The sequence below is a fragment of the Delphinapterus leucas genome, chromosome 2, assembly GCF_059928025.1.
Source record: "Delphinapterus leucas isolate spDelLeu-1000000601 "Yukka" chromosome 2, BTC_Dleu_Yukka2, whole genome shotgun sequence".
NCBI classification, from domain to species: Eukaryota; Metazoa; Chordata; class Mammalia; order Artiodactyla; family Monodontidae; genus Delphinapterus; species Delphinapterus leucas.
The window spans coordinates 64,121,941-64,344,024 of NC_143130.1; the positions used below are offsets into that span (position 1 = coordinate 64,121,941).

The window sequence follows — 222,084 nt, forward strand, 5'->3', positions numbered from 1 at the left end:
GTACTTTCTTCTTCCTCTGTGCCAGCACTACCTTACATATAACTCTACCACACTCAGAATTTAGGATTGTTAACTGTTCTCATGTTTCTTCTCCTTGAAGACAAATAACAAACATGTCTGAAAGTGATGAGTTTTGAATATTTATTACCTTTGTTTTAACATAGTTGACTTCATTGTAAGGTAATATAATTAAATTTTTAATAATGGCTGTGTTTACCAAGCAGAACACAAAATTGAAATTTTAGCAATTGGCTCTCGTGAGCCAGTACGAGCTGCTTCCAGCACATAACTGGCCCCCCATTTCTCCTCCAGGCCCAATCTTGCTGCCAGTCTAGAAGACTTCTGAGTTCACTGGGTGACCCACCCAACACCCTGGGCTTATGACACCTCCTCACTCCAGTGACCTTTGTTTCTCCTTCAGCCATCACCCTGTTCCCATGGTCTCACTATGGGACTTGTCATCCATCACCAGGAACAGTTTTGCCCAGGAATCTCATTCTCCCCTCTTGTCTCTTGGACTATAGCCTGCTCTTCTTCCAGTCCTCTCGGCACTGCCAAACAGGTCCTTCAATCTTGAAGGACATTATTCCCTGAGCCCTGTTTATCAGCCTCTTCCTGATGCCTGAAACGTCCTCCCTTCTCTGCTCATCCTCCTGTAGCTATACTCAAGCCTTTCACCCTGGGCATATAATAATTGTGCAATAAAGCAAATCACATTTACTATCATTATTTCAGTAGAAGCCCTCTTATCTGATGCAATTGAAACCAGAAGTTGGTCAATTCAACAAAAAAGTCAGCTTAAAAGGAGTATCATAAAAAATCATATGTATTTGGACATGTTTTAACTTAAAACATATAAATGCGTATTAACTTGCCAATCTTTTGATGTAATACTAAGGCTTTTTTTTTTAATATGGATCTGCTGATTGGAATTCCTTATTTCTTGTAGAACATACCCATAACAAATTGTCTAGACTTCCAGATTCTATAACATGCATAAGAGTTTTAGGACAATTGCAAAGGAATTTGAGTGCAGACTCTTGAGTTTTTATAGTTCCCCAAATCTTTTATAGTGGTTTCCCCAAGCCAAACTCAAAAGCTATTTTTTTAATTTATTTTTCATTGTGGTAAAAAAAAAAAAACCCACACAAGATAAAATTTACCATCTTTAATTATATGTGTGAAACTTTTGAAAATTGTAAAGCGCTGTAGAATTTAAAGAATCTTTCACTCAATTTAAAAAATTTACTAACACAACATTGTAAATCAACTATACTTTGATTAAAAAATAAATTTACTATGTTAACCACTTTTAAGTATTCATTTAAGTATTCAGTGTTAAGCATATTCACATTGTTGTACAAAGAACAATTCATCTTGCAAAACTGAAACTTTTTACCCATTAAACAACAATTCCCCATTTCTCCCTCTGCCTCAGCCCTTGGTAACCACCATTCTACTTTCAAAACCAAAATGAATTTGATTACTTTAAATACCTCATACAAGTGGAATCATATAGTATTTGTCTTTTTGTGAACAGCTTTTTAAAAAAATGACTATCTTTTCCAAAAGTTTCCAAAGCAGTAAAGTTAGTTTTCATATAAATAATAACTCACTTTCCTTTTGCACTCATATTTCTTTGGTTTAGTTACACTTTATTAAATTATGTATTTACAATAATGAGTACAAAAGGCATAAACAGGTTTGGGAATGTGTTAGTCTGAGTTCCTAGAGACGCTGACACCAAGATGGGATTAAACACCCAAGGTATTTATTAGGGGAAATGATTTGTTAGAGAAAATGAAGAGGGAGCCAGGTGAGCCTAGGAGAACCATCAGACCATGTTACAAGTCTGAGCCTGAGTGAAGGAGAGAGGGAAGGAAGGTGGGTGGAAGCATTCTAGACTGCGGTGCAGGAAAGTTCAGCAATGTCACCGGGGAGTCCTCCAGCAAAAGCCACCCATCATCCACCTTTTCCCAGGAGTGGGCCTGCTTTAATATCCCATCTGTGCTCATTCATTAGCCAGAAGCAGCCCATGGGAAATTTGGCCTTGTAACAAATGCAGTGATGGATTTCAGAAAGCAGCAGCTGGGTCCCTTGGTCAATTGCGCTCCCTGTCATGAAAGATGTGAGAAGTCATTCTCATGGCCACAAACACAGATGATTCTTGGTGTATTATGTATGGATTTAGCTTGGCTACATGTAACAGAAAACTCAAATAACAGTGGCTTAAACAAGGTAAGTCTTTTTCTCACATAATGAGAAGTCCAGGAATAAGTGAGTTGGCTTGGTGACTTTAAGATTCAGGGTAGAATTCTCTGGAGGTCCAGTGGTTAGGACTCTATGCTTCCACTGCACTGGACACAGGTTCAATACCTGGTCAGGGAACTAAGGTCCTGCATGCTGTGCAGTGCACCCAAAAAAAAAAGATTCAGGGTAGACAAAGTGGATATAGAGGGAGCATATCTCAATGTAATAAAAGCTATTTATGACAAACCCACAGCCAATATAATACTCAATGGTGAAAAGCTAAAAGCCTTCCCGCTAAAATCTGGAACAAGACAAGGATGCCCACTCTCACCACTTCTATTCAACATAGTACTGAAAGTCCTAGCCATAGCTATCAGACAAGAAAAAGAATTAAAATGTATCCAAATTGGAAGATAAGAGGTAAAATTGTCATTATATGCAGATGACATGATATCATATACAGAAAACCCTAAAGACCACACAAAAACTACTAGAACTGATAAACAAATTCAACAAGGTAGCAGGATTCAAGTTTTTTTGGGGGGGGGGATTTAAGATTGACATACAGAAATCATTTGCATTTCTTTATACTAACAATGAAATATCAGAAAGGGAATGTAAAAAAAAACCAATCACATCCAAAAAAGTTAAAATACTTAGTAATAGACCTGACCAAGGAGGTGAAACACTTATATGCTGAGAACTATAAAACATTAATAAAGGAAATTGATTGCTCTTGGATTGGAAGAATTAATATTGTTAAAATGGCCATATTACCCAAAACAATCTACAAATTTAATGTGATCTCTATCAAATTACCCATGACATTTTTCACAGAACTAGAACAAATAATCCTAAGATTTATATGGAACCATAAAAGACCCAGAATTGCCAAAGCAATCCTGAGGAAAAAGAACAAAGCAGGAGGCATAATCTTCCCAGACTTCAGACAATACTACAAAGCTACAGTAATCAAAACAGTATGGTACTGGCACAAAAACAGACATATGTATCAATGGAACAGAATAGAGAGCCCAGAAATAAACCCTCACAACTACAGTCAATTAATCTTAGACAAAGGAGGCAAGAATATACAATGGGAAAAAGACAGTCTCTTTGGCAAGTGGTGTTGGGAAAGTTGGACAGCCACATGCAAATCAATGAAGTTAGAACACACCCTCACACCATTCACAAAAATAAACTCAAAATGGCTTAAAGACTTAAATATAAGACATGACACCATAAAATTCCTAGAAGAGATCACAGGCAAAACATTCCCTAACATAAATCATACCAGTGTTTTCTTAGGTCAGTCTCCCAAGGCAATAGAAATAAAAGCAAAAAAATAAGGGGACTTCCCTGGTGGTCCAGTGAGTAAGACTCCACACTCCCAATGCAGGGGGCCCAGGTTCGATCCTTGGTTGAGGAACTAGATCCCGCACGCATGTCACAACTAAGAGTTTGCATGCTGCGATTAAAAGATCCCGCATGCCGCAACTAAGGATCCCACATGCCACAGCGAAGATCCCGTATGCCACAATGAAGATCCCGCATGCCGCAACTAAGACCCAGCACAGCCAAAATAAAAATAAATAAATATATTTTTTAAATGGGACCTAATCAAACTTACAAGCTTTTGCATAGCAAAGGAAACCATAAACAAAATGAAAAAACAACCTACGGAACAGGAGAAAATATTTGCAAATGATGCAAATCCCTGACAAGGGATTAATTTCTGAAATATACAAACATCTCATACAACTCAACACAACAAATAACCCAATCAAAAATGGGCAGAAGACCTAAATAGACATTTCTCCAAAGAAGACATATAGATGGCCAACAGGCACATGAAAAGATGTTCAACATTGCTAATTATTAGAGAAATGCAAATCAAAACTACAATGAGATATCACCTCACACTGATCAGAATGGCTATCATCAAAATGTCTACAAATAACAAAGGCTGGAGAGGGTGTGTAGAGAAGGGAGCCCTCCTACACTGTTGGTGGGAACTTAAGTTGGTGTAGCCACTATGGAAAACAGTATGGAGGTTCCTCAAAAAAACTAAAAATAGAGTTGCCATATGATCCAGCAATTCCACCACTGGGCATACATCCAGACAAAACCATAATTCAAAATACATGCACCCCTATGTCTATAGCAGCACTATTTACAATAGCCAAGACAAGGAAACAACCTAAATGTCCGTCAACAGATGAATGGATAAAGAAGATGTGGTACATATATGCAATGGAATACTACTCAACCACAAAAAGGAACGAAATAGTGCCATTTGCAGCAACATCGATGGACCTAGAGATTATCATACTAAGTGAAGTAAGTCAGAAAGACAAATACCATATGATATCACTTATATGTGGAATCTAAAATATGACACAAATGAACTTATCTATGAAACAGAAACAGACTTACAGACATAGAGAACAGACTTGTGGTTGCCAAGGGGTAGGGGGGTGGGCAAGGGATGGAGGGGGAGTTTGGGATTAGCAGATGCAAACTAGTATATATAGAATGGGTAAACAACAGGGTCTTACTATATAGCACAGGGAACTATATTCAATATCCTGTATAAACCATAATGGAAAAGAATATAAAAAAGAATGTATAGGGAGTTCCCTGATGGCCTAGTGGTTAAGACTCCATGCTTTTACTGCCGTGGCCCGGGTTCAGTCCCTGATCGGGGAACTGAGATCCCTCAAGCTGCACGGTGCAGCCAAAAAAAAAAAAAAAAGAATGTATATACGTATAACTGAATCACTTTTCTGTTCAGCAGAAATTAACACAACACTATAAATCAACTATACTTCAATTTTAAAAAATGATTCAGGGTAGAAATCTCTGCAAATCTCTTGGCCTTTTCCTCAGACTTTTGAGATGGCTTCTCAACTGCAGCCACCATGGCTGCATTGCAGACAGCTGGAAGGAGGAAGGGCAAAGGGCCAAAGGGCATGCTACCTGAGTCTGCACCCCTATTTAATGAGCTTTCCATGAAGCCCTACCCAACAATTTCCATTTATCTCTCATTGTCCTGAACTGTCACATAGTCACTCCTATTTGGCAAGGAAGTGACTGTGTGGCACATTTTAACTTTTTAACTGGGAACAATTGTCTCTGCCAATAAAACCAGGGTTGTATTAGTAAGGAAGACGGGGAGAATGGATACTGAGGAGGGTACCAGCATTGTCTGCCACACTTGGTGAGCACCAGCTGGGCATATTCAGCGGGCCATGGGCTTCGTTCTGTGTGCTGACTGCAGAGGCAATCAGGAGTTCAGTTCATCTGACAATTCAGCGCCATGGAGGTGGTGATGAGCACATCTACTGGGCTATTTTTATTTCACTAGAATGTGAGCTCCACCGAGCAAGTACTGTTCTTGTGTTGTTCACTGCCGTATCCCCAGCACCTACATCAGTGCCTGTCACATAACAGAGACCCCATACATACTTGGAATGAATCAGTGATCAATAATAGTGTTGCTTTCTTCCCTGGGTATCCTTTCTATAAACTCCTATCAGCTGATGTCCTTGAATGTGGACATTGCAAAAGCCCATTGGGGATAATTCCTCCCAATAGTGCCCACTCCATTTAATCTCAGCAGGTAACCTCAACTCTTTCGGGGGAAAAGTTAACATGCCCCTATATCTGTTCCTCCTTCCTACTTGTCTCAAAGGAAGAGATGTTGCTATAGGCTGAATATTTGTGCCCCCTCCAAATTCATATGTTGAATCCTGACCCCCTAATGTGATGGTATTAGAAGGTGAGGTATTTGAGAAGAGACTAGGGATTAGTGTTCTTATAAAAGAGACCCCCAAAGAGCTCCCTAGCCCCTTCCACCATGTGAGAATACAACAAGAAGTCTACAGCCCAAAAGAAGACCCTCACCCCACCATGAGTGCATCCTGACCTTGGACTTCCAGCCTCCAGAACAGTGAGAAATAAATATCTGTTGTTTATAAGCCACCAAGTCTGTGGTATTTTGTTATAGCAGCCCAAACAGACTGAGACAGATGTCTCCCCATCTTCTCCCAGCCTAAGGACAGCCCCCCAACTTTGCTCTGATTTCCACCCCTCCTTAACTCCTCAGGGATTTTTTTTTTTTTTTTTTTTTTGGCTGTGCCTCACTGCATGCGGGATCTTAGTTCCCCGACCAGGGATCAAACCTATGCCCCCTGCAGTGGAAGCACAGAGTCTTAACCACTGGACCGCCAGTAAATTTCCTCTTCAGGGATTTTTTTCCTTTTTTTTTTTTAACATCTTTATTGGAGTATAATTGCTTTACAATGGTGTATTAGTTTCTGCTTTATAACAAAGTGAATCAGCCATACATATACATATATCTCCATATCTCCTCCCTCTTGCGTCTCCCTCCCACCCTCCCTATCCCACCCCTCTAGGTGGTCACAAAGCACCGAGCTGATCTCCCTGTGCTATGTGGCTGCTTCCCACTAGCTATCTATTTTACGTTTGGTAGTGTATATATGTCCATGCCATTCTCTTCGTTCCAGTTTACCCTTCCCACTCCCCGTGTCAAGTACATTCTCCATGTCTGCGTCTTTATTCCTGCATGCCCCTAGGTTCTTCAGAACGTTGGGTTTTTTTTAGATTCCATATATATATGTTAGCACACAGTATTTGTTTTTCTCTTTCTGACTTACTTCACTCTGTATGACAGACTCTAGGTCCATCCACCTCACTACAAATAACTCAATTTCGTTTCTTTTTATGGCTGAGTAATATTCCATTGTATATATGTGCAACATCTTCTTTATCCATTCGTCTGTCGATGGACACTTAGGTTGCTTCCATGTCCTGGCTATTGTAAATAAAGCTGCAATGAACATTGTTGTATATGACTCTTTTTGAATTATGGTTTTCTCGGGGTATATGTCCAGTAGTGGGATTGCTGGGTTGTATGGTAGTTCTATTTTTAATTTTTTAAGGAACCTCCATACTGTTCTTTATAGTGGCTGTATCAATTTACATTCCCACCAACAGTGCAAGAGGGGTCCCTTTTCTCCACACCCTCTCCAGCATTTATTGTTTGTAGATTTTTTGCTGATGGCCATTCTGACTGGTGTGAGGTGATACCTCATTGTAGTTTTGATTTGCATTTCTCTAATGATTAGTGATGTTGAGCATCCTTTCATATGTTTGTTGGCAATCTGTATATCTTCTTTGGAGAAATGTCTATTTAGATCTTCTGCCCATTTTTGGATTGGCTTGTTTGTTTTTTTGATATTGAGCTGTATGAGCTGCTTGTAAACTTTGGAGATTAATCCTTTGTCGTTTGCTTCATTTGCAAATATTTTCTCCCATTCTGATGGTTGTCTTTTTGTCTTGTTTATGTTTTCCTTTGCTGTGCAAAAGCTTTGAAGTTTCATTAGGTTCCATTTGTTTATTTTTGTTTTTATTTCCATTTCTCTATGAGGTGGGTCAAAAAGGATCTTGCTGTGCTTTATGTCATAGAGTGTTCTGCCTATGTTTTCCTCTAAGAGTTTTATAGTGTCTGGCCTTACATTTAGGTCTTTAATCCATGTCAAGTTTATTTTTGTGTATGGTGTTAGGGAGTGTTCTAATTTCATTCCTTTACATGTAGCTGTCCAGTTTTTCCAGCACCACTTATTGCCTCTTCAGGGATTTTAATCCATCAATTATCCTCTTCCTTCAGTGCCCTCAACTTCTTCTTTCTTCTATTTATCCTTCAAACATCTCCCAAAAGGAAAAGCAAAATTGTAATTCCTCTGTCCCTAGCGCACTCAAGCTATTGTTTAACTCATATCCCCCGGTGATTTCAGCCACTCCCAAGGCAGTAAGTATCCCATGTGTGTTGAAGATGCTCTGATCAACCAAGGGTTCTTGGCTGTAAATGTGAGGAAGCCAACTCTGGCTAATGTGAGCAGAAAAGGTATTTATTGGAAGGGTAACTGGTAAGGCATATGACAAACTCCCTTGCTCTGACTCAAGAGCCATCAGTCATAACTCTGGTCATTACCTGGCCTCCCATGGACCTTTCTTAGGGGTGTGATCAGTCAGAGGATGTGACTGCCAGACGCTTTGACAGTTCGTGTCTGGTTTATTCATCAGTCTCCTGAGAGCTAGTTTGCTATAAGTCAGCCTTCCTTTCATGAACTGATAATTTTATGGCCACCCATTATTTAATAAGAAATATATATATTACTTTCCTTGCTTGGCTTTTAATTTTAGAAACTGAAAATTTGCACCAGCGTTATGCTTTTCACTTGTGATTTCAAGGATCTGGTTGCTTTATTCTTTTGTTATTATATGTAAATTACTATGAAAATAACAATATTTTATGCATATTCCCCCAAACGAATTAAATCTTTTTGGATCAATTAAAACAATAAACAGTCAATAACATACCTGACTATCTCTAGAACATTTTTGGTCATTCCTGAACTCAGATCCTGATGCCCTGGCCTTGTTCCTCCATGGGTACATGGGCCACCGTGATGCTTGGCTCCTTTGCACACTTCAACTCTTCCATGGGTCGAGACCCCTCGGCCTCCTCCCAGCCCTCATCTCTCTGGAACTGCTGATGATCAGCTCCACGTTCCCCAATTCTGTAGTATGGAAAACAATTTAGCTTCTCTGCTTCCTACCCTCTCAAATATTTTAGTCTCAGAACCACTTTTCATTCTTAAAAATTATTAACCCCATAGAACTTTTTTTTTATCAGTGAATTTTATTTTATTTTTAATTTTCTTAAAATTTTTTTTATTTTTTATTTTTTTCACACACACACACACACACACACACACTGTATTTTATTTTTACAAGAGATAAATAAACTGACACCAAGCATTGTAAATGGATGACCACAACAAAAGCAACAAGGATTGCAACTACCAAACACGAAACACACTCATACTATGTCATAATATTGACATTCAGTCCAGGAATCCTCCACTATAACAGCGCCTCTACTTTGCAGTGAAAATTGATTTGTATACTTTTTGCCTCTGAGTCCTTGTGGGATTTTTTTTTATTAACCCCATAGAACTTTACAAATGTGGGTTATTTACCAATATTTACTGTATTATAACTTAAAACATTAAAAAAATTTATGTATTTGTCCATTCAAAATAATAATAATAAATTACATGTTAACATAATTTTATTTAAAATAATTATATTTTCCAAAACAAACACACATAAAAAAGTAGTGAGAAGAGTGGCATTGTGTTTTTGTTTGTTTGTTTTGTTTTGTTTTGGCTTAAACGAGAGATTTATTCCTCACAGTTTTGGAGACTGGAAAGTCTGAGATCAGGGTGCCAGCATGGTCAAGTTCTGATGAGGTCCCACTAGCAGAGCGCATTGTTTTGCAATTCTGAAGACATCTTTAGTGTCTGGCTTAATGGAAGACAGCTGGAGTCCCATATCTGCTTCTGCATTTAATTTGTTGCAATACCACATGTCATGCAACCTTTGGAAAATTCCACTGTACATTCATGAGAGAATAAGAATGAAAAAGGCAAATAATATCTTAGTGTTCCCAAAAATGTTTGCTCCCACAGATCCTCCCTCCCTCCATTTCCCCACCAAAATCCAGGGACCTCCAAAGATCCCTGGATCACACTTTAAGAACCACTCTTTTAGACCATGTCCTGGGAGTGAGTTGCTGATTTTTCATACCCAGTGAAGCCTATCATTCATTCACTCAACAAATATTGACCACCTTCTGAGTATCAGACACTGTTTTGGGTGCTGGAGATGCAGGTGAGAACCAAACAAAGTCCCTGCCCTCATGGAGCCTACATTCTAGTGGGAGGAGACAGGTAATAAACAATTTTTAAACTATAATTATGTTAGGCAATAAATGTCACCAAGAAAAATAAAACCAAAGAAGGGAATAGAGACTGAAGTAGGGGGATTTGTGTTTGTTTGTTTGTTTGTTTGTTTGTTTGTTATATTAGGGTGGTCAGGGAAGCCTCTCAGAGGTGACATTTGGGCAGAGACTGTAGAATATGAGGGAGAGAGCCAGGGGGATATCAGAGGGACAGCATTCCAGGCAGAAGGAGCAGCAAGTACAAAGGCCCTGACATGGAAGTGTGTTCATTGTGTTTGAGGGAAAGCAAGGGAGCTGGTGAGACTTCAATGGAATGAGTAAAGGGGAGAGTGGTGGGAGATGACGTCAGAGGAGGGAGGAGTGCAGATTTTGGATGTAATGGTGGTTTCACTGAATTAATGCCTCTTTAAGGCCATGGCAGATTATATTCTCTAAAAATGGCCACAGCAATATTTCTAGTCCTACATGCTCTTCCAGAACTTTGCCATTCCCCATCTAGAAATGGAGTCTACTTCCTTTGCCCACAAGCCTGGGCAAAGGCTTAGTGACTTCCTTGGTAAACAGAACGTGGCAGAAGTGACACTGTGTGACACTCAAGGCTAGGTCATAAAAAGCGATATGGTTTATGCCTGGCTCCCTCTGTCATTGGATGCTCACCCTGGAATCCAGCCGCCATGCTGTGAGGATGCTCAAACTACTCTAAGCAGAAAGACCACATGAAGAGGCACACATGGAGATCTGAGGCTTTCATCTGACAGCCAGCAAGAACCAACAGACACGCAAGTGAGAAAACTTTCAGATTATTCTGGCCCCCAGCCTTCACATGAGTCTTCTAGCTGAAACCACAGACACGGGCAAGAAAGAGACAAACCACCCTCGCTGCCCTGCCTAAATTCCTGTCCCACTGGATCTGTGAACATAATAAATTATTGCTTTACACAACTCAATTTTGGATAATTTGTCAAGCAGCAGTTGGTAGCTGGAACAGAGGCATCTTAGCATCCTAAGTGAGCATTTCAAAGTACTAACCTAATCAAGACAGGCCGGATTACAATCCTGCAATGATTTCTTAGGCAAAAGCGGATGTACCTGCCAGGGTATTTAAAGAAATCCTAACAATCATTTAGCCTTCTTCCCTCCAGGTTATAACTGGGGAGCTTTGGGATTCAGGCTCATGGATGGAAGTAGTCCCAAAGTAGGTTAATAAGAAGGAAGTAATAATAGTCAGACATGGGCAGTGCCTAGCTTCTGACTTCATCTCCTCCAATGAAAAAAGGCTTCATGAACACCAGAGAAAGCCCAGAGTATCCTTCTCCTGCTAATCCCCACCCTACCTCCTGTCATAAAATGCCCCTGGTCATGAAGGGTTTCCGGTGAATTTCTTAAAAGTTTCAAGTAGAAGTTACATCCGTGGACCACACTGACCTGCAGATATGTGTGTTTTAATGACAGGAGTTAGTTGATATGGTAGACTGTCCAGAGAGATGGCTCCCGTGCCTGTATATACATGTCAGACCTTCCACCAAGAGGTGGAATTTATTTTCCTGCACCTTGAATCTGGGCTAGATGTGCATCTTAGTTTGACCAATAGAATGCAAAGGAGGTAATAATGTGTGACTTCTGGGCATAGACCTTAAGAGTCTTTGAAGCCCCCATTTTCATCTTTTTGGGATCAAGCCACTTAAGAAATAAGCCTGGGCTAGAGATCATGTGGAGACAGGTGCAGCCAGCACCCCCAGCCATTCCAGCCACCCCGTCTGAGGCACCAGACGTGTGAATGAAACCATCTTGAGTGTTCCAGCCCTGGTCAAGCTCCCCGCTGAAGGTCTATGAGTGAGTGACCCAACTGACCCATATGGAGCAGAATGGCCAGCCTGAGCCCAGCCAAACCACAGAAGCATTAGAAACAAGAAATCATCGTTATTTTTAACCACCAGGTTTTAAGGTGATTTGGGGCTTCCCTGGTGGTGCAGTGGTTAAGAATCTGCCTGCCAATGCAAGGGACACAGGTTCGGGCCCTGGCCCGGGAAGATCCCACATGCCGCGGGGCAACTAAGCCCATGCGCCACAACCACTGAGCCTGCGCTCTAGAGCCCGCGAGCCACAACTACTGAGCCCACGTGCCACAACTACTGAAGCCTGCGCACCTAGAGCCTGTGCTCCTCAACAAGAGAAGCCACAACAATGAGAAGCCCACGCACTGCAACCAAGAGTAGCCCCCGCTCACCGCAACTAGAGAAAAGCCCACGCAAAGCAATGAAGACCCAACGCAGCCAAAAATAAATAAATAAAGTTATTAAAAAAAGAAAGTTTAAAGGTGATTTGTTAGCCAGCAACAGTTAACTGAAACATTTAAAAACCTAAACTCTTACACAAAAATATGAAATTTGGGCTTCTTTTTTGTTTGTGTTTTAATATTTATTTATTTGGCTGTGTTGGGTCTTTGCTGAGGCAAGCGGGATCTTCGTTGCAGCATGCAGGGTCTTTTTGTTGTGGCGCACTGGCTTCTCTCTAGTTGTGGTGCTCAGGCTCTCTAGTTGCGGCACACAGGCTCTCTAGTTGTGGGGTGCGGGCTCTAGAGCACACAGGCTCAGTAGCTGTGGCACAAGGGCTTAGTTGCCCCACAGTATGTGAGATCTTCCCCGACCAGGGATTGAACCCACATCCCCTGCATTGAAAGGCAGATTCTTAACCACTGGACCACCAGGGAAGTCCCTGGGCTTCTTTTTTGAAAACACTGGACCTGTGTTGCTCACTTGAACTTCAGGGAAGAATCTGAAAGGTGTGCCAATACCCAGAGTGAAGATCTGTGGATACAACAAGACAACTGCTTTAGAAAGGGGAGTTCTGCCGGTTCCCATGGCTTCCCTGGAGGCAGAAATGATGGGAGCTGGTGACACCCAATCACAACTATTATCTTTCCCAAAGAAGGTTCACTGAGCAGGTCATTCATCAGCAAGTATGCATGATTTCTGGGCAGAGAGAGGGTTCTCCTAGGAATTCTGCAAACAAAATATGCTCTTTTTTCTTGTTGAAATATGTAAAATTTACTTTCTGGGACAGTATGCACAAGGCACCTTGTGATTCAATTCAGAACAATAGAGGGCAAGCACACTTGGTTAACTTCATCTTTTACTCAAGAGAAGGGAAGACAATGAATTACCTGGTGGTGACAGGGGACCCTCATGGCCATAAAGTTGGATTTGACCAACTAGCTCGTTGAACTGGGATGAACCCCAGCTGGGATGAACCCTGGGATGGTGGTGACAGGAGTATTATGTGAAGAGAGCTGCTTCCATTCTCACCACCATGAGCAGGTTGGGAAGGGACAATTGCCAGGAAAAGAGGCGGTGCAGGGAAGAGGACACTATTTCCTGGCTTCTTCCCAGTGCTCCAAAACCTAGGGGCCTCTACAGCAACAAAATTACAGTTTATTATAAGCCTGACTCTGACAGGATGTGATGGGAGAAGGGATCTACGCATGTAACATTCCGAAAAGCTGATACAACCACTCCCCATTGAAATGAAGCAGAAAATGTCAAATCACACAGAAGCAAAACAAAACCACTGGGTCTGCATTCCTACCTGTCAACAAACAGCTGGGGCCCAGCAGCTCTGGCTGCCCCATGAGGGCTGACATTCTGCTCTGCCTCTCTCTCTCTTTTTTAATTTTTTTAACCCCACCCACCAGGTTTGCCTACAAGCTTTGCTGCTCAGTAGCTGAGTCTTTGGACAAGGGATTTAGCCTATATCTGCAAAGTGGGAGTGATGATCCCATGGAGGTACTGGGACATAACCTGAGACAATTCCAAGAAGTAAGTCCTATTATCATCCTCATAGGTTCCATTTTACAACAGAGGAAACTGAGGCCCAGAGAAGTCCCATAGCTTGACCAAGAGCACAGCTAGCAAACTGCAGAGCTGGGATTCAAACCCAGGCAGTCAGGCTCCAGAGTCCATGCTCTTAACCACCTCACCAGCTGCTCATGTGTGTTAGATAGGCAAGCATTTTGTAAGTTGTAGAAAAACTCAGTGCATCCCTGAAGGATAATTGTAATTCTGGGAAGGCATAAACCAAGCACCTTAGCTGTGGCCCAGGTCAGAGTGGGAGGAAGAAGAGCGGCCCTGGTGCCCCCCACCCCCCCATCCCAGGCAAGCACCTGGCAGAGCAGAATTCTACCCTGGAGTTCCAGGACCTTCGTTGTGGGTAGCTGCGGAGGCCTAGAGCTGGTGGTTTTCTGCCCTGCTTCCCCTTTCTCCTGCAGATGGTCTAATGCCATGATTAAGAGCAGGCTCAAGCCATACTGACTCTGGATCTGGCTCTACCTCACTTACGAAACGGGTAGTGGCTTCACTGTTGTATGAAATGAGTTAATATGTGTGAGTGTCCGGCACAAAGTAAGTGCTAAGTAAGTGTCCGCTAGAGTTGGTAACTATTCCCACACCTTATCAGCTCTATACTTGCCTCCCACCCCAAGGTTCTCAAACATGCTGATTCTTTTGTTTTTGATCAATTCCCACCTTGGAATTAGGAGTATAACCTTATCTTCAGAGGGCAAAACTGACCTAAAGGTGGAAGAAATAACGGGGGATTTCAGGCATCCCAGCAGGCTCTTGGGAAGTCTTTTGGGGACAAGCACTCTCCTGGGAACTCTAACTTTGCCCAGGTGAGTGGCTTTTTACTATACTTGCCTCTGGAATCTGGAAGGAAGGTGGACGACTAGCGGTAGCACCCACTCCTGAAGAGATGGAGAAGGAGCTCCAGTGGCTTCTTTTGCCTCTCCTTTCCCCATCCTACAGACCCCTCTCCTCACTCACTCTAGGTCTCACATACACCCTCTGACCCCAGGACTCAGGTGACTTGGCCTGTTGGCTAGAAAAGCAAGCGAATTTCATGCTAGGTTAATGGCTCTTGTCCGCAAAGGGAAGCACTCACTGGGTCTGCTATGCAAACCCCTGTTCCCCATCTGTGGGGCCACAGCCAGCACAGCAGGAGGAGTGGCCTGAAGGTAGAGGCTTTGGTGGTGTTGGGACTCCTGGGTCCTATCCTGGCTGGCCCAAGGGGAAAAGCATTGATGGAAGTGAAACATGGTGAGGAGGCTGGACTATGGCGGAGACAAGGATGGGGAGCTAGAATCAGAGCACTGGCCCAGGGCCCCGGACTCAGTCTAATGAGGGAGGTACCTGTCTGTTATAGCAGAACTCTCTCCCAGGCCACGCTCACCTCCAGGCATCATTGCCTAGCAGTGTTAAATTTACAAAGAGCTCTGATAGCCATAATCCTACTCAACCTCCAGGAGAGCCCTGTAGAGCGGTGACTGCTCTTATGCCCATGACCAAAAACAATCTCGGAGAAGTTGTCACTCTTACATCCATTTAACAATAAACAAATAAATCCAGCTCTCCTGATTCAAAGTCTTTCCACATATTTGCTTCGATATGTTGAGTCCTGATTCCCTCTCCTCCTGAATTTGCCTCCCAAATACTCCCCTTCTGTTGTGGTTTTGAAATGTCTACAAATTCTTTGATACTGCTCCCTTCAAGAATTGGAACCAGATTCCCCTTCAGAGGAGGTGGGGCCATAAAAGGCATTGTGGCTTCATGCTTGTTCCCTCTCTCTCCCTCCCTCCCTCCCTCCCTTTCTCTTTCCCCCTCTCTCTCAGCTCCAGGGGAAGCCAGCTGCTTGTCATGAGATCTATGGAGAGATACACGTGATAAGGAACAGAAGCCTCTGACCAACATGTGAGTAAGCTTGAGAGCAGATGCTCCAGACCCAGCTGACATCTTGGCTGCAACCTCATGAGAGACCCTGAGCTAGAACCACCACTATAAGCTGCTCTTGGATTTCTAGTCCTCAAAAACTGGGTAAGAGAATGAATGTTTTTGTTTTAAGCTACTGAGTTTTGGGGTAATTTTTAATGCAGCAATAGATAACCAATACATCTTCCCCACTGTAGGAACTGCCTCTCTCCCCAAAACCAACTCACACGTTTACTGGGGAGCTCAAATCATTAAGAAGTTTCTTTTTTTCTTAAACTCAGGTGAGGTAGAACACCTGCATTCAGGTATCTGTGATTGCTGCTTTCTAGCTGTGGTATATTGGGCCAGTTACTTAATCTCTCCATGCTTCAGTTTCCACATCTGTCAAACAATGATAGAAAGGAAGATTTCAAAGGTTAAATCAGGGAATAGATGTGAGGGTACCTGGCCCAATGCTGGGCACTTGGTGGGTGCCTAATAAATCTGACCTCCCTCTGGCCCTCTCTAACTTTCTAGTTTCTGACTCCTTTGCATCCCCCCAAGCCCCTGCCTGGACAAGCTGGGACTAGGACCAGGAGTTTTAGGGGATCCGCATCCTCTTCCTGCCACTGGAGACAGAGGAGGAAGAGACCTGCCCTGCACCAGGGATCTTCTCCCAGTATTGGGGTGACAGGCGATTTGTCCACGAGAGGCGGGATGTACTGCTGGAAAGGTCCCGTTGCAGATCAGGGGCTGGTGCTGCATTGGCGAGGCTTGGACTCCAGCCTAGTCACCCCTCCACCTCCTTGGAGGGTGAAAGGAGTCTACTTTGCCACTCACTAGTCCCCAACATATTAGGAAAACTGTTATTTCCAAGGCTTTGCCCATTTCTTTTCCTTTTCACCAGGTTTCTTCCTCCCCCTCTCTTTTTAAATTTTTAAAATTTATTTTAATCACAAATAATGTATGAAAAATAACATTAGCCAACATTTCCTGAGAACTTACCAGCCAAGGTTCTAATACTGTTATGTGTCTCACAACCACTTTATGAGGCAGGTTCCTGTATTAGCCCCATTTTACAGCTAAGAAAACCAAGGCATAAGGATTAAGCAAATTGCCCAAGGTCACAAAGAGGCAAAAAGAAACTAATGAAGCTCAGGCTTCAAGGTCAGGACCTCACTTACACAGACTGTTCTAAAACTCTGGGCTTAATTTTGTATTCATATTTAGTAGTTCTTTCCTTAGAGAGGCCCACAAAATGTGGCTTCAGAGGTAACAGATGCAGTGTGCTGTTTTTTTGCAGATATTTTAAAATTATTTGAAAACTACATTTACATCTATAAACATGCACACACGGAAACAGACTCCCAAACTTTAAAAAAACAATACTTGTGGTCCTACTGTGTGGATAGCTGCCACCCGACTTTTTTAACAGAAAGTCTTGACTGTCCACGTTTCTAACTGTCGCGGAGTGTGCGCCACAGATGCTCACATTTATTTACCCACGTTCCCAGATTTGAGCCCTCTACTCCCCTCCCAACCTCTTCCGCCCTGTCCTCCCGATTCCTCCCTGCCTCCCCCAGCGCATCCTGCCTTCGCCCCTCTCCTCATCCCGGTTTCTCTATCACAGCGCCCCCTTCCCCAGCTATCCTCGCTACCTCTCCTTCGCCTCCATTCCTAACTGCCTTGTGCATTTCTCCGCTCTCCCCGCCCTGCTCCCGCACGTCACCATCGAGCACACTGGCCACTTTCCCGCCCTCGCGTCCTCTCTGCCAACCTCGCTCCCCTCATTCACAGTTCCTGCCCCACCTCAAATCTTTCCGCTCCCCTCCTCGAGTCCCCCGCCCCCGCTCCCATCCCTCACTCGTTCCCCACCGGGCCCTGCCACTCCGCGGCCCGGCAGGAGCGCACAGCCGGCTGGCTACGACGCGCGCTGACAGTGTAATGAATGGCTTCAGCGGTAATTAGCGACCCGGCGGCTAATCACAGAGTACATTTACATTTTAAGTGCTGCAGGGGGAGCTGGGAAGGGGAGGGGAGGGACGGGAGGGGATGCGGGCCTTTTCCGCGGTCTCCCTTCACTGACTGGGGAGCGAAGTGAATCGAGACTTCCACAGCTGGCGGCAGTGGAGGGGGATGGCGGTGGGGCGCTTTCCAGGGCCAACTCAGGCGGACGCATAACGGCCTCACTCTCACCCGACGTAAACTGGGAGCTCCCAGGCCCCTTTCTCCAAACTGCAGACCCCCGCGTAATCCCCTCCAAGTGAACGTTCAGCCTAGGCTTGCATACCCGCGTGGATGGAGAGCTCGCTTCTTCCCTAACCAACCCGTTCGAACATAGATTCCAGCTGTTCGGGGACTTTTTCTCAGGCCTAGAGAAACTGATGCCCTTTAAGTCCCACAACTGCCCGAGTCTTACAAAGCTTGAGGTTCCCTGCGCCCCGCCACGCGCTGCAGACTCTTGTGTCTTCTCCGGACTGCTGTGCCTCCGACCCCTACGGCTGCTCCTTGTGGGGCCCGCGGGAGCTGGCGAGACGGAAATACAGGTTCCGAGGGGAACGCGACCTCGAGGGCCCCTGATCCCAGAATGCGAGCAGAAGATCCGAGAGGCGGTTGGTCATTCGTACGCTGGGGCTCAAAGGTCCAACCTGCTCCAGTCACTCCCAAGGGGCGGTAATGGGGTCAGCCCCGGGTTCCAAACAGGAAGGCTGGGAGATATAAGATGGGAGCTGGGAGATATAAGATGCTGAGGAGGACGCGAGGGGAGGGAGGGGGACCCCGGCAGCCCCGTCTCAAGACTGGGGCCCAGCTCCCCCGGGCACTGTCATGCCCGCAGCACTTCAAGGGCTTCCCGCCCGCCGCAGCTCTCTGCGCTCCTCCCCGCCAAGCCCCGTCGTAGTCACTCCCGCCGGATCAGGTCTGGCCCACTCTCGGTTCTGTGCGTGCGCGAGGGGTTGGAAGGATGAAGAGCGAGACGCTAGGGCAGTTCTAGGGAGGGTCCAGCTCCTTCTCAAACCCCCTCCCTCTCATCAGTAGTCCATCAACAACCCCAACTTCACCTCTCCCTTCACTGTTCATCTCTCCTGGCAGGAGATCCGGGGCCACTCCCTCAGTCCTGCGGAGTTCCCGGGGAGGGGCACCCAGTAGCTTCGTAATGCCCCCGGGGCTTCAACTTCCACCTACCTCCCTTCTCTCAAAACCTGCCCTCACCCAGTCTCCTTTCTGAAAAAGGACCCTGCTGGGTCTCAGCGAGCCAGGCTAACAACAAATTCCACTTGAGAAAAAGGGGGACCCACTTTAGCAGGGAACAATGCCTGGCTTACCCTAAAGCATGCAGCCCTAATACTCGACTTTCAGGCATGGATGGAGGGAGCTTAACTCCCTTTGAGAAACGGTCTCCTTGCTCTCTTCCCATTCATCTCAGGGAACAGCCTGGCCCAGAGCCTCAGTCCCCACACCCTAGGGGTGTGCGGGCGTCCAGGAGCCTCCAGCCCCAGTCAGGCACGGAGAGGCTGAGACCTCAGTCTCCGGCTGCTCTGCGAGGACCACGCCGCGACGTAGTCCTCGAAGGCAGGCGCGGAGCGGAGCCGGAGACAGCGCCTCCCGCAGTCTGCTGACGGTGCACAGGGCTGTCCTTGAGTGGAGAATAGCGGCTCGGGAGCCGAAGGGACGAAGGTGGGGGTGGGGGGTTCCACTGAGGAGTGGGAGAAAGAGGTGCAGCCCCCAGCAGGCCGCTTTGAAATCTCTCCTTGGGAGGAGACAAGGGGTGGCCTTCAGCTGAAACGCGGAAGGGCTCGGGCACCCGGGTCGAAGCGCCGTTTGCCCTGCAGACGCAGTTTTTATTTAGGTTGCCCGTTTATCAGGGTTGGCTCTGGGAGGGCTGATAGCGATTACAGGGAAGCTTCACCTGACAGGTCACCCCCTAGCGCTGCCACGGCGCCCCACGGTGCGCGCAGCTCTCACGCCCGTGTAGCTGACGACCGGACTGGATCCGAGAGGCTGGTGAGGCTGGGGCCCCAACTGGGCTGGCTGAGTTAGGGGCGGGGCCTGGCGGTAGGGGCGGGGCTCCTAGGCTCTCAGGCGGGGCCTCAGCCAAAGGCGCGGAGAGCGCGGAGTAGAGCAGCGCCCAGTGGAGAGAAGTGGAAGACGAGGATCGCACCGTCCTAGCCCGCCCGCCAGCGTCCACGCAGCTCCCTCACCCTTACCCCGGCCGGCCCTTGCCAGACGCGACCGGCCGCCATGCAGCCCCGGGGCTGAGGCGGCCCAATGGCGAAGCCTGCGTCCCCGCGGTCCCGGCAACGACGGCGCATGGAGAACTTCCGTAAGGTGCACTCAGAGGAGGCGCCGGTGGGGAGCGGGGACGAGGGAGGCGGCCCGGGCTCGGGCCCCTTCGCAGACCTGGCGCCGGGCGCCGTGCACATGCGGGTCAAGGAAGGCAGTAAGATCCGGAACCTGCTGGCCTTCGCCACCGCCAGCATGGCGCAGCCAGCCACGCGCACCATCGTCTTCAGCGGCTGCGGTCGGGCCACCACCAAGACCGTCACGTGCGCCGAGATCCTCAAGCGCCGCCTGGCGGGTCTGCATCAGGTCACGCGGCTGCGCTACCGGAGCGTGCGCGAAGTGTGGCAGAGCCTCCCTCCGGAGCCCACGCCTGGTCAGAAGCCTGGCGAGCCAGCCGCCAGTCTCAGTGTACTTAAGAACGTGCCCAGCCTCGCCATCCTACTTTCCAAGGATTCACTGGATCCGCGCCAACCCGGCTACCAGCCCCCGAGCCCCCATCCTGGCCCCTCGTCCCAGCCAGCTGCATCGACGTCCAAGAGGAGCCTAGGGGAACCCGCAGCTGGAGAAGGCTCTGCGAAGCGGTCACAACCTGAGCCAGGTGCTGCTGAAGAGGACCAGACCGCCTGAGAGCTCCGGCCTCTGGGCCACCTAGGTGGGCTGGATCTTACCTCCAGAGCTTCGACCTTGAGATGTACCTCCAGCCTTTCATGCTTTGGTACTCTGGAACCCACGACCTGGCAGCATGGACCCCAAGGCGACAAGAAGGGGACCCCAGGGAAGCTTCGTGGTGGGGTTGCTCCTTCACCTATGTGGACTGACGACACAGAACTGCACCTTCAGCTTTTCTGAACCATACGGGGACCTTCCTCAGGGAGGGAATGGTGGGCAGTGGGACTCTTGAGCCTTGCTCAGGACCCCCAAGGGTTAAAGGCACCTAGGATTCTTGAAGTGGGCCTGGACGGTGGAAGCTGAGGAAGGCTCTTGGTATCACCCCACCACTGTCAGCAGAGGGCAAGGGGTTGGAAACCACGCCTGAGGGCAGCGGATTATGAGTTGTGGGGGTGGCCTGTTGTGCCCTTCACCTAGGACACAGTTTCCTTTCTAGTTTCCCTTCCCCTGCTTTTAAGGAGCATCCTGAGATCATGCTGGCAGGAGCATCTCCATAGGTTCTAGCTCTTTTAACATCCCCCTTTCCCCATGCTGGCCCAGAGGGAGAGACCCAGGACAGAACTTCCCATGCTTCCTCCCCTGAGCCCCACAGCTGGAGTCTTGCTTCCAATAAAACAAGCACAAAAATGGCTCTGTCCCTGGGTTTTTTCCTAACCAGTTGCCTGTGCAGAGACTGCTCTGGTCTGCCCCCTTGTGTCAGTCCCCTCCAGCCTGGATCCTTAGCCTTTGGAGTCTTAGGGGTCAGGCACAGAAACTGGACAGCTTCAAAATGGTGCAGGGGGCACATTACCCAGTCCCTGGCTTCTCCCTCTTTCTCAGCCCTCCCTGGCTGGCTCTAGCTTAAGGGCTTGTGGCCAGAAGGGGACCATTTTCACCTTACACATTACTACTAAGGGAAAGGGAACAGCACATTGCTTTTCTGGATGGGGAAGGAAGGTGAGCATCGATGAACTCCTGTCACTGCCAAGGGTGGCAGATCCAACTGGGGTCCCTAAACCTGCAGCCTCCTGCCAATAGACAGCCTTATCCAGAAAGCTGGCACAGAGCCCCCCCCCCCATCCCCATGGATAGGGTCTACCCTTCACTGCTTTCTCTCTCTGAGAAAGGACAGCACACCCTTGGGAGAGGGGGAGGAGAGACGGAGCGCAAATCCACTGCTGGAAATTACTATTCAGCAGAGAAGCTGGGACTTGGGTTGTGAATCACTGCAGGCTCCCTGATAAGCTGCTGCCTCCAGCCCTGCACAGCTGTCTGTTGAGAGAGAATGGCCTTATAAGCCTTTCTGCCCAGCTCCAAGTAAGGTGGGAGGGTGGAGAGAGTGCTGTATGTACTGGAAGCACTCTAGCAGGTAGGGTGGCAGCAGCGGGGGGCACATAGCCCTGGGATCTCAGGGGACCTGCCCCCTTGCAACTTAACAGCATCCTTGCAAAGGAGGAGATGGGGAAGTATGTAAGTCACTGGGTAGGCAGAAACCTGAAATAAGTCCTGCTGGTAACAAGAGGTAGGTTTCTGCAGTTGACAGAAGGGGCTCTTTGGGGAGTCCACCCCCACGCCCCTATCTCGGCTTCAGCTTTGGATCAGAGAGCCCTGCCATACAGATTCTGACACTGGTTGCCCTCCCCAATTTCTTGTTCTTGATAAGTCCCTAGGAGGGCCAAGGGGTTTGGGTGTGCTTGTCTGACTCTCAGTGGTGGCCCAAGAAGTGTGGAGAGAACGTAAACTATCCTGACAACTAAGGTGCCCTGGGCTGGCACTGGGTGTCTGCATCTAAAGTACATGATAAAACTTGGAAGAGGTCCTGCATGGTAGGATCTTAAGAGAGACTGGTCTTGGTTCTGGAAAATGGCCAACTTTCCAAGACCACCAGTGTCTGAAGTCCTGATTGCCGGGTCACCAGGACTATGCAAGAAGAGACTTTCTCTTTTGATGCCTTGGGTCAGGTAAGTCCCCTTCATGTTATTTCCCAACCTTCAGAGCGTTAACCTGTTCACATGTGGACTGTTTCTGCCCCCATGCTAGAAAGCAGGTTATGAAACTGGCTTTCTTTTGTGCACCTCTACTCTACCCCAGCAGCTTCAGTTCCCAGGATTTTGATAGGTGCTCATGGGTGCCAATGGAACCCAGCACCTGTGAGCTCCCCACCCCTGCTTTACTGGACCCTCTGGCCCTGCTGACCCAGGAGCAGGCTCCAAAGGAAGGTGACAGATATCCCTATACATCCCCACGCCCAAGGCTAAGGTGGGAACCTGAGAAGTGCTGGAGTAAGGCAAGGAGTGGCAAGGGGAGCATCTCAAGAGATGCTCACTTTGAGAACTGACTAGTGGCAGAATGGGAGGGAGTGGGAAACCCCACTACCACCACCACAACCGTGAGACCTCATCTTTCCAATAGTGGCCTCTAACCAAGAGCTTCCTGGGCCCTGCCTTGGGGCACTTCCAGGCTAGGGGTGACAGTGAAAACTCACACCCACAAAACTGTCCCGTCACACAATCAAAATCCATTTGGGAACATAAATGTGTATCATCCAAGGCCAGAGCATGTGGTCAGATGGGCAGTGGACCACCAGCTGGACCTCGAGGGACTTCATTATTATGCCAAGTCTCAGTCTAGGCCCAGGGTGGGACTGGGGTGGAAGAATCAGAATAATCAGACATTGTTTCTGCCGCAACGATGTCCCAGTCTAGGAGAGAGAAAAAAGAAAGTTACAGCACAATGCAGTGATAATGGGAGAAGGGAGCTCTGAGAAGAGGCATTTAATTCACTCAGAGGTGTTGATGGAGCCGGCCAATGATCAGAAGGAATTAGCCAGCTGGACAGGACTGGACAGGGAATTCCAGGCAGAACACAGAGAGGTGATGCTTCTCTGGTGTTGAGGCAGCCACAAGTGTCTGAAGGAAGCATGACAAGAGGCAGGTGGGACTGGAATACCAGGTGGGAGCTAGGTCACAAGGAGCCTCCCTGAATGAAGGGGAGGGGGCAGGGAGTGGAAGCCAGGGAGTGCCCTGGTCTGACTGATGTTTGAGAAGGATCCCTCTGGCACCTGTGTAGGTGGTAGGTGGATTGGAAGGGGCCTGACTGCATTCCATATACTGCAGGGAGATAGGAGATGGGCCAGTGGGAGTGGGGACAGAGATGGGGACAGATATGAGAGCTACCCAGGCTAGGTAGGATTTCACTGCCATTACAGCCAGGATAGAGAAGGGTTTCTCCTTGTGGCTTTAACCCTAGCTTGGCCAGGACTTAGCCTGCCTTCCTGGCATCAAACAATAGATGGATTTTGGTGGGGAAGGGGAGTGAGGTAGGGGGGTCCACAGCTTTAAATTGGTAAAAGCTTTAGAAGCTCTTGCCCACTGCCCATGAATGTGCCAGGGCATGTTCACTGTACAGTTGGGGGAAGACCTGGGTCAGACACTCCCACCCTGCCACACCCATCTCCCCTACCAGCTCCCTTCATGTCCCTGCCCCCACTCCATAGTTCTGCAGTTTGGATCATTGCTATACCCATACTAGCCACTAGGGACTCTCTAGTCCCCTCTATTTCACTGAGATGTTGAAATACCTACAGGTCTCCCAGAGAGAAGGGCAATTGAAGAAAAAGAAGGAGGAAATATAGTCACAGGAAGGTCTCCTTGGTGACACCAGGTTTCTTCCTGTCAGAGCACAGACCTTAGTTTATAATTGTGCCCTCATTATTGTGAACCTCTGGTTGTCAGTCACCCCAGTAAACCATAAGCCATGATTGAATGGATCCTGCCTGCCTTGCTCCCTACCCAGATCTTGGAACACAGGAAGCCCACAGAGAGCTGTTGACTGAGTGAGTAAAGACTGGCTGAACCAGATTTCTGAACTGTTCTGATGCCACATCAAAGTCCTTAACTGTCCAGCCCCATAAACAGTGACCAAATGTTCCCCTTTTCCCCACCACTGCTTATCCCCTATCCCCACCGTCTAGGCCCTTGGGTTTTACCTTCTCTTTGAAGAAGCTAAGGGTCACCATGGTGATATCAAACTTGAGGATTCTGACATCTGCTGACGATTATAGATACTGTGAGTTGAACTGTGTCCTTCCGAAAGGTATTTTGAAGGCTTAACCCCTGATACCTGTTAATGTGACCTTATTTGGAAATAGGGTCTTTGCAGATGTAATTAATATGTAAGGTGAGGTCATTCTGAAGTAGGACGAGTCCTTAATCCAATATATCCTTATAAGAAGAGGAGAAGAGGGGGCTTCCCTGGTGGCTCAGTGGTTGGGAGTCCGCCTGCCGATGCAGGGGACGTGGGTTCGTGCCCCGGTCCGGCAGGATCCCACATGCCGCGGAGTGGCTGGACCCACGAGCCATGGCCGCTGAGCCTGCGCGTCCAGAGCCTGTGCTCTGCAACGGGAGAAGCCACAGCAGTGAGAGGCCCGCGTACCGCAAAAAAAAAAAGAGGAGAAGAAACAGAGACAGACACGTAGAGGGAAGAATGGCATGCGAAGATGGAGGCAGAGATTGGAGTTTATGCAGCTGCAAAACAAGGAATGCCAAAGGTCGCCAGCGAACAACAGAAGGTAAGAAAAAGGTACAGAATGGAGTCTTCCCTAGAGCCTTCAGAGAGAGCATGGTCCTGCAGACATCTTGATTTTGGACTTGTAGCTTCCAGAACTATGAGAGAATACATTTCTGTTGTTTTAAGTCACCCAGCCTGTGTTACTTTGCTAAAGCAGCCCTAAGAAACTAATACCATAGGTATTCCCACCACCTTCAGTGGGAATAGGGAAAAGGAATATGGGGTGTTTGCCAAGGTCCAGTCTTGCATGGACAGAGGGTCTCTGCAGGTTTCTGCTAGCAAATATGAAGCCTGGTGTCATATTGAACAGGCTTTGCAGGAAATGAGGCTGACTCTGATCTGGAGCAAGTTAATTCTTCTCTGAGCCTCAGCTTTCTCATCTACAAAATGGGACAGATCGCTGTGGGGACAATACCAGGCTTCCCAATCATTCATCATCAGAATCACCTAGGGCACTTGTTAAAAATATAGATTGCATGTTATATGTTAATTATACCTCAATTTTTAAAAAATACAGATTGCCGGGGTTGAACTCCAAAGCAACGGGATCAGAATATCCCAGGAAGGACCTGGAAACGGGCAGTTCAATTAGATCCTCAGGTGATTTTGATGATTAATCAAGGTTGCCTAGTCCCTGAGATACTATATAGAAGGAGCGGCACTCACACTGGTAAGAGACCCAAAGCTAAATCCCCTTCTCTTTCCCTTCCCATTCAGCCATGGAGAGAAACTCAACTATTCAAGAACTGTTGAGAGCTGCCCCCTACAGCTGGTGCTGGAAAAGAGAGTCTCTTGGCTCAAGGAGCTGGGGGACACAGGAAGAAACCTTTAGGAGAGCAGCTAATGAACTCAGAACACAAAGTACCCCTGCCCTGGGCTCTGTTTCCTGATTGGAAACTGGGGATGTGGGGCTCAGTTCAGACAGCTACAAAGACTCAGCTTTCTTTGTTTAAAAAAAAATTTATAAGGATGTGGAAAACATGGAACCTGCCTACATTGCTGGCAGGAATGTAAAATGATGTAGGCTGCTTTGGAGCAGCTTGGCAGGTCCTCAAAAAGTTAAACATAGACTTACCTTATAACCCATATAATACTCCTAGATATATATCCAAAATAATGGAACACGTGTCCACACAAAAACATGTCCGCAAATGTTCACAGCAGCCTTATTCATAATAGCCAAAAAGTGGAAATAGCTCAAATGTCCATAAACTGATAAATAGGCAAACAAAATGTGGAATATCCATATGATGGAGTATAATTCTGCCATAAAAAGGAATGAAGTACTGATTACAACATGGAGGAACCCTGAAAACATGCTAAGTGAAAGAAACCAGACGAAATAACATTCATGTTTATATGAAATGTACAGCATAGGCAAATCCATAGGGACAGAAAGTAGATTAGTGGTTGCCTAGGGCTGGTGGGGTAGGGGGAATGGGGAGTGACTGCCATCGGGTATGGAGTTTCTCTTTGGCGTGATGCAAATGTCCTGGAATTAGATAATGATAAAGCTTATACAACATAGTGAGTATACAAAAAAACACTGAATTATATACTTTAAAAGGATGAATTTTATGGTATGTGAGTTATATCTCAATCAAAAATGATATCCTTTAATGATGTTCCAATCATAAAAGAAATAATTTAGGAAATTACATAAGTATTAATTAATTAATTATGAAAAAGTACCATTAGAGCTCTCCTACCCATACTGTATGGTGGCCCCCCACAGGATCAACTTTGAAGGCTCCTGCCACCCTTTCTTCCTGATTCCCAGGTAATCTATATGGTGTGTTTGTCCCCCCCCACCTCCATGCCTTGTCCCTCGTCTCACAACCTGCCATGCCCTGGGAAAAGAACTTTCTATAATTTACAACAGAAGAATACAACACTCACCATTTATTGAGCTCCATTTATTGAGCTATGTCCAGCCAGGACATAGTATTTTACATGCATTATCTTATATAATCTTCCCAATAACCTATTAAGTAGGTTCTATCGTTAGTCTTTTTTTAATATAAATTTATTGGGACTTCCCTGGTGACACAGCGGTTAAGAATCCGCCTGTCAAAGCAGGGGACACAGGTTTGAGCCCTGGTCCGGGAAGATCCCACATGCCTCAGAGCAACTAAGCCCGTGTGCCACAACTACTGAGCCTGAGCTCTAGAGCCCGTGAGCCACAACTACTGAGTCTGCGTGCCGCAACTACTGAAGCCCGCGCGCCTACAGCCCGTGCTCCACAACGAGAGAAGCCACCGCAATGAGAAGCCCGCTCACAGCAACGAAGAGTAGCCCCCGCTTGCCACAACTAGAGAAAGCACAGGCTCTAGGAACACAGGCTTCAGTAGTTGTAGCTCGCGGGCTCTAGGTGCACAGGCTTCAGTAGTTGCGGCACACGGACCCAGTAATCCATTTACTTTGAATTAATCAAAAGAGAGAGAACGCTGGATGTGCCTGACCTGATCAGATGAGGTCTTTAAAGGAGGGTGAAGTGTCAGAGATACTCTCCTGCTGGTTTGAAGAAATAAATGGTGGTATTGTGAGAGGGTCTATGGAGGGTCCATGTGGTAAGGCCCTGAGAGTGATCCTTGGCTGACAGCAAGAAAAAAATGGGGACTCAGTCCTACCACTGTAAGGAACTGAATTCTGCCAACAACCTAAACAAGCTTGGAAGAGGACTCTGAGCTCCAGATGAGACTACAGTCCTGGCTGACATCTTGATTTCAGTCTTGTCAGAAGACCCTGAGCAGAAAACCAGTTATGCTATGAAGGCATAACTGACCTACAGAAACTGGGAAATAATAAATGGATATTGTTTTAAGCTGCTTAGTTTGTGGTAAATTGGTATGCAGCAACAAAAAAAAACCTAAAACAGGTGATGAGGGCTTAGAACTGCCCTCAAAGTGGCAGGGGATTCAGAATTTGCTGGGAAGCCAGCAAAGCTTACCTTTATGGGCGGTGGGGAAAGAAAATTTCTGGAGTCAGACAAAACTGGCCTCAAATCTAACTAAGCACTACTGTTTATCAGCTGTGTGATTCTTGGGCAATGTCCTCTGAGTCTATTTCTTCATCCATAAAATAGGGATAAATACTTATCTCACAACAATGTTATAAGGCTTAGATGGGATAATAAATAGTTTGTAGCATGCAGTGGCACATAATAAATTATGGTCATAATTGTTTCTGAAAACAACAACAACAAAAACACGCAACACTCCTGTAGCCAATCTAAGGTCCTGTAGGCCAAGTGGAGAGACTGACAGCAGAGACCAATTGGGATTCAGTTGCCATATACCCCAGTGGGTTTTTTGTTTTGTTTTGTTTTGTTTGGCTGCGCAAGGCTTCAGGGATCTTAGTTCCCCCACCAGGGACTGAACCCAGGCCATGGCAGTGAAAGCGCCGGGTCCCAACCACTGGACTGCTACGGAACTCCCAGCCCAGTGCTTTCTTTTTTTCTTTTTCAAGTTTTCATAGTTTTTTGTTTTGTTTTTTTAATTCTTATTGGAGTACAGTTGATTTACAGTGTTGTGTTAGCTTCTGCTGCACAGCAAAGTGAATCAGTTACACATATACATATACCCACTTCTTTCTAGATTCTTTTCCCAGTGCTTTCTTAATTATAGGAGTCCTGACCTCATCCTGAGCTTCCAGCTCTTGGAGATTTGATGAATATTAATTGAAATCAAAGAGGCGAAACCTTCCCCAGGTGTCCTTTCGTTAGGTTGGTGGGAGAAGTTGAGGACAGGTGCTTTGAAAAAAAGCTTTTTTATCATTTTCCCAGCCAGGTTCATACCCCCTAAAGCACTGCTAGGTAGGAAATAGAGAAGGGCCAATACTGACACCCTGGAGACAGGGCCTAGAGTCAGGAAGTGGAGAGTGAATGTCCATCTTTTCTTTCCTCAGACCCAGGGATAGAGAATGAGGGATAACAAGAGATAATGAGACTTGTCTCATTAACTCTTTGTGGCACCGAGATAATTCAGGCCTGGAGAATGTGGTCTCACTGCCCAGGAGCTCAAGGTCAGAATGCAGTTAGTGAAGCCAGATTAGACGTTAAGAGTCTTGGAATTTAATCAACCGCCTCCTGTAGGGACTGGGGGAGGGCCTTTCACCAGAAATATCCAGGTGAGTCCTGGGACTGGGGATTAGGTGAAAAGAGCCTCGATTGCCAGCAAGGAATCTAATTTCTGAGCCTGTTTCCTTCTCTGTAACGTCAAGTGGTTGGACTCATTTTTTGAATGCTTGCGGGTTTGTGGTATAAGAATAGTTACTAATAGGGTCCCTTATAGGTAAGCAGTCGTTCTGTCCCACTCGTTCTCTTATTTTAGGCTCAAACAGGGGGGTAAAGCAAAGAAGGTATTTTTATAATAATTTGTCGTTGTTATTGTTATTGTTCCCATGTTGAGGTGCTAGAGTCGCCTCCCGAGCCAGACTTGAACCACGCTACGGTCCACTGACAGCTCTTCGCCTTCTTCCTTCCATCCTAGCTCCACGATCGCCGCTGCAGTCCACGGGACCAGCGAGTCGGCGGAGAGCGGGGCCGAAATAAATTGTCCTGAGCGCGCCGCCGTAGCCCGCCCGAGGCCGCGTGGTGCCCCCTTCCGCCAAGGCGCGAACGCCGCAGTGGGCGGGCCCTCACGCTCCGCCCGCCGTGCGTCGGTGCGTGAGTCCGGCCCCCACGAGCTCGCGAGCGGTCTTGAGCTCACACCCGGCTTCTCCTCAGCCTTATCCTACGCGCCGCCATCACCGTCATGCTAGGCGCCGCTGTCCGCCGCTGCTCGGTAGCAGCAGCCGCAGTCGCCCGGACCAGCCCTCGAGGCCTCCTGCACCCCACTCCGGCCCCCGGCCCCGCCGCCGGTAAGGCCCCCGCCTGCCACTGTCCGCGCCCGCGTGTCCTTGCGGTGACCTGGGCCCCCGCTGCCACGCGAGGGCAGGCTCGCCCAGAGGCCTAGCTCCTGCCCTGCGGGCCGGCGGCCGAACCTGGTGACCGCTGGCCGTTCTCTCCGCCGCCTCGAGTTTTGGAGGACTCGAGGGCGCGCCCCCGGGGCCTCCCTCGGCGTGACTTCCTGGTGCGGGCACCGCGGACGGGTCAAGTGTGGACCTGCTGTGGGCGCCAAGGAGGGGGCGCAGCGCACCTCCAGCGCCCACCGAACCCCTTCGGTCCCCGGGCCGTGACCTTGCCCCGGCGCTGACCCCGCGGCCACCTGACTGGGAGTGGCCACCGCCGGCCTGCAGCGCTTCGGCGAAGGTGACATTGAGCTCAGGGTAGGGGCGGGGGGGGGTGGTCCCTCCGGGGACCCCGGCACCGCCGCCCCCAGCGTCTTCCGAGAATGAGTTATACTTCCCGTGTGGAACGCAGTATAGCCGTTTCATCCGACATTTCTCGGTTAGCGTTTTGTGTGTCACTTTCTCAGACCATTCTGTTCTTTTTAGAGACTGCTGTGCCACGTTCTAATTCTTCCATTTTTACGATAGATCGACGTGTGTGGTTGTTTCCTGAGGTCTGGAAGAAAGCCTGACTGTTGATAGGTCTTATGATAAGAATATTACTCTTTCGAAAATTGGGTACCACAGACCCAGGAATACTGGCTTCTACAAACATGGGGAAGCGTTATTTTTGGCTTCCGGTTAGAAACCTGATTGTTGGAGTATGAAATGGTCTGCTGATTGCTGTCTCTTATTTTGCCTTCCCCTTATATGTGTTCCGGGAAACTTTGTGTCCAGCACGGAACTTTTAATTATTGTAACTGCACTTTGCTTTTGGTCCATGATGGTAGTATATGCGACATTATGAAATTTGGCCCCTAAGCATGCATATTTAAACATGTGAACTCAAACTCTTAGTAAGTTTGGACATAGTGATTTATCTTCTAGGCACTCTAGTCACCCTCTTTAGTATAATTCATAAAAAGCTTTATTTTAGGTGTTGTCCTGTAAACCTAAATATTTGCCACAAGGAGGCAGTCTTGGTTACATTTGTGTCAGCTACTTTCTAGCTGTGTGACCAAGGACTTATTAATTAAACCTTAAGACTCAGTTGTCTCATCTGTAAAATTGGGATAATATTTAGTAGTTGTGAGGTTTAACTGAGATAATGTAACTCTTAGCACCTTTCCTGGCACAAATGCTTAATACATATTTGCTTTTTTATAGTGCATTTCATTTTTGCATATTATAGGTGAGGTTTGTTATCAATATGAGATGAAGAGGTTTTATGCAATTAAAAGTCAGAAAGGACTAAGATTCTTGGATGAGGCTATCCAAGGTCAAGTGAAAGAGCTCTGGAGGGGTTACCTGAGGGGCCTCAAGTTTGCTGTAGGTAAGTAGCAACCCAAATTCCATATTTGGTCCCAGGAGAAGTCTCCAACTTGTAACAGAATTGTTTTCCAATAACTGCTGAGTTACATAATTAAATGTTTTGAATAATGGTTAGATTCTCTAGTCAACCGTTAAAAGTTACACAATCCTGGCACTTGTCCTTACCCTGATAGCTCTGAAAAGGTGGGAGGAGTTTCCGCTTTTCCTTTCTTGGTGCAGGGCTAAATTTAAGTAGCACTTTCTATTACCTTCCAACCTTTTCTGCACCACTCCCACATTTATAGATTTCCAGCCTTTGGACCCCAAGGTTCATGACTGCTCTTAAGCCTTACACCTCTGCAACCCTGCCTTTGAGCTTGTTCATGTATCCTCTACATTATTCACTTCTTTCCATTATTCCTAGAATCACCACCACCAAAATGTCCATTCTCTGAGCCTTGTCTGAGCTGATTAGTTATTGAAGGGGATTAATGAGCCCTTAATTTTTCTAAATATATTGTTAACCCTTTTTTAAAAAAAGATTGCTTAACCGAATGCCAGAAAGCAGTGTTAGAAATAGATTTTTAGATTGTAGCCCTAGAAATGTCCCAGTTTTTTACAGCTGCTTCCTTTTCCCTACTCTGGAATCTTTAGTTTATATTAAAGCACTGAGTAATTGTTTTCCAAAATAATTTACCATACAAGCCTCAAAACTAGGTGGAAATGCTGTACTTAAGTAGGGGTGGTGTGGGGGAGGGAAAAGATGCCTATATAGTTTACCTAAAAATCAAAATGTTAAGCATGTTCATAATAACTACAAGAATAGATCCTGCTCTGCCCATTACTGGAATTAAGAATATAATTTAAACCATGTGGGAGAGTATGTTTTTCCCAACCTGGAAGCTATGTGTGTTCCCAGTGCTTGCTTGGTATTCTAAATACTTGTCTCATACAGGGTTTTTGTTTTTTGTTTTTGAATACAACCAGTTTGTAATTTGGGACTCTCAGAAGGAAAGTGAACAAATTGTCGAAGGTGATCCATTGATCTCTCTGTCTAGGATTTGTAGTTGCTAGCCATCTTTTTCATAGTTAGAAAACAAAACAAAGCCACGGTCATCCAGTGAAATCCATGCCCATGCCCAGCAGTGAGCAAAAATCATGAAATGCTTTTCTGGGTGGTTGGAGAGAATTATATACTTCATTTTTCTTGGGTAAATACTTAGAAGTGGAATTACTGGGTATGGTAGGTGTGTATTTAACTTGATAAGGAACTGGTAACAGTTTATACTTCGATTATATACTTACACTTTATTCTGCTAGGAATAAGTTTAGTTTTTAAAAAAAGTAGTTTACAAATTTTTGGTAACAGTGGGCTAAAGCGTTATTTTTGGTATGTTAAGCCTTTAAAAATAACTAGAAATTATACCAAGCTTGTCTAATTCATACAACAAGAAATGCAATTTGAAGAATGTTTTATTTCTATAAATTAGAACTTCCATAAATAGAAGATCAATTAAGACATTTCTAGATAAGGATTAATTTAAAGCTACCATTCATTGAGTACCTACATACAAGGTACTAAACCCTGGGCAAAGTGTTAGCTTGCTTTCATTTTTAATCATCATACTCTGCTAAGGTAGTAGTACCCTCATTTTATACATAAGGAGTATAAAACTTGAGTTAATTTTACCAGGGCCAAACAGTGGGAGAGTGAAGAGCCTAGAAGCATCTGACCACTAGGCTCGGCTGCCTCCTAAAACCCAAAGGTAAAAATGCCTTTTCCCACCTTCTGCTCCATTCAGAGGCTGTTTAGATAGAATTCAGATTTCTTAACTCCCAATTCACTGTCCATTTGATAGGCAGAAACTAAAAATGGGAAGGCTTTTCATATGGTACTAGAAGGGGTATATTGATTGAGAGCAGAATACTAAGTGTTTCCTATTTTCTTGATAGTGTTATATTAATAAATCTCACTTCTTAGAAATCTAGTAAAACTTTTTTCCATTGGTGTAAGTCACTTTTTAAATTAGAATTTTCAAGGAAGGGGCTGTAGTTTGATAAAACAATTTTTAAATTACCATTGCTTTGTCAGGATGTATAATTTATTTTGGGATATAATTTAATGGAGAGCATAAGTTTTTTTTTTAATTTATCAAGAAAGTGTATCTTATAAATTTGCTTAAGAACTAGAATGGACATTGTTTTATTTTATTTTTGGCCACACCGAGTGGCTTGTGGGATCTTCGTTCCCCGACCAGGGATTGAACCCGGGCCCTCGACAGTGAAAGCGCAGAGTCCTAAGCACTGGACCGCCAGGGAATTCCCAAGAATGGACATTATTTTAAATTAAGAATTAATAATTGCTTATCATAAAACTAAGTGTATAAAGAAATAAAGTTTTTCCTTCCAAAGATAACCTCTGTTAACAATTACATGCCAGCATTATACATTAGTGGGATAAAAGCATACATACATAATACTTTTTGTTCTACTTGCTTTAATGTGCTTAATTTTTAAGATTTTTTTCAAATCAGTACATAAGATTTGTTTCATTTGACCTGCTGAATAATTTTCCTACCATGACATACATAGCTGATTCAAAACTTCATGCATTGAGTGTATTTAATACCACTGAACTGTACATTTAGAAATGGTTAAGATGGTAAATTTTATGTTACGTGTATTTTAAGACACACCAAAAAAAGAAAAAAACAAAAAAACTTTATGTATTGGCAAGATATGTCAAGTACTACTTCTATATATTGAAGTTTTTGCTCTCTCTCCCCTATAGCTATCCAGTCAATTCGCTGCTACTCCCATGGGTCACATGAGACAGATGAGGAGTTTGATGCTCGCTGGGTGACATACTTCAATAGGCCAGATATTGATGCTTGGGAATTGCGTAAAGGTAATTGGAACATAGGCATATGTGTCTACTTTCGTATAGAGTTATGAACTGCTGTGTAGTCTTCCACTACTTTGTTGAGAGTAACTACAGTTAACCCTTGAAAAACTTGGGGGGTTAGGGACACCAACACACACCCCCACATAGAAAATCCACATATAACTTTACACTTCGTCCTCTTTATCCACAGTTCTGTGTCCAAGGTTCTCCATCTACGGATTCAGCCAACTTCGGATCATGTAGCACTGTAGTATTTATTGAAAAAAATCCACGTGTAAGTGGGCCTGTACAGTTCAAACCCATGTTGTTCAAGGGTCAACTGTATTTTGAAAACATGTATCATGCAAACTGGGGATTGTCATGCATCTTGCAATTAGGAAAGTTTATAGTTTCCAGAGTAAGTATTTCCTGTAATGCAGGGTTTTGAAGGAGGCACAGTTGACATTTTGGGCCAGACAGTTCTTTGTTGCAAGGGCTGTCCTTTGCATTGTAGGATATTTAGCAGCATCCTTGGTTTCTACACACTAGATGCCAACACCCTCACACACCCCCAGTTGTGACAACTAAAAATGTCTCCTGGGGGACAAAATCATCACTGCTATAATGATAGGCCGGGGTGAGCAAGATTTAACAGTTGTGTAATTTTTAGATAATTAGTCATTTGGTTCTCTTCCCTTCTTGGTAATAGTTTGGGATTTTTGTTATTTTTCTTCTCAGTTATGATTTGTCTTGCCCTGAATAAGAGTCCGATCTGAATAAGCTAGAACTTGTTTATCCTAAATTTGTAAGTACACATTTAACATAAGTAAGTAGCATTAATAATAACCAGGCTAGTAGACTGGTAGATAACTAATTCTAAGTGTAAGAAGTTTATCTCAGACCAGGAGTTCATTCTCTATGACTATATTCTAGCATTGCAGTCACTGGTGTCCTTTGTTTAAATATTTTTAAATAAATAAAAGCAAGAAACCTAAGTGCTTCATACTTTTCTGCAGGAATGTAATGACACCATTTTGCTGCAGCTGGGGAAATTCTTATTGGATAATCTTGAGTAGAAGTAATAAAAAGAACAGCAGTTCTGCATTCCCATTAAGAGAATCTTAAATTTTATGATGTATCATTTTGTGCTGAGCCAAAAGGAATCATGCCCAGTCATTTTCTGGTTGAGTGTTTGTGACTATGTGCTAATGGCTCTCTGTATCTCCTTAATGTCCTCATTTGGGCTTCATTACCTCTCCTTAAGCATTTCTGTGGTTGTTTTTAGATTATTTTCTAATCAGATCTATTTTAAAGCAATCAAAGTACATACATCATACTAAGAGTTAAAGATATAAGTTGAAAATGGCCCTCTTGTTTGAAAAGAAACCAGCTACTTTTGAAAACAGGGTTTGCATTTAAGAAAACTCTTGAGGTTTTTTTCCTTCCGTCTGCATGCTACTGCATAGTTCTTTTCACTAACTCACTGTGGAAGATCCACTGTGATCTCATTATCTAGAATATTTTATTTTTGGCTGCACCATGCAGCTTACAGGATCTTAGTTCCCTGACCAGGGATCGAACCCAGGACCCTGGCAGTGGACCCGCTGAGTGCTAACCAGTCCTCCCTAGCCAGGGAATTCCCAGTTATCTCAATTTAGAGATAAGAGAATAGAGGCTCAAACAGACAAGATCACATGTCTATGGTTCAATAAAAATACAGATAACTTAACTCATAGTTTAAGTGAGGATATACCAGGTTGATATGACCCCTCTTTTTAATTTGACAGGGATGAACACCCTTGTTGGCTATGATCTGGTTCCAGAACCCAAAATCATTGATGCTGCTTTGCGGGCATGCAGACGCTTAAATGATTTTGCTAGTGCAGTCCGCATCCTAGAGGTTGTTAAGGTCAGTAAAATAACAATGTTTTGGAAGTAGGTGGACTGTTGATTAGGTATTAGCATATTCTGTGTTTCTGAGTTTGTTAAAATACCTAAAATTAGTTTATATAGCTAGAGGGAATGTACACTGCGGTTACAGTCTTTTCGGAGGGTGGTTTGGTAGAATTTATTCAGAGACTTAAAAATTATGCTTGATACCCATTTGTTCAGCAATCCCATTTGAGAATTTACCTTAAGGAAATAATTAAGAGTGTACAGTTTATCTTTGTGCTGTTTGTGATATGAAATTAAATGTTGCTAGTGGTTTCTTAAGGTGGGACTTCCCAGAAGAGGTTATTATTCATGTTGTAGAAATGTGTTTAACACTAAAGATATTCATAGTATATTAACTGAGAGAAATTATGAAATAATTTTTGCAGTGTATGACCCCATTTTATTAAAAAGTATAGAGAGAATGATCAAAATGTAAGAGGGTATATACTTATTCTCCTCCCTCTTATTTGATTATAGTTTCTAATTTTTCTGTAATGAACAAGTTAATGCATGGAATTTTAAATAAGAATTTTATAATTTAGCAAATACAGCTAAGGGACCTAGAGTTTGTTAAAGACAGAAGAGTAATAGCTTGGCATTGTCTTAGTCCATTTGACTTTTTTAATATTTGTCCCTGAGGAACAAATATTATGACAATATAGGTGTGATTGTATGTTATGGCGAGTATTCATCAAAACTCTCTTGCCTTGGAAATAAGTATCCTCTAAGTGTGGCTCTCCGTGAAAAGACATTGTGTTCTATAAGAAAGAAATTCAAGGTCTGTAAGAGGGAAAGTATGATATTACTTTATCTAAAATGGGTAAGATAATTAAGGGTTCTGTAGGCTATCAATCCATTCAGCACCAGTAGTTAATTCAGTTAGGGTCTCAAATTGAGGCAAATCAAAAAACTTTTTTCTGTGATAATTTAATTATTACTGTTGCCTGCTAGGCATGTTTAATTGCCTTCACAAAATTCTGTCATCACCACCTTCTTTTCCAGTAACTCAAGGCTTTAAAATGTTTTTTCCCTTGGGTTTAGTCCAGTTTTCTTAGTTAGTCTCCAGGTGTCTTAAAAACCTACCTTTGTTTTGTTTTTTATTTTTGGCTGCGTCGGGTCTTCGTTGCTGCGTGCGGGTTTTCTCTAGTTGCAGCGAGTGGGGGCTACTCTTCGTCGAGGTGCGCGGGCTTCTCATTGCAGTGGCTTCTGTTGTTGCAGAGCACGGGCTCTAGGCGCACGGGCTTCAGTAGTTGTGACATTCAGGCTCATCAGTTGTGGCTTGCGGGCTCTAGAGCACAGCCTCAGTTGTTGTGGCACACAGGCTTAGTTGCTCCACGGCATGTGAGATCTTCCTGGACCAGGGCTCAAACCCGTGTGTCCCCTGCATTAGCAGGCGGATTCTTAACCACTGCACCACCAGGGAAGTCCCAAGTTGCTGTCTTTTTTGAACAGATATGTTAACTTAAAAGTAGGTGACTTGTATTCTCTGCTACTAGCCTCTGCATATTGTGATTAAAAGCATTTTCAAGTTCATTTTGTTAATAGAGACAGCTTTTCAGAGCTAAATGTGACTGTTTTCTTTGCCATCAGGACAAAGCAGGACCTCATAAGGAAATCTACCCCTATGTCATCCAGGAACTTAGACCAACTTTAAATGAACTGGGAATCTCCACTCCAGAGGAACTGGGCCTTGACAAAGTGTAAACCCCATGGGTAAGCTACATACCTGAAAAAGGCAGGAAAGAATCCAGGGAGGGGTGAGTGAGTGGCATTTCAGTATTCTCAGAGTAAGACCTTTTCGTGGCCTTTTTAGAGGCTATGAGCTTAGAGATTGAGAGAGTACCTATGATGATTAATTTAAGGAGCTAGAATTGTTGTTTCTAGTTGTCATAATTATTCTTTTACTGGCGTAAAGGCAAGTAAAAGCCTTATTTTAAAATCTATATAAAATATTTCAAGCATAATGAATAGCATAAGGAATAAGTGTAACCACACCCAGATTTTGAGATATTATTATTTTTGCCATGTGTGCTTTAGTTTTCCCCCTCCCCCAAGAAATGACATGTTTCACATAGAGTTGAAGCCCTCTCTGTACCTCTTCCCTAATTCCAGCCCTTTAACCTCCCCCAGCTAAAGGTAATCTACATAGAAGGTGTTCGTCATGCATGCTTTTATACATCTGTTTATTTTTAATAGGGTTTTATTGATTTGATGATTCTGTTTTTGTGTGCTCATGTTGGAATATGATAGTTAAGTAATATTCATTGATAATAAAAGCTTATTTGATACCTTGTCCTCTATGGAAAGACAGATTAGGTAATAAAACGAGCCACAGGATTGCCTGGGTGGTGAGCAGTACGCAGAAAATCCTTTGTAAAACAGAAAATATATAAGTAAAAAGTCATATATTTATTTTATTTAACAAACACACATAGTGTATATAACTCTTACTACGTGTCAGGTACTGTTTTATGAGCTTTATAAGTATTAACTCGTTTAATCCTCAAACAGTCCTGTGAGGTACTTACTATTATTATAATTATTCCCATTTTACTATTTTACTGATGAGGAAACTGAGGCACATTGTCCAAGGTCATACAACTAGTAGAGGAACCCACATTTAAACCCAGGCAGTCTGGCTCCAGAGTCCATTGCTTTTACTATGCCACACATCCTTTGCATTGCAGTACTGAGGCATTTACTAAGGCCATACTCTTACTTCTCAGAGGTAAATGATGAGGCTTAAGTAGAGGATTCGCTTCCTAAGAGTAAGAAGAAGTTTATTTTTAAAAGATGGAACTAAACTATCTTATAAAAGTTTTAATAAAAGTGGACCCCAAATTATTTAAAGAGCTAGTATCAGACTCCTCACAAGATAAAGAGCCAGGTTAGGATACCATTAGTCAACATCTAATTTCACACCTAATAAACACTTATTTAAAAATCAGGGCTTCCCTGGTGGCGCACTGATTAAGAATCCACCTGCCAATGCAGGGGACATGGGTTTGAGCCCTGGTTCGGGAAGATGCCACATGCCGTGGAGCAACTAAGCCCGTGCACCACAACTAATGAGCCTGCGCTCTAGAGCCCGCGAGCCACAACTACTGAAGCCCGCTCACCTAGAGCCCATGCTCTGCAACAAGGGAAGCCACCGCAGAGAGGAGTGTGCACCATAATGAAGAGTGGCCCCTGCTCGCTGCAGCTAGAGAAAGCCCATGCACAGCAACGAAGACCCAACACAAATGGATGAAGATGTGGCACCTGTATACAATGGAGTATTACTCAGCCATAAAAAGAAACGAAATTGAGTTATTTGTAGTGAGGTGGATGGACCTAGAGTCTGTCATACAGAGTGAAGTAAGTCAGAAAGAGAAAAACAAATACCGTATGCTAACACATATATATGGAATCTAACAAAAAAAAACAAAGGCAACGCAGCCAATAAATAAATAAATTAAATTAAATTAAATTTTTAAAAACTCTTAGAAGTCAAAAAGAATCCCTGTATTCAGTCTTCCTGCTGACAAAGTGAGCAGAAAATGCCTGAGGTTTTGTTTTTGTTTTTTTAAAGGAGCTTTTTTTTTTTTTTTTTTTTTTTTTTTTTTATTTTTGGCTGTGTTGGGTCTTCATTTCTGTGCGAGGGCTTTCTCTAGTTGTGGCAAGCGGGGGCCGCTCTTCATCGCGGTGCGCGGGCCTCTCACTATCGCGGCCTCTCTTGTTGCGGAGCGCAGGCTCAGTAGTTGTGGCTCACGGGCTTAGTTGCTCCGCGGCATGTGGGATCTTCCCAGACCAGGGCTCAAACCCATGTCCCCTGCATCGGTAGGCAGACTCTCAACCACAGCGCCACCAGGGAAGGCCCTGCCTGAGGTTTTGTAATCCAATTTTGAGGTCTCTTTTCACAGCTTGCTTTGGAGCAGGAGTCTTAATTTTATCTTTGTCCACCCCTATGCCACTACCACCTCCTCCTCCTCCCTGAAGCCAGATAGCACATCTTTGTAAAACGTGGAAAGGCTTTCATTTATCAAGTATTATTCCAAGGAGTCCAGAAGATCTTTGTTATGTAGGATATTTTGTAGCAGCAGTAACACTGTACTCTTTTACTTAAAATTTTTTTAAAAGGGCAACTCCCCAACACTTTTCTGATTGGAAAAGAAGACTACCCCAATAATTACCGGGTGTATGACAACAAAAAACTAAGCAGTACCTGGTGTGTTGATTGCAGGCAGGATTAAGTAAGAGCAGAAGAGACTACACAGAGACAGTGATTTTCTTGGGCTGTTGCTCTAAAGGTTATTTTTAGTAAGGTTTCTACCTTTTCTTTATTTCCTAGCTAATTTTTCATGTTTTCTCTTACAGATGGGCTTCCTAAGGATTTATTGATAATGCTACTTGATTGTAAACAATCACCTGGAAATACTGATGAAAACATATTACCTTATTTGAACAAGTTTTCCTTTGTTGAGTACCAAACCATGTAATGAAACTTGGACTTTAATAAAAGGGAAATGAGTTTGAACTGAAATTAGGTATTGTTTCATGTGTTTGCATTGAAAAGCAAAAAAAAAGAACTATTATAGGGTCGTTGGTTTCATTGGTTTCCGTGTTATATGCTGAGAGAACTGCTTCAATTCTCTGGAAACCACCCAACATGAAAGTCAGCTGCATAAACATATTTGGGTGCACTGGCTGGTAAATTAGCTAAAAATTAAAAGTCATTTATATAGAATTTTCTTGCTGACAGGCCAGCAAGTACCCTGGACTTAGGGGATTGGATGTCCTTGGGGATAGATCAAATTGTATACCTTCCCAAAAATGGGTGAAATAAAGTTTTAAAGTGGTCATTAAGATAGTCTTGAGGATGTGCTGATAATAGCCAGCCCCTTAGTGCCTCTTTTTTTCCCTACATGTTCTTCCCTCGCAGTACAGTATTAGCCTTGGACATCGAAGACTTTGCTGGGGTAGATTTGGAGGCTTTCTGCTTAAAGAACTGAGTAAATGAGGTTTGGTTTTTTTTTTAAGTAATTTTATTTATTTATTTATTTATTTTTGGCTGCATTGGGTCTTTGTTGCTGCATGCAGGCTTTCTGTCTAGTTGCGGCCAGCGGGGGCTACTCTTCATTGCGGTGCACAGGCTTCTTATTGCTGTGGAGCGCAGGCTCTAGGCGCACGGGCTTCAGTAGTTGCAGCACACAGGCTCAGTAGTTGTGGCTCGAGGGCTCTGGCGCACGGGCTCTGCAGCATGTGGGATCTTCCTGGACCAGGGCTCGAACCCGTGACCCCCGCGTTGGCAGGCGGATTCTTAACCACTGCGCCACCAGGGAAGTCCAAGTTTACTTGAGAGAATAAAATACACAAATCCTGTCTTACTTTAGAAGCCCCGTAATAGTAGAAACCAGCTGCTGGATAAAGAGGTTTTAGGTTTGAGTGACTTATAATACAGCCAGTTCAGACTGCAGCCTCAGGCGAATTGGATTAATAGTAGGTTGAAATTTAGATGTCTTCTCTCCTAAAGCCATGTAAGGAAATGTTAGTAAAATCAGTTTTCGGGGACTTCCCTGGGGGTCCAGTGGTTTAGACTTCGTGCTTCCACTGCAGGGGACATGGGTTCGATTCCTGGTCGGGGAAATAAGATCGTGCATGCCACGTGATGTGGCCAAAAAAAAAGGAAAAAAAAATCAGTTTTGGTAAGATTTAACACAAATGACGTTTTATAAAAGGCTGATTCCCTACCAAAACGTCCCCCTTTCCCCCTTTTTAAGAAGTAGGGATGTGAAACTAACAATATGGTCTACTTTTAGGTAGAGCTAGAACAGTCATAGCTTGATGATAGGTAGGGCTTCTACCCTAACAGAATGGGGTCTCTAGCTTTTTCTTTCCCTACTCTGTTTTGAAAAATTTCAAACCAATTAATGGTTTGCTACATTTGTTTCGTTCTAGTATATACACACACTTTTTTCCCTCAATCAGTTGAAAGTGAGTTCCAGACGTGACACTTTACCCCTAAATACTTTTTTTTTTTTTTTGCGGTACGCAGGCCTCTAACTGTTGTGGCCTCTCCCGTTGCGGAGCACAGGCTCTGGACGCGCAGGCTCAGCGGCCATGGCTCACGGGCCCAGCCGCTCCGTGGCATGTGGGATCCTCCCAGACCGGGGCACGAACCTGTGTCCCCTGCATCGGCAGGCGGACTCTCAACCACTGCGCCACCAGGGAAGCCCCCTAAATACTTTTTTAAAAATAAATTTATTTTATTTATTTTTGTCTGTGTCAGGTCTTCGTTGCTGCACTTGGGCTTTTCTGTAGTTGTGGCGAGCGGGGGCTACTCTTCGTTGGGGTGCGCAGGCTTCTCATTGTGGTGGCTTCTCTTGTTGCAGAGCATGGGCTCTAGGCATGTGGGCTTCAGTAGTTGTGACACGTGGGCTCAGTAGTTGTGGCTCATGGGCCCTAGAGCACAGGCTCAGTAGTTGTGGCACACGAACTTAGTTGCTCCACAGCACGTGGGATCTTCCCGGACCAGGGCTTAAACCCGTGTCCCCTGCATTGGCAGGCGGATTCTTAACCATTGTGCCACCAGGGAAGCCCCTACCCCTAAATACTTAAGCAACGTTTAAGAGAGAGGCCTTTTCCTCCTAAATAACCACAGTACCATTAACATGCTTCAAGAAGTTCGGCATAAAATATATACAATTGATTTTTCTGAAGAGGCCAGGCCAGTGGTGTAGAATGTCCTGCATCTGCATCTTCCTGATTGTTTCCTCATATTAAAATCCAGTTAAACGTTTCTGGCAAGGATATAGTAGTCCCCTCCCTTATCTGCAGTTTTGCTTTCTGCAATTTGTTACCCGTAGTAAACTGAGGTACAAAAATATTAAATGGAAAACTCCAGAAATAAACATGTTTTAAATTGAGCACCGTTCTGAGTAGCATAATGAAATCTTTCGCTTTCCCTCTCCATCCCATCCATCCCATTAGTCACTTAGTAGCTGTCTTAGTTATCAGGTTGACTATCGTGATATCACAGTGATTGTGTTCAAATAACTTTACTTAATAATATCCCCAAAGTGCAAGAGTAGTAATGCTGGCAATTTGCATGTGCTAAAGAGAACCTGAAAAGTGCTTCCTTTAAGTGAAAAGGTGAAAGTTCTTAATAAGGAAAGAAAAAAAAAGTCCTATGCTGAGGGTGCTAAGGTCTAAGAACAACTCCAGTCTGTTTTATCGTGAAGAAGGAAAAAAATTTGTGCTAGTTTTGCTGTTGAACCTTGAACTGCAAAAGTTACAGCCACAGTGAGATAAGCGCTTAGTTAAGATGGAAGGACATTAAATTCGTACAATAAGATATTCTGAGGGAGAGAGAGAGACCACATTCACATAACTTTTATTACACTGCATTTTTATTAGTTATTGTTAATCTCTTACTGTGCCTAATTTATAAATTAAACTTTATCATAGGTATGTATAGGAAAAAACATAGTCTTTACAGGGTTCGTTCTGTACTATCCCCAGTTTCAGGCATCCACTGGGGGTCCTGGAATGTATCCTGCATGGGTAAGGGGGTACTACAGTACTACACAGATGATGTGAAATTCCAATTATATCGCCTCAAGAGGGACATGATGTGAGTATGTCCAGCATTTTTTTTTTTTTACATCTACCCATCAACCAACGGAAGGCAACACAATGTAGAAATAGGGTGAGAAAATGGTTTGTATTTAGACCTATGTTCAAATCCCAGTCTATATAGCAGTTATATGACTATGGATAAGTTAGCCAACCTTCCTGTGCTTCTGTTTTATGATCTGAAAATGGGAGCTACTTTGCAGGCTTATAATGAGAATGGAAGATTAATAAGATTAGGTCTTATTCATTATAATCATTTTTATAATCATGGCGCTTAGGAAAATGGTTTAAGCGCTTTGCTAGCTGCCAATGCAGTTTCTCCTGTTTGTACAGATGCCAGGGCACTTGTCCTTAGCAGCACGTGGAGTCCATCTTCCATGTTTTGCAAAGGCAAGTTCATTTGGCCCAATTTTGCATAATTTTCCTATGTTGGGGAGGTTTGTTCAAAACAAAGAAAAGTGGGAGGGGGGAGGGTAAGCTGGGACGAAATGAGAGAGTGGCATGGACTTATCTATACCAACAAATGTAAAATAGAGAGCTAGTGGGAAGCAGCCACATAGCACAGGGAGATCAGCTTGGTGCTTTGTGACCACCTAGAGGGGTGGGGTAGGGAGGGTGGGAGGGAGACGCAAGAGGGAGGAGATATGGGGATATATGTATGTGTATAGCTGATTCACTTTGTTATACAGCAGAAACTAATACACCATTGTAAAGCAATTATACTCCAATAAAGATGTTAAAAAAAAAAAAAGTGATGTGATTCTGTGGTAGCCTTGGCTCACCACAGCTGTGGTCATGCTTTTATTTATGATTAGTGTTCTACCCAGCATTTTAATTCTAAAAGTATCATGTTAGAGCAAGTATTAAGCTCTGGAAGTAAATTCTGAAAATTTGGAGAATGTCATTTGTATTAGTGTACTAGGGCTGCCATAACAATACCACAGGCTTAAAGAACAGAAATTTAAGAGTTCCCTGATGGTCTAGTGGTTAGGATTTGGCACTTTCACTGCCGTGGCCCAGGTTCCATCCCTGGTTGGGAAACTGAGATCCCACAAGCTGTGCGGCCAAAAAAAAGAAAAAAAAAACACACAAAAAAACAAATTTATTTCTCACAATTCCAGAGGCTGGAAGTCCAAGATCAAGGTGCCAGCAGGGTTGGTTTCTGATAAGACTGTCTGCCTTGCTTGCAGAGAGCTGCCTTCTCTGTGTCCTCACAAGGCCTTTTTCTCTGTGTGCACACATCTTTGGTGTCTCTTTTTTTGGCCACACTGCACGGCATGCAGGATCATAGTTCCCCGACCAGGGATTGAACCATGTCCCCTTCAGTGGAAGTGCAGAGTCCTAACCACTGGACTGCCAGGGAATTCCCTGGTGTCTCTTTTCTTAAAAGGACACCAATTCTATTGGATTACAGCTCCACCCTTATGACCTCATTTAACCTTAATCACCCCCTTAAAGGCTTTAGCTCTGAATAAAGGCACATTGGGGATTAGGGCTTCAACATATGAATTTGGGTGGGTGGGGGCACAATTAAGTCCATAACATTAAAGACATACACCTGACTGGTATAAAAAGAGGTCAGGCCTTTGAGGCAGATAAGGATTCAACTCTTACCTATACAACTTTGTGGCCTTCGGCAAATCAATCCCTGTGACTGTCACTTTCCTTGTATATATGTGAAGTAGGTATGACAGTACCATATGAGGATGGGGAAATATCTCTTCCCTAGAGGGAGATGACATGAATTAAGGTGGGGATTAAGGTGGGGCTGGTGACCTGGAAACCCAGAAAGACCCGCAGATTCATAGGCTCCATTTGTCAGTTATCTGTGCTCTACCAGTAATAGGAAAAGTCAAAAGGTAAAATCTGAAACCTGGTGAGATGGGAAAAGAGAACCTCAGAAGTAGCAGGATAAAAAATTCACCCCTGATGAACACAGATGCAAAGATCCTCAACAAAATAGTAGGAAACAGAATTCAACAATATATTTAAAGTATCATACAACATTATCAAGTGGAATTTATTCCAGGAATGCAAGGATGGTTCAATATCCACAAATCAATCAACATGATACAGTAAGTCCCCTACATACGAACCTTCAAGTTGTGAACTTTCAAAGGCGCGAACGTGTGTTCGTATGTCCAATCACTTGAGTTAGTTCACGTGTCCGGCATACTTTTCAAGGTACTTACTTGTAAGATTTTAAATGTTTTCTTTATATTTGTGTTTGTTTTTTATGTATTATTTGTGTGAAAAATACTATAAACCTATTACAGTACAGTACTATATAGCCAATTGTGTTAGTTGGCTACCTAGGCTAACTTTGTTGGACTTATGAACAAATTGGACTTACAAACGCGTTCTCAGAACAGAACTTGGTTGTATGTAGGGGACTTAATGAACATCACATTAACAAAATAAAAGGATGAAAACTGTATGATCATCTCAATAGATGCAGATGTGATGAATTTGGAGATTGGGATTGACATATACACTAATATGTATAAAATGGATAACTAATAACCTGCTGTATAAAAAATAAAATATATAAAAACATAATAAATAACAAACTCCAGGTTTACCACTTAACTGGTGAATTTGACCAAATCTAAGCCTCATTTGCTTAATGGAAGTAACAGTGCTTCATTGGGAGGTCAGGAGGATTAAATATTAAGTTGAGCCACATGAAATTGCTGTCTGGAGGTCAAAAACAGCGGTGGAATCTACCCAAATAGTTAGCATTCCTTTGCGATTCTGATTTTTCAAAAAATTTAGTCCTTTCCTCTTATCCTGTCTGCGGCATACCCCTGCCCAACTCTCTGGGTGGCCCTGGGGGTTCATAAGTTGCACACTGTTGACTTACCCTGTGGAAGGTAATAAATTCACCTTGGGACAGCCTTGTGAGATTTGGCAATTACTACAAGGATCTGGAGCTACTTTCCAGCCAGCCACAAGCACATCCCTTGGGGTCCAGAAACGTCAAGAGCCATGACAGCTCCATGCCCCGACGCACACAAACACAGCACACTTTCTTTCTTAATATTTAGTTATTATTTATTTGGCTGCGCCGGATCGTCGTTGCTGCCCGTGGGATCTTTAGTTGCCTGGCATGCATGGGGGATCTAGTTCCCTGACCAGGGATGGAACCCGGGTCCCTTGCATTGGGAGCGTGGAGTCTTAACCACTGCACCACTAGGGAAGTCCCAAACACAGCGCACTTTTGCTCTTCTTTCCAAGTACTATTTTGTCCTTGTTTATCACTGTAAGACAGGTAGTGACGTTGGTTTCATTTTAAAATGTGGAAACTGAGGCCTGGAGCAGGTCAGGTCTCATCCAAGGTCTCGGGCACAGCGTGGTGTTGGAAATAACGAAGGTTTGGCGTTACCAAGGCACTGCCTCTAGTTTGTGCGACCTCCACAAGGTCCTTGAACCTTTCTCTCTAGCCTGTTTCCTTTTGTAGAGACGGGAGTTAATACCTCCCTTTGTCATACCGCTCTTTTCGGTTCAATCCAGCCTCTCCCAGGTCCGCCCTTGGGGAGCTCCAGCTGTGGCGAGAGGACCTGTGCGGAAACACTGCGGGGAGCGCGTGCGCGCCAGGGTCTAACGGGCTCTGAGTCTGAGGGCGCGCACCCGCAGCCCCCCGGAAATACCGATATTTAATTTCGACTAGAGACATAACTTGGCTTGACATCCCCAGGGTCAGGCCGACTACGAGCACCGCAGGGTGCTAGAAAGGAGGGACTGAACCAATCCAGCCCCCGGAAGGGCGGAACAGTTGAGCCAACCCTGCAGCAGGCGCGACCAGAAAGCTCGGGCGCTTACGGCCCTCACCTGCGCGCCGCCATCTTGCTTGAGGAGGGACCGCCTCTCTCCCGGCTGACAGCTGGTTAGTCAGGAGGCGGGGCTCCGCGACTCGGCGGGGCGTGGCCAGGCGATGGCGACCGCGGAGCCCAGCGAACCTGCGGCGAGGGCGTCTCTCCCGGCACCCCGGCCCAGCGGGACCGGAGCTGCAGGGCCGCCCACCGGGCGAAGCGGCATTGGAGTCCCATGGCTGGGGAAGCGGACCCCGGCGGCTGTGGAGAAGCGGGGGCCGTACATGGTGGCGCGCGCGCCTTCCAGTCAGGCCAAGCTGCGTGAGTGCGGCCCGATGAGGGGTCTCTGCTTGGGCGGGCTGCCGCGTCCCGGGCGGGCTCCGGAACGCCGCTGGGTCGACCCCGGAGGGGCTCCTACAGCCCGCTCCCGCACCCGGAAGTCTGTTCGGAGAGCGGGCTCCTGGCGTTTGGGAGGCACGGCGGAGTGGGGAACACCCCGCTGACCGGGTCCCTTTGACTTCCAGAGAAGCACCGGGACCTGGCTAAGGCAGTTCTGCGGAGAAAAGGCATGCTGGGGGCCGCGCCGAACCGCCCCGACTCTTCAGGGAAAAGGTCTCAGCAGGCGCCACCTCCTCTGTGCAAGCGTTTCCAGAGAAGGCCTTAGTGTAGTCTGGGAGACAGAGTACCCACGCTTAAGGCCCAGCTAGTGATGCCCCTAAGGCCAACCTGTCCGGTTCACTGTTTTAAAACGGGAAGAGGAACGACCTTGTCTTTCCCTTCCAGGATGTGATGACGTCAGGGAAGGAGCTTTGGAATAAGAGTTTTCGTCAGTGCCTAGGATCATTCACTGTCTAAATTAGGCGGGAGCATAGTGGCTGGGATCCCCAGAAGTGAGGATGGAGAGCAGTGTGGAAACAGCCAGGGCTGTATTTTCTTCTTAACAGACGGTAAACCCTGAGGGCTGGATGGGACCTTATCCAGGGCCTCTTTTACAAAGAAGAGCTAAAGCAGGTGAAGGAATTTGTCTAAGGACTTTGGATTTTCTGTTCTCTGGTTAAATAAGGTGGGGAGATGGGGCTTTTCCTGATTCATGAAAGAGGTGTGCTTTTGCTCAGGAGCAGCAGGGGGAGTGGTGTGGGGAAGTGCACATTCTGAGGAGCTGTGCCCAGATACATGGCAGGCAGTGGTGGCTGTCCAGTCAGAAGGCAAGTCAGGAGTAGTGCAGTTTTGTTTTTTTTTTCCATAAGGGCGAGGACTCTGGCTTTCCCTGTGAAATGCTGGCGTTTCATCTATGCTTGGTCTGTCCCCCCATCTCCCCTCAGGTCAGTGAAGTTTAACAAGGGCTATACTGCTCTTAGTCAGAGTCCAGATGAAAACCTGGTGTCCCTCGACTCTGACAGGTGAGTGCCCTCCTTGAAAATACCCCTTGGGGAGTGACTTGGATAAAATTTCAGATCACTTGCTTCGCTTATTCCCTGTCTCTTCCAAGACCTTTTGTGCATGTTCCAGGGCTGCTGCTTCAGAGCACTATCTCTTCCCAGGATGGCTTGCTTAGAGGACTCATAGGTGATCTTGCTGCTCTTGGATTTGAAGCACCAACCTTGTCTGGGGGAATCATCCTGCCCTATTATGTCTGCACTGTTAGTGACAGTGACCCTGTCCCTGCTGGAGCCAATGGAAGGAGCCATTTATACTCATGGCAGATTATGGGTTTGAGTTCTATGGTGTGTGGTCTTTGCTTCACAAGTCCTCCAGACTCCTTTGCATGCTGTGCACCTTGCCATTTGTAGCTGTGCTCCACGGGCATCTCCCCGAACTGACTGTCTTCCTTTTCTCCTAGTGATGGGGAGCTGGAATCCAGATACTCCTCCGGGTATTCCTCTGCAGAGGCAAGTCCAGAGCACCTTTCTGTGGTGGGGCCAGGCTGCAGGCAGTGTCACTGCCGCTGCCAAATGCTTGTCTGGTTCCTGCTGTATGCATGGCACTGTGCTAGACTTCCAGTCTGTTCTCCAATCTTCTACTCTGCCCTCTTCCTCCAGCAGAAGTTTAGGTGTCTGAGGAGTGCTGTTGAAAGTCCAGGAGACCATAGACCCTTAGGGATGGAAATGACCTCACTAGTCTTCTAATCCAGGCCACCACTTAGAAAAGGAATCCTCTTGATAAATCCCAGCTAAGTGTTTACCATCCTCTGCTTGTTTGAATGCTTCTTGTAATTGGGTAGTGAGTAGTGAGCACTACCTTCAAGAAACCTTGCTGCCTGTCTTCCCCCACCGGCACACACAATTCAGGTAGCTCGTAGAGAAGTCTTCCTTGTTAATTGGAAGTGTCTCCTGCAGCTTGGACTTAGTGGTCCTAGTCCTGCCTCCAGCATCACACAGTAATTCTAGTCTCCCTTCTTTTGATTGTCTTTGATATATCTGAGATTAGCATTTCTGTCCCTCCCCTGGCCATCCTCCACCAAGCTTGCTTTCTTCCAGGCCGACTTCTGTTCCTTCAGTTGTTCCATCTATGGGAACTGAGACAGAGATAGATACTCCTGGGCTGGCCTTTTGGACAGTTTCCAGAGTGACTGGCCCAGACAGAAACACGGGGACGTAAAGTTCTGGCACGTGCGGCTTACTGCCTTTGACAGAGATGAAGTGCTGGGGACCTGACTGTATACCACTGGTATTTCTTCCTTATTCTCCTGGAAACCCTTGGCCGCCCCCTGAGTTTCTGCCAGAGAATACAGGCAGTTTGAAAATTGTATCCTCCTTGAACCTCTGGGTGCCTAAGATTGTTAAAAAAAAGAAAAGAAAAATTAGCCAAGAACCAGAGAAAGTCCTACACTCTGCAGTCTCATTTTCCTTCTGCTCAGTGGAATTGGTGAAGCCGGGCTGACAGGTGCCACTTTGCAAGGAATGAGCTCTGTTGGCATCAGAGGATGACATGGCTAACTGGCAGTGCAGAATAAGCTATTCCCCACCCCGTTCAACTCTAACCCATATTCCTCTACCCTTCTACCCGATTATTCTGTTATCATTGTTCCATATTCTTCAGCCTTCACAGGGACCAGTCTGGGTTCCCAGTGGGAATGGTCAGGTCTTGACTTTCAAACATAATCTGTAATCTGATATTTATATCAGCTTTCTCAGGATTCTTTAGTGAGGGCAGCTTCCCTGGCAGCTAGTGACAATGCAGCCTGGATAGTACTGGCTCAGGCCCCTGGGTGTCCCTCCCTGCTGGGTGAGGCACTTCTTCCTGTAATCCCGGGTTATGTGGGCTTGGCCTGAGGGTGGAGCATGCATAGTAAGGAAATGCGGGTCTGCCTTTTGGGCAGCAGTTATTTCTGCCTTGTAGCCTGGCTTATAGTTCTCTCCTCTCCTGCTCTTAGCAGGTGAACCAGGATGTGAGCCGGCAGCTGCTCCAGGATGGGTACCACCTGGATGAGATTCCAGATGATGAGGACTTGGACCTCATTCCCCCCAAGCCTATGACCTCCTCCACATGCTCCTGCTGCTGGTGCTGTCTTAGGGATGCTTCCTCCTGTACCCTCCAGTAGACATAACCCCCTAAGATGGGCCCTGCTCACCATGACTGCAGAGTCCTGTTGGCCCTTCATCGGTCACAGAGTGCAGTGGGAACTGCTGTCAACCCCAGAATCACTGGAGACACTGACCCTCTGGGAAAGTCAGTGACCGCAGTTACCCCATACCTGGTGCTTCTCAGGCCAGAGGCCCCCATCTGGGCCACAGGGGATAGGTGGAATTCTGCAGTTTTCCTCTGCTGTTGGAATGGTTGGAGAAACCACTTTAATAAGGGAAGGAACAGAGGAATTCTGGTTCTTACGGTGAGTGACAAAGTTGGCTAAGAGAAAAACTTGCAGACATCTTTGTCACCATGCCGTATGGAGGGGAAAGGAGAGCTCCTGCGCCAGGTTGTGCTGGATATGTTGTGTGGAGGCAGAGGACAGCACTTTATGGCTTGCAGCTGGGAGTCTTTGAAAAAGAATTTAACTATTTGGGACCAATCCAGTTCAAGAAATTCCATATGCTCTCCTCCTCTTCCTAGCTCCAAGATGGGTTACCTATTTGACCTTCAAGAGAACATAAAGCAGGGCCCTTTGAAGGCCCTCTTCCAGTTGTTCCTGTTTGACTGTACAGCAGGTTGCTTAATGGCACAACCTGATCAAGGCTTCCAGAATCCCTGGAAGCACAGCATTCCCATCTGGTCCAACTGTCTGGGTGAGCTTAGTAACTTGGTCCGTCCATCCTTAGAGAAAAACTGCTCTACTGTGTAGACAAAATTTGTCTTTCCTTGGTTGCCATTCTTCACCTTGGTCTTAGCTAGTATCTTCACCCAGTCCTTGAGCTAAGGTTGGGTGAAGGTTCTGGAGCTCGCCCCGGAAGCCTGCACTTTTTGCTTACCAGCAGAGGGAGCTGCAGGAGTAGTTAGGTGCCTTCCCATTTGTTGAACTTTATATTTTCCCCCACCCCCGCCGCACTGCGGCTTGTGGCAGTGTTGGTTCCCTGTCCAGGGAGGGATGAAACCCAGGCCCCTGCAGTGGAAGCGCGGAGTCCTAACCACTGGACCGCCAGGGAATTCCCCTATTTAACTTTTTACACTTGAGTAGCAGCAATGGGTGAAAAGTATACTGGTGCAGATATGTGGGCTTTGACAGAGACAGAGGCTCACAGACAGGATGAGGAGGAGGGACCTGTGAAAGCTCCCACACCCCCCCGCCCCGAGGAAATAATCTTGCCATTGCAGAGGGCCTCCCTTCACCCTAGGGAAAGCCATTCTGTTGCATCCAGATTCCTCTGACCACAGCATGGGCCTCACAGTGGATACTCAGGATTGGGCTTTACAGTAAACCTCTGGGTTCAGTACAGCCTTTCAGTCCCCAGTGTGAAAACACCAAAAGGCCGGCATCATCTCCCGTGACCCCCAGTAGATAGCATCTCTTGCTATACCAGACCTCTCTCTGGAATTTAATTTTTTAGTGGTTCTTTTTTTTTTTGGCCTTACCTAAAACCAAATGGGACTGAATGGAAGTGGACAGGGTTCCCAGCCTAAGGGGTAGGGTAGTCAGGATTGAGGTGTGGCCCCAACTTGGGAACTTGCCCAGTCTGTTGCTTCATTTGGTTAGGACAGAGTAGCCTGAGTGTTTGACAGCTGCTGGGGGTGAGGATGGCAGCAGGACCCCAAGAACCAGGCCCTCCGGTGGTTGCTGTCATAAAGCCACACTGGTGTATTTGACCACACCTCTCCCCCGGAATGTTTCAGAGCTGGTTGACCCTGTGTGGAAGGCATTACCTTCGTAGGAAAAGTTGCAGGAACATTGTACAGCAAGGAAGGGTAGAAATGGTCAATTGCTTGGGGCTAGAAGCCACAAATGTCACGAATAAAGGCACCAAGGTGTCTAGAACCAGACTGCCTTAATTAAAAGTGCTGGGTGTGTTGCAGGTGACAGCACTCTGAGCAGACAGGGAGGTATTCGGGCTTAGCTCACGGATGGGAGTGGTACTGTATGGTGTTTACTCTGCAGAACTCTTGGCTTAGGCTTCTATAGCTCTGTAAGTTTGTAAGAATAAATACAATCATGCTAGTTGAGCCTGAGTCTCTGTGTTGCAATAGGATTTTTAACAAAGGCCTAGACCATGGTCATTGCCCCTTCTGAATTCTGAAATGAAGAAATAGCCTAATAGCCCCGACCGTTCTTCTGAGGACTGCCTCTCCTTTCTCCTGTTTCCAATAGGCGTAGTTTTCAGGCCTGCTCGTTGGAGACCACGGATGGAATAGGCCTTTGCATATCACTTTTCATTAGAATGAATTCCCTTTGGCAGACCCTTTCTTCCCAGGTTCTGTTTTGTTTTTCAGGTTTTTTTTTTTTTCAGCTGAAGAAAATTTACTGGAAGCCAAAAAAAGCCGAACAGATTGGCTAGAACTTTTTTGAAGGTAGTTTCCTGGAATTCCATTGTACAGGTCTAGTGTGGGCAGCAGCCCATAAAGATTCTTTTGTGTGAGATTAATCCCTTACCTACAGGAAGGAGCTACTAGCCTAGGTCTCTGCTTAGTCTGGGGTGATAGCATCTAAGACTGCTAGTCAGAAACTTCAGTGGCAAAACACACAGCTGTGCAACCTCCTGGGTGTGTCCCACCTCTAGAGGGCAGGCACAGGGAGAGTAGATGCCCTCATAGGTACTTCCTGCCATTGTAGGAAAAAAGTAGCTTGATTTCTCTTCACAACACTAATTAGATTGTCCTGTCCTTTAGTCCCTGTATCTACAGTGACTTAATGTGCTCTAGAGAAGTGATTGACAACCTTTGTGAAGGGCCAGTCAGTACATTTGGCTTTGCAGGCCATACAGTTCGGTGCACCTACTCAACTTTGCCATTGTAGCCTGAATGGAGCTGGACAGTATGTAAATGAAAGGGCGTGGCCAGATCCAGCCTGCTGGCCTTAGCCTGATGATCCCTGCCCTAAAGCCAACTAAAGCACTGGAGAGAAGAACCTCTGCACTGACAATGCCTTTCTTTAGACCCATCTTCCACTGTGTGCAGGGCTGGAGGGCCCAAGGTTTGCCTGCAAGCTCTGCAGCTGAAGCTACAGCAGGCTATCTCTCCCACACCTTCCTTTAAAAGGCCTCTGGAGTCTAGCCTGCCTACCTCAGGAAGCTGTCTGAAACAGGAATAAAGCAAAAACTGGACAACATCCAGGGAGGGCTCTTTCAGCCCGCTTCAGGGACTGGAATGGCAAAGGCTGAGTACTCTTTAGCCCACAGGCCTCAACACAGGTGATCTTTAATTGCTTTGACACAGCAACATTAGTCCACAGGCCTACCCTTTTCCCTCCTTCTCTGCACTGAGGAAATGGGCAGTCCCGGGGCCAGAACCCTGTTCTTCCAAATTAATTACCTATCTTGCCGTGACTGATACCGAGCTAATCATAGATTTCGCCACCCTGCCTAATGCTATAGGCTGGAACGGCTGCAGCTTCGTGCATCGAGGAGAGCCCGACTCAGTGGTGGCAAGAATACAAGGGGAGTATCAGCCCTCAGTTCTCACGTGGGCCCCTCCTACCAGGAAGAAGACGGTTCAGCCTAGGCCTGCTCAGGAGTCACTGACTTCAAGCTCTTCTACCCCAGCTCTTTCAGGGTATACCCAAAGAGCCTGGAACAGGGAAGGGATTTGGGCTGGGCCTGAGGAGGTGAGGCTGGCCAGGATGTAGGGTGACTGGCAGAGAAGAGCCAGGAAGTCTGTGGCCTCTACAGCAGGCAGCAGGCACGGAACATCAGCAGGTCCTTAGGCAGTGTGAGCTTCAGTGAGACACTCTCATTGGCCCCAATGAAGAGCACCCCGCCACGCTTCAGGGAGATTGTGGCCTGGGCTGTGCGGGTGCTGGCTGTCACTGTCCCCTGCACCATCAGGAGGATACTTGCAGAGTCCAGCGCCAAGACCCTATATTCAGTGACGGAGCCAGGCACCTGGGCAGAAAGAAACAGCAAGATGGAGCAGGGTTTGAGCTGCTGTTAGCTCACAGGGGTCCCGGGACAACCCCAAGGACAGCGAGAGGGAGAGCTCTGCTACCTTCTCCCCCACGGCTCGGGCTTTTGTCAGCACGGAGGCCCTTGTCTGGTCCCTGGTGCAGAGAGCCACAGACAGGCCCTGTGCCCATTCTCCCATCACGCAAGCTTGGCAGAAAGGAAACCCAGCCCCAGGTATACTCCACATTGTGGCCCCTGCCATCTTCATGCCACACAAAAAACACCCACCACAAAAACAAAACAAAACAAACAAAAAAAACACCCACCACAGCCCTCACTCACCTCCATCTTCATAACGGTGAAGTCTGGCACAGGGGGATCATAGATAGAGAGGTAGGGGTCTTCCTGACTCCATGCTGGAGGAAAAAGCCTGTCCTGGCTGGGGCTGGGGATATAGCTGAGCATTTCACACAAAGTTGGCACATCGATGAACTTGGGTGTCAGGCCAGCACGCACCGTGTTGTCCGAACATGCCATGCACTCCACGCAGTCTGGGGACAGACAGTTGTCATGTGGTAAGCTAATGAAGGATGCCTTGGAATTTGGCTCTCCAGGGCAGGGCCTTCTAACTTGAGTGCCATGAGCTCTCTGTAGAATTAGATAAAAATATGTGAATTGCATCTTCTGTGAGAATGGGCTAAGATAACAAATACCAAAACAGGTGACACGTCACCCACCATTGTCAAGGGGAGTCATGTTTATCCCCTGGAGGAGCCCCAACTCTCTGGAGACTTTATATTTTCCCCTTCTACCACAGAATCCTGTCCACGAGTAGATAAACGGCCAACAGTCAAAATGTGACACCGTTCTGTGACAATGTGTTTTTTTGGGTTTTTTGGTTTTTTTGCGGTACGCGGGCCTCTCACTGTTGTGGCCTCTCCCGTTGCGGAGCACAGGCTCCGGACGCGCAGGCTCAGCGGCCATGGCTCACGGGCTCAGCCGCTCCACGGCATGTGGGATCTTCCCGGACCGGGGCACAAACCCGTGTCCCCTGCATCAGCAGGCGGACTCTCAACCACTGCGCCACCAGGGAAGCCCGGCAATGTGTTTTTTAACATAAAATCTCTGCAAAGACAGGACAGACATGTGAAGGCAGGGAAGAGAACAATGGCCTTGATCCAATATAGCCTGGATTCAAACTGTGGTTCCCACACATATTGACAGGTCTTAACATGAGAGCATCATGACCTCACAGGGGTGGTGTGAGGATCCAAGCAGTTGTCCAACTCAAGCTGGCACTCATCATCCCTATTGGTCACTTCCCTGCTGACCCTAGGAACGCTGGGAGGTCAGAGCTGGATGGGACTTTAAAAGTGGTCTCCTCGACCACCCCCTCCTGTTTTGTCCAGATGGTGAAACAAGGCCTGAGGCGGATGGCAGTGGGGTTCACTGCTGAAATGCGGCTCACCTCCTTTCAGGTAGGCATGGGGCACGTTGGCCTCCAGAAACATGGCCTCCCCCGGCTTCAGGGTAAGCAGGTTCAGGAAGTAGATGGCAAAGCATCCGATATCACCTGGGTACTGCTGGTGCAGCTGCAGCAAGAGTTCCCCATAGATGTCCTCCATGTTGTTTGCAGCAGCCACTGAGGGTCACAGAGCAGCCCAAGGCCACTTAGGAACCCTCAGTGGTGTTCACAGCCCCACCCTGGCCAAAGAGAGTCCTGGAGAAGACCCCACCCAAGGAATCCAGAAGCTGGTGGGCATATTCTCCTCGTCACATCCCCCACCCTTTGGGGGCCAGCCTTCCTTGATATTCCAGCCTACACAGATGGCCGTTTTCCCCATTTTGACTATCTATATGCCCACCACTCTACTAGGCACTAAAAGGGCTAGAGTGTAGTCCTTTTAGACAGTGTTTCTCAACCTCAGCATTATTGACATTTGGGGACAGGTAATTCTTTGTTGTGGGGACTGTCCTGTGCATTGCAGAATGTTCAGTAGCATCCCTGGCCTCCACCCACGAGATACCACTGGCACCCCAAACCTGGGTTTGACAACCAAAAATGTCTCCAGACTGTCAGTGTCCCCTGGTTGATAACCTCTGCTCCAGGAGTTTAAAATCTAGTTAGGAGATAACCCAAGGGTTCCATGTGGGGTGACCAACTGTCCCAGTTAGCCCAGGCCTTTCCCTTAACACTGAAAATCACTCAGTCCCAGGCAAACTGACATGGTTGGTCACCCCAGACAGCATGAGGCAGGATGCAACCAAGGGCTAAAATGTGTCCTGGAGGCTGAGCAGGGGAGATGAGCTCAGCCTGATCAAGAGTGGTGGCAGAAGGCTTCTTGGGAACTGGGGGGAGGAGGGGAGGGTGGTGAGCTGGGCTTCCTTGACTGTGGAGAGAAGGGGGAGGGTGTCTCTACGTAAAAGCAGAGTGTGTCAGTGCCACAATGAAGAGACCAGTTGGTCTGGATTGGAGGGTTGTTTTGAGTCTTCATACAGACACATGCTGAATGCCTACTCTGTGCTAAGCACTGTGGGGACCCACGAAGGTCAAGGAGACAGGTCCCTGGCCTAGAGAAAACTCCAGTTTTAACAGGTGTGCATGTGATGATATCTACACACAGCTGTTAAGGGCTATACCTGACGTATGAACGGGGTGCTATGGGAGCTCTGAGCAGAAGTAATCAGCTCTACTGTGAGTGCAAGAAGCCCTAAAGGGAGAGGCATGCAAGCAGAGAAGACAGCAAAAAACAAAACAAAACAAAACGTAGGATATGCTTGGGTAAAATAAATAGTTCCCTGTGGGTCAAAGGTAGTAGGGGAAATGGGTAGAAACAGAACCAGAAGAGCTCTGGGCTTGCCTGGAAAAGGAGCTGGGGCCTCAGCACGTGTGCCAAATAAGCTCCCAGCAGAAGAGTCCATTCTGCCTTGTTTTTCACTGCTTGTATTGACTCTCCAACCCAAAGGTGACACAACCATACCCATCACAGTCATTTCCTGAACTCTCCTTAGTTAGCACAAGGTTGGGCACAGAGCAGGTATTTAAGGAAAGATCTACTGGTTGAGAGCTCTGGACTTCAGGCCTTTGGAGGAGAGAGAGGATCCCTTCATCTCCTTCCTGCTCTCTAGCCCCAAAGTATAAAACACTCCATGGAGAGCAGCACTCAACCTAGGGCCTTGTTCCACAAAGACTGGGAAAGAAATGCTAAGTCACTAACAGGCCATCTAAGTCAGGCCCATTTTGGTGCTGTACTTGAACAAAGGGGTTGAGAACCCTATCCCCACAGCCTAGTGTCTGTGCCAGAGGCCCAGGACGGGGCATTGCACCCAGGCCTGAGACACCTACCTTGCTGGGAGATCCGCTTCACCAACAGGTTGAGCTGCTCCACCACTACCTTCTTCTCGCTCTTCATCAGGTGGGAGAAACAGCTCTGCAGAGCAGAGGCCACAGCCTGGGAGTCACAGCTCAGGCTCTGCTTCAGCTGTGTTGCTGCATTATCTCCAATTAGAAACTGGAACTCGGGCACCTCTGCAGGAAGGTCAGGCCGGGGCCCATATCAGGAATGGTAAAGATGGAACGGGCAAAAGTGGGAAGCTGGAGGAGGCCTCCCCATCTCATCCCTAACCAAGGAGCCAGGCAATGCTAGGCAAGCTTTGCAGTGAAAAGCGACTGCTCACCACCAACCCTCAGCAATCACACCTGAGCCTGGTCTCATGGGCCTGCCCTCGGAGTGTCAAGAATTCATGAGGCCAACCAGCCCCTCAGTTCCTGTGACATTCAGCCTCTGTTCTCTGCCACTGTTCCATCTCTGTCCTGGGCTGCCCATGCATCCTAGGCCAATATGCATGCTCTCAGCATTTTGCCCAACCTTACTTGTCAGAAAGGTCACAATCTCCTCAACTGGCCGGAAGCCACATAAGCCCTGGAAGGGGGTGAGGGCAATGGCCATCTCTGGCTTATGGTTGGCATCGGGGTAGTGCTGTGGAGCCTGGAGGTGCAGCTTCTCTGCCAGCTCCTGTGGGATGGCCAGGGAAGAGGAGAATGGTTAAGGTGCAGCCATCATCTAGCAAGACACCAGTCTCACCCAGACCTTGCTCTCGACACTCCCCAGTCAGCTTCCTACCTCTGGCACTGAGCCCAGTCAAGGCATAATTCAGAAACTCAGGGCTCAGCCAACCCAAGGCAGGCACATGGACCAACTGTGGGGGAGAGGTGGGGCAGGCTTTAAGAGGACTGCGAATCAGGAAATCCAAACACCAAGCCAAGCTCTGACACTAACAAGCTGTGTGACTTTGGGTAAATCCCTCTCTTCTCTGGGTCTTACTTTGCTCATCTAGAATGAGGAGTTTGGACACACAAATGCTTAGGCTGTGACTCATGGGCTTGTGCAGAAAGACATGGGAGTGGAGCTGAGGCAATGACTAGGGTACTTGCCCTGCCTTGGAAGGTAAACTCTGAGAGAGCCAGGTGGAAAAATGGCAGATATGAATAGTCCTGGGTTAGCTGAGGGGAGCCCAGGAACAAGTGTGGAGAAGCTCTCCTGGCACAGGCTGGTCAGCTGTCCACTTAAACTTAGCTGCCACATGTGTCACCAGCAATTGGCTTGGCAGAGCTAAATTGGGAGTTGAAGGCTTGGATTTAATTTGGGGCTGGAGCCTGGCATGGGCAGGGTAAAAGCAGCAGTAAACGTTGTGGGAGGGCCTTGACATAAGTTCTTCTCTACCCTGACCTCTGTGCCCTACCCTGATCCTGTACCTTGTTAGGGTGTGCCTGGATAGACAGGGCCGTTTCGACTGAGAGCACTTTGAAGAGAAAGGGCAGCTTGCCATTAAAGGTGTCCTTGACCTTCGAACCCAAGCAGTCCTGGTTCTCAGCAATCCACTGGCCTAGGGTCTTCTGCAAGATGCTGTTGTCAAGGATCTTGGCATCTCCCCGGGGGTGGGTCCCCATCCACAGCTGTAAAAACAGGAAACTTGGGAGGGAAAAAGGAAGAAGCTGGCACCACCCACTGGCCTGCCCCAATCCGTTACCCTGTGCTACCCACAGGGCAGCCAAGTTCTCAAATGGGACTCCCAAGGCCGGGTATAAATGCTCATACCATCACACACATACATGAGGGCAGCAGACCCAGAACACCAGGAGTCAGGAGACCCAAGCTCTAGTGCAGGCTCTGCCTCCAACCAGCTGTGGAGGCTTGGGCTAGTTATTTCCTGTCTCTGGGTATCAGTTTCTTCATCTGTCCAGTGAGGAGAATGAAACCTGCATTGTCAAGGTCACTGAAAAGCTCTGACTCTCAGGTGGCTCTGTGAGGGGTTAACATTCATTTATTCTAGTCTCAGAAGTAGAGGCTAAGCCTTCCTGTGCTTTGGCTTTTTCTCTACTAAATGGGCAGGAAAAAAATATATTTTAGGTTATTAAAAATGTCAAACTTGGGCTTCCCTGGTGGCGCAGTGGTTGAGAGTCCACCTGCCGATGCAGGGGACACGGGTTCGTGCCCAGGTCCGGGAAGATCCCGCATGCCGGGGAGCGGCTGGGCCCGTGAGCCATGGCTGCTCAGCCTGCGCGTCCAGAGCCTGTGCTCCGCAACGGGAGAGGCCACAACAGTGAGAGGCCCGCGTACCACAAAAAAAAAAAAAAAAATGTCAAACTTAGTCAAAGTAAATTGTCAAGGAGGGCTGAATTAAAATTCAGTAAGTGCTGGGACTTCCCTGGTGGTGCAGTGGTTAAGAATCCGTCTCTAAAGCAGGAAATGTGGGTTCGATCCGTGGTCCGGGAAGATCCCACATGCCACGGAGCAACTAAGCCTGTGCGCCACAACTACTGAGCCTGCGCTCTAGAGCCTGCGAGCTACAACTACTGAAGCCCATGTGCCACAACTACTGAAGCCCGCGTGCCTAGAGCCCGTGCTCCGCAACAAGAGAAGCCACCGAAATGAGAAGCCCGTGCACCACAACGAAGAGTAGCCCCCGCTCACTGCAACTAGAGAAAGCCCGCGCAGCAACGAAGACCCAATGTAGCCATAAATAAATAAATAAAATAAAATAAAAGTCAGTAAGTGCTGACAGTTCTTGGGAAATTCCAGTCTATTATGACAAAACCTCACTTCTTCTAGTGCTACCATGTGGGTTCATCAACCTGCACAGATCTCAAAAGCCAAGGAGGCCTCCTCTCTCTTTTCCTGTCTTCCCTTCCCAGCTGATTCACATGACTTGCCTGGGGCCCCTTGAGTGGAGGAGTACCTTGGTCCCACCTGCTGGTAAAGTAGGCTAAAATACAGCCCGGGTCTCACCTCTGCATATGGTTTGTCCTCTGAGATCTGGGCCAGTGGGTCACTGCTAGCCAGCAGCCGAGCCACTTCACTGTTGGAACCCATCTTCCCCCAGGCATACTGCTGCACCACACAGGAAAGTGGGAATACTGGGGGTACAGACAGAGCGTCAGTTTCCACTCCACTCCTGAGGCCTGACCCTCCTGTCCCGGGGAAACTACACCCTAGCTGAGGGTTCTCTCTGGGGGATAGAGTCAAATAAGGGGTTTGTAGGTTGTTAGTTGAGGCCCTTCTGCAGACCTCGATGTTCCCATCTCTAAGACTGGCAGTAGTAAAGATCTTCTGCTGACGTGAGGCACATAGTTGCATTAAGGTGACGGGGAGAGGGTGGCAGGAATCTATTTCCACCGCACCGGGTCTCGAAGTAACCCACGCGCAGCCCTCTCCCCTCAAGACCCTCCTTCGAGGGCTGCAATTACGGCTCAATTCCCATCGCAGGTGCCCCCTCCTCTGCCCGGCGCCCATCCATCTTTCCGCACAGCCCCGCGGGTGGGTTCTACCTGGTATATCAAGTCGGGAAGGGTCCGAGGACGCGACCCACCCCCACGCTCGCTGGCACCCCAGCCAACAGCCCACCTCTCTGAGCGGCCATCTTCGCGGCACCAGCCCTGGCTTCTAGCACGTATACTTTTCCCGGCAGCACCCTCGGCCCCTCTGCCCCCAGACCTTCATGGGAAATGTAGTTTCTCGAGCGCCTTTTCGGAGACCCGTTCGCCCGTTGTGGCCACTCCCCGCACTCTGAATCCCTCTCCCACCCTCCAGCTCTCAGAACGAATACCCTCCAGTCCAGAGGCTTCCAGCCCGCAATCTTAGGTCTCAGTATTCATTTATTCATTCATTCACCAGGCACACATTTATTGAGAACCTGGTAAATGCCACGGACTGTTCTGAGGGCTGGAGATACATCCGAGAACAAGATGACGATTACCTTGCCTTTGTAGAGCTTACATTCTTGTGAAGGAAAAACAAAGGCCCTAAGGTGGGAACGTGGAAATGTGCCTGTCATTTTACGGAGTAAATAGCAAAGAGGCCAGAGTGGCTGGAGCAGAGTGAGCAGGAAGGGTGGAAGTGAGGTGGTTAGAGAGGAAAGGCAATGGGCAGAACTTTGTAGGCTATTGTCACGACTTCAGTTTTTCATTAACCGGTTTGAGCAAAGAATTGTTATGATCTAATCCGGAACTCTCTAATGTTTGATGATGACGGCAAATGTCACGTGCAAGGCCCTTAATCTGAGTTTCAGTTTCTTCCTCTGTAAAATGGGGATAATAATGCTGGACTGACAGGCTTGTTGGAGGGTGAGATGGGATGATGTGGGACTCAGGAAGGCAGTCAGTGCTTGGTGCTCCTCTGATTCTTCCTGCCCTAAGTACTGCAGGACTCAGAACCCTAGCTTCTCCTCCAGGCTGAGCTGTTCACAAGTCACACAGAAGTCAAGGGAAGTCACCAGGAGTCCTGCATTGTGAAGGCTGGGCTTGGCCTTGGCTGTGGAGTAATCTTGCTATATCCTGGACAGAAAGGCTCTGACATACGGATTTCCTCAGCCAACAGCCCAGGAAGAGGGCAGCCAGCTGGAGGGGCCCAGGAGCATAGCAGCCAAAGCTCCAGGGAACCTGGAGTAAGGGCCTATAATCCTGACTCTGCCTCCTCTTTCCTCCCACACTGATTCCCATGGCCTCTACCACACATGTCCAGGGGAAAGAGGGGTACTGTTTTCTCTGCAATGTTCTGCCCAGCTATGGACATCGACCTCCCTAACGGTCCCCTGGCTCAGATAAATCAGCCTGCATTTCAAAGGAAGCTTCACCATACACTAAGGAATAAGAAAATGAACCATACAAACAGCACATCTCACATACCTCCTAACTTTGAATACCCCTCCTTCCTCTCATCCCCACTTCTCCAGCAATATGAACCTTCTGGGAGAAGAATGAGGGATCAGTCTAGGCATAGGGAGTTCTTAGAGCACCTCCCACTATCACCATCACTGAAGTCAAGTTAGAGTCCCTTCCTCACAGTACCTCTGCACAGGGAAGGAAGAGCTTAGATTGTTGGGACAGAGCCCCCACCCCTTACCACCCTCCCTACACACAGAAAAATATATCTAGAAGGGAAACTAGGGTGTTTGGAGAACCTAGAACCTTTCACCCTTAACTCTTGCTTGTCTACGTCTAATAGAACTGATCACACTTTGTTATCTAGCGATGATCTGCTTTCCTCTCTCTCCTTCTAGACCATACGTCTAATTCAGCTTCACATTTCTGCCAGTGCCCAGCTGATGCTCAAGCAATAATAGCAGCTAACATTTATTTGTTATGTACTAACGATTATGCTAGCCCTTTTCAAGAATTCTCAGGACAACTCTATGAGATAGGTACTGTCATTAGCCCCATTTTCGAGATGAGAAAAATGGGTCTTGGAGAGTTAACAGGTCCAAGAGCATAGAGTTCCAATCTGCTATACCTCCTCCCTTGTTGAACAAGTTAATGACTGAATAGATGTATGATGTCTCTCTCAGAGGGAAGTAGACAGATCCCAGGAGTCTTCAGAGATAGACGGGTGGACAAGCTTCATGTTGGTGATATGAAATTCCATTCTTTCTTCAACAGTCCAGCAATGTACGAGGCTGGGCAGACAAGGAGGAGGCAGGACAGCCTCATGTTGTGTGGACTGCTCTCCTCTCAGGCTGCAGACAGCAAAGATCTCTGTGTGCTGCCTGTGGTACTGTGATAGAATAACTGGCTCCTGGTGAGAGTTCCTAAAACCTTTATAATTTCCTAAGCAGTAAGAGTACTAGGGGCATCTTTTGTTCTAATACTTGGTCTTTGACCCTGGTTCCTGACACGGAGCTCCTAAATCCCTTGGAATTTCCTGGGTGATCAGAGCATCTTTTATCCTAATGAGACAACTGTTGGCGGCCTCCTGGATAGCATCAGGATGGGGGCTGGTCACTAGAAAGACTAAGCCACAATTAGAAGCTTGGAACTTTCAGCCACACCTCCCATCTTACAGGGAAGGGAGAGATCGAATTAACAGTTGATCACGCCTACATGATGATGCCTCCATAAAAATACCTGAGGGCTTCCCTGGTGACGCAGTGGTTGAGAGTCCGCCTGCCGATGCAGGGGACATGGGTTCGTGCCCCGGTCTGGGAAGATTCCACATGCCGCGGAGTGGCTAAGCCCGTGAGCCATGGCCGCTGAGCCTGCGCGTCCGGAGCCTGTGCTCCACAACGAGAGAGGCCACAACAGTGAGATGCCCGCGTACCGCAAAAAAACCCAAAAAAAAACAAAAAACAAAAAAAACAAAAAAACCTGAACTACTGGTTTAGAGAGCTTCCCCGTTGAACACATCTCCTTACCAGAAGGGTGGCAAACCCCAGCTCTACAAGGACAGAAGCTCCTGCGCTCAGAACCCAGACCTCACCCTATGTATCTCTTCAACTGGCCATTCATCTGAATTCTTTATCATCTCCTTTATTACATAATAAGCCAGTAAATGTGTTTCTCTGAGTTCTGGAAGCCGTTCTAGCAAATTATTGAACCTAAGGAGGGGGTAGTGGGAACCCAGGTTTATAGAGGTACAGGTGATGACATGACACCCGGACTTGTAATTGGCCTCTGAAGTGGAGGCAATCTTGTGAGACTGAGTGCTTACTTAACTTGTGGGATCTGACCTTAACTCCAGGTAGATAGTGTCAGACTAAATTGAATGACACCCAGCTGGTATCAGAAAATTGATTAGTGTGGGGAAGAAAACTCCACATGTCTGGTCACAGAAATGTCCTGTGTGACTAGTAAAGGAGAAACATGAGAGGTTTTCCTTATACTGCCTTAAAAGGGGTAGCCATGGTGGTGGTGGGGGGTTACGGGTAAGTAGTTTCTAAGGGGACACAAACACAGATCCCTACCATTCCCCCACTTCAGGACATTTCCTGAAAAAATCTTGAGCTGGACCCTAAGAAAAGTGGATGAGGGAAATAGTAAAATATTTACTAAATGCTTATCACCTGCTTGGTACTATGTTAGTGCCAGAAATACAACAGTGAGCAAAACAGATGCTGCTTCTGCGCTTGTGGAGATTACAATCTGGTGGGAGGGACAGACATAAATAACCACCTTTACAAGCATGTAATTACAACCTGCAAGAGGTATTATGAGGGAAAAGCACGGGGTAATAGAAGAGCTTATGTTGTGGGGGAAGAGTGCTCTAATCTATGGTGGAGAGAGACCACTCCTGAGCAAGGGGGCTGTATGCCTAGATTTGAAAGATAAGCAGGGGTTAACTAGGGGTTGAGGAGGGCATGGGCTAGGAGCATACCAGGAAGAGGGAAAGGCCAGTACAAAGGCCCTGAGGCAGGGAGGAACAAGGGAAGTTTGAGGAACTGAAAAGCAGGGCTAGAATGCACAGCGGTGTGGGATGTGGTGGTGGGGTAGGCACAAGAAGGAATGGGAAGGATTGATAGGTGGAGCACAGATCTTGCAAGTCCTAGAGGCCAAACGAGGAATTTGGGCCTTCATGGAAAATAACTGAAGGATTTTAAACAGAAAGTTCCGTAGTAATTTTGCCCCCTTTGAATGGATCTCTAGTTACAACATGAACAACAATAGACCAATTAGCAGCCCTGCACTTGTCCAGGGTAAGGGATGACAGTGGCTGGATTCAGAGGCCGCAGAAATATACAAAGATATGAATAAATAACATGGGTTTGCAGAGGGTGAATCAGCCATCTCCCCCATGCTTGATGGCTCTACTGCTGAACTCCCTCATTCACTTAATAAATGCTTGATGCCCAGGTTAATCCCAGCTCAGGCCCTAAACCTGTCTGGGCTCAGGGATCCTCATCCCTAAAACGATAAAACTTGACATCCGGGGACAAGGCCTAAGAGAGGCAGGGCTCAGCTAGTGTGGGGGACAGCTGCACGGTCGGTTCTTCCGAAAAGAACCTCTCTGCTCGGCCCCTACCACCAGAACCGTTTCCTAGCTTGGCAAAGTCCTCTCGAGTCAGGAATTCCATTCCCCGCTCCCGTCGTTGGCTCGAACTTCTGTCCCCTGCCTGAACCAGTGCGCGCTTCCCAAACTTGCCCTCCAAGAAAGCAAAGGGGTTAAGTTTCCAACCCCACTTAGGTAGTTCCCAATACCATGTTGGAACCTATCTGACCGAGAGGCAGTTGGGAACGGCTCCAGCCCCTCCTCAGTCTCCCAAATCCCTCGGGGGCTCCCCAACCCCTGAAGCACAGGCACAGCGAAAAAGCCGACGGAACCGAAACGCCCTCCCGCAGCTCCACAGGGGGCTGAGCAGGAGGGCGGAGCGGACTTCTGTGATGTCACATGACCACGCCCCTCTGAGAGGACGCTGCGCCTGCGCTAGAACGGCTGCCTCGCTCCCGGAAGTGGAGGGTCTACACGCAGAGCGCCGCTGGGTCTGGGTGCCCGGAGGCAGAAGCGCTCTCGGAGCTTCCCCGTCGGTCCCCGACCGCCATGTCGTCTTTCGACACCAACCCCTTCGCGGACCCAGTGGACGTAAACCCCTTCCAGGTAGAGCCCTCATCTTACAGCGCTGTCTAGTGCCGAAGGCCGCCGCCCGGGCCTCTTCGCCAGAGCCGGGAGACGTGGCGTAGGAGGGACGGGCCGTCTGCCCAATGGGAGAGCGGGCTTTGAGGGATGGCCTATCGTAGCGTCTGGGGGGCGGGACTAGCAGCAGGTGGCCTAGCGGAGGGGGCGGGGTGCTGTACTCTGGGAAGAGGTGGGACTGTCTAGGTCCCGGGACGTAGCCCCTCTAACTGGACACTGCTGGGGAAGGGGACTGGCGCAGACACGATCAGGGAGACCCCCAGCTTCAGGGAGAGAAGCGACTTCACCTGAGGGGGATGTGTGGCTACCACGTCCCGCAGTCTTGGAGAGACACCAGCCTTGAGTCACTTTAGGAGAGGGGGTGACAGCAACATAATGAGGAGGTGGAACCCTCTAGTGGGATGGAGAAATGTGAGAAAATCCCAGGAACACCACCCCCCGCAACATACACACAGCCAACTAGTCTATAAGGTATAGGAGAGCCCCTGAGATTTGTCAGGAAAGGAAGGCTGGTAACCCAAGCTGAAATACGGCCTTGATAACAATTTTACACCTTGGCCATGGATCTAGTTTGGACTGGGTTTTGGCTAGATGTGAGAGCCCAGGTTAGGGAGGGAGGAGAGGGTCTTGAAGTGCAATGAATGTTGGTCTGATGGCCCTCTGTATGGTGGCAGGGTAGTTGAGATGCACTGACCTATGAGCTGGCCTCACCTTTTGAACAATCGACCGAGGAAGAAAGAGACTTCCTATTTAAAGCCAGAACTCTTCCGCCTTTGAGCTAAGAGCACAAGGCTGTTCTTTTCCATGATGAAAGATTGGGACTCCTGTTAGCTCCACAGTTCCTATGCCTCTTGTTTCATGTCTGCTCAAAACCAGTTCTAGGGAAGCTTGCTTGTGCTGACTGGTGATTTATGAGCCCTGAGCTTTCTGCTTTGTCAGGATGTCACCAGGCACATGAACTCATCCTGCTTGTACTTTATTTTGGTCACTGGCAACTTTAAGTTTCCTGCAGGTGTAGGGGAAGTTCTTGGAGGGGTCCTTCCTGCAACTCACAGCATGAGCTTTCCCACCTTGAATCCCTTCAGGAGTTAGAACAAACAAAGGAGACTAGAATGAATGTCTGAGAGTAAAAACTTTAAGTCTCTTTCCTGGTCTCAAGGTGACTTAGCCACTGGGAGCCCTCAAGGCAAATTTTGATAGCTTTGTAACCTCAGGGAATTCCTAACATTCCTCATGTAGCTTAATGCTTCTTGACAGAACTATTTGGAGGACTTTATCTCTTATGTAATGCAGTCATCTCTATTTCAGTAAAGAAAGAACATTTGCATTTTTTTTCTTCTGCCAGTGTCTTCAGGTAACTGTTTTGCTTTAGTTATAAAACTGCTGTATGTTACTGGAGTTTGAGTTTTAGTAAGGATCTAGTAGCCTTTTGGTATGTGTGCTGTGTAATGATGTGCCTTTTTCTTTCTTCCTTTTTTTTAATCCTGTCAGAATCAGAAGTAAAATGTCTGCTGCCATCTGACAGAGGCAGTCAGCTGTCCAAAGATGCAGAGAGCTTGTCTTCAGTGCTAGCAGTGGGACAAATAGTTGGCCTAAATTCTGCTCTGTATAAATAGCAGCTTGAAAGTCTTAAACCATATCTCCAACCCCAGAAATGATTGTGCAAACTGTGGTAGAAGTAACTTCTGCATTCAAGCAAGACAGTCTGTCCATCAGGCAGCCCCAGGATATGGCAGGACAGGAAGCAGCTGTGGTCCTGTAAAGAGCAACATCTGGAGGGGAAGCCTGTGTGGGAAGAAGAGAGCTGGCTGGCTGCGATTCTGCTCCTCCTGCCCTGGGCTGGGTTTTCCCTCTTGGCGCACAGCTGTGTGGGGAGAAGGAGATTTGGGTGTGAGGCCCCAGATCTCCTTCTCCTGGAAAGCTGCCCTCCCTCTCCTTGTGATGGTAGTGTCTGCTTCCCTGACTGCCAGAGCTGGGACATTGGGAGGGTGTAGCCCTTGGGTGACTGGGTGTGAACCCAGCTTCATTTACCTAGGGTGTTGGCACAGAGCTCAGGAGAGAGCAGGTGGAGAGGAGATAGGCTCAGAAACTGTCACACCTAGCCAGCCCTCAGAGCAGAGCCTTTTTGTTTTCCTCCATGGTGGTTTATAAAAATGTACTTAGTGTTTGGAGTCCATGGTTGACTTTTAGAGCTGGGACATCCTCAGAAATCTCTTCTAACCCTTTAGTTTAGAGATGAGGAAACCAAGAACCCAGGGAGGATGGGACATACCAGAGTCACCAGCTAATTTGAAGCAGGAAGGGACTCAGATCCAGGTCTCATTCTCAGGACAGTGCTGTTTTAAAAGTTTTAAACTGCCTTGGTGTTACTTAGCCCAACAAATTAATATTAGGTAAGCTTTTTTGTTGTTGTTCAGTGGGTGGGGCTGGAATAATATGGATTGTATTGTGCTTTTTTAAGATGGTACTTTAATGCAGCATGTGTTCTGAGTAATACCAGTCCTGAAAGGTGCTCACGGTTCTGTGGCCCAATACGTTTAGGAATCATTTTTCTTGAAACTTGACCAGGCTTTTTAGTTTGTTAAAGGCTCCAAGAAATCCTACAATAAAGATATTTGCTCAACTTTGTTTGACCCAGCCTTTCTCAGAGTTATTCAGCCACGGAATCCTTTTTCTGCTAACTCTTGTAATATCCCCTGAAGCTCCTGGTGCGCCTTTAAGCTGACTTCCTTATAAATGTTCTTTAGGTATACCCTACTCTCATCCCCACCCTAAACTGTGGGCATGGGTTTTTATGATCCCCTCCTTGTGTATAGTTACAGTGGGATTATTAGAACACTTCCTGCACAGTAACACTGTGAGTGGAAAATTGTCACAAGAGTGCAGAAGAGGTTTTACCAAACTCCTAGGAGGAAACAGGAAACTGCAAGCCAAGTGTGGCTGATTTCCCAACCTTCACTGGCACTCCCTAATCCCTCTGTGAATTATGGCACATCTGCTTTGTACCATCTGGGTATGCAGGTCCTTCTTTTCAGCATGTCTGTTGCCAAAATTTTCTCAGAAAGTCTTGGGTGATGAAGAGGTTGAGGGCTACAGGTAGGCATTGTACTCCCCGTTTTCTTTTTCAGCAGTCCACTAACAAGCAGCTCACCCAGGCAAATGCCTGGGCTGCTTTCCTACTTGGCGTATCTGCCAGGTTACCCCAGGCAGTCGGCATTGATCTCAAGGAGGGGGAGTGGACTAGCTGGTGGTGCTGAACAGAGAAAGCCTTTCAGCGTTCATGAGTTGCCAAATCACACCATATCACTTTCACACGTTGCCTCCTTGCAGTTAAAAGATAATCTCAGTGGTGTGGCTGCTTCCAAGGATTTAAAACATTTCTCTCCTGTGGGAGGAGAAAGTGGTGGCAGAAACGTGATTTGGGTGTGAACAGAGTTACATGAAGTTCCCTGCACAGACACTGAGGGCTTTGTCACTTCCCAGAGAGGGTGGGCTCCAGCTTGACTGTACCTTTGGGAATTCTCAAAACCACCAGTTGGACCTGGTAGAACTTTCCTGTGGAACAGGAGCATTGTCTTGAGAAATTTGAAAATGGCAAGGTTCATATAGTTTAACTGTCCCCAGACAGCTGCCCAGATGGGGGCGGGGGGGTGAGGGAGGTGTCCCCGACTTTATGGTTGGCGCCTGGAGCCAGGCTGGGTGTTCGAAAGCACTTGGCCAGAGACACAGCTGAACTTTGACCCTACACTATTAAGTTTTCTTTGGAGCCACTTGGTGTAGGATGGTCCTGGGTTCAGAGAAATGGTAATATTTAACCAGGACAAACAAGGGGTACCTGCTGCTTCTTCAAGAAAAGAGTGCCGTACATATTAATTAGCAAGGTGTGACCCGTCCAGCGGTGCTCCTTTGAGATGCTGACATGTTTTTGCACATCACTGAGCCACTGCTGCTCCAAGATCCTGTGCAGGTGACCAAGATAAATGGGCACATGGCCTGTCAGAGCTTGTAATCTGGCAGGAGAGCTAAGAAATGCTCGCTGATCATGACAGCATGCCGTGGTGCGTAAAGGGCAGTCAAAACTTGCCAAAAGGATCTGTGAGGGATCTCAGGAGGAATGAGGCAGAGTCCCGTGGTAGGAAGGGCTTGAGCTGAGAGCAGAAAGCCTGGCATATGGCAAGAGAGGGTATCTCAGGTGAAGGAGCGCCAAGAACTTCAAGTCGCTTCCACACACTGTCACCCCCGCAGTCCCAGGCGCCTCCTCACTCTTGGATCCTGTGGTCCCTCTGGGAGCCATGGGCCCACGATGTGCCTGCTGCTTGTGATGCACAAGCTCATTTGGCCAGTCTCTCTTGAAATTCTCTCTGTCCTTGGCCTCTTTACATTGGTAACTCTCACCTCCTTCCGCCTGTTTTCTCTTCCTGTCTCATACCTTTAAGGGTGTCCTGGAGTTCTGTCCTTGACTTTGTTCTCACTGTGTACCTTTCCAAGTAAGTCTTTCCACTTTTATGGCTTCAGAATAGCATCTGCATACCAGCGGTCCCAGATCTAGAACTCTAGCCCTCACCATTCTCCTGAGCTTCAAACCAGTACTTCCAACTGTCACCTGGACATTTCTACCCATTCCACCCAGATGCATTTTTAAAAATTAATTAATTTAATTTATTTTTTGGCTGTGTTGGGTCTTTGTTTTTGTGTGCTGGCTTTCTCTAGTTGCGGTGAGCAGGGACTACTCTTCATTGCAGTGCGTGGGCTTCTCGTTGCGGTGGCTTCAGTATTTGTGGCACGTGGGCTCAGTAGTTGTGACGCATGGGCTTAGTTGCTCCGCAGCATGTGGGATCTTCCCGGACCAGGGCTCAAACCCGTGTCCCCTGCATTGGCAGGTGGATTCTTAACCACTGTGCCACCAGGGAAGTCCCGAGATACATTTTATACATCTCTCCAGTGTGAGTCAGTACCTTCTCAGATCCTCTCCCCACTCCCACACACCTGCTCCTGAAAATCCTGTTCCTCTTCCCCCATGACCGCCTTGTTCAGTGGCCCCTCCCCTCCCCTCCCCTCCCCTCCCCTCCCCTCCCCTCCCCTCCCCTCCCCTCCCCTCCCCTCCCCTCCCCCCTCCCCTCCCCTCCCCTCCCCTCCCCTCCCCTCCCCTCCCCTCCCCTCCCCTCCCCTCCCCTCCCCTCCCCTCCCCTCCCCTCCCCTCCCCTCCCCTCCCCTCCCCTCCCCTCCCCCTCCCCTCCCCTCCCCTCCCCCTCCCCTCCCTCCCCTCCCCTCCCCTCCCCTCCCCCTCCCCCTCCCCTCCCCTCCCCCTCCCCCTCCCCTCCCCTCCCCTCCCCTCCCCCCCCCCCTCCCCTCCCCTCCCCTCCCCTCCCCCCTCCCCTCCCCCCTCCCCTCCCCCCCCTCCCCCCTCCCCTCCCCCCCTCCCCCCCTCCCCCCTCCCCTCCCCCCTCCCCCCCTCCCCCCCTCCCCCCTCCCCCCTCCCCCCTCCCCCCTCCCCTCCCCCCCCCCTCCCCCCTCCCCCCCTCCCCTCCCCCCTCCCCCTCCCCCCTCCCCCCTCCCCCCTCCCCCCTCCCCTCCCCCCTCCCCCCTCCCCCCTCCCCTCCCCCCCTCCCCCTCCCCCTCCCCTCCCCCCTCCCCCCTCCCCTCCCCTCCCCCTCCCCCTCCCCCCTCCCCCCTCCCTCCCTCCCCTCCCCCCTCCCTCCCTCCCCTCCCCTCCCCCTCCCTCCCCTCCCCTCCCCCTCCCCCCTCCCCCTCCCCTCCCCTCCCCCTCCCCTCCCCCTCCCTCCCTCCCCTCCCCTCCCCCTCCCTCCCCTCCCACTCCCCCTCCCCTCCCCCTCCCCTCCCCTCCCCCTCCCACTCCCCCCTCCCCTCCCCCTCCCCCCTCCCCCTCCCCTCCCCCCTCCCCCCTCCCCCCTCCCCCCTCCCCTCCTCTCCCCGTCTTGTCTTGTCCTGCAGTAACTCCATACCCGGGGAGTGGCCGAGCCTGTACCACCTACCTGAGAAGGGTCTCTGGAACCCGTACCCTCTTCTCTATCTCCAGAGTCATCCCTTAGTTCAGGCCTTATTATCACCCACGTGGATTCTTGTGTCCCAGCCAGTCTTCCCACCATCCTCCTTCCCTACACATCACACTCTCCTCACTGCTGGCAGAGGTGATCACTGCTCACAATCTCTAGTTGTCCACGTTGCCCACAGGGTGAAGTCTGAACTCCTGCAGTACGGCCTGACCTATTCTGCAGGCTGGGTCCCTGGTGCTCCTCTCTGTATATATGCACTTCGCCCCACTGCCTCCAGAACCTTCTCCCTGAACACACGCAAGCTCTTTTTAAAGATGCTGTGTCTTTGCAAATGCTGTTCTTCTCTTCCTCTTTAGTGCTTGCTAAATTTCTTTCCTCTTTCAAGATCCAGTTCAGATGCCACCTCAGTGAAGCCTTCCCTGAGTCTCCAGACAGCTTCCTCACTCCCTCCTCTGCGAGCCTATTGCACTTGCCCGCACCTTGTTCAGCACTGATAACGTGCTGTCACTTCTTGCCCTGGCTTCTGTTGTGTTCTCTGTGCTATTTGCTTCTTGGGGGCAGGAACCAAGGCTTTTTCTTTGTGCCCTTGCCCTGTGCTGGTGTGGAATGGTTTGTGTAGGGAGTAAACAGACCGAGGTGGAAGGAGATGGCGGGGGCTCCGTTTGATTGAGGACAGGCTGTGCCGAGAGGAGAGCTGGTGCCAGGTCAGGGAGGGCCTCAATGCCAGGCCGAGGACTTAGACTCACTTTTTTGGGTGCTTCTGTACATCACTGCTGTGGCAGGGAGGGAGCCCCCAAGGTGCATGTTGCTTATTCGGTGGGTTCTCAGGCTCTCTTTTTAAAAATAAGTGTGTACGTGGTGTATGTGTGTGTTTAACATAAACATAACATAATCACATTATAGAAAATTGGTAAAACAAAGTAAATCATCCATATTTCTACCAGTCTTTTACAACCATTGTTATTTTGATGTACTTTCTATATGAGTACTTCCGACAGAATTGTCATTTGATATTCATATAACCAAGCCTTTTCTCTATTGCTGCCCTGTGTTCATAGCTGTGATTTTTAGTGTCTTTTTAGGCCATTGAGGGGATGTGCACCAAAATGTACTTGTGCTCGCTGTCACTGGATATTTAAGTCATTCCCTGCTTTTTTTCCCCTGTTGTAAATACTGGTGCAATGAATACATTTGCAGATACAGATTTTTACATATTTTCCTCATGTTTCCTTTGGATGGCTTCTCAGGCTCTGGCTCAGAGAGTACCAAGGTTAACTGTGGCTCTTTGTACGCCTGGGACCCAGCCAGCCGATCTGGCGATGACTGCCCCTTCTTGTTCTATGACACACAGCCTTGTCGCTAAAGCAAATAGGACTTCACAGAGGTTGCAAAGTATTGGTGACTCTCTGCCTCCCAGAGAAAGTGGCCGAGTTTCTTTTAGTCCATGAGGTATTTATTTAATGTATTTATTTGGAGCCTGTAATAAATCTCACATTGGGAGCCTGGGTGGAGTGTAGGGTGGGAAAGCAAGGAAGAGTCACAGTAAACTCGAGCACAGCCAGGACCTGGGAGATGCATGGAAAGGGGTTGCCAAACTAGTGAAAGCAAGTGTGTTTTTCAAGGCCCTTCCCCGGCAGAGTTGCAGCCTAGCTGTGCTGCGTCTTTTTCTCAGTCCCTCACACCCCAGCTCCACGGAGTGTTCCTTTGCCCCGCAGCTGTGGTGGCCTGAGCTTTCTGACTGGGCCTTTGCTCCCCTTCCTCCCCTCCTCTTGGAACTGTGCCTTTCTCCAAGCCCGCCTGGGCCTCCTCTCCCCTCCCCTCCTCTCCCCTCCTGTTTTTACTCCCGTGCTGTGTGCACGTGTCTCAGCTACCAGATTTTGGCCTCCAGAAGGGCAATAGCTGCATCCTTTTCCTCTTGGTGTGTCCCTCACACTGTTTGTGACTGCTTGCTGAGTGAAAAGAACTGAGGTCAGGAGCGTTCTGTTTGTTATAAATTCAGTAAAGGGCATTAACCAGTTTGAGTCCTTTGGGCACTGAGGGAGTGTCAGGTTACTTCTTTGTAGTTGAAACTTAGCTCTCACCATGCTTTTAAATAACTACTTGACCCATTTGTGAGCCAGCTGTTGCTGGGTGAGTGGGAAGGAAGGTTGCTGCTGTTGACTTCTTACTTGTGACTTGGAGTAAAATCTGAGGGTCCTCATTCAGGCCAGTCACTGTGGTCCTTACTTGCAAGATTCTCTGCCTGTGTCCTACCAGGGGTGTTCGCCAGGAAAGACTGCTCTGAAGTCTGGGAATAAAGAGCCGAGCAGAAGCAGTCGTCCCAGTCACTCACGGTGCCCTTGTCAGCATCCCTCGACCCCTCAACCCCACGTTGACTGAACACCTTCCGTTGGTCAGCCCCCAAGCCAGGCTTTGGGGACGCACTGCCCACTCAGGTTTACCACTCGTGTCTTTGGAGACAGACAGACTTGGATTCAAAATTGGGCTCAGAGACTTCCCTGGTGGCGCAGTAGTTAAGAATCCGCCTGCCAATGCAGGGGACATGGGTTCGAGCCCTGGTCTGGGAAGATCCCACATGCCGCGGAGCAACTAAGCCTGTGTGCCACAACTACTGAGCCTGCGCTCTAGAGCCCTTGAGTCACAACTACTGAATCGCGCACCCTAGAGCCCGTGCTCCACAACAAGAGAAGCCACTGCAATGAGAAGCCTGTGCGCCACAACAAAGAGTAGCCCCCGCTCGCCGCAACTAGAGAAAGCCCCAACGTGACCATAACTAACTAACTAACTAACAAAAACAAAATCTGGCTCAGTCACTACAGTCCCTGAGGTCTTGGATGAGCTACTTCCCCTCTCTGAGCTGGGAACTTCCCCTCACAACAGGATGGTTGTGAGGTTGAATGAGGAGGTGCGTTGTAGCTTTTCTCAGCCAGTGCTGCTCAGCTGAGCTGTGGAACACAGAAGCTGAGTGGAGCTAGTGTTTTCTCCATTCTCCCAAGGATGGAACATAACCAGGACTGTTCTAGATGTGCAGGAGAGAAGTCAAGTCACTGCAGACAGTGGATGCCTTGGGGCAGTGGGGCTTAATTCTGTCGAGGAACCAGGTTGAAAAAGAACCTGGTAGAAGCTTCTTTTCTGGTGGCTTGACACAGTGGCCAGTTCTGGGATGACTAGAATTCCACAGTAGCATCGCTGTGTGATGAGCCTGGCACATGGTAGACACTCAGTAAATGTCTGCTCCCTTGTCTGTCCCTCTTCTTCCCTCCCTCTCTCACCAGGCCTCAGCCTCTCTTGAAGCCATATACATCTTTCAGAAAGAGCCTAGGTCTCCTCAGGTGGAAAGTACCCGTGTCTCCCAGAGTGTTCCAGGCTCCTTTTCCCAGGCAAGGTGCCTCTGGGCCCCAGGGCTGCTGCTGTGATGCAAGTGGCCCTCCCCTTCTGTGTGCCCTAGCATTTGGGCAGTAGCTCCTGGAGAAAGCAGAGGAGGGCCTGCAGCATCTAGCACTTATTCTCAGACATTACCTGAGCTTCTGCTTGCATCAGGCTCTCTTCACCAAGCACTGGGGAGCCAGAAATATGAACTAGATCCAGAAACACCTGGTTACAGAGTTTATAGCCTGCTAGAGGAGACAGGATTTGTTTGTGGTGAGCCTGGTGAGGGTCCAGGGCCGATTTTTTTAAGATTTTAGAGAAAGGAGGAGGGGTCACTATGGATAGGGTAGTCAGTCCCCCTGCCTCCCAGAATCCTCTTCTGGCTGACCTTGGTAAAGGAAATGACGTCTCTTCATGGCTCTGGAGGCTGCCTATTAAACATGCGTACCACAGCCAGGCATGTGCGCTGGCTCCTGAAACTGCTGCCGGAGCTGCCCTGCTGTCCTTGTCCTGTAGTGACAGACTCAAGTTCCTTGGACAGTGGATCTAATTTCAGTGACTGCAGCTCACTTTCTCTGCTGTGGCTTGATGTCTGTAGAGTCTGAAAGGGGAACAGATACTGAGCCCCAGATCTTTCATGCAGGAAGGCAGCTCAGTAATTCTGGGATAAATCTGCTAGATGTTCAGCCAACAACCTCAAGGCCAGTTCGCCAACTTCAGGTGGCCTCTCAAGCCTCACCTTGTCACTTTGTCCAAGTTGCAGGAGCCACCAGGCAGGGATGGTGTCCAGCAGAAAGGGCACAGCCACACTGCCTCTTTGCAGAGGAGACTGGGTGAGGTGCAGAGGACAAGGACCATCCAGAGACGGGAAGTGAGTTGGGGCTGGGCTAGGCCCTGGGACCCTGCAGACACAGGCTCACCTTCTAGGAGCTGACGGCCTTGGTAGGAAGTTAGTGTGTGTGAAAAAGGTATGTTCGGTGCTGACCCATGGCTCTATAAATGTTCAGAATAGCAAGCCAGCTCCCATTTTGAGACCTAGGACAAGTACTGCACTGTGGCGAATATCCGTTTCCACATCTAAAAATTGAGGGGTGGTTCTCTGAGGGTCTGTCTGTTGTTAACGTGTTTAAGAATCCAATCTATGGAGGCTTCCTGCTGGAGGGGAAGCTGGGCATGAAGGACAGGAGCATCCGGACCAGTAGTGAGGGACTAGGGGTGAGGTGTACAGACAGGGGAGCCTAGGTGAGGCCTTATAATGGGGACCTTGGCAGAGTCTGGTGGCAGCTGTTTCCCTCAGAGGCATCTCTGTCCAGCTGGACCTGAGCCCCATGCTATTGTATGGGGAAGGGGAGGGAGTGTACAGGAGCTCTGTTGGGTGAGGGGCAGGATGAAGACAGCCCAGCCTCAGGCCAGCACGGAAGCTGCTCTGGTGGAGAGGGTGGCGGAGATCCCTGCGTGAGGCCCTCAGCATGAAGGGTTGGCCTCGGCAGAGATCAGATGGGAAAGGGAAGATTGAAAACTCGGGAAAAGGCTGTGTTCTGAGGACATTTTTGCATTTTCTGAAAAGAATCTGGAAAAAAAAAACCCAAAACAATTTCTTGGCTTTTCATCTGAGTCCTTCATATCTGTATTCCTAGCAAGTGTGCATGATTTAATAAAATTAGCACTGGCAGCCAGCAGCATGTTTTTGTTCCAGAATCTTAAACTGTCCTTTAAAAAATAAGAGGAATAAATGTTTTCTGTAAAATAATAAATAAAACAGTACAAAGAGGTTAGAAAGTGAAAAGTACATATCCATCCACACCACCTCATTTACCCGCCTCCCCCACCTGCTTCCCCTCCAAAAAAAAAAAACCAAACCCTCCCTGGAGGTAAATACTATAAACCATTTTAAATTTCTTTGTTTTTTTTTTTTTTTTGGCTGTGCTGCGTGGCTTGTGGGATCTTAGTTCCCCGATCTTAGTTCACTGGCTTGAACCCGGGCCCCAGCAGTGAAAGCGCCAAGTCCCAACCACTGGAGTGCCAGGGAATTCCCTAACCGTTTTGAATTTCTAAAGGGCACTAATAGGAACTTGTGTGGTGTGTATTCCCATGCCTCAGAGTGTAGACCTTGCTCTGGGTCTCTTCCGGGAAGTCATCTGGGCTGAACCGCTCCTTTTCCAGAAAGGGAAAAGCGATTGCAGCTGTGGTGTGGCAGAGGCTGGGCATAGGAGCCTTCGGGAGAGGCTTTCCAGGGCACTAGGAAGGGCCATCAGCAGCCTTACTTCAGCCAGGTGTCCCTGGGAGGGGCCAAGAGATGGTGATCTCCCTCTGCCTCACCAAGGTTCTCCCTTTTCCCTAGCGTCTAATGGCTCTTTTTCACTTTCTCAGGATCCCTCTGTGACCCAGCTGACCAATGCGCCACAAGGAGGCCTGGCTGAATTCAACCCCTTCTCCGAGGTTGGTGAGCATGCCCTCTTTCTGAGTCCCTGGGTCCTCTGGGTGGTGCTGGCGTCTCTGGGGTAAGGAGACTTGGCAGAGACAGAGACAGAATAGCTGCAATCCTCAAAGGGACAATCCTAATGTGAACTCAGGGGGGTGGGGTAAGGATGAGGAACTCATCCATTCTCCCCCTGGGGTCCGTGATCTGGGCCCCTCCCAGAACAGGGCCAGGCGATGCTGGGGAGCTCTGGATCCAGCAGGGGTCTGGGTTAGGCATCACATCGCCCAGAGCCTGAGGCTCGTTGGCCAAGAAGCTGCAGAAGGAGGCCCAGGGAAGGCCCAGAGGGAGTGCCCCTCACAGGCAGGGGCATATCACTCACCCTGCTATGGGTTTGTCCCCACATGGCCAACTAGTGGAGGCCCACTCACCTCCCTCCTCTGATCTGCCCCGTGCAGACAAATGCAGCGACAACGGTTCCTGTCACACAGCACCCTGGGCCCTCGCAGCCAGCAGTTCTCCAGCCCTCAGTGGAGCCAACACAGCCAACCCCCCAGGTACTGTTGACAGGATCCCTGTGACTCCTCCTTTCCAGAAAGGGGCACACCCAGACCAGTAGCTGAGCCCTGAGATTGAGGGGTGGGCAGAGGGCTTTCATCCCTGGCTTCCCTTTCAGGGCCCTTTGGATCATCTCTTGGAAGTTGGTCACTTGCAGATGGAGAGTCTGCTCTGCCAACCTATATCGTCTCCCAATATCCTCTCCCCCACCCTACTTCCACCACCCAAAATAAGCTCTACTCACCAGGCCAGGGTCCTTGGTGTCAGAGAGAGCATTTGATCCTGTTGTGCCGTTCCACACCCTCCTTGGGCCTTCGGTTTGTTCTCTCTTACACAGGGCCCAGAATCTCTCTTCTCTCCCTCCCTCCCTCTCTCTCTCTCCTCCTCCTTCTTTTTTTTTTTTTAACCTCATTTATTCCTGCCCACCTTCCTGTTTTCCTTTGTCCCTTCACCAAATACTGTGAATCTTTCTGCTTTGTGCCCGACACTCCCCTCCATGCCTCACTGCCCTACCCCACGCTCCTCACTGCCCCCGGTGAGTATGGCCCACAGTGGAGTTGTATGTTGCAGCTCCTTCTTAGACAGGCCAGCAAGTTCCTGCCTACCAGATTCCTGGCAGTGAGCGAGCTCTCAGAGAGGCAGATGCTACTAGGAGGAGATAGTATTCTCAGAGACAGCTACATGTGAAACCTTCCGAAGGTAGGCAAAGTATAGATAAGCAAGAGTGAGGGCAAGGCCCCTGGAGCCTGCCCAAGCTGGGCTGTGGACTCTAGCGGGCCCCAGGCTGCCCCTACCGTCTGACTGGACTTGCTCTGAACGTTCTGCCCTGCCTGGGCCCCTGAGCCCCACCCATGGCCCTAGAACCCTGTGGAGGTGAGGCAAGGCTTAGGGGCAGGGGTGACTTTGCTGTTCGGCTGGGTGGTGGGCCGTAGGGACCTGGTCCTACTCAGCTGAAGTTGCAGACTTGGGAGAGGAGGCTAAGCCCCTCCCCGTGGTTTCGGGTGGTCAATTCTTCCGCCCCCACTGCCTGAAGTTTACCTCCTGAAGGTAGCCTTAGCTCTTTGGAGAACGCCTTTTGGAGAGAGAGCGCACGCGCGTAGCTACGTATGTGCAGGTATGCCTGCCTTGTCATCCTGTGAGATGACCTGTTTGATACCTGCTCCCTAAAGAGGACTGTAGACTTCAGGAGGAACCAGGTCCCAACAGGGGGAGCAGGGCCCTGGGCTGGAACACCAGACCCAAGCCCAGCCGTGTTCAGCCTCACGTGTAGTATCCTAGCTGCCTCACTCAGAGGCCCAGCTCTGCCTGGAGAGGGAGAAAGCTTGGACTCTTCATGCCATGAAAGCCAGGCGAGGCAGGGCCAAACCTAAAGGGCTGTCCTGGGTTATACTGGGTAACAGTTCAGGTGGACCTCTGGGCAGCTCCTGGGGGTGGGGTGGGGGGTGGTGCTTAAACATAGATCCCCGAGGCTCTGGGTACCCAAGGCTGCGCTCGAGTATCTCCCTTCCCCTCGCACTGCTGGCAGGTTTGCACTGTTTCACACACACACACACACACACACACACACACACACACACACACACACTTACTTCAAGTGAGGTTGGGTCTCTGGGTTTCTGGCTGTAGGTTAGTTTCTTGTGAGGTCTTTTTCCCTTTGCTGTTACTCCAGAAATCACTTTAACTGAACTTTGCCTGGACTCCAATATGGGAAATAACCCTAACCCTAACTCAAGCTCAGGGATGAAGGGGAGAGAAGAGCCCTGGTAATGGCTAAGGGGCCAGAGGTGGTATAGAGGTGGTAGGGGGCAGGTCACCTTGGCCTCTCTACGGTGGTCTCAGGTACCCAAGACACCCTGGGGCTAGGACTCTGGGCTCTCCCTGCATGGGGGCAAGGCCCCTCTGACTTCTACTCATGCTGACACTGTCTCACTGTCTCTTGTGTCTGGCCACCCGCCACCTCCTCTGTTCCCTCCAGGCTGTGGCCTCTGCAGCCCAGGCAAGCCTGCTCCGGCAGCAGGAAGAACTGGACAGGAAAGCAGCTGAGCTGGAACGCAAGGAGCGGGAGCTGCAGAGCACTGTAACCAACTTACACAGTAAGAGAGGCCACCGTGCTTGGCTTAGGGAGTTCCCCAAGCCCTCTTGTTCTGGGGCAGCCTCGGAGCTTTGCTGAACTCCTGTTCATCTTAGAATGGCATTGGCCTTGGGGAATATCAAGTAAGGTGGAGGTTAGGAGACTTGCCATGTAGTCCTAATGGATATAGATTATTTCTACACTCCTTCCCAGCTCTAGAATTCTTAGATAGAGTGGGGGCACTGGTCCCAGGACTCCTTACTCTTGATGAGGACCCTTTGCGCTTATGGTCTGGTTGTTAATGAAAATAATCACTTAGGCTGTTGAGCTCTGTGTTTCCCAGTACATTTGGGGTCCATTATCTTGGAGTGAGCTCATGGGTATTTGTGTCCCATCACCCTTTTCCCATCCCACTCCGTATCCATAGACCCCGAGCCCCGCCTGCTGGCGCCGCTCTGGGAGCCCTGGTTTGACCCATGAATGAGGCCAGTGTGTGCATTCCGCCAAGCTGCTGCTGAGGCTGGGCTCACATCCTCACCTCTTTCCACACAGTGAGAGAGAACAACTGGCCGCCCCTGCCCGTGTGGTGCCCTGTCAAGCCCTGCTTCTATCAGGATTTCTCCACAGAGATCCCTGCCGACTACCAGCGGATATGCAAGATGCTCTACTATCTCTGGATGTGTGAGTCCTGCTCCTGCCCCTTTGAGCTCCAGGGTGAAATGGGCTGTGACTCAAGAGCCCTATCTCTGCTCTGGCGGCTCCTCCCTGGCGGGCTCCAGCCTTTCTGAGTGCTGGGCTGGGGGGTGCCTTCTGCCCACATAATTGGCCTTCTACAGTCTGCTGCCTGTCCTAGGAACCTCCCCTCAAGGGCCACTCCAGACCATGGATCGGGTAGAGTGGGACTAGCTGGAGGCTTCTGAGTTCCTGCAGAGCTCACTGCACTAAAGGACCCTCCTTAGGTGAAGGCCTCCCCTCCCCACAGTCCCCTCAGCTCCTAGGAGTGAGGATAAAAGACTTCCTGTAGCTGCATTGTGGGCTGTGCAGGACCAGGGGAAAGAGTTGCTGAGAGAAAGACTTCATTCCCCAAGGGTCAGCCCTTGGGTCTGCATCTGCCCCTCCACTGCCATTCCTCATACACCTACGCTGTTCCATCGTCTCTTAGGAACTTGGTTTGGTCCCTGGTTTTAAGGTCGCAGAAAACCAGGATTTGGGAACTAACCCTGCCGATGTACAGACTGAGGTCCTCTAGTATTTCTGCAGATGCCCTCATAGCCTGGACTTCTTTTCATTTGCAGGGGGTGGTTTGCCTTGTTGGGGAAGCCTTCAGTCACCTTGGTACAAGCCTCTCTATCTCTCCCCTCTCCTTTCCCAGTGCATTCAGTGACCCTGTTCTTGAACCTGCTTGCCTGCCTGGCCTGGTTCTTAGTCGACACCTCCAAGGGAGTAGACTTTGGCCTCTCGATCTTGTGGTTTGTGATCTTCACCCCCTGTGCCTTCCTTTGTTGGTACCGACCCATCTACAAGGCTTTTAGGTGAGTGGGGCTGGGGCAAGGGGTGAAGCTGGCATCCCCGGTCGCAGGCCAAGGGCCATAAGCCCTGGGGCCCCATCCCAGTCTTAGAGCAGAACGGATTGGTGGGGAAATTCACTTTCCCATTTCAACCCATAGTGAGAGCAGACAGGAAAGCTGTTTTCCTCAGTTGTACCTGAGGTCTGCTCTGGGCCCTGTCCTTGGACTAGACACAGGAGACCTAGAGAGGAAATCAGGAGCCTTACTTGCCTTCCCCCTGCTCCCAGTTTGTCTGGTTCGGTGGGATTTTAGTCACTGGGAAGAGGGTGTGCTTCTCTGATAGAAGTGGGACTTCTCTGATAGAGTCTGACAGAGTCGGATAAGCTCTCAATGGCTTACCCCTCCATGCTCATTTCTGCTCCTCCCCCACCTCCCCAATAACTCTTGAGCATCGCTGAGTGCCAGTATTTGACCGGTTGACCTAGAGTCGATTCTGTGGACATGAATGAATCCACCTCACAACCCCCTAGGGCTTTAGAATTGTGCCTCAGAGTTGATGCTTTCAGGACAGAGCCCAGCAGGCCCCTGGAAGAGGGGGCGGGGCAAGTGGCTGAACCCTCCCATGCACTCAGCAGGGTTGCACTCACTGAATATGCACTCACTGTATTCTTGCCCTCCAGGACACCGAGATGGAAGTACTCAAAACACCAGTTTTGTCTGATATTCCCTACTCCCCGAATACCTTTTCTTCTGCCCAGGACTACAGTTCTATTAAAAAAGATTTATCATCTTTATAACAGGCTTAGATTTTCTTCCCTGTTATAATGCAAATAAGTACTCCAGGAAATGGACTGTTAGGCTGTTTACATTGTCCTTGGAGTGAGCAACTTTATTAGTTCTTTGAGGAAGCAGTCAAGCACTGACCCCTTAAATTGGAAGGCAGTGGAAGGCAAGCCCTTTTTGATTATGGTGGTGAGTGCCTGTGTCCTTATGGACAGTGTGGCTGGCCCGCTGGAGCTCTTTCTACTAGCATCCTACCTCCTGGCTCCTAGCGAGGAAGGTGTCATAGCAAGTGAGGAAGGCTGAGGAATGAGCCCCAAACCCTCTTGTGACTTCTCGTTTCCCCCTCTCTCCACAGGTCTGACAACTCTTTCAGCTTCTTCGTGTTCTTCTTTGTATTTTTTTGTCAAATAGGGATCTACATCATCCAGTTGGTCGGCATCCCTAGCTTGGGGGACAGGTGAGAGCTGGGGTAGCACAGAGGGAGTTGTGCCCTGTTTCTCTGCTCCTAGAAAGCCCCCACAGATGACCCATCTTCCACCGTGGCAGGGAGAGGGGACGGTGGGTCAGCTGGGGTCTGCCTTCGTGCCCCTGTCCACTTCTTCACTGGTAACCTACACTCACTGTCTTGCCTTGCTCACCACTTTCTGGGGCATTGTGAGTGGACTTGGCCTGAATCCTTAGGCTGCCAGGGCTGTGTCCTGCCCGGGATGGCCTCCTCTTCCTTTTCTCCTGCCATGGCCTCCTAGAGGCTGGTGCTACTCTTATAGGCCCCAGACAAGCCCTGAGGTTTGGGCAGCTGCTGATGGGTGTCCTGGCCTTTGCAAACTGTGAGCTGTGACTTTTTGCAGAGGCCCTGTCATCTCAGGAGATGGAGCCCTTGCCCCTTGTGAATCGGCTCCTTCTGGCTGCGCTCCTTGAGCACAGCTGGCTTGAGTGTCCTGGCTACTGCAGTCTTCAGCTCAGAATTAGTCTCAAAAAGAAAAGCCAATGGCTGATGTTTTCCTTTGTGCTCCAGTGCACAGGGAACATTACAGAAAGGTCAGGCTGGCACTTGGCTGAAAGCCTGAGCCTGGAAGGGCTGTACTATTTTGGTCCCCTCCCTCCAGTGGAGCTGGCAAGTCCAGAGTGGTGGGGAGGGGTGACTCAGCTCGCACTCGGAGCAAGTGCACGCTGCCCTCCCCCCACCCCTCTTCCTTCTCACCTTGCTGTTTCTAATCTGGCCCCTTTTCTCTTTGACTGGTGACCCAGTTTCATTACTCATTACCCTAAGTGAGGTCCTGGTAAAAGGCTGTGATTAATAACTGCTGTTTATACCCCGGACTGGGAGCCAGAAGGCTTGAGTTCTGGTCCTGGCTCAGCCACTCACTGCCCTGCCTGGATGAGCTCTGCAGCCTCCAGCCTCCCAGTGCCTTTCTCATCTCACCTCAGAACCCCCCCGATTGGGTGGATATAATCCCCCCTCCCTTTTTTGTTATTGATTGTAAAATACACATAACATAAAATTTATCATTTTATTTACCACTTAAACCATTTTAAAATGTACAATTCAGTGGCATTTAGTACATTCACAGTGTTGTGCAAACATCACCACTGTCTAGTTCCAGAACATTTGCTTCACCCCATAAGGAAACTCCATGCCCATTAAGCAATCACTCCTCATTCCCTCGTTCCCTTGTTCCCTGAGCCCCTGGCAACCACTGAGCTGCTTTCTGTCTTTCTGGATTTGCCTATTCTGAACATCTCATATAAATGGAATCATACAACATGTGGCTTTTTGTGCCTGCCTTCTTTCACTTAGCATAATGATTTCAAGGTTCATGTTATTACTTCATTCCATTTTATGGCTAAATAATATTACATTGTTTTTGGAGATACTGCATTTTGTTTATCCACTCATCGCTTGATAAACATTTGGGTTTCCACCTTTTTGCTGCTGTGTATAGTGCTGCTGTGAACATTTGTGTACAGGTTTTTGAGTACCTGTTTTCAGTTCTTTTGGGTATGTATCCTGGGGTGGAATTGCTGGGTCATATGGTAATTCTGTGTGTAATTTATTGAGGAGCTGCCAAACTGTTTCCCACAGAGGCTGAACCATTTCACGTTCCCAATAGCAATGTATGAGAGTTCCGGTCCCTCCATATCCTCACCAGCATTTGTTATTTTCCTCTTTTTTTTCCTTTTTTCTATTATAGCCAGTCGAGAAGTGTAATTCATTGTGGTTTTGATTGCTGTTTCCTGAATGATTGTGATGTTGGCCATCTTTTATATGCTTGTTTGGCCATTTGTATATTTTCTTTGGAGAAATGTCTATTCATATCATTTGCTAATTTAGTAATTGGGTTGTCTATTGTTGAGTTCTTTATATATTCAGCATTGTAGCTGCTTATCAGATATAATTTTTTTTCCTTTCTGTGTGTTGTTTTTCACTCTTGATAGTATCCTTTGATGTACAAAGATTTTAAATTTTGATGAAATCCAGTAGTTTTAGTTATTATTAGGTTTGAGTTAATTCTTGTATGTGGTCAAAGTAGGGTCCCCCATCATTGTTTTACATGTGGATATCCAGTTGTCCCTGCACCATTTGTTGAAGAGGCCATTCTTTCCCCATTCAGTGGTCTTGGCACACCTGTCAAAAATCAGTTGACGATTAGGATTTCCCTGGCGGTCCAGTGGTTGGGACTCCACGCTTCCGGGGAACTAAGATCCCACATGCCACGTGGCCAAAAAAAAAAAAAAAAATCAGTTGACGATAATATATAGGTTTGTTTCTGGGCTCTCAATTCTATTCCATTGATCTATACATCTGTCCTGATGCCAGTACCATACTGTTTTGATAGCTATAGCTTTGTAGTAAGTTTTAAAATCAGAAAATGTGAGGACATCCCCTTTATAGATGAGGACACTGGGGCTCAGGAAGGAGACATGACTGGCTGGAGGCAGAGGGGCTGTCCCTGGGCCGCAGTGGGAGGAGCTGAGGTGAGAGGATAAATGTAGTGGGTTGGCCAGTGGTTCTCCTTCCCAGAGAGGGGACCCTCAGGAGTGAGTAGCCAGGCTTTCCATGTCCCCCCTAACCCCCAGAGCAGCAGGAAAAGGCTCTACCCAGGGCTATTCCTGACTGTGAAGGCAGCAGCCACATCCTCCCTTCCAGACCTCACATGGCCCAAAGATTCCCAATGGGCAGTGTGGGGCCTGATGGCCTTCACAGAGGCATGGCCTCTGCAGGGAGATGCCTGGGCGGTGTTCAGCACACAGTGGCCATTTGGAGAAGAGCCCCTCACGGGGAGCTCTGGGGCCCAATCACACTACATCCCCTACGGCCTCTTCCTCCCTTGCAGTGGTTGGATCGCAGCCCTGTCTATACTGAAGCAAGACTTGGCTGTGTCGATCATCATGATGGTGGTGGCTGGCTTCTTCACCCTCTGTGCCGTGCTCTCACTCTTCCTCCTGAAGCGGGTGAGTGGTGGGTGCTGGGCCAGCTGCAAACCCAAGGAAGCAGGCACCTCTCTCCTGCCTTCTCCATGGGGGTGTTCATCACTACAGCAGTTGGGCCTCCTGGGTCCTCAAAGGTCCAGCAGCTTCCTCCAAGGTTCTGGGTGGGAGGTCAGGCAGGCTGGGGTTTGTGGTGGCTCCCTTGGGAATATAACCTGGATGACTTGGTTCCTGGTGGCCCACAGGGCGGGGCTTTTCTCACCACAGCCTCTTTCCGCAGGTGCACTCCCTGTACCGCCGGACGGGGGCCAGCTTCCAGCAGGCCCAAGAGGAGTTTTCCCAGGGCATCTTCAGTAACAGGACCTTCCGCAGCGCCGCCTCATCTGCTGCCCGAGGAGCCTTCCAGGGGAATTAGTCCTCCTGACTCTCTTCCTCTGCCCTGGCCTTTTCTCTCACCTGCCTTCTGAGCTGCACTTTCCGTGGGTGCCTTAAGCAGTGGCTATGCCAGCACAGACCTGGGGAGGGTCTTGCCCGTGGCTCTTCCTCCTTCCTCAGCAACCAGCTCTCCCTTCCACCCGAGGAAAGTGGCGGGAGGGACAGGGACTGTTTTTTACACAAGAGGAAAAAAAACAGCTGTCTTTCCTTCTCTGGTGGTGGTTTGGTAGGATTTTTTGGTCTCTCTGGAAGCAACGGGACTGAAGTTCTCTTCTCCCTACACACATACACACACATGTACTCACACACATACAGACACACATGTAAACACTTGGGATCACTGGCAGCCCTGGGCCCACCCCAGCTGGAGTTTTATTTCTGCTGGAGTCCTGAGATTCCACTCTTTCCCCAACAGGCCTGGCCTGAATCTGGTGTCACAGACCCAGCCTGTGGCCCCCACAGTCCTGCCCTTCTTTCCTGCCCAGGCTGGGGTAGCCTCCTAAGGGCTCCCCTTTAGATGAGCTGCAGTCTGAACTCTGTTCCTCAGATCACTGGAGTGGTCTCCGGGCTTCCAGAGCCTCTAACCTGGTTGCCCCAGCCTCTTTTCCTGCCTCACGTTTCTCACAAACAGTTTCATAGCCCTTTAGGCCCCCTGCACCCTCCCAGTGTGCCCTCTGGGGCCCTTCCCTCTTTAGACTTACTGAACGTGCAATGGGGTTGGTAGGGATTTGCGGATGGAGAGGGATAGAGGACGCCGACCCAAAGTTGTCTTGGCCAGCCTTTGGCTGTCTTCTAGGAAGGTGGGTTTGACTGTTTGCTTGTGGTTTATTTGGTCCTGTTTTGATTTCTTCTCTTCCGGAGAGGTAGCTGCCCTTTCCCTTGGCCTCAGATTCTGCCCCCCCACCCCACCCCTGCCCCCCACCATCAGCAATATCTAGCTTGTATGACTCAGAGGGAGGGCAGGGGGAATCAGTTCAGAACTGCATCCTTCAGGCCACCTTTCTGAGGGTTCCAGACTAATCCTCTAGGGTTCTCCCATACTCCCAAGTAGAGTATAGGTCACCTTCCACTAGTCCTGGGGATTCCCAAGGAGGTGTGTCACTGTGATGGGTGCTTAGGAGTTCACGGTTAAAACCTGTACCCTGTCCTCCAGAGGCGGTAGGAGTCGGTGGGTGGACTGAGGGGACTTCTCAAAAAGCTGGCCAACCTGCTACCCAGAGACAGCCCTCAAGCTGCCAGCTTACACAGCCCCAGAGCCACTGAATGATAATGGCAGTGACCAAGGTTTTGTAAACTCCTTTCTGGTATTTTTTTCTCCGTGTATAAATGTATATGTTATGTCTCAATTTTGTCCTTAAATAAAAACAAGACATTTTCAGACAATACTGGTCCTCATGTCTGCTGGACTTGGGAGGATGGGAGTGGCCCATAGGGTAGGGGCTGAGGCACGCCAGCCATAGGCGAGAGGAGACAGTGAAGACTCTGCGTCTGGCTGCTCTACTCCCTGGCTGGCCCCGTACTGAGATTGCTTGTTGTCTTCCATGGTACTTTCGTCCCAGTACTTCCACTTTCAGAGCTGCTGGTCTTGGGGGCGGGGGACCTCTTTGAACCCCCCCACCCCCGTCTTACACACCTGCTCAGCCGGGCTTCTCTCTTATCGCCCCTTCACGTGGGCGATCTCTAGGATGCTGTCTGAGCCTGGATGGGATTCCCTAGGTGACCTCGTCTGCTGGCCTCCACTAACTCCCGTTAGGCCCGCGAGCTCCTCAGTATCCCCAAACGGATCTTGCGGGTACTGGCGGGTCATGTGATTTCCAGTGCGGGTGGAGGCGGTGGAGGCGCCCAGGAGCAGCCACTGGAGCCCCTGGAGGGGGCGGGGCTCGGGGGCGGTGGGGAGCCGGCGCCCCGCCCCGCCCGCCGCGCTGCACTTTCGGCAGGCTCCGCTGGGGGCAGCGTGGAGTTCCGTCCTACAGCCGCGCGCTGTCCGTTCTGGGCTCCTGGCCGGAACCCGGCGCCGGAAATCAGGAAGCGCCCAGCAGCGGGCGCGCGGCGGTCGGGATGGCGGGCCCTGGCTGGGGCCCCCCGCGGCTGGACGGTTTCATTCTCACCGAGCGCCTGGGCAGTGGCACGTACGCCACGGTGTACAAGGCCTACGCCAAGGTGGGTGCGGGGCGCCCCGGGGCTTCTGTGCGAGGCAGGAATCGGGGGCACGAGAACTTTTGAGGGCCTGGCCCCGGTGCCCGCCAGACCTTGAGCAAGCCCAGGCGGGTGCCGGGCCGGGAAACTAGAAAGGGTTAGAGAGGGTGTGAGAGCCTGTCCCAGGCCGACCTTCTGTGGAGGAGGTGGGTGGTGACCGCCACCAATAGGTCTTCAAAACAAACACACATACACACACCCCTGTTGTGTGAAGAGACAGGTGGAGACCTCGATGGAGCCTCGGTGTCAGTGGCTGAAGAACAGGCTCAAAACAGGGAGGCTACCTATGGTCTGGGAGGAGCATGGGGCAGGGTTCTAGAAGGCTGGACCCACTTAGGAAGCCGAGTGGGCAGTTTAGAACAGTGAATAACATGCTTTAGCAGGGGCACTCTAGAGTACAATGAAAGGGATTGTGGGGCAGAGAACGCCAGGCTGGCGGGGAAGCCGGGATTCCAGAATCCGGGTGCCTCGTTGGCCTGAGAAGGGGCAGCTGGGAAGCCTGGATGCTAGTGTGAGTGGGTAGGCCCTGTGAGGGGGAGAGGGGCAGAGGGAACCAGAGCCCTTCTGGCCACACATAGTCCCTGGTACCCTCAAGGCAGAGCCGTCAAATCTCCTTTCCCCACAGAAGGATACTCGTGAGGTGGTAGCCATAAAGTGCGTGGCCAAGAAGAGTCTGAACAAGGCATCTGTGGAAAACCTCCTGACAGAGATTGAGATCCTCAAGGGCATTCGACACCGCCACATCGTACAGCTGAAAGACTTCCAGGTGTGGGCCTGGGATGGGGCCGCCCCTAAAGGGGGCTGGAGAAGAGACACTCTCCTCAAGCCTCCTCTCTGCCTTTAACCACAGTGGGACAGTGACAACATCTACCTCATCATGGAGTTCTGTGCAGGAGGTGACCTGTCTCGCTTCATCCATACCCGCAGGATTCTGCCTGAGAAGGTGGCTCGGGTCTTCATGCAGCAGTTGGGTAAAAGCCTCTGACCCCAGCCTGACACCCCTTCCCATGATCTCTGCCCTCTCACACTACCCCTACCCCAGGCTTAGTGCTCTGACACTCATAGCAGTCGTCTCCCAGCCCAGCTTGGATTTTTAGGGCCCATCCTTCCTATGTGCCCATCCCTGGCTTAAGGATGCTGTGAGGGAGACGGGGAGGAGCCCGATGTGTGGGGAGTGCAGGCTTCCACACGTGGAATGTAATGCAAAGACCTTATAGAACATACCAAAGACCCAAGTGCTTTGCTAAGGAAGAGAGCAAGGACCTAAAGGGCTGGGGCATCTAGGGAAGCTTCTAGGAGGATGGGAGGCTTGTGAAGGGGTACAAGGGAGGAAGGAGGTCACTTGAGGTGGGGGTGGGGAAAATTCTTAGCAGAAGGGGGAGCCTTGTGCTTGTATGTAAAGCATTTGGTAGACCAGCCAGGTCAGAACTGGGGTTGTGCAGGCTTGAAGGGGCAGATATAAGGCTGGGGAGGTGAGAGGGTGTGGGAGATGGGCTTCTCTGACCTGTCTCTCTGCATGGGTCCTACTCCCCAGCTAGTGCCCTGCAGTTCCTGCATGAACGGAACATCTCTCACCTGGACCTGAAGCCACAGAACATTCTGCTGAGCTCCTTGGAGAAGCCCCACCTTAAATTGGCAGGTATGAGTCTGGAACAAAAGGCATGGAGGTTTGGAGGGTGGCTCTCATGGAGCCCTCTACTGAGTCATCAAACAGTGACAGACTGGGGAGGTCCAGGGATGGGCCCCATCACCAAAAGGTAGGGCCTTTCTCAGGCTACCCAGGCTCGACTCCAGCAGTGTCATGGGCGGGCTCAGGGCTCAGTGTGTGACCAGAGTCAGGTTTCAGAGTGTGACCAGGGTTAGTACTTTATCTGTCACCAAGATTGGGGCTCAAAGTATGACTCAATCTGTGGTGGCACTGTTGGAGAGTGTGAGGTGGGAAAGCAGTGGTTGTGGCCCCTGATAAAATTTGGAAGAGAACTGACTTGAAATTGGAGGCCAGAGAGGCCCCTTAACCTGAAACTGGAGGTCAGAGAGGCCCATTAACTTGAAACTGCACTGGAGCCCAGGGTGAGGCTGTAAAGGCCAGGAGCAGAAGCAGCTGGAATCTGAGCCCTGCTGCCTGGCCTCTTGCCTGCAGACTTTGGCTTTGCACAGCACATGTCCCCCTGGGATGAGAAGCATGTGCTCCGTGGCTCTCCCCTCTACATGGCTCCCGAGATGGTGTGTCAGCGGCAGTACGATGCCCGTGTGGACCTCTGGTCCGTGGGGGTCATCCTGTATGGTGAGAGTGCTGTCCCCTGCCCCCACCTGGAGGCCTGCACTGCAAGGCCTCTCTGGGCCACTCCTGAAGCGTTTTAATGAGAACGCTGACTCTCCTGGTCTGGGGCTGCTCCCCAGGAGTGGGCCAGGCCAGGCTTGACCCTATCCCCTCCCAGCCTCCGCTCTGCCTCCCTTCCACAGAAGCCCTCTTCGGGCAGCCCCCCTTTGCCTCCAGGTCGTTCTCGGAGCTGGAAGAGAAGATCCGGAGCAACCGGGTTATTGAGGTAGGTCTAGCAGGGCCTCGGCACCTGCTGCGGGGCGGAGAGAGTCAGGGCCCTGAGGTAGGAGACCTCACTGCCACCTGCACAGACTGGGGTGTGGTCTCCAGGCCACCTTCGTGGAGCTGGGACACACTCTAGCCTGGAAGTCGGCTCCATTCAGTTCCAGGGACTCAGATCAGCCACAAAAGGGAGCAAAGCCCGCTGCAGGCCCTCCATGGGGAGAAGGCCAAAGCAGACCTAGGCCCAGCCTTCCCCGAAACATATTCCAGAGAGGGGAAAAGGATCTGGAAACAGGGTTCCATGACAGCTACGGGTTCCAGTGAGGGCGTGGACAGGAGCCTGGGGGAGGAGGCTTGGCTCTCACTGGCTGCGACACTTTGACCCATCACTGTTCTTCCTGGTCTCACTTTCTCTATCTGCCAAATGTGTATCTCTGGGGCGTCCCAGGACAGGGTGGTCCTGACCGGCGCCTGGGGCTGGGGGCCGAGGTGCCGGAGCCCAGTGTGATCTGTACCTCTCCCACCCCCGCAGCTCCCCCTGCGTCCTGCCCTCTCCCAGGACTGCCGGGACCTGCTGCAGCGGCTTCTGGAGCGGGACCCCAGCCGCCGCATCTCCTTCCAGGACTTCTTTGGCCACCCTTGGGTGGACCTGGAGCACATGCCGAGTGGGGAGAGCCTGGCACAAGCAGTGAGCAACCAGTGGAGATGGGTGGGCTGAGGGCAGGTTGGGGGTTTCATCTACCCCTTTCAGTGGTGACCAGGTGACTTGCCCAGCAGGAGACAGAGGGTGGGCTCAGGGCATCGCCCCTTGTGGTGAGTATGGGGGGTGGGCATGACTTCTCATCTGTCTGTCCCCCAGACCGCCTTGGTGGTGCAGGCTGTGAAGAAGGACCAGGAGGGGGACGCCGCGGCCGCCTTATCTCTCTACTGCAAGGCTCTGGACTTCTTCGTGCCTGCCCTGCACTGTGAGTGCCAGGCCGGGTGCAGCAGGGGTGGGGTCAGCCATAGCTGCAGTGGCTGGATTCCAGAAGCAGCTCCCCTTCCAGAATTTTGTGGGAGACAAGGCAGAGGGTAAATCTGGAACTTAGTGCTTTGGGGGATTCCAGAGGGTTTGGTGTGGGGCAGCCGTCTCCTCGCTCTAGACTCCTCATATAAACCCGCACTTTCTGCAGATGAAGTGGACACCCAGCGGAAGGAGGCAATTAAGGCGAAGGTGAATGAGAGTCCCCTGAGGAAATGGGTGAGGGATCCCAGGGCCTCTGGGGATTGGCTCTTAGAGGAACCTCTCTCCCTGGGAAGGGGGTCAGGCCAGCCTCAGTTGACCTCTGACGTTACAGTTTGGGGCGGTCCCTGAGGGAGAACCTGGAGGTGGGTGCTGGCGAGGCAGGCAAGGTGAGAGAGCCCTTCCTCGGCCCCTTGCCCTCCTGCAGGTGGGACAGTACGTGTCCCGGGCTGAGGAGCTCAAGGCCATCGTCTCCTCCTCCAATCGGGCCCTGTTGAGGCAGGGGACCTCTGCCCGAGACCTGCTCAGAGGTAGGCCCCAATCCTGGCTGACCACCAGTTCCCAGCAACTTCCCTCCAGCCTGAGGGGGAGGCAGGTTGGGGTCGGCATCCTGAGATGAGAAAGCAGGCTGCTCCCCTCACCCTGAGCCTTTGCGCCTCGTCCCAGAGATGGCCCGGGAGAAGCCGCGCCTCCTAGCTGCCCTGGAAGTGGCTTCAGCTGCCATGGCTAAGGTTTGTAGCCAGGGGGAGGGGTCTGGGCAGGGCAGGAAGGAATCCAAGTCATGCCCCTAAATGACCTGGTGTCCCTGTGGCTGCAGGAGGATGAGGCTGGCGGGGAGCAGGATGCTCTGGCCCTGTACCAGCACGGCCTGGGGGAGCTGCTTCTACTGCTGGCAGGTGAGGCCCCATCACCGTACTCCCCTAAGCCTCTGGCTGCCCTGCCCTCACCACGTGCCCTCCCTCTCTCTGCAGCGGAGCCCCCAGGCCGGAGGCGGGAGCTGCTTCACACTGAGGTGCCCACTGGGGTCGGGAGGCTCGGGGGGCTTCCTCTTCCCCGTTTGCCCGGCTCCCATTTGTGGGGACCTCCTTGGGTTCCCTCAGGGTGCTCCAAGTCTGGGAGTTAGACGACACAGCCTTGCTAAGTTGGTGGCCCCTCGCACCCTGTCAGGGCTTGGGTGCTCAGGTCAGGGCAAGGGGACAGGCAGGATCTGGGAACTCAGCAGCAATCGGGAGGCTTCCTGGAGGAAGGAGCAGATAAGGACTCAGCGGTAAGTTGTTCTAATGAGGCAGAGGGTTCTGGAGAGCATCGGGAGTGAGGAGGAGCTCAATTTGGAGGCCTCTCCTCGCCCCACGTCCATGGGCATGTCTTCCCTTGGCAGGTTCAGAATCTCATGGCTCGAGCTGAATACCTGAAGGAGCAGGTCAAGGTGGGCACATGGGGGCCCACACTGGGATGAAGCTGTATGTGTTCTGTTCCTCTCTGCCTGTGGCTGTCTGTCCCCTGCTCCCCGCTGTGTATGTCTTCCTCTCGTCTCTGTCTGAAGGCCTCTCCATCACTGTCTCTGCCCTTTATGTTCTGCAGATGAGGGAGTCTCATTGGGAAGCTGAGACCCTGGACAAAGAGGGGCTGTCGGAGTCTGTTCGTAGCTGTGAGTCCTGCCCTGGGGTCTGACCCTCCCCGCAAGGAGGGGTGAGAGCTGGGGCAGCCCTGGATTCTGCCTCTTTTGCCAGAGACCTGAGACTGACGCTCCCCACTTTCCCCTCCACAGCTTGTACTCTGCAGTGACGCTGCAGGATGATTGGACAGGTCACTGGGAATTGGGGACACGCTCACCCCAGCTGACCCTCAGAATTCTGTGGCCCTCTGCCACCCTGCGGAGCAGGCTTCCTGGATGGGCAACTCTGGGACACCCCACATCCCAGCATCCCCAGCACCACTTGAAAAACTCTTAACCCCCTACCCACTGTGTGTACTGGGAGCACTGGGGTGGGGAGGACTCTGGGAGAAGAGTGTTTCTTTCACGTGACTTCTGTTATTTGGTGGTTGCTGAGCCCTGAGCCTGTTGATTTCTGTTTTTGCTCTGAGACGATCAGGGAGCCCTCTGCAGGGCACTTGTTCTCTTTCCCCTCCTTGCCAGGAGGCAGCTGTGCCCACCCCTTTCCTTCCTGGGAGCCTTTATTGCAACTTACCTCCCTCCTTGCAGTGGAGCAGGGCACTCCAAGACCCCTCAGGGAGCACCCATCCCACCATATGCACTCAGCCCCACAGAACTCACCAGTCTTCCTGGGAGCTGACCCCTGCCCACCCTCTCAATATTTTAAGATAATCCTTCATGCATGAAAATAATATCTTTTGTAGAGGTGAGGCAAATTTGAGAAATCCCATGCCTTGTTCTTGCCCTGGCCTGGGGGGTACAAGGGGAGGGGTCCTCAGTCATTCCTCCCACCTTCATCCCTCTGTGGGGAATGCCCCTACTGGCCTCAGAGCTGGTCCTGGCCTGGGATGGGGAGGCATGGGGGCTGCCTGGCCTTTCAGGCTCCAGGGGACCCGGTGATCCAGGAGACCTGATTCTAGGTCTGACACTGCTGCTACTCCAGTGTGTGACCCCGGGCAAGCTCCTTCCCCTTTCTGGGCCTGGGTCTCCCCATCTCTCCAATGGGACTGCTACTATCTCCTCAACCCCCTACATGGGCTTTCAGGAGAACAAAGTGACTTTAATCTGGAAAGAATATATACACCTAGAGTTATTTAGGGGTTTCTTTTCTAAAAAGTCAGAGAGGGTGTTAGTGATTTCTAACCCTTCAGCCCTGAAAAGCCTCCTTGGGGCAAGAGTTGTCTGCCTTCCCTATAGGAGGCTGGGTGTAAAGAATGTAATTCATTGTTTTTCTATTAAATTATTTTCTAAACTTGTTCTCTTCTTGACCTGGGAAAAACTGGAGGTAGCCCCTGTTCACAGGCTGGGACTAGAGGAGCCCCAGGAAAAGCTGGGTGACATGAGGGAGGGCTGGGGAGGCCCCAGGGTGGGGGAGTGAGAGCCACATCTGCCTCCTGCCCTTAGCCCCTGGGAGATCTGGGAGAGTCAGGTGGACCAGCCACCAGTCCTCCCACCACCCAGGAGACCAGCACAGGCCTGGGAGCCCAGGCAAAGGCCCTTCCTCTCTGCACGTGGATGAGGGCTCAATGGCAAGGGTGCAGTCCTGTTACCCTCTGTGCTCTGCACTGCACACTCCCTCACCCCAGTCGCTACCCGCTCTTACCCTGGGCCAGTGAGTGGGCAGTGAGCTAGATCGGGGAAAGGGCATCCTCTAGGGTGTCCTGTGTTCATGCTCAGCTCCCCAGACCCCCCAAGTTGGGGTGGTTTCCAGCAGCCCTCACCCCAGCCACTGATGGGGTCTTGGCCTGAATGGCACTCAGGAGCATCTTTGGGGACTTAGGGGAAGGGGAGCTCACCCCCTGGCCAGCCACCAAGGCTGCTCAGCCTTCCGTGCAGACCTTAAAGGGCTGCTGTACAGGGAAGGAAACGTTAGGAGGGACCTAATTTCCCTGAAGCCTGACTGTTGGGAGGCAGTGTAGAGCAGTGGCCCAGAGGGCAGGAGGCATAGCTAAAATTCTGGCCTTGCCATTTGGCCCTGAAGCTTGGGACCCACTGATTAGCCTGTTTCTCAGTAAAATGAGGATGAAGATAAATGCCCCGTGGGAATGTTAAGGATTAAATGAGTCACCGTACATGAGCCTGGCACCCAGAATTCAATAAATGTTATTTTCAGATGGGGAACGGGCTGGATGAAAAAGCCTCAGTGAGTAAAATGAGGGGAAGGAAGGAGGAGAATGAATGGACCCAGCTGGGTGGGTGAGTGGAGAAGAATGGGTGGGAGGGAGAGCGGGAGTGAGGAGGACAGGGTTTGTGAGAGACTAATTGAATAGAAGGATGATGGGATGAAAGGTTGGCCCCTCAGACCCCAGTTGTTTGTTTGTGATGTCTGCATTGGCTGTCTGAGAACAGGGGCCTGGTATTATGATACATGTGGATGTGGAGAGGAGTGGGCCCCCATGGGGGCACTGGGTACAGGAAAGGCCTGGGAGGCTGAGGCAGGTGGAGGAGGCCCTGGGGAAGGGCCCTTCCTGGGCAAGACATTTAGATGTGTCTAAGCCACCTGCCAAGGAGGGAGGCAGCCCAGCCAGAGGAGGTGGGGCTCCCTAGGGCTTTCTTTGAATATGGCTTTTCTCCTAGGAGTGAGGGTTGTTTCTGTCTCTCACCTTTAAAACCTTGCAAGTGCCCAAGTGTTTGTGATGTATCTATGGTTCTTGACTACCAGTTAGAACTAGGTCTGTAAAAAAAAAAAGAAAGCGCCCAAGGCAGGGCAGGCCTCCTCCACCCCCTGCTGCCCACCGCCCCCTCCAGCATCTGGGCGCTTACTCTGCCCTGTCCTCCTACCTCCACTAAGTCCCCCAAGCCCAGCCAGCGTTGGACCCTTCTCCCAAAGGACCAACCCTGGGAGAAGAGCAGGGGAAGGAAGCGGGAGGCGGGGGAGGCCAGCAGAGCCTGGGGACCCCTCAGCCTGCCCTCCGTGCCCATCTCTGCCTGAGCCCCAGAGCCAGCTCCTGCCCCAGAGCCTCCACTACCCACCCCCCACCCCGATTCCAGGGACGTGCAGACAGGTCAGAGCTGCTCAGGGTTCTCAGGCTGTGAGGAAGGAACCTGCCGCTCCCTAACCCCAGGCCCCAGCCAGCCCACTGTGTGAGGGTTCAGTGAGTGCTCACCCCCCAGCCTCCCCATGGCCCACATTCCTGCCTCTTTTGCTCTTGGTCCTGAAAACCACTGAGGGGAAAGGGGTCTGTCCAATCCCATTAGGCAGAAGGCCCCGGAGGGTGGAGTGCTGACGTGAGCCTTGCTGCTGACGCTGCCAAGGAGGCCCATGCCCGCCCCCCACACACAGCCTGGGGCCGGGACTTGGTCTCCTCCAGCTCCAGGAAGATGAGGAGGGGTTTTTGTCCAGTGACTACCCCGGGGGGCAGCCTAGGAGCAGCTCAGAGGCCCAGACCCCTTCCCCTGGGATGCTCAAGAGAGAAGGCGCAGCGTGACAGCCTGAGCAGCAGTGCCCAGCTCCTGGGCCTGCGTCCTTCCCTGCCTCCACCCTCCTAACTCCTCGTCCTCTCTCCTCCACCTGTCCCTCCCCACATTACCTATTGCACAGGTTTTATGTTCCTTGTTCTTATTTTACAAAGGAGGCCTAACAGAAGCTTTGCCCTTGAAACCAAACCCTCGGCTCTTCCACCTGTAAATCTTGGCTGGCTTCTCCACAGACTGGTGTCAAGTGGGGGCACCAGGGTCAGCCTGTAGCACCTTGTTCCTCTCAGGCCCCTGGGATGGCCTGCTTGTGGACCCTCCTGGTTGGTCTCCTGGATACCCACCCCCCCCCCCCACACACACACCAGTGAGCAGGATGAGAGGATGAGATTTGGACTCTTCACTTTTTTTTAAAGAATGGGTTACCATTTATTGATATGGTCCATCATGTGCCAAGGGCTTTACAAATGGTCACCTTTTGAAACAGGTATTATTATTGGGTGGGGTGGGGCTCTTAATTTCACAGGGGGGAAAACATGTTCAGAGAAGGAAAGGGACCTGCTCAAAGTCACACAGCAGTGCCTGGGCTGGAACACAGTTGCCCTGCCTTCTTTTTGTTACACCTTCCATTTCCAAGGTGTGGAGGGGGATATAGGCACAGGTGCCAGAGACAGCTGTGGTTGAGCCTCAGCCCCTCCTACAGTCTCAGGTAGTGACCCAGCCTTCCTGAGGTGCCGCCCATCCAGATGGCTGCCACAGCCTCCTCAAAGCCCAGAGTTATTTCATCTGGCCACAGGCTGAACCTGGTGCTCAGTCAGTGCGGGCACCCCGCCCCAGCCCAGGGCCCTGAGAGGGCAGAGCTTGAATATCTTATAGGAGCTGGCACTCCTGTGAAGCTGTGGGTGGGAGGTAGAGGACACCCCTCCAAGGGCAGGGTTAGGGGCCTGTGAAACCCAAGACTCCTGGAGGTCAGTAAGAAGTGGGAGAATAGGCAGGTCATCTGGAATTTTTATTTTTCACTGAGCTGAGAGAGGAAATCCAGCTATGGAATCCAGAGAGAGTTCTACAGGAACAGAACAGAAATTGGCTGGGCCCTGGGCCCAGAGAAGGCCCGGAGCCACCTGGGCTGCTGTTCAGTGCCAGCTTCATCCTTGGCACTAGGCCCCTCACAGCATCACTCAGCTTCCGAGAGCCGGAACCCACGGTGGCAGCCGCTTAAGGCTATGGCTGCAGCTGCTGCCCTACCCAACGAGGGCTGTGGGGTTGACTCTTAGGGGCCGGGGAGGCCAAGCTAGAAAGTCTTAGAAATCACCCAGTCCATTCCCATTTTATAGATGATGAAATAAGGCCCAGAAAGGGCACTGGGTTTTAAGGAGAATAAATGTGGAGACTTGAACTCAGGCCTCCTGACTGCTTGAGGGTGTCTGCCTCAAGCCCCTCTCTAAGCGCATCTGAATGTCGGTGTCTAGAGGAGCTAGGCACCCAGGGGAGCTGGCCTGTGTTTGTGTTTGCGTGGGCCAGGATGCATCTGCGGCATATCCCTCTGCATATGCCAGGGTCTCTGTGTCCCTCTGTGTGTCCCTCTATGTGTGCTTCTATGTTCAGGAACTTGGGGCCATGGCCAGAGAGGGTCGGGCCTATTCTTACAATATTGGGAGGCCTTCCCAGGCTGAGTAGGGATGGTGGGTCCTGAGGGGTAGGGTGAGGAATGGGGACTTTGGTCCCATTGGAGAGGGAGAAAGCAGAAGGCAGATTGGAGCCATGGATGAGAAGGGTCCTGGGGCTGGCCTGGGGCAGGGTAACAAAGCCAAGATGGGATATGGGTCCCTGGAATTTGAGGCATGCTGTTAGCACTTATGTGGGGCCAGCCCTCTGGTCACCCCAGTGGGCAACCCCAGGGGAAGTAGTCACATGATGTGGCACTTCTCAGCTGATTGCTTGAGGTCCCCCAGTGTGGTCTGGGCCTTGTCCTTAAGTGAGCCAAGGTCCAAGCCAGGGAGACTGGGCAGCTGCCCAAGGACCGAGGCCCTTTCCTCCTCCTCCTCTGTGTCCTCCTCAATCATCTTGGCCAGCTCCCGGGGCAGCTCCACGTCTCCACCTGCCATCTGGATCTGGCTCTCATCTGTCTCATTCTGAAGGGAAGAGGAAAAGGAGTGGGGTGGGGTTGGAGGTCTGTGAGAACCCAGAGTTGAGTGGCAGGGAGGAGGCCTGGGCTGGGTTCCAGGCCCCAAGATTCTGGAGCTCCATGTTCCAGTGAGCTCAGTCCCCCTCCCCCATCCCAGGATCAAGCTTTTGACGCTTGGATATGGAGACCTTGCACTTTTACACCACCTCACTTCACTCTGAGATGCTGAAGGTAAGACACTAGCATAGTGAGTAATGACAACATGAAAATCCTTCAGAGACAGACTGAGTCAGCTAAGTCGTGTGTTGACTATCATTAACTACACTGAAGGATGTTACCAATCACAGTGATGGGTTCCGTTCACCAAACACCTATCCTGTGGCTGACACTGAGCTGAGTGCTTTTAATTCTCACAACAACGCTGTGAGGTAGGTATTGTTTTCCCCATTTTACAAAAAAGGAAATTGAGGCTCAGATAACTTAAGTAACTTGCCCAAGGTCACACCACTAGGAAGTGAGGGAGCTAGATTTAAACCTATGTCCCTGATTCCAACATCTGTGCTCTCCTTGCACAGCACCTGTCATTGCACTTCCCTGTCCCTTTGGGGGCCCTGGGGCTTTCCACTTTATGTCCTACTGAGTTACAGCCAAGTCTGCTGTCTCCTACTGGACTCAGTGTTCCCCGATGGCAGAGTTGTGTCTCTTATACGCTTAGTGCGAGCATTGGAGGAATGACTCCATTCCTAGCTGAGTTTAACTCTCCCTTTGAGAGATTTTCAAAAGACTAGTGTGCTGTGGGGAGTCAGAGGCAGCCACGGGCTCAGTGAACATTTGTTGAGTGAGTGAATGTGACATTCACATATCTGATCTTCCAATTCAAGTGGAAGATCAAGGTCAGGTGTACCGTAGCCTGTGCTTCTGTTTCTCTTCAGAGTCTAGCACAATTCTGGGCACGGGGAGTGGCTTGTGCCTCGGTTCCCTCCTTAGGCAACAGGAGTAGAACACTTACATGGTTATCTCATGCTGCAGTACCTAGGGGAGACATCCTCCTGGCTGCTTGGCCAGCCAAAGGGGTTCCTTTGCTCTCTGCAGACAGACTTCATACTCTGGAAGGCAGCAAGGGGTCCGGGAGCAAGTGCAGGCTCAGCATGCAGAGGCTTGATCTCTGATCCCGGTTCCATCACTCGCTGGCTGTATGGCCTTAGCCAAGTCCCTTAACCTCTCTGAGCCTCAGTTTCCTTATTTGTAGGTGTGGGTAGTAGCTACCTGGCAGAGTCACTGAGGGGTTAGGTAAGGGTGTGAAGGTCAAGTGCCTGGCCCACAGAAGGTGCTGCCTTCTTTCCACCCACCTCCCTCCCTGGGTGTTCAGAAGCCCCAAGAGATTTTACCTGTGGTAAAATCTACTGCCTTCCAATTCTCCATCTGCCTAGGCCTGACTCTGGGTTGGGTGAGTGGGGGTTGGAGGAGAGAAGGGGCCTGGAATGGCTCCAGAAACACAAACCTATCAGTCCCCCGAGCACTGGCTTGGCGGGCTCCAGTTAACAGTGAATGAATGAACGAGTGAGAGAACCCATGATTTAATCAAACACTCCCTGAGAGCTGCGGCGCCGGGAGCGGGGCAAAGGAGTCCGGAGCCCAGAGCTCAGGGGTCCCGGTGGTGCCTTACAGCCCGGGCTCCTAAGCTTACCTTGGGCAGCCGGTATTTGTCTCGGAAGTGGCTCCGCAGCGTGGCCCGCTCTGCCTTCCTCTGAGTGAACTGCGCGTCCCGCTCCATCCTGTGGGGGCACCGGGGGCGGAATCACTGCCCGGGCTGTGAAAATGGGCGGGGTCTGCGAGGAAGGGGCGGGAAGGGTCTCTGGGTCCTGGCCGCAGTTTGCATCCCTCCTGCCCGAGGGCCTGTATTTTGGGTGCTCGGTGCTCTGACCAGCCGGAATTAATCTTTACTGCCTCTCCCAGCTATCACAGAGCCCTTTATCGCCTCCGTACCCGTCGCTGGACGGGAGCTATCGGGGCGGGGGTGTCTGTCTGGCTGTCTCTGCGGACCCTAACATATGTCCCTCGCGGTCTCCGACTCGGTCTTTTCCTTTCCTGACAGGTTGTGTCGTGTGGGGCGAAGTATTCAGGACAGACATGGGTTCGCGTCCTGAATCCACTACCACTTTATGTCTTTGAGTAAGTCACTTACCTTCCTCTTTTGTAAAATGGGGATAAGACTTTGCAACTCACAAAACTGTTATCACGATTAAGTGAAATAATAGCTAACCTTTAATGATTTGCCATGTTCCAGGCGCTCCGCTAAGCAGTTTATGTGCATTAAGTAATTTAACCCTCATAAATATATAAGGCATGTTTTATTACCATTGCCATTTTACAGAAGAAGATACCGAGGCACAGAAAGGTTAAGTAACTTGCCTAGGGTCACCCAGATAAAAAAAAACGAAGCCAGGATCTGACCCAAACAGCTTAGCTGTGGAGTTCAGCCCCTAACGCCACCCCAGCTCCCTCTCTGTCCCAGCGTCGTCCTCACACAAGTAGCCTCAATTATCTATGAGTGCCCCCATCTCAGGATCTGTCTCCATGACTGATTCCGCCTCAGCTGCACCGCTTTTCTCAGAGCCTCAGGCTCAGAGGAGCTCCAGCTGGAAGACACAGACGGCTGGGACCAGATCGGATTAAGGGATTACTTGTTTCGTCAGAAACAAGTAATGCACGTGCCCTCACCTTGTCCCAGGCCCCTATCTCCCCGTCCCCCACTCCTGGGCCCGAGTGTGGAGCGGGGTTCTGGGTTTGAGATGGGATGGCTCTGAGGGCAGCCTAGAGGGCGCATCCCAGCCTCTCACCTCGTCTAGAAAAGTAGGGGAGGGGCTCGGGGTCTGAGACTGCCCTAAGGGTGGGCCGCGCGGCCCTTGGGGGGTGGGGAGGGCTGCTGGAGCCAGGAAGGGATCCCACTCACTTCTCTTCCACCAGTTGCTTCTGGTATTCCTCATACTCCTCTCGGCTCATGCCCTGCGCTTCGGCGGCCGACTTGTCCCCGTCCCCCTTGTCCTCGCCGCCCCCCAGGCTCCCAGTAAGGTTCTTCAGCTGGCCGCCCACCATGGTCTTCACCATGAACGCCATGGTCTTCGCTGGCCCGGGCACCGGGCGCCGGGTACCACGCGGCGGGCACCCAAGCACGTCCGCGCCTACTTCAGCACTACGGCTTACGGACAGCTCCTGCCTGCGGCAGGAGCCCCACGCTCTGCACCGCCCACCGCCCGCCCCTGTCCGGGCCCGCCTCCAACTCCCCAAACCCCTCCTCACAGGGGGCGGGGGGCATGCACGGGGCTGAGGAGGCGGGACCACGTGCTCGCTCCTCACACCCGCCTACCCCACGTGCCTCCTTCAATGCCAAGCTCCTCTGGGCACTGCTGCCAACGGATTGGGGCCGGCCGCGAGGGGTTCGGGGAGGGGGTCGCCCCCCAGGGGAACGAGCTGTGCTGTTATGCGCCTAGTACACAGCTCCCTATTCTCCCGCCCACTTCCTCCTCCCCCGGGTAGCCAGGATTTCAGCTGGGAATGCGAGTAGCCCTGGTCCCTCCCCAACCTTCTTTCCAACCCACTGCCCCAGCAGCTGCCCAGAGAGCTTGACACTGGGAAAGGGAGGGAGATCAGAGAGCAGGGAATCCCAATTATGGCTCCATGGGTTGCCTCTCAGAGCTCTGGGTCACACGCCTGCCCTGCTGACCCCTGGAGCTACAGGGAGCATCGAGAGAGAGTTGTTCATGGTGATGCTGCCTGGGCTGGACCAGGAGGCACCACTCCTTGTTCTGGCTGAATTTGGGGACAGAATTATACACAGCTGTGACTCCATCTCCCACCATAGCCCAGGGTTCAAGGCCTGTGGGGTATCTGGTCTTTTGTCAGTCAAGCCAGTCCTTGGCCTTCTTGCCTGCTTGGAGCCCACTCTCAGCTACCATCTAGAAGAGGTTGCCTTCAGAGAGATTAAGGTGAAGCTGGAAGGTAAATGAGCATATCAAAGCATGAGGAGAGGGAAATCAGGTTGGAGCTCCCCAAAAGCTAAGGTGTGGGTAAGAGCTGGGTACCCAGAGGCAGAGGACACTGGCCAAGCTCTCCACCTCCCAGGCATAGAGTGACTTCCTAGGGATGAGAAGTGGACATTTCTTCAGGGCGTTGAGGTAGGTCACCCATGTATGCTGGGGGAGAGGGGCTGCCTCCTCAGAGCCCCCAGGGTCCTAGGGACTTGTAGTGCAGGACTCAAAGGAAGGCTGCCTGTGGACAAATAGTCCTGAAGGTTCTTGTCCAGCTTGCTGCCAGGGAGAGAAGAAGTTTACTTGGGCTTCTCCCTTCTGGGCTCTTGAGACCAGGCTCCTTATATTTACTACATCCACCTCCCTACACTCACTGCACCATAGCACCCCCTGCTCTGGGGCCTTCTATGGCTCCCTTGGCCTGCTCCATCAGTACCACACTTTCCTCCTGGCATTCAAGGTCTGTCCAGGTGGTTCCAGCCTTATGGCCACCATTGCACTCATATAACACATAAGCCTGTCATCATTTCCACCTCATACCTTTGCTGTTCTCCACATCTGCCGGCCATCCCCTCTCCCATTGTGCTTTTAAAACAGCACACTTCACTCCTCCTCCAGGACCGTCCCAGCGCACACTGATTCTTCTTGTCTTGAAATACCACCAACAAGGACTGTCCCGTTTCTAAGCTCCTTAGCACACCTTACATCTCTAAGTGTTTCATTCATTTACGAACACTCATTAAGCAGAAACGGTGACCTCCCCCCAACCTTTTAAATTCTCTTTGCCCAGTTTCACAAACTGGTCCCACCCTTTGCTCTACAGTATTGAACTTGCCACTTTTTCTCCAAAATATATATTTTTTCATGCTTCCATGCCTTTTCTCATGCTTTTTCCTCTATATCAATGCCTTTACTTATCTTGTCAGGCTGGAAATCTCCTAGTGGCCTTGAGGACCCATAGCAAATGTCCCTTCCAGGTGATTCCCTGATCTCCCCAAGCTGGCTCAAGTACTTTTTCCTGCACTCTTATAGCCCCTGAGCTTCTTGCCATCATGGCATTGACCACAAAGGATGTGACTGTCAGTTACTTGTCAGTTTCTCACATTGGAGAGTGAGTTCTGTGAGGGTAGGACCTAGATGGGCCCAGCAGATGAGCAGTCAGTCAGTAGTCTCTATTGAAAAAAAGGGTCCAAACTTGGGTGCTGCTTCTTGCCAGCTGGGGGACCATGCAGGTCCCCCGCTGGGCCTCAGTATCCCCTCTCTCAAATTGAATGGCTATGGCCCAGACCCAAGAGATGCTAGTTAGGTGTGGGAAGTCCTGCCATGGGAAGGCCCACCTGAAGTGTACATAGCAGAAGAAGCCTGCAGTCTGGATGAGGAGGAAGAACAGGAAGATTCCAGGCTGCAGACACGAGGAAACCCCTGGGGGCTGACCAGGTGGGCAGGAGTCCTTGGCTGCCGCTTTCTGAAAGGAGATGTTCTAAGATCCTGGATCAGCTTCTTACCCAGAAGGAGGGAGGGGACCTAGAATCTGGGCCACTGTTGGCTTTGTTTCCCTCTCCCAGTGTTGGGGTACCCTGACTCTCATCCAGGGAACTTGGAGAGAGGGCAGAGTACAAAGCTGCCTCCCCACCCCAGATCCCATGGCTCCATCTGTGGGAACATCTGGGAGGGCCTGGGGCCTGGGATCTCCAGGGGGCCGAAGTCTCTAGAGATAAGCAAGAGAGAGAAGTAGAGAGCAAAAGACAGAGTGATGGAGAGGGCAAGGAAAAGAGCAAGATGGGGCGGGGCACAAGGAAGAGTGGACTTCACCATGAAGCTTTGAATGATCTTGGGCACAGCCTATTCCCGTTTATCTTCTGGTCATTGTGGAAGCTGGGCCAAGTGGTCTCCAGGGCCCTGCTGGTACTGAGAGTCTGTGGGACTCTCCAGAGAGCAGAGAAGGCAGAGAGAAGATGAGATCTGTGTGCCTGCATGCCTGTGTGCATGCACACACAGACACAGACACAGGTGTGCCTGACAGGAGTCCCAGGAGGGGAGGGCAAAAGCAGGAGGCGCCTGGGGCTGCAGAAGTGCTGGAAGAAGGGGGCTGAGCCCCACGCACCCCCCCCTTCCTTGCCCCTCACCACTGGACCCCGCAGGTCCTTCTGCAGAAGGCTCAGGATCTGGGCCAGCTCTAAGAAATGATGCTTGGTGCCCACAGGCAGATAGAAGACCTGGGCTCTTGAGGCCATGTGAGCAGCTGCATCCCTGGTGCAGGGTGGAAACCAAGGGAAAGAGCTCATTATCCCCTCTGATTGCACCCAAACTGCCTAACCATTTCTCATAATCCCCAAAGGCAGCACCTGGGTGAGAAATAGACACCATCCATATGGCTCCTTTTGGGGACTGGTCTTTTTACCCCAGAGCTTCTCCTCAAGACAGCTTTAGCTCAGAGAAGCACCTCCCTAAAGCTGTCTGTCTCAACCCCAGGCTTCCTGGGCTCTGCCTTCAGTCTCTGGCCCCCAGGCATCTAGATGTAAGGAGGAGGGCTGGGGTTGGGGTGCAGCCACAGCATACAACCTGAAGCCATCCTCCTCCCATGGCATCAAGGTGACCCCCTGCCCCCAGGGCTCCATGGGTAACTCCAGAGGCCTGGCCTAGAGAGGGCTGCTGGGAGGCCGGAGGAGGGTAAAATGAAGTCATGGACTGCCCACTCCCCAGCTGGGCCTGATTTTGGTTGTGCTCCCTCCAAGAACCCCATCAAAATGTTCCCCGCTGGGACTTCCCTGGCAGTCCAGTGGTTAAGACTCCGTGCTGCCAGTGCAAGGGGCGCGGGTTCGATCCCGCATGCCGCGTGGAGTGGTCAAAAAAAACCTTCCCTCCTTCCAGAAGCTATCACTGAAGGAAGGCTCAAATTTACTAACCCTCCTGGGTGAGAATGTCTCAGGGAGTTGTGCTTAAACTAGGAGTTTCAAAATTTTAACTTGATTCAGTTCATTTCAGGTCAGTTCAACAAACCTAACTTGGCCCCTAGCCCCTCGCTATGCTCCAGACTTTGTGCTGGGTGCTCGGGAAACGATGAAAGGAATAAAGGACTAATGGGGGGGGGTCTTCAGGCAGAGAAGCCAAGTTGGTGGATGGGGACTTCTCCTTCCTCTCCCCCAGGATCCTCATCTCCCTGTGCCCTTACCTCATCTCTTGCAGGTCTTGGAGCAGAGTCCGCTGTCCACGGAGTAGGGCACTGACCTTAGCTGAGTCCTGCAGGAGTGCCAGCCTCTTCTCTAGGGCCCAGGGCACAGCCCCTCTCTTTTCAGAGTTCACCTTCCCCAGGGATTTGCAGCCCTCTTCCTTCTAGAGGCCTTACACCATTACCTGGGCCCTCCTCATTTGGGATACATTAGGTTTATCTAACCCTCTCCACCTGGGCTTCTGACTCCCGCCTCCTCTCAAAGCCTTTCCTTGAGGATGGTGGCTTCCCCCTTGACAGTGGCCAATTGGGAGCTTTCTCAAAGTTCCTCCCCTTTCCAGAAGTGGTTCTGCCCCAAAAGGAGGCCAGTCCTCTCCTCCCCACTTCCCCTAGGGCACAGTCAACTCCCGGTGCTTGGGTCGTTGGCCACCTCTTTCAGGGGTGGGTAGAACCTGGCAGGGGGAGTCCTGGGCCTGGCCTTGGAGTGTGGCCTCCCTCCCCTCTGCCCCACTCCAGCAGCCCAGCCTCAGCTGCTCTGTCCTGAGGACATGATTCAAACCTAGAGCTGTCAGAGCCCAGCAAAGCTCACAGGAGCCGCTGGCCTCTTCTGCTCAGCATCTAACATCTTGACTGAGCTCAGCTCTCAGGCCCCAGGCTGGGTCTGCCATGGGACATGACTCCCAAGGGGAGAAGCCAGGATGGCAGTGGAGGGGAAATGAGGATTCTGAGCATTAAGCAAGCGTATGTGAATCAAATCACACGTGGAGCTACATGCAAATAAACACCCGGTCTATTTCTGTCACTTGTCTGGAGACCCACATCTAAATACGTGGCAACTCATTTCCCCAGCCCCAGCTGTGGGGCTCTGTGAGCCTTCGCTTGTGCAGAGCCGCCCTCCTGCCCGTTCCCCTGCCTGGCAGGTCCACCCCATCTGCGACCTGCAGCATTTCACCCCTGCCCTCCGTTCCCTCCAGGCCTTGGGGGAGACTAGTTCCCAAATGCGGTGCTTGCTCCTCTTTCTGGACAGAGGGAGCGCACTGGTGCCATCAGACCCAGTGCCTATGGGGCTCAGCTTCTCCAGGCCTGCAGGCAGACCCTTGGATGCCTGAGGGGCCACTCACCCAGGCTTCCTCGGCCTGGCCTGGCCTGGGGACACCAGCTGCTTCTTCCATTGCCTCTCAGCCTGTGCCAAGTGCTTGGAGAGACCCTGGAGAGCCTGCAGAATCTGGCTGTGTCTGTGCAGTGTCTCCTCCAGGGCAAAGCTACTTCCCCCTGGGGATAGGGGCAGAGCTGGGACAGGCAGCCGGCAGCTGGGGTGGGGCAAGAGATCCTATCTTTCGAAGGCTCCTTGGAGGGCCAGAAAGGTGTGGCTTCTGCCTCCAAGGCTCTCCCCTGGAAAGAGGTGTTTGGGTGGTGGGGCAGGGACAGGACACATCACCTGGGCCCCAGAACCTGCTTACATATGGCCTCCTCAGGCCTCCGTGTCCCCACTGGTTAAAGGACTCCTGGTTCGAAGGGAAGAGGATCCTGTGACCCTCAATCAAGCCCTTGCCCCACCTGCCCGTTCCCTGGGTCCCTACCCTCTTCCTGGACTTCACAGTTCGGCTTTGGAATCATGTCCTCCTTGGTGCCCAGGGCCAGCCTTGCCCGCAGCCCTTCCAGCTGCCTTGCCAGGCGGAGCTGCTCTGTCTCCAGGAAGGGCTGCGGGGGAGGCTGGAGGAAGAAGATGAAAACTTAGGCCCCAAACCCATGGGAGATCTGGGGGCCGGGGAGTCTCCTCACAGGGCCTCCCACAAGCCCAGTCCCCCTCCCTGACCAAACATTCACCCCAGGATGGGAAGACACCCCCACCCCGCTGGTTCTCTTTCCCATACAGCTGGTTCTCCTTCTGCCACCAGGCCCAGAACTTTCCAGTCCTCCCAGCCCCACTGCACTGCCGACCCTCACACCCTTCTCTCCTGCTGCAGCCCAGACCCCAGCAGCTCTCTCAGGCCTCAGACCTTTGTCCATGCCACTCCCTGTGTTCTTTCAAGCTCATCTTTGCCATGCGGTCTTCCCTGCTCTCCTGGCTGGTTAGGACCCCTCTGTGCTCCCATAGCTCCTAGTCAGGCTGGGAGGTCCTTGAGGACAGACAGGGCCTGGCTCTGGGTCACCTCTGGTCCCCAGCACTGCCTAGCACAAGACTTGGCCTGAGCAGAGCTCCATGAGCCGGTAGAGATAAGGGTTGGAATGACAGGTCTGGTAGCTGGACATGAGAAGAGCATCCGGGGAGGGAAGGGATCCCTGGGCTGCCTCTCCCCCAGCCCTACCCCCAGGGAAGGCCCAGGGCCAGCGCTACCTCTGCACCCGGCTCACGCAGACTGAAGGTCAGGAAGGACATCATGGTCATCTGGAAAGGGGGGTAGAGAGGGAAGGTAGCTCCCACCCGGCAACTCACTCACTCAGCCCTCTCTCCCCAGCCTCCATTATGTTCCTGGCAGGCAAGAGATCTGGGTGACTTTGGGCAGCTCTGACCCTTGTCTTGTTCACTTCATGGGAAAGGTGTGAGGATCAGACCAGCAGATGGGTGGGCTGTGAGGGTTGACCCACACACAGAGCCAGAGGGGGACCGCCAGTGAGTGAGAAAACTGGACAGTCCTGACCTAGAGCCATGACCACAGGCCGAGCAGCACCCTCAGGCCCAGAGCCTGGCTGCTGCTGGCAGGAGCCACCACACAGAGGCCACCTCCTCCGCGTGGCTCTGACCATGTCACTGTCCTCCTCAGAAACCGCCCATGGCTCCCCAGCACCCAGAGTGTAAAGACCAAAGCCCTGTCATCCCAGGACTCCCACCTCTGGTTGCTCCCTGCTTCCCGGCTGAGTTCCTCCACGGGTTCTGTTATATCACATCCTTTTGCTCCATTTCTCTAAATGTCCCTTGCGGCTGTCCCTCTTCCTCTTGCCACACAGCTCCCAGCTAGGGGCCCTCACCTGCCAGGGTGCTGGTGGCTGCCGAGACCCCAAAGAAACCTCCAGGGGCCAAAAGCAGGGGCCCCACATCGACACAGACCTCATCCGGGTCGTTGGGAGTGAGGTCACTGTTCAAGGACACCTGAGGGGCACAGAGGGCACGGGCCCCTTGCAGAGGGAGCCCACTCCTCTCCCCTGACCCCGGCAAGTGGATCGTCCCCACCTGACTCACTGGCTCCCCTGGCCCGGAAGGCGGGCAGCAGCTTGGTGTCAGAGTGGTGCAGAGGGGCTCGCACACCTGGTCTCACGCCAGCCCTCCCAAGCATGTGCTCAGGGCCAGTTAGGAGTCTGTGTAGGGAGGAGGATCCCTGGGGTGCTGCCTGCATGGACCAGGGACACTGTGTGGTGTCACAGGTATGTCTGTGGGGTCATGGGCGTTCATAAAGCTCGAGCCCTGTCATCTGCACTCCCTGCCTGGTGGACCCACAAAAGCAGGAGGGGAGACTCACACGCAGCCTCTGCCCCCAGTAGGTGATCTGTGCTCTGAAGGGGTAAGGCCGGTTCCGGAAGTCCTGGTGGCAGGAGCCCAGCACCCGGCTGGCTCCATCCCTGTGGGCACTTGGAATCCAGCCAGGCCGCACAGGACCAAAGGCCTAACCAGCAGGTGTGGTCCCAGAGGCCGTTCTTCCCAGGCCTGCAGTGCCAGCCACCCCCACTGGTGCAGGACCTGTCCTTGCTGTCTAGCTCGAGCCTCCCTTGCTGTCTTCTGCTCCTGTAGCGGAAGAGAGGGGAGCGGGGAAGCAGGCCTTGCCTGGCGGAATGCTGGGACTTGGCCCTCCCTGGGACTCCTCCCTAGCGGGCAGAGCCTGGACCAACAGTGGGGTTTCCACCCCCAGTCCCCCGGGCCTCGTCCCACGGGCTTCCCTCTGGGTACGGCTTCTCTTTCCTCTCCCTTCTGCCAAGCTTGGCCTGCAGCAGGACAGACAACACGAGACTCATCCTAGCAGCCAAGGACAGTATGACCAGCCTGCCTCCCCCGCTGGGGCGGTGCCGCTAGCTCTGGGTGTTTGTTAGGAGTGTTGAGCCCGAGACGTCCTGAGTCTCTCTGGGCTTATGGACACACAGAAGCTCTCACACCAGAGAGCCTGTCACCACTGCCTTCAGCCAAGAGGGAGGCGGTGCGGGGCAGGGGAGGAGCCGTGTGACCTGGGGCAAGTTACCTCAGCTTTCCAAACGCTAGTTTCCCCACCTTTAAAATGAAGATAATAATTGAGATTCCCTCATAACATTGTTATGAGGGTCAACCAAGTAATGAATGTGAAGTACTTGGCGCTGTGCCTGGCGTACAGTAAGCTCAGGTCATAAACGTTAGCAATTATTCTAATTGTTATGAGCTAGGGGATGCCTGCCGAGAGACACTGACGAACTGGCCCAGCTACTGAGGAGGCAGCCTGGCTCAGGAGGGATGGGCAGCCACGTCATCTGAGAGAAAGAGACGGTGCAGGCAGGCAGCTGGTGCGGGAAAGGCGTGGACGCTCCATGGGCAAATCTGCCCTCGTATCTCAGCTCTGTGCACAACGGTGTGACCTGGGGCAAATCACTTCCCCTCTCTGGGCCTCAGTGTCCTCACCTGTAACTGGGCACTAATCCCCACTTCTCAAGAGTGTCAATATGAGATGATGTGAGCGAAAACACTGAGCATGGGCCCCACCTTGCATCATTTCTCTGCTCCCGCTGCCTGGGGCTGTTGGGTTGAATGAGTTGAGGACTCAGTGGGGGGTTCCCAGGAACAGCAAGCAAACTCTGGTCCCAGGCCCCGGAGGAGGAGGCACCTCTGGGACCGAGTGGGATGGAGTCCCAGGGCAGTGCCATCAGCTTAGATGAGAGACCAGAAAGGAGGGCACCGCCCAAGGAGGGGGGCTCCTCACCAGAGGCCAGGGCAGGGGCATGGTGGGCAGAGCGGGTTACCGCCAAGCCCCTAGCAGCGCAGGAATGGCGTGTGGGGCAGGCCAGGCGGGGCCTTACCCAAGCGCCTCGTAGGGGTTGTGCCCATCACTGGGCAGCACACGGATGGCAGGGCTGTTCTGTGTGGGAGGTGACAAGCAGCCTGGGCCACGGGCACAGGGAGGAGGGTGAGGGTGTGGGCGGGACGGCGGGCAGGAGACCATGACTCACCTGGGTATCCTCAGCCGAGGAGTCGAAGAGGGTCCCAATGCCGTCCCCCGAGTCCAGCGCCCCCAGGACAGAGCCTACTTGGCCCCTGTCCTGGGTGTACCACACGGCCTGCGGGTCCCCAGCTGCTCAGCTCAAGGGTCCCTGCAGGACACTGGAACCCCGGGCTCACCACCAGCCCCGCTGACTCACCCCCTCTACTGGACCTTGGTGGGGCCACTCACCATGCCCTGGGCTCCCCGGCGCCCCGGCCCAGTCACCCTCATTTGCATTTCCACCTCCCAGGCAGAGAAGAGGACACGGTTCCTGCTCCACACGGCACCATTCCGGTTCCGCATGGCTGGGGCCAGCCGTACCTCCTCCAGGCCTGGGATGGCATCTGCGGACCAGGGCAGCTCAGGGCCTGGGCCCCACCAGCCCCTGCTCCCCCATCATTCTCTCTCATTGGTCAAGGCTGGGCTCCAGGAGGAGGAGAAGGTAACATCACAGCCATTAGATAACAGGCTGGCTAGTCCGACACTGGAATCCACCGAAGAAGTGAGACCCCAGCACGGCTGGATGGGCCTTTGCCAGGGGAGGGCAACGGAGGCCAAACCCACACAGAGCACTTTCCCCGCATTCTCGTGTAAGCCTCACCACAGGTCTGTGTAGCCTGCTTTTATAAGACCCCCTTTTATAGATGAGGAAGCTGAGGCTCAGAAAAGTTAAGGAACTAAGTGAACTGGAACTCAGCTCTGTCTGACTCCAAAGTACAAGCTTTTTCCGCCATGAGACAGATTTGTGTCCAACCCTTTGTGTTTCTCAGATGAGGAAACAGGCCCTATGAGGGAAAGGACATGCCTGAGACCACAGAACACAGGGGATCACCTGGAGAGAATAACCACGTGGACGGTCAGAACTCTAGACCCTGAACAGACACTTGGGTGTGTCCAGACGAGCTGGGCCTTCCTGATGGGGGCAGCTAGGGGACATCTCAAGGTGGGGAAAGTATGAAAGCGAAGGTGGGAACTGGTCTGCGGGACTGAGGAAAGGGTGAGGGATGGAGTGAGTGTGAGAATTACCACTGGTGCGGGCGGGGTGGGGGAGGAGGGAAGAAAGGGGTGAGAAACTGAGGCAGGCTTGGCAGGAAAAGGAGAAGGGTGATCAGAGGCCCCGCCCCTGCTGGCTCCCCTCCTCTGCGGCCTGCCAGCCTGGAACCTGGCCCAGGGCCCAGTCCCTGCCGGCCGTTCTAGAGACTGATAATCCAGCCTGTTTGCTTGGCAAAGGCCAGAGCTGGGGGCAGGGAGGCTCAGAGGCTGCAAGGCCAGGAGTGCTGGAGCCCTTGGGAGCCACCACTGCCTCTGGAGTGGCAGGCAGGAGGCAGAGATTGCCCACACCTGCCACCCTTCTGTGCTCTGCCTCATGTGGATTGTTCATGGGACCTCCCCCTAGACTGTGGGCTCCTTGAACCAGACTCAGCCCTGTGGCTCTGGGCTGGGCACACAGGGCATGGGGTGAGTCTGATACAAGGAGGAATGAATGAATGGACAGTGAGCATATCACTGTGTGGCCTTGAAGAATATACCTCTGCTACCCTGTATGGCCTGGGACACCCCAGACTTGGCATGGCCCAGAGCGTGAGTGTGGTATGGGCCTTGCCATCCTGGCCCTCAGGCATCCTGGCCCCGAGGCAGGGCCTGGCTCCGGGCTATGAGGAACAGCCCCCTCCTTTGCTTACCTCCTGTGTCTCTGCGAGGGAGGACTGGGCCTAAACCCTGCCGAGAGGGCCGGTCTTCTTAAAGGGATATTTGTTCTGGTCTCAGTTAGGAATCATGCTGTTTTTCAGAAATTTCATCTCACAGACACGGAAATACACAATGGATCTGCTTTCTCTCTTTGGTTTGTCTGCTAGGAGGCTCTGAACCAGATCCACGGCCCAACTCTGAAGGGTAGGCAGACTTCACAGCATATGTTTTGGCAACAAGCCACATTCTTGGACTCATTTCAGGCCTCAACCCTAAGTCTTATTCTTCTTGCTCACTCCTAATTTAAACTTCTCTCTATTGCATAGGTCCTTATAAGTCCTCCAGAATCTTTTTAGAACAAGACTAAGCAGAAGACAGATTCTTCGTAGGTCTGGATTTAGAAGGCCCTGGATACAAAGTATGGGCTAAGATGCTCTCATGCTTGCTTCCACCCAACAAACATACAGGGCAGGGCTGGGGCCCTCTCTGGCAAAACAGCTGGCCATGGGGATGCCTCCCTCCAGGCAGCCCCCTAGTTCTCTTGGACAGCCACAGACCCAACGGCGTGGAGCCAAAGTGTAGGTTGCTGCTGGTCCAAGTTGCCTGGTGTCTGGGACTCATCCTATGAACGTGTGTGTGTGTGTGTGTGTGTGTGTGTGTGTTCACAGGTCCAAGAGGCAGGGTGAGGGGTCCTCCAAGGAGGGGTAAAAAGAGAAGAGAGGGCTTCCCTGGTGGCGCAGTGGTTGAGAGTCCACCTGTGATGCAGGGGACACGGTTCGTGCCCCAATCTGGGAAGATCCCACATGCCGCGGAGTGGCTGGGCCCGTGAGCCATGGCCGTTGAGCCTGCGCGTCCGGAGCCTGTGCTCCGCAACGGGAGAGGCCACAACAGTGAGAGGCCTGCGTACCGCAAAAAATAAAAATAAAAAAATAAAGAGAGAAGAGAGAAGCCCCAGGGCAAAGAAGAGGAGAAGCAGAGAGGAGAAACTGAGGCTGCTGGCTGGGGGTGGGGCTGTCGTGGAGCAGCAGACAGGTCTGGGAGGGGCCCTGGGCCCCTGGCACTGGCTGCCCAGGCCTGGCCCCATCTTGGGCAGTGGCTGGTACTGGCAGGCCTGCTCCCCACCAAGTCACAGCCACCCAGAGCTGGTCAGCCCCTCCAGTGTTCCACCCTGGGCATGGCTGGCCCCCTTACCTCCGTGATGGCTCCAGAAGGGTATTCCAGCCCCAGGCAATGCCAGGCTTGGTCCTCTGAAGCTGAGCTTGTAATCAAACCTTCGCTGAGGAGGATGGCCCCACTCAGGGCTGTGAGGGTCCAGGAGTAAGAAGAGGAGGAGAGGCAGAGCAAGGGATCCAGGCCACGGACCACCAGCACTGTGAAAGGATCTGGTATCTGGGCCTAAGGGTGGATTTGCAGCTGGGAGGCCAGGGAGGGCCTCCTGGGATGGGGCCAGGTGGGGAGGAGCCGGGATGGGCCAGGAGCTGGGTTTTGGCACTGTCCTCTCCCCACCTGCCCAGCACAGACATCCTGTTCCTTCCAGGCCTGACCTCAGGCCCTGCCCGTCACTTCACCTCCAGCCTGATGGGCAGCCTGACCTCTTGCCAACCTGAGCTCTGCCCCTGCTCCTCGTCTCAGGCCATCCTTCTACCTCCCTTCTGCCCCAGCGGCTGCAGGGCCTCAGGGGTCACTGGGATGGGCCACCCTCCGCAGCTCTGTCTTTCTTCCCTGCCTGGGATGGGCCCCTACATCCTGCCTCCTTCCCACAGATGGATGTCCCCACTGTCTGGCCATTACCTACCCACCCCATCCTTCCCTATCCTGCTCTCCCTGCTGCAATACTCCGCTCTCTGCCATATTCCCGAACACTCATGCCTCCAAGCAACCTAGTTTCCTCAACAAATAAAGTATATGAAAATAGAAAGGGAGCCTTAAGAGACAGAGCAAATAAATGCAATGCATAGACTTTGTTTGGAGCCTAATTTTAACCAACTAAATGTGGGAAAAATGAGACAATTGGGGAAATTTGCACAATGGATATTTGATTAAATTAAGGAATTCTTGTTAGAATTTTTAGGAGTAATAATGGTACTGTGTAGTGTTTTGTTTTTTTTTCTTATGTCTTCTGGAGAAACATACTAAAGCTTTACGGATGAATTGACGTAACATCTAGGATTTGCTTCCAAATATCCCAGAGCTTGAGGGGAACAGCGTGCGCATGGTACAGGATTGACCTTGAGCTAATAACTGATAAAGTTGGGTTGTGGGGACGTGAGGCTTGCTTATATTCTTCTCTCTACTTTTATCTGTTTGATAATTTCCATAATAAAAAAAGTTTTTAAAAAGTAAGAAATCCTATATTTCAAATATTTTCATCCAAGTACATTTTGGTTTTCCAGCGTAGCTCGTTTGCCAAGATTTCTGGGTAGCTGAAGTTTTACTGTACTTTGTAAACCCCCAGTAGGATTAAGATTCTGAAGCTCCACAAAGTAATTAAAACCAAGGCTGTAAATGGAAAATTTTAGGACACGCTAAAAGAAGAACTTCATTTCTCTACACTAAGCCCTCAGCTACCTCCACCTGCTCTCCCGCTTCACCTTCACAGCCAAGCTGTGGAAAGGTGGGCTCCCCTCCAGCCCTGCTTCCTCGCCTCCCCCTAAGACCTTCCAGCTCCTGCCCTCCCCACCTCCGCCTCCCAGGAAAACTGCTCCAGCAAGGCCTGACGATGCCCATTCTCTGTGCCTAGCAGACAATTCTCAACACGGTCTCTGCAATGTGAAATGCTGTGGACACCCCCTCTCTTCCCCCTGCTCTGAGAAACCCTGCCCCAGGGCTCACCTGCCTCTCTGCTGCCCTGGGCCATCCCAGGAGCTGCTTCTTGGTCACTGTTCTCCCTCCCTGGCCCCTTACGGGTCACGTCTCTCCTCAGGCTCCACGTGCTACCTGGCCAAGCTCGTCCACGTCCATGGCTTCAAGCACCATTGCTGTGCCCACGATCCCCAAATCTCTACTTTCAGCCTGGCTTCTCCTGCAGCCACAGCCCCGAATGAATGTCTAACCCTGGAGTAGACCTCTCTGCTTGGATATCTCAAAGGCCCCCAGACAACACGTCCAAACCAAACTCCTCTTCTCCAACCCCCAGCACATCCTCCTCCAGGGCTGAGGGGAAATGGGTGGCACCACCCACCTTATCAAGCTGGATACTGGAATCCCCCCAGATCCCTTCCTCTGCCTCATCCTCGCATCAGCCATCAGCAAGCTCTTCAATTTGCTCCTGCCACTCTCATACGGTTACCTGATGCTTTAATCTCTCCAAGCCTCACTTTCCTTACCTGTAAAATGGAGATAATAATAGCATATATCTCCAAGAGTTGTTTGGAGGGTTACGTGAGATACTACATCCACTAGAACAAGGCGTGACAGAGCTCAGCTCAGTAAAACACCGTGTTCATCTTCCTCTCCACTTCCTACCAGCTTCCCTCGTCCAGGCCACCATCAGTCACCTCCTGTCTGGCCTCTCAGCCTCCCCACCATCTCCCTGTCTCCACTCCGGACACCACCACCCTGTTGCCAAAATCTTGGCTCTCTGTGCACCGATGCCGAACAGAAATACGGAGACAGAGTTATGGAGGAGAAAGAAAGAGCGGCTCATAGTTCTTGAGGCGCTAGACTACTGTGTTGCCTCTTTGCCTGGCAAAGAAATAAAGCCGCTCTTTCCTTCTCCTCTATAACTCTGTCTCCGTATTTCCGTTCGGCAGTGGTGCACAGAGAGCCAAGATCTTGGCAACAACCTCCTCTAGCCAGACTGCAGCCAGAATGATCTTTCTAAAGTGCAGATCTATGTCACTCCGCCCTAAATCCTTCAATTGCTCTTGGTCATCTTTGTATAAAGTTAAACTCCTTGAGGGGCCTGCAAAGCCAGGTGGGGTCTGGGCCCTGATTTCTCTTCAGCCTCACGTGCTCCCAAACTACACCCCTTGGCACCTTATCCCGGCCACACTTAAGCACCTCACCGCCTTTGCCCAGTCAGTGCCCTTCCCTTGCCAGGATCGCCCCACCCCGTCCCTGACTGCTCTCCACACATCTGAGAAGCTGCCCCACGCCTCCGTCCTCTGCCTCACGGGCTCGGTGCTGGCGGTGGGCAACATCCACCAGATTTCTGGGCACCGAGCTGAGCCCTGAGCGGATTCCCCCAGGTCTGTAAGCTCCTTGGGTGAGAACTCTGTCTCGCTCATCTATGACATGCCAGTTGCCAGTAGTTGCCAGTAGAGCACAAGGGGAGGATGAGAGAAGAAAGAGGGGAAAAATAAAAAACCATAAACCAAGGGAGAGAGGGGAGAAGTAATGAAGGAATGGGAGCAGGAGGGGGGCTCACATGCCACCAGGTAGAAGGAACATCCCGTTACCTGCGCCTGCATTCCCGCAGCACCCCATCAGCTGGAACTTGCCCCTTTATTCTTTTTTTTTTTTTTTTTTGGCTCACGGGCCCAGCCGCTACGCGGCATGTGGGATCTTCCCAGACCGGGGCATGAACCCGCGTCCCCTGCATCGGCAGGCGGACTTTCAAAACCACTGTGCCACCAGGGAAGCCCGCCCCTTTATTCTTGCTTGTCACACTTGGTGCAATTCTCCATTATGACGCCTGCCTGGCCCCTCTTGTGGCCTCATGGCCACAGGCATCTTTGCAAGTTTCTGAACCTGAACTGGCTTCCAGACCAGCTAGTGAGAGCCAATTGTCAGAGTCCACCCTGATCCCTGCTTTCAGTGAAGTCAGGTTGGTAGCATGAAATCTACCCTGGCAGAGGGTACACCATGGACACCGGCACACTATACATCAGAGCTCCCTTCCCCCACACCTGCCCTAGACCTGAGTGTCAGACATTTACCACCGCGTGACTCCCTCCCCTTGGCAGTCTCACCAGGACAGTCCCTCTCCCATCGCACACCCACTGCCCCTTCCGGTCTGGATTCCAGCTGCCCGACCTTGCTCTAGGGAAGGTTCCACCTTCAATCACTACCATGACCTCCCCTCTATATTTTCCGCCTCCCTCTCAGTATGTGGACGCTATCCCAAGGTAAACGTCCTTCCCTTTGGCGGTCATATTTGCTCAAGCCTCTGCTGCCTTAAATATCCTCTCACCCCCTCTCCTCTTCATTACGGCCAGGCTCCTCCAAAGACTGCCTACCTTCCCGCATTCCTCGCACCTCCTCTAGCCATTGTGATCTGGAATCCACCCCCAGCAAACTCAGGTCTTGCTAAAGTCACCAGCAACCTCCTTGCGGCTAACACCTATGGCAGGCTCAGTTCCCCTCTCCAGTGATTTCTGGGAAGCAGGGACCAGCTGGCTCCTCCCTCTTGGTATGCTGCTACCCACTCCCTTACCCTCCCGTTCATCCTTCTGATGCTGCCTCTTCTGGGAAGCCCTCCCTGATCTACAGTCAAGGCCCGATTCCCATGATGTATGTTTCTTTCACAGCACTTATCAGTTTGTAATTGTCTATGTGATTGTCTTCCCAACTGTGAACTCCACGGGGTCTGTTTTGCTCACTGCTGAACCCCAGTCCTACACACAGCAGGTATCCAAATATTTGTTGTTGAATGAAGTCTAGTTTTAGAAAAATGAGTCTGGCTGTGTGCAGACGGACTCGGGGAGGTGAGGAGTGGCAACACTGGGCTGTGGGAGGTGATGGTGCTGGACCACGGTGGGCCGAGGAGCTGCAGACGCGAGGCGTACTGCCAGGTCAGAACTGCCTGGATTTCAGGGCTTGCTGGCTAGGAAAGGCGGGCGCGGAGTGCCAACAAGGGGAACCCCACCCCTGCTGCCTGTCTCAGTGAATGAGGTGAGCCTCCCAACAGCCCTCAGAGGTTCCACACTGACCACTGGCCCTGGGGAACCCGAGGGGAGAAAACCCCATGGCTGGTCCGCGTTCTCCATCTGTGCCCCACAAGGTGCGGTGGGGAAGACCCCCCCCCACCTTTGTGTCCTCAGGCACGGGGCTGGGCACACACAGGGCTGGGGACGGGGCGGCAGTGCTACATCTTAGGCGGACTGTGAGAACCACCAGCGTATCAGAGTCTCCCCTTCCCCCTCCCACTCCAGGTCACCATCTCCTCTGAAGCACCAGACGTTTATCCTGCCTCCTACCAAGGGGAGCCCATCTCCAGCTGGTCAGGCCTGGCTTTCTCCCCCGTCCGTGGCTCCAGCCCTCCTCGTGCTGAGGGCCTGAACAACACGGCAGGAGAGGCGGCCGGGATGCCCAGGCATCACCCTGTGGACGGGACCCAAGCCCAGGGCGGCCTCAGGGCCAAACCTGCCTGGCAGCGGGACACTGGGAGAGGCGGGTAGTGAGAGCTCTCCCATGGCAGACACAGGACACTCGCTCGTGCAGCTGACATAAGGCGGCGGCTACATCTGCCCGCGGTGCTCCCCACCCCGCCCCACTCACAGGGCAAGCACAGCCTCACTCACAGAGACAGGGGGATGGACAAGATGGCACGGGGATGGGAGGCCGGGTGGGACAGGCAGGCTCGGCGGAGGAAGCGCCGAGACTGGGCGGCGGGGTCCTCATGGAGTGGTTTATTACGATTCCATCTCACAAGGCAGGTGGGTGGGCGGGCGGCAGCGGCACACGGACTCCAAGCCCCTGACAGACGTCTGCCTCGGGCGCATGCAAACAGTGCAACATGGTCAAGCGCAGACACGGGGCGACCGAGGCAACACGGACAAGGAACACGGGGTGGGGAACGAGGCTGGGGCGATGGGTCCCTAGAGAGGGGCCTGGTCTCCCCAACCCTTGTGGGCAGGACAGGAAAAATAAGATTCGTACTTCTTGTAAAATGCCCATTTGCTGGGTACTTTCTTTCTCCTTATCTTGAAAAATAATAAAAAATAAACACACGGAAAAAAATCTCAAAAAAGGAAAGGGATAAAACTCTAAGAAGGCGAGATACGGGAGGCCAGGGGGAGCCTGACCCCAGTAGGGCTCCTCAGCCTCCTCCCTTCTTGGCCCTGGGCGGGGTTCCCAAAGCCCCACAGGTGGGTCCATGAGAGAAGGTGCCAAGCCTAGGTGGGGTCTCCGGGGGCCAGAAGGGGCGCAGGCTGCGACAGAGAAAAGAGGCCCACGGTCCTGCTGGGCTCAGTTCGGGTTTGGGCCCAGCGAGTGGGGCACCAGGTCCGCAATCTCTCTGGGTTCAGTCCCCACAGGCCCCCGACCTGGGCGGAGGCCGGCAGTCACAGGTGCAGCTCGTGGGTTTTGATGTGCTCCAGCTGCTCACGGAGCTGCAGGAAGGAGGGCCGCATGGCGGCGTCCAGGTGCCAGCAGTTCTTCATGACCTCGTAGACTGCAGGTGGGCAGCCATCGGGGGCGTCCATCTTGTAGCCCTTCTCCACCCGCGGGACAACGTCCTTCAGGGGCTGTGGGCAGGTGGGTGGTACGCATCGGTGTAAGGCCTGACCCCGAGGGGACCCCCACTCAGCGTTGCTCTCCAAGAACCCCCCTAGTTCCGCCTCAGCCCCGGCCAGGGGAGAGCCTGGAAGGTCCCGAGGGCAGGTCTGCAGCTTCTAGGCCTCAGGCCGGGGAGGTGGGGATCAGCCGGTCCCCCTCCCTGTCACCCCCTCCCTTGCTCCAAGCCCCGCCCAGCCCCAGCGCCCACACTCACAATTCTTGGATAAGGCACTCGCCCGAAAGAGTAGATTTCCCAGAGGAGGATCCCAAAACTCCACACGTCAGACTTGGTGGAGAATTTCTGCCACGTGGATGGGAGAGGCAGTGTCAGGTCCTGGGAACTGCGGGGTGCAGGTGACCCGGGAACCCCACCCACCACTGCTCAGGCCCTGAGGAGAGGCGCGCCCACCTTCTCTCTCAGGGCCTCGGGGGCTGTCCACTTGACCGGCAGCTTGCCCGTGTCCTGGGTGCTGGAAGCTTCCTTGGTGAGGCCGAAGTCGCTGACCTTGGCCACGTTGTCCTCGGACACCAGCACGTTGCGGGCTGCCAGGTCCCGGTGCACGAAGTTGTTGCCCTCCAGGTATTCCATGGCCTCGCAGACATCTCTGGGGGCGAGCCAGCCACATGTCCTCTCAGACAGGGATCCCATAGCAGCCACCCCCCCCCCCATCAGGCATTGCTTCACTCACAGTGAGAACTTGAGGAGACAGTCTCCGCCCAGCACCGACCGACCCCGAGACCGCAGGTAGTCCACCAGACTCCCCTGGGGGCAGGACAGACAGACCAACAGGCCCTATAAGTCAGACTTGCCCTCTAGACCCTGGGAACAGTGGGCCTGGGGCTGGGTAAATGGCGACACTCAAGGGAGGTGTCAGGAGAGGGGAGGGGCAGGGGAGAGGTCAGGACGTCACTACTGAAGGAATATCAGAGTCTGGACACCGGACGCTGTGCTCAGCAATTATCATGCATTATCTCTTAATCTTCATAAATCTCTGAGGTAAACTTTGTTACTACCTCCATTCACAGATGAGGACCTGAGGTTTGGAGGGGTGACACAACTTTTCCAAGGTCGTAGTGAATAAATGATGAGCCAAGACAAAAGCCAAGCCCTGGTGACTTCAAAGACCAGTTGGAGAGAAGGGACTGAGGGAGCAGGGGCCCAAGGGTATGGCGGGGGGCTTGGGGCAGCTGGAAGGCTCGAGCCCCAGTGTTTAGCTCCAGGCTGGCAACTGGATCGCGGGGCAGGCACACACCTTGGCCATGTACTCGGTGACGATGTAGAGCCCACCTTTCTCCTCTACGATCACGCCCAGAAGCTGTACCAGGTTGCTATGCCGAAGTTGCCTGGGGCAGGACGGGGTGGTCAGAGCCTGCCAAGCCTCCCCATCACCTCTTGGCCCCGGGTGACCTCCCCACCCCCTGCCCCAACTCACGTCATGACCGAGGCTTCAGCCAGGAAGGCCTGGGCAGTGGCGTCGTTCTTAATGCACTTGACGGCGACTTTGTTCCCTCGGTAGTCACCTAGCATCACGTCTGGGGCAAGAGAGTTGGGGGTCGTTTCCTGGACTCCCCCCAGTCATCAGCCTCTCCTAGGGCTCCCACCCTCTCTGGCTCACCTCCAAACTCCCCCTTCCCAATGGTCTGCAGCAGCTTCAGGTCCTTCATGTTCAGCGCCCAGCCGCCTGTCGAGGGAGTGGGTGGTGAGTGAGGGGTGCTGAAGCCAGAGCGGGGGTCACAGCAGAAGCAGACTGGACTGTGACTTATGTGGGGTTCCCAGAGCCTCCAGGAGGGGGTAGTGCCAGGAAGCCCGGGTGGGAGGAGGTGGGTGGGCAAGTGAGGAGTGGGCGTGGGGGGGTGGCACTCACTGCGGAAGAACTCATCCTGGGCCGCCACGGTGCCCTCCATGACCTTTGGCTTGATGAGGCGAGTACAGAGTCCATCTGCGTCTGAGGTGTAGTGCTGTAGAGGGCAGGGCAGGCGATCAGGGCCAGCCCCCTGTGTACCACCCGCGGCTCCCGTGCACTGCCCCGGTCTGACCACCAGATGGCAGCAGAGGCCGGTCCCACCCAGCCCAGAGTTGCTTTGGGTCAGAAGGGCTCTCCATTTCTAGCAGGGGTTAGGGAGGCCCCAGACACATGGTCCATCTGCCATGCCACCCCACACCCAGGTGCTGGACGGATACCGGGTTGTTGTGATCACTCTGGGCCTCACCAGCATCCCAAAGCAGAGGACAAGCCCTGGCTCAGTCTAATACCAGCCTCTAGCCAGGTGTGCACAGGACCCTCCCCTGTCATAGGCCAAGCCAGGCCAACCGGGGGAAGGTGCTGCGAGCGAGCACAGGAGGCATCTGGAGGCTGCCTGGGGTAGAGACAGCCTTGGGAGCTGCAGGGACATGTGGGCCATCAAGGTGAAGCTCAGGAGGACATGTTTACGTACACACGGCTGGGCATACAGCTCTATGAGTGGCTGGAAGGAAGCTAGTCCCGGGATCAGAATACTCAGATTCTAGTCCTGGCGCCTCCAAGTCACAGCTGTGTGACCAGAGGCAGGTCTCTTAACCGCTCTGAACCTCTGTTTCCTGGCCTATGAACTGGGGTACCACCTCCCTGTGCAGGCATTGTGGGGTCAGAGCTCAACGCTGGCACACAGCACGGGCTCTATCGAGGCATGAGGAAACGTGGGCTTGCAGAGGCTGCAGGACGTGCCCAAGGTCATCCAGCTAGAGTGGTGGGACTGTAGCCGGAATCAGGGCCGGCGCGCTCCGCTCACCTCCACCAGCTGCATGAGGTTCTCGAAGTACACCTCCTCGTCGATGCTAAGCTTGCTGGCGTGGTATATGATGCGGTAGTGCTCCACCTTGCCGTCGCAGCTCACGCACAGAGTGTAGTCCCCGGGGTAGTTGGTGCTCTCCCGCACCAGGAACAGGCCTGTCTCTGGTGGGCACAGGAGCCGCTCTGCCTGCTCCCGCGTGATCTTGCCATGGAACCAGCTGCGGGGAGGCCAGGCCTGGGGTCATGGTGGCCCAAGGGCACTGCCAGGCTCCACTTCCCGAAGGCCCTCCCTCTGGCTGGCACCTCTCCACAGTTCAGGGCTCAGACAGGCTCTGGAGGCCCTCATCCTCTGCCTCCTGCCCTTCTTTCTTCAGCCCTCCTAGCTCCGTCCTCCCCTTTGAGGTCCGGCACCCAGCCCTCCTAGCTCCGTCCTCCCCTTTGAGGCCCGGCACCCATGCCCTTGCCCTCGTCTCGAGAGGCCCTCACGGACATCCCAGCCCCTCACTCTCGCCTCCCTGCTCTCCGGACTCTCTTCTAGGGGTAACAGGGCTCCCCGTCCTCCTTCCTCCCAGACTGGGAATTCCCAACCGTACCCAGGGGTACTCACGGCATGAGGCTGAGCTTGGTGCCTGCCTTCACGCCCTCCCGCTTCTGGACGTAGTTGGCTGGGATGATGCCCTCACGGCCCACCTTGTTCTTGGCTTTGTACCAGTTGGGGTCCTGGGGAGAGGGGAGCCCAGACACGCTCTCAGGCTCACCCTCCCGTGCAGGGGAGACAAAACCCAGAGGTAGGAAGTGGGTAGGGGTGTGAAGTCCCTGGTTACCTTGGTGACAGCTACAATGGTGAGCACGTCTCCTTTGCAGAAGGGAAGGTCCTGCTCAGCAGTGCCGTGAAAGTTGTACTTGGCAATACATTCTGTACCGGATGGCCAGGCAGCCTGCAGGGCAGGCGACACGTGGGCGGAGAAGCCTGGGGCCCCACCCACCTGCGAGCCCTCAAGGTCACAGCCTCTTGGCTGGCCTCCTTGAGTCTGGGTGAGGTGCCCTTCCCCTGGAGAGCTCTGGGTGTCTTCTAGCTGAGACTTCCCCACGGCCCCCAGACCTGTGCTCCCATCTTGAGGGCCGTGCATCTGACAGTGGGCCCTGGAATTCCATTTTGCTGAAAGCCAGGACTGGGGAAAAGGGGAATGAATCGACCTGAATCCTCATTCTCACTCTTCTCAGCACCCCCGTGGTGGTGGTGGGGATACTCCACTGCCCTAGACCCCTGCCCCTGCAGTACCTGAATTGCCGACATCTTCTCAGAAGATCTGGTATCCCCGTGTCACAGGAAGGCCAACCTGTCACTTGGTACCATGAGAGCTGTGGGGAGAGGGGAAGATTGAGGGAAGGCTGTGAGAGGAGATGGTTCCCTCCATCACTGAGACCCTACTCCTTCCCCATAGCAATGCGAACAGATGCCAGAGGCTTCCAGAGCTGGGACCTGGGGCAAGGGCTGTCCTTTCCAGTCTCAGCAGGCTGAGGGCACGGGGCAGGGGAGGAGGCAGGGGATGAGGGCTGAGGACCCCCAAGGACAGAGGGCCGTCAACCCTGAGCCCATTGTGGCCTTACAGCCCTTGGAGTGACCAACAGAGGCTACAAAGCGTAGTGGGTGAGTAATGCCTGCCCCACCAGCCCCCCATGGCTGGATATCAGCTAAGTGGTCTGTGGGGGACCACAGGGCAGCTGTGAACCTGGGGAAGGTGCTTGGGACCTTGGGAAAGTCCCTTGTCCTCTGTGGGCCTCTTAGTTCTGTCACCTATAAAAACTCACCCAGGCAGTATCTCTGAAGCCAAATGTATGCCAACCCCATGGCCTGGCAGCCCTACTTCCCAGCACACACCCAAGAGAAAACAGGGCAGGCGCTGCTGACACAGGCACAGGCGCACATACAGTAGCACAGTCTGTAACAAACCTCACACTGGGAACTGCCCAGACGCCCATGAGGAGTGAGATGGATAAACTGTGTACATTCACAGAGTACTGGCCAGCAGTAAACATGAATAAACTACAGCTATGAAACAACACTGATGCATCTAAACATGCTAACCAAGACGCCAGACAGAAAGCACACATGCCTTGTGATTCCATTTGTATGAACTCCACAGTCAGGGGATTTTCCAGTGCAGGATGGCGACTCCCCTTGGAGGAGGCAGTGACTGGAAGGGGGCAAGTTCAACTCTGTAACACTTCACTGAGCTGTACCCTTGTGGCTGGTATACATTCTGGTGTATGTGTTTACTTCAATAAAATTGACTACCCCGAGAAAGTCACCTCAGCCAACCCCACGCCCCAAGAGCAGCAAGTCAACCCCGTCTTGCACACATACTCTTTGTGGCCCCAGCTCAGCACGCCCTCTATGACCAGCATCTTCCCAAACACAGCCCAGAGCCCCGGAGTACCTGTCCCAGGAAGCAGAGGGATGGGGCTACTGTCCTCTTCTGACAGATGAGGAAACTGAGGCTCAGGCAGGGCCAGTGACTACTCCGTGCTCACAGTACGTTAGAAGAAAAACTCCTCCACGTGCCTTGTTCCCAGGCTCATTTGCAGGACACACAAGGCCTGGGGCCTGGTTGACACTCACAAACTTTACCACCTACCCCAGGCCAGGCGGTGGAAGAAGACATTTGAGTGCAAGTGCCTAGGGGTGTGAGGTGAGTGAGGACTGCAGAGCTTAGGTGGGCTTCCTGGAGGAAGGAGCGCTGGAGCTGAGCCCTGAAGGCTAGAGGGCTAAAAAAGGCAGGGGCACCCCAGGCTGGAAGCCCATGGTGAGGAGGGCGGGAAACAGACCCTGACAGTCTGAGCACCCTGTCAGTCTGCGGCAGGAGACCGTGTGTACTGGGTCCGCCTGGCACAAAACTTGCAGGGATGCGGGGGCTTCAAACGCTGACGTGAGGAAACAGGGTTTGCTTATGAGGGCCATGGGGTCTGTGGGCCTCAGCAGGGGAGTGTGTGGTCCTGGAGACCAGAAGGAGCCGGGGAGAACAGAGGTGGGGAGAAGCACCACTGCGTCCAGGCCCCACTTCCAGGCTTCCCTTCCTCCCGGCATACATAGTGCTTCCTGTCCCAAGGCCAGCCCGTCAACCTCTGCCATCTGGGCAGGGAGCCTGGGGCACAAGAAGGATGAGCCTGGACTCCCCTACACACACATACATTGACACGACTGAGCCACCATGAGTATAGGAAGCACCTCCAGGCTCCCAAGAACCACATGTGGGAGCCGTGAGCTCCTCTTGCCCCCATTTTATAGAAATGGAAACTGAGGCTCATGAGGTTTGAACAACTTGCCCTACGTCGCACAGCTAGTTAGGGACGATGGTCCGGAACTTGAACTGGGGTCCCTCTGTGGCTGGCTGGGCCCCCAACCTTCAAGACCTTCTGAATAGGGGCTCTGCCAGCTCTCCACATCCCCTTGCCTCTCCCTCCCTCGCAAGATTCACCACCACCAAGGGAGAGAGGGCGAGGAGGCTGAGGCACCATTAGTCACCCTCCCAGCTGTCAGTTTGCAAACACTCCCTCCCCTGCAGGCCTGCAGCTGCCGCCTCCCCACTGACTAGATGATAATAACAAAAATAATAATAGGTCCTGTTTGCTGAGCACTTATTCTGTGCTGCGCCCTGTCCTTGGCACATTATGGCTCATCAAATCCTCTGACAACTGAGAGGGAGAGGCTATTATTATCCCCATTTTACAGATGAGCCAGGCTGAGAGGCAAGTGGCCTTACCTGAGGCTACACCTCCAGTGAGCATCCTGCCCCATGCAGATGTCATATGCCTGAGCCAGCAGGCCAGTTCTACCCCCACCCCTGGTGCCTCCTGCCTTATGTGCACGCACCATGCGGGGGCTGCCAGCTGGCTGGGACCACACTGGCCTCGAAAAGAGAGTGCAAGGGAAGAGGGAGAATCAAGCGGTGCTCAGAGGAAGGGGCAAGGCCAGGAGGGTCAGGGTGGCCTTCCTTGAGGGTCTGGGTTTTGACAGATATGGAAACGGAAGGGAGGAGCTAGCCTCTCCCCTTTGCTCTACTGGCTATGACTTCAGGACTCAGTTTCCCCATCTGTACAATGGGCTGGTGACAACCCTACAGCTCCCAGGGCTGTTCTGAAGCCTGCTTTCTTCCCACAGAAATCCTGCCAGCAGGAGCTGCAGACCCTCTCTGATGGCTCCTCCCTGGCGAAGTCATGAGGCCAGGAAGGTCCCGTCCTTAGGGCTCTGAGGGTCCAGCCGGTCTATCCCCTTCCAGGTCAGAGGCCAAGAGTCAGAGTGGCTGGGAGGAGCTACTGCGAACCTAGGCCTCTAGTCAGGCCTTGATCAGGCACAGAGGGGCCCTTCCAGGGTTATGTGAACCTTGTTTCAGGCCACTTTGTGGAAGAAGTGCAGGAACATTGTCCAGGGAGTCAAGGGCTCTGAGTCCTGTTCCTGGCTCTGCCACCAACTTGTTGTGTGACCTTGGGAAATTCCCTTGACCCTTCTGGGACTCACTGGCTCTCCAGCACCTGAACCAGATCGCTTTCTCACCCGCTGCTCCTAGGACCATGGTACCCCACCCACCTTCCCGCCTTGGCATTCCCTCTCCACTCCTTCCCCCTTCTCTACCCAAGGAACTTCCACTCAACCTTGAGGGGTTGCACGTGTGCCTAAGAAAATGTAGTAGGACAGTCCCTGCAGTACTATTTGTTGTAGCAAGAGATTGGGAGACAACCTTTATGTCCGTTAATAAAGAACCAAGTAAATATATGACCAGATAGCCTGAAAAGGCAACAACACAACTCCAGCTGTTATGGGGCCAGGACGGATCTCCAGGTGCTGATACAGAAGCCTCCCCATGATAGAGTAAGTAGAAATGGCAAAAAGCCAGCTCAAGGCACGAAGGAAACGTTGCTGGGGGAATAGGACAGTGACATGGCATCTAAGTACCACCCTCCAGATTAATCAGAGAGAGGAAAAAGCACCTCCACCACAGGGAGATGTGGCAGATACCTCGTTAACCAAGTGATCAAATTAAGCATCACCAATAATGAGAGGCGCACACTGCGTGCCTCCTGCACTAAGGAGGGCACAGCATCCTCTGTGCGATGGGCCCGCAGAGCTGCTTAACCTGACTCCAATCAGGAAGACGTAGGCAGACAGAGACCAAATAACCGGCCTGGACTCTTAGAGTCAATGTCATAAAAGACAAAACAAACAAAGAAAGGCTGGGGAATGTTCTGGATTAAACAAGACACAAAAGAAACATGACACAACAACAAAATGGTAATTATGTGAGGTGAATGATGTGTTAGGTAACCTCATTGTGGTAATCGTTTCACAGTATGCACATATATCAAATCATCACACTGTATACCTTAAACTTACACAACATTAAATCGCAATTATATCTCAACAAAGCTGCAAAAGAAAAAAAGAAAAGAAAAGACACATGATAGCAAGATTCCATGAGTGATTCTGAATAAGATTCTGGATCAGAGGGAAAAAATAGCTGTAAAGATCATTTGGGGACAACTGGGAAAATGAAAATGTTAGATAATGTCATGGAATTAATGTTAATTTTCTTAGGTGTGATCACGGTACTGTGATTATGTAAGAGATACACGATAACGTACTCGGGAGAGAAAGGTACGATGCCTGCAACTAACACTCAAATAAATCAGCAAAAAAAAATACGTATACACATATGTCCATGTATATAAAAGAAGAGGTAAAGCGAATGTGGCAAAATGTTAAGAACTGGTGAAACTGGGTAAAGTATACATGGGTATTCATTATACCATTATTTCAGCTTTTTGGTAGGTCTGAAATACTCAAAGACCGAAAAAAAAGCAGGGTGCCGGACATCACCCATGGTATATTACAAATTATTGTTTTTTAAAAGGACATACCATTCACCCCTAACCTTAGATATGCACGGATTATCTCTGAAAGATAGAAGAAACTGATAACAGAGGTTGTCTCTGGGAATGGGAAGGAGTAGTGAGTATCAAGTTCAAGGGAAACTTACTGTTCGTTGTATATTTGCTATTTTGTTCTTTTAACTTTTGTTTTTTTAACCACATGCATCTATTACCTTCTCCCTAAAAATAAGATTAGTAAGAAAATCAATAACTTTTTGAAAACCACTTGTGCCAGGAGCCTTCCGTGGCTCCCCAGCTGTGGTGGCTGCTCCGGGCCTCCAGAGCCTCTCATGCCCCATGCTCCAGCGAGAAGCTCACTGACCCTGGCCTGGGAGCCCCTGCAGGAGGACAGCCGGGCCCAGGGCGGCTGCTCAGCACGTTAGTGCTGAGTGAATGAATGAACCAACAAACAACAGGGGGAAGCTAGGCAGGCTGCACCACACTGCGGTCCCATAACCGACAGGACTATACTTAACCCCAAAGGGACAGCAGCTGCCACCCCACCCCCACAGGGCTGGGGGACAGGGGGCTTTCACTCCGACTTCCTGCCCCAAACCCTGCTCCCAGGAGTTCTTGTGCTGGGGTCCCAGGAACAGGCTGGGCATTGTGCCCAAGCGCTGAGGTCAGTGACCACAGCCTCAGGCAGGCCTTTCTTGGGAGCCCAGGCTGGCAGGCAGGGGGGAAGCCCAGCAACTGCCCTTTCCCTGCCTTGGGGAAGCTGTAGACCCTCACAGCCTAGCACGTGCTGAGGGCCAGTGTAGGTTAAGGGGCTCCTGCCCTGCCCCCCTCACCAAAACTCCACTGCCTAATGGGGCGTGGGAGCCTTCAATAACTGTTTACACCCAGCTAAAAATAGCCACTGAAAAGGGAAGTGCACAAGAGACCTGGGGGAACTCTGGGGGCCATGGCCCCCAGAGACTCTGGTCCAGCCACAGGACCCAGCTGGAGCCTCTGCGGGGCAGGGCAGCCCCCAGAGGCAACAAGCAGGTCCACCTTGCCCTCTTATTCTTTGAGCCACTGTTTCAAGAGGCTCCCTGTGAGCCCAGCTCCATGTGTGGTGGCCAGGAGGGACAGGAGGGGGGAAGGGCCCAGGAGGTCCTGCCCTTGGGACCCCAGGAATGCTACTCGGCATCTCTCCTCTGTGCCCAGCCCTGCTCCAGCCCTCCTGGCTACCAGCTGGTCAGCCACGGCCAGGTGTGCTTGGTGCCTCAGCAGAGGAGACAAAGGCCACTGGGGAAGGCTTCCAGGAAGAAGGGGAGGGGAGGGGAGGATCTCAGGTAGAAGCGACTGTGCTAGATCCGGCCAGGATTAGGATTTCAAACCGTGGTACAGAGAGAGTTAATGAAGGCTGGAGGAGGCTCAGGGTGAGGCGGGTGAGGGTCAACAGAGGCTCTGAACCCAGGCAGTCTGGCACACAGCTCTGCGTTTCTGATTGGGCACGCCCCTCCGAAAGACACCTGAGGAGGGCGGGGCACCAACAGCAGCTGGGCTGGTTTGGCAGCAGTAAAATCAGCCCCACCTCTGGTTCTAGAAGCACAGGGCACCCAGGCTGACGGCACTGTGATGCCCCTGGCGACACACCAGGCCATGGGCTGGAGGCTGGTTCCCACCGAGCCAGATGGGTGGTCCCAGAGCCCTCAGCTGGGCAGCTGCAGAATTGGGCACAAGACCCTTGGAGAGGCCTGAACCTCCCCGGGGGTCAGGAGAGGGCTGGAAGGATGGACGGTCCCACTTCGTCTCCAGTGTGAGCTGCCCCACCCTCACCCCCAGGGTTCCCTCAGCATCCAGCACCCCTGCCCTAAGGGGAGGGGTGAGTTTAATGGCTGCAAAGTGTTAAAAACCAAATTACAGCAACTCACTGGCTTTTTTCCTGCCCCCCAATGGCTCAGTGGGGGCTGGAGCTAGAGGAGGCTAGTAAGGGGAGCCGCCTTCCCCAGGCGCTGCTGCAGCCTGAGGCTGACACTCCTGGCCCAGAAAGGTTTCTAATTACCGCTCAGGAGCCTAATTACCTACATGCACTGGGCAGTGGGGACTCCAGGCCTCTGTTCCGCCACCCACCTCGGCACAGGCTGTGGTCTTTGCATCTTCATTTGCCTACATTTACATACAGCCTCTCAGCACTGACCTCCAATGAACCCTTAAAAACCACCTCCAACGAACCCTTAAAAACCAGAGCCCCTTAAAAACCAGAGCGTCCTTGTCCCTCACCCCAAAGTCCCCTAGGCACGTTACAGGTGGGGAGATTGCGGCCCAGAGGCCGGTGAGCTGGCCACCAGATTCCTGGTCTCCCCATCTCAGAACTGGGACCCCGAGAACACATGGCTCAGAAGGTAAAGCTGAGGGGGCCCAACTCAAAGGACGTACAGTCTTGCTACCCAGTGTAGGGAGAAGGGTTACCAACACCCTCGCCCCACGGGATGGACTATAAAAATGAAAGCATGAAGAGTGAGAGCCTACTGACCCAATCCTGCCTTAGTTACTTAATCCTCCAAAAAACCCCATGAGGTTTTACTGCTGATCTGTTTGACAGAGGAGGAGCCAGGCTGAGGAGGATCACCCAGCTTCCAAGGGGTAGAGCAGATTTCAGCTCAGATTTGTCTGAACCTGGTCAGGAGAAAACCCCTCCACCCTTTCCTTGGGCAGGACAGATGACACCCTGGACAGAGAGGTGCGAGTGGGCAGCTGAGAGGAGGTCCACCCAGAGATTGGCCCTCCTGCTCTGGGAAGGATGGGTCACATCTGTGCCATACCGTGCCTCGCACAGAGTATGTGCCATACCGTGCCTCGCACAGCAACTAGAGAAGCCAGCAGCCCTAGAGAGTGGAGGAGCTCTAAGCAAGGACCTCTGCCCCTACCCTGTCTCTTTCTCAAACGCTTCTTGATTTTCATGGCCCTTCCTCTCCAGGAAGCCCTCCTGGCTGCTCCAGCCTACGCAGATCCCCAGCTTCTGAGCTCCCCGGAGCCCTGCCAGGAAGTTGGAACCACAGGCCTCTTCCTACTGACTGACTCCTCTCTGACTCTGGCCTCTTCTATTGGTCGGCAGGGGGGCCTCAGGGTTCCTTCTCTCCTCTCCCCTCCAGTCTCCCTGACAGCATGGGCCACAGGCGTCCGGCCGGTTGGGGAACAGCGACTGGGCTGGGCAGGGCTGAGAGGCAGCAGCCTGGGTGTGCAGGCGTCAGATGACACCCAGGTTTTTACCCACCCACAAGGCTTCCAACTGTGCAGAGAGGAGGACCCGCGGGGAGGAGGGGGGCACCAGGCAGCCTCTCCTGCTTCTAGGGGCCTAGACCACGGAAGGGGAGGGGGAGGCGGAGGGAAGCTGCGGTTGGAGGCCCAGCCCCACTGAGGCGTACAGAGCTGGTGTGTGATGAGAAGCTACCCTCATCACAGTACCTCAAAACCAGGAAGAGAAACTGAGCTGGCAGAAGGGCGAGCTGGGCTGCATGGGGCCCTCAGGTCCCTGGGGGCCTGCCAAGGGGAGCTCTTTGGACAGTCGCTGGACAAACCACTTGTCCCTCCCAGGCCTCAGTTTCCCCACGGGAAAAATGGGATTCTCTCCTTGGTCCTGCCAGTCTGACCCTGATTGGTACGGGCTGCATCATGCCTGACACAAGAGACGCCCCCCAGTTAGTGGAGTACTCCTGGTCCCCAAGCAGGCTCTGGCCTCTCCCGGGTAGCAGGGCTTGGCCCCCCGAAGCGAGCCTCGCCCTGCCTGCTTCTCCCCTCAGCCACGCAGGGAGCACACTAGCTCTTCCTCACCAGCTCTTTATTTTTAGGTCTGAATTTGACTTTAATCATTACTTAGCGGATTCTATTTCCAGCCCTTGGATGAAGGGACCCAGAGGAGAGGAGGAGGGGAGGCAGTGCTCCCTGCCTGGTGTGGAGGGTGGCCTGCCTCCTCCACCCATCCTGTCCCCAACCAAGAAGGGGGGGCACTGAGAAACTCCCAAAGTGCTCACCCCAGCCAGGCCAGCATCTTGGAGAGGACCGCACCCTGTGACCTCATCCCAGCCTGAGCTGTGGGACAGGAGGGCAGTTGTAATGCCCGCCTCCCCTGCGCCAAGACCAGGGACGAGGGGGACACTCCAAAGGCAAAAGTCTGGTGGCCGGAGTCCGAGGTCATGTGCCTGGGAGCCCTCTGCAATGAATGGGCCGCATTGGGGAGGACCCTCTACCTAGGTTAGTCCTGAGCCATACCAGGGTCAGCTGGGGCTATGGTCTCGTAGGCCCTGGGAGTGCCAAGCTGAGACTGCTTTCCTCCTACTGTCCATGGGCTGACCCTAGCAGGGCACTCCCAGTTCTCTGATCTCCACAGACGTGGAACAAGAGGAAGTAAGCGATGTCAGAGCAGTACACGCTCAGATTACACCTGGGGAGCACCTGCTGAAGAGAAGGACACTAACACACAAGACTTCCCTAGTGATTTGTGGACCATCTATGTTCCCCTTCAACTCTCAGCTGGGAGGCTCTAGAATCTCTGCCTCTGACCCCAACTTTCTTCCCTTCCCCAGCCACTGGGCAGGAGGATGAGGCTGGCATGGCTGTCCCTGGCTTGGGGCTCCGGATGCCGGGGTTCCTTGCTAAGACTCAGTTTTCCCAGTAAAAGTAGGCCTCTATCTCCACTGGGGAAATGTGGGGCTGGCCTAGGAAGTAGTTGAAGCTGGGCGACAGGAGGCAGCCAGGCTCTCAGAGAAAAAGCCTTGTCCATTCAGCTCTGATGCTGAAAGAACAGAGGGAGAATGGGTAGGGCCAGGCCCCAGAAACCAACCAGTAGCCCACCTTTCACATGGTGATGGGGATGGGGGAAGGCAGACATGGGGGACAGGATACTGGCCAGAGCAGTTTCTGAACACAGGGTTTCTGAAGGGCTCCCTGGGCAGAGGCCACCCTTGGCTAGGTAAGCCATCAGCCAGCCCTGGCCCAGGTGTCTTCTGCACACGCTGAGGCAGCCCGCAGTGGGCACTCCTTCAGCAAAGCCTACGCCTTCTCACAGAGCGCCCAGTGGATGCCAGGGGGTGTGCCAGGCACCTTCTAGTACCTTGGTTAGTTAGTTCCGTGTCCGCACACTCCCCTCTGAAGTAGGTATCACCGTCCCTGTTGTGTATATAAAGGAACTCTGGCTCAAAGGATGACCTGTCCAAGGTCCCTCTTCCCTGGCCTAAATGGCACAGCTGGGCCTGGAATCACGTTGGTTGGGTGCCAAGCTGCCCACTCTCTCCAATACCCTCAGCTGCTTTGGGGGCCTGCAGTAACAACAATTACAACAGCAACAGACGGGAAACAACAATGCACAAGCTTGGTAAGAGGGTTGGAGTAAGGTTGCTGTGGCAGAGCTTTCGGGAATATTTTGTAGCTTTTTAGGAGCAAAGTTGCACAGATTGTGTAGCAACATGAGAAAATGCCCAGATATGGTATTAAATGAAAAAAGGTGTGATGGCACGCATACCCAAATGAAAACAGCGACAAAGGCAAAAAAGATCAGGAAAAGACTGGCTGGGAGCTCCAAGATACTAACAGTCACTGTGCCGGTGAAGAAACAGTGGGTGAATTTTCTGTGTTCTAAATTTTCTGTAGTGCTGTTTTGTTACTTTCTAAATTAAGAACCCTAATACTATTTACCTACATACGTAGTTTTCTGAGCTCAGATTTGCTTCCTGGGGACCCACCTGCCACCCAGCTCTGGTCCTGGTGTCTGGGACATCAAGGGATGGCCTTTCTGATTTGGGACAGCCCCTCAAACACATGATGGTGCTTCCTTACCTTCTCGTTCCCAGACCAAACACCTTTGGGGACAATGAGGTTCAAAACCTCCCAAAGAACAAGCTCAGAACTGGACCCAAGCCGTCCTGCCAGATCAGGCTTGTTGGGGCGGCCACGTCACACTGTGAGCCCTGGGCCTCTGTCTCTGCCTGTACTCTGGTCTGCTCTGTGATGGCTCAACCCCTTGGGGCCTGGTGCCCTCTGCAGCAGTGCTGGGGACCGTCTTCTGGTCCTTCTCTGTCCCAGACCCAAGGCAGAGAGAAGAGCAGGGAGGAAGACACCAAGCTCGCCACATAAAAAGTGAAGCCCTGCACACGTGCTTGCCTGAAGCCAGACCCCTTTCTACAAGGGTCTTGGGACCCCGGCCTGCACCCAACAGCTCACAGGCGTCCAACCATGTCAGGCTTCAGCCCCAGGCCCTCAGGCTGGCAAGGAAGTTAGGGCTGGGTGAGGGGAGCCTCACAGGCCCAACACATCTGTGTCCCCTCCACTGTGCATGTCAGGGCAACCGGAAACAATTCTAAATCAAGGGCAGAGGCCTGAGTGGGACAAAACTGCTAGCAGCCCCAAGGGGCCCCAGACACCGCTAAGTATCCTCCAGGGAACCTCCCACACTTCCAGCAGCAAAAGGATCCTGCCACAGTCCCAGCCTCCTTCCTGCTGCCTTCACCCTGCTCCTGCTGGGGCCCCACCAAGAAAGACACTGGGAACACCAGGGTGTAGGGAGCTTGGAAGAGACACCCTGGGTGTCCCCACTCTGACAATGTTCCCATGCCAAGGCTGAAGGGTGCTCCTTGTGGAAACAGGGCTCTCGCCTTCCCCATCCAGATCCCATTCACCAGCTGAGCCAAAGGTGTATAGGAGGGAGAGGTCAGGAATGACCACCAGGCTGCTTCAGCTCAGCACCAGGGCTGCACCCCATGGGTGCCCCACACACTCACCGCATCCCTCAGTGGGACCCAGCCTCAGGCACCAGGGGGAAATCCCACGGGCAGTGCCAATGCTGCCCGAGCCCAGACCCAGGCAGAGCCGGGGCCGGAAGCCCTCTCCCTTCTCTCTAGCCCTCTGTAGGGGAGCACGTGCTCACCCCACAAGGACCCATGGGCCAAGCTGGGGGCTTATGTCCCTGGTGGGTAAAGGCACCTGGCTGGTTTCTCTCTGCCCACAGCAGTCCAGCTCTGCAGAGCCGGGGGGATGAAAGGACAGACAGCCTAACTCTGCCAGAGGCCTGGGATAGCAACTCCCCCTTTAAGCCTCAGCCCCCCGGTCTACAAAACAGGAGGGAAGATAAACCCCTAGTTAAGCTCCAAGAATCTAGTGGCTGGACACGCCCCTTCCTGACACCTGGCTGGGCCCTGAGGAGCCTGGGAAAAGGGGCTGACAAGGCTGCCAGGAGGTGGGGCATGGTCCTAATGCCCAGTGTCACCTCCACCAGGACAGAGGCCCAGCCCAGTTTCCCCACCCTAGGGTCAGAGGTCCCTTGGTTTAGGCCTGGTCTTCTGGGAGACTGAGGGTGACAGGCTCAACCTCTGGCAGGCTCAAGGGAGGTGGCTGGGCCCTGGGCTTCCTGGAGACGGCAGGGCCTCCGCGGGGGAATGCGGGAGGGGTCAGAACCAGGCACGCCAAGGAACCTGCAGGGAGGCCCTGGGCCGGGAATGGCAAACCGCCCATTCTCCTGGGCCCTGGCCCACGCCGACCCCCTCCCTCCAGGCTCCAGCCAGCCCCCCCAAGAGGGGGAGGACAGACTCGGGGTGGCCACAGACAAGTCTGTGGGGCTCGAAAGGTAGTACCTCCCTCGTGCGCTCCCCTCACAGTCGGTCTGGTTTGACAGTGACTCCCGGGAGATTTCGAACCCGGGAAGGAGGGTGTAAGGGAGTTGGGGGATGGGTGTGGACGCCACGGCAGCTGCAACAGAAGCAACAGAAGCGGGACGAGCGACCTCCACCCACCTCCCGCCGGGAAGCACTCGGACGCCCACCTCCTCCAGGTCTGTCAGGCACTCACCTCTCTCGGGGCACTGCGGTCCGGGCCACCTCGCTGCGGGCAGCATCAGCGGCCTGCGGGGCAGTCCATGCGGCCAGGGGGGAGGGGAGGGGCGCAGGGGTCCCCGGGTGGTGCGGTACAAAGAGGTCTGGGTGCGAAAGGAGGGGGAGGAGGGACGGCCAGACAGAGGCAGGGGGATGGCCTCGCGGCCCGGGTCGGGGAGGGAAGAAAGGCGGGGGAAGGGGGGCGGGAGGGAGTCGGGGGGAGGAAACAATGTAGCCGGCGCGGCCCCGGTAGAGTTCCGCTTCCGAAAGCCGCCACAGAGGTTCGATTTTGGGACGTCGCGCCGGCTCCCCGGGGCTGCCCCGGACCCTGGATCGGGGCCGCAGGGGGTCCCCGCGTTCCACGTCCCGGAGGCTCCGGCGGCCACAGGCTGGCTGGGGCGGGAGGGACCGCTGGCCGGGGGATGGCCCCGACGGCTGCGCGGCCGGGCGATCGCCCCGCTCGGACCCCACCGCGGCAAGACCTCCGGGCAGGGTGCGGGGTGGGGCGAGAGGTAGAGGGCGACGGTGGTCTCAGTGGCGGCGGCCAAGCTCGGCTCGCCCTGGGCTCCGCTGGGAGGAAGCTCGCAGGCCTGGCTAGAGGAAGCGCGGCCCGGATCCTCCGCCCGCGGCAGCGCGCCTGCGCGAGGGAGCCGGCCCGGCGCGCCGCGGGGCGTGGGCCGGCGGGGCGGCGCCCCCTGCCGGGCGCCGGGGGCACTGCGGGGGGGTGTGTCCGCGCCCGCGCCCTGCCCCCACCTGCCCACTGGCGCTGAAGGATCCTGAAGGCCCCTCACCGAGGGCCGACCAGCCCGCCTTGGAGCAACCTCCAAGCCTTCCTCGGGCGCGGCTCCCCCGATGTAGAAGCGATTGAGGCCAGGCCTGGTCCCCTCTCCTCGGATCTGTTTGTGGAGAGTGGGCCTCACTCACAGCAGCGTTTATAGATTCACAAGCATTTACCTGGCGCTGAGAATGTGACAATTCAGGAGTCTACTAGTAGGACGACTTCGTTACCGTCAAGGAGTTCCCAGTACTGACAGGCCAACAGACAAGCGCCAAGAGATAACTGATAAAAGCGAAGAAGTGGTGTACAAGGTCCACAGGAAGCAGAAAAGAGGGAAGGCCTGATGAGGCTTCACAGAGCTGGGACCTTAGGCAGAAGGAACAGCATGGACAAAAAGGTAGGGAGAGGTGAGAGCACTTGATGGCTCTGGGAACTGTAAATAGCTCAGTACGGCCGCAGTTTGCAGTGTGGGTCCAGGAAAGTAGTGGGAGATGGGGTCCCTGCAAGCCCCAGAGACAAGAGAGATCCAAAGGGCCTTATGGAACTTTCCTGGACTTTGTTTTCAGCTTGGCAGCAGTGAGGAAGTTGTCAGTAGCTATGTGATTTTGGGAAAGTTACTTAACCTCTCTGTGCTCTAGTTTACCAAATGGGGGAAGTAATAGCACCAACTTCTTAAGGTTTTGTGGGGAGGAAATGAGTTAATACGCTTAAAGGGCTTAGCGTGCAGTGGGCGGCACATGGTTAGCCCTTAGCTAAGTATCGCCTGTTATTACATATTACTGTTAACGAGGAGCAGGGCGTGATCTGCTCTGAGCTCAGGAGCAGACAGTGTGTGTGTGTGTGTGTGTGTGTGTGTGTGTGTGTGTGTGTGTGTGAGTGTGAGGGGGGAGCATAGAGTTGGGGGCGGGGGCAATGATGGAGGAGAGACCAGAGACTCCAGTGTGGGTACAAGGAGGCAGGCTACTCCCTAGGGACTGGGCCCTGGAGGAAGGGTCAGGATTGGTGGGGCAGAGGGGAGGGGCATTCTGTGGTGGGGAAAATGAGGTGTACGGGGCAGTCTTGAAATTCAAAATAAGTGAGGGACTAGGGTCCTGGAGGAGAGTGAGTTGAGAAGGCAGTGTGGCTGTGCATTGCAAAGAGCAGAAGTTGGGTGTGCCTCCCCAGACAAACTGCAGGATGGCCCTCTGACCCGATGCACCCCTTGGCCAGTTTCCAGAAAGGAGCCAGCCCTTCAAGGAGGGAAGTGGTAGCCACACCACTGCCCTCTGAGGAGACACCCAGTAAGTCTCAGAGACAGCTATGGTGTAACAGGAAAAAGCATGGATTTGGAGTTCAAATTGTAAAGTTAAATTTCAGCTGGGCCACTTCCTAGTTGTGTGATCTTGGGCTAGTTACTTAACGTCCCTGAGCTCAGTTTCCTCCTCTGTAAGATCAAGCTTAAATGCAGCTGTCTCACAAGAGATGGTGCAGATGCAGCAAGATAATGGCCTAGGGGTGGGCGAGGTGGGGAGGGTGTTCAGCTTGGCTGGTTTCCCTTTCTTTCCTCTGAGGTCAAGATGGAATGATAAAGTGGGACCGGATGGGGCCACCTCTCAGCCTGAAGGAAAGCACTTCAGCAGCTCTGCGAAGGCTTCTGGAAGGGCCAAGTTGATATCTCCTCTCCCCTGACTGAATCAGCTGGCAAAATGGGAAAGGGCTGTGGGGATATGTGGAAAATGCTCTAATCCCTGTCCCAGTTTTTCACCAATGCATTTTCCTTTACCCCCCCAAACATGTTTGACGTTTTCCCCTGGGTTTGCTGTGGCCTAAGTGTGAACTTTGGAGTCAAATAGACCTGTATTTGCCTCCTGGTTCCACCTCTTCACGGTAGAATGCAATAAATTTGTTAACTTCCCTGAACCCCAGGCACAGGGGACAAATCAATAAAGGGTCCTGCCCCACAGAGCTATCCTCCAGTGGAAGAGCCAATGAACTTCCAACCTCACCACCATTCATTCATTCATTCATTCCCTCACTCAAATACTTACTGAGCACCTACTAAGTGCCTGGCACTATCCTGGATGCAGGAGTTGAAAGGGCGAGAAAGACCACTGTGGATAACCATGTGGTTATCCCCTCATGGGATAAATAAATAAGCAGGGCAATCAGACACTGTGGCATGAGGGCAATGAATGCTTGATGGAGGAGAGCGCGGGACGGGGAAACAGACACAGAGGGCCCAGCAGCTTAAGGGACAGCCAGAAGGCCAAGGTGACAAGACCAGCAAGCGAGGGGGAGTAGTATGAGAGGAAGGGGCTGGATCTGGTAGGGTGTTATGGGGCGGGGGTTTTATCACGTGAGTGCTGGGGAGCCGCTGAAGTGTTTTTAAGCAGGGGAGTGACACAATTGAGCAGAACTCAAGAGACCAGCGAGGAGACTTTAAATATTATGGCCAGTGATGATGGGCACGGACCCCAGTGGACAAAAGGGAGCCACGTGGCAGCTCTGGGTGATGGGCTGTTTGGGGGAGTGAGGCCCCAGGAGAAAGGGGTCCTGATCCTTAGGTACAGCTGGAACATGGGGAAATGCTGGTGCTTTTTGCTGAGGTAGGGAGGACCTGGGAGAGGGGCAGGCTGGGGGTAGCGCTCAGGAGCTGTACTTTGGACAAGCTAAGGTTAAGACACCTGTGAGACAGGGAGATGTCAAGATGGCGTTTGGAGCCACGTTTTACGGACAAGACCACTGAGGCTTGAAGCACTCAGAACTTTCCCAGAGTCCCACTCCCAGAATTGGGCTTCCAATCTGAGGACCTCCAAAGCCTGGGGCACCAAACAGCCTCCCCTCTCAGCCGACCCTAGGAAAGGAACTCATCAGAGAAGAGTCTTCGGGTTCTAGGATAGGGGAGGAAATTTAAGAGAAGCCCCTCCCTGCCAGGTAGGCTCAAGTGCTAGCTTTCCCAGGCTGAGCTGTTGTCCCCACCTTGGGGGAATGGAGAAAAGAGGGGAGGCTTGAGACCCCTGGATGTGGGAACAGGGCTTAGGACTTCTGGCTGCATTTGATGACACAATGCCACCGCAGTAGCTCGATAAAAAGTTGGGTTGGTAGCCAGAAATCCAGAGCTTAAGCACCTTTATGGGTGGACTGAGCTCTGATCCCAGGGTCCCCAGGGAAGGAAAGGACTTCCCGCCACGCTGCCTCCTCCTCTCCCCCAGCCTCTTTGCTCTGAAATGACAGTTTAGAGAAACTGGTGTGAAATAGTTTGAAACTCAGATGTCTGGGCAGTCCCTCAGGGCAGAAAACAGGAAGCCAAGATTAAAGGCAGATTTCCAGCAAAGTCCCCTTCTACTTCCTGCAGAGCAGGTGCTCAGGCTGAGCTGACTGTGGGCAGCTTCCCTCGCTGACAGCACCTCTGGGTGGCTCTGCAGAGGCCGGCTCTCCTGCTTTAGGAGCTGTTCTTCAACCTCGTCATCACCATCCCCACAGGAAGCTCCTGCCAGGCCCTTGGGGGAATGAGCCTCCTGCAGAAAGAGGCTGTGGAAGGTGGAAGGAGGCACCAACAGGAAACAGCACCTGGGGACACCTAGGAGCCAGCGAGGCCAGGCGGAGAGGGCATGGGCTTTGGAATTGTTCAGCCCTGGTGTGAATGCCACTTCTTGCTGTAGGGTCTCACTGACCTGTGGGAGTGGGTCGAGGGGTAGGAGCAATGCAAACGGGGGCTTCAGGGAAGGTAGCCGGTGAGACTGGACCAGTGCTGGGGCCTGGGAGGCCTAGGGGAGGGCAGAAGCAGGAGAAAGCAAGTGGCCACAGTGGCCATCTCAACATCAGGGACCACTCTGTGGGGTGGCCAAGCTGATATCCACAGCTGCTAAAGTCTCAGGGAACCAGGGGCCAGCATGGGCCTCCCCCGTGATCTCTTTCCCTTCCTGACCCGCAGGAGAGCTGGCTTCCGTGGGCTCCGTCAAGGCAAGAAGCTACGCCTGCCTCATGCAGAGGCAGAGCCGTGACCTTCCAGATAAGCCCTGTGTTCTCCTCAAGGGGCCTGAGACCCCACCCTCACAAAGCTGTCCTTGGGAGGACACCTGCATCCAGAGGCATCATGCATTGGAAACCTCCCTTCTTGGGTGGCTGAGTTTATCACGAGGACAAGGCATTGGCCTGGGAGACCCAGGTTCTAGGGACAGACTGGCTTCTGATTTGGGGCAAGTCCTCCCCATCCAGGCCTCAGTTTCCCCTCCTGTGTACCGAAGGGTTGCATCTGGTGATCTCCTGCAGCTCTGACTTCGTGTGCACAGGTGGAGGCCCTGGGCATGGGGAGGGTGGGCAGCTGCCAACGGACTCCAACTTCTGTCCCCCTGGGACCAGGGAACTACCATTTACTGAGCACCTGCTATGTGCCCGATACTTTATTATTATTATTGATGATGATACTGATATTTACTGGACACTTACTATGCACAAACATTTTTAATGTCAGATTAAAGTCTCTTCTCTTTACCGCAACAGTTTGCTCTAAGGGGATTTCTAAGGAAGCTTGTTTGTTTGTTTCCGCCATGATGGTGGCAGAAGTCTTGGTGCTGATGGCTTGGTGGCTTTTTGGCTTTTGTGGTGTTAGCGGTGGTGGTGACCCAACCGAGAGGCCATTGAGAGCTGGAGGACCTCACTCTTGTGGCTTGAGGCAGCCGGTACATAGGGCTTCCTCGACCACACCACAGGGGTTAATTGGCTGGTCTCCTGACCTTGAAGGTCATGGGTCTGGGCTTCGCAATTCAGAATCTCTCTGGAGCAGGCAGATGCAGAACGAAGTTCATGACGTGAATTGGTCAAGGAACCTGGGATCCCTGCGAACTATCTGGTGCCTTCCTCCAGGAAGGCATATTTCCTCCAGAAATGTAGCACATATTTCTTTCCTCCTTGGTCCTTGGTCTTGCAATGTTCTGTCTGGTGGGGCACAGATGTTCAACAGCGTGATGAGAGTTACTAGGGGGGATGTGCAGGTGTGATGCAGGTGCACAGCAGAGGAGCCCTCCTCACCTGAGTGCTCAGACCCTGCAGGAGGAGAGATGCCTGGAATAATAGGAGCAGAGGCCCTGGAGCTGGAAGGGGTTGAGCTTTGGGAGAAGCAGAAAGAGGCTAGGATGGGCTGAGGTGCAGGGCGTGGGGGGCAGTCTTGGGAGCAGAGGTCAGTGACCAGAGCCTGCAGGGCCTCCTGTGTCCACCTCAGGGCAGAGGGACCCTGCTCTTTGAGGGTTTCGCCAATGCCTCAGCTGTGCGTTTGCATTTTTAAAAAAATATTTATTTTTTGGCTGCGTTGGGTCTTCGCTGCTGCATGCAGGCCTTCTCTAGTTGAGGCGAGCAGGGGCTACTCTTCATTGCGGTGTGTGGGCTTTGCGTTGCAGTGGCTTCTCTTGTTGTGGAGCACAGGATCAAGGTGCATGGGCATCAGTAGTTTTGGCGCACAGGCTCAGTAGTTGCGGCTTGCGGGCTCTAGAGCACAGGCTCAGTAGTTGTGGCGCACGGGTTTAGTTGCTCTGTGCATGTGGGATCTTCCTGGACCAGGGATCAAACCTGTGTCCCCTGCGTTGGCAGGCAGATTCTTAACCACTGTGCCACCAGGGAAGTCCCTGTGTTTGCTTTTTTTTTTTTTGTAGTACGTGGGCCTCTCACTGTTGTGGCCTCTCCCATTGCGCTCTGGACGCGCAGGCCCAGCGGCCATGGCTCACGGTCCTAGCCGTCCCGCCGCGGCATGTGGGATCTTCCTGGACCAGGGCACGAACCCGTGTCCCCTGCATCGGCAGGCGGACTCTCAACCACTGCGCTACCAGGGAAGCCCTGTGTTTGCATTTTTAAAAGATCACTTCTTCCTGTTGATGGAGAATTGACTGGCTTTTTGTCCTCCAGGAAGCTGCAATGGCCTTTCCCAAATCCCCAGGCTAGATCGCTCCCTCTGCAGTGCCCCTCAGTGGGCCCTCTTCTCAGCTTTGTAGCGTTGACTACCTGCTTTGTGCAAGTTTCCTGGTCTGCCACTGGAGGCTGAAACATGGTGTTCAGATGTTGGTTGAATGACTGAGTGATGTGAATTTTAATTAATAATAATAATAATAAAAATAGTTAACACCGATATAGGCTTTACCATATGCCAGACACAGTCCTAAGCACTTTACATGTCTTAAGTGTCATTTAATCCTTGTAATATATTTCCAAGGTATGTATCATTATTCTCTCCATTTTGCAGAAAAGGAACTGAAGGGGATTCCATGAGGGAACTCAGCCACCAGACCCTGCGTAGGAGAGGAAGGATTCAGGATGCCATTGTATCATTCTCACCCAATTTATTTTAACAGCTTCTGGGTTTGAGTCCTGGCCTCACTCCTGCCCAGCTGTGTGACCTTAAGTAAAGGTCATATAACTTTCTGAGCCTCAGTTTCCTGATCTCTAAAATGAGAGGTTCACCTCACTTGTGATGCTAAACAGAGAAGAAGAAAAGCTAATCACTTAGCACAGTGCTTTGGCCCCAGGCACACTTGAACTCACTGGCAGTGTGACGAATATTTTTTCTCTGACTCCTGAAACAGGCTGTGTAGTACTGGCTCTCCCCTGCTGTCCTCTAAGTCCAGCTTCCTGAGGCTTTTGTCTGTTCCTGAGCCTACGCCTACAGTTTCACAATGGCTTGTGAACAGTAACCCTCCTCCATCCATTCCCCAAATATTGAGGGCATGTGTACTACTTCCCAGGCACCAGAGCCCCTGGGGTTAGGCAGAGCCAGAGCTTCCTTGGTTCTTGGTACCCGGAGTCCTGGGCTCGGAAAGCTTCTGAAAGTTTGATGCTTCCCCCTCAAGGCTGCCTGGAGACCTTATCCTGCCGCGTGTCATCTTTGAGCTGGACCAGCCTCCACCCAGAAGTCCCCGGGCTCAACTGCACAGATTGGAAACCCAGTTGGTGTTGTTCTGCCTTTCTCATGGGAACTGTTTGGGGGAAAGCCAAAAAGGGGTTCTGGGTTCTTCACGGTTCAAAAGTTGGAAACTTGGCCTAGGATGGGGGTGGGCAAGGAGAAGAAGCAGGAGGTTTACCTGGCTTGGGCTGCAAAGGGAGAACAGCTGGGTGCTGCTACGCCTCAGGCCGAGCTTTTGCAAATCACATGCAAATCCTCTTGCCCAGGTGTTGTACCTGTGAATAAACTTGTGTGTCTGTGTCTGAGATCAGGGGAGCTTTTGGAAGAGTGGGCTGAAACTGCGCAGGGAGGAGATCCTCCGTGAGCTGAGGAGGTTTTAGAAGCTGCCTGAGACAGGGATGGGCACCTGGAGGGACATGTCCCTTCCCTTTGGTTTTTAAGGCCCTCAGAGTTTAGTTCTGAAGAGCGGGTGCCTGGGTGGAGAGGAGAGGGATTGTCTCTCCATGGGGCAAACAGAGCCTGTAGCAGTAAATGTGTATTGAGTGAATAAGTGAGCAACCGAATTCTCCTTGGGGTCTCTGGCTGCCATTCTTGCCATAGGTCTCAGGGCTCCCATCCCAAGGAAAAGGACCTTGCCTGCCTCCCTGTTTTCTTTCCCCCAGCCCATCTTCTTAGACCCCCGCTCTTAACCACTGGGTCTCCAGGAGTGCTCTCCTGACATAGAGGTCCAGGTCACATCTCTCTCCAGCCAAAGCCAGTTCTGGTTGTAGAGGTGGTCCTCTTATCTCCAAAGACCTGCCCCCCCATCCCTGGGGCCAAGCAACTCCAGTTTCAGGTACACCTAGTGCAGCCAGCCTTCCCCCCCTCCCACTGGCCCTCAACCGTGTGGCCAGTCAGCAGTGAGGGTGGCAGCCTCAGAGGAAAGGCGGGCCTGCCTGAGTCTGGGAGACTGGGTCCTAGGTGCCTGATGTTGATATGAGTGAAGGATGAAGGTTGGGGTGATAGGACCAAAACTTGGGAGGAGCTGGTTGCTTCCCTGAGCTCGTGGTGCAAGGGAACATGAAGCTTCAAGTCAGCGAGGGTGAGGGTGTGTAACAGAGGAAAGCAGTGCCACGAACTCTAGGGACCCTTGATTATTTTCAGTTGCAGCTGGGAGCAGCATCCTGTTCAAACCGCACTGGAGGCCTGATGTTGGCTGTCTTCTTTGAGTGACTATCTTTTCTGTTGTTTTGGTGAACAGCACATTTATTTTTTGCTTGTTAGCCAGAGGTCGGTTTCTGTTGTTTGTGACTCAGAACCCCACCCCGTGCCCCCGACCCCACCCCCATTGTGGCGGCTGGAGGATGAGGTACGGTCCTGCGTGGGAAGTGCCAGATTCAAAGCAGCGATCAGACAAAGGCCATTGTCTTCCCCTTGCAGTCTCCGCTATGACTTGCCTTTTGCTGTCTCTTAGAATTTGGTCTCATTTAACGATGAGGCTTGTGGTCTCATCGGGTCTGAGGGGGAACAGCGCCTCCTGGTGGCCAGAGTGCAGATCCCAAGGGGAAGGGAACGTGATGGGGCTGGAGGCAAGGCAGTCTCAACGTCCTGGCCAGCAGTCCCAGGGCCTCACCTGTAGAGCAGGTGTCTGCTCTGAAAAAGTTGGCTTCTAGAAGCCTGGGCAGGACCCTGTCCAGGGCTCAACGAGGGCCAGAGCCAGAGCTGACCCTCACCAACTGAGAGTGCCACAGGGCGGGTTCTGAGCAGGGCTGGCCAGGGTAGGTGAGGACAGAGAACCCAGGGCAGCTAGAAGGGGAGAAGATAAGACCACTTCTGGAAAGCATGGGTGGATTGGTCATCCCTTTACAGAGGGACAGAATCCAGCTGTTCCAGAAACCACCCCCAGTGGCTGTTGTCTGGCTCTGGAAGGGCTTTTCCTCATGGGATGCTGGCGGGGGACAGCCAGATCTGTCCTGGCTGCCAGAATTCCCCAGGGTCCCCCACCTTGGACTCTTCTCTGATTCCAAGGCCATTACCACACTGGTCCCAGGTGCCTGACTGGCCTGAGCATTGCTGATTCTCCTGGTATTCTTCCGAATAACAAGGCAAGGTCGAGAAGCAAGACATGCTTTGTTGAGCACCTACTGTGTGCTGGGTGTTTGTTTGTACATTGGATTTCATTTGATCACTGTCCATCAAGGAAAACAGTAGCATCTAGATCTTATCTGTATGGCCAGGGAGGCCCACAGAAGGTGACTTGCAGAACCACCTCGAAGCCTGGGCTCTCTCTCCTGCCCCATCAGGTTGGTCTCAGACGGCAGTTCCAGAGTCCCCAGGCCATAGGTTTGCTTGGCAGTGAAGGGGCAGTGAGCTGTGGGGAGGATGTTTACATCCCGCCTGCCAGTCCCCCCTCGAGGTATAGAGGAGCTGCTGGTGCAGGGCAGGAGGGTCTGGTTGGAATGGCCCTGGGCCTCAAGGTGGGGGCACTGGTGGAGGCAGAGCTGGAAGGGAGGGGCATGAGGGGGCAGGCTGGGATCAAACTTCTGGCTTCAGAGTCCACCCTGTACCTTCTCAGCAGGTCTGACTTGGGCCCAGACGTCATGCATTGGGGCAAGGTAGTCTGCACGAGCTGCAGGAGCCACCAGCAAGGCTGAGGTCAAGTCCAACTCTGCAAATGACTAGCCATGACATCCTGGGTGGGTGACCTCCCGCTCTGCACCCCATCCCCATCTGCCCAGCAGACACGAGTGCACTGCCCTTACAGTGTTGTGAGGACTAAGTGGGGCAAAGTACCAGGAGGGACCTGGCAGAGAGCAAGTGCTCAGGGGACTCTGGCTGATTCTCAAGCAGAATTAAGGGGGCAGTTAGCCTCCAGATATCTTCAAGATTCCAGGGCTAAATTCCTGACTACAAGACCCCTGAGAAGGGCTTCCCTGGTGGCGCAGTGGTTAAGAATCCGCCTGCCAATGCAGGGGACACGGGTTCGAGCCCTGCTCCGGGAGGATCCCACATGGCGCGGAGCGGCTAGGCCCCCGTGCGCCACAACTACTGAGCCTGCGCGCCACAACTGCTGAAGCCTGTGCACCTGGGGCCCGTGCTCCACTGCAAGAGAAGCCACTGCAACGAGAAGCCCGAGCACCACAACGAAGAGTAGCCCCAGCTCGCTGCAACTAGAGAAAGCCCGCGTGCAGGAACGAAGACCCAACGCAGCCAAAAAAAAACACAAAAAGACCCCTGAGAAGAGGTAGGTGAATGTGTAGGTCCTTGTAGCACTGGCCACGCCCATCTCTGGGCTGATCAGTGCACCTGAGGCCCTTGTTTGCTTACCTGAGGCCCTTGTTTGCTTACCTGAGCAGTGTGAGTCCTAGGAGATCAGGGGTGGGTCTACATTGTCAGTGTTCCTGGTGCCCCAGAACAGAAAAGATGATGGGACACCCTTGGGCGAGTTCCCTGTCTCTGGAAGTAAGAGAATGGAAGTGAACGCCTATCAGGAAGCTGGACAGGGAATTTCTACTTTAGGTGTGTCTCTGAAGACCAGGCCAGGGAATGATGGGGAAGGGGTTGGAAGGAGAGTCCTCTGGCCATTCTTAGTGGCTTCTCCACAATTTCTGGGAAGGAAGGACTTGAGAGTTGTCTTGAAGCTGCATTTGCGAAATAAACTCACTTTTCCTTAGATTGTCTGTTTATTTGGCATGGGGTTCCCGGGGCTGCAGGTGATGGGTCAGTGGCTTCGGGAAGCCTGTGCTTCTCTGAGTGGTCACGAGGGGGCAGCCCAGACTGCATTATCGCTGCTCCAGCTCCAAGCAGGAGGAAGGAGGATGGGGGCAGATCCTGATCTGAGATCTGGGGGCAGGAAGAGGGGCACAGAATTGAACAGCTGCAGGGGCGGGGCACTCTAGGGACAGATTCCCCCTCCTCTGGGGCAAGGAGAATGTAAGCATATGGCTGCTGAGAGGAGGGAGGAGGGGGCCTAGAGCACAGGAGGAGAGGAGCCCCGAGGGCAGTGCTGACCCCAGGTGGGAGGCATGGCGGGTGGTGAGCTGTGGGCTATAGCCCTTCCTGGAGTACCTCTCATCATCCCCTGGGAGGGCAGACTGTGGTGCAGGCTTTCCAGTATCCTGGGCTTGCACATCTCTCCAGGGAAACAGACCTTGCAGGGAAAGGAGGCTAAAGGGGGGCTCTGGTGTGGGAGGGAGCAGACCTGTGTGTAATGAGTATGCTCATTTCAGAGCTCCTGGCCTCCTTCCAGGTCAGCTGCTCCCCTGGGCTCTGCATGGGCTTAGCACAGGCACAGCTGTGGGTAAGCAAAGGACTTCCACCTGCCCTCAGAGTGGGGCCTGGGGCCCTCTCTGGGTGAGAAGATAGGGTGAGGGAGTAGCCTAGGGAGAAGGCAGCCCCTCGTCACACTCAGTCATCATCCGGTGCATCCCTGGGGGTGCAGGGCAGAGAAGGCCAGGACTCCCTCGGGCTGCAAGTTGGGGGTACCGGGCAGGGGCCAGAGAGTTCAGCTACATCCCAGGATGGCAAAGAGGATATCCTGCCCGTTCCCATATACTGCCTGCCTGCCCAGCTGTGTGGGAGCCCAGCAGGAGGAGGACAGGATCTTGCAGTCCTGAGGAGGGTGGCTTCTGGGAGGGGGCCCGCCTGGGAAGAATGAAGGCTAGGGTTTTAGCCTTGCCTACATCAGCTTGCTAGGTTCCTATCTAGATCTCAGTTTCCCCATCTATGCCATGAGGCTCACTTATTCATTTATTCATTGCATGTTTATCTAGTGTTGAGCTAAAGGCAGGGGCTTTGCCATCCCACACTCCTGGGTCTGAGTCTTTGCCACTTACTTGCTGGACAACTTATGTGATGATCTAGGCCTCAGTTTCCTCATCTGTAAAAAGGGGTGAATAATAGTGTGTGCCCCATAGGATTGTTGATTAAATTATTATTACACAACGAGGAAAATGGGAACTGGATGCTGTTCTTGGGAAACGCTCAGTGTAAACACACTGAGAATGCTCACACAGAAGCTTGCAGATACACAAGGACACACATACGTGCGTGCCCTGAGGTTTGTACACAAAAGAAGCAGCATTCTAAAAGAGGCACCTTTCGAGCCTTCCCTGGTGGTCCAGTGGCTTAGACTCCATGCTCCCAATGCAGGGGGCCCAGGTTCGATCCCTGGTCAGGGAACTAGATCCCACATGCTGCAACTAAGAGTTTGCATGCTGCAGCTAAAGACCCTGCATGCCGCAAGTAAAAAAGATCCCATGTGCTGCAACTAAGACCCAGCATAGCCAAATAAATAAATAAATATTAAAAAAAATTTTTTTTTTTAAAGAGGCACATTTCAAAGTCTGGGGCAAAGTAGAGGGCGTATCTGACTTCAGGCCTGAGATGACCATGGTAGGTTAGCAGCTCAGCTGTCTGGGGTGTGGTTGGTGCTCAATGGTGTGTGTGTGTACACGCTTGCACATGCACGAAGCCTCTGATTTCCCCCTCCCTCAGGCCCTGAGATGGTGGAAAGAGCCAGGGGAATGGCCAACTTTTCCCCTCTTTACCTCTGCTCCTGGTCTCTGTGATCCTGCAAAAAAGTCCCCGACTAGGAACTGAGAATAGCTCTGAGTTCATGGACTCAAAAGATACAGGTGTTGGTCCTGCCTCGTCAACTTTCCTGGGGAAGCCGTCTTCCCTGTCTGAGGCTCTGTCTCTCCATCTCTTAAATGGAGTTATTTCACTTGTGAGGCTGTGCTTCCCTGAGAAGGGCGATGATTTGCCCTGGGCACACAGTAAGCCCCTTCCTGCCTCAGAACCTTTGCGCACATTGCTCCCTCTGCCCAGAACTCTTTTTTCCTCTTCCCTTCCTATTTAATTCTTCCTCCTGGGAGAAGCCTGCCTTGATCTAACCATCTAAAGCCATCATCCTTGTTTGTCTCTTTATTACACTTTTGCTTCTTCTTCAGGAATCTCATTACAATTTGTAATTGGGTATTTACTTTTATGTTTACTTTTTTTAGTCTGTTTCTTCACTAGACTTTAAGCTCTATGGGAGCAGAAATAATCATATGCTGATCTTGTTCACAGCTATGTCTCCACCAGCCAGCACAGAACCTAGTACATAGTAGATATTCAATCAATATGATGTAAATTCCTTTTTTTTTTTTTTTTGCGATACGCGGGCCTCTCACTGTTGTGGCCTCTCCCGTTGCAGAGCACAGGCTCCGGATGTGCAGTCTCAGCGGCCATGGCTTACGGGCCCAGCCGCTCCGTGGCATGTGGGATCTTCCCGGACCGGGGCACGAACCCGTGTCCCTTGCATCGGCAGGCGGACTCTCAACCACTGCGCCACCAGGGAAGCCCGTAAATTCCTTTTTTGGCATAGGAAATCTATACACATGATACAAAATTCAAAAGTTACAAAAGGATAAAATCTCTCTCAAACGTGTCCTCTGGACATCCGTTACTTTCTTTAGAGAAGAGACTTACTTTTTCTTATACATCCTTGCAGGATCTTCTCTGCATGTATTAGTATAGTGTGTTTAAAAACATAAATGGTAACAAAACTAGATACTTTGTTCTGGAGAATCTTCCATATCATACATATTATTTTGTATGGATCTATCATAATTTACTTAGTCATTTCCAGATTATTGGAAATAATGGAATGCCGCAGCAAAGATCCTTGAACATATTATTGTCATTTGTGTAAGCTTAACTGAAGGATCAATTTCTAGAAGTGGAATTGCTGGGTCAAAGAGTATGTACTTTGAAAATTTTGACGAATACTGTCAGATTCATTTTTTAGAGGTTTACTTTTTAACTTAAATGCACCTTCACCAAAATGAAGATGAGTGCCTGTTTTCAACACCCTTTCCAGCACAGTGTGTTAGCAGACATTACATCTCTGCCGATCTGATTGGTGAAAAATTGTATATCGTTTATATTTCTTTTATTATAAGCGAGGTCAAGCATCTCTCTCTTTTGTTTTGTTTTTTATTAAGGTATAGTTGATGTACAATATTGTATAAGTACCTCTTTATAGTTTAAAATTTATTTGTATTTTCCTCTTCTGTTAATCATGTTTTTTGTCCATTTTTTATTGGATTGCTGTTTTTTGGTTGGACCTCTTTGCATATTAAGGACATTATTCTTTTATCTGTGTATCACGCAGCATTCCAGCAGGAAACGGAATTCTCAATTCAGGTTAATTTGGGGAAGGGTTAATAAGGGATTATTTACACGGCTATATAGGCAGGGAGTAGTGGGGGCTCTCGGGGTAGTTCAGTTGCCTGAAGGATGCCACTAGAGGGAGCTGTTACTAGACCCCCAGGGAAAGAGCTGCACGCGGAGGGATGCCTGAGAGGTCACCTTTCCCATCTCCCATTAGAGATTCGGTTCCAGGAAACCAAATAGAAACCAGGGGGCAAGGGTGCCTGTGGCTGAGGCCCCTGCAGGCCAGCTTCACAAGACAGAGAGCAGGGTAGACAAGGGTAGAGAGGGGATCTGGAGGGGCAAAATGGAAGAGATCAGCACACATTTGTTGTATGTCTTTTGACTTTACGATTCTTTTAAATGTAGAAATGATTTACTTTTATGTAGTAGGATCGGTCTTTTCAATTATTTTCAACATGATTTATTCAGTAACGTATCTTTGCCCCATTGATTTGAAATGTTACCTTTTAGTAAAAACTTATATGAATGATTGAATGAATCAGTAGCATTTCTGGGCACAAAAACTCACTGCTCTATCATTTGTTACACAGCACCAGACCCCATTGTTACCCGTGGGCCCTGCCTGGGGTTCATGTCCAAAGCCCTGCCATACCCCTAGTATCCTCTGAACTGCCAAAGTGGACATGGTGTGGGTCCATAAGAAGATGGAGGGCTTCCCTGGTGGAGCAGTGGTTAAGAATCCGCCTGCTAATGCAGGGGACACGGGTTCGAGCTCCGGTCTGGGAAGATCCCACACGCCGCGGAGCAGCAGAGCCCATGAGCCACAACTACTGAGCCTGCGCTCTAGAGCCCGTGAGCCACAACTACTGAAGCCCGCGCGCCTACAGCCTGTGCTCTGCAACAAGAGAAGCCACCGCGACGAGAAGCCCGCGCACGACATCGAAGAGTAGCTCCCACTCGCCGCAACTAGAGAAAGCCTGCGTGCAGCAATGAAGACCCAACGCAGCCATAAAAAAAAAAAAGATAAATAAAAGTTAAAAAAAAAGGAAGGTGGCGTTCCTGTGGGGTGGCCCAGCCAAGAGTACCAGTGGGCTGGTGGGGAGTGGGGTGGGGGTGGGCATTCATGTCAAGGCTAGTCCTGGGGGGTGGATAAGCCCGCAGATGTGGGGCACCCTCTCTCTGTGCGTGCGTGCACATGGGCAAGCATGAGCCTGGCGTGGTCAGGTGTATACCTGTGCGTGAGCCTGCCAGGTGTGCGTTCAGGTGGGTCAGCATGCCAGCCAGGTATGTGCGTGCTTGCAGCCAGGCGTGTGTTTGCAGGTGTGCCTGCTGTCTCCTGTGCCCTCAGGGCCACGGGAGCTGCTTGCTCGCGTGCCTGAGAGTCCTTCTTGCCGTGGGAATTGAGGAATCTCTCAGGCCCCAGGTTAGCACGTCCTCCAAGGTGGGGGTGGAGGTGGGGAGGCGGCCGGTGGGGTAACCAGTCAGGTTTGTGGAGCGTGTTTCTGCTCCTCCCTCTCGCTGACGATGGTCACGCCTGAGAGCCTGGAGACCTGGACCTGGTGACGCCATCTGCCTGGACAGGGCGAGCTGAGACCCTGCCCAGAGCTTTGGGGGGTTGTGGTGTTGAAAAGGAGTAGCGGAGAGAGATGCAGATCAGACAGAGCTGTGCACTGGGCAGTCAGGCCAGGAGGGCCCAGCTACGGGGATGGTCCCACCCAGTCCACTCCCCACACAGGCTGCCACGTGGGGAAACTGAGGCCCAGACAGGGTGCATCTTGTCCAGAGCCTCTGCCCAGCAGCCCACCAGGGGTGAACCCTCCGAGACATCCTGCTGGGTGTGGACAGGCACAGTGGAAGAGCCCCCTCCCCCCACATCAGAGGGCTCCCCGTCTGAGGGTGGAGGCGCTGGACCCACCTGGAGTGAGGGTGATTGTGCATGAGAGGAAGTTGGGGGTGTAGGTGAAGATGCTGCTACATAAGTGAAACCCTGAGTACCGGAAGGACTTCTGGGGGGAGAACATCCTTGGTCCCCCAGCAGTGTGCCCTGTGCTCTCTGAGGGGATTTCTGGGGCTCTGACCTCATCCCTATCTGCAGTGTAGGAGTTTTGGCTGAGCCCTGAGATGGATCCTTCCCTCTCTCTCATCTTTCCTGGCTCAGCCCCTGGGCCCTGACCATCCATGGACTGGCTTCTTGCACTGTTATTTACTCAGTTGGTCAACACTCATCAATTGGGACTGCTCTAGCCAGGCCACTCTGGGGCCACAGAGATGAATGAGAACAGGGCCCTGGACTCTTGCAGGAGGGGTCAGGGATGCCTCTGAAAGGAGGTGGGGGAGGCCAGTCTAGGTTCAAGGACAGAATGTACCAAGAATGAGAGTCCTAGAGTGCACAGGCCCTCCCCTTGAGCAGCATGGGGGGTCTCCAGTCTTCCCTGGGGCAGTCATCAGGGGGGTGGTGGCCTGTCCCACAGGGAGGTGAGTTTCCTTCCGGCAGCTCCTTCTCACGCAATGGGCCGGAAGGGGTTGGGGGCCCATTGTTCCCTGTCACGCCAGCACCCCCAGCCCTCCCCAGCTGCTGGGTGGGGGGAGCAGTGGAAGGAAGTAGGCTGAGCCCAGGCCCTGGCAAGACCCCAGTGAGAGGGTGTGGGGTCCTGGGAATGCTGGCTCACACACGGACCTGGTATATGCACAGCTGCACATGCCATGCCCATGTCCCGGGTTCAGTCCTGCCCCCAGACCACCTTTCCCAGCATTCCTGGTGTGCATGCATCTGTGTGTGTGTGTGTGTGTGTGTGTGTGTGTGTGTGTGTGTAGCATTGATTTAATACCTGACACTTTACACACTCCATCTCATTAGGCCCTCCCCAACCCTGTGGGGTAGGATTATCATCCCCAGTTGCAAGCTGAGAAAATCTAGACTCAGGGAGGTTATGCAACTGGCCCAGCATTAGTGGGCGAGCTGGGATTTAGACCTCTCTTTGTGAGCCAGCCTCCTACCTTATCCCCTTTCCCTTTCCCAGGCCCTGCTGGGGATTAGACTCTTATCATTAATTACTGACCCAGGATAGCATAGAGGGTGCACAGGTGAGGGGGTGGTTTGGGGAAGCATATCAAGTATCACCATGTCGTCCTTCTAATACTAGAAACATCTGCTGGCATGCAGGGCTGGCAGGGAGAGCGTAGGTGGCCTCAGTGGAGACCAGAGGCTGCCTCCCTCATCAGTGCAGGTTGAGGGCTGTTGGGTAGGCTCCCTATCCAAAAATGCCCCCTCCCCTGCACAACCTGAGAGCTGCTGCTACAGTTGCACAACCTTGAATCACGGCCCCAATTCCAGGGGCATCCTGCGAACCTGGTGTTATGTCCTGGTACAGGGGTAACCAGAGTGCGGGATCTTGGGGGGCAAATTTTGAGAGAGGGGATCATTAAGGGATGGGGAACTTGGCTCAGGGTGTGATGACCTCTGGTGGCAGCCCCCTCTCAGGGACAGGAGCCAATGACAGGGATAAGGTGGAGGGCTGACTCATGGATTGCGTCTTTGAACCATATAAACTTTGGACTAAGAAAATCCAGCCTCTGGTTTCCCCCACCCAGATGGTGCACTCACCACCCTTCTTTCAGAAGTCTGCTCCCTCCTCAGAGTCCTTTGTCCCTTGGAAAATCCTTCCTTGGGGAGCAAGTTGCCTTTGGACTAAGACTTATCTGGGCAGATCTGGGGGGTGTCCCCAGTGACTGGGTTCATTTGCATAGGGACCAAGGGGATCCTGGGAGGAGGTCACCTTCACCCTGAGGAAAAAAGGAGCCAAGCAGGACCACCTACCCCAGTGTCACAGTCCCTATCAGAAAAAGGATGAGCTGGGCCAAAATAAGAATAGTGATTTTTTTTCGGTAATTTGTCAAGAAACCTAACCTTTTGGAGTCTCAGGGAGGACTGGGAATGAGGGCAAGATTGCTTTGTACTGAAGATATGGGGAGGGGTGGGCAGGGCAGGAGAAAATAACAAATGGAGTCTTTTGTGTGGCTCTGTAAGCTCTCTCCTGTGCCACTGTCTTTCCTGGGCCTGGTGTGCAGGGTCCACCTGCCAAGGTGGCATGTGTGCTGTGACTACTTGGACCAGACACAGATGTTGCTCCAAGGGGACTCAACACTGACTGACACATGGCCTGGTTCAGTCAAACTCCTTTCTCAAGAACCTGAACTGAGTTAAGTAAAGCAAAGAGCTGGTTAGCGGTGGATGTTTGAGATAAAAGGAGTTGAGAGACTGAACTGAACAAGCTGGGAGACTTAGGGAAATCACTTAATTTTCCCTGTGAGGCTGACATGGGAGTCTCAGCCCAGGGCTTTTCCCACCATTTCATGGGATTCCCAACCCAGGGCTTTTCCCATCATTTCATCTTAACCAAATTACCCCTTCCCAGTGCACTGCACCCCACAGTTTGCCAGATTCTCACGGGATTTCGCCCACAGCCTTACGTGAGGCTGGAAGACCAGGGGTCATTGCCAGTGGCCTGATCTTCAGGTTTATGGTGCTGGAGAAGACCTCAGAGGTGGCTGAAGATGGGGGATCTGAGGCCCAGAGAGAGGAAGGGACTTGTCCAAGGTCACCCACAGGTAAAACCTGAGCTTAGGATTCCTAATCCTCCAGCCCAGTGTTCTTTCCAACTCTGCACATGGTTCAATGGTCGTGTTGCCTTTCTGAGCTGCCCTGTTCTATCCGAACAGTCCTGGCTATGTGGGTGAGGCAGGAGAAGAGACGCTGCACAGGGTATAAGAGACACAGCCCTGAGTCCCTCCCCAACCACTTCCCAGCTCAGGCTTCTGAGCCTTGTGTTCCTTATCTCAAAAGGGGCTATAGTGGCGCCTGCCTCCTGAGGTTGTCGTGAGAACAGCCTGGGATGGTGTGTGTCCAGGACCTACCCAGGGAGGGGCAGGACAGAACCGTTGCAGTCTACCTCCAGCCTGCTGTGGGGGGCAAAGTCTCCATGTCCAGTTTCTCCTCCTTTGGCTCTGACCAGAGGGGAGCCCTAAGCCAGCCCAAGTGAGTTAAAGATTGGCCAGGTGTGCGTGAGAAGGCTCAGGCCAGTTCCTGACCACAGGGAGCCAGACAGGGCAGTGACCCTGAGTGACCACTGGGCCTGAAATTCCCCAGGGAGCTGGGCCTCGGCTGAGTCTTGGATTGATGAAGTATGGCAGTGTCTGTTTGTTGCTTGTTGGGGGTCTTTACGTGTGCCACTAGGGTGCTTCGATGGAATTTTCCACTAGTTAGGGGCTCTGAAGGATAGGACCATGTCCCCGACAGACTGGAGCTCCCAGAACAAGGGTTTGTCTCCTTCCTCAGACAGGGCCATGTTTCCTGAGATTCCGGGGGATGAGCTGCATCCCCCTCATCAGACTGGGACTTTTAGAGCAGGTTCATTTCCCCCTCAGACTGGAGCCCCCAGGTAGGCCTGTGTCTCCCTGCTCCGCTTGTGACGTGCAGGACAGGGTCACGTCCTGCTCACCCTCAGGTTCCCAGGACAGGACTATCTTCCCCTCAGACTGGAGTTCCCTAGGGCAGAGCTGAGCCTCCTTTGTCTGACGGGTGAGCTGAGTTTCCTCAAGGGGTTCCTTGAGGAGTTTGCTTTGGGTTTGAGGACAGACAAGTGGAGCTCAGGTGAGGTGCTTCCTCCCTCCAGGACTTTAGCACAGAATCCGGCTGATTTTATTCTTAAATTTTTTATTTTCTTCAAAGTCACAGACAGCCGTGATTATTTCCAGAATGTTGAGGCAATTCTGCCACTGGATGAACATTTGAAAATGAGGTCTGGCTCATTTTCATCTCATTTCAGAAAATCATAATTTGTAGGACAGATGAGGCCGAGTCTTGATTAGTAATAGAGAAGGCAAAAACAAACTGACGGGGCTTCCCTGGTGGCACAGTGGTTAAGAATCCGCCTGCCAATGCAGGGGACACGGGTTCGAGCCCTTGCCCCAGAAAATCCCACATGCCACAGGGCAACTAAGCCCATGCATCGCAACTACTGAGCCTGCGCTCTAGAGCCCGTGAGCCACAACTACTGAGCCCGCGTGCCACAACTACTGAGCCCCCATGCCACAACTACTGAAGCCCGCGTGCCTAGAGCCCATACTCTGCAACACCACAATGTCACCACAATGAGAAGCCCGCACACGACAACAAAGAGTAGCCCCGGCTCTCCGCAACTAAAAAAAGCCTGCGTGCAGCAATGAAGACCCAATGCAGCCAAAAATAAAAAAAGAAACAAATAATAAAGTTCCCTTTAAAAAAACAAAAACGGGGCTTCCCTAGTGACGCAGTGGTTGAGAGACCGCCTGCCGATGCAGGGGATACGGGTTCGTGCCCAGTTCCGGGAGGATCCCACATGCCGCGGAGCGGCTGGGCCCGTGAGCCATGGCCGCTGAGCCTGCACGTCCGGAGCCTGTGCTCCGCAACGGGAGAGGCCACAACAGTGAGAGGCCCGCGTATCGGGGAAAAAAAAAAAAAAAGAAAAGGCAATAGGAAAATAGGATTCACTTTGCAGAGATCCGCTCTACTGCCCACGTGGCTGGATGAGGCTATTCCAGAAAACAGGGCATCAGGATAGATGTGCAGGCACAGCCATTCTTTCTGTGTCATTCTCTTCTATCTCCTTCTAGGACCCTCCCTGAGAATTCCTCCATCATTTTCCTTCCTTTATCCCCAACACCCAGGGTGGGTACTTTGGAGTCACGCTATACCCAGGTGATCCCTCCAGGCATAAAGGTATGTCCTTGGAAAGAGCCTTGGGCTGGAGGGACAATAAGGAAGCAGTGGTCAGTTCAGGTGTGTGTGGGAAGGGACAAAGCCCAAATCTCAGCGTCCTCAAGCTCTGTTTCTCTGTATCCATTTTTTTCAGTGGTGAAGGGCCTTGCTCATGCATATAAAACATAATGAACAGGTCTTTCATTTTGCGAAGACCAAAGCAAACTTATTATGCACTTAGAATCGAGGGCTCTTATGAGATAAACTAATTCAACTCTTTGCCTCCATTTTTCAGGTGGAAACACTAGAGGTGAAATTAGGGAGCTTCGGAGCAGAAAAGGGGCCTCTGGCACTATGGAAGTGAGCACAGTGACTGCTCCAACCCCCAGGGCTATGTGAAGAGAGGGTAAGGCCTGGGCCTTTTTTCCCTAATGTTTTGCCAATATTTTATTGGATTACTTGCCTTTTGTGTTTTTGATTGATAGACTTTAGTTTTGGAGCAGTTGTAGGTTATAGAAAAATGAGCAGAAGGTACCGAGAGTGGGCATGTACCTGCTCTCCCTGCTCCCAGTTTTCCCTGTTATTAACATCTTGCATTAGTAGGTAATTATTTTACAATTGATGAACCAGTATTGATACACTTTTATTAACTAGAGTCCATAGTTTACATTAGGGTTCACTCTTCGTGTTGTACATTCTTTTTTTCTTTTTTTTTTTGCGGTACGTGGGCCTCTCACTGTTGCGGCCTCTCCCATTGCGGAGCACAGGCTCTGGACGCGTAGGCTCAGCAGACATGGCTCACGGGCCCAGCCGCTCCGCGCCATGTGGGATCTTCCCAGACCGGTGCACGAACCCACGTCCCCTGCATCGGCAGGTGGACTCTCAACCACTGCGCCACCAGGGAAGCCCATGTTGTACATTCCTTGGGTTTTGACAAATGTATAATGCTGTGTACCCACCATTACAGTATTATACAGAATCGTTTCACTGCCCTAAAAACTCTCTGTGCTCCACCTGTTCATCTCCCCCTCCTCCCACCCACCCCCTCACCCCTGAAATCCTGGCAACCACTGATGGTCTCCATAGTTTTGCCTTTTCCAGGATGTCATATAGTTGGATTCATAAAATAGGTAACCTTTTCAGATTGGCTTCTTTCACTTAGCAATATGCATTTAAAGTTCCTCCATGTCTTTTTGTGGTTTTGACGCTTGTTTCTTTTTATTGTACACAATGTTTTATTGTGTTACTTGCCTTTAAAAATTGTGGTAAGGTTGGAAGGACCTAGAGTCTGTCATACAGAGTGAAGTAAGTCAGAAAGAGAAAGACATATACCGTATGCTAACACATATATACGGAATCTAAGAAAAAAAAATGTCATGAAGAACCTAGGGGTAAGACGGGAATAAAGACACAGACCTACTAGAGAATGGACTTGAGGATATGGGGAGGAGGAAGGGTAAGCTGGGACAAAGTGAGAGAGTGGCATGGACATATATACACTACCAAACGTAAAATAGATAGCTAGGGGGAAGCAGCCGCATAGCACAGGGAGATCAGCTCGGTGCTTTGTCACCACCTAGAGGGGTGGGATAGGGAGGGTGGGAGGGAGGGAGACGCAAGAGGGAATAGACATGGGAACATATGTATATGTATAACTGATTCACTTTGTTATAAAGCAGAAACTAACACGCCATTGTAAAGCAATTATACTCCAATAAAGATGTACAAAAAAAAAAAAATTGTAGTAAGGAACTTCCCTGGCAGTCCAGTGGTTAAGACTCCATGCTGCCAATGAAGGGGACGCAGGTTCGATTCCTGGTCAGGGAAATAAGATCCCATATGCTGTGTGGTGGGGCCAAAAGATAAAAAAAAAAATTTGTGGTAAAATATACATAAAATTTACCATTTTAACCACTTTTAAGTGTATAATTCAGTGGCATGAAGTATATTCACAATGCTGTACCACTATCACTACTATTCATTTCTAGAACTTTTTCATTGTCCCAAACAGAAACCCTGCACTCATTAAACGATAACTCTCTATTCTTCCCTCCCCACCCCACCAGCCCTGGTAACCTCTATAATACTTCCTTTCTCTGTAAATTTGCCTAATCTAGATACCTCATGTAAGTGGAATCATATAATATTTGTCCTTTTGTACCTGGCTTATTTCACTTGGTATAATGTTTTCAAAGTTTACCCATGTTGTAGAATGCATCAGAATGCCATTCCTTTTTATGGCTGAATAATATTCCATTGTATGTCTAGGCTACATTTTATTTATCCATATATCTGTTGCTGGACACTTGTTTCCACCTTTTGATTATTGAGAATAATGCTGCTATGAGCATTCCTGTGCCAGTTTTTGTTTGAACACCTGTTTTCAATTCTTTTGGGTAGACACCTAGGAGTGAACTTGTTGGGTTATACGTAATTATATGCTTAACTTTTTTTTTTTTTTGTGGTATGCGGGCCTCTCACTGTTGTAGCCTCTCCCGTTGCGGAGCACAGGCTCCGGACGCGCAGGCTCAGCGGCCATGGCTCACGGGCCCAGCAGCTCTGCGGCATGTGGGATCTTCCCGGACCGGGGCACAAACCCGTGTCCCCTGCATCGGCAGGCGGACGCTCAACCACTGCGCCACCAGGCAAGCCCCTATATGCTTAACTTTTTGAGGAACTACCAAAGCATTTTCCATAGGGACTGTACCATTTTATATTCCCACTTGTAATGCACAAGGGTCACAATTTTTCCATGTCCTCACCAACACATTAATGTCCATTTTTTAAATTGAGATATAATTGACGTATAACATTATATTAGTGTCAGGTGTAAAACATAATAATTCAATACTTGTATATATTGCAAAATGATCACCACAATAAATCTAGTTAACATCAGCCACCATGCATAGTTACAATTTTTTTCTTGTGATGAGAACTTTTAAGATTTACTCTCTTAACAAGTTTCAAATATTCAGTATAATATTGTTAACACTAGTCACCATGCTGTATATTACATTCCCATTACTTATTTATTTTATATCTGGAAGTTTGTACTTTTAAACACCCTTGACCCATTTTGCACCCCCTGCCCTCACCCAAACCTCTGGCAACCACCAATTTGTTCTCTATACCTGTGAGCTTGGTCTTTTTGTTTGTTTGGGGGTGTTGGGGGTTTTTGTTTGCTTGTTTTTGGATTTCACATATAAGTGAGTTGATATGGTATTTGGCTTTCTCCGCCTGACTTATTTCACTTAGCAGAATGCCCTCAAGATTCATTCATGTTGTTGCAAATTGCAAGACTTCCTTTTTTATGGCTGAATTATAAATATATATAATCATAATATATATATCCCATATTTTCTTTATTCATTCATCCGTTGATGGACCGTTGGATGGATGGATAATAGCCATTCTGACAGATGTGAGGTGGTATCTCATTGTGGCTTTGATTTGTATTTCCCTGATGATTGGTGGTATTGAGCACCTTTCATTTATCTGTTGGCTATCTGTATGTCTTCTTTGGAAAAATGTCTATTCAGTTCCTCTGCCCATTTTTAAATTGGACTGTTTGGGGGTTTTGCTACTGCATTGGGTGAGTTTTTATATATTTTGGATATTAACCAAAATATCAGATATAGGATTTGCAAATATTTCCTTCTATTCTGTCAGTTGCCTTTTTATTTTGTTGATGGTTTCCTTTACTATGCAAAAGGTTTTTAGTTTGATGTAGTCCTATTTGTTTATCTTTGCTTTTGCTGCCTTTGCCTTTGGTATCAAACCCAAAATATCATTACCAAGATGGATGTCAAGAAGCTTACCACTTGTGTTTCCTTTTAGGAGTTTTATGGTTTCAGGCCTTATGGACAAATCTTTGATCCATTTTGAATTAATTTTTGTGTATTGTGTGAGATAGTGGTCCAGTTTCATTCGTTTGCATGTGGCTGTCCAGTGTTCCCAACACCAGTTGTTGAAGAGGCTATCCTTTCCCCATTGGATATTTGTGGCTCCTTTGTAATAAATTGATTGACCATATATGCATGGATTTATTTCTGGGCTCTCTATTCTGTTCCATTGATCCATGTGTCTGTTTTTATGCCAATACCATACTCTTTTGATTACTATAGCTTTGTAATACAGTTTGAAATCAGGGATCATGATGCCTCCAGCTGTATTCTTCCTTTTCAAGATTGCTTTGGTCATTCGGGATGTTTTTTATGCTTCCATGCAAATTTTAGGATTGTTTGTTCTATAGCTGTGAAAAATGCCATTGAAATTTTGATAGGGATTGTCTTGAATCTGTAGATTGCTTTGGACAGTATGGACGTTTTACAGTATCAATTCTTCCAATCCATGAGCACAGAATATCTTTCCATTTATTTGTCTTCTTCAATTTCTTTCACCAGTGTCATATAGTTTTCAGTGTACGGGTCTTTTACCTCCTTAGTTAAATTTATTTGTAGATATTTTATTCTTTTTGAAGCAATGAGAGATTGTTTTCTTAATTTCTCTTTCCAATAGTTTGTTATCAGTGTATAGAAATGTAACAGATATTTATATATTGATTTTGTATCCTGAAATTTTACTGAACTTGTTTATAATTTCTAACAAATTTTTTTTTTTTTTTGCAGCACGCGGGCCTCTCACTGTTGTGGCCTCTCCCGTTGCGGAGCATAGGCTCTGGATGCGCAGGCCCAGCGACCATGGCTCATGGGCCCAGCTGCTCCATGGCATGTGGGATCTTCCCGGACTGGGGCATGAACCCGTGTCCCCTGCATCGGCAGGCGGACTCTCAACCACTGTGTCACCAGGGAAGCCCTCTAACAAATTTTTTAGTGGAGTCTAGAGTTTTCTATATATATCATGTCATCTGCAAGTAGGACAGTTTTACTTCTTCCTTTCCAATTTGAATGCTTTTTTATTTCTTTTTCTTGCCTAAATGATCTAGCTAGGGCTTCCAATACTATGTTGAATAAAAGTGGTGATAGGGGGCATCCTTGTCTTGTTCCTGATCTTAGAAGAAAGCTTTTAGCTTTCACCACTGAGTATGATGTTAACTGTGAGCTTATCATATATGGCCTTTATTATGTTAAGGTACATCCCCTCTATATCCACTTTGTTGGGAGGGTTTTTGTTTTTATCATAAATGGATGTTGAATTTTGTCAAATGCTTTTTCTGCATCTATTGAGGTGATCATATGATCACAGTCTAGCAGGTTTTTTTGTTTGTTTGTTTTTCGTTTTTGGCTACACCACGTGGTTTGCGGGATCTTAGTTCCCCAGCCAGGGATAGAACGTGGGCCCCCTGCAGTGGAAGCGTGGAGTCCTAACCACTGGACCGCCAGGGCATTCCCAAATAGCTCTCTAGTTTTTAATTTTTTTTTATTTATTTATTTATCGTTGCGGTTCGCGGACTTCTCACTGCGGTAGCTTCTCTTGTTGCGGAGAACCGGCTCTAGGCGCACGGGCTTCAGTAGTTGTGGCGCTCGGGCTTAGTTGCTCCGCGGCATGTGGGATCTTCTTGGACCAGGGCTCGAGCCCGTGTCCCCTGCATTGGCAGGCAGATTCTTAACCTCTGCGTCACCAGGGAAGTCCCTAGTTTTTAATTTTTATTGTAGCCATTCTAGTAGGTGTGAAATGGTACCTCATTGTGGTTTTGATTTGCATGTCCCTAATAGCTAATAACTTTGAGTGTTTTTTCATGTACTTGTCCATTTGCATATCTTCTTTAGAGAACTGTTTATCCAAGTCTTTTGCCCATTTCTGTTTGTCTTTTTTCCTTTTAGTTTTGTTGAGATATGATTGACATACAGCATGATATAAGTTTAAGGTGTACAGCATAATGATGTGACTTACAAACATCATGAAATGATTATCACAGTAAGTTTAGTGAACATCTATCATCTTGTATAGATACAAAAAAATTAAATTTGTGGAAATTTGTGCCTTTTGACCACCTTCATTCAAATTCCCCTGCCCTCCCCCTATCTCTGGTAACCACAAATCTAATCTCTTTTTCTATGAGTTTGTTTGTTTGTTTTTTTGAAGTATAACTGACCTACAAAACTATGTTAGTCCCTGATGCCCAACGTAGTGATTCGATATTTCTATACATTACAAAACGATTACCACTTTTTTGCCCATTTTAAAAATTGGGTTGTTTGGTTTTTTTGTTGTTGATTTGTAGGAGTTCCTTATATATTTTGGATATTAATCCTTTACAGATATGTGAATTGCAAATATTTTCTCCCATTCTGTGGCTTATCTTTTCACTCTTTTTTTTTTTTTTTGCGGTACGCAGGCCTCTCACTGTTGTGGCCTCTCCTGTTGCAGAGCACAGGCTCCGGACGCGCAGGCTCAGCGGCCATGGCTCACGGGCCCAGCCGCTCCGCGGCATGTGGGATCTTCCCGGACCGGGGCACGAACCCGTGTCCCCTGCATTGGCAGGTGGACTCTCAACCACTGTGCCACCAGGGAAGCCCTCTTTTCACTCTTTTGATAGTCCCCTTTTGATGGGAGCTGCGCTTTTTGCAGGTAACCCAAGCATTTCTGGGGGGCTTATCTTCCCCTAGCTATGGATGAACAAATCAGAACATTGTGAGAGGTCAGATGTTCTCTACCTTTTGAGGATAGGACATGAGGGATCCCCCTTCACCCATCTGGGTTTGGCCTAGAAGGCTGGGTCCCTTCTTCTCTGTTCCCTTCAAGTGTTCCAAGACGTGAATCATACAGGAAAGAAGTAAGAATAGTGAACTGAGCCTAGTCTCAGGACTCAAGAAAACAGGGCCTACTGACACATACTACAACATGGATGAACTTTGAAAACATCATGCTAAGTGAAGAAGCCAGTCACAAAAGACCATTTATTGTATAATTGCATTTATATGAAATGCCCAGAGTAGGCAAATCTGTACACACAGAAAGTAGATTAGTAGTTTTCTAGCGCTAACGGGGTAGGGAAGGTGGGTTAGGGGGAGATGGGGAGTGACTGCTGAGGGGTATGGGTTTCTTTACTGGGTGATGAGAAGGTTCTAAGATTGATTGTGGTGTGATAGCACAACTCTGTGATATACTAAAAGCCATTGGATCGTATACTTTAAGGAGGTGAATTATATGGTCTGTGAATTATATCTCTATAAAGCTATTAGTTAAAAAAAAAAGAAAAGAAAAGAAACAAAGATTCCTCAGTGACCTCCACCCTTCCCTCTGCCTCAGAATGCTTGTAACTTCTTCACTTGATGGGGAAGCGCAGCCGTGCCTGGACATGCTCGCAGGGGGCAGGCTTCATGGTCAGTCCGTAGGTAGGGGTTAGGTCCACTTTCACACCTGGTGGCACACTGAACTCCAGCTGCTGAAGCAAGATGGCCAGGAAGAGGAAGATCTCCCACTTGGCCAGGACCTCCCCTATGCACCGGCGCTTGCCCATGCCGAAGAGCATCATTTTCTCACTCAAGGTCTTGCTGATGGTGGTGTCATGGGCAGTGAGGAATCTCTCCGGCCGGAACTCAGATGGGTCCCCCCACAGCTTCCTGCGAGATGAACAGAGGAAGTGGTATCTCTGGGCTGGGGAGGCCCTTTGGGAAAGGCCTGGGTGGGGGACATCTGTGTTAGAATAGATCTAGCGCAATGAAAGGAGAGTGGGGAAAGGGGCCAAACTGTATTTTGATGTTTATTTCTTTTACATAGCTCTCTCTAAAATCACCAGCCTTGAAAATAGTGCTTTCTAATATTAATTAATTAATTAATTATTATTATTATTTTTGCTGTACGCGGGCCTCTCACTGTTGTGGCCTCTCCCGTTGCGGAGCACAGGCTCCGGACGCGCAGGCTCAGCGGCCATGGCTCAGGGGCCCAGACGCTCCACGGCACGTGGGATCTTCCCGGACTGGGACACGAGCCCGTGTCCCCTGCATCAGCAGGCGGACTCTCAACCACTGCGCCACCAGGGAAGCCCTAATATTAATTTTTTATTTTAAAGAAATAATACTTTAACTAAAAGAAATTGAAAGAAGGAACACATGTCCATCTCTATCCTACTCAATATGCAAGGGGAATCAACCATCCATCCTGGTTTATGCTTATTGTTTTGGAGTAATTATTTACAGCATCCTTTTTCACACACAGAAGTGCCCTAGTTTGGATGGTAAATTATATGATCCTCCTACCTATAAAGTGAGATTTTCCAAAGAGGTCCCTAAGCCATTCACATCAGAATCACCTGAGATACTCCACCTTACCTACCGAAGAGGATTCTCGGGGGACTGGGCACCAAAATCTAAAATCAACTTCCTGGTCAATGCATTAAAGTTTGAGAAACATGGACCTGAATTTTGTCCCTTAGAGCAGGCTGCAGAGCCATCGAGGCACCATTCCCTTATTGTATAACCAGTTCCTAGGGGGACAAACAGCCTTCCTGACTGCTGAACTTCACACATTTTTCAGTGGGGCATATGTACTCACGGGTCATGATTGACCTGCCACTGGTTTATGAAGACACAGCGCTCCTTGGGGATGTAGAAGCCGTTCAGTGTTGTGTCCCTTATTGTGCTAAGGAGGGAAGAGGGCTCTGTCAGGCTCAGGGGCTGGAAAACTGGAGTGTGTCTCTGGGAGGTTGTTTTTTTTCTTTTTAACAATTAAAAAAAAAAGTTGACTATAGTTAATTTACAATGTTGTGTTAGTTTCAGATGTACAGCAAAGTGATTCAGCCATATATATACCTATATATTCTTTTTCAGGTTTTTTCCATTATAGGTTATTACAAGATATCGACTATAGTTCCCTGTGCTATACAGTAGGTTTTTGTTGTTTATCTAATTTATATATAGTAGTTGTGTATATATTAATCCCAAACTCCTGATTTATACCCCCCCACAGAGGTTCTTGCTCCTTCACCCCACTCCAATAGCCTGTCCACCATGGTTTCTATACCGTACACTAGGAGGGAATGGCAGGGGCAAGGAAGGGTTGAAATTATTCTTCCCCTTTCTCAGATCCTGTTCTTCAACAAAGGTTTACTAAACTATTCTCTGTACCCAGCTGTGCCCTTGGCCATTCTCTGGAGCCAAGAAGCAGGCAGTCTGGGCCAGTCCTGGGGAGTTCCCAGCTTGGCTGAGGCATCAGGCCCCTTCCTCTGGGTATAACTAGACCAAAATATGGGCTGAAGTAAGTGTTCACTAACTCTCCTGACATTGTTAAAATCCCAGGACCTAATCAAGGACCAATGGCTGTAAGTCCTACAAAATATCAGAATGAAGTTATGCCAGCTGGATGAATCAAGAAAGGCTTCTAGGGGAGGGGAAGTTTGTGTCAGGATAAGGTAGGATAGGATTCTGGTAGCCAGAGAAGACTGTAGACCTTCCAAGCAGAAGGTCCAACATAAGCAAAATTGGAGGCTGGCTGGTTCATGCTTGTAAGGGATGGTGAGGCCAGCCTGGCAGGGTTGAGAGTACCTGTAGGGAGGGAATGTGAGCAGAGGTGAATGAGAGCTGAGGTCAGAAGTGTGGTTTTTCTCCTGAGAGCCGGGTACTCTGATCATGTTTGGACTGGATGGAGGCAGAGTAGAGGCCAAGGTCTGTGAGGAATCTGGTGTCATGGCTAGGAAGAAGATGCTGAGGTATGACCAGGGCCAGGGCTGAGAAGCTGGGAAGAAAACATGGCAATGATTTCAGAGGTGGGAGGGCAGAATAGGCAGGCCTCACCTGTGGGGGATGGTGAAGGGGACGAAGGAGGAGTGTCGGAAGGTCTCCAGGATGAAGGCCTCCAAATAAGGCAGCTGGGATCTGTCGGAGAGCCGGGGCCGCCGCGCCCTGCCAATCACTGTGTCTGCAGAACACAGAGGATGGACAAGGCTTAGGGGTTGTCCAGACTGCTCCATGGCATCAGCATCCACAATCATACCAGGTGTCACTCTATGTGGTACTATGTCTGTTTACAGGTCTGAGACACACTGACCCACCCAGTATCATCTAGGCGAGGGTGGGCACCATTGTATGCCCAGGGCTTGTACTTAGTAGGTACATAACAGCTATATATAGATTGAACAGATGACCTGGGACCCCAAGGCTTCTCTCCACCAGAGGGTTAGGGGACACTACATACCCAGCTCCTCCTGGATCTTCGTCTGTATCTCAGGATTTGTCACAAGGTACAGAAGGCTCCAGGAGATGGCTGTTGTGATCGGATCAAACCCTGGGCAGCATGGGGCAAGGTGAGGAGAAAAGGAAGACAGGAACAAGAAGGCAGCATTTACCAAGCACCCACCATGTATGTAGCAAACATTGTCTTTCTCTGCCTCCTTTTCCCCCAAAGCCCCTCACCCTGAATTTTCTAAGGGCAGAGGTGGAGTCACCTCAGCACAAACTTGAGTCACTGCTTTCATGACTAGTTGTTGGAATTACAAGGGCCTAGACTTACAGCCCAGAGAAGCCTTTATTGTTTAGTTGGGGAAACTAAGGCCCAGAGGAGGAGAGGGACTTGGCTGAGTTTTCACTGGGAGTTGGTGGTACAGCCTGGGCTCAAACCTTGAGCCTGGGCCTGGTCTCTGTGTCCTGCACCATCTGACACGTAGTTGGTGAGTTATCTGATGGACCCCGGGGCTGGGCAAGGCTGTGTGTGAACAGCAGGCACTGAGGGATGGAGGGGCAGGGGTCTGGCTCCTACCGGCTCCAAAGATGTCGTTGACAAGGTTGACAGTCTTCTTCTGGGGGATGAGGCCCCCACTAGCTCTGGAGTTATCCTCGTAGTGCTTGAGCAGGGCACCTACGATGTCCTGGACTCTGTTCTGAGGGGGCACAAGCTTAGGAGCACCCCAGCACTTCTGGGGTGGAAGTCTGGACCTTGCCCCATCCCATCTGGCACTGCCAGCTGGCCTCTGGGCAGTGGGTTGAGCTCACGACAGGAGCTGGTAGCAGCCCAAGGTAGGACTTAAAGTATCATTTCATGCCCCATTGACTCTTCCTCCCAATAACCCCAGGGGTCCAATTTCAGAGATTTCAGAGAAGGAGGTTGGGGTGAGTACAGGGAAGTAAAGTGACACCCGAGCTGGGAATTAGTCTCTGTCTGGGTTCAGTTTCCAGCAGAACAAAAGCCTTCTCATGATAACAGCACCCCACATTACAGGGCTCTGCCAGGGCCCCATTCACGACCTTATCTCTCTGGGGCTTTGAGCAGCCCTGAGAGGGAGACTATAGGCATGAAGAAACTGAGGCCAGAGAGGGAGAGGACTTGGCTCCAGGTCACACAGGTGATCTGAGATGTCCCAGAGCCTTCTTAGGCCTTGGCTGCACACCAGGTGTGTGGGTACCTTGGAGCTGGGTAAGAGGGGCCACACACAGACTCTTGGGTGCCCTCACACTTCCCGTACCCTGGGCTTACCTTGTCAAAGTCCTGATAGCACTCCTGGACCATTTTCCGCAGGAACTGCAGGAACCTCTGGTTGAAGCTCTTGTACTTTTGCAGAGCAGGGTTGGGCAGGTATTTAAGGATGGGGAAGAAGTCCACGGGGCTCCCGGAGGAGGCAGCCTCCACGAAATCATGGCTGTTCGTCACAAGACTGACCATCTCCTCACTGCTCTGGGGGAAGTGCTGCCCGAAGCACATGGCACCAATGACCTTGGCCACGGGCACCACCACGTGGTCATAGGGGTCAAAGCGCCCAGGTCCTGCCATCAGCTCCTGGAACTTGCTGATGAGGGCCTCAGCCTCCTTGCGCACATGCATCTCCAGGTAACAGGAGGATGAGGAAGCCGGGTCTGAGGCAACGGAGAAGGAGTTGAGAGCATTCTGGGCCAGGCGTCGCCGGGCAGCCCACACCGGTCCAGAGTCTGGGTTGAAGGTCATACTCTGGCCATCAGCGACTAAGGTGAAGCTGTAGAGGTCAGGCCGGCCCTTGAAATCATCACCCTGCCGCACCAGGGCCTGCCGGATGGTGTCCAGGCCGCTGAGCACCAGCACGGGTGTGCAGCCAATGCGGATCTGCAGCACGTCTCCATAGCGCTGGCTCAGCCGTGACAGGGCCAAGTGTGGGCTCTTCCCCAAGGTCAGCACGTGCCCGATCAGGGGCCAGCTCCAGGGCCCTGGTGGACTCTTCAGGCCTTTAGGGACCCGAGGCTGCCAGGCCCTGACCACCCAGAATACCAGGCAGAAGGTGGCAGAGGCCAGGAGAAGCTCTGTGGCCGAGAAGGGAGTGGCCTGGGACAATGCCATTTGTACCAACTACAGGGGAAGAGAACGGAGGAGCCAGACTGAGGGACGAGATAGAGCCACTCATTCATTCATTTACTCAGTCAATAAGCACTTGTACATGTTCTGTGCTTGGCTCCCAGCTGGACACCAGAAAGACTAAGTTGCATTCTCTAAATTACATGGATCCTTCATCCCAGGAGCTCACCCATGGTGTATCACAGAATCTGAGCGCTGGAAAAGAGCCCTGAGATCCCCAGCTTGAGCGTCTGAAATCCCAGCCCTGGCCATCCCCTCTGCCCATCACCTGTTACCAATTCTGAGGCTGAAGTGATCACTTCAAAACGGAGCACTCTTGTGGACCCCAGTGCAGCGTGTATGCTGGGCATTGTACCGTGGGGATCCTTCCTGCTGATACCTCCTCATACCCTCGGAACAGGGAGCTGCTCCCCGCTAGCAACACTGATGGGATCAAGGTCCCAGGGCTGATGCAAATGGCTTCTGATACCCCCTTCCCCAGGGCATTGTTTATCAAGACCAACCAGGACACCTCCTCCAAGGACAAGTCCCCATTCTCTCAGAATCTTTTTTTTTTTTTTTGGTTGCGTGGCATAGCATGTGGGAATCTTAGTTCCCAAACCCGTGCCCCCTGCAGTGGAGGCGTGGAGTCCTAACCACTGGACCACCAGGGAAGTCCACCCCCCCGCCCCATCCTCTCACAGTCTGGAAGGCTGAGGTTGGGCTGCAGCCAGGGCCAGGGCTGCCCTCATGCCAGGTGGGGAGCCCTACCCACCTCTTCAATCCAGTCACACTAAGGGTCCTTAGAGGTGGCCCAGTCCAAGCTTCTCATTTAAAAATGGGGAAACCAAAGTCTGGAGCTGGGCAGCAAGAACTAGAACTCAGGACTTCCCTGGTGGCACAGTGGTTAAGAATCCACCTGCCATTTCAGGGGACACGGGTTTGAGCCCTGGTCCAGAAAGATCTCACATGCCACAGAGCAACTAAGGCCATGCGCCACAACTACTGAGCCTGCGCTCTAGAGCTCGTGAGCCATAACTACTGAGCCCACATGCAACTACTGAAACCCGAGTGCCTAGAGCCTGTGCTCCGCAACAAGAGAAGGCTCTGCTCGCCGCAACTAGAGAAAGCCCACGTGCAAAATGAAGACCCAATGCAACCAAAAAAAAAAAAAAAAACCAGAACTCAGACCTCCTACACCTAACCCAGTGTTCCCCCCTAACCCTCCATCTCCACTGGTTCCCAGGATATTTGATGGGAAATCCCAAGGGCTAAGAAATGAGCCCAACATAGGTACCTGTAGAGGCAGGTGCTTGAGATCAGCAGGATTGTGGAAGCTGATACAGAGCTTCTGGCTCCGGGTGAGTGGCCTTTCATAACTACCACCCCAATCAGGTTGGCCTTGCTGTCCTGGTCACCTGATATCAAAGTCACCCAAAAAATTTGAAAGGATCAGCTCTTGGCCTTGGGCCATGATCCCTCAGCTCCACCTACCTCCCAGGGCCCAGGGGCAGCTCTTCTGGGGATAGGTACTATGTCCCTGGGGAGGAATGTCCAGCTCCTTTCAGGGTCCAGAGTCTGGAGGTAATGCTTATTTCTCTCAAGGGCAAGGCAGGGTGCTGGGAGTGAAAGTTCTCTGGGCTAGTCCAACCTACTTTCCCATTGTACCCACAAGGAGGGACCCTGCCTGGGGGCACTCAGTCCAGGCTGATCAGCGGGGGAGACTCACTGCTCCTCTCCAGAAAGGTGCCCTGTAATACCCCTCCAACAACCTGTGAAACCAGATAAGAAATAGGTATGTTCTGACCACCTCTGAATTTCAGCCCTGGTCCTTAATCTGAAAACAAGAAATGATGAGGATCCTATATTGTAAAGAGAGGCCCCCTCAGCCTCCTCCCTCTTGGTGGGAGATGGTAAAAGTGAATGAAGAAAATTCATGTTGTGGGGGCATAGCAACTGGCTTGGAATCTTCAAAGTGGTCAATGTCACTAAGAAAGAAAGAAAAAAAAAAAGACAAGGGCCTTTCCTAGAGCAAAGAGACTAAAGAGACAACCAAATGCCAAAAATGTGTGAACGTTGGGGCTTCCCTGGTGGTGCAGTGATTGAGAGTCCGCCTGCCGATGCAGGGGACACGGGTTCGTGCCCCAGTCCGGGAAGATCCCACATGCCGCGGAGCAGCTGGGCCCGTGAGCCATGGCCACTGAGCCTGTGCGTCGGGAGCCTGTGCTCCGCAACAGGAGAGGCCACAACAGTGAGAGGCCCGCGTACCGCAAAAAAAAAAAAAAAAAAAAAAAAAAAATGTGTGAACGTTGATTGGGCCCTGGATTTAAAGAACTTTTTTTAAAGCTAAAAAAGACATTTTTGGGACAACTGAAGCTACATAAACAAGGACTGGAGATTAGATGATATTATGGAATTAATGTTAATTTTTTTCGATATGAGCCTAGCATCATGATTATGTGGGAGAATATTGCAGGAAATATTCTTAGGAGATTAATGTTCTTAGGAGATGAATGCTGTAGTGCTTAGGGGGTGAAGTATCATGATTTCTGCAACTTACTTTTAAATGGTTCCGTTTAAAAAAATGTACATCTATCTGCGTATCTTTATAGAGAGGAGAGAGAGAGAGTAGATATGACAGATGTCAGCTATCTAAGAACCTACGTGAAGGTACGTGGGTGTCCGTTGTATGAAAGGGAGCTTTGAAGTGGAGGGCTGGCTGTTGTTTGGTAAGGAGTCCCATGGTGCTTCTCTCCTCCCTCATCTCACAAAGCCAAGTGAAGGAGCTCCAGGAGACCCAAACCTTAAGAGTGGGATATCTGCAAGAAGGGAACTCCTCAGCTGTGAGTCCAGATGGGTTGGACCATGGTGGGGGAGACTGTGGCACTTGTGTATTTATCACAAACTTTACAACGCCCTATGCTTATGGGCCGGTGTTGTTATAAGAGCTTTATAACTATTAACAAAAAAAATTCTCAGTAATCCTATGGGATGGAAATTAACACTATTCTCATATTACAATGTGAGGGGTAACGGAGGCACAAAAAGTTATGTAATTTGTTGTAGGTCACATAGCAATGTGTTAGAGTTGGGCTCAAACCTTCAGAAGACTGTGCTCCAGACCACTATGTGCACCTGCTTGACACGTGTCCCTGGATCTGGGGGAAATGTGTGGACATATGGAGGCAGAGCAGAGTAGCCTGTCATGGCAGGGGCAGCAGAGGGCAGCCGGCACAGCCCCAGTTGGGTGCCTTACTAGGATGTGAGTCTCCGGAGGGCCAGTGGACATGAAGAAGGGAACTGGACTTGAACTGCATGGATAAGACCTGGCTACAGAGGGGTGGGAAACCCCGCAATGACGGGCTATAGGGGGTACCCTGCGGGAACTAGCTGAGGGGTGGACAAGAGGTCAACCGGAGTCCAGCAGCTATGTTAGGAATGGTGTGATGTGGAGGACACATGGGGGCTCAAAGGTACTCGATGAAAAGCTGGCAGTGGAACGTCTGCTACATACAAGGGCATTCGGAGCTAAGAGGCAAGATAAACAGCACCAGCCAAATAAAAAGAGATTTTGGTTCCTGGAACTTCCCTGGTGGCTCAGTGGTTGAGAGTCCGCCTGCCGATGCAGGGGACACGGGTTCATGGCCCGGTCCGGAAAGATCCCACGTGCCGCGGAGCGGCTGGGCCCGAGAGCCATGGCCGCTGAGCCTGCGCGTCTGGAGCCTGTGCTCCGCAACGGGAGAGGCCACAGCAGTGAGAGGCCCACGTACTGCACTGAGTCTGAGACATCCAAACAAAGGGCTTGGGGCCAGGAGGAAAGTGTTTGCCCACAATTCACATAATGAGAGGGAGAGACAGAGATAGAGAGAGGGAAAGAGGGAGTTAAACTGTAAAAGAAGAGGTAGAAAAACACCTTGATGAACTTGAGGAACTGGAACAATAGTTGGGGTGTTGCTGGGGATTCCCAGAAAAAAACAACAACCAACCATCAAACAAAGAAACAATGGAGAGAGTCTGGAAACAGTGGTCGTGGCCTGGATCCTTTACCACAATGATGGTGGCAGTCCACAGTGAGACCTTGCCCCCAGTCAACAGAAAATTAAAGCAGATAAAGCTATCTTTGGGACTTCCCTGGTGGCACGGTGGTTAAGAATCCACCTGCCAATGCAGGGGACATGGGTTCGAGCCCTTGTCCGAGAAGATCCCACATGCCACAGAGCAACTAAGCCTGTGCACCACAACTACTGAGCCTGCGCTCTACAGCCCGCGAGCCACAGCTACTGAAGCCCGTGCGCCTAGAGGCCATGCTCTGCAACAAGAGAAGCCACCGCAATGAGAAGCCCCATCACCACAACGAAAAGTAGCCCCTGCTCGCTGCAACTAGAGAAAGCCTGCGCGCAGCAATGAAGACACAACGCAGCCAAAAATAAATAAATAAATTTCTAAAATACTTAAAAAAACAAACAAACAAAAAACAAAAGGCAAGGCTGGGGAATCTGACAAAGCCACAGGGCCTGTTTGAAGACTGTGGCTGAGAGGAAAGGGAAGATGTTTTCTCTCTGTACCTTCATTGGGTTCAGCTCACTCTATAAAAAAGGTCAAGGTTTGAAGTTAGAGTAGGTTTTGTAGAAAACTATTTCTCTCTGTCTCTCTCCCCTCCTGTCTTTTCCTCTCTCTCTCCCTCTCTGTCTCTCTCTCTCTCTAATTACCTAAAGTCGTACTTTATTCAGATTTTCTTAGTTTTTGCCTAACGTCCTTTTGTCCTTTCTTGTTCCAGGATCCCATCAAGGAGGACACCACATTACATTGAGTCACCATATCTCTTTAGGTTCCCCTTGGGTGAGGCATTTCTCAGACTCTTTTTTCAGAACTGGTCAGGTATTTTGTAGAATGTCCCACTACTGTGATTTGCCTGATGTTTTTCTCATGGTAAGACTGGGGTTATGGGTTATTGGTAGGAAGACCACAGGAGTAAAGAGCCATTTTCATCATATCATATCAAGGGTACATACTATCAGCTTGACAGGAAGGTTGACGTTGGTGTTGGTCAGCTGGCTGCAGTAGTGTTTTTCAGGTTTCTCCATGGCAACATTACTCTTTTCCCCTTTCTGTACTGTGCTCCTTGGAAGGGAGTCACGTGCACAGCCCACACCAACAAATGGAGAGTTCTGCTCCCCTCCTTGAGGACAGTCTCTGTGTAAATTATTTGGACTTCTGCATAAGAGATGAGTTATCTTTTTATTTTAAATATTTTCTTAAAACTTTATTAAATTACAAGATACATACAGAAAAGTGCAGATAATCTGTACAGTTCAATGAATTTTTCTACAGACTTAACAAAAGTCTTGTAACCAGTCCTCAGATCAAAAGACAGAATGTTACCAGCACCCTAGAAACCCCTCGGGCTCTCTCCCTAACAATGACCCCAACTTCTAATAGCATAAATTAGTTTTGTTAGTTTTTGTTTTTCATGTAAATTAAATCATGCTGTGTACTTTTTTTGGCATGGAACTTTAAAAATTTAATAGATTTCATTTTTATAGCAGTTATAGGCTTACAGAAAAATGAAATGAAAGTACAGAGAGCTCCCATATGCCTCCTCCCCCAATCAGTTTCCCCTGTTATTAACATCTTGCATTAGTGTGACACATTTATTACAATTGGTGAATGAATATTAATACAATATTATCAGCTAAAGTCCATAGTTTACATTAAGATGAACTCTTTGTGTTATGCAGTTCTATGAATTTTCTTTCACTTTTAAAAATTGTGGTAAAATATAAAATTTACTGTTTCAAACATTTTTTTTTTTTTTTTTGAGGTACGTGGGCCTCTCACTGTTGTGGCCTCTCCCGTTGCGGAGCACAGGCTCTGGACGCACAGGCTCAGCGGCCATGGCTCACGGGCCCAGCTGCTCTGCGGCATGTGGGATCTTCCCAGACCGGGGCACGAACCCGTGTTCCCTGCATCGGCAGGCGGACTCTCAACCACTGCGCCACCAGGGAAGCCCCCACTGGATTGTTTTTAATCTTTAGATTTCAGCCATCCTTGAGTGTCTGTTGACTACTTCCCTTTTGAAAACCCCTCAATGTTCCCCATAGATTTCAAGATAAAAACTGAACTCCTTTGCTTGGCACCCAAAGGTTTCTGCGGCAGCTCTTGCTTAACCTCTCTGGCCTTGTTGCCACCACATCCCACTTGCCCCGCCTCCACTGGTTTTCTCCATATATTGATCCCTTTACTGGAAACCTGCACCCCATCCTGTGTTCCCTGGCCAACTCCTGCTCATCATTTTATACGCTGCTCAGCTGTCACCATGCTGGCTGGGTCTGAGCCCCTCCTCTGAGATCCCACAGGCCCCAAACTGCCCTCCTCGACAACCCCCATCATGCTGTTTCCCCCATGTACTGTGAGATCCTTGAAGGTCAAGGCAACCTCTGCTTTTCTTCAGATCTCTAGTCTCTAGCACAGGGACTGACACACAGCATGTATTTAGAAAAAGATTTGTTGAATCAATTAGCGTTCACAAGTGAGAGTGCTAGCCTGTGTTAAGAGTTTCGTGAAGACTGCTTTCAGCATTTTCCTGCATTGGTTTTATAGAAATTACAAGTAATAATCCTTACAGTTGAAATTTATTGAGTACCCACTATGCCCCAAGGTCTGTGCGGTATGTTTAACACTGGCCGTCTCTTTGAGCTTCATAGCAGCGCTATGAGATGGGTACTATTATTGGCCTCATTTTACAGTTGATGAAATGAAAGCCTAAAGATGTTAAGTAATTTTCCCCAGAGCCAGAATACAGGGGAAAAGCAGTTCAGTGGGCACGGGGCAGGGGAGAGGGCAAATCAGGAAGCTATCATGAGAGAAGGCACATTGAGAGTTGACTATCCAGGGGGGAGCTCAGGGAGAGGCAGGGTGTGGCTACGGTTAGGGTGAGGGTCACTCAACAAGTTTATTTAGTGCACATTCACCAGCCTGGCCAGTGGTCAGAACACAGTAAATGGCAGCCTTTTCCCTGCTTCTGTGGGGCAAGTCCTCTTCTGTGCCCCTCATCATTCCATTCTCACCTCTGTTGTGGATCTAGCCATAAAGAGCTGTAGTTTGGGGCTGGATCATCATCTAAACTAAACCCTAAATCAGACTGTGGGTCCCTCGAAGACAGAGGCTGAGTCCCATTCATCTCTGTGCCCAGACCTGGCAGAGAGGAAGGACCATGGTGGACACAGGTGCTGTGGGAAGCACAGGCAAATAATTAAAGCTGGGGCGGGTGTGTGTCTCACAATCTATTATATAAGGACCGGGAGATTCAGTCCTGGACATCCAATCACCCGCTACTGCATGTGTCCACCCAGAGGGCCCCTGCCCCTTCCTCCTCAACATGTCCAAATGGATGATGTCACCTCCCTGCCCAAACACCTTCCCTCTGGGTCGTCACCCTAGCTAGAAACCTGGGAATCCGCAAAGACTCCTTCTCTTATTCACCTCCCACCAAACTCTCAAGACTCTACCACCTAAATACCTCTTGAGTCTGACCACTTTCTCCATCACTGTGGCGCTGCCTGGAGAAGACTCTCAGCGCCGCTTCCCACCTGGACTTTTGCAGGAACCTCCTATCTGGTATCACTGTCTCTAGGGCAGTGTTGCCCAGTAGAACTTTCTGTGATGATGGAAATATTCTAAGTCTGTGCTATCCAATAAGGTAGCCACCAGTCACATGTGGCTACCGAGCATTTGAAACAGCTGGTACAACAGAAATACTGAATTTTTAATTCTGTTTAATTTTAAATGTAAGTACCTGCATGTGGCTAGTGGCTACTGTATTGGATGGCACAGTTCTAGGCTCCCTCCATCCCATCCCTCCAATCTGGGCTCCATACTGCCACCCAAGTGAACTTCCTGAAATTGCAAATCTGAGCAATCCATATCCCTTTGTAAAATCCCTTAGTACTAATTTCTTAAGACATTCAAAAACCAAACCAAACTCCTTAGCTCAGCATGTGAGCCAGTTCCTTCTCACTTCTCTCACCTTGTTTCCCACGACTCCCTCCCTCTCATGCATCTTTCCCACCAGTCAGAAGGAACTCTTAGAATTCTTCTAGTCCTCTGCCTCTGTACATTCAGACGTGTTGTTCCCTCTGCTTGGAACACCCTACCCTCCTCTCAACCACCTCTTCCCCATCCAACAAACACTCTCATGGAAATGCATTGCTTCCAGGTTAGAGATGCTTACTTATATTGCAGTACTATGATGCATATATGACAAAGCATTCTCATCTCTCCATTAAAGCAAAGCCTCCAAAACTCTGCTCCAGGTCCACCTCCTCTGGGCTGTGTCCTGACCCCCTACTCTGGTTTAGATCCTCCTCCTTTGGGCATAGCTCTCCCGTGGCACAAACACCATGGTGGCATATTGCTTTGGTTTCCTTTGCCCTCTCTAGACCATGAACAACTTGAAGCAAACTATGTTCTTATTTACTCAGTTTTTAGTACAGTACCTGTCACATAGTGGACGTTCAGTCATATTCTTTGAGCATAAATTATGTTGCCAGCCACTGTTCTCAGAGGAAACTTAGAGCAGTGAATAAGACAGACCTTGCCTTTGTGGAGGAGGCTGACAACAAGCAAGCAAACGATGAATGAGATCATTGCGGACCCAGGTTGTGCTGAAAATCCTCTTTGTCCTCCACATCCACTCCCTCCCTTCTCCATCCCACTTTGTGCACTGAGAGGCTGACCTCAGCAGACTGTGTCAGTGGGCTCCCCATCCTCTGGTGACTTGTTGGGTTCAGTCAATGGGAGGCATGGGCATGAGATGGGAGGGTGGGAGGAGAGTGAGTCTGGGGTATTTTTTCTCCAGACCCTCCCTGCAAAGCCACCATGCTAGGCCACAGCTCCTGCCAGGCAGCTCTCCTCTCCTTACAGTTCTCTCTCTCTGGGTTCCAGAAACAGATCCTTCCTCTTGCCCCTTCAGGCTCAAGATGGTAAGGGCTCCTCTCTGTTACTAGTCATGTGGTACCACACTACCCTGTGTTAGTTCCTCTATAACCCGTCAACACCTTTGTAAATAGTCCCCTTATTAAACTCTTCTCAGTGATTCAGTTTTGAATGGATTCTGTTCTTGCAAGGACCGTGAATAACAAAGTGGTTCTTTGCAAACTTCTGCTCCACCATCCTCGGAATGTCAGCCTTTCCCCAAGGTCACAATATGGCTGCTACAGTTCCGGCCATCACATCCGGACATGACAAGGGCCAGAGGGACAAGAGCGCATCTCTTGTCATGCATCCCTTTTTAAAAAAATTAATTAATTAATTTATTATTAGGCTGTGTTGGGTCTTCGTTGCTGCGCGTGGGCTTTCTCTAGTTGCGGTGAGTGGGGGCTACTTTTCGTTGTGTTGCATGGGCTTCTCATTGTGGTGGCTTCTCTTGTTGCAGAGCATGGGCTCTAGGTGCACGGGCTTCAGTAGCTGTGGCACGTGGGCTCAGTAGTTGTGGCTCGCAGGCTCTAGAGCGCAGGCTCAGTAGTTGTGGCACACGGGCTTAGTTGCTCCACGGCATGTGGGATCTTCCTGGGCCAGGGTTCGAATCCGTGTCTCCTGCATTGGCAGGTGGATTCTTAACCACTGCACTATCAGGGAAGTCCCAGATCAGAGTATTAGGCTCTCTCCCTGTAGGGTCTTTGCATGCTAGCAGCAACTCTCTACTGAAGGCCACAGCTCCTCTCTATAGCCTCTCCACAGCCACCTCCTCTGGGTTCTGTCCCGCTCTTTCCCCTCATCACTTCTGGCCTTGCTGCTGCTAGCCCTGGACTGCTGCATTGTCCCTATTGATTTCCCTAAACGCTGAACCTTTGTAAATGGTCCCTTTATTAAATTCTCCTCAATGACTTAGTTTGAGGGGGCTCTCTGTTTCCTGCAGGGGCTGACCCTGACAGATACAGGGAGGGACTTGCCTGGTGTGTCTTAGGAACCTCAGGCTACTCTTGTGCCTGGAGAGGAGTGAGCCGGGGAAGCAGGAGTAACAGGTGAGGAGGTCAGAGGGATAATGGGAGCCGCATCTGGAAGGGCCCTGCAGGCCATTGTAAGGACTGTTTCCTCTGAGATTCTTCAAAAACTTCCTTCTGAAAACTTCAACTTGGGGAAAGGATGGGGTCTCTTCCTCAGCTAGGACCTGGGAGTGCAAATGGGGCACCTTCCTTCTCAGGGCATCCCAGCCAGCAGGGTGTGAACTCTGCTCCCAGAGCAGTGAGATGGCACAGACTCATCTGATGATCTCTGCCTCGAGTGTGGGTTCTCTCCAGGCACTTCCCAGCCAACAACTCCTCACCTCCACCATGGGGTGTTCTGGAGATAAAACTAGCCGCTCACAGTGGTGCTGATGGTGGCATTGTTGGCACAGAGGCAAACCAGTGGGAAGCTATTAGATAGGAATAACTTCTTAGGATTCTGTCCAACCTGCTCAGGCCTTTTTGGATCTGTCTCAAGTTCCGAGGTTTAATCACTCAGAGAACGCTGTTGGGTAAGCCTCTCTGGCCTGCAGGTTTTGGTTATAATTCTTCCAGTTGCAAATCCCCAAATCCACTCCTACTAGAAGAGAAAGATGAGGAGGAGGAGAAGGAGGAGAAAGAAGAAGAGAAAGAGGAAACAGTAAAGAAGAAGGAAGAAGAGGGAAAGGAGGAGACGGCGGAGGTGGTGATGTTATTGACTCACATAACGGAGATGTTTTATGGTGAACTTCATTGGCTTCAGGAATAACTGGATCTAGGTGCTCAATGTCAACAATTCTTTCCCTCCCTCCCCTCATCTCCCAGTTCTTCTTTCCTCTAATGGGCTTCTCAAAAATGGCCACTGGTAGGTCCAGAATTATTTTCTAACCAGCTTAGCCACCATTGGCAGAAAGAGAACATTTCTTTTCCAACAATTTCATTAAAATCCCACAGGGCTCTCAGTGGCTTGGTCTGAGTCATGTGTCAGCCTGGTAGCCTGGGGTAGGGTTAGTTCCACCAAGCCTACTGGCTAAGAGTAGGGGTGGGGTGGTCCCCAAAGGACAATTGAAGTGGTATTTCAAGAAGAAGAGAGGATGGATGCTGGGCACACGAAACCACTCACATGTCGACTATCACTGGTGTGACCATATAATTTATTGCCCAAGCCAGGACTCTTTTGAGAAGGAAAGAGGGCATTTTTTTTTTTTTTGCGGTATGCGGGCCTCTCACTGCTGTGGCCTCCCCGTTGCGGAGCACAAGCTCCGGACGCGCAGGCTCAGCAGCCATGGCTCACGGGCCCAGCCGCTCCGCGGCATGTGGGATCCTCCCGGACCGGGGCACGAACCCGCATCCCCTACATCGGCAGGCGGACTCTCAACCACTGCGCCACCAGGAAGCCCCCAGAGGTTACTTTTAATAGACAAGACAACAGGCTTAGTCCAAGACTATCCTAGGAAAGTATTGTCACCATATCTATAGCAGCCAAGAGCCAGAGAGCCAGGGGCTGTCCCATCTGAGCCTTGGATCCTGCAAACCAAATCTCTCTGGCTCTCTGGGCACAGGTAGGAGAGGAGAAGGCGCTCAGGGCTCAGATCTCAGGAGGGGTGGAGGGTGGCTTGGTGGGGTGAGGACACATTGGAAGACAAGTCCCAGTTCTCCACATCCACTCAAACTCCACTCTTCTCAAACTGCCTCACCTCCACCTCCCACTTGTTCAAGTTATGGCCCCTCCTTATGCCAGGTGTGCCCTTCCTGTACTCCTCATACACCAGGACCCTTCTCTAGTCCTCTGCTGTCCCCCAGGGGTCTCAGCCTTCTCACAGCTCCTGTAGCATTTCCAGATTTAGCATAGGCTCTGTTCAGCGTGCTTCCTGCTTCCACCATGGGGTAGGGGTTTTATTCTGGGTCTTGTCTCCTCATCCCCTTGCCATGTAGCCCTCAGCAGTGCTGACTGAAGACTCTAAGCTGGGTCACTCTGCTGGGCCAAAACCCTCAGCTGTCTCTCTCCCTCCAGCCCAGAGCCCTCTCCTTTCTGCCCTGCCCACCCCTTCCTTTGTGTTCCTGGTATCGATCGCTAGGGAATCCTAGCCAAAGGGCTTCTCACGCAAAGGCATACAAACTTTGACCCAGGATTGGCTGTTCAGCTCCGGGTCAAGGTCCTCTAACCTCCTGCCTGTCTCCCTCTTTCTCTGCCCCATGCTCCTGAGGGTCCCCTCCTATCTTGAGAGCTGTTCCCCAAGACAGGGCTTGGTGATGAGAAGTGCAGGGCCTCCCATAACCCCAGTGCCCCAGACTCTTGTCCAGGAAGATGGGGCAATGGCGGGCCCTGACCTAGAGGCTGAGCCTGTCTACCTTTGGCCCCCTGGGGCTTTGCTGGTAGTCTGGGACAATAAATCATGGTAGGAAGAGCCCTGGCCTGGAAGCAAGGGGCTAGAGTTCCGGGCTCTGCTTTGATTTGTCATTTGTCCTCGGGCCTTCTTCTTTCTGGCATCGGTCTCTCCAGCTGAGAAGTGGGAGAGGAATTGGCTTAATTAGCTAATGAATTTCTTTGGGATTAAGAGCCCCTTGGAGAATGTGAGAAAAGCAGTGTATCTTCTACCAAGAGAAGTGGTTTTCTGTGTCCTGGTCAGGAACCCCAGCAGATGGTCTTCCAGCCATGATGAGCAGGCTGCCATGATTCTCTAGAGCTAGGGCATTGGTGGGGACTCTGAGTGCAAAGGGAGAGATTGGGCTACAGAGCAGTGATGGATTTGGGAGTACCTTGCTTCCCACTTCCTTGCCATGGCTTCTACACAAGTTTTTTCCACTCTCTGTGGCTCTAGCCCCAGTTGGGATTAAAGGACAGACCTCTCTTGGGTACCATGGAGTTTCTCAGGCTGAGCCAGAGATGCAAAGGTGAAATGAATGGAAGGATGCTGGACAGAATGGAAGCTCAGCAATACCTCCCTTGCCTCCTGCTTGTTCTGTTACCTAAATTCCACCATTATATCATCAGTACTTTGGGCTCAACACCCTGGTCATGTGCCCCATTCGTAATACAGCTGGGTTTAACTCCTTTACCAAGTCCTTTATCTTGCAAGGACTTGGCTTATTAGATCAATTTCCCACAGGCTGGTTTTCTGTGTTAGAGCATGGGGGATGGAGTGACAGGTTGGGTTGGGGTACTAGCAAGAGTCAAATGTCCTGGGAATTACCATGGAATAGTGTTGGAAACAGACCAGGAGAAATCTAACTTGCTGTGGAAAGGATCCAGGAAGTCTTCTCAGAGGAAGTGATGTCTTAGCTGAGACTTTAAGTAGGGGAGATTAGAAGTAGAGGTGGGCATTCCTGGTAGGTTCTGCTAAAGATTCTGGTTTCTATTCAGATGGGAGCTACTGAAGGGGCAAGGTGGTGTTAGAATGAGATTTTGCATTTTTGAAAAGACCACTTTGGATGCCACAGGGTGGAGAAGGAATTGGAGAGAGTGAAAGGCAGATGGTACCCAGGCTTCGAGGCTGTTAGTACTCTAGGGAGCAATGATGGGGGCCTGGATGAGGTTGTGGCAGTGGGGCTGGACAGATACCAAAGTGGAGAAATATGTCCTTTACCCCTTCAGTCTGTTCTCAGCACAGTAGCCGGTGATCTTCCTTGACTCAGACCCCACAATGTCTCTATCTCACACAAAGAAAGTCCCATGTGTCTCAGTGAGGTGTTCCCTGCACCTGGGGCAGGGTTCCCGTGCCCCCCCCCACCCTGTCCCAGCATCCCACTCCCTGGGGGCACTAAATTCCAGGAGAACTCCCCAGTCACAAGACACTGCATATTTCCAGTGCCCCTGGTACTGCTCCTTCTCCCAAGGACCGCTGTGCAGGGCTTTTGAACTTGCTGTTCCTTCTGCCAGGTGCACTCTTCTTCCAGATATCTGCCTTGATTCTTGATTTCACCCTCCTGCCTGGGCTGGGTGTCATTTTCTCAGTGAGGCCTTCCCCAACCAGCCTTTTTTGAATTGCAGTCTGACCCCACACGATTCCTACCCCTTCTCTGCCTTATTTTTCTCTATAGCACTTTTCACCCTCTGAGATTCTCTGCGTTTTCTGTCTCCACCTCCCACCCCCCTTGCCTCACAATGTAAGCGACAGGAAAGCAGGAGGTTGTCAGTTTTGTTCACCTCTATATCAATCACCAGCGTCCAGAACTGTGTCTGGCACATAGTAGGCACTTGGTAAATATTTATTTGTGCAGTGCACGAGGTGGCATCCAACTGCTGTGGAAGGTGACGGGGCAGGATGAGGCTCCGTTTCCTGGTCTGGGCCAGTGGATGGCAGTGCTATTCGTAGCGTTGGGGAGCGCGGCGGCGAGGGCGGGTGATGTGGTTAGTTGGGGACACGTTGAGCTAAACACGCAAATACGCCTGGACACCCTACATCGGGAAGCCTCGGAAGGGATGAGGACAGTGTCGGAGGCAGCCGGCCAGGCGACCCGGGCTGTGCTGGGGCTGCATGTCCCGCCACAGGCGTGGACCAAAAATAAGGACACACTCAGGAGCCCGCTTGCTTGCAAAAGCCCAGCTCTGCACGCAAACCTAGGCCCTTTGCACGCCCCCCCCCCCACGCCCGCCCCATCCAATCACGCACCTACGAGGGTTCGGCGGCTCCTCTCCCTCCACCTCTACCCCCCCGCTCCACTAGAGACTGGCCCTTTAAGAGCCCCGCTCCCGACTCCTCCCCCCACCCCACACCCCCCTACCCTCCGCCCGCGCTCGCGTGACTGTGCTGGGACCGAGCCGGGCCCGGGAGTTGGGCGGCTGGGTGGCTGCGCGGGCCTCCGGGTCCTTCTCACGCAACTTCTGGGCACCGCGCCCCTAGCCAGGTGGGGCCGGGATGGACCGCGTGACCTCTGCCCCCTGGAGGGATGTGCCAGACTCATGCACGCTAGCCTGGGGAGGCATGTGCGCCGGGCGCACCCCTCTTTAGTCCCTGGGCCCCCTCTCTTGCCCGCCCAAGCGCCTCCCTCTAACCCTTTTCTCGGCCACCAGGAGATCCACTCGCTGCCCGATTTCTCTGCCATGCCAAAGCGCTAGCAACCCTGGGAACTTCGAGGGCCCGTGCGTCCTGGCTGGAAGTACCCTTGGTTTGCAGCATTCCAAAGTGGCCCTAGGGGCGCCTCAACGTGTCCCCGCTAGTGCGCGCTCGGCGATACTGCACTTTCTCCATCCCTTCCCGCCCCTCCGTCAGGGAACGCTGACTTCTGCTAGTCGTCCGGGCTCTGGGGTGGGTGGGTGGAGGGCTCTGGGGGAAGGGGCCAGCCCATCGGCGCCTCTGGTCTTCCGGCCCCGGTGACCTCGGGGCTGGGGTCGTCGTGCTTCTCACGCGAGCATGGACTCAATAACCCGGGTTAGGATGTCATCACCCGCAGCTCCGCCCCTCCCTGCCTGCCTGGCTCCCATCCACTAGTAGTGAGGAGGAAGCAATTGCACCCCCAAAGTTCAGTGGGTTCAAAAATGAGGGAGAGGGGTCCCTGTGCCCGGGGATAGAACACCCCCATACCCTCTTTCGGGCTATCATGGGACTACTTCCCCAAAACCTTCTCAGCTGGGCTCTGCCCTATCCATGGGGTACCTCGGAACTGGGGGTCCCAGGTACACCCCTTTAAGTGCCGACACTTGGTTGAGGCATCCCATAGTGGGTTCTTACCTATCCCCTAGCGTCCTGTCTCCCCACTCCTCTCTCCATCCTAGAGCGACCATTCGCCAGCCGCACCCCCCCCCACCCCCGCCCCATCCCAGCGCTCCAGGAGGCGTGGCCACACGCGAAGGCCTCCTATAAAGGTGGCAGTGCCTTCACGGTCACCCTGAAGGTAACAGTTCCTTGGAGCCTTCCCTGATCTTCTTCGGGGGTCCCTGGCTCCAGGGACCACTCTTCCCAGCTCAGCTCTGCAGCCCCCCCGCAGACGCAGGTGAGTGCTGGGGGCTTCTGGGTTGTCCCTTCCCTCCCCGCAAAGGAAAATTTTGATGCATCAAGGTCTTTCTGGTCTAGCACCTCAAAAAAAGGAGGCTAAGAGTGTCCTTAGTGAGGAGGCAGTCTAGCTTCCTCACTAAGTGGGGAAACTGAAGCCTGAGGAAGGGCAGGACTTGCCCGAGGTCCCACGACTAGTATCAGAACTCTAGATGCAGACGCTCCCCTCTCAGGGCTCCAGGATCCAGGCTCCAGCTCCATCTCCCACTGACTCCATGAATGCCTTGGGGCTTCCCCATGAGGCTCACCTGGGAGGCTGGAATAAGGACACAGGTGAGCCAGTGCAGCCCTCCTTCAGGCTGTGTGAGGGGGGCTTCTCCTGGGTGGTCAGGGTAGATGGAGGGGGCAGGTTGGGTTCTTACTAGCTGTACCCTGACTTATCTAAAAGCTACCCCTGGCTGGAGACACCCTCCCAAGGCATAGCTTGTCAGTGCTGAGGTGTGCTGGCCCGACATGGGAAGCTGATCTGAGTGGGAGTCCTGGGCACTGCCGAGGGGCCTACCCTGTTCCATTGACTGACTGTCTTCTCTGTCCTCTGCTGGGGGCAGTCAATGTGAGAGACTGCCCGCTGCAGAAAGCTTGACCCTGAAAACTCAGCAGTCACACCTCTCTTGGCCTCCTACCATCTTTTTTTTTTCAAAATTAACAGCCACAATAGTTTATTTACCATTGAACTCTTTATAAGATATTTACAAGACAACCAATTTTACACATCAGAAATGGTATAAAAATATGAATTACAACACAGACAACAATATGAAATGGGCATAAAACAAAGCTGAAGTGGACAGAAAAGCAATTTCTCTTTTTAATTTATTAACACTAGCTTAAACCTTGTTAAGGAAAGAAACAAAGAACTGTGTTTTAGGAGAATTGCTGGGCCTTCAGTTGAAGATTGAATTTCAAAGTGTTGTATCCCACGTAGGGAAAAAATAAGACTAATTTTCCCCCCACACTTTAACACACTGTAATTTTGCTCTTGGAACTTTGCTAATCTACTCTCTAACCTCCTTCTCAACAAAACTTCAACATATCCAAATCAAAGGAGAATTGATCAAACGATTGGCCTCCTACCATCTTATGAAGGCTAGAGGTCTTTGGGGCACCCACTGTGCAGAAGGGAAAACCATGGCACACCAAGCCCTAGCAGTATCCCCAATTCACTCAAGGAATTGGGACTAAAGTGTGCTTTGGGATTCAGCTCCTCCAGGAAGCCTCCCTAGACAGATGGCTATAGTAGTTGAGGTAGGAACCATATAACCTCCCCATCTTGGCTGGCTCTTCTGTGGGGAAACCTCACTAGTCAGACTGTGAGTTTCCCCAGGTCAGATCTGGGTTTTCTCTTCTCAGCTGGGCACCCTGAATCAGAGATCATGTCGCACTCCCTCTCTCAGGTGATGTGACTGGAGCTGAAAAGGGTAAAATGAACCGACTAATCCAAGGCCACATCATAGAGCCTGGAACACTGGGTGTCCTGACCACCGGTCCAGGGCACCAGTAAGATGTCCCAGTCCGAGCCCCATGCCTCGAAGAGAGTAGTCCATGAATATGTACACCCTTTCTAGACCGAACCTAGAGAGAAAGTATTGTCTCAGCCTCTGTTAAACTCAGCTCCATTCCTAGTTTCCCAGATTCCAGTCTGGAGTTTTCTTGCAGCCTTTGCCTGGTGGGAGCCTTCCATTTATTCACAGCTCTCTTGTGACTGGCAGATGGGGGAGGCCCAGACTATTCATTCATTGAGAATTGAGCCCAGTGAAAACCCTGGCCCGGAATTCTGTGACCGGGAGCCTCAATCTAGCTGGCCTCCAGCTGCTTTTAAACCGAGGGTCAGTTGAACTCAGAGAGCTGGGGATGAGGGCAGTGTGGCTTAGACAGTAAGTAAGGGGGCAGTCCCCTGTCCCTGCCCCACCCTGTCCCAGAGTCTGGCAGGATTCCCTAGACCCTGGGTTTGAGCAATAGAGAACTGAGGGTTCTGGGAAAATCCCTTTTCATCGATTGATCTGACCACTCTTCCAAGGGAAGTGCCTATGACAGGAGCTGGAAACTTCCCAGGGAACTTTCCCTAAGAGGTCTGAGTCCTGGCTCTGTCTGAGTGCTGGGTGGCTTTAGCCAAGTCAGTGCCTCCTCTGGAGGTGAGTTTCCCCAAATGTGAAACAAGGCTGAAGGAGTGGATGATCCGTTGCTCTCTGACAGTGTTTTCCCTAGTTGGGTGGGTAGTACTCAAGGGGAATTGGGTGATACACATCGATTATGTGTTTATTTTAATATATGTTAGGGGAAAAAACACCTGTACTTTCACACAGATATTATGGTTTGGAATGCTGCTAAGTGTGTGGATTTAAAGTTGATTTTAGAAAAATATGAAGTACATAATAGTATAGGTGCTCTATGGAAATCACAGGCTGATGTTTAGATTGGTGCAGCAGTTAAGAGAAAGTGCTCTGGAATTAGGCAAATTTGGATTGGAATTTGGATCCTATACGTCCTGGCTGTGTGACCTTGGGCAAGTTACATACCTTCTCTGAGCCTCACTGCAGTCTACCACATAGGCTGTGGCCAGGACTGAATGAAGAATAACTAAAATTCTTGGCACATAGTAGCAGCTCAACAAACAGCTTCTCCTACCTCCTCTTCCCCTTCATGTCCAGTGAACAGTTCTGGGTAAGGTTTTCCGTTTCTTTGACCAGTGTGCTGACACTTTAGGACACTGGCTCCTCCCAGCTCCCCATCTGATGTCTTGATCTTTCCCTCCTATCCCACCTCTCAGCGGCCACCTTGGAATCTCTACACTGATCATGTTCTCTGTGTTTGGACTCTCCATCCCCATCTCGGCCACAGAGCTTCTCCTGGCCTCTGCCACCTTCTGCCTGGTATTCTGGGTGGTCAGGGCCTGGCAGCCTCGGGTCCCTAAAGGCCTGAAGAGTCCACCAGGGCCCTGGAGCTGGCCCCTGATCGGGCACGTGCTGACCTTGGGGAAGAGCCCACACTTGGCCCTGTCGCGGCTGAGCCAGCGCTATGGAGACGTGCTGCAGATCCGCATTGGCTGCACACCCGTGCTGGTGCTCAGCGGCCTGGACACCATCCGGCAGGCCCTGGTGCGGCAGGGTGATGATTTCAAGGGCCGGCCTGACCTCTACAGCTTCACCTTAGTCGCTGATGGCCAGAGTATGACCTTCAACCCAGACTCTGGACCGGTGTGGGCTGCCCGGCGACGCCTGGCCCAGAATGCTCTCAACTCCTTCTCCGTTGCCTCAGACCCGGCTTCCTCATCCTCCTGTTACCTGGAAGAGCACGTGAGCAAGGAGGCTGAGGCCCTCATCAGCAAGTTCCAGGAGCTGATGGCAGGACCTGGGCGCTTTGACCCCTACAGGTATGTAGTGGTGTCAGTGGCCAATGTCATCTGTGCCATGTGCTTCGGCCGACGCTATGACCATGACAGCCAAGAGCTGCTTAGCATAGTCAGTCTGAGTAATGAGTTCGGGGAGGTGGCTGCCTCTGGGAACCCAGCCGACTTCATCCCTATCCTCCGTTACCTGCCCAACACTGCCCTGGATGTCTTCAAGGACTTGAATCAGAGGTTCTACATTTTCATGCAGAAGATGCTCAAGGAACACTATAAAACGTTTGAGAAGGTACAGGCTGGGGAGGGGCAGATGAGTGGTAGGGAGTGGGTGGGGTCAGGGGTCAGGAGGTCAGAGAGAACTGGAGCAGCATAGGGTTTGGCAGGCTCTCGCAGGCCTTCACCCTGGGATTTTGAAGCCAGTAGTGGAGGGGACTCCATCCTTGGCAGGGAGATAGAACTTTTTCTTGACCAGCCCTTCTATCTTTCCATCAGACAGCAATATTTACTGAGTAGCCTGTCCATGCAGGACCCTAGGCCAGTTATTGTGGGGACCAGAAAGAGTTAAAGAGTTGGTCTTCCGGCCTCATGGGAGAGAAAAGGGTAAAAAACATGTCCAGATGATAATGGTACTGGACTCTGTGTCAGGTGTCCCTCGAGTTGGGGCTGCAAGTATCCTGAGTCAGGAGACAGCCTTGGAGAGGCAAGAGAAGCTGCAATGTGGGGCAGTCACCTGCTGAAGGAAGATGCTATAGGGATGGGAAGGGACCAGGCCTGGATGAGAGGCAAGTCTGGGTTTGGGATCTTGCTCACCCGTGGGCCTTCCCTACCCAGGGCCACATTCGGGACATCACAGACAGCCTGATTGAGCACTGTCAGGACAAGAGACTGGATGAGAATGCCAATATCCAGGTGTCAGATGAGAAGATCGTTAATGTCGTCATGGACCTCTTTGGAGCTGGTATGAGCTACCCCGTTGTGCCCTTCCTCTTCCCAGCTGTCCCGACCCACCAACCACCTAACTTTGCCCTCTATTCTCCCCTGGCCAGGGTTTGACACAGTCACAACTGCCATCTCCTGGAGCCTCGCGTACCTGGTGACAAGCCCCAGCGTGCAGAAAAAGATTCAGGAGGAGCTGGGTAGGTGGTGGTTTCCTTCAGTGTGCTCAAGGCAGGAGGTCCGGCCAAGGTCTGAGTGGCCCCTTCATCTGTCTGGTCCTTTCTGTTCTGCAGACACAGTGATTGGCAGCGCACGGCAGCCCCGGCTCTCTGACAGACCCCAGCTGCCCTATTTGGAGGCGTTCATTCTGGAGACCTTCCGACATTCCTCTTTCGTCCCCTTCACCATCCCCCACAGGTGAGGCTCCACGGGTCTGCTGCTGTCTGATGCTGGGCCTTACTCCAGTTCATGTACCTGATCAGGGTGGTGGGAGGGACACGGTATGGGAGGCAGGGGGATCTCCTTGTGGCCCTGAGCCTAACTGAGCTTCCCCCCTCCCCAGTACCACAAGAGACACAAGTCTGAATGGCTTTTACATCCCCAAGGGGCGTTGTGTCTTTGTAAACCAGTGGCAGATCAACCATGACCAGTAAGTTGAGAGGGGGCAGGGGAAGCTTCACTCTCTCCTAAGCTTCAGACTCTCCTGTCCCTGAGCTACTTGCCTAAACCCTATTCTTTTGAGCTGGGGCTCAACCTACCTGATGGTTCTGAGCCCCCAAGCTGCTACTTCAGCTGCCTCTCTTCAATTACAGGAAGCTGTGGGATAATCCATCTGCCTTCTGGCCAGAACGGTTTCTCACTGCTGATGGCACCATTAACAAAGCACTCAGTGAGAAGGTGATTCTTTTCGGTTTGGGCAAGCGGAAGTGCATCGGTGAGACCATCGCCCGCTGGGAGGTCTTTCTCTTCCTGGCCATCCTCCTGCAGCAGGTGGAATTCCGTGTGACCCCGGGTGTGAAGGTGGACATGACCCCCATTTACGGGCTGACCATGAAGCATGCCCACTGTGAGCACTTCCAGGTGCACATGCGCTCTTAGGGGTCAGAGAGCCCTGCAGCCTAGACTCTCTACTGGCCTGTCTGGGCAGCCAGGCCAGGGGGCTGACCCAGGGAGTCTAAACTTTGGCCTAAACGCACAGATATTGTCTGGCTGACTTTTTGCTGTCTGAGCTGTGGGCAAACCTGAGAGATTATACCTGCCCCCTACCCTGGACTTGTCCTTCTGTGCACTGACCACAGACAGTGGACACAGCAGGGGTCACACAGGAGCTGATGGAGCCCTTCCGAAGTTGTGCTTAAGCTTGGAGGCCTGGAAGGGATAGGGGGTCCTCAGGCCTCTGGAAACCTCTAAAGAGTTCTCTGGAAGCCCCTGGGCTCACCAGCTGGCTGGCTCTCTGTTCAGGCTGACTGGCTTGAGAAACATTTAGAGCAGGCAACACCAGGGCCTGTCCAATCTCTTTGACAATTGGGAGCCGTCAAGAGTGAAGGGGAGGGATTTCCCTGGTGGCGCAGTGGTTAAGAATCCGCCTGCCAATGCAGGGGACACGGGTTCGTTCCCTGGTCCAGGAAGATCCCACATGCCACAGAGCAACTAACCCCGTGCACCACATCTACTGAGCCTGCACTCTAGAGCCCATGAGCCACAACTACTGAGCCTGTGTCCTGCAACTACTGAAGCCCCCATGACTAGAGCCCGTGCTCCACAACAAGAGAAGCCACCACAGTGAGAAGCCCGTGCACCGCAACGAAGAGTAGCCCCCACTCGCCATAACTAAAGAAAGCCTGCACGCAGCAACGAAGACCCAAAGTAGCCAAAAATAAATAAATAAATAAATAAATTTATTAGGGAAAAAAAAAAGAGTGAAAGGGAGAGGCAGTCCAGGATACCGACACAGTGGTGGTCTCCCCGCTTATACAAGGCTGAGCAATCTGACCACTAGGGTCTGGGACACTGTGCCTGGGAGATCGCCTTCCTCTCTGCAGGCGGGAACAGGTCTGCCTCCTGGCCTTGCAAGGCCCCTGTTCCTGTCCAGGATGGGCTGGGGACTTGTGTTTAAGGGGAGCAGAGAGCAGAGGGAGTGCCCAAATCCAGGCACCAGGACCAGGTCAGGAGGGAAGGGGTAGTAATTCAATCACCTTCTACTGGGTCTCCTTTCCCTATGCCCTGTGTTAAAACGTCTTTTAAAAATGTTTGTATGCAAGGGCCTTTTTATTTTAGCCTGTATTGTACTTGTATGTTTGCATTTACCATATATGAGAGCTTAAGAACAGTTTATTGAGTGCTATGGAGAAAATTCTAACCCAAGTATCCAGAAATGTGTGGGAAGCATCTACCTGAGCTAAATAAAGATATTATCCAAAAGTCGTATAGGTGGAGAGTTTTAAAATCTTGAGTGAAGCCATCACTCATCTATGTTCCCACTGTGATCCCAATCTCATGTTGGGTTTTACTGTGGGAGGACGAAGGGGAGGAGGAGGCCGTGGAGAGGTGAAGCTGCTGCTCTCAGGCAGCTCACGGTCTGGCTGGACACAAGACTCTATCACTTCACTGGCTTCCTCCTTCTCTAACTGATCACACATTGATGAAAAACATTCTCTGGACCAGGCACGGGGGGAGATAAAGTGAATAAAACACGGTTCATTCAAGAGCTTCCCAAGCTAGTTGGGGGAACTAACTCATTAAAACATCACCCAATTCATTGTGGTCAGGCCTCTACCAGACAGATACATACAGGAGGGTGAAGCCCAGAGCCAAAGGGGGCTGGGTGGGTTGGGGGGGAGTGGGGGCTGGGAAAGGTTACTAGGTCTTGGGGATATCTGCATGGGGCCCTCCTTGGAGGATGGGAGGCAGACTCATTTGGGACTCACAGCATTAGATGCTCAGGTCCAACAGGTGGACTCTGGTCATGGTGTGGGGGAGAGGAAAGGTTCTCAGCTCAGAAGTCACGGTCTGCTCCTCACTAGCCATGCCCGGTTCAGGTCCTGCACCCCTATTAGAACCCAGAACTGGTCACAGATGGAGAACAAAGTGTTTGATTATCAGGCCCCATAGGCCGACTGTTGCCCAGATTTCAACATTGAGATCATCCCTCTCCACCTGGGATGGCAGAGTAGTGGTGCCAAGTTGGGGCAGAGGCTGGACCCACATAGTCAGGAGCTATTCCGGCTAAGGGACTGAAGAGAGATGCACTGTGACCACAGCCCACCTTTCCTCCTGAAGCATTGTGCAGTGGCCAGGAATTGCCATTCATGCACTGTGCTTTCTGGCAGGAGTGGATAGCTCCCACTCACCAAGAGTTTCAGGCCTCTGCAAGGAAAGAGCTGAAGTCAGCTGGAGCAACCCTGTTTATATAGGAAGATGAGGAATTTGGCATCCAATCATTCCTGTACTGACTTAAAAAATAACTTGTATTATATGCTATAACATAGATGAGCCTTGAAAACATCATGCTAAGTGAAAGAAGCCAGACACAAAACGCTACATGTTGTATGCTTCCATTTATATGAAATGTCTAGAACATGCAAACCTGGAGAGACAGAAAGTAGATTAGTGGATGACAGAGGATGTGCACAGAGAGAATGGAAGGCGCAGGGCTTCTTTTAGGGGTGGTGGAAATATTCTGGAATAGGATCGTGGTGATGGTTATATGAATTTGTGAATATACTAAAACCCGCTGAATTATGCAGTTTAAAATAGTAGAAAAAAAAGTGTGCCGATCTTTATTCTAAAAAAAAAAAGGGAGGAATGGGGACAGCATATGCGAAACAATTTATGGAACTGTTCTCACTAATCATATTGGTAATGGCAATATCAGTACAGAACTGGGGCAGAAAATATAAAAGATGAGCCTGGAACAGTTGCTCATACGAGATAGCAGAGAAGCCACAAACACCACCAGGAGTGGATCAAGCCATTCAGGAGCCCAACTGAAGAGGCTCCAAGAGGCCAAAGATAGGACAACTTGACTGTCAATAATAACAATTGCCATTGATTAAAACCTATCAAATACCTTTGAATCCATGAGTTTATATATATATATATAATATATATATATACACACACATATATTTAAATTAGTTGTTCATCTTCAGAAAAACCAATTCACTACCTTAAAAAATGAAAAACAAAGGCAAAGAAGCAAGCATTCATTCTACCTTCCCTATGTGAACTATACTTACAGATAACCAAATAGTACATAAGAAGAAGCATCTCTTAATGAAAGTATTCCAATTAATAAATGAAAAAGAAATAATAGAATTGGAATGTCACTATTTTGTATCCACCACTAAATGAATGGATCTGGGCATGGCATCCAACAAACGCCAGCATCATAAAAAGGGAGAAAACCAGATATGTGCCTCATGATAAAAGAAGCCAACACTGCCCACGGTATTGCCAAAGGGACTGAACCAGAGTCTGGCCGAGCCTCTGGATCCAGCTGTCAATTTGCAGTAATAGAGCGGATGAAGAAACATGCTGAATGGAAGAGGGAACCTCCATACTGTTCTCCATAGTGGCTGTATCAATTTACATTCCCACTAACAGTTCAAGAGTGTTCCCTTTTCTCTACACCCTCTCCAGCATTTATTGTTTCTAGATTTTTTGATGATGGCCATTCTGACTGGTGTGAGATGATATCTCATTGTAGTTTTGATTTGCATTTCTCTAATGATTAGTGATGTTGAGCATTCTTTCATGTGTTTGTTGGCAATCTGTATATCTTCTTTGGAGAAATGTCTATTTAGGTCTTCTGCCCATTTTTGGATTGGGTTGGTTGTTTTTTGTTATTGAGCTGCATGAGCTGCTTGTAAATTTTGGAGATTAATCCTTTGTCAGTTGCTTCATTTGCAAATATTTTCTCCCACTCTGAGGGTTGTCTTTTGGTCTTGTTTATGGTTTCCTTTGCTGTATAAAAGCTTTTAAGTTTCATTAGGTCCCATTTGTTTATTTTTATTTCGATTTCTCTAGGAGGTGGGTCAAAAAGGATCTTGCTGTGATTTATGTCATAGAGTGTTCTGCCTATGTTTTCCTCTAAGAGTTTGATAGTGTCTGGCCTTACATTTAGGTCTTTAATCCATTTTGAGTTTATTTTTGTGTATGGTGTTAGGGAGTGTTCTAATTTCATACTTTTACACGTACCTGTCCAGTTTTCCCAGCACCACTTATTGAAGAGGCTGTCTTTTTTCCACTGTATATTCTTGCCTCCTTTATCAAAGATAAGGTGACCATATGTGCGTGGGTTTATCTCTGGGCTTTCTATCTTGTTCCATTGATCTATATTTCTGTTTTTGTGCCAGTACCATACTGTCTTGATTACTGTAGCTTTGTAGTATAGTCTGAAGTCAGGGAGCCTAAAGTTCTATTTCTTAACCTGGGTGTGGTTCAAGAAAACTCGTTTTATAAAAGTGAAGGGAATAACAGAAATAACTTGTATTGCTCATTGCTTTTTAGAGATATAATTTATATATGTTGTCAGTGCCCTTTAGTCAGAGACCACCTAAGAACACACCTGTAGTTAAACAAGCTAGGTTTCTTATTCATCGCAGTAAGGTAAAACACACACCATGGGGAACTGTAGGGGTCTCAATAAGAGGATGTCAGAAAGAACTTAAATGATTTGGGCTTTGGCTGAGTGATACAGGGGAGGGTTAGCTCTAGGTTGGACATTGTCAGAAAGTGGGGACAATTCTATGATAAGGTATTTGGTGGGTAGCATTGTGACCTTGCTTTTATTTGTGCTCAGACAAAATTATAAACTAGCCTTGTTTTTTTCTGTTTAAAAACCATTGAGGGCTTCCCTGGTGACACAGTGGTTAAGAATACGCCTGCCAATGCAGGGGACACAGGTTCGAGCCCTGGTCTGGGAAGATCCCACATGCCACGGAGCAACTAAGCCCGTGCACCACAACTACTGAGCCTGCATGCTGCAACTAACGAAGCCCACGCGTCTAGAGCCCGTGCTCCACAACAAGAGAAGCCACCACAATGAGAAGCCTGAGCACCGCAACAAAGAGTAGCCCCTGCTTGCTGCAACTAGAGAAAGCCCGCGTGCAGCAACGAAAACCCAACAGCAGCCAAAATAAATAAATAGATAACTAAATAAATAAATTTAAAAAACCATTGATAAAGGACCTCCCTGGTGGCACAGTGGGTAAGACTCTGCGCTCCCAATGCAGGGGGCCTGGGTTTGATGGTCAGGGAATTAGATCCCACATACATGCCGCAACTAAGGGGTCCACCTGCCACAACTAAGACCTGGTGCAACCAAATAAATAAATATTAAAAATAAATTTAAAAAATGTTGGTAAAGTATACATAATATAAAATTTACCATCTTAACCATTTTAAGTGTACAGTTCAGTGGTATTAAATTCATTCACAATGTTAGGCAATCATCACCACCATCCATATCCATAGCACTGGAACACTGAAACCCTATACTCATTAAGCAATAACTCCCTATTTTCTCCTTCCTGCAGCCATTCTACTTCTGTCTCTATGAAGAGTTTCATTTTTATCATCTTCTCAGAATAACCTGTGTGGGGCTGGTGTTCTGTGAGAAAAGAACCAGAGAAGGGGAGAACAAAATGGCCTATGAGCGTCAGAACAGCCTGTAATAATACTGTGGTTCAGCTGTGAGCACCAGATCAGTTCCAGCTGTCAGGAGCTGCTCTTTCTCCATCCTCCTTTTAGGTCAAGAACAGGCAAAGTTAGGGCTTCCCTGGTGGCGCAGTGGTTAAGAATCCATCTGCCAATGCAGGGGACACGGGTTTGAGCCCTGGTCCAGGAAGATCGCACATGCCGCAGAGCAACTAAGCATGTGCACCGTAACTACTGAGCCTGCACTCTAGAGCCCAAGAGACACAACTACTGAGCCCACGTGCCACAACTACTGAAGCCTGTGAGCCTAGAACCTGTGCTCCGCGACAAGAGAAGCCACAACAATGAAAAGCCCATGCACCACAACAAAGAGTAGCCCCCACTCACTGCAACCAGAGAAAAGCTCACATGCAGCAACGAAGACAATGCAGCCAAAAAAATAAAATAAAATAAAAATAATAAAAAGAACAAAGTTAAGTCTCAGGACATTCATACATTATGTCCAGATTTTCATCATTGCTAAGGTTTTGCTGATTAAGATCAATTTGCTGATCAAGAAGGCCATCCACTGAATGTAGTCTATAATTGAACCAGGATTAATCTTTTATGTTTCTGTTGCGGGATGAGTTACTGGACCATCTGTTGTGACAATGGCTGCCCTACTAGTAGTGCCCCAATGGTACTTAGATTCTGGATAGTCTGTATTGGTACGTATTGTAACATAGGTAATTATCAGGATCAAAGTGACTATTAGTCTTTCGATAGGTCTGGAAGCCAAGGACCTAGATTATTCAATACATGCAACCAAAACATGTCCCAGAATCCAACTGGGCCTATTTTATAGAGTCAGGTTGCTTTTTCTGTTTGCCCTGTCGTATTTACATAGTGGTAGCAATGTTGACTTGGTGGACTAGAGGAAATCACGGGCTGTATGATTGTTCATGACAACTCTTGTTAATGGATTTAGGGTACTTTGTGGGCTTTCAGAGCAGTGGGGTCCTATATGACTTCTGGTAGGTCAGAGACAAGCTTTAAACGTTTTTTAGCTGTACTGTTACCACTGTAGGAATTGTAGTTGGCAGAGTATGCACGAAGAGGAATTCAGTTATTCCCCTTGGAAGTTCTCCTGAATAATCTGTGCTTGCCTCATTTTGGAGGCTTCTGCGTGTCTTTTTAAGGGAGCATGATATACTTCAGTGTCCATAAAAAGAAACACTCATATATTGCTGTGGAAATGTACAATGATGTGGCTGCTTTGGAAAACAGTTCTTCAAAAGGTTAAACATAGTTATGACCCAGAAATTCCATTCTTAGTTATGCCTAACATTCTCAAAATTTTTCACATGAATGTTGTGAAAATATTACACAAAATATCACACAAAAACTTGCACATGAATGTTCGTAACAGTGTTATACATAGTAGCCAAAAAAGTGGAAACAATCCACATGTTAATCATTTATGAAAGGATAACAAAATGTGATATATCCATATTATTCAGCCATAAAAAGGAATGAAGCACTAACGCGTGCTGTAACATGAATGTGCCTTGAAAACATTAGGCTAAGTGAAAGAAGCCAGACCACACATTATATGCAGGTCACATATTAAATGATACAATTTATGTGAAATATCCAGAGTAGGCAAATCCATGGAGACAGAAAGCAGATTAGTGGTTGCCTGGGGTTAAGGAGAGGGAGGAATGGGGAGTGACTGCCAATGGGTACAGGGTTTCTTTTTGGGTGAGGAAAACACTCTGGAATTAGCAGTGATGGCTGCACAACTTTGTGAATATAGTAAAAGCCACTGAATTGCCCACTTTAAAGGGTGAATATTATGGTATACATATTGCATATATCTCAATTTAACAAAGCACATCAGGGACCAGGAGGCCAGAGTAAACCAGTCTTATAGACTGTTGAAGCTGTTGCTATTCGGTGTAAGAGCCAATCAGGATCTTTCCCCCTTCTGTTAGAGCCAATCAGAATTCTCTCTGCATATTCAGTGTAATAGATAGAAGCCCGGCTGAAGAATTATTTGGGAAAGACTGTATTTCCAAATGAATGCATGTGTCTGTTGCTCGGCAGGTTTAATAAACTCAGCTTTCTCTTTTAGCTGGTCTCCTTATTTTTAATAATTTGGAAGTTTCATCAAAATAAAGACCCCACATCATGGCAACCCCACAGGACCCTCAAATCTTAAGCGCTCAGTTCTGAACTGTTGTGTGGCCTTCTTCCGGTTTGCTGCTGGGTAGGTCTCAAGGACAATATTGAACTTCAGGTATTTCTGTTGAGTTCTCATTGCTGTATTTTGTTATCCTAGGATATCCTAGGATATCCATGGTTCCTCTCTTGGTTAATACTTCGGAGAGCATTAGGCAATCCTTTACTAAACCTGTTTGTCTTTTATTACTTTTTTAAAAAATTTATTTATTTTATTTATTTATTTTTCGCCGCGTTGTGTCTTTGTTGCTGCACGCGGGATTGGGCTACTTTCGTTGTGGTGAGCAGACTTCTTATTCCAGTGGCTTCTCTGTTGTGGAGCATGGGCTCTAGGTGTGCAGGCTTCAGTAGTTGTGGCTCGAGGGCTCAGTAGTTGTGGCTCACGGGCTTAGCTGCTCCGTGGCATGTGGGATCTTCCCAGACCAGGGCTTGAACCCGTGTCCCCTGCATTGGCAGGCAGATTCTTAACCACTGTGCCACCAGGGAAGTCCCTCATCTATTGCTTTTAATTGACTTGTCAAATGATTTTTTTTCCCCATTCCTTGGTAATTTTTGTTCTGATTGTTACAAGGGAGCATTTTTTTTAAGGAACAGATAGAGGCACAGACCTAATAAGTCTCTTTCCAAACTGGCCCTCGAGAGCTCTAATAACTTTGGGGTCATACTTATATTTTAAAAAATTTATTGTTTATCTGCAATCTAAATTTAACTGGGCATCCTATATTTTTATTTGCTAAGTATAGCAATCCTTATGGGTGTAGGTCCATCAGACTTGTGGACATATAGTGCGGGGCATTCCATGTCTTGTCTGGAGGAAAGGAATGCCTCGGTGGCAAGAGTGTGGTATTTCCTCCTCCACAGCCTTGCTGTAGGATAACATGGTGGCTGCCGGAAGTGTAGTCAGAGGTCTCTGCATCAGTGTGGTACAGCCCAGTTGTGTGTTTGGTTCAAACCTCCATACCTTGTTATAATCATGGTATTTTCTTCTCTTATCTATTTGGGTGTGTCAGCATCTAACCTCAAACTCCTCCTCGTTGAATTCTTGCTTCCTATTGTTTCTCTGTTTGTAACCCTAATTCCTGAGCCCATTTGGTAAAATAACAGTTTTTTATTAAAGAAAGTTTGAGTTACAGTGGCCATTTCAGGGAACTTTGGGGAATTTTTAAATTTTATACCTCCCCAATGTTTTAGAGCAAAAAGGAAAACAAAAACTCAGTCTACCATAGTCAGTCTTTTTGTTGGTGATAAAGGTTTTCATTTTTTGTACACTTTAGGAATATCCATTTAGACAAATCTAACATTAAAAAAAGAGAAAACTACTAAATCAGGTTACTGTAAGGTTCCTTAGAATCTGTAAGGCCTCTGTGCTATCTGCTAAGGACTTGTGTGAATTTAAAAGAAGGAAACTCAAGAATTTCTAAAAGAAAGAGATGATTTTAACTTATAGTGTTTTAAATATGCTGATTCTTCAAAGACTTTTTTTTTTGGGTGTGTGTGTGTGTGTGTGTGTGTGTGTGTGTGTGTGTGCGTGTGTCTAGCTGAAGCTGAACTCCTAAGGGAAAAAAAAGGAATAATTGAATTAAGTTAATGGCCTTGGTTACTAAGTTGAAAGGTAAAAACCAATATAGGTCACTCAGAGCTTTTAACCAACTTAAGTAATTTAATAATTGGAATATTACCATAAAAGGAAAAACTAAAGCAGTATTTCTAGTTAAAATGAATCCTCGGAAATTAGTCTGGTTTGATAATATGACTTAACCCTGATTTTATCACAATTTTAGAAACTCTTGCACTATTCTAGGTGATGCAAAGGTTTTAATTTCTCAGAGAAAGCCTAATAACTGTAGTTTGAATCTCTTAAGTTTCCTATACTAGATTTACTGGTCAGATAAGCTAATATTGCTTTCATTATTATTTATAAAATTGTAGACCAAGTGAGAGAGTGGCATGGACATATATACACTACCAAATGTAAAATAGATAGCTAGTGGGAAGCAGCCGCATGGCACAGGGAGACCAGCTCGGTACTTTGTGACCACCTAAAGGGGTGGGATAGGGAGGGTGGGAGGGAGATGCAAGAGGGAGGAGATATGGGGATATATGTATATGTATAGTTGATTCACTTTGTTATAAAGCAGAAACTAACACACCATTGTAAAGCAATTATACTCCAATAAAGATGTTAAAAAATAAAATAAAATTGTAAACCTATGTGTTCAACTAAATTAAATGATGATAACTAATGTTTTCATAAAAAGATAGACTTTTGTAACTTCAGACAGTACTGTAAATTGTTTAAATCTAAACTTGAGCTTTCTATGTAAATGCTAAAATGTCTTTTTTTCTGTTAATTTTTTATATTAATATTGATTGTTTTTAAATTAAACTAAAATTTAGTTTTTAAGATCTCTGACTTTGAGCTCTTGAAAGTTATTAATTATTAATTTTTAAGTATAAAATAACCTAAGGAAATTAGAACTTATAGGACAGTGAGAACAAATGTATGGAGTTAAGATGATAGCTTTTTCTTATCCTTTGGCTACATACAAATACAGTTATCCTTTATAAAGCTTAACCTTTTTCTCCAGCTTTATTGAGATATAACTGACCTATAGTATAAGCTTAAGATGTACAATGTGTTGATTTAATACACTTATATTTTGTAAAATCATTACCACATAGCATTAGCTAACATTTCCATCACATCACATAATCAACATTTGTTTCCTCTGGTAAGAACATTTAAGATCTACTCTCTTAGCAACTTTCAAGTATATGATACAGTATTATTAACTATAATCACCACGCTCTACAGTAGATCCCCAGAACTTATTCATCTTATAAATGAAAATTTGTACACTTGATCAACATCTCCCCATTTCCCTCACCCCCAACCCCCTGGTAAGCACCACTCTACTCTCTGTTTCTATGAGTTTAGCTTTTTAAAATTCCTCATATATGTGATATATTTCAGTATTTGTGTTTCCTTGTTTGACTTATTTCACTTAGCATAATGCCCTCAAGGTCCACTTCATGTTGTCACAAATGCAGGATTTCCTTATTTCTCATGGCTAAATAATATTCCATTGTATGTATATATCACATCTTTATCCATTCATCTGTTTGACAGACACAGGTTGTCTTGGCTATTGTGAATAATGGCTATTGTGAATAATGCTGCAATGAACATAGGAGTGCAGATATCTCTTCAAGATCCAGTTTTAATTTCTTTTGGGTATATACCCAGAAGTGGGATTGCTGTATCATATAGTAGCTCAATTTTTAATTTTTTGAGGAACGTCCATACTGTTTTCCTTAGTGGCCGCACCAATTTACATTCTCACCAACAGTGCACAGTTGTTTTCTTTTCTCCACAAGCTAGTCAACGCTTGTTATCTCTTGTATTTTTAGTGATAGACATTCTAACAGGTGTGAGGTGATAGCTCATTGTGGTTTTGATTTACATTTTCCTGATGACTATTGATGTCAAGCACCTTTTCATGACCTGTTGGCCACTTGTATGTCTTCTTTGGAAAAATGTCTATTCAGTTTCTCTGCCCATTTTAAAATCATATTGTTCGTTTTTTGGATATTGAGTTGTATGAGTTCTTTGTATTTTAACCAAAATATCAGATATATGATTTACAAATATTTTCTCGCATTCTGTAGGTTGTCTTTTCATTCGTTGTTTCTTTCACTGTGCAGTAGTCTCACTAGTTTATTTTTGCTTTTGTTACTTGTGTTTATTGTGTTACATCAAAAAAATAATTGCTGAGACAAATGTCAAGGAGCATTCCCCCTGTTTTTTTCCAGAAGTTTTATGGTTTCAGTTCTTACGTTTACTTTTTTTTTTGCAGTTTGCGGGCCTCTCACTGTTGTGGCCTCTCCCGTTGCAAAGCACAGGCTCCGGACGCGCAGGCTCAGTGGCCATGGCTCACGGGCCCAGCCACTCCACGGCATGTGGGATCTTCCCGGACCGGGGCACGAACCCGTGTCCCCTGCATCGGCAGGCGGACTCTCAACAACTGCGCCACCAGGGAAGCCCCCATGTTTACATTTTTAACCAGTATTGAGTTAATTTTTGTGAATGGTGTAAATAGGGGTCCAATTCCATTCTCCTGTATGTAGTTATCCAGTTTTCCCAACACTATTTATTGAAGAGACTATCATTTCCCCATTGAGAATTCTTGGCTCCTTTGTCAAATATTAGTTGACCAGATATGTGAGGGTTTATTTCTGGACTCTTAATTCTGTTCCATTGGTCTATGTGTCTGCTTTTATGCTGGTACCATACTATTTTGATTATTATAGCTTTGTGATATAGTTTGAAACCAGGAATTGTGATGCCTCCAGCTTTGTTCATCTTTCTCGAGATTGCTTTGGCTTTTTTGTGTTTTGTGTGTGGGCGTGTGTGTGTGTGTTTGTGTGTGTTTTAGGATTTTTTTTTGGCTGCATCGGGTCTTAGTTGCGGCATGTGGGATCTTTTTTGTTATGGCGTGTGGGTTCTTCATTACGGTCCACAGGCTTTTCCCTAGTTGTGGCATGTGGGCTCCAGGGTGTGTGGGCTCTGTAGTTGTGGCACGCAGGTTCCAGGGTGCATGGGTTCTGTAGTTTGCGGGCTGTCTTGTTGAGGCGTGCAAGCTCAGTAGTTGTGGCACGCGGGCTTAGTTGCCCTGTGACATGTGGGATCTTAGTTCCCCAACCAGGCTTCAAACCCATGTCCCCTGCATTGGAAAGTGGATTCTTTACCACTGGACCATCAGGGAAGTCCCAGGATTGTTTATTTCTATGGAAAATGCCACTGGAATTTTGATAAAGATTGTACTGAATCTATAGGTGGCTTTGGGTAGCATGGACATTAAAAAATATTAATTCTTCTGATCCATGTACATGGGATATCTTTCAATTTGTTTGTGTCTTCTTCAATTTCTTTCATCAAAGTCTTAGAGCTTTCAGTGTAAAGCTCTTTCATCTCCTTGGTTACATTTATTCCTAGGTATTCTATTGTTTTTGATGCTATTGTGAATGGGATTGTGTTCCTTATTTTCTTCTCAGATTGTTTGATGTTAGTGTGTAGAAAAGCAACTGATTTCTGTAGGTTGATTTTGCATCCTGCAACTTTACTGACTTTGTTTATAAGTTCTAATGGTTTTTTGGTGGAATCTTCAGAATATTCTGTACAGTCATACTTGGTTTTATTGTGCTTCTCTTTGTTTTTTTTTTTGTTTTTTTTTTGTGGTACGTGGGCCTCTCACTGTTGTGGCCTCTCCCGTTGTGGAGCACAGGCTCTGGACGCGCAGGCTCAGCAGCCATGGCTCACGGGCCCAGCTGCTCCGCGGCATGTGGGATCCTCCCGGACCGGGGCACGAACCCGCGTCCCCTGCATCGGCAGGCGGACTCTCAACCACTGCACCACCAGGGAAGCCCATTGTGCTTCTCTTTATTGAGCTTCACAGATATTATGTTTTTTACAAATTAAAGGTTTGTGGCAACCCTGCTTTCAGCAAGTCTATTGGCGCCATTTTTCCAACAGCATTTGTTCATTTTGTGTCTCTGTGTCCCATTTTGGTAATTCTTGCAGTATTTCAAACTTTTAAATTATTATTAAATGTGTTATGGTGATCTGTGGTCAGTGATCTTTGATGTTACTACTATGACTTGAAGACTTGATGGTTAGCATTTTTTAGGAATAAAGTATTTTAAAATTAAGGTATGTATATTGTTTTTTTAGGCATAATGCTACTGTACACTTAATAGACTACAATATAGTGTAAACATAACTTTTATATGCACTGGGAAACAAAAATATTCATGTGACTTGATTTATTGTGAATCTGGAACTGAACCCACTTATCTCCAAGTTATGCCTATATATGAGATCATATCGTCTGCAAACAAAGACAGTTTTACTTCTTCCTTTCCTATTTGAATGCCCTTTTTTTCTTTCTTTTTTTTTTTTTTTCCTGATTGTTCTGGCTTAGGACTTCCAGTATGATGTTGAGTAGGAGTGGTGAGAGTGGACATCTTGTCTTGCTCCTGATCTTAGATGAAAAGTTTTTCACCTTTCACCACTGAGTTTGATATTAGCTATGGGCTTGTCATATATGGCCTTTATTAAGTTGAGTCATGTTCCTTCTATACCCAATTTGTTGAGCATTTTTATCATGAAAGGATGTTGTATTTTGTCATATACTTTTCCTGCATCTATTGAAATGATTATATGATTTTTATCCTTCGTTTTGTTAACCCTAACCCTAACCCTAACTGGATATTTTTGATTTGTGTATGTTGAACCATCCTTGAATCCCAGGGATAAATCCCACTTGACTACGATGTATGTTACTTTGTTGTTGTGTTTTGTTTTTCTTTTTCTTTTTCTTTTTTTTGATCGCATGTGGCTTTTGGGATCTTTGTTCCCTGACCAGGGATCGAACCTGGGCCCATGACAGTGAAAGTGCCGAGTCCTAACCACTGGACCACCCGGGAATTCCCTATGTTACTTTTAATATACTGTTGAATCCAGTTTGTTAGTATTTTGTTCAGAATGTTTATATCCATGTTCAGCAGGGATATTGGTTTGTAATTTGCTTTTCTTATAGTGTCCTCATCTGGTTTAGGTATCAGGGTAATGTTGGCCACGTAAAGTGAGTTTGGGAGTGCTCTTTCCTCTTCAGTTTTTTGGAAGAGTTTGAGAAGGATTGGCATTAATTCTTCTTTAAATGTTTGGTAGAATTCAGTTGTGAATTCTTCCGGTTCTGGGCTTTAATTTGTTGGGAGGTTTTTGTTTACTGATTCTATCTCTTTACTCATTATTGGTCATTATTGGTCTGTTCAGATTTTCTATTTCTTCATGATTCAGTCATGGTGGTTTGTATGTTTCTAGGAATTTATCCATTTCTTCTAGGTTATCCAACTTGTTGGCATCTTATTTTTCACAGTAGTGTCTTATGGTCCTTTGTATTTCTGTGGTATCAATTGTAATGTCTCCTCTTTTTTTTTTTTTTTGGCTGCACCATGCAACTTGTGGGATCTTAGTTCCCTGACCAGGGATGGAACCTGGGCCCTAGCAGTGAAAGTGCCAAGTCCTAACTACTGGACCACCAGGGAATTCCCTGTCTCCTATTTCATTTCAGATTTTATTTATTTGAGTCTTCTCTCTTTTTTTTCTTAGCCTAGCTAAGAGTTTGTCCATTTTATCTTAAAAAAAAAAAACCCAGCTCTTAGTTTCATTAATCTTTTATATTGTGTTTCTGGTCTTGGTTTCATTTATTTCTGCTCTGATTTTTCTTATTTCCTTCTGCTAACTTTGGGCTGATTTTGTTCTTTTTTTCTAGTTCCTTGTGATATAAGGTTAGGTTGTTTATTTGAGATCTTTCTTTTTTCTTGATGTAGGTGTTTATTGCTGTGAATGTCCCTCTTAGAACTGCTTTTGCAGCATCATATAGGTTTTGATATGTTGTGGTTCCATTTTTGTTTCTTTCAAGATTTTTTTTTTTAATTTCCCTTTTGATTTCTTCTTTGACCTGTTGGTTGTTCAGGAGTGTGTTGTTTAATTGCCACATATTTGTGAATATTCCATCTTCCATGTTTTTAATTATTTCCAGTTTTATTCCATTGTGGTTGGAAAAGATACTTGGTGTTATTTCAATATTCTTAAATTTGCCATGATTTGTTTTGTGACTTATCATATGATCTATCTTGGAGAATGTTCCATGTGCACTTGAGAAGAATGTGTATTCTGCTGTTGTTGGGTGGAAGGTTCTGTATACGTTAGTTAGGTCTATTTGGTTTAGAGTATGGTTCAAGTCCAATATTTCTTTGTTGATTTTCTCTCTGGATGGTCTATCCATTGTTGAAAGGAGAGTATTGGAAACCTTGATTGTTATTGTATTGCTGTCTATTTCTCCCTTCAAATCTGTTAGTATTTGCTTAATATATTAAGGTGCCCTGATGTTGGGAGCATATATATTTATAATCATTGTATCTCCTTGATGAACTGACCCACTTATCATTATATAATGATTGTCTTTGTCTCTTGTTAGTGTTTTTGGCTTAAAGTCTATTTGTCTGATATAAGGATAACTACCCATGGAATATCTTTTTCCATCCCTTAACTTTGAGCCTATGTGTATCCTTAAAGCTGAAGTAAGTCTCTTGTAGTTGGGTCTTGTTTTTTTTTTTTTTTTTTTTTTTTTTTGCGGTACGCGGGCCTCTCACTGTTGTGGCCTCTCCCATTGCGGAGCACAGGCTCCGGAAGCGCAGGCTCAGCGGCCGTGGCTCACAGGCCCAGCCGCTCCACGGCATGTGGGATCTTCCCGGACCGGGGCACGAACCCATGTCCCCTGCATCGGCAGGTGGACTCCCAACCACTGCGCCACCAGGGAAGCCCGGGTCTTGTTTTTAACCATCCACTCACTCTATGTCTTTGGGTTAGAGAATTCAATTCGTTTGCATTTAGAATGATTGTCGAAGGGTGGGGACTTGCTAATGCCATCTTGCTCATTGTTTTCTGGCTATTTTGCTTTTCTTGTTCCTTTCTTCCTCTTTTGCTGCCTTCCTTTGTGAACTGATGATTTTCCATAGTGGTATGCTTTGATTCCATTCTCTTTATCTTCTCTGAATCTACTGTAGGTTTTCGCTTAGTGGTTACCATGCAGCTTACATAAAGCATCTTATAGCAGTCTTTTTTTTCTTTTTTTAATTTGCAGGAGAAAGAAGGATTTATCACTTGCAGCAAGTAAGGAGAACACCTGGGATCTCTCCCAAAGCAGTTATAACAGTCTATTTTACGCTGATAACAATTTAACTTTGATCACGTACAAAAACTCTACCCTTTTACTCCCCACCCCCCGTTTATGCTTTTGACGTCAAAATTTACATCTCTTTATATTGTGTATTCTTTAACTATTTTAATCTGTTTGTCCTTTAACCTTTATACTAGAGTTAATTTTCTTAACACACCACCATACTACAGTATTATTCTGCATTTCACTATATGCTTCCCTTTACCAGTGTGTTGTATATTTCCATATGTTTTCATGTTACTAATTAGCATCTTTTTGTTTTAGCTTGAAGAATTCTTTTAACATTTCTTGTAAGGCAAGACTAGTGATGAACTCCCCTAGCTTTTGTTTGTTTTGGAAAGTCTTTATCTCACATAGGGCTTAATATAAAGTAGCAAAGCCAATGTGATATATACTATCTAACAACATTTAATAAAATTAATTATATTTTTAAGTTGAAAATTTAAACTTTAAATAATATTGCCATCCAACATTGTAGCGTATGACTAAATCTTTAAGTGTATTCATATAATAATGTTAGGATAAAAAAAATTTAAATATGATAAGAAAAGGGGACTTATAGCTAAAGAAATATTATGGCCTGGAATGTACAGTTTGTTCTAGATATGAAGAAATAAATAATAATCTTTGTCCTCTGCATACTCTACTCAGACAACAAAATTTTATTTTGTCTCACCTATGTGCATACTCTCAATTCTCAAAAACCTACCTTTTTTGTGTGTTTCTATGCTGCCTCTTACTATGCTCCTAGGGTTTTTTAAAATAAAGCAACAAGGATTCTTCACTTCAGGAAGGACTAAGATTCTTAATGATTATCATGTAAACTTTTATTATGTTTATTTTAAATATCATTATTATCATTCTGATTAATGAGGTAACCAAGATAACAACTTATTCCTTGCTCTTGTGGCTAATCTGTTCTAACGACTTTTTTGAGATTGCCTTTCCAAAATTCAAGATAATGAAATATTAAGTCTTTGGGATAGTGATTGATGGTTATAAAACATTGTGAATGCACTTAACACCATTTAATTGAACCCTTTAAAAAGGCTAAAATGGTAGACTTCATGTTATATATATTTTACCACAATTAAAAAAGAACAAGAGTCTTTCCTATCTAAACTGACTTTGAGGTTTCCCAGATGGTCACTGGGGAACCACAGAGATTTGCTTCTTCTCATGAAAGGAGGAATAATAGGTTTTTTAGGTTGTTGCTAATTTCCATATTTTATTTAATTCAACATAGTGAGAAAATTCTTTTGTTTTCCATACCCATGATGAAAAGAAATTAAAATCTGATGCATCAGAAGTTCAGTTTTGATATTAATATAAATATGTTTCACGGACTACGTACTTTTTACAGTTTGAGAATAGGCATTTTCATGTTCACCTACAACAACTGAAACAATAACTGTACACAAATTAATGAACAATTTTTGTTTCTAAGTTTAAATACCTGTTTCTATTGGGAACAATCACAAAAACATTTGATACTATAAATGACTGAGGAAAGCTTCATAGATTGTTGTGTATTATTCTCAACAGAGAGTCCACTTTCCTCATTGTATTGTATTACTAGTTTTGTTATTATTAAAATAAATTAACCAAAGTCATTCAGCCTTGCTGTGGGGCATGCGGGATCTTAGTTCCCCAACCAGGGACCAAAACCGCACCCCCTGCAGTGTAGTCCAGAGGCAGGGACTTCATGGAGGTGGACAGCTCAACTCCAAGACTTTTCAATCGAGATCATGCCTATGAGTAGGTCTACGGATCTACCTTTTAATTCTTTTAACTATTTTTAATTTTTCTGACCATCCTGATTCTAGGCCTAACTTTTTATATAGAAACAGCTCACTTTTTAGATTCAATACTAGCTAGCTCAGGAAATTTACCTCACTGTTGGATTTCCCATTTGGGTATCCAAGAATACTGGTGAGATCTCTTCTGTTAGTGTATTCTACTAAAGTTGTCACCAGCTGCAATTATGATTAGGCTCATTCATTGAAATTAATTTCTGTTTCAGATTGGTGCACAATTAATAACTTTAATGTAAAAAGAAGTACATCATACAGGTTGATTAAATTGAGGAAATAAAACTAGTTATAATAGTTCGACAAATATTTTAGATACATTGCTTGTATTAAGCAGTCACTCCCCATTCCTTGTTGAAAATCAATTTACTATAGATATATGGACTTATTTCTGGACTCTCAATTATATTCCATTGACCTATATGCCTGTCTTTATGACAGCACCACACTGTTTTGATTATTGTGGTTTTGTAGTAAGTGTTGAAATTGGAAAGTGTAATTCCTCCAACTTTATTCTTCTTTTTCCCTGATATGATTTAAACAGCAAGTTTCTCAGGGTCTTACTATTTAAAAGAACAGTATTCCTTAGCACTGTCCTTGATGTGGATATGATTTCAATGAACATGATTCCTAATATTATGCCCTTGATACACATAACAGAAGAAGCACCCCGTTTGTCCTTTTTAAAATCTCTCCCCCTCGACACTTTTTTTTGGCCACATGTGGCTTATGGGATCTTAGTTCCCCGACCAGGGATCAAACCCGGGCCTCTGGCAATGGAAGCTCAGAGTCCTAACCACTGGACTGCCAGGGAATTCCCTTAAAATCTCCCTTTTGATCTTTTTAAATCTAACATAAGAAAAGAACACAATATTCTTTTTTTAAATAAGTTTTTTTCTTTTCTTTCTTTATTTATTTATGGCTGTGTTGGGTCTTCGTTGCTGCGCACAGGCTTTCTCCAGTTGCGGCGAGCAGGGGCTACTCCTCGTTGCGGTGCGCGGGCTTCTCATTGTGGTGGCTTCTCTTGTTGCAGAGCACGGGCTCTAGGCACGCGGGCTTCAGTAGTTGTGGTGTGTGGGCTCAGTAGTTGTGGCTCGTGGGCTCTAGAGCACAGGCTCAGTAGTTGTGGCGCACAGGCTTAGTTACTCCACGGCACGTGGGATCTTCCCTGACGAGGGATCAAACCTGTGTCTCCTGCATTGGCAGGTGGATTCTTAACCACTGCACCACCAGGGAACACAATATTCTGATTCATGTTCCCAGATCGTCACAGCACTGTATATTCCTTCTTTCTGTCCCGGTGATCATCAGGTGTTTAAATTGACTTGATGCCAAAACTCATCCATTTGCTTTCTCTGCACTGTCATTTGATGAATCAGTTTTCAAAATAGTGGCTGTACAGTAGCTTTTAAGACCCTGAGGTAAAAATACCAATTAGAGCTATAAGGAGGGTGTGAAAAGCACCTCTAAACCATAATTTAAGGTTTTTCCAAGACCTAACCATGAGAATTGAGTTCAAACCTCAGCTCCTTCATTTACTATATGATCCTCAGTAAGTGACATGAGCTCCTTCAGTTCACATTTTCTTAATTATAAAATGAGGTATTTCTTCTTACCTATTCTAAGAATGTACATACTGGATATAGTATGGTAAAGTTGGTGAGGTCACAGGAGGAATCAAGAATAAGGCTTGAAAGAAATAAGTTTTTTCCCCCATGGGTCCCAGAGAGGGGGTCACTGCATGCCATGCAGGGCCACAGGGGAAGTGCCAGGTTTTGGTCAGGTGCAGAAGACAGAAACAAGAGAAAAGCCTAGGCCAGAGGCTTTACTTTTGTTTCCAGGGAAAAGACAAGTCAGGACAAGGTAAACATCTTAGGAATGCCTAGTTTGAATAATTCTGGCAGGCTCTGAGGCATAAAGTGTTCTCCAGTTGCCTAGTACCTGGTCCTGGGATGCTTTAAGGCTGGAGAAATACTTGCTTGGTGTGTGAGAGTTAGATAAGGAGTTGGTTGTGGGATATAGACTCTGGATTTGTTGGTTTGTATGTAAAAAGTGCGCTTTGGTCAAGCCCTTTGTTATCTGTAAGAATTGACTAGCCCTGGGAGGGGCAGTATTTCCCAGGGTCTGTAAGGCTCATAAATGTCAGAGCATAAAGGATACAAAAAAATAAGAAAATATAATTAATGTAATTAACCAATGGATGCCAAATAGAAAGATACAGAATCTAAGAAAACACAGAACAATCGACTCTGTGGCTATTCGGCATCATTTTAAGGGAAATTTTCAGTAATGAAAATAGAGACTTTTAGAGAGCAGGGCATGAGTTGCCCTAAGCAGCATAGAAAGCCTTTTATTATGGGGATAAGAAAGGAGGAACACAAATAGAAGTGTAAGGAATCCTTGTAGGCTGGCCATAACTAAGTTTTCCATTTGCATGGCATTAGCCAAGAAAATAGATCTGAAATTTTTGGAGTTTCTAACAATATCTTGGTGGAATTATAGAGTGTGTTGGAACTATGCTCAGTTCAAGGTGGTAGGTCTGGCAGTTATGTTGTTGGAGGATATGAACTCATAAGTTAGAAAGGAAACATAAAGATTAGTGGTATTGTGTGTAACCAGGGGATGGAGTAGTTGTGATGGCTGTGGTGGAAAGGCTGTGGTCGAAAGCTGGAGGAGAGTAGCAGGAGAAGGCACTGCAGAGGGAGTAGTCCTCTTCCCAGGGAGGCCCTGGGGTTGACTGACCGAAGGCAGATGCCTCCATAATGTCCACTAAGTTTTAGAATGGCACAGATAGTATTAACTTCTACCAGATTTCTCTTTCAACTTGAGAGTTGTAGGGGTGTGTTTTGGCAAGGAATATACCAGGATCATGGGCTAAGCAGACAGAAAGCTTGGGAATATAATAGCATCTCTAATATCAAAGGAAGAAAACCAGAAATGTCCTGTGTCCAATATGAATTTTAGGAGAAGCAGTCCATAAGCTTTGCTGGGGTGGAGGTTTTAGTGTCTGGGGTGAAGTTGTCTCTGGCACAGGAGATGAAGACATCTCCAACTTTGAGGTCTTGGACTGGGGTTGGGATGTAGAGCTTGGAGTATCCTTTCCAAGTGGGTGCCCCCTTGAAAAGTAGGTCTTAGCATTTTAACAAATTTGACTGAAACAATGGCTTATTTGGCTGTTTTGGGCATCTGGGTTATAAATCAATAAAAGCACCCAGACAATAGCAATAAGACCCTATGAACATAATAGTGTGAAGCTGCACATGAATGGTTGCTACTTTGACTTCTGACTAGAAGCCATGTCCAGGTCTAGGCCTGGGACCTGGTAAACTTTCCCCAGCACAGAGTAGCCCTTAGCCATTTACTGTTTTGTTTTGCTTGTTACTTCTTATGAGTTTTCAGTTAACAGTGGTCCGATTTTTCTTTCCTTCCTATATCTATTTCCCTTACGAAGTGACTTTATACATCTCCTCCTGTAAAGAGATATGGTCTATTTCTCCAGCCCTTGAATCTAGGCTGGTCTGTGACCAGCTTTGGTCAACAGAATGCATTGGAAGTGATACCCAGGCCTCAAGAAACCTTGCACACTCCTGTCCTCTCTTGGAATCCTGTCACCACCATGAGAACAAATCCGGCTTAGCCTGCTGGAGGATAAAAGACCATATGAAACAGAAAGCAGTTAACCAAGTCAAGGTCACCTTAAAGCAGCCAGACCCTAGTCAACCTTCCTTGAGTGAGTCCAGCCAAGATCAGCCAGGCCTAGCCCAACTAGCAGAACGATCCAACTAATCCAAAGAGTAATGACCGAAATAAGTGCTTGTTATTTTAAGTCACTAAATTTTGGGAGAGTTTGTTACACAGCAATAAAAAAATTGATACACTGTGTTAATCTGGTTTCCCTGGTTGAACAGTAACGGCAGGCCTATTTCTTTGTTGCCTCCATCCCATCTTCTAGCACTGGGGCTGAGCACATTGTTGGCATACCATAAATACTTGTTGATTAATCAGGCCTTCCCTAATAACTTTATGGGTGACTTGGAGCATCTCGTTTGCCTCTCTGGGCTTACTTTTCTCTTGTTCACACCTCTGTCTGATCTTTCCAAAGGATCTGATGATTAGTAAATAAAGATATGTTTACCTGTTGGGATTTTTCCTGAACATCTCTTAGTGGGTCCTCCATAGAGTACTCTGAATCTATTAAAAAACAGAAGAAGAAGAAGAAGAAGAAGAAGAAGAAGAAGAAGAAGAAGAAGAAGAAGAAGGAGAAGGAGAAAAGGAAGAAGAAGGAGGAGGAGGAGAAGGAGAAGGAGAAGGAGGAGGAGAAGGAGAAGGAGAAGGAGAAGAAGAAGAAGAAGAAGAGGAAGAAGAGGAAGAAGAAGGAGAAGAAGAAAATGCACACTTGCAAAACAGCCCAAAGCATTCTTGGGTTTATCACTTTGTTTTTACACTGAATGTGAAATTATTCATTTACTTCCCACTTTTCCCAGCACTTCTCTTTTTTAAAAAAATAAATTTATTTATTTATTTGTTTTTATTTTTGGCTGCATTAGGTCTTCATTGCTGCGCACCGGCTTTCTCTAGTTGTGGCGAGTGGGAGCTACTCTTTGTTGTGGTCGCGGGCTTCTTATTGCAGTGGCTTCTCTTGTTGCGGAGCACGGGCTCTAGGCGCGTGGGTTTCAGTAGTTGTGGCACACAGCCTCAGTAGTTGTGGGTCACGGGCTTAGTTGCTCTGCAGCATGTAGGATCTTCCCAGACTAGGGCTCAAACCTGCGTCCCCTGCATTGGCAGTCGGATTCTTAACCACTGCGCCACTAGGAAAGCCCTCAGCACTTCTCTTGCAGGGGGAACGTCAGATATGTCAGGATGTGGCTCTAAGGTGAGTGGTAGTGTAGGAGGAGAGCAAGAGAGCAAGGAGAGATCCAGCTTGCAGTATTCACTTAATTGGGCTGTAGGGAACATGCACAAGTGTCCTGAACTCCTAAACATTTTGCACAGTAGTCTGACCCTTGAGATATGCTTGGGGAGGACACCTAGCTTCTAAGTCCCCAGGAGCACACTGCACCTGGAAGGGAGCCCAGGCTCTGGGCTATTAGCCATGGTGAGCTAGGAGGCTTTCCCATCCAATCCTCTCCCCACCAACATCGGGGCTTCTGTTTGGTCCACCTATGTGTCTGCACAGTGAGATCACCTCTCCTGAACACTTTAATAGCTAGCTTGCAGGTCCAGCTGAGGAAAATCAGGAGCTTCTGTGTCTGCACGCAACCCTTAAGGCTTGCCTGGGAACATGAGAGTTGTGACGCTGACATTCCTGAAACTAAAGTCCCAGGACTGGAGTAAGAAGTGGCAACTCAGAGGCAGCATCTGAAAAGCCTAATTGTTGCTGAACCGGTTTCTCTCTGAGTATCCGAGGGGAAGGAAAGGGAGGACACCAAGGCTGAGCGGCTGGAGCTGGGAGAGGCCTCACACCTGAGGCAAGTCTGCTGCCACGCCAGTGACAGTTGTCGTCTGTTCTCTCCTTGGACATCTTTTCACACAGGCAACACACCCTCCCCTATTACCCAGCACAGTTCTAGGTGCCCTTTGTTCTTTGCTCAATATCTATCCCTGCCCCATTTTAAAAATTAAGATAATTCTCTCTAGTTTAGACACTGGGAAAGAAGCCTGAAAGAGAAAACCAAGGACATGGTAAAGATTACAGGGTGTGGTGGGAGAGGTATAAGAGAAGAGAGGACATTGCATTGAGGGAGAGAGGTTTGTTGCTGTGGCTGGGTGGACCACAGACTCCTTGGGATGACCCTTCAAGTCCAACCTCATCTGCAGTGATTCAGGAGCCCTGCTTACTGCACAGACTATGGTTTCATGCCTAAGTTGATTTCACCAAAATGAGATACAAGGGGAAGGCAATTCTCAGATGATTTCAGTCAAGAATGCAAAGCTATCCCTTGACAAATCTGGGTTCATTTCTTTGGAAATTTCTTGTTTAATGGGATGAGAAAACTGCAACAAGTTTGATGGCAAGGCAAGGTTCTATGAGATAAATCCATTTCCCCATTAACTTCCATGATAAAATTGATGGTGTCTATCAAGTACTTTGCCCATTTTTAAATTGAGTTGTTCATCTTCTTGTTGTTGAGGTGTGAGTTCTTTATTCTGGATACTAGATCCTTATCAGATATATGATTTGCAAATATTTTCTCCCATTCTATGGGTCATCTTTTTACTTTCTTGATATGTCCTTTGAAGGCCCCAAATATTTCATTTTGACGAAGTACAATTTATTTTTTCTTCTGTTGCTCGTGTTTTTCGTGTCATATTTAAGAAACTCTTGCCTAATCCAAGGTTATTACTATTTTTAATCCTGACCTTGGTTTAGCATTTTATAGTCTGGGGCCTGCTTTCATGTACGTTACCTCTCATAGAATGACATGTAAGAGTTTAAGACACGTAAACCTTTGAGATCACATAAAAGAAACATTAAAATAAAATAAATAAAAGCAGGTGATAATAATTACTATGAGTAACAGGTGTGAACTGGGACTGTTTTAGGAAAACTGGGACGTATGTTCTCTCTACATATAAGTAATGGAGACCTGAGTCCCAGTGTTGAATCCACCATTAATTTGCTAAGCCCTCACCCATACATTGGGACATGAAGTACATAATTTCGTTATTTAAAAAAATTTTTTTTTTATACAGCAGGTTCTTATTAGTCATCAATTTTATACACATCAGTGTATATATGTCAATCCCAATCACCCAATTCATCACACCACCATCCATCCCCACCCCACGCGGCTTTTCCCCCTTGGTGTCCATACGTTTGTTCTCTATATCTGTGTCTCAACTTCTGCCCTGCAAACCGGTTCATCTGTACCATTTTTCTAGGTTCCACATACATGCATTAATATACGATATTTGTTTTTCTCTTTCTGACTTACCTCACTCTGTATGACAGTCTCTAGACCCATCCACGCCTCAACAAATGACTCAATTTCCTTCCTTTTTATGGCTAATATTCCATTGTATATATGTACCACATTTTCTTTATCCATTCGTCTGTCGATGGGCATTTAGGTTGCTTCCATGACCTGGTGGTTGTAAATAATGCTGCAATGAACATTGGGGTTCATGTGTCTTTTTGAATTATGGTTTTCTCTGGGTATATGCCCAGTAGTGGGATTGCTGGATATGGTAATTCTAGTTTTCGTTTTTTAAGGAACCTCCATACTGTTCTCCATAGTGGCTGTATCAATTTACATTCCCACCAACAGTGTAAGAGGGTTCCGTTTTCTCCACACCCTCTCCAGCATTTGTTGTTTCTAGATTTTCTGATAATGCCCATTCTAACTGGTGTGAGATGATACCTCATTGTAGTTTTGATTTGCATTTCTCTAATAATTAGTGATGTTGAGCAGCTTTTCATGTGCTTCTTGGCCATCTGTATGTCTTCTTTGGAGAAATGTCTATTTAGGTCTTCTGCCCATTTTTGGATTGGGTTGTTTGTTTCTTTAATATTGAGCTGCATGAGCTGTTTATATATTTTGGAGATTAATCCTTTGTCCATTGATTCGTTTGCAAATATTTTCTCCCATTCTGAGGATTGTCTCTTCATCTTGTTTATGGTTTCCTTTGCTGTGCAAAAGCTTTGAAGTTTCATTAGGTCCCATTTGTCTATTTTTGTTTTTATTTCCATTACTCTAGGAGGTGGATCAAAAAAGATCTTGCTGTGATTTATGTCAAAGAGTGTTTTTCCTATGTTTTCCTCTAAGAGTTTTATAGTGTCCGGTCTTACATTTAGGTCTCTAATCCACTTTGAGTTTATTTTTGTGTATGGTGTTAGGGAGTGTTCTAATCTCATTCTTTTACATGTAGCTGTCCAGTTTTCCCAGCACCACTTATTGAAGAGACTGTCTTTTCTCCATTGTATATCCTTGCCTCCTTTGTCATAGGTCAGTTGACCATAAGTGCGTGGGTTTATCTCTGGGCTTTCTATCCTGTTCCATTGATCTATGTTTCTGTTTTTGTGCCAGTACCAGTCTTGATTACTGTAGCTTTGTAGAATACTCTGAAGTCAGGGAGTCTAATTCTTCCAGCTCCGTTTTTTCCCCTCAAGACTGCTTTGGCTATTCAGGGTCTTTTTTGTCTCCATACAAATTTTATGATTATTTGTTCTAGTTTCATAAAAAATGCCATTGGTAATTTGATAGGGATTGCACTGAATCTGTACATTGCTTTGGGTAGTATAGTCATTTTCACAATATTGATTCTTCCAATCCAAGAACATGGTATATCTCTCCATCTGTGGGTATCATCATTAATTTCTTTCATCAGTGTCTTATAGTTTTCTGCATACAGGTCTTTTGTCTCCCTAGGTAGGTTTATTCCTAGGTATTTAATTCTTTTTGTTGCAGTGGTAAATGGGAGTGTTTCCTTAATTTCTCTTTCAGGTTTTTCATCATTAGTGTATAGGAATGCAAGAGATTTCTGTGCATTAATTTTGTATCCTGTAACTTTACCAAATTCATTGATTAGCTCTAGTAGTTTTCTGGTGGCATTTTTAGGATTCTCTATGTATAGTATCATGTCATCTGCAAACAGTGACAACTTTACTTATTCTTTTCTGACTTGGATTCCTTTTATTTCTTTTTCTTCTCTGATTGCTGTGGCTAAAACTTCCAAAACTATGTTGAATAATAGTGGTGAGAGTGGACAACCTTGTCTTGTTCCTGATCTTAGAGGAAATGGTTTCAGTTTTTCACCATTGAGAACGAGGTTGGCTGTGGGTTTGTCATATATGGCCTTTATTATGTTGAAGTAAGTTCCCTCTATGCCTACATTCTGGAGGGTTTTTATCATAAATGGGTGTTGAATTTTGTCAAAAGCTTTTTCTGCATCTATTGAGATGATCATATGGTTTTTCTCCTTCAGTTTGTTAATATGGTTTATCACATTGATTGATTTGCGTATATTGAAGAATCCTTGCATTCCTGGGATAAACCCCACTTGTTCATGTTATCTGATCCTTTTAATGTGTTGTTGGATTCTGTTTGTTAGTATTTTGTTGAGGATTTTTGCATCTATGTTCATAAGTGATCTTGGTCTGTAGTTTTCTTTCTTTGTGACATTTTTGTCTGGTTTTGGTATCAGGGTGATGGTGGCCTCATAGAATGAATTTGGGAGTGTTCCTCCCTCTGCTATATTTTGGAAGAGTTTGAGAAGGATAGGTGTTAGGTCTTCTCTAAATGTTTGATAGAATTCGCCTGCGAAGCCATCCGGTCCTGGGTTTTTGTTTGTTGGAAGATTTTTAATCACAGTCTCAATTTCAGTGCTTGTGATTGGTCTGTTTATATTTTTTATTCCTTCCTGGTTCAGTCTCAGAAGGTTGTGCTTTTCTAAGAATTTGTCCATTTCTTCCAGGTTGTCCATTTTATTGGCATGTAGTTGCTTTTAGTAATCTCTCATGATCCTTTGTATTTCTGCAGTGTCAGTTGTTACTTCTCCTTTTTCATTTCTAATCCTATTGATTTGAGTCTTCTCCATTTTTTTCATAATGAGTCTGGCTAATGGTTTGTCAACTTTGTTTATCTTCTCAAAGAACCAGCTTTTAGTTTTATTGATCTTTGCTATTGTTTCCTTCATTTCTTTTTCATTTATTTCTGAACTGATCTTTATGATTTCTTTCCTTCTGCTAACTTTGGAGTTTTTTTGTTCTTTCTCTAATTGCTTTAGGTGTAATTGCTTTAGGTTATTTATCTGAGATGTTTCTTGAGGTAGGATTGTATTGCTATAAACTTCCCTCTTAGAACTGTTTTTGCTGCATCCCATAGGTTTTGGTTTGTCGTCTTTTCATTGTCATTTGTTTCTAGGTATTTTTAAATTTCCTCTTTGATTTCTTCAGTGA

General features: G+C 49.8%; 11 protein-coding genes and 1 long non-coding RNA gene across 38 annotated transcripts; 7 read left to right on the top strand and 5 right to left on the bottom strand.

Annotated features, from left to right (window-relative positions):
• Positions 1-18,516: 18,516 nt before the first annotated feature.
• On the top strand, positions 18,517-21,393 carry RPP25 (ribonuclease P/MRP subunit p25). The gene has a single exon (XM_022579474.2). It carries the CDS (start codon positions 20,086-20,088, stop codon positions 20,725-20,727), a length of 642 nt encoding a protein of 213 aa, XP_022435182.1. The 5' UTR covers positions 18,517-20,085; the 3' UTR covers positions 20,728-21,393.
• An 8,591-nt stretch (positions 21,394-29,984) lies between these two features.
• On the top strand, positions 29,985-40,958 carry COX5A (cytochrome c oxidase subunit 5A). Of its 3 annotated transcripts, none has more exons than XM_022580048.3 (6): positions 29,985-30,177; positions 31,499-31,639; positions 34,409-34,525; positions 36,289-36,410; positions 38,027-38,149; positions 40,793-40,958. In XM_022580048.3, exons 1-5 carry the CDS (start codon positions 30,072-30,074, stop codon positions 38,138-38,140), a joined length of 600 nt encoding a protein of 199 aa, XP_022435756.1. In that variant the 5' UTR covers positions 29,985-30,071; the 3' UTR covers positions 38,141-38,149; positions 40,793-40,958. The 3 variants fall into 3 exon arrangements, with proteins under 3 accessions (XP_022435756.1, XP_022435758.1, XP_022435757.1); XM_022580049.2 differs by lacking the exon at positions 29,985-30,177 and adding an exon at positions 30,184-30,568; XM_022580050.2 differs by lacking the exon at positions 31,499-31,639 and having other exon boundaries at positions 29,987-30,177.
• A 7,008-nt stretch (positions 40,959-47,966) lies between these two features.
• Positions 47,967-53,449, top strand: FAM219B (family with sequence similarity 219 member B). 2 transcript variants are annotated; one of them, XM_022580047.3, is made up of 5 exons: positions 47,967-48,183; positions 48,387-48,474; positions 49,185-49,262; positions 49,703-49,751; positions 51,239-53,449. In XM_022580047.3, the coding sequence occupies exons 1-5, from the start codon at positions 47,985-47,987 to the stop codon at positions 51,401-51,403; spliced, it is 579 nt and encodes a 192-aa protein (XP_022435755.1). In that variant the 5' UTR covers positions 47,967-47,984; the 3' UTR covers positions 51,404-53,449. The 2 variants fall into 2 exon arrangements, with proteins under 2 accessions (XP_022435755.1, XP_022435753.1); XM_022580045.3 differs by having other exon boundaries at positions 47,968-48,183; positions 51,236-53,449.
• Positions 52,832-63,706, bottom strand: MPI (mannose phosphate isomerase). Of its 10 annotated transcripts, none has more exons than XM_022580038.2 (8): positions 62,234-63,706; positions 61,619-61,746; positions 60,085-60,285; positions 59,203-59,344; positions 58,675-58,857; positions 56,797-56,970; positions 55,671-55,879; positions 52,832-55,328 (listed from the first exon to the last, which is right to left on the bottom strand). In XM_022580038.2, the coding sequence occupies exons 1-8, from the start codon at positions 62,247-62,249 to the stop codon at positions 55,110-55,112; spliced, it is 1,272 nt and encodes a 423-aa protein (XP_022435746.1). In that variant the 5' UTR covers positions 62,250-63,706; the 3' UTR covers positions 52,832-55,109. The 10 variants fall into 10 exon arrangements, 9 of the variants coding, with proteins under 9 accessions (XP_022435746.1, XP_022435748.1, XP_022435747.1 ...); XM_022580040.2 differs by having other exon boundaries at positions 62,158-63,704; XM_022580039.2 differs by having other exon boundaries at positions 60,085-60,301; positions 62,234-63,701.
• Positions 63,707-67,004: 3,298 nt separating this feature from the next.
• SCAMP2 (secretory carrier membrane protein 2) lies at positions 67,005-89,197 on the top strand. 4 transcript variants are annotated; one of them, XM_089907006.1, is made up of 9 exons: positions 67,005-67,192; positions 78,982-79,054; positions 79,489-79,587; positions 81,564-81,681; positions 82,212-82,340; positions 83,032-83,191; positions 84,306-84,407; positions 87,286-87,403; positions 87,660-89,197. In XM_089907006.1, the coding sequence occupies exons 2-9, from the start codon at positions 79,007-79,009 to the stop codon at positions 87,792-87,794; spliced, it is 909 nt and encodes a 302-aa protein (XP_089763132.1). In that variant the 5' UTR covers positions 67,005-67,192; positions 78,982-79,006; the 3' UTR covers positions 87,795-89,197. The 4 variants fall into 4 exon arrangements, with proteins under 4 accessions (XP_089763132.1, XP_022435743.1, XP_089763131.1 ...); XM_022580035.3 differs by having other exon boundaries at positions 67,008-67,192; positions 78,982-79,050; XM_089907005.1 differs by lacking the exon at positions 67,005-67,192 and adding an exon at positions 77,207-77,482 and having other exon boundaries at positions 78,982-79,050.
• A 96-nt stretch (positions 89,198-89,293) lies between these two features.
• On the top strand, positions 89,294-96,467 carry ULK3 (unc-51 like kinase 3). Of its 5 annotated transcripts, none has more exons than XM_022580033.3 (16): positions 89,294-89,974; positions 90,636-90,776; positions 90,861-90,981; positions 91,545-91,649; positions 92,151-92,294; positions 92,474-92,556; positions 93,085-93,240; positions 93,412-93,517; positions 93,725-93,792; positions 93,983-94,085; positions 94,222-94,286; positions 94,373-94,451; positions 94,527-94,567; positions 94,934-94,981; positions 95,137-95,203; positions 95,324-96,467. In XM_022580033.3, the coding sequence occupies exons 1-16, from the start codon at positions 89,873-89,875 to the stop codon at positions 95,338-95,340; spliced, it is 1,446 nt and encodes a 481-aa protein (XP_022435741.1). In that variant the 5' UTR covers positions 89,294-89,872; the 3' UTR covers positions 95,341-96,467. The 5 variants fall into 5 exon arrangements, with proteins under 5 accessions (XP_022435741.1, XP_089763129.1, XP_022435740.1 ...); XM_022580034.3 differs by having other exon boundaries at positions 89,700-89,974; positions 93,725-93,765; XM_089907003.1 differs by having other exon boundaries at positions 94,373-94,567.
• On the bottom strand, positions 96,250-103,959 carry CPLX3 (complexin 3). The gene is made up of 3 exons (XM_022580030.2): positions 103,702-103,959; positions 102,436-102,523; positions 96,250-100,755 (listed from the first exon to the last, which is right to left on the bottom strand). Exons 1-3 carry the CDS (start codon positions 103,863-103,865, stop codon positions 100,531-100,533), a joined length of 477 nt encoding a protein of 158 aa, XP_022435738.1. The 5' UTR covers positions 103,866-103,959; the 3' UTR covers positions 96,250-100,530.
• Positions 103,960-104,928: 969 nt separating this feature from the next.
• On the bottom strand, positions 104,929-121,228 carry LMAN1L (lectin, mannose binding 1 like). Its single transcript, XM_089906235.1, is given in 18 exon segments — positions 104,929-105,051; positions 105,379-105,385; positions 106,114-106,241; positions 106,903-107,026; positions 107,949-108,109; positions 108,898-108,964; positions 109,067-109,217; positions 109,526-109,658; positions 110,284-110,323; positions 110,325-110,334; positions 110,916-111,036; positions 111,404-111,503; positions 112,920-112,978; positions 113,070-113,177; positions 113,291-113,445; positions 115,982-116,123; positions 116,126-116,277; positions 116,280-121,228. Coding segments are annotated over 18 exon segments (1,815 nt in total). The 5' UTR covers positions 116,314-121,228.
• A 119-nt stretch (positions 121,229-121,347) lies between these two features.
• On the bottom strand, positions 121,348-138,998 carry CSK (C-terminal Src kinase). 5 transcript variants are annotated; one of them, XM_022580029.3, is made up of 13 exons: positions 138,694-138,998; positions 126,284-126,363; positions 125,826-125,939; positions 125,609-125,721; positions 125,000-125,219; positions 124,096-124,189; positions 123,847-123,912; positions 123,664-123,763; positions 123,484-123,574; positions 122,920-122,993; positions 122,640-122,835; positions 122,445-122,531; positions 121,348-122,199 (listed from the first exon to the last, which is right to left on the bottom strand). In XM_022580029.3, the coding sequence occupies exons 2-13, from the start codon at positions 126,296-126,298 to the stop codon at positions 122,017-122,019; spliced, it is 1,353 nt and encodes a 450-aa protein (XP_022435737.1). In that variant the 5' UTR covers positions 126,299-126,363; positions 138,694-138,998; the 3' UTR covers positions 121,348-122,016. The 5 variants fall into 5 exon arrangements, with proteins under 5 accessions (XP_022435737.1, XP_089763126.1, XP_022435735.1 ...); XM_089907000.1 differs by having other exon boundaries at positions 125,826-125,987; XM_022580027.3 differs by having other exon boundaries at positions 125,826-126,173.
• LOC149750161 (uncharacterized) lies at positions 138,101-171,653 on the top strand. 4 transcript variants are annotated; one of them, XR_016392046.1, is made up of 5 exons: positions 138,103-138,676; positions 139,655-139,891; positions 143,408-149,585; positions 154,093-160,644; positions 164,870-171,651. It is a non-coding gene; the product is annotated as an uncharacterized LOC149750161 (long non-coding RNA). The 4 variants fall into 4 exon arrangements; XR_016392045.1 differs by lacking the exon at positions 139,655-139,891 and having other exon boundaries at positions 138,101-138,676; positions 145,706-149,585; positions 164,870-171,653; XR_016392043.1 differs by lacking the exon at positions 138,103-138,676 and having other exon boundaries at positions 138,792-139,891.
• On the bottom strand, positions 165,701-173,130 carry LOC111177607 (cytochrome P450 1A2). Its single transcript, XM_022579473.2, has 6 exons — positions 171,612-173,130; positions 170,898-171,018; positions 170,337-170,426; positions 169,937-170,060; positions 168,699-168,785; positions 165,701-167,767 (listed from the first exon to the last, which is right to left on the bottom strand). Exons 1-6 carry the CDS (start codon positions 172,440-172,442, stop codon positions 167,470-167,472), a joined length of 1,551 nt encoding a protein of 516 aa, XP_022435181.2. The 5' UTR covers positions 172,443-173,130; the 3' UTR covers positions 165,701-167,469.
• A 16,043-nt stretch (positions 173,131-189,173) lies between these two features.
• LOC111177818 (cytochrome P450 1A1) lies at positions 189,174-195,536 on the top strand. The gene is given in 5 exon segments (XM_089907009.1): positions 189,174-192,044; positions 192,587-192,713; positions 192,802-193,108; positions 193,254-193,340; positions 193,504-195,536. Coding segments are annotated over 5 exon segments (1,668 nt in total). The 5' UTR covers positions 189,174-191,207; the 3' UTR covers positions 193,814-195,536.
• Positions 195,537-222,084: the final 26,548 nt, after the last annotated feature.

What these genes read in the sequence shown, in the direction of transcription:
- RPP25 (XM_022579474.2), top strand. Translation starts at nt 20,086, where the DNA reads ATGGCGAAGCCTGCGTCCCCGCGGTCCCGGCAACGACGGCGCATGGAG.
- COX5A (XM_022580048.3), top strand. Translation starts at nt 30,072, where the DNA reads ATGCTAGGCGCCGCTGTCCGCCGCTGCTCGGTAGCAGCAGCCGCAGTC. An exon ending in GGCCCCCGGCCCCGCCGCCG is followed by an intron (nt 30,178 to 31,498) that starts GTAAGGCCCCCG and finishes TGCATATTATAG; the next exon opens with GTGAGGTTTGTTATCAATAT. An exon ending in GGGCCTCAAGTTTGCTGTAG is followed by an intron (nt 31,640 to 34,408) that starts GTAAGTAGCAAC and finishes TCTCCCCTATAG; the next exon opens with CTATCCAGTCAATTCGCTGC.
- FAM219B (XM_022580045.3), top strand. Translation starts at nt 47,985, where the DNA reads ATGGCGACCGCGGAGCCCAGCGAACCTGCGGCGAGGGCGTCTCTCCCG. An exon ending in TTCCAGTCAGGCCAAGCTGC is followed by an intron (nt 48,184 to 48,386) that starts GTGAGTGCGGCC and finishes TTTGACTTCCAG; the next exon opens with AGAAGCACCGGGACCTGGCT. An exon ending in CCCGACTCTTCAGGGAAAAG is followed by an intron (nt 48,475 to 49,184) that starts GTCTCAGCAGGC and finishes ATCTCCCCTCAG; the next exon opens with GTCAGTGAAGTTTAACAAGG.
- MPI (XM_022580037.2), bottom strand. Translation starts at nt 62,122, where the DNA reads ATGGGCGCCGGGCAGAGGAGGGGGCACCTGCGATGGGAATTGAGCCGT. An exon ending in AGGACAAACCATATGCAGAG is followed by an intron (nt 60,286 to 61,618) that starts GTGAGACCCGGG and finishes CTGTTTTTACAG; the next exon opens with CTGTGGATGGGGACCCACCC. An exon ending in GAAGCGGATCTCCCAGCAAG is followed by an intron (nt 56,971 to 58,674) that starts GTAGGTGTCTCA and finishes TGTGACCCTCAG; the next exon opens with TGGCTGCTGCAAACAACATG.
- SCAMP2 (XM_089907005.1), top strand. Translation starts at nt 77,291, where the DNA reads ATGTTCAGCCAACAACCTCAAGGCCAGTTCGCCAACTTCAGGTGGCCT. An exon ending in CACTGTAACCAACTTACACA is followed by an intron (nt 81,682 to 82,211) that starts GTAAGAGAGGCC and finishes CTTTCCACACAG; the next exon opens with TGAGAGAGAACAACTGGCCG. An exon ending in GCTCTACTATCTCTGGATGT is followed by an intron (nt 82,341 to 83,031) that starts GTGAGTCCTGCT and finishes CTCCTTTCCCAG; the next exon opens with TGCATTCAGTGACCCTGTTC.
- ULK3 (XM_089907003.1), top strand. Translation starts at nt 89,873, where the DNA reads ATGGCGGGCCCTGGCTGGGGCCCCCCGCGGCTGGACGGTTTCATTCTC. An exon ending in GGTCTTCATGCAGCAGTTGG is followed by an intron (nt 90,982 to 91,544) that starts GTAAAAGCCTCT and finishes CCTACTCCCCAG; the next exon opens with CTAGTGCCCTGCAGTTCCTG. An exon ending in AGAGTCCCCTGAGGAAATGG is followed by an intron (nt 93,793 to 93,982) that starts GTGAGGGATCCC and finishes GCCCTCCTGCAG; the next exon opens with GTGGGACAGTACGTGTCCCG.
- CPLX3 (XM_022580030.2), bottom strand. Translation starts at nt 103,865, where the DNA reads ATGGCGTTCATGGTGAAGACCATGGTGGGCGGCCAGCTGAAGAACCTT. An exon ending in AAGCAACTGGTGGAAGAGAA is followed by an intron (nt 102,524 to 103,701) that starts GTGAGTGGGATC and finishes GTGCCCCCACAG; the next exon opens with GATGGAGCGGGACGCGCAGT. An exon ending in ACAAATACCGGCTGCCCAAG is followed by an intron (nt 100,756 to 102,435) that starts GTAAGCTTAGGA and finishes TCTTCCCTTCAG; the next exon opens with AATGAGACAGATGAGAGCCA.
- CSK (XM_022580027.3), bottom strand. An exon ending in ACCAAGCTCAGCCTCATGCC is followed by an intron (nt 125,220 to 125,608) that starts GTGAGTACCCCT and finishes GCCTCCCCGCAG; the next exon opens with CTGGTTCCATGGCAAGATCA. An exon ending in TCACCGAGTACATGGCCAAG is followed by an intron (nt 122,994 to 123,483) that starts GTGTGTGCCTGC and finishes TCCTGCCCCCAG; the next exon opens with GGGAGTCTGGTGGACTACCT.
- LOC111177607 (XM_022579473.2), bottom strand. Translation starts at nt 172,442, where the DNA reads ATGGCATTGTCCCAGGCCACTCCCTTCTCGGCCACAGAGCTTCTCCTG. An exon ending in CAACGACATCTTTGGAGCCG is followed by an intron (nt 170,427 to 170,897) that starts GTAGGAGCCAGA and finishes CATGCTGCCCAG; the next exon opens with GGTTTGATCCGATCACAACA. An exon ending in TGGCAGGTCAATCATGACCC is followed by an intron (nt 167,768 to 168,698) that starts GTGAGTACATAT and finishes TTCATCTCGCAG; the next exon opens with GAAGCTGTGGGGGGACCCAT.